We start from the raw sequence: 250,945 nt of genomic DNA, 5'->3' as shown, positions 1-250,945 counted from the left end.
TTTGCACGTAGTAAACACCTATCTCTCCACTTTCACACAACAAACAAGTCAGAAGAAAAATTGCAGCTTGTATTATCTGCAAAGCTTGCTCCGACCATACGAACAAAGACAACCAGACTAAGAAGTTAGAAAAGATGAACTAATAAGCAACTTTCGAAAAGTCAAGAGACTAAAAGGTCCTCCACATTGCAAAAAGAAAACCTCAGTAGGCTGATGAACTGTAACTAAACGAGGGTTACAAAAAAAAGTCAGCTAATGATGATCCAACACTTTTCTGTTCACAGTTCGCATGTGAAATCTCACAATCACCACTGGCAATTAAATGTGTTTGGTTGACTGGAGAGGAAATTTTTATGCTGTGAAAGATCACGTCATACAGAAAGTGATGAACAAACAAGTAAGGCAGGGACTCGTGTTATCAATCACTTTCGGCCAAATAACGTCACGTCGGTCAACGATACAGTAAAAAAAAACACTGTGCTGATTATCATTCAAAGCCCAAGATGGGATAAGGTGTTCTTTTTGACGGCGGAGCATTTTAGGCTATAACGAGCTCCTCGCCACATGTCTACCACCGACCAACAAAACCCCTGCATGTCTCGTAGGTGCGTCTCAATTTTTCATCCACATCATGAAGGGACAAAAAGCAGCTGGTTCAAGGCCTTTTATGGAGATTTTTTGCTTCGACAATTATTTCTATGGAACCTAACAAACTATTGAGTGCAAACACACCTTTTGCATCTATCTTGAACGGCCTCAACATACCTCCGCACTTCTTTCTAAGACCCACCACACACTGAGCGATGAAACACAGTTCAATGCTCGCAACCAATTACAGTCTGTGAGGTTTTGAGACTTCAACTTAAATGTTTTCTATTCTTTTCAGACAATGTGCAGTAAGTGACAAAAAAAAAGCAGATTGCCTTGGAAACCGACATGAATAAAGGACATGTTGATACTCGACTGGCTTTTGGCATTGGTTCATTGACTGTTGTTCAGTGACACAGAGTCCCCACACTTTGCTTTTTAGCCACAGGCCTCCATGTGGATCCAATTCAATCTCTAGTCTTACATGCGCATGAATAAATGCACGTGAAGAACCCTCTTGGCATCTCTGGCTGGTTAGTGGAGGGTTTTTCATGGCACACCTGTCTAACGAGCCACTGATGGCAGCACTAATTGAAGTGGCCTAATTCCATGTCATCACAGTGAACTCATCATACACTCAAAGCGGCAGAGCGTGGAAAAGTGCTCAGAGTCTCAAGTTCGCACGTGCGTTAAGTCAACTTTCAATCCCCTGATTGCCAAGCATACAGCATAGTGTTCATCTGTACATTAAGAAAACAGCAACGCTTCATAAGCAAATGCTAATATATGTAAATGTGTATCAAGTCCATTCATACACATGTAAACATCTGTCCATTCAAGCATGTGGATAATATACAGTTCTTGTGTATTTAATTTGTATTTTAAATTCACTTTTTTTCCTGTATTCATATTATTTGTTTACTCGTCTAAAATCTTTTGAATTCCAAAACATGGTTTATTGGGTAAAAAATGTCAATATTAGAATTGGATAAATTGCAATTGATTAATCATTCATTTAATAATAATAATAATAATAATAATAATAATAATAATAATAATAATAATAATAATAATAATAATAATAATAATAAAAATATAATAATGGGGTTAATTTCAGAAAATATTTTGTGTTCTATAAGGATAAAACGCATTATAATTACTCTTACTATCCCTGGTGTTTTTCGCAGCCCTGCCGTGAAATTTAAGGTTATGGCTGTTTTGGTTTGCGAAGATGAACTTTTCCATGCCATTTGTTAAAGGAAGGCCTGTTTTTAATGAGTGTTTTGGAGGCCTGGCTGTAGGCTTTGTGCTGGAGTGTCTGATGGATTGCAAGGCAGCGGACAGTGGAGAGTTGTAGCTATGGAGAAGACACAGGCCTCACACCCCTCCAGGCTTTTCTATTATCCCACACTTTCTGGATCATATACCACAAAGCCCTGGGTGTGGGTGTGTGTGCGCATGTGTGTGTGATTGCCCGCACCTGTATCTCACTTGTGTGTGTGCAATCATATCAATCTCAGCAACACCCCCCCCCCTCACGCCCCCCACGCTTCCTGACCATTCGTTCTGTCCTTGTCCCTTGTCTTTGCTGTTGTGTTAAAGCTAATACACATCCACCAACTGGGACGAACACAAGTCACTTTTCAGAAGCACCGCAGGTTAAGGAAACTTTGTGAGGGAGAAACTCAGAGCAGTGATTTTTTTTTTTTGAACTGAACCAAACACACATACACAAACGCACAAATGTCCATTCAAAGAGTTGAAAGTATATGTACAGTTTTTTTATTTATATAACGGCACTGTTACACTTACAAAGCAGATGCTGATTATTTTCAATCATCATTATTTATCATAGTTAACACATTTAATATTAACCACTCATTGCAATGCTTTAATACAGTATTCAATAAACCGCCAAAGGATGCACGGTGCAAGCAAACGTACAAATAAAGCCCGTATCCCGCCATGCCGACGTCATATTAGGTGAGCATATACAAGGTAACGAGTCCCGTGACAGTTGAATGAAAGCAGTCCTGAATGGACAACAGCATCAAGAATTGATATATATTTATATTTTTTATTTATTTATGGCGGGCATTAAATGTAGTTTGCCATTAAGCATGCCATACGTGGCTTATGATACAAGGTGCGAAGGGCAACCCGGACGGACAGTGGTCGGCGTGCTTTGTATTCAGAAACGGTCTCGGCCCGGACAGGCTGCTAACTGTCTGGCTGGGCCCGGAAAACCTTGGGAGCTGACTTTTCCTGCGTTCCCTTCACATGGCTGGTGTTGTTAATGCGCTCTTCTTTTTGCAAATCACTTCAAGGATGTCTGTCCACTCGCCTGTCTTTGTCTCTCTGACTATTTATGTATTTATACCAAGCCAGAGGCAACCTCATTGAGCCTGAGGCATAATTAAAACTCAAGAACCAAGCAGAGGGAGGGAAAAAAATAGAAAAGCTGCGGGAGGTAAATAGGAAGTGGTGAGAAAGTGATGGCCCAAGGTGTGCCTTCCAGCTGGCCTGTAATGATCCTCACTATAAGGGGCGGGAAATGTACCAAGACACACCTCTTCATCAGTTAATTCATCAACCAGGACGGAACTCATCCCTTCCATCCATTACCGGTTCCGGTTGTTCTCATTCAGACTTTTTTGTTCTCAATCTTCCAGGTCATAGTAATTTGGAAAGACTGAATTGCTTCAACTCTTCTGAGAAGGCTTTGAACACGGTTTAGGAGTGTCTTGAATATTTGAGCATTCCTCCAGGGGTGCCATTTTGAAGTCATGTACTGATACTAGACAAGAAGGTCTGGCTTTCCGCTGTGATTTAACCCAAAGTTGTAAATCTCGAGGTCAGGATCAGTCAAGTTCATGGACACCAAGCACAAATGTGCTTCTGGTAAAATGGTCAAACTCTCCTATTCACAAATCTCGCAGCTCAGTGGCCTAGTGGTAGAGTGTCCGCCCTGAGACTGGAAGGTTGTGGGTTCATACCAAAGACTATAAAAATGGGACCCATTGCCTCCCTGCTTGGCACTCAGCATTAAGGGTTGGGGGGTTAGATCACCAACTGATTCCCGAGCGCGGCATCGCTGCTGCTCACTGCTCCCCTCTCCCCCAGCGGATGGATTAAAATCACATGGGGATGGATTAAATGCAGAGGACAAATTTCACCTCACCCAGATGTGTGTGTGACGATCATTGGGACTTAAAAAAAAATAAAAATTAAGAATGGGATGACACTTAGGCAGCAGACGTGTTGCCTTCAGTCAGATGCTGTACCATGTTAGCGGTTTGGTTAAGTCGGCCTCTGCAATCTATAAAGTAATTTCCCCAGCTATTGATTGTGTGCGAGTGAGAGTGTACTGGATGATGAGGCCACGCCTTGAAGAAAATGTCACCTTGGTGGTACATGTGGACTCTTACTCCACTAAAACTACTGTCATCTTACAAAAAGCTTTACTGTGGTATAATGTCAAGTGCTCACTAAAAAATGTAAGACTACAATTAAAGGCATGGCAGGTGGGCCACTTAATTTGTATGTTAGTAAAAGCGATCTGCTGCCCATTGCAAGTATGAGTACGTACGTATTTACAAATAAGTGTACATTTTCTTGGATTTTTAATTGGATACCTTTTCCCTCTTTTCTCAGCATGCTGCCATCACACAAGCTGCTGCAAAAACATCAAACAGCTGTTCATCACTGTGCACAGCCCCAACTAAAGCATGTTCACACTTTGCTGTTTGTATCTGATATGACATACATCTTAGTACTTCATATATATTCATATATTTTATATAGTCATTTAAGACACGCTCAATAAATGTTCATTTTCTTACTGTGATTTTGCATTTTTGTTTTTCAGTCATAAGAAAAAGCTATGGGAACAAATTTTGGTAGCATAAAAGCTAACTCTTAGCAACATGATATATAACAAGGATTTAAGAAATTGGATTTTTATCCGCATTTGGATTAGGCCTGATTCCAATCTGAAGCTATCCAACTCCATGTGTTTGTTCCTCTTTACTGCACCATGACATATACCCCAATTATGCCCTTTGAGAGCAAAAAAAATAAATAAATTGATATTTCTCAGGTAAACCATGCAGTCTAAATCCAGGCTGAAGTCCTATTTAGCTTGCATCAGCATGAATAAGAACAGGGCCAGAAGAAATGAAAATGGTGAATGGAAGCATTAAGAAGAAGAAAAAATACAGTCATAAATCTTACGAGACTTTCACAATCAAGTGCTTGCCGAATGGTTGCACGGGGGGCTTTAACCCTTCCGTCCATCTGCTCAAAGCCTGCTGTCTGCGGCGGTGTGGCTAGATGAGAATAAAGGTGGAGGCTAGCTTGGGAGGGGCCATCCCTTTCCCCAATGTGCAGGGGCTCATCTTGTTGCCTCCAGTTATTGATCAAGGAGAGCAGGCAGGAAGCTAACTGAGCAAGGCCATTACGGCCGAGTAAGCAGCAGCAAACACTTGGTGCAGCGCCTTGCCTTTCGACTCGCCAAAGCTGCCCTCCCTCTTCTTACACACACACACACACACACACACACACACACACACACAAGCACGCACACAGAGACGAAGAATAAAGACATTTTTCACTGTCACGAATGCGCTCGAGGAACAACAGCCACGGTCAAGTGTGCTGATTTCAGCAGGATAGGGGATTTAAACGTCATACTTGCTCGCCATTGTTACAGTCAGATTGCCCGCTCAATAAAGTCATCCATATAAAGTCTTCTTTTTGTGGGTTAGGCTCTATGTGGGCTCTTTCAAAAGTCTATTAGAATCCCAAATGTCAGCAGAAGTTAGCTAAGTTCACCGACAATAAAGATGCTTTCAACGCATACACCAGACATATTACAGTTTTTTTTTTTTTTTCAATGATGCTGATGGAGGCGGCTCGGTGGCGCACTTGGGTAGCACGTCCGCCTCACAGTTAGGAGGGTGCGGGTTCGATTCCACCTCCGGGCCTCCCTGTGTGGAGTTTGCATGTTCTCCCCGGGCCTGCGTGGGTTTTCTCCGGGCACTCCGGTTTCCTCCCACATCCCAAAAACATGCTTGGTAGGCCGATTGAAGACTCTAAATTGTCCCTAGGTGTGAGTGCGAGTGCAAATGGTTGTTTGTCTCTGTGTGCCCTGCGATTGGCTGGCAACCGGTTCAGGGTGTCCCCCGCCTACTGCTCGATGATGGCTGGGATAGGCTCCAGCACGCCCGCGACCCCAGTGGGGACTAAGCGGTACGGAAAATGGATGGATGGATGGATGATGCTGATGGTAGGAGCACACAAGAATAGATAATTGAGTGCTATTTATGTTCGCAAAACCGAACTTTATCTTTCCATGTTTTTTTTATTGATGCTTATATGATTTGAACAACTCACCCGGTTATGATTCTGTGTTTTTCCTGTAATGTCCTATAATGCCACAAGAGAGTGCTGAAGTGGTGACTTACAAGAAGGTAATCATTGGTGCCAAGGAAGTACAATGGAGCCTCGGTTTTCGAACGTATCGGTTCTCGAACAAATCGGTATTCGAACAAAAAATTCGAGATTTCTTTGCTTTGGATGTCGGACGAAATTCGGTTGTCGAACCTCGCGAGATGAGCCGAGAGGACCCGCATGCCAACTGACTCCGTTCGTTATTACGTTCTAGTTACTCTGAGTTACATCAACTCTACTCATGCCTCCAAAAGGAAGCAAGTGGGAACAGTAAAGCCATCCTAAAGACGCTCCTAAAGCAATGCGACACTGAGCGCCCGGCGCGCTGCAGTTGCGCGATCGGACCAAATTAAGCTCCCTGCGCACTGAGGTCCATTTTAATTTTGGAAAGTACATTAGGATATATTTTCTAAATTTTAGCGATGGGTATGTCACAATAACGCGACCAGCACGGTGCAGTTGCGCAAATGAGAAAAATGCTTAAAAAAGGCGTTTTTTTGTTTTTTTTTGCTTGGAACAGATTTTTATTTTTCTATTATTTGTAATGGGAAAATATGATTTGGAATTCGAAGGATTGACTTCTCGAACAGCCTTCTGGAACGAATTGTGTTTGAAAACCGAAGCTCCACTGTATGTTGAAATGATAGATCCATATTTGTAAGAATTTCGTAGTGAAGCTTTAAGCTTAGCTGTAAGTGGAAGGTATGGCGGAAAAATCTCTTTCGTGTAAACTGACCTATGATGATTGATGAGAATTCAATTAAAAATTCAATTTCCAACCTTGAAAAACCCCATGTGAATATATTTGCTAATTCAAATCTAGTTTTATTTGTCAAATAAGATGAAGCGGCTATGAGAACAAACAAGTCTGATTGGTCGGCTGTCAAGTCATGAAGTGCCACTTAATTAGCGCCTGCCTCTCTGAATTGTCTCCCCTCTGGAGCGACCCCCTCGACAAGTTTCTTGCACCTTGCTGTCTGAGTGCTATGAGACATGCTTGTAACACCCCCACCGGACCCGAGTCATCCGGTCCTTTAATCAGCTCGTTTGTCTTAAGGACTGAGAGTCTGCCATCCTCTACGAGCTACAAACTTTGCGCACTGGTTTTTATCATCTTCAGTGTGCTACATGTGCCCTTTGCCGGAACCGCCGTCTGAGGAGGCTTCAGTTGCTTAACCTTTATTCCGTGATGTATGAGCCGAGGGGGGTAGTGGCTGCAGGCCTATGCATCCATTATGCTAGCGAGAACTCCAGCATGAAACGGTAGGAGGGGGAAAAAGCCTTAACACTCCACATTGATCTCTCTCATTGGATTTAAATGATTAAAAAAAAAGGTCCAGGTATAAGATAGGAGCAAGGTTCTGAGGTACTGGGTTCAAATCTCAGCTTGGAAGGCCCAAGATCAGCTGAACAATTAATCAAATTTAGATCGACACAGCAATGTAGTAGAATGCAATTTTTAAACTGCAAAGACTGCAATTTTGATAAAAATGGGGGCAGAGGAAAAAAAAACCTCTTGGCCTTACTTGTGTATACTTTACAGTCAGGTCCATAAATATTTGGACACCATTTTCAATATTCCAGCTCTATACAACACCACAATGGATTTGAAATGAAACAATTAGGACGTGCTCAAAGTGTGTGTGTGCATGTTTGTGAGCTTTGTTTTAGCCGACCGACGCTCAATGAGTCGCAAAGAGTGTCATTTCTCATGGCCCGTCCCGCAGGCTTGCCGTGAGGTGGGTGGGTCGGAATGGAAGTGGAACAAACAGGCTGTTCAATTAGGGGTGGAACGGTGTGAAATTGCTTCCGAATGATAAGACTGCATTACGGGTAGCCAAAGAGATAGTTTATGCGCAAAACAGACAAATATTTACAGTCCGTTAATCTCTTATTTCTGAAATTTTTTATTAAATATTAATTATTTTATACAAACAGGGCTGTCAATGAATGTGTGGCAACAAAATGTGCAATTTGTAGTGACATTAAGAAAAGAAAAGGTTTGTATAGGGGCATTAATTTGTTGTGTTGAAGGTGGAAGATGCTTGTTCAACAAATAACCCCCCCTCTGATCAAAGTCCAATTATTGGGAAGTCACTTAAAGATAACCCTTAATGATTATCCTGTAGTGCAGGTAGAGCGGAGACCATTTTTGTTAGAGATAGTGTAATAGTGTGTGTGGTTTTTAGGTCTTTTTTCTCCCCATCATAGTGATCTTTTAGAATAAGAATTATGCTGAAGATGTTTTACCTTCATTATGAGCAGTTGTGTGGGTGGTATTTTTTTTGTTTTAATCACAGTGTATATATATCCTGTTGTGTAGGTTGTGTTAAGTGTTTTATTTTCCATCATAATTAAACCGTTATTTTCAGTTATTTTTTTAAAATCATAACAATTGGCCCTTGATGTGGATTGAGTTAAGATTGAGCAAACCATTATTCGGCCATTCAATTGATACCGTCTGCTAATTTTCTTTTTACTTTTATATAATTGTTATTAGTGTATGTTTTCATAAATTAACATTTTTATAAAGTGCCATTTTCCCATATTGAAAAAACTAATTTCACATAGTTGTTGTTAGGAGGATGGAATGGATTTATGTCAATGATGAAAAGTGTGTGGAATATTTCACAGCCTAAAGCACCACCACCAATTTAATTGGGAGATTGTTTCATATTTGTCTGCAGAAAATCACAGCAAGCAATTAATTGGGCTACTGATTGGCCGGTGCTAATTGAAAGCAAGCTTATACAGAGAATGGAAAAACTGCGTGCATGTGTGTGTGAGGGGTTAGGGTAGTGCTGCAACTGACACCTCCTGCACAGCGTGAGATGTTACGCCAATTAAAAGGCGGAATGCGTCTTCCTATTTTGTTTCTGCTTGTTAATTACTGGTGGGAGCTCTGTACAGGTTGCTTCAAACTAGTCTGTCCGCAAGAAGGAAGGAAAAAAACAAGGAAATGCAATTCATGGGAGAAAGTATGTGGAGGAAAAAAAAAATGGGTTCACAAAAAATTTAAATGTGCCACCTGGTGGAAATGAAAGGTGACGCGCATTATTAGCAGGACAGCGCCACTGATGGGAGCAGGAATAATATCAGACGCTGGTCGGTCGCCTCGTGATTGCAATAGATGATTCATGGCGGAAAGTCAAAGTCATGTTCTTTGCTGTCAGGGTCCTTTCTGCAAAAGCGATTACATGAGGAGAGCAGAACGGCGGCGCTGGACCGTGATTATATTTCAACACAACTTGTGTACGTTTCACACTGAGCTTAAATCAAAGGCCTTCCTCGCAATGTCAGCCCAAATTTTGGAATGGCTGGAAAACAAACTCATTAGCTTTAAATGAAGCCTACGTTGTTGTTCTTGCTGGGAACAACAATTGATTTTTTATTTCTTCTACCCATTCCAGCTGCTCTGTCCAACTTTCCAACCAGCTAACGCCTCCCCCACATCTTCTCTTGCCTTGTTCCCATTTCTTGACGTATGATAAAGTACACATATTGAGACGCTGGTTGCCATTTTCATTTCCCTTTATTTGCGCCATTTGAAGTGTCACTGTTATTAATACCCCAGAGTGTGGCCACTGAGGGCTGAGCTACAACAAGTAGGCGTGGACAAAAGATAGAATGGAGGCCCGTAACAGGATTTCATTAGTGTGCCAAACAAAAAGGTCAGGTGGATTCATGACAGAAAATGCAAACGGTCTTAAATTAGACACAATTACATTTTTCCTCGGCAGCGACGATGTCATGGCTGTCAATCCTGACGCTCGAGGAAGAGTCTTTTTTTCTACATCTACCTGTTCTTTGCCATTTTACTTCACCCTACGCGTCACATCTTGCACAACATAAAAAGCCGCTTCGTCTGTACGGCCTTACAAATGCCAACCAGTAAAGACAAAAAAACCCTAAATTAATATACGTGGAAATCCATATTTTTCATCATAAACAAAAGGGGAAATTCCGATGCTCTCGAGCGAGTGGCTCCATTGTTCAGAGACGACACGTCGCCGTGAACCGTCTGCCGGGCTTTTTTTAAAATATCTTCATTTTGCAGTCGACATTCTACGGTCGCCATGGCAACCTTTAATTAGCTGCCTAATGAATGGTATGGTAATTACTAATTACCGAGCTGCATTCTCATATTGGCCAATTGATGCCGTAATTGTGGCGTGAAATGTGAAGCCAAAACATTTGCATGCTTCCCTATAAATCAGTACAAGCCTGAGATTCCCTGAGATACAATGAAAGCTAAAGTGACTGTTAAATGAAAAACTTCATTGTACTGTGTAATATATATGTACCGTAATTCTCAGGCGGGCGGGCGGTCAGGCAGGCAGGCAGGCAGGCAGGCAGGCAGGCAGGCAGGCAGGCAGGCAGGCAGGCAGGCAGGCAGGCAGGCAGGCAGGCAGGCAGGCAGGCAGGCAGGCAGGCAGGCAGGCAGGCAGGCAGGCACATCCAAGGCAGGCAGGCAGGCACATCTAAGGCACAGCCAAGGAGCATCCAAGGCAGTCCCGGTGTCGTCCGGGCGCCCAAGGCGGTCCAGGCATTGTCCAGGCGCATCCAAGGCGGCCCCGACGTCGTCCAGGCGTACCCAAGGCGGTCCCGGTGTCGTCCAGGTGCATCAAAGGCGGTCCCGGCGCATCCAAGGCGGCCCCGACGTCGTACAGGCGCACCCAAGGTGGTCCAGGCGTAATCCAGGCGCCTTGTACCGTATATATAATAATAATTAATCTTCTTCTGCTTATCCAGGGTCGGGTCGCAGGGCAGCTGCTTTACGAGGGACTCCCACACTTCCCTCTCCCTAGCCACTTAATCCTGCTCATCCCGGGGTATCCCAAGGTGTTCCCAGGCCAGCTGAGAGACATAGTCTTTCCTGCGCATTCTGGGTCGTCCATGGGGTCTCCTACCGGTGGGACAGGGAGGTGTCCAGGAGGCATCCTGAGATGCCTGAGCCACCTTCTGGCTCTTCTCAACGTGTAGGAGCAGCAGCTCTACTCAGAGTCTCTCTCGGATGACCGAGCTTCTAACCTTATCTCTAAGGGAGAGCCTGGACACCCACGACGGACCGGTACAGAGTCCACATTACTGTCGACGGTGCTCCGATCTGCCTGTCGATCGCGCGCTCCATCCTGCCCTCTCTCGTAAACAAGAACCCAAGATACTTCAACTCCTCCACTTGGGGCAGGGTTCATACCCGATCCGGAGAGGGCATTCCGCCTTTTTCCGACCGAGGACCATGGACTCGAATTTGGAGGTGCTGACCCTCATCCCGACTGCTTCACATTTGGCTGCGAACCACTCCAGTGAGAGCTGGAGCTCACGGCTTGAAGAAGCCAACAGCACCACACCTCCTGAGACGCCGGATGGTGGACCAGAATTTCCTTGCAGCCGTCCGGAAGTCATTCTCCATGGCCTCGCCAAACTCCTCCCACGCCCGGGTTTTTGCCTCACCAACCGCCGAAGCTGCGTTCCGCTTGGCCATCCGGTACCTGTCAGCTGCCTCCGTAGTCCCGCAGGCCAAAACGGCCCGATAGGACTCCTTCTTCAGCTTGACGGCATCCCTTACCGCCGGTGTCCACCAGCGGGTTTGGGAATTGCCGCCAAGACAGGCACCAATGACCTTACGGCCACAGCTCCGGTCGGCCGCCTCAACAGGAGGAGTCCCTCCTGAAGCTGCTGCCCCCGCGACCCGACCCCGGATAAGCGGAAGAAGATGGATGGATGGATGGATGGATGGATGGATGGGATGGATGGATGAACTCTATGAATAAAACGAACACGATGAAATTAAAGTCGTCAAATAAAATACTAGATGAAAATCTGCCAAATAACTTATTTTGTCACGAATAACAACACGATGCGGTCTGTTGAGGAAATGAGCCACTGCTTCCTTCATGCCTGTCGGGCTTCCGTAGCAGGCTTCGGGATATCTGGCTCGCGAGCCAGATATGGCTCCTTTGGTTATGTTATTAAAAAGGATACATTAGATCACTCAAAAAATTGTTGATTTGAATTGAAATACATGCATATAATTGTATCTAGCCTATCGTTTTTTTAAAAAACAGTATGGCTCTCACAGCAAATTATTTGTAAAAAAATGGGCATGTATGGCTCTGTCCGACAAATACTCATACTTATGAGTTAAACTAGGCACGTGCACTCATAGGAGGCAGGTGAGGCAGTGCCAGACCTTGCCACCAGTGGTGTGTTTAAATGTACAGTGGTGTGTTTAAAATGTTATTAAATTTAATCAAGAATGGGATAACAACCATGTATGCTTGTAAATCTGACTTGTGAGTCAGTGCCTTAGCGTCATACAGTACGTTTGTAAATCTGACTCTGAGTCAGTGCCTCACCAACCCCAACGCTCACCGCACGTCACTGAGTTAAACATACATAATTAGCGTATTAGTGATACTGTTGCATACAAAATACACAATGGCTGAAAATTTGGTCTGTGTGCACGCATGTACACGCTTGTGAGAGTGAGGGACAAAGTGATGTAGAGTAGCGTGAGGTGACCTTTCAGCTGGTGAGGAGGTGGCGTGTCAGTGACAGTGAGACAGAGCGAGCTTTAGCCATTTTTGTAATGGATGGCCGCTCCCAAGGTGAACACCTTCTCCTTCCTCACTTCATCCCACGCGACCTCCTTTTTTTTCTAACCAAAGGAACTTCTCACATTGGTTACTACCACGGCATTCAATGATTTTATGTTTTGTGTAAAACAAGTCAACTCCAAAATGCAATCTTGCCCAATTGACTCAAATTGCGATATGATTCAATCCAAATATGACAAGATTCATTTTATAATGACTCAGTTAGTAAAGTAACTGCTGTATGATCCTTGCATATTAATGCATGAAAAAAAGATGCCCATTGTCATCACTTACACTCAGCCTCGAGTGGTCCTGTCCTGGACTGATCCCATTAATTGAGTCCCTCCAGTAGTTTAGCTGACAGTGCCCTTTCAAAGAAGAGGCTATAAGGTATGATAATGATGTTGAAGAGGCACGCATTCATCCCCAAGAGAGTTCATGTATGTAGGAGGGGGGTTCTGTCGGGGTGTACAATTTGCTGGTGGTATTGATCAGCGCTTAGGGGACACGCATGGTGGGTCACGGCAGTATACGTGGAAGCTATTGACGTTGTGTCCTCCCACAACTTTGCAAGAAATGAATTCTCCTCTTTATCCTATATTGTGATACACTTTGAGAATGGAATGCAAAAATTAAGAGCATTTGAGAAAGCCATTGACTCAGGTGTTCCACGGATAGGACCCCTTTGTTTCCTGTCAAATTTAAAGGAGAGTATTACAAATATCTTCTCATATCTCAGAGGCATTTGAACAATGGTGTGTAGATATTTTTATACCTACTTTATAGTACATGGCAGCCTTTACAGTTCGGCATTGACGTTATGATAGGTGACGACAAAATTAAACGCAGCACAATTCAACTGCTGCTTTTGTACTGCAATGCTGTCCTTGCAGCATGTTAAACCGAAAAGGCTTCAGAGATGTCTACATGGTATTTAACAATATAACAACAAATCAAAATAATACACTGTCAAAAATGCTGGCCTTGGATTTGAAACTAATAGTGTATTTTCAAATTCAGACGTGTACACTACAGCCTTTTTTTTTTTTTTGGCATGACATGGCAGCAACCCAAAGAGTCGCACGCCTGGTTACATGCTCCATATCCAACACATCACACTTATTCAAATGTGTCCCACATTGCTGCTTTAATGACTCGACGTGTTTGCTTTAGCTAGTCTAAAGAGATTAATTGTTAATTGCGGGTCTCATTAACAATACGATTATGGCGCTGCCCTGGCAGGGCCAACGAGCTAACGTGGCGACCGGGAGAAGCGCGATGACAAGTGGCATTCGGCACTCATCCATCACACCCAGCTAACTTTGACGCTCATTTGAAAGTTTGCCGACGAATGCAACTTAAAGAACCACCTCCCCCGCCTCTCACAGCTTCCATCTCATCAGTTCCACGCTCAAAGATGCTGAGCCTCTAAGAGGCGAGGCAGTGCATTAATTAAAATACAGCAATTTGCTTTCCTCTCTTTTTTTTTTTTCCTGTTGCAGGGGCGGCGGTCGGTGAGATTGATGAAGCCCTGTCCCAAACACAAAAGGCGCGATCCATCTATATCGGGGGGCCTGATGGTGATGGAACATCCATTAGAGGCCCGATATGCATTAAAATGTCAACTTTTATATTATAAACCCCGCTCGCTCGTAACAATATTTGTTTACTGAGCAGAAGTCTTGTAATATGTCATAACACCTGGGTGGGTTTGCAAAAAAATTCAGCTTCAATATTTATAAGCCCGGGGGGGCGGATTTGAGACGCAAAGAGGACGAGGAGAAGGATAAATGCTCCTCAACTAGAGAAAGAGTCAAAGGAGCCCTCCGGGGTCTGTGTCCTTCTCATGGACCTTTGGTATGGATTTTTATGTCAGAGCGCTATCATGTCAATTTAATCAAGCCTTTTGCTGAGAAAACACACAACAATGAAAACAACATTTGCTTCAGATTTAAGCGAATGGCAAACAGACACTGCACTGGAAATGTCCTACACGCGTGTGTGCGTGTTTGCATACTTTTGTTTTTATGTCTTTGTGTGTCTACTTATTGCTTGTGTTTTTGTTGGCGGACATTTGCTTTTGTGCAAGTTATAGTTTGCCTGTTTGTGTTTCATTTTTGCGTGCATTTTGTTTTGTGTATTTGAATATATTTGTTTGTTTTAGTTTGTATGAATTAGTCTATTAGTTGATGTGCGTGGTACCATTTGTTTTGGTGTGTACACGTGTGTGCGCATTTGTGTGCGTGCCACCTTAGGTCCATCGGAGCAAGTCAAGAATTTCGGTTTTCAGCAGTCAAATGTCAATTAGACATGTCTTCAGACAAGCAAGACTGCGGAGAAAGCCTGAAAAAGAAGAACAGAGGGAGAAGTATGGGAGCACAACACTGCGCCATTGACAAGAGGTCTGCAACAAATTCATTTCTTTATTGTCATACTTAAGTTTCCAGATGTTCACAGACACCAACCTCCTTTTACTAGTGTTGTCATTTGCATTATTCATGGAGAAATTAAAGAAAATGTTGATAAATGTCCAATCTGGCAGTGTGAAAGAAAATGCCTGGATCTGCACCAATCCTTAATGGGCCCGCACAAACACTCCACAAAAAGCTTAGTGGGAATCAATAGTCATTTATGTGTAATCCCGCTTATTAACAAACAAACTCGGTCAAGATAAATGAGCGAGACTATCTTCAATCGAAAAGCCGGCTTACGTCACGTGACCTCTCCCGACAAAAATTTACATGACGCAAGATGCAGTCTGCACTTGGTGTGTGGCAGCTTATCAGTGATCTGGTTGCAAAGAGCCTTCTCCATCTCTGCAGTGCCCTCCCCATATCTCCCCCCTGCTCTGGTCTCTTCACTCTAATTGATTGCAGCAGACTTAGTTACGATGTCACCTGAACACATCCACAAGTCTCACAACGCAGCGACAGCCCGCTCACTTGTGTGCCGCGACTAAGTGAGGCACAAATTGGAGTTGTGAGGAGGCCCGAGGGGTCCATGCGGAACGCCCCCCCCCCCCCCCCCCCCTTGGGAGGGAAGGACCATTTGACCCTCACTGTCACACACGCAAACAGGCTGACCTCCATCCGTCCGCATCTCAATTACGACATGCAACCGAGGAGTGCAAGGTAATTCGGGCCCTCCACTCGGCACACAATTAAAAATGTCTCACTGGTTGTGACTGGTAATTGGTCGTGCTCATCTGACCCCAGCTGTCCTGATCAATTGGTGTGACCAGGTGATTAGACAAGAGAAATGCCCAGATCCTATTGATTACCCACACACAAACGCACACTGTTGAGTATAGATCTGCGAGGAGCCTCCATCGCGCACAATGAGTCAAGTCGCTGGAATATCTTGTGTAAAGGTTACAAAAGGCTAGAAAATCTTCTCAAGGATTTTCATTTCAAGGAGGACACGAGTGACCTTTTCGCAAAACCTTTTCGGAATGGTGAGGGATGGAAGTAATTGCATAGCTTGGTAACCCTAACCCTAACCCTAACCCTAACCCTAACCCTAACCCTAACCCACTATAGACCTGCTTCGTTTTACAAAAAAAGCTGAACGCTCTTGATTAGAAAATCTCTATAAATGTGGGAAGTAAGCCATCAAGCCATTTGCCATAGCGCTTGTTCTCATTATGGTTGAGTTGGAGTCTAGCAGTCGTTGAGGAGGACCCTGAGGCCATCACCAGACCATGACGGTGCCATGTCTGAGCTAGAGCAGACCTTTGTTTAGTGGAGGTGGGGAGAGCACTGGACTGGGTGCCAGCCAATGGCTGGGTCGCAAGTGAGCTGGAGCCTATCTCAAGTGAGTTTTGGCAAAAGAAACTACCCGAGACCTGGAGGTGGAGGTTGGACCTTCTTTCGCAATCCTGCAGAGAAGGCTCCACAGCTGTGATTCCATCTTTCATATAATAAATAGCGAGCATTAAAGATAAAGAACATTGCCATGCACATTTTCACCAATGGACAATAGAGAGTCTTCAATGAACCTAATCTGCATTTTGCTGCAAGGATTATTATTTCCTGCAATACTCTCCAGTGGCCTTCATTGACCCAACTGCCATGAGTACCCAGCATTTGTAGAGCCATTTATTTCAGCATCGGCATTAAGCTGTATATAAAAAAAAAAGTAGTGTACACGTGTCTGACTGGTGCTGGAAGTTGTGCAATTGGCATGACGTGGCAGCTGCCAAGTAAAAGTTTTGCAGAAGCTGTGATGGGTGCTGTCTAATGGGGGTGAGGGGGGGTGGACAAACACCGCCTGGAGACAGCAAATTGCCAGAAGGGGGAACATCTGTTCACCGTGTCACCATGTTATTTAAACGCTTTCAAGCACGGATATTTAGGTTCGTTGAGTTACCAAGACCTGTAGAAACGTTTTTCAGCCAATTTGGGTTCAATAATAAGACCGACCCAGGAAGTTGGGTTGTTTTTCCCATAACAACCCAACGATTGGGTTATTTTTATTTTTTTTGCAACCCAAAGTTGGGTTGGCTACCTGAACCGGTCCATTTATTAACCCAGCAGTTCTAAGAGGGAAAATTGCCGTACTGTCAAAAGCATGCCAACGTCAAGGCCAAGAGCTGCACTGTGTTTGTTTACCGTTCTCGGGAGTAGGCTATTCTGTCCTTGTAAATTGTGTACTAATTAGCCTTGACATGAACAATCCCACCAACTGTGTGTGGCCTAAGCGTGCATTAGACCTCACTCAAAAGAGTTCTTTAAATTTAGATGGGGTCTTCTCGAAAATACATCATGCAGCTGCTTGGTCAAGCTTGTCCTTTTTCCAATCTGTTCACTCAATTTCTTTCTTGTGTGACTGTGTCCACATGGGCTCAACTGTGGCATGTAGAATATGAAAGTTAAGATCTTCTCTCAGTAGTTTTCCCTCCCAGATTGCATTTTATCAATAACATGCTTCGATTGTTACAATATGATGAGGTGTAGCTGCTTGATATTGTACCAGATGGACATAAAGATTTCTTCTTGCCAACCTTTTCCAATTATAGAATAACAAGTATGTGAATTCTTTTCTCATTGTGAGAAGGCCATAAAAGAAAAGTTTTATTGCACTGTGCATTCAATTCATGCATTAAGAATCTCTTTAAAATAATTTTACATTTTATAACATTTCTCTTTGCTCTGGGATATGGATGACAATTTGGTGCTGGTCCAAATGTGGGTTTACCTCCCGAGCAGATTATCAGGACGACGGCGTGCCGCACAGTGTAGATCAGGGGTGTCAAACTCATTTTTTCTGGCGGGCTGCATTGTAGTCATAGCTTCTGTCGGAGGGCCATTATGACTGTCAACCCAAATGAATGTATGAGCATCTCACATTATAAACAGTAAAAGCAACAAAATAAACTGACAAATAACTCGTTTTCAAATCAGACAAGTAAAACCTGGACAAATATTTAAAAAAAAAGAGATATTATTAAAAGTGAAGACAATTTGCAATTCTAGTAATGACACGAATTTGATGCCTTCGCGGGCCACATAAAATGATGTGGCGGGCCGTATCTGGCCCCCGGGCCTTGAGTTTGACACCTGTGGTGTAGATCGTTCATCTAAATTCTTTCCATTACGTCTCCCCCGGGGTTCGCCTCTACTCGGCGACTGGCTGTCAGCGGCGTGCGCGCAACCTGTCGAAATGAACAAGGCCGCCTGGATCTCAGGGTCACCTTTTGCAGCACCCGGCATCCACTCGGACCAGCGCCGCCGTCTCCCCCTCCCTTCAACTCCACCCAACCTTCCACTTGGACATGAAATCATTGGCGACTGAAGAGCCTCACTTTTTTTTTATCTTCTTAGTAAATTCTTGTGAATTCAATTTGTTGACAATTACACGGTTGCATATTTAATACTACATCCTCAGCAAAATGGATACGAGAATCCAATTAAAGCGCTTAAATATCTCGGTAATTACACTCCTGCTCTCTTTGGATTTTTTTTTTTTTTAAATCAATCAGCGGATCGATTCAGCAATTAATCACCTCATTAATTATCATCAGGAACTGATTGCGAGCAAGTAGGGGGTTAAAAAAAAAAGATAAGATAGGGTCACTTGTGCAGTTCAGAAATTAAAAGTAGAACCTTATTCGTAGCCGTTGTCGCTAACTACGAGTGTAAATGTGACAATGTGTGCAACAGGAAGAAAACAAAGCGAGATAGCATCTGTTGCCGTCTCACCTCAAAGCTCACACTGATGATTGGATAACCGCCAGGCCATGCCACCACATTACTCATCCCGAGCTGCAAAGTGTTCTTAGCGATGCTGCGTCTTAAGTGCCCAGCGGGTTGCTGAAGTTTTGTTTACTCACGGAAAAAAAAAATGACCTCCCTTCTCCTCCATTTAAAGGCGCCCACTTGCGTGACACAGCATTCTTCCCATTAGTGTCAGCCATGAGGCGGCTGGTTCTGCAGGCTCCAACAGAGGTGAGATTTTAACATTGAACTCTAGTGGTTGAAGTCCAATTTTGACTTGCATTGTTACAAATTAAATATTTTGTAATATGTTTTTTTTTTTATTATTATAAAATTGTGTCAGTAAGCTAATTTTGTCTTACGGTATTTTTTATTTTATTTATGTCCCTTTTATTGTCTTTAAGGCAGCTGAACTGGCAACTTTGTGGCATCTACAGGCAAAAATAAACCTCAAATTGTATGCGGGTACAATCAGGTTGATCTCCCACTATCACGCCTCATATTGAACCAATAGCAGCCACACAATGTTCTGAAATGTGATTCAAAGAAAAGGAACACAATCTTTACTTTGGCTGCGGCCGGTTGGAGGCAATTCCGATGTGTCTTGAGGGCGTCGCTCGTTGGTCACGCAGAGTTAATGAGGCGCTGCCCTCAGCTCTAAGTCATCCTGCCACCGCTGCCGATCCAGGCCATGATTACTGTAATGAAACGGTCAGGATATTATTAAGCAAGCGCCACCATCTATCCATTCACGCGTGCTCCGATGGAATCGGAAGACACGTAAGTTGGAAAACAAGACGTACAATGAACCGAGTGACAAAAGAGACAATGCAGATAACACATAACAGATACGGAGAATCGGACGCTTATCAGAGTGGCTGTGTTGCATGTATCAGCACCCGAGCCTCTTTTGTGTTTGGATGACTGACACATCCATACAAAACAATTCAACAATATAAAAGAAGCCGGGAAAAAAAAAGAAAAAAAAATCACATTTTGTTATTGGATTCATGCAGCGAGGTGCGGTTCAACCCCCAAAGTACAATCGAACGAGATTCTTGCTCTGCTCTTGTCTGATTTGAAACCTTTTACAGAGTTGGGGACTCAATTTGGTAAACCTTACCTCACTGTAAGACCCTGTGACTTTTTTCAAATGTGCAAAATAAAACCTTGAAATGAAATCCAATCATCAACAATAATCAATCATAAATAATATCAAAACAACCTCAACATCATGAACAACCAGAAAAACAACTATACAAGAACAATCACCAACTATAAGTTTTAACAGTAACAGCAATAACAACTGCGTGTCATTCGATAGGAAGTTCCCGTGGCGCACGCTCGGTTGAGAGAAGAATTGATGTGATAAGAGCCTTGGTCCATCTGACACCGTTGCGCTCCCAGAGAGAGCGAGGGAGGTAGTATTTTTCATGGAATTATCTCTTCCTAATGACCAGCGGATTCTAATTAAAGGTGTGATTAGAGCTTGCTCTTAAGCACCTTATTGGAAATTAGGTACAATCCATTCTAGCTGATGGCCGACTTGCAAAGATACACTTGTGCTGATGGCCCAGGTGAACATGCTGCTCCTGCGCTTTTTGGTTGATTCCAAAAAGCCAAATTTGCATTCCTTGGCAGAAGTGGAGACCATTAACGTAGAAAGTAATAGTGTCTTCCAAGTTGGAAATAAAGTTGATACATTTATTTCATAGGTGAGGTAGGGATGGGGTAAGATAGTGTTTTTGTACCTTTGAGAAAATGAGATCATGTAGTCAAACTAGTCCAGTCAATTTAGTCAGGCTCCCATTGGGTTGTCGCTTCCATTGCTGATTCAATTACACAATCCATACAAGAGAAGAACAACAATTGTCCCACTTTTGCTATTGGAAAAACAATAAAGCTACATTACTGTGGTGTGTTTTCCTTTTTTGCCAAGCTGTGAAAACAGTCTTAAATGAGCCATTGTGATTCAAGTACGTACACACACGCACGCACAACAATTCTATTAAAGTCGATCGATTTTTCCACAAGCAGCTATGGAGTATTGATCCCATTCAATTCATTTGGAGAAATGAAATTCTACTGTTAATCTCGAAAACATTATACAGTTGTAGGCATCCCAATGAATATTAATTGTCATAATTCTAAACTAAAAGTGCAATTAAAAGGGGACTAAAATCAAGACTAAATTTAAAAAGGGCCGAAATTAACAGTATGCCATAGATGTGATTATCTGGTGACATCTGGTAGATTTCCATTACATATGCCAATTAAGAGCCACTGTAATCACATGACACTGAGGTTAATGTACTGGCTTCAGACTTTATTTTGAATCCACTTGAGTTATGAGTGAAGCAAGCTGGCTAGCAGGTGGTTGCCCCAGATGTCCCGAGACATTGAGACGTACGCTAGCGTAGTGGCCTAACGGCGATTAATGCAATTACAGAGCATGTGGCCTTGCTGTCCATCAAACTGTATCTCTAGTATCAGGATTCAATCAGGAGAATTCCATCATTCTTTCTGATTGCAATGCAGGAGTAATATGGAATATAATAAAGACAGAGTGAGGGTGTGAAAGTAGGACACTGGCTCTTTTAAATAACAATAAAGTATTGGCTTTAACTTTAGACATGGTGAAGCAGCATGAATATTAAAGAGTTGTGCCTGAAAAGTTCCAAGACCGGTGTCACAAAAGATGTTGTGTATTTCAAAGATAAACAAACGATGGGTACATTTTGCCGAGCGAAAGAGTTTTCTTGTTTTGGTATTTTCAGTTAGAAAGGGGTGTTTGCGCCGTCGTGGGAGTAAACACAGCTGGTTTCTTTCATGGCCAATGTAAGCAATTTTGAGGGTTAATGAGTTAAAAGAAATGGCAAATATCAGCCGATTTTTTGGGCAATGTTTATAGAATCAGTCACAGAGAAGACAACTTTTCATTTGCAAAAAACGGAATAATAAATGTGCTTAGAATCTTGAGTTGAAGAACGTCCATACCACAAGATGGCCTTGAAAACAGACAAACAAAAAAAGAGCATTCCAAGCTGCTCAGTCTCGCAGACAACTACAGGAGCCTGACTGAGCATCTCCCAAATTTGTGTCGGAGACACCCGCCATATCCTCTGGAGGCCATTTGTTGATCGCTGGCACCATTCTGTCATTCAACTGATTTACCTGAGGACAAAGACTTGAAACAATACCGTCAATACCCATCAGTGTCGCTCTCGCTCTCTCCCTCGTCCCGTGTCACTTGTACGCTCCTTCAAAATGACGTGTCAACTTCCATCTCACATGCACACAGAAACAACTGAAAGTCATCCAGACAAAAAAAAAAAGCAGAAGGCGGGAAGAGTTGCGGGGAAAGTCTAGAAAACACACAGAAAAAAATCGGAGAAAGCGTCAAATACTATCAAATTTGACAATTCATACTCAAATTCAAGTATCGCAAACCTAATTTCAACAAGAGATCACGTGACACCTTTTTCTGCAACAACTGTAAACTTGTTCTCTTCCCATTGGAAATGATGGCGCATAAAATCTTTATTAATTCCACAGGCAATGTTTTAAGTGGCATTTTAATGAGGGATTGGATTCACCAATAAAACCAATTCAGACACGCCATACTGTAGCTGAATTCCCTGGTGTTACAAGCTAAAATTAAAAGCAACTTAATTCAAAATTTTATCAGCAATATGTTCTATCCGTCCTCACTAGTCTAACCTAGAATATTGCATTTTGAATAATATTGCGTTCATAAAATTAGAATTAAGAAGATGAATCCAACTGTTTTCCTCTTTCAGAGGGCAGACCTTTTATCCTGCATTGCCCCCTATTGAAATCGACATCAAAATGCCCTCGGCTTGCATTACGAACATGGCGCATGGTCATGTGACATTTGCAATGAAATTCACTTGGTTTTACACTTAAACTGTAACTTCAATCTGGCAAGGTAGTGCAGATGAAAACTAGCTAAAATTTTGCATATTTACATGCAAATGTTTACTAACATGCACTGTCCCTTTACAAAAAAAAAAACTTAAATCAAATGTAATCAATTAAAAATAAAACGAGACAAATTCAATGCACAACCTAATGCTACTCCTAAAATATTTATTAATTAGCAGGTAAACTCATGAACCAGTACAAAAAGGATAACTTCAATTTAAACTGCAAATCACAGTGCTAAAATTCAATGGCCATCAGCCACAATTGTTTGGAAAAATCATTATCCATTCACAGATAAACAAAAGTGTTGCAGCACTAAAGCAACTGCTGTCCAAGTTTCATTTCTGACAACAATGGTTAGCAACTTACAGGCTTACAGCTTGCATGCTAATACAAACAATTCAACTGACTCACCAGTTCCATCTATTGCACAAATAGGCAGCAACAACATTTACTACAAAGTGCAAACGAGTTGTTAGGCACTGTGCTGTATATCAATGAGTGTCACACGGAAATTGCGTCCAAACAGCAGTTTTAAAACAACAAGAATTGCCAACCAGCAGGCGCATTAAGGTTCTCCTCACACCATGTCAAATTGCAAAACGCCCACTCAGGTAGACCCGCACCCTCTCATTTTCAACCCACCTAAGAATTTCCCATCATGATGTTAAAAATAAAATAAAAATGAGCACTTACAATTGTTGGCCCTTATGGTCTGATTATTGCAAATATCAAAAATACAAATATAAACCACAATTTGTGTAATTATTGCGAGCACCCTAATTTAGTTTCCTGCATGGAGTCAACAGTGGTGCACATATGTGAAGTATCCAAACCGAAGTGAGATATCAGTTGGCTGAAACCAGGAAAGGCAGAAATGAGAGCTGTGTGTGAGTTTATTTTAAGCCCCATTACCCTCATTACAGAAGAGTATGTGCTCTCATATAGGCTGAGGGTACAGGTGGGCCAGCCTATCAATCCCTACCCTTCGCTCTTCCCATTTATTCATCAGCTGTTCTCGGCGACAATCGGCCCATTCGGCTTTGTCCGCCCGTCTTCCATCTTTCAGATAATCAGTCCATCAACGCACCCATCCAGCAATTCATTCACCTGCCCATTTATGTGGTCATCATTCAGCTTTTTGTGCATCCACCTTCACACACACTTTCAGTGGCTCCATTAGGACGCCACATGGACTAGAAAACAGACAAATGACTAAAAAAAACGTGGTCAAGAGATGAATTGGGAGAAAAGAGGAAAAACAATTAAAAAGTGAAAGATAGAAAAAGCTTAAGTACAGATGCCGTCGGCAGTCTCTGTAAGCGAGAGTCTCTGGAATCAATTATGAGCTTGCAGATAAATCAGCTAATTGAAATGGATTTGCGCTAAAGGATCATTCTGCTGTACAAGCAGCCATGAACCGGCAGTGGAGAAGAAAGACCGCGTGTCATCCTGGCCTCCTGTTAATTTGATGCTTATTTTAGCTTCATCATTGTGTGCCACGATGGTCTCACCATGAAATAATGAGGCCTAAACTATCTTACGTGGCAGGCAATCTATCTTATAGTCTTTTTTAAACTTCATTATTTCTACAATCTGGTAAAAAAAAAACATTCATGATGGCTTACGCTGGCGTAAGGCAAAGCAAAGTATTGTCTATTAAAGACAAGACTAACTGAAATACATACCATGAAATAAAATGCACTAGTGAATTGCCCATGGCCCATCAAAAAAAAAAGTATAGTCCCGAGGCTGCAAATGTGACACAGATGTTGCATCACGGGGCGGAAGGTCAATACCGTGCTCGGGCCGTTATACGCTCAGGCCGCTAATTGTAATGCTCTTGTAAGCGTGTGATTGAACAACACCGTTATTCTTTAAAGACATGCCTTGTATCAATAAGCCAATACAATGAAAAACACTCATCCAGAAAGTTGCTGGACAGGGAAAGAGAAGAAGCCATTAGGTTGGGGATGCAAATCTGAATAAAGATGCAGATTTTGCTGTTTGAGCCTGGAATTTAAAAAATTGATCACTCCCTCTCAATTAAGAAAGACAATTACTATTACATTTTCTTTAAATCAAAGAAATTCAAAGAAGAAAGTTGCAATATAAGTACAACCATTTTTGAAGTAAAATAAGGTAACACTGTTCAAAGAGAAAGAGAAAGAGAAAGAGAAAGAGAGAGAGAGAGAGAGAATTAGGACGTTAATTGACATTTAATTAATTTGAAGTCAATTTGACCTTGAGACTGAGGCACCGGGAAGACTGATGTCATCTTATCACTCGCCTCATCTACCACTCCAACTCCAGATGAAACAGTTCTGTGTGTATTTACGTGCACGTGAGAGTGTGTGTGTTGGCGTGCGTGTGTTGTCACCTCGCAACCTTATCTGACTATTGCCAGTTTATTCCGCTGAGTTAGTCATTTAGGTGTTAATTAGTTGTCTGTGTATCGTACAGGCATCTTCATTGGCTCCTGTCTGCGTGTGTGTGCGTGTGTGTCCTTGAAAAGCTAGGACTACTGAGATTTTTTTTCTCATAAGTGTCAATGCAAAGAATTTGAAACCTGAGGCAGTGCAAAAAATATATACATATTATCAAAATGAAGGATTTTATTGTGAAAATTTGAAAACATTTTTTGATAGGGATTAGCTAAAGAGTGGGTTGGCTGCTGTGGATGCTTGTGGCTAGCGGCTAAGTGCCCCTTGGGTCTGTAAGAAGCAAATAAAAGCCACCCAAGAGCAACAAGGTATTTTTTGTCTACTCTGAAGGAAATAAGGAGCCGTTTATTAGAGGTGAGGTATTTGGTTTATTCAAGCCACTGATGAATCAAACTGACATTTTGTTCAAATACGTGGCAAAAAGTTAAATAATTGGCCTTAATGCGACAATCTGACCTTTGTCCCGCTGCGGCCATTCTTAGCGCGCCAAACACTTGAGATTAAAAATTCGACTTCCTGCCGAGCCAGCAGTCGGTCAACAGCCGACATTCATCAAAAACAATACGTTTGCCTTTTTTTTGGCTGCGGAATGCGCGGCGAGCGTGACGAATTTGTCTCCGCTTTGTGTCGTGCTGACAGGACGGAGGCGACGCGTCTCGGCCGACTGACTTTGTGTGATTAAAGAGACGGGTGCAAACCATCTGTCTGTCACGTCCATCTGTCATCGCCGGCGCTCGCCATCAGCTGCTCATCACTCAAAAAAAAACCCAAAAAACAACCACAATGGTGGAGAGGGGGATGAGGTTAGAAATGGAGAGAAATTTGTAAAGGAGCTGCATTGACAGGCTGCGGCAATAACAGTTTTTAATTCAAGACTAACCTAGCAGTCACCTGACAGCTTTTGAGAAACAAAGAAGATGAGCGCTGACCAAAAATACAAAACATGATTGGGGTTTTTTTTTGTAAAAAGAAGAAAATGTTTTGTTTCAATATTGTCACTATTCCTTTTTCTTCATGCTATTGCAACTTTATTCATTTTCTTTAGTTGAAGAAATATCATGACCTATTTTTTACTTGGTTATTTTTTCCTATAAGAGTGCAAATTGTAACTAAAATATATACATACATACTACAAATAGACTAATCTCGATTAATTTATGGTTACTTTGAAAAATAAAAATGTATGCAAATAATGTAAGAAAATACATACTTCTGCGTTAACAAATTCTTTCAGATTAGTACAACTACATTGTCGTACTATTGCGACTAATCGCTTTCTCGTGAGATTAAAAACATGACTATTAGTATATTTACCTGAAATTTCTCAGAACATTTCTAACTTTCTATCTCAGGTAAAATGTACAACTTCAGGTAAAACATGAACACAATTTTTTGGTAAAGTTGTCTTTTTCTTATCACTGTTTTCTAGCTTTTCCCCGGCCGGATAAAGACACAGTCAGCAAAGGGCCCCGTTGGGAGTTTGTGGGTAAAAGCATCCCTCATCTTTCCATTCTTGGCCGCGTTCCTCCTTTCCCCACCTCCACCCCGATCTCTGTCTCTCCCTCTGTCCCGCAGCCACATTCTCTCCATCCCCGCCTCCCATCGCTGACCGTCTCCCTGGGATTATCGATTTGGCGCAGGGCGTGATGGAGTCTCACTAGTTGTAATGCGGGGCCCCAATGGTGTCTTTGGAATGGAGAGCATCATGACTTATGGACTAAGTATAGTTACGCTTCCACAACACCTGAATCGCACACCCACGGCAACACACTCCCCCAATGCGAAGCGCCCTTGTGTGGAGACAAAGGATGTGCACATTGCTGACGTAACAAAATATCACAAAAAGAAAAACGTCAAGGTGTCCCTATGTCTGTTTGTTGTTGTTTTTTGTTGCATCCAAGTGACTTTTCAACTATTGTTATAAACAGTGAAAATTAAAAATTAAAAACAAAAATTAGGTCACGTTTTAGCATTCCAAAACAACGGTGCCCCATCAGGTCTCGCATTAGCATAATTACATTTTCTAAATCTCTAACTACATGTATCATGTTTTTTTCTGAACCAACAGAAAAATAAGTCTAACTGATCATTTTGAGTTAACTTTGACCATTGGGATGCTTTTGTATATTCCCAAATCGGGAAGTAAACTGCTATGACAACAACTATCTGTGCAGCCAGGGTACCAAATGTTGGGGCCAACTACGCTAAGCTATCTGTAACACTTATTTGGATTCTCGAGCACGCGTTTGAATTACAATTGATTTTTTTTTCCCCCCTCCGCTCTGAAGTTATTCATCCAATGTCGCTACCTGCCGCCACATATTATTGATGATAGTTTGCGGGCCTTACAATAGGGGCTGCATAATTGATTAAAAGGCATTTATTGTGATGCTGCTTCCAAAATCTATGCATGCTTTTATCATCCATGCATTAACAAACGTAATTTCACCTGGAGGACGCTACCCAAAGCCCAAAAGCAAAAGGTGCTCATTGTTAATGCGTGAATCCTATTAAGATTGGCCCCAGAGTTGGCTTAGCAAATAAATAATAGTAATGATGATGATCCTTCATCTTGTCACCGGGCCGCACCCCCAGGAGGAAGCCGTGTGTGTGTGTGTGCTTGCGTGTGTATGGTGGGGTTCGTAATTGGTTTCAAGCCTGCAGCAATTTCCCGGCATCACCTCCCTAGCCCTCAGGATCTGCTAGCGTTTGCTTCACCCTCTCTGCTTGTCTGTCTAGGTTCTCACTCCAGGGTGGACCCTGCTTCTCTCACCAGGGATAGAATCTGGTTCCCGGCTAACTTAATGAGGACAAGCATGATGGATAATGAATGGATGTGCCCCGCAATTGACTGGTGGCCATTGTAGAGTGCATCCAGCTGGGAGAGGGTCCAAACCTCAGCCACACCTTAAATGAGGAGTGGGATGTCCTGTTTATCTTACACTATTTATCTTGACAGATGCTGCAAGTCAGACAGGGGCATTATATTGTGATTAATTTACCTTCACATTTAGACGTATTCAACACATTGAATGCATATTATAATTGGCAAACAATGGTCTTTGCACATTAATGTATCGTGAACATTTAATCTCCTGGTCTTCAATTATTAGGACTGAGCATCAGTGCAATAATATGTTGATGTATTTTGGGCCAGGGTTGGTCAAAATGTGTTGCAGGAGAGACCTCTGATGGCCAAAAGAAACATTGCATGCATCCTGTTTGTTGGGATGATTATTTAGATAGAAATAATCATTTTGGCATTTTGGACATGATGCAAATTTCTGCATTTTATCCTTCCTCAGATGAGCCTAGTCTTTTCTGCTTGATGTTTAGCGAGAGAAGCAGAGTACAGTCACTAGTCAACGACAGTTATAACATTAGTGGTCATTGACCCTACTGCATTTCCACACGCCCCTTTTTTTTTTTTTTTTCCCCAAACAAAATGCACCACAAAAAGAAAGCAAACCACTCAGGTCCTGAGCTAAGCTCAAGTGAGGCATGCTCAGATGATTTCACGCCTGATGACGTTTTAGACATGTTCTTCCTGAAATGTGTCTGCTTAAGCGGGTTTGATAGACCCTGCTGCATGAGGTGGAGGAGGTTGTTTCCTGGTGCAGAAGTGACCCGTGGCCACCTACTCACTTCTCCCTCCCTCAGAAGAGAGAGGAAAACAGATTCGGGACACGGGGTGACACGGAGAGCAGAGAAGCGCGGTGTTGACGTGCATCTGTCTGTTTTGGTGATATCCTAGCCCGCGGCGCCGGTGGGATGCCATTCCCGTCATTCCAGTTTGCCTCTCGACGTGGCAAACTGGCCCTTTGGGTGTTCCCAATGATGGCACACAGAAAATAGCTAGCTACTCATCCCTCGCAAGGCCTTGAAATGCATCTCATGCATCCGGCCAATTTGTGCGGACAATTTTGAACAAGGGCGAGCCATAAATTCCTCTAAATAAATCAGAGTAGTAATATCCATGACTGTTTTAATCCAGACTAATTTTAACATTTCCATCGTCTTCATTTGCATGCTATTTATAGTTATATAAAGAAATATTATAGTCTCATCCATTAGAGAGCAAACCAAAGTACATTTGATAAAACCGCTGCTACGTTAGCATCAGTGCTAATCTTGTTGGTTGCCGTCAATGACTATGTTTGAAATCCAAATTATAAATGTGATATTATTAAAAGTGACGAGCCACTCTTGTACCATAAAAAAACCTTCAGATCTCCTGCAGTAAATTGGCAGGGAAAAAGCCCAGCTTGCGTCCCGTGCTGACTTTCAGGTAAGCGTTCACCTCATCACCTTTCTTCACAACAATCTGCACCCACATACACAAGACAATGAATTTTGTGCATCTCACACAGTTTTTTGGGCCTTACTTATCAATGTATGTATGTGTTCTCACCTGGTCTTTCTTCAGTGTAATCTGGCCCATCTCTCTGTTGCCAACAAAGGAGCGTGTCACCTTGTACACTTGCTCGCCGGCCCGCACTCGGATAATGTAGTTGGCTGGGAAGAAGCCCGCCCTGTCGGCGATCTTCCCCTGATGAGAGACAATTTTTACTGCGACAACATGGGATCATTATTGCTGAGTGGACCGTTTTATAATGGCGTCACGACGAGGCTACCGTATGTGGCATGATGTGAAATTTGTACTCTACATAGTGTCACTGTGACCTGCCATCATTTGCTGAGTAGGCACCCTTCTTAAAGGTGTCCTTGACTCGAACCCCACCCACAGCCTTTTTTGCGATAACTCACAAATGATGCAGCAACACATGTAGCCAGACAATACAACCCTTGCAAATATATATATATTCTTTATCCTCTGAGAAAACGACAAAGTTTACTGCCGTTTACTAGGGGTGTAAATCGCGGGTTTTGTCACGATACGATATCATATCGATACAAAGAACTACGATACGATATTTGCCGATATCTTAAAGCCTGCTGCGATTCATTCACGATATATCGCGATAGTGCTCTACGATCGATATATATATATTTTTTAATAGAAAATATAGAATATCCTGATTTATAACAATTCATACGCAAAATCAACAAGGTACTGCAAACTCTTTATTTAGGAAATTACAAGAGTATTGTAGTATACAAAGTGCTTATTTTAACACTGAACTTTGATGTCGTGTTTTTTCTTTAAATCTGCGGCGAGATTTGTCCTCCCTGAATATTTGATCACCGCATGGCAGGATTTACAAACTGCACGTGTCTTGTCCGTTGAGGCATCTTTTCTTTGGAATCCAAAGTGCTTCCAAACGAATGACTTGAAGCCTAAAGGGGAGCAAATTTCCTCGTCTTTTTGGACACTAGCCATAGCACCAGCCCAGGAGCCGCGTACTAGTTGTCGACTCCCCTTTCACGTGCCTGCTCTGCTCACAACACAACAACGCCGCGCGCACTGCTCCCGGAAAAAGGAAGCGAGCAACAATGAACTGGATTTCAAAATAAAGTCGCGTCTAATGTCCGAGCTCAAACACGGCGATATAAATCGATGTTGACGTTTAGCATCGATGCCAATAAATCGTAGAGCATTATATCGATTAATCGATGTGTATCGATGAATCATTACACCCCTACCGTTTACTGATTCACGATAGTAGTTGTGAAACTCTTCTTTGGTTGTACCTGCAGGATTATTGTATAAACTAGAAAGCGTTACAATCAATTTATCACGATGCACAAATAGTTGACTTCTTTACGATCGATCTATGTACTCACCCTCCACCACTCCTCATTGGAGTCATCGATCACTGTGATGCGGTCGCCGGCGCTATGCAACAACCGGAATGTCATTGTTGACACATTCAACAAAGTCATGATAAGTGTGAGGACATCACATTACTTACTGAACGTCCAGGTCATCTTTCTCAATTGCCTTGAAGCGGTACAGAGCCAAGTAGTAGTGAGACTGACTGAATACGCCGATCTTTCCTGGCTGAGGTTTTTTACTCTAACACACAAGACAAATTTGTCGCCATCACATTTGGCTTTTCGTCCCATCGTGGATTACCTAATTAATTAGAGTCTTAATCTTAATGTTGTGAATCTGACCTTGTCATCTACGGGAGCTTTGTCTCCTCGCTTGTCTCCCTCTGAGCTCGCTACAACACACAATTATATAACGATCATTTGCAAAACATTATCGCAATATTTTGCACTTTGAGGGTAAATTATAAACCATATTGATAGTATCACGATAATTTAACAATAGAGCTAAGAGGCTACAGTTCTAACTTTACTGACTATTTTACAAGTGAAACAATAATTAGTGACTCACTTCCTTCAGCTCCATTCTCCTGCTGCTTGGGCTGGGACTCGTCGTCCTCCAACATCATCATCATCATCTAAAACAAGTAGTACGCTATGACAGCAATTACTGTAATGACGTGGATTGTAAGAAAATTGCCCGTGTCCACACTGACGTTCTTTTTATCCTCTGATCCTTTCTTGCGCTCCTTGTTGGCCATAATGACGCCAATGCGCAGCGTTTCAAACACGGGGTCGGTGCGATTCGACTGCGCTGGCGATCCGAAATCATCCAACCAGCGAGAAGAAAAACACAAATAAGAGGAATGGAGAAAGGTAAATAGAGATTATACTGGTAACAACAAAAAGCTTCTTTTTTTTAAACAGTTTGTCTGGTTTCTTATGCTTAAGAGTGTCACTTTATTAGTTGGACTCACAGAAAGGCAAGAGTTGGGAGACAGTAGCATTCTGCTGGCTGCTGTACAGAGGAGAACTGTATGCTCTCCTGAAGCCTGGAGGCTGACAGAAACACACAATGACTGCACATCGTATCATGATACGCTGACACGGAAAAGTATCACAATACTTAGAAATCAGCAGCTGGGAGATACATGTTTAGATTTGATAAAGAAAAAAAGGCTTACAATTTTGCCAAAGCATCTCTGGAACTCCACGTAGGACTGACACTGGTGGTGGATGCTGGTTTTGCAGTTCTTGCAACGCAATGCAAACTTGTTGTTTACTTGAGACAGGGGGGAAATAAAAGGTAAACAAATTAAAATAAAACAAGTGAGAGTATTAAGTTAGGGTTAGCCCCGCACATACAAACAATCATGCGAGCGCACACGTCGCAGAATTTGGGCTTCTTGCAGTAATGATCCTTGAATTTATGTGGCCGGTCATTGATGGGTTTGATGGACTCTGGCGGAGGCGGTTCATCTCGCTCCTCTTCCTCCACCTCCTCGTCGTAGATGAAATAGACCTGCGCCACATCAATACGTGCGGGTGATGCTAAATTACAAGTACTTTTTTAGTAACAGATCACATTAAACACAGCCAGACAGCAAGTGTCATCTCAGTACTTTCTGCTTAATGTCATAAAATGAGTTCAAAAAGCAACAGACTCAACAAACCACAGGTGGGGAAACCTGAAATGGATTAGATCCCAAAATAGCTTCTGGGCTGCCATATGCCAGAATCCCCAAAATGAAATGCAACAAAGCTTTACTATGCTTCTCCTAAATATGCAGCGATCACACGCGCACACAATACAACGCACGTTTCGGCTTCACACGCGAGCGGCCTCGAGCTCTCTATCATTGTCAGGATTAGCGCTTGCGCTGCGCTCGTCAGGTTGAGGATTAGCACTGCAATCAGCGCTAATACGGCAGACCGTTTGCACATTACGCCGCTGTCACTTGGCAACTCTTTCCAACTGTCAGCGTTCCAAAAACCAGTGGCCACAATGGCTCGGAACATTGCGCCCACCGATGTTTGCTTTGCGAAAGTGTTGGCCCAGTGGGAATCATAAGGGATGCGTCTCTCCAAAAGTATGGGGGTGATCAGATATCGAAAATACCTCTGCATGTCACGACATGACTGCACAATTTCTGCCTCTGGCGGGTGTGCTCTGACTAAAATGAGACACACAACACTGAAAGACCCCAAAAATCAACCACAAAAATTGAACAATGTTATCAAGCAGAATGTAAAGAATTAAATAGTTTGCATATCATGGAGGGGAGGGGGGTGCAACACTTTATTTCAGGGGGTGGCCAGTGACCCCGCTGCCCCCCTTCTAACGCCACCAGACATACATACAAACGTCAATTTAAACAACTTACCGTGTTATCCTCCTCTTTCACATTATCCGGCAGAGGGGGGCTGTCATGAATATCAACAGAGGCCTTGTCATCCAACCTGTCATCATCACGTAGCAAAACATCACACCCAGTGGCAAAAAAAAATCCAACGCAGGAGATCCTCAGATTTGAAAATAAGAGTTGCCAGTGAGTACTCACGAGTCACAGTTGGCCATGGTAGGCAGTTGACGATTAGGTCCAAGAAGCACTGGGAAGCTGGTTTCGGGTCAGATCACAGAAGGCGGGGTCCTAGAAGTATTAGTAAGTGGCCTCTGAAGTACCAAAAAATGGGTTTTAGTTTTCAGATGTAAAAAAAAAATGTATCTTGATTGTACACAATTTGCTGTTTTCAACATGTTTGCATTAAAATTAAGTCACGCTGAATTTCCCGGGGACACCACGAACATCTAATTTGACAAAAAAGGTAGAAAAAAATGATACGCACAATGTAATTGACCACAAATGTCAAACTTCATTTCTTCTCCTCACGATTCTTTCTGGTCGTCTTTTCCCACGTCCGACGTTCCAAATGAGGCTCCAACAGGTGGGAGACTGGGAAGAGAAATGCCAGCATGGCCAGTCCAGCCCTTCCCTGGACTGGACGGGACAGGGTCTCTATGCGAGAGCATGTGTGACACTTTGGGACAGCTGAGCACTTGAAGTTTTCCCAGCTGAATGGTCAAGAATTGCACGGCTACCCCAATGGCACAAATATAACCACTACTTTAAGAAGATGAGCAAAGATGATCTCCATATTACATTGCATTAAAGAAAAAAAATATTCTCAAATTCAATTTGTGTCTAAATGGTATTGACTATTTTTAATTACCGTTTTTTCCATGTATAATACGCACCCTAAAAATGGCATGTTGATGCTGGAAAAAAGCCTATATCCATGTATAATACGCACCCAAATTTTGACTCCTACTTAAGTCCGGGAACGTAAAATTATTTCAGAAAAGAGATCATCTTTGGGAACAACCGGATGTTATTCTGACGGTCAGTAGCACTGCGCATGCGCTAGCAAACTCAATAGCGAAGAAATGTTCCGGATTTGTGTAGTGTACATTTTGACAGCAAACGAGCAGGTGATTGAGCAAGCGTCTGATACGAGAGCATTGTGTTCGTATGGAGCGTGTTTGAAGTAAACAGCAGAGAAGAAAGCGCATCTGTAATGGCGGCCTCCGTATGATATCCGGATTAAAAAAAAAAATGTTTAGGACAATAAATTAGTTACATTTTGCGCATTATACATGGAGAAAAACGGTAAGTTTTATATTAATTCATAGAATTAATCACTTTAAAACAAACGTGCAAATGTCTCAATATATGGTTTTCTTGTGTAAACAAACAGACCATTGATTTCTATTTTTTTACAATTATGCCCCACCTCCCCATTGGCGTGGAGGATTCTGGATTGCCTGACCGGGATGAATACTAAAGAGAACAACTTCCCCGGAGGCATCTACCTGTGGCGCTTCATTTCATGAAATGGACTCTCATGCCGCTTCAACAAACATTACTTGCAGATGACAGGCGGATGGATTTCAACAGATAATTAAGAGTAACAAAAGCACACCAAGTTTTTTTTTTTTCTATGATTTTTCACCTTTTATATTTTTAAAAACAAACAAAAAAATAACAGATTAAATAAAATTTACAGTAGACATATGCAAACATTGTGCACTTCAACTACATTTTCTGATACTTTCTGCACAGCTGTCAACAAAAAACGCAAACACAATGTGGGTGGGGACGTAGTTGGGCGTTGTGGGAGAGGACAGTAAAGAGGGGCTATGTGGGGAATTGGAGCAGGGAAAGGAGGGGGGGGGGGGGGAAAGGCAAAAAAAATGTTTTCACTCGGGTAGCAAGAAAAAAAAAAAAAGATCACTGAATATATAGATTTCTTTATTCCTTACATCACTTATATAAATATATTGAACCCTCTCCCTCCCCCGAAAAGAGCGCAATACAGAACCCCACAACAGCAGTAAGGCGAACGGAGAAGAAAGAAAGAAAGAAAGAAAGAAAGAAAGAAAGAAAGAAAGAAAGAAAGAAAGAAAGAAAGAAAGAAAGAAAGAAAGAAAGAAAGAAAGAAAGAAAGAAAGAAAGAAAGAAAGAAAGAAAGAAAGAAAGAAAGAAAGAAAGAAAGAAAGAAAGAAAGAAAGAAAGAAAGAAAGAAAGAAAGTGCAGAGCAGCATGAGACATGGCGAGATGGACTCAAGAGAGAGAATGTGTAAATTGAAGAGGTGGCAGATGATTGGTGACAAGAAAAGCACTGGAAGAAGAAAGGATGCAAAGGTGGAGGACGAAAAGATTTGCCTGAAGTCGACTGTCCAGTGTGTTTTCTTTTTGTGTGCTACGTGAGCCCGTTGTGAGCATGTATGTCTCCTGTAGCGTGTGAGATCGCATTTTGTGTATGATGGCAGCACAAATTTGAAGGGTGAAACGCATGCGTGCGTGTCCCGTGTGCTCTTCCGCTATCTAAATACAAAAGACGAGGAATAAAAACCAAGGACTAAATCATAGTGAAATCAAACACCGACCACCTCAAGAGAGTCACACCTTCCCTTTTTATACATCTGACACGTTTAAGTTTTTTTTATCTATTATAATTGTACACCAAGAGCACTTAACACCCCCCCCCCCCCTCCGACCCACCTCAGTCTTCCATCCTTTTTCCTCTGCTCCATGCCAAGAGTCCGCTTATTTGTCTTCGTCTCACTGAGAACTGGCTCTCTCCAGCACGCGCAGGTCATAGTTCTTTTTGGCGGCCCTCAGTTTGAAAAGGCCGGCCGCGCTGTTGTTCAGTTTGAAGGAAGCACTCTGGGCGGCCATGGTGCTGGGGAACACGGCCACCACCGTGTACAGGTGGGCCGGGTCGCCGCCGACACAGCTGCCCGCCATGCCGGCGGCCCCGGCGGGTCCGCAGCCTCCTCGGCCTCCCTGAGGCTCCTTCAGCCACTGGATCTTGGCACCACACAGCGACAGCTGGTTGAAGAGTTTTTCGGCATCTGGACGCGAAATCCCTTCGGGCAGGTCCGTTACTTCCAGCACACGACTCACCACTGAGAAACGGGCAGATGGATGAGGGTTAAAGAGACAAGTGAGGGGTCAGCAGCCCTCGCTGCTGGCGAACACCTCAGACTCTCTTCTCAAGTGACAATCAGGTAATGGCTGCCTTTTTGGTTCAAGGGAAAAATGGAAGGCTGAGGCAACAAAATGAACACAAAGTATGTTTTTGCCACTGTGACGTTCAAACTCACCAACATCAGTGGTGCCCAGATCAGTAGATGCCGATTTGAGCGTTTGCTTCTTGCCTCGTGCACCGTGTTTCATGACTCCTTGGCCCTGCGTGTGACAGAACGGATTGCGGGATTGTAGTTAGGACACAAGGTGTCGACAAACATGAAGGGACAGGCCTGACCTGATGGGAGGTGTATGACGACTGGCCATGCATGAGCTGAGGAGGGCACAGGCTGTACTGGAGGGGCTGCCCCAATAAGGAGTAGCGGCCGTCACCTGAACACAAGTTCACAACAACACTAAGACCTGCCTGACTTGACTTTTAGATATATATATTCTCACATTTGATTTGAGAGATGATTTTATAATTATGATGACGGTAGATCAAAGAGCTGATGCAATAATGTAAAGAATGCTACAGCCAGCATTGCGTGCGCAAATATAGGTCCAAGTGCACATGAGGTAACCAGTGTGCTGCGAACTGTATGTTTAAAGTGGCACAATGCCAGTCATCTGACCCAGATGGGTGACACGATAGCCTTATTGGTTTAGTCATTACTTTAAAAAGATTAGGGATGGAGGATACTGGTTGCTGAAAGACAACTGTTTTGACCAGATAGACATCATTCAAAAAGTTAAATATATATTGATTGTTGATTTTATGTTGGTGAATACAAGAGGATGGGCCAACAAAAATCATTGAATATGTTTCATGTGTGCCTAATTCATGTACAACATTTTTGTTCTGCATAAATGCAAAATTTGGTCGCTTCTTTGTTCACCTGGAGCCGTCCCTCCTGGCCGTGGAAACTGGGGAATGAGCGGTAGTGGTCCCAGGCCTGGACAGACGTTGTTGACGTTGCCAGAGGGAGACGGCGCGGGAGACTGAGTCGGAGAGGCCAGAGGACTCGTCAGCTGGGTGTTTGCCTGCACACAAGCGGGACAACATACGCAAAGTAAGCACGACTACGTGAGAGAGCTCGACTTGACTTGTCAAAGCACGTGTACCTGTGGAGTGTTGTCAGCTTTGTAAAGTTCTCCCGGCTTGCCGGGTCTTTGCTCTATGCTGTAGTACTTGCACGGGTTCCACTGGACCAGTGGGGGATTCTGGGAAGGCTGGGGTCCATTAGGGACGCTGAGCTGCATTACCATGACTCCGGGACCAGGAGGCGGGACTCCTGAAAACAAAGATACATGATCAATTGTCAGTTGTATTTATATTACAAATACATGCCGGCATTGTTCTGACTTGTTAAGGCACAACAAGGCATGAAGAATGATGCATTTGATACTATTAAGGGTGACCGATAAAGTTCACGTTAGTCTGATGTACCGTATTTTCTGGACTATAAGGCGCACCTAAAAACCTCAAATTTTCTCAAAAGCCGACAGTGCGCCTTATAGTCCGGTGCGCCTTATATAGGGACCAAATTCCTACATTTAAACTGCCCCAAAGCATTGTGTCATGAAATCCATCATAAGTGGCCCGCTGAAGACTATGAATTATGAATCAAAAAGACTATGGATCATTATTTGGTGATTATAAAGTACCGTTTTTTTCCATGTATAATGCGCAAAATTTAACTAATTTATTGTCCTAAAATCTGGGGTGCGCATTATACATGGGTACAAAAAAAGAACTGGTTTTTTTTTTTAAAATCCGGATAATTCGGAGGCCGCCAGTACAGATGCGCTTTCTTCTCTGCTGTTCAATTCAAACACACTCCATACAAATACAATGCTCTCGTATCAGACGCTTGCTCGATCACCTGCTTGTTTGCTGTCACAATGTACCATACACAAATCCGAAACATTTCTTCGCTATCGAGTTTGCTAGCGCATGCGCAGTGATACTGACCGGCAGAATAACATCCGGTTGTTCCCAAAGATGATCTTTTTTCTGAAAAAAATTTACGTGTACGGACTTAAGTTGGAGTCAAAATTTGGGTGCGTATTATGCATGGGTACAGGCTTTTTTCCAGCATCAACATGCCATTTTTAGGGTGCGTATTATACATGGGGGCGCATTATACATGGAAAAAAACGGTAATTTGTTGCGTCTGAAGTTAATATAAAAAAAGATAAAATGGAGAATGATTTGATTTGGATTAAAAATCTGACATGATGCATTAATGGTGCGCCTTATAGTCAGTCCGGTGCGCCTTATACAAGGACAACGTTTAAAAATGGACCATTCATTGAAGGTATAGTCCGGTGCGCCTTATAGTCCGGAAAATACGGTACACTGTATTGATGTTTTTCAGGTTTAACTAAGTCTGCAAATATTATCTAATGTCAAAGAACCTTTTTTTGGCCCTGTCTGAACTTTCACCGGATAAACCTTAACCTATATAGTATTATTTTCTGACAACACACAGACTGCTAAATGACACAAACAAATTAGTGGAGCCGTCAAAAAAGTGATTTTCTTAACACAAAAACTTTATAAAAAAAAAAAAAAATAAAAAAAAAGTGGCAACATGTCAGAATGTTGGGAGTCTGACCTGAATATTGCTGCTGTAACTGTTGTGGGTTGCAGGGAGATGGCGATGGGGTGATTTGATACTGTTCAGAGCTGGGGGGCTGCAGGTAGCCTACTGATGGGCTGTGAAAAAAGTAACAGAGAAATTAGGGAAACTTTATTATCAACACAGTGTAAAAACATCAAGGACTTTCATCCGTGTTGGAAATTGTTACATTTACAACAATGTCAAACTGTGGTAGAAGATGGTTGTAATTCTTGACAGGTCTATCAAGTCATCAAGTCTTAAAGCTGAAAATTGACACATCAATTGCTCCTTGGTTGTTTTGTCTATTGTGTACATATAGCAAAAAAAAAAATCCAAATCCCGCCAGACCAGATTTCTGATACAGTCTCAGTAAATTACAAGAAACAATAATGAGAGTCAGATTAAAACATTTTGCAAGGTCTCATTAAAGGCATTTTTTGCTACAAATTTGGTACTTGGATGAGCAGCATTTTCAGAATGGTGTAGTTTTCTTTTTTGCTCAGCAGAGGGCAATGTCTGCAACACTTTGACAATGTTCTGGCCATCAGATGCCCACACAAGCGAAGACGTACCTTGTGCTGTTCTGCTGTGTGGGTGTGATAACACTGTAGAAAACCGGCATGGGGCCCTGGACCGACTGACTGACCGGCACCATCACCTGCTGCTGGTACTGCTGCTGCACCACCTGCTGACTCTCGTTCCCCACAGGCACCTGCACGAGACATCCTTAGCTAATAAAGCAAGGCTCGGTGGATTTGCTGTTTGTTTTAGTGGACAAGACACAATTGCATCCAGATTGTGCATCAATTGTACCTGATAAGATGGCATCTGTGGATACTGCACCATGATACTTTGCATTTGTCCTCCAATGCCAGCTCTCTGAGAGTTGAGCAGAGCTGGGTTTTGCTGCTGCTGCACTCCCAACATGCCCTGGTAGCTGGCCTGCTGGCTGGGCATCATAGTCTGAAGACCTGGTAATAGCAAGCAAAAAAAAAAATCAGAGAGGAGGGGGGGGGGGGGAGTTATGGGCCTCTGGTTATTAATTTCAAAGAGGCATCTCATTAACTGAGCTCTGCAAAAAAGCAATCATATTGCAGCTGCTGCAGAACTCTCTCCCCCAAAAAATTCAGAAACACGGTAAACTATTAAACTGGTATCAAAATGGCCAAACTGGCCCATGTCATTTTGTTTGTGGTGTACCATCTTGAGTACACCACACACTATAAGAGGAGTAAGCAAAGACTTGCCGACAGATATTTCCACACCAGTGGCGCCTCTCAAATAAAAAAAATAATAATAAAGAAGAGTGAATGGAAGCCTATAAGCCTAGTTTCCCATTTTTCTCTTAGCCAAGAATCAAACTCGACAATCACCGTGGATCAAGGTCACACTGACCGAGGGCCTTCTGGATCTGGCAGTAAAAAACAGAGCCCAGTGTCTTTGTCATTAGTTTCTATCCAACATCAGCAAAACAAAAAGGAAAGAAACTGGGGATAGGATGACAGACCTGACTGTTGTGCAGGCTGAGGAATGGGCTGCGTGCGCTGAGCGGGGTAAGACACCTGGTGGGACATGGGCTGGGCCACACGGTACTGCTGGCCTGAACTGGAATACTGACCAGGGGGGTAGTATGTAACTTGAATCTGAAGACAAACAAAAAGATTCATTCATAAATAAACAAAACAGGCATTATGCAGTCATATGTTAAGTTTTGTGATTGAATGATGTGAATAATCATTGCAGAGCTAAATCACAGAAAAAAAAAAAAAAAAAAACTTGATATTGATAATTTTGAAACCTTGTATAACGGGTATGTGGTAAACCAAAGACTCCTTATACAAAGCAGCATTTAAAAGCCTCTTAGAAATAGACTGTGGTCAAAGCACCGCTCTACAAGATAGGTGAGTCATTCTGGCCACTTGGATGACTAACTTAAGGCCACTTCCCCTTTATTCGTCTGTTGAGTGAGGAAATAGAACATAGTCGAATGAAACTTTCCAAGAGAAAAAAAATAAAAATCAATAGGACTTCGCAAATGCTGCGGCTTGAACCACTTCTGTCTTATACAACGAGGCTAAAAGTGGCATATACAATTTCCAAATGAAACATTCGACAGGAAGGCAGAGGGGAAAGCGCATGTGAGAAAAGATCGATCTGTTCTTCCAGCACAAAAACATGCCAGCCTTTTGTGAGGGTGCACCTGCCAATATCTGCACTCCAGTTACACTGGGGGCCGCCCACACGTTGAACAACACAGGGCAACACTATCTGTCAGTGAGAAGAAGGCAAACTGGCGGCTGCGCAAGAGTCTGTATGTGTGTGTGTACGTGTGTGTGTGTGTGTGTGTGTGTGTGGCAAATTGTACTGCAATAAACTGTAGATTTTGCCATGCAGCTCTTTGTCAGAGAACATTTTGCGAGTTCTTTACCTGCTGGGGGGGAGGTGGCTGCATGTAGCCTTGCGGGGGTGCCGCCTGCATGACGGGCTGAGACGGAGGAGGAGGCGGCGGTGGAGGGTGGGGATGTCCCGTGGCAGGCTGGTAGCCAGACGGCGGAGGCATGGGCTGCCCGGTAGTCGCCATGATGTAGCTGGTTTGAGGGGGATGCTGAGAGAGGACAGTTGGCGGAGCCTGGTACAAGGAGGATGGCTCAGGGTTCTCGCTGGAGCCCTGGCGGCTCAGCGTCATTTGGCCAAATTGGGGCGCCAGTTCTTCTCCCTGGTCGGACAACAAGATGTGCTTATTTAGTTCATTTAAATTTTGAATCAAATGGAGGAATAACTCATGGGAGTAGGTCTCCAATACAAATATAAATGTATCAATTACCATAAAATAGAATAGTTTTATGTAGCGAAGATAATTAAGGTCAAAGCCAATATTAGTTCAATGAGAGTGGAGATGACATTGTTGTCTGTCTGAATGTGTCAGTCGAACAAAATAAAATAATAATAATGACGCCCCAAATCGAGCTAGTACCATTGTGTACTGCTGGGGAGGAGAAACTGGCAGGAGAACCTGGGGGCAGGAGGGGCTGGAGTAGGAGACAGGCTGAGAGGGCTGCAGAGATGCTACGGGCTAGACACACACACGTTTCCGTACGTGCATGCACACGCGCCCACACATCACCGGGAGAGAGGAAGAGGCGGAAGAACACAGAAAGAAGAAAGGTGTCAGAAGCAAGCAGAAGGAAACAAAGATACATGAAGACATCGGATACTGGGGGAAGCTGTTAATGATCGGATGGATTGTTACGGGAAAGCATTTGTTCTGATAAGGTTACGAAATCGACAGAAGTTTTTTTACATTACAAGTGTAAAATTACATTACAAGAACTTGGGTCACATCACAAATGCCCCCAATTTGTGCTGAGCCTCACCTGAGCGATGATGTGGTTGCCCATGGGGTGTTGCTGCGGCGTCGGCAGCAGGGCAGCCTGAGGAAGGGCCTGCGGCTGCGCCTGCTGAGGCGGCGGCTGCGTCGGGCAGGGGAGCAAGCTACGGCTGGACTGGGAGGCTACAGGTGGGACACACACATTAGGACTGACTGATGCGCATTTCTGTGCACGTATGTGAGCGTATAATGACAATACAATAATGACACTACAAATTAAACAAATGACAAGAGCTTGTGCCTAAATGTTTTCCCACTTCTGTATTTACCAGAGCGAGAGCCTTTGCAGCTTCCCTGTGAGCCTTTATTGCTGCCGAGGCTGTCCCCGCGAGTCAAGATGGAGATGCCAGAAAAGCTGCTGGCCTTGGTAACGGGAGGCCGCAGCGTGCGGTTGGAGCTGTCCGAGTCGGTGCTGCTCCAGGGCCGCGGCTCCAAGCATTTCATGTCGCTGTCCGTGCTGCTCTGACGACTGCTGGACGCCCGGCTGGAGCTATCGCGGTTTCCCCTGAGAGGAGAAGCAAAAAGGGGTGTTTCAAAACAAAAAAAGGATCAATACAGAGGCGGGAAATCAAGTGGAGAGGTTTGAAGTCAGTGTTGTGGAAAAACAAACAGGATGAAAGGCTTGTGTACGAGACCAAGGAGGTCCAGTCAAGTCGTAAACACGTACATCAAATATGTGACCATATAAGTTTTAGAGGTGAGGACTCTCAACACGGATGCAAAATACAAATCAGGCAACGAGCCACTTGACAAGAATTTCTATTTGTAAAGATGTTTGCCAACAGTCTCTCGGTGCCACGCACACGCGTGCAAAAAAAATACCCGAAACTGAGGAACACGTGCAGAGGGAGACGCTCCAGGCAAACACCAAACTACTTGACAGTGATACGTGATGAGATGGCACTCGCACAAACAATCCAAGACAGGAGGAAACGACCACACAATGAACTCAACAAGATGCAGACAAATAATGGCAAAGTTGTCAAAGAGGATACAATGGAACATCCAATTCCAACAGCTTATAAAAATATAAAGTCATAGCAAGTGCGCAATTGTCATTAGATGAATATCTGAGCAGAGGTGTTGGTTCAGTTAAGTCGTGTTTAGCGCATTTTCAAAGACTTCCACTTGCTGTTTTATCTTATTTTGGCTAAGCAAGGTACGCGTCGTAATGTTGCTGGTTTTTTTCTCTCCGAGGCCAATATGATACCAAGCAGTCAAGGAGACCGCTAACAGATATTTTAAACGATATTGTTTTCCAGGACAAATGAAAATCTGGAGGTCCCAACTTTTGACTTTATTTAATCTCTTTAAGAACATCTTATTTATCCAGCTTTTCTGGTCTACATGTTAACCTTTTTTTTTTCCCTAAAAAAAGAAAATCCCATTTAACTCATCACTCACCATGATTATTTTAGGTTTGAAAATGAAAAAAAAAAAAGCATCTTCAAGGCATTTAACTGATCACTTATCAAACTTTGAAAATTGCACAAATAATTAATCTCCAAGGGAAAACCAACGATGGCGCTGTAAGGGGGGAGCACCACTCTGGGAAAGCCCTCCATCACAGTGCAGCTGCGCTTATGATGTTAGTGATGGAGATAAGGATGAGGAACGGGTGCAGAAAATGGCCAAGCTTATAGGCGGGAAAAGCTGTTAAAGTCTTTCTTTAGAGGAGTGATGTATATTTGCATCGTGAGCGGCGGCGCGGCAGCTGAAAATGTATCTCATCTACTTTAATTAATGGCGGATCTATTTTGAGGGCTCTCTCGTTCTCCCTCCCTGTTTGTGCTATTTAAGATAGGATGCCATTTTCTATAAAGGCTGATCCACATGTATTTACAGATGGAGACGAAATGAAGGATGAGTCCAGGAAGAAGGTAATCACGTGATGTTTCTTCTCCAGCCTCGCTTTATCACAGTATCCCTGGGCCACAAAGACATTTCTGGCCTAATCTAAATATGTAATAAAAACGTATACGGTTATGCAACAGTTTCTGGTGGTGGTTTTTCACATGATCCACATCACACTATGCAGTCTGCGTGGTCAGACACGGGTGAAGAGTTTGAAGCAAAAATTTATCTTGTTCCGCTATTTCGCCTCTGCTACTTTTGATGATGTCATGTCGCTGACAGCCAATCAGGGTTGAGGATGTATGGTAGTGACAACAACACAAGCAGCAGCAAAAAAACAGACTCACACACCATAGCAGAAGACAAAAAGGGGGGGGGGGGGGGGGGGGCTAGCTTCCAATACCGGCCTAGGCCGTGCTAAAGAGTCTTTGAGAATGGGGAGCAAAGAATTTGGCATATCTGGTGAGTGCATTGACCTGTTTATAGCTGTTGAACTGTCATCCAAGATGGCATTCCGCAGCCAAAGCAATAACACAAGCACCACTTACCAGACTGTCGGCAGAGCACATCCCGTTCCCCGCTCCAAGCAATACCCACCTTCCCCTCCCCCTGGACTTCCCGCTCGAAAAAAAGCACATGCGCTCAACGCGATATTTCATGTTCGGTCTGAACCCACCATATAAAAGAGCTTCTGTACATACTACATTCTGCCGTTTTGATTAGCAACAGTAAGTGTGTGAACAAAAGTGCTGATAGCAAAGATAATTACAGCTACCACCGTGCTTTCATTTAATCCTGAGGAGGGGGGGGATACAAAAAATGAGCGCCCTGAAATTATTTAACACAAGGCGTCTATTAGAATGGACGCCACCCACGGTAAATTGATTTTCGACATCAGTTTGGAATCATCGAAATGATTTCAGCTCTACAGTGTCTGTACGTTGTCTCCATTTCATCCTATGGCTGTTGGCAACATGTGACATGCTAACAAAAACTACAAGAATAGGTCAACCACAAAACAAACATGTCGCTGAGGAGGCAATGTGAGTACTTTATACAATGGTGGCGGTGGATGGTAGGTCCAAAGGTAAAAGTACATCAAGTCCTCAGTGAAACCACAAAGCAGCCATGCATGGGCCGCAGGAAGCCCCACGGTGCAGTAGAGTGGAATAGCCATCAATCAGTGGACTATGCCAAGCAGAGATACCAAGGAAAAAACAAACAAACAAATAAACAAACAAACAAAAAAATAAACAAACAAACAAAAAATAAAACACAAATCACCACTATCATCACTAATCCACTTTCAAGTATGGGCATGGCAACACACAAGTACAATTGTAGCAGCACCCCAATACCTAAAGATCTGCCTCCTCTTTTGAGAGCTAGAGCAGTAGCCCTCGGTGGAAAGTCTGTCGGGGTTCATATTGAGAGAAAATGCTGGCATTACAAGACTGTAGTTGACAACAGGGAGAAAGCAGGGGGCGGGGGTGAGGAGAGGTCATCACAGTGTCGCTCGCGCTTTAGATGTTGAAAAGGACGAGGGGAGGGAAGGGAAAAATGCACACAAGGCAACATTTAGAACTGTTGAAAGCTCAGGCTTCCCCTTTCTCTGCATGTTCTATACGATATTCTTTCAACCTCCATGGGAAGGGTGTTTTCGGAATGGAGTTGAAGGCTCTGGGAGTCAACTTCTATCATTCACTGTTGCCCTTTCCTTCAATTCTTTCTCAAAGACTGCAGATCCCTCGAGATGCTCACTCACCAAGGGCTTAAGAGATACACACTTAAAAATAACTTGGGCTGGATTTACGCTGCGGGTTGAAGTGGCCGATTCCAATTTATTTAAAGAAAAAAAAGGCCTCTATGGTAAAGAAGAAAGAAAAAGACAAACAAACATCAGCCCTCTTCAAGCCCTATATTGTAACTTTTATTTGAGTTTTAAAAAAACAGCTGAGCCCATTTAGAAACGTGGAGGAATTATCAACATTTCTACTTGAGGATGAGTTGAAGTTTTTATCCGCATTTGGAAAAGGCTTTATTCAATCAGGTGTGGATTTTTTTTTCTTTTTCCTTTACGCTGTCATGACTTGTATCCAAATTGTCCCACTTGAGCGCAAAGGGGAAAAGAAAATCAAAGTGTGTCACTTGAACCATGCAGTATATAAATCCAGCCTTACAATTGTTGACAACTCAAATTTGGGATTTGGTGATTTAATTTTCCTCTTTTTACTACAACCACAAAAAAAGAAAAAGAATAAGTGGTGACATCATCTTACCGGTTGTCATTGATGTATCCATTTTGAGAGGACTGTAAGAAAAAGGACACCTGCACATTATGAAAGGCTTCAACTTCATATTTTACATCAATGTAACAGCTTTCATTAAAAAAAAAAAAAAGTTTCTTCCCCCAATCTCACATGTAGGAGGCTGTAGGAACGATGTGCGTGCTTTACAGAAAAAACAAGGTCCAAAACTTACTTCTCGGGCAAAGATCCGGTCTCGTACCCGCTGATATTCTTCCTCTCGCTCTTCGATGGATTTGCTACGCCGGCCGTCCTGCAGTGGCACTCGGATCTAATTTTGGCAAGGGGAGGAGCATTGCATTAGAATATGGAGGGGGAAAAATGTATGCGACAAAAGCAGTTAAGGTTGTTTCCTGCCTGATTATCATCCTTGTCCATGCTGGCATCATCTCTCTTGAGAATGAATTTCTTCTGGAAGTCCATGTTGCGCTCATCCTTGATGTGCTCCGAGAACCTTTGTTCAGGGCTGCAAGACCATAAAACAAGTTGAATTATTTAGCATTGTGGAAAGGAGAAAAAAAAAAAAAAAAGCCAAATAGTCTTGGATGAAGGCTCACATGCGCGTGTTGCCAGTCTTGTTGATGATGACCGCCTTGCCCGTCTGATCAACGTTGTGATCCATGCCAAAGTAGGCGGCCACGCGATGCAGCAGCATGCGGTGATATGATGTCATCTGAGGAAACTTCTTGTACTGGTTACTATGAGGAATAAATCACAAACAGTGAAGTTGATCACTTGGACTGAATAATGTGACGCTGTTGTTATTGACGAGTCAATCAAAAAGAAGTAAACCTACTTGTCGTCATTAATGAACTCCAGGATATCTTGTTCTAGTTTGAGCAGCATCATTCGATCCCTGGCAAGCCAAAATGGAAGATGAGCGAGAAAGATCAGTGGCCAGACTTGTTTACTGGCTTACTTTTGCATTTGAAATTAGCTAACAGATGCTGTTCATTTCCATTTTAAAAGGCTTGCTGACATAGGAATTAAAATCGATCGCTGGGGGGGAGGGATAAAAACATTTCTAACTTCTCAAAGTCTGCTATTTTGGTCATTTGAAGAAGTCCTGCATCAAAGTGAAAATAATATTCAACTGTAAGCCACTAGTGGGCTACAAAATGATTAAGCAGCATCCTTCTTTATTTGTAAATCTAAACAACAGACGGTTCTGTTTAATTTATGCAACAAGCTTTCTCACCTGGGATTGTTTTTCAGTGTGTTGACCAGAAACTCGTGCACGTCGATACCCGTGGAATCAGTGTATTCCTGACTGGAGTCTGACCAGGGAGTGACACAAAGAAAGCGTGAATGGGGATGAAGTCACAAAAGTTGCTAGGAAGCCAGTGGGGGATTGTTTTCCACTACACTAAACAGTCCGAACAGATGATCTCCTAATGACGCCTGAGGGCCGACGCCCCAAGTGTAAGGGAAGAAGATAATGAGAGCACGAAAGAGCAAGGGAACCCATATTCTCAAGAAAGAAATTACTTTTATCATCTTACGCATGTGGGTATTAAAACGGACAAATGGGCATAATCTAATAACTGCGAGTCTACACTAGAAAGGGAAAGTCTAGCAATGGATTCAAGTTATTCATTCCAAAATAGAGAAGAACACAAGTCACTTTACCGGCCTGACATCCACCTTCTGGACTATGTCAGCCATGTGGACAGCCCCCTCCCCCCAACTGAACTGGATGATGAACTTTACTCGGGCGGCGACGGAGGCAGCTGCACCACGAATTGTGCCATCCGGCAAGCATTGAGTTTCTCAAGCTCAACCTTGCGCTGCTCCAGCAGAGCCAAGCCAGCTGCGCTCCCGTCACAAAGCCACGGCGGAGCGGGACAATTTATCGATGCACTGCAGCACAAAGGATGGTGCCATGGTGTGGAAAAGTATTAGGTTGTCGCGCTAACTGTATTTTTTTGCTAGGGAACTTCCTTGCGCTACAGGCTGCATTTCAATAAAAAGTGTGGTTATAATAAAATGTCAGTAATTTAAGGTGTTACTCTAAAATGTGTGACTTACCACGTGACAACATCTTCCGTGGACCCTTGTCCTTCTTCTCCTTCTCTTCATTTTCATAGTCCTCCTTAGAGGACTTCTCCTCTTCCTTATCTGACGGACAGCTGATGTGAAGCTGGATGATATCCTAAAGGAAATTTTAAAAAAAAGAAAGAAAAAAAAAAAGAGATTATACACCAAAAATTATTGTTCGTGTTCAGTATTTGTAGTTAAATAGTGGGACGGTACCGATTCTGGAGGGCCATCGTTGGCAAAGGGACCAGAAGACTCCTCACAAACTGCCAGACTCCTCACCAGCTTCAGTTTTGCGTTTGACTGAAACAGAAAAAAAATATTTTGCTTTATACGTACGTATGTACTCGCTGTAAAGCCATCTCAACGGAGGCATGACCAAGTTCGGACACAAACGGCTGTGCTAAATGCAGCAGAGCTCATTAGGACACGCTTTCTTTTATTCCAGATTATGGACACTCACGAAAGCGATCCAAGCGGTAAAACAGTAAAAGCTACAAGTCAGTCATGCACTAAGGCACCATTTGAGCTAATCAATCCCGTTCGCAAGAAGCTAAGCACACATTTAGATATTTCTAAAGCAGAGCGTTACAAAAATAAATAAAGGTAAAGGTCATAGGAGCAAAAATAGCAAGTTGCTCATCTTGCATAACTAACTCAAAGGAGTGTCCAATAGCAGCATGGAATAACAAATTTACCTTGGCCCTCTTCCTGCCGTGACTGTGGTTAGGAGCCCGTTTCTGCGAGACATTTTCAAAGAAATGTTACAATAGACAATAACAAAAGTTTGCACCTACTTGAATACAGTATTATGATACACAAGAAAGTTACAAATCAAAGAGTAAGTGTACACTTGGTTGACTGAGGCCGACCTGTACGTCCTGTGGGGAGCCATCTTCAGGTTCCAGACCTTCTCCTGTGCCTTCCTTGGGGCCCTGTGGCTGAGGAGAGGTCTTTCCTCGACCGCAGGGCTCGATGAGTGGCCCACTCTCTCCCTCCTTCTGGATGTCTGGGGTCAGGCTGACTGACATCTTCTGGGAGAGGGAGAGGGAGAGGGTGGGAGACGGGGAGGGGGTTGGGTGCAGGACCCAGGAGCTTCTGAATGGAGAAACCCAAAAAATGAAAATTCAAAACAATTCCATTTGTATTTGGGGATGTATTAATAGCTACCTTTGGGTGCTATCAGATCGTCTGTCCGCGCGTGGCCGGGAAACTCTGGAGAGGAAGGTGCGGTGGGGTGAAGATGCAAGCCACTAAGGTTGTGTACTGGGATGGACTGCAGCAGGAGGCCAAGTGCAGGCCATAGTAAGCCTTAGCCTTCAGGAGAGGAAAACATCAAGCTCAAGGAGTGTGTGGATATATTTACAAAAAAAAAAAAAACGAGCGAGCGAGACCAGTACCACATTCATTCGTAAAATAGGCATATCTAATCTTAAAAATAATTATTAGGCAATTGTTAAACCCTCATGAAAACCTTTTCATGGTGCAAATGAACATCCAACTAGCATTTCTCTGAACCGTCAGTCAGCCTTCATTTTGCAAGTCTTTTCCTATTTCCACTTGCCCTGTCCAATTACAAATCAGAGACACATTCATGGTCGAACGCACAGTTGGATTTTATGAAACTCTTTCGACAATCCAGATAACAGCTCCGGGTTTGCTGTAAGAGGTGATTGCAGAAAATCCCCTCCTCCTGTAATTTGTTTTTCCGTGTGTGATTATTATTATTAAGTGTTTGAAACAGAATGAATGACTGCGATTAGACTAACGAGTTGAGTGAGGAGTGAAGTTGCACAAGGGAGAACGATGGGGAGAGCAAGCGAGTGAGCGAGCGAGCAAGCTTGTGCTTGGAGGTGCAACCAGCTAGACAACTGAAAAATAAATCTAATGACCTCTCTCTTAATCAATGTCGCCTCTACTAACATCACCTTGTATTTAATACACCCAAAAAAGTATTCAAGCCCTACCTCACATGAGCGCACTTGCCAAATAACTCAGTTTTAAGCTTCAATCCAATCAAAATATCATTAGCGCATTTAGGCCAAGTAAAAGGGGAGCAACTTGCCGACCAGTCAGGGGGGAGGAGGGGGAGGAGCACACCAGCAGGCCGGCCACCACTTCAGCTCTCCTCTGGGGCCTCTCGTGTGTCTCCCTACGACTCAGTGCAGCAACATGGTCGCTCTTCCACTCCGGAGCCCTGAATAGTCAAAATGAAAAAGAGGAAGACACGCATGACGTCATGTTTCTCAGCCCCACGCACACACACATAGACACACCGAGTGACTCATCTCTGCTGCTCGCCGCTGGTGCTGCTGCTGCTGCTGCATGTAGCGGAGAGGTTAGAGGAAGAAGCAGGATACACTCCCTCGGGTTTGCACTCCCTTCATTTCTCGAATAAATCACACTTTGCAACAACTTTTCAAGACACCCCGAGTATCTCTTCTTCCCCAAAATATGTTTGAACACACCCTAGCTAGCAACAGATTTGGCTATGGAGTCAAGCAGCGCAGCCGATGCATCTTACACCTGGAGGTTGTCTCGCATGCGTGCACAAACGCAGAATACCACCCGCGTGTGCCGTCGGAGATAAGCGAACAATGGAGGCAGGGTTTCCCAGCGCAGGGAGAACCCGGGCAATGCTACAGCAAGTGCGTCACAGCAGCGGCATTGAGTGTGACGTGCACAGCTCGGCTTATACAAGACTCCCACTATTTGCCTTATACAGACGGCGGCCGCGGGCCTTCTCCGTTGCGCTCCGTCCTCTTATGGGTATGTTTAGATTTATTGAATGGATAGCTACAGCGTCTTATATATTGCATTTTGTGGGACAGTAATAGGGACGGGACAGGAAATGGGTTGTAGGGGGTCAAATTCTACCCCAAAGTTTTTCTTTTTTTGGTTGCCCTTAGTGACACACCCCTACAACCCATTTCCTGTCCCGTCCCTATCACTAAGGGCAACCAAAAAAACAAAAACTTGGGGGTAGAATTTGATGGCTTGCACTGATTCAGTGCTAAGGGCCACACCACTGCAAAAATAGTGCGCTTATGAATAAACTGGCTTCACCTAGTCGCTCCTCCTCCACCCCAATCCTCTTTCATGTTTTCTCTTCACACTCCGCCCGCTAGCCGCAGAACACTCGCAGCTACTGGCACACTGGGTTGCCAGGGAGACAGCAACGTCATTCTCAACTGCTGCCATTTGTGTTGAGCGAGTACGAGCAAGAGGTGGGGGGGTGATGGCAAAAATAAATACACAGCTCGTAGCACACGCTGAGAGGACCATCGATAACAGTCGAAAGCAAAAAGGAAGAGCAGTCAGATTTGAACAAGATCTTTCCAACCACACAAAATTGATGGCCGATTGATTTGATGACATGCTTTCCTCCAAATGAAACGCCAAGTATGACTTTTGTTACCGAGGCAAGCGGGGCAAATAACCGCAGCCTCCTCATGAAAATACTGTAATGTGTGACGCCTTAAAGTGTGGCTTGGTCTTCCCAAACAATTCGAGGGATGGGGGTCAGTGTGGGGGCTGGATTATGTCAATCAGACCCAGTGTTTCGTCACAACAAATTTTCTGAATTAGGTAGCTCACGAACGATGTTATGTAATTTCACACTTGAAGCGTGGACAGGCATACATCAACTATCAAAAAGTAAAACTCCCATGACATCCCGTTTTAACGCTGCATGTGCCTAAACCATATTAAAGGAAAGTTTTGTAAACGTACTAAACATTGGCCACAACGGCATTATTCTGACCAATACGACACTGGCATTGAAAATCCAGAACATTCAGAGTAAAATCACAAAAAGCTTGCTAAGTAACGAAAACCTGAGAGCAATGCCATTCCTTTAGAAAAGGCAAGCTTTTCATTTCATGATGCGCTCTTTACAAGGAAGAAGGATGGAGGTGAATAAAGCCTAGGAAGCGTGTAAACAGGTATGTGCACGCCTGGACAAACCCACAAACAGAAAGGGGGGAGAGCCAAGCTCAGGCAGTTTGACCTAATTCATCTCGTCGGTATTCAGCCGTGCACCTCGCCCGTTTGACGTCAGAGAGAAGCCATTTCACAAAAGACAGCGAGGTTATTTTCTCCACACGGTTAAAGGAAGCCGTGTGTTTGTGTGTGTTGTCAGAGCCCAGTTTGTGCAAGCTCAGAGCCTCCGCATATCATATATCAGCAGCGTGTGCAGTGTGTGCGCCGCGCTCGCTCGTCTATGTCAGAGAGGATTCCCCTTTGCATCGCTTACACAATCTCACAGGGAGGGGGACGGGGGCTGCTGTGGGTCGGAGGGGACGTCCCATCAGTATGAGCGTCAACAGCAGCGATTTGGCACACACACGCACTATTTGGCAACATGACACACTTCCTTGTATAAAGTCGACAGGCGACAGAGGACGTACATGGTCAATGGCGGCGGAAGACGGGGTTTCTCTTGAACCATCTACGTCCTTGTCCTTCCTCTTCCCGTGCGATGAGGACACCCCCTCCCCCCCACCCTGCTTGCTGCATCCGCCCACGACAAGTGTTTGCTCTCTTTCGCTCCTTTTCTTCCTCTTTTAATGTGTCTTCTTAAATTGTCAGCCCTGTTGCTGACGCCATCCACCTCCACAGTCGGCCCACTCAGTCCTATGGGACGAGCTATGACTCATTCGCTCCCTCCTTGCCTCCCCGTCCTCGTTCCCTACCTACTTACCTACCTTTCTGCAGATCCCCTCAAGTCTCTTATCGCTACAGTAGCTGGGATCTATGTTTAGTTATGGGTTCAGTTGCCTGTCAGGGCGTGCAAAAGCTGGGAGGTGCGCCAAATGGAGCGCTCAAATAGACTTTGAAATAAGGTTAAGAAATGTACAGTGGAACCCTGACTTGACACATTCACGACCACTGACTTTTTATTTCCCAAATATCTGCTATATTATCACATTTTTGTAGTATTAAGTGTTGTGATGCCAAATGAAAATTTATACTGTCTGAAGGCTTAAAAAATAATACATAACAAATGGTGTTTTCTAGAGTACTGGATACACATAAAATGTTAGTGACGGTAAAAAAAAACATTACGTGTCTTATGTTCAATTATTCTAGTGTTATTAGTAAAGTAATATCATTAGTGTATTGTTTTATTAATACAACTCAGCTCAGCTATTATTTGACTGCTTTTTACTAATGATTTCAGTTTTTGCTGTCGTTTCAGTGTTGTATTTAAGTACGCATAGTAGTTAATTCAATATTTTGCAATCCTAACCACATGCAAAATGACATAACAATGACATAATTACAACCAAATTTTATTGTGCTTAAATCAGAAGCACTCCGATGAAAAACAGTAACTATAGGCGTTACTGAGAGAATGCCTTCTCGCGTCACGGTTTTTACACCGCAGAATGCAACACGGGAGGACTGCTAATCAGTGGCAATAAACTGTTGCACCACCTGCATACAGTTGACCCCCCTCATTTGCAAGCATCACAACTTCTATTTCAGTCTTTCTGGGCAGCCAGTAAGAGGTGAGAAAGACGGAGGAGCGGCGGCTCACGAGTGAGACACGAAGAGAGGGGAAAAAGTTCTCAATGATGAAACAATCCGTGCTGTTAAGTGATTGGACCAACCCTCCGCCAATGGGAGGACCAGATCCATGGCAACAGGCTCTGTCGCCAAGAGAAATCCAGCTATATCCCTCAACACCCCCATATTTTTCACTCCCTTCCTAAACCTCACGAGCCCCTCGTATACCCACCCCACCTTCTCCTTTCTCCGATTCTAAGGCCAATATCAAAGGGCATCGAGTTTAGCACAGATTTACACCATCGAGAGGAGGGGGCACGTTTAACGGCGCGGCCGAAAACAAAGCCACATGTGCTAACCAAACATGGATCCCCGGAACTTAATGAGGCTTGGCGGAGTGATCAGAATTTGATTCATTCACAAAGAGTCATTAAAATGTGCAGCTTCTTCACACTCGCAACAGTATAATTAAAGCTGCATTCACACAATAAGTCAGTTTGATCCCTCGCTGATATTAACGGCTGTGGTTACCAAGGTAATTCGCACATATGTACATACATACGTCCACGTTTTCTGACCTATAGACTCATGGTTAATGTGTATGGGTTAAAAAAATAAATAAAAAAAAAATTTAAAAAAAGCTGCGTGTGTGTATATACTGTTTAAAATAATGCACTCACTGCTTGAGCATTCATCCTTGCATATTTAAATTGCCACAATATTGTTTTTTTTTTTTTTTAACAAAATGATTATTCACACTTGGGACTGCTGTGAACCACCCGCTCCTCAACACAACACAGATCGATACCGACTCAGTCAATTCCCACCATTGGCACTCACACTGCAGTGTGGTCTCGAGTGTGATGGATGAACTCCTAGGGTCAACTAGGAAGAAAATAGAATAGCACGGCCATCTTTAAACATTAACGAATGCTTGGTTGTAGAAATGCAGCGTGTATACTGCTGGACAACTTCTGGATTTTACTATGTATGTACACCATAAGCTAGGTGTATTTATTTATCTGTAATCAGTCAAATTGGTTGATTATTTGTTGCAATCCTAAATGTCAATGTTAAGATACCATCTGCGGTATAAGAGACTATTGGTCAGTAAATATTATGCAGTCATCCTCTCAATAAGATAAATACTGTAGAGTTGGGGTATGTAGCGAAACGCAAACTGTGACCAGTGGCTTTCGGGAAAAGAACAAATGCATCCATTTGACAACAGCTAGCAGGCTGGCTTGCCATCCCAACAGTGGTGGAGGCTTGAGAGCGGGCGGCCAGCTCGCAGGCTTTATCCAGGAATCAGGCAACCGGCCAGTTACCAAGTCAGACGCTGCAAAGTGCTAAAGTCACTCTTACAATGCGACAAGTTGCGCCCCAAAAATAGCCAGTGGGGAGGCTGCAAAAATAACTAGGACATAACTCGATCCGCTATGCAGGATTGGGGCAAAGAAAACCAGACTGTGAGGTTGCCTGCAGGATTGCTTGTATAAACATCTGCCAGCCTCTCTAATGTGTTCTTTTTTTTTAATTTTTTACTTTAGATCCATTCTCATGACTTTTAGTAAGTCTTTTTGCTCTGATTTGGTAGCATGCCCAAATGTTTAAAAGCAATAATACATCAAATATTGAAGCCTCACAGTTTGGACAATTTAGGTGTAATTGTGTGATGATTGTAACAGTAAACTGAATTTCGACTCACAAACCATCAAGCTTTACCCTGCATCATTAATCAAAAGTAAGGAGGCCGATTTGAAACCCGGCTTAGCCCATTCTGTACAAATGACACGCGTGTCATGTGCGCTTCTTCCAGCCTTCAGGTGAGTCAATGTAAACCTTCTGACTTAAAGGCAATTACAGGAGTGAGTTACTCCAGGGGTTGCCATTGATTATTTTGCCCCCCCCCACCCTTCCCTCAGCCTCTTGAACATCCTCTCCTTTGTGCTCTGTCTTTTTCCCACGCACTGGCAATTAGTATGCAGGCTACGGAAGGGCCAACTACCTGGGAAGCAGTAGTGCAAAATTGCAAGGGTAATGAAATAAAATAAATGGAGTATCGTTGAAGTTTCCAGGGAAAATATGGCTTGTTAGACAAATTATTGGACATCATAAAGTGGGATGATGATGTACCTTCAGCCAGCATCAAATGTGCTCCTTTCCTTTAAGCAACGATTGTTCATCCTTTGCATGACAGTAACACACAGCCAACTCCGTTTGGGGTCGTTTGCCGTCACAAACTGTTGCTACCAACTTCAACAAGACAACAATGTCCTGGAACAACAATAAATTGCTAATTAAGGACGCTTAAAAAAAAGTTAATTACGCAGACACTGATTTGTGCCCCTAACAGGCGCTCCATTCCATATAGGCCAACGAAAGCCCGCTGATTACTTTTTAAAGGCGGTCGACATAAATAACTGCACACTTTGATGCTTGCAGCCTGATACAGTTGCCGGTCCAATTCATCATATTTTGACAAACCAGGCTAACTTCAAGTGAGTTGTTTTGGGCGGCAAGATTGTTCCCGTGGTTCTGACGTCACTGTCTCATAAACTAAAATTTACTGAGATATTTTGTCTATTTGAGGAGGAAAACAATGTGTTTATCTAAAAAATTAAATAAAAACAAAAAAGACTGGAGGTTCCACTGCATTACATTCTGATAAGTGTGGTTTACATGCTCCAGCTCCATATGGATTCACAGGACTAATTGCTTTTCTGATGCTGCAACATTCAATTTAATAATAAATAAATTAAAAAAAAGGCTTGTTAATAGTCGTGTCACCATCTGGCAAATCTGGCGATTTTGATTCATGTAGCAGCTCCAATCTAAGAGCTCCAATTATGATCTTATTATCAATGAACTAACTCTCTGACCAACAGAAGTACGCCACCAGGTTGCTCCTCAGACTTCACAGGAGCTCACTGTTGCCCTTAGACAGATCTGGGAGGACATCCCACAAGACACCACCCGTCGTCTCATTAGGAGCATGCCGCAACGTTGTCAAGCATGCATACAAGCACGTGGGAGCCACACGAGATATTGAAAATAATTTGGAGTTGCAGAAATTGAATTTAGGCAAAATGGACAAGCCTGCCACATCATTTTTTCACTTTGATTTTTGGGGTGTCTATATACTGAGCCCTCTGTGGGCTGAAAACCTTTATTTCCATCAAAAGATGTGGCATCTTTTTGTTCCTGAGACATTAAACTGTCCATATCAGTATAGATATCCAACATTTTTGTTGTCACCATTGAAATCTGATGTATATACTTTCAAAGTGTTCCTTTAATTTTTTTGAGCAATGTATAACAAAAGACAATAGGGTCAAAGTAACCATCAGCAGCAGAGGAGGTCTTGGTAGGCAGGTCTGCTCAACCTGAAACAGTCAATGAGGGCGCTTTGCTATTTATAGCCAGCGAATTTTTTATTCAAGAGGGCTTCTTCTGTTGTGCTCTTGCTCACCTTTAGTGTTTCCCCGCACATTCGGTCTCAACAGACGGGTAATGCGCGGAGGCTGCATATCGTCTTGGGAGTGAGATTTGAATGTGTGCGGCGCACGCCTAGACTGTTGTGATCGCCGGCCGCCGCTGTAGCTCCGAGCTAAGATAATCATTGGAGATAAGCATCAAGGTCTCTCAACGCAGGACTTCCCACATGCAGCCTCATGTAAGCAACTAGGTTGACCCTCTTGGCGACACCCCTCCCCCTCTCGCTCCACGGCGTGACACCGTTGCAGCGATGCCGACTTGCGCTGGCTGTGACCGCCACCGCCCTCCACCCACACAGGGACACGGTGAAAGGGAATCCCTCATTGCCTTTAAATGGCCACAAATTAATGGAAGTCATCAAGACGGCGGGGTCCTTATTTAATACAGTTTTTCAATTAGTGTTAATTCAAACTATCATACAGACTAAAACAAAAATTACAAGTTAATAAACGGACAGCAGAACTTTACCAAAGAACAAATCACAATGCACGCCAGCAAGCACAGAGACATGAACTGATGTCCCAACAAACGAGGATTACTTACAATAACAGACAACACATAGACAAAACATGCTTACTGTACGAAGAAGCAATCTGGGTGGATCTCCAGCCAAGTCCGATCAGGTCAGATTGTTATTTTTTTGTTTTGTTTTGAAATGACCGAAAAAAAGGAATCCCAGCAGCAGAGACAGCAGCTCTGGACTAGAATGAACTCTCGCTACTTAACTGCAAAGCGTAATAAATTCAGTTTGTTGGGGCCGTGGGGTGGAGGGGGGGGGGGTTCGAGTTTCAGGCAAATTCAGCTCATTCTACTTTCTCCTAACTTGTCTGGTTCTTCTGTCGAGGGGCGTCTCATCTTTTTTTTTTCCCCCTCAATGAAACTGAAACATGCACCGGGACATAAAAATGCTTGCTGGCTGGCTCTTTCCCGCTCTCATGGCATCATGTGCAGCGTTCGCAACGCTGCCGTCTCTGGCAAACCCTCCTCCCCTTCCGCACGGATTCTAACTCTCTCCCCTCCTCATTTCCTCCCTCCCTCGCACATCTTGTTTGCTCTCTGCTCTCTGTGCTACAATATAATTGCAGTGACAGCCGCACGAAAGGCTCGCGAGCACCCCAGCTGTTTTTAAAAGGCTACATGAATCAGTCACCGAGGTTGCTTGGATGGTGAAATACTTTTTTTTTTTTTAAATCATTAACGTCAAAAATACCAGAACAGGAATGTGAAGTTTAAAACCAGATCCTCACATTTACGTTGGCAGTCATTCCCAGAAGTCATCACGCATTCATCGTGCGCAATATCAAGTAATGACTAAAAGCAGTGCTGCTGTAACAGTTAACAAAATACAAAGGCTATAAAAAGAAAGATAGCAGGCAAAAATTAATGAAAAAAAAAAACCTCATTAGCTGGGAATGCCTTAATCCCTCAAGACGACTTATTTGCATGTTCTCCCTGCAGCTTCAGTGGCTACAAGAGGAGTCATAAGTTCAGCATCAAAGCAACGATCGGTAGAGCGCTCGGGAGAAGGTAGCCATCGAGGGATGTGTACTTTGTACCTCGCTTGGCTACCGCGGATCCAAGATTCGTTTGGTATCCAAGTCCGTCAAGCCAAGATGCAACCAAGATGATTATGAAAATATGTTAGCGGTTAACAAAACAGCCGTAAACTTTCAAGCATAAAATAGTCATTGAATACTACAGTCCATAAAAAAAAACACACTCCTATATTCGTCCCCTAATGTCTTCGTCGATTCAAACAATCATTTGGCTAATCGAGTGGAACTGACTGTTGCGGAATTATATCTCCAAAAACAACACGATGTCCTCAAAGACATCTGCTATGGCAACGCCTCCTGGCTGTATATAATATTCTGATAGATGCAACATCAGAACAGGAGTTCCGAACATTCACATTTTCCTATCCTGATAATTATTTTTCCCCCCCCACTCATTGTCGATCAAGGAGATTCCCTAAAATGCTCTAAAACTGAAGAACTGTCTGTCGCTTCTCTGTCCTTCAGGTGCTAGCATCGCATGACATGCTAGTTAAGTGGCAGCTAATGTATTTGCCAATGATAAATTTCACCGACAGAGTGGCTGGGTCACCAGCAGCACTGATTTGAAGATATCGTTTCCAACTCGAGCCATTCATCTTGTACAATGGAAGAATTCAGAAAAATAACTGAAAATCTCAGGTCACATGACCAGGAATCAGGTGCTGTTCAAATGAGCCACGTCTTTTGCATCCAAGTTCACCAAGTATTGGGACAGCGATTAAGAAAAAGGGAACGGATTAGAAAGAACGCCGAGCAAGGATCAATGGCCAAAGATATCGCAGATAAACCGTTGGGCGCCATGAACACCATCATTGGACAGGCAGAGGTGGTTTCCATCTAAAAAAAAATGTGTTAAACTGACGGTTAATGTTAAATGACATCGCCGGAAGAGTGCTGAAGGCATCTCCAGAACGGAATATACACCAGTCGTACAAGTGGAGAAAATCCTGAAGTATAGGATTTTCTACAGCTCTCCTTTAGCCTCCCTCTTGGTTATTCTCCCTCCAAACATATTGTCACAAACCCAGGGTGCAAGCATGCCCATATTTGGAAGTTCCGCGTTTGGTATGAAGCGGCATGAGGATGTATACATAAGATGGCGACACGGGAAAGATTAAAATCCAAAACAGAGGTGACACTGAATATAGCCGTGCATCACAATATCCGGTGATCTTCTCCTCATCTTTGAAAAGTCAAAGTTTAAGGCCATTTGCGCCTTGAAAATACTCGCACAAGTGAAGACACCTATTACACAACGACAGGTTATTTTTTTAGGCTTCCCGCTAGCTTGTAACGTACTGACAGCAGAAACGGTTATGACATCTGACCTTTTCATGGGAAATACTTAATGCTCTGCCTTGCATAGGGTCCATTCGATAAAAATACACACATGGACAAAATTGTCATTCCCCTTCAATATTGAATGAAAATGTACGAACACAGGCTCATCATAAAGCCAGGACCCCTTGCAAATTCAATTCACAAAAAATCAGCATTTGTCAACGCACTGCGTTTGACTTTCGAGGTTCCACTTAGTCGTGCATATGCATAGCAACCCTCCGAGCTTCGCGGCGACGCCTCTCAAGTCAAGCGGGCAAAGACTTAACGGCAGTCGCCTCCTCTCCAACCCGATCAATAATTGACTTCAAAGCAAACTACGGACGATACGAGTGGAAACATCGGTTTTGGGGGGGCGTGGGGGTGAAAACAAACAGAGTTGATAGATGAGAAGGAAGGAGACAAAAAAGATGGAGACAGTATGAGAGGAGAAAGGAGAGGAGCAGCAACACCACGCACGGTGCTCTGGCAGAGATCTATAAATAGCTCTTCAAATCTCACTACAAAAAGCCACTCGTCTTCTTCCATTGCTGCTGCAAACGAGACATTCAAAGACAAGGCGATATGGCTAGCGCCTCGACGAGTAAACCCGTGGACAGCATCCCGGTGGATCAGAGCTACCTATTTTGATGACATTACGGCTATAAAACGATAATTTTGAAATATCCTTTCATGTCGGCCGTCTTGGCTAGTATTAATAATTGATAGTGGGAGTGGAATACAGCAGAATAACATTGAATAACAACATAACATTGTGCAGTATGGCAACTATAACCAGAAAGATAAACAATTGTGACAATTCTGAGAGTAAAGAGCGAGTCAAAATTTCTTTAAGTGTAACTGCAGTGTGCTGATCGTTTCTGATGAAAGTAAATATTGATAGGCTGTTCATTAAGGTGCCAGCATTTAGCATGATTCACACCGGTTAGCTCACAATGAGAACTCGGGGCAATGATCGGCCGTGGAGGGCTTTAATCAAAATCGGTATGATCATGCATCTATTTTAAGAATGCAGACATATGATCGATCGGAGAACGCCTGCTGATAAGTTAGTGTTTAGGTAAAAAGTTAAGCTTGATTTTTTTTATTCTTACTGCGTTTGAATCGCTGAATCGGCGGGGGTTCAGTATCTTCAGGTTTTACAATTACTTTGGATGTCATCAGCTCCTGTTATTAACCAATTCTTTGTGGGTACAAATTTACAGTCCCTCGAAGCAGCAGGAGCAGCACCTCCTCGTTTCATCCTCATTCAATCAATTCCAAATGGCGATTTTTGTCAACATAATCTCGCGCCAGGTAGATTGGTAACTTTAAAGATAGCTCTTTACATTCAAAAGAAAAGTCATCAGAGGCGTTCGGCTTACCTTTTTTGCTGGATCGAATGCAGAAGGCTCCGCGTTGAAGACTCCCTCGCCCCCCAACTCTCTCCCTTTCAAGTTGAGTCTGTAGGAGAGCAAATTGTTGCTGTACTCAAACCCAGAACCGGTTGCGATATTAGCCACACAAGACCAGAATCTAACAATAGCTAGCACATACACACACGGTATAAGCTTCTCGCCTCCTCCTCCCCCGGCGCATATAATTAGCCAGACACACATGCGCGCACAAACACACACAGCACCTAGCTAACGTTAGCCTGCTAACTAGCCTTTTCATTACAGTAAGCTAACAAATCCCCTCGCTAATCATGCAAACTAGCTACCCATAGCCATAACACGCGTTTTTGACAAACCAGTTGTCACCTTCCGGAACGGGAAAGTGATATCTGAGTGTCATTAGCCTCGCTGCACGTATATGACTTACCAGGGGCTAGTGCTAGCCGCTCGGTAGGTGGTGGAGGTGGATCGCTGCGACCCCCGGACTGTCAAAATCGCGCCGCGTGAGCCTACACAACAGGCTCGCAGTGGTGACTCAAGATAGAATCATTTCGAGACGCCGACAGCAACAAGCTGAATTGGCAGAGTCTAAATGAATAGAAAGTAAAGAAGGAAAAAAAAAGAAAAGAAACCTGATTTCCCCCCCGGCCGATGTCTCAGCTACGGCTTGTGAGTGTGTGTGTGTGTGTACACTGTTTGTCGGCGTCACTTTTCCGCCCACCCCCTCCTCTCCTCACCTCACCGACAGACTCCGATTGCCCTTGCCTGCAATCCGCAGATCGGGGTTGGACTAAATATGGGTGGAGCTAAACGTTTGACTCCGGAAGTGCTCGAAGCGTCCATTCAGTGAACAGAAAGTCGTACAGCCACGGAAGTACACCGTGTTCAGGGGCTCTGAACATTGAAGTAATGACTTTGGTTCTGAGTCCAGAGTGTCTAGGTCAGGCTACTGATTTCAAAAGTTACGGTCAAAACAAGTGCTCCACATGGAAACAAGAGAGATGTGTGCAGTACCAGCTCGCAGAGAGCGCACTCCCGAAATGGTTGACGTTCATAACATTCTCATCCTGGCTGTTGCTTATCTTTATTGTTTTCTTATTGGTTGTCTTTAATGGTTTCTTAACTTCAGTTTGGCTGCACCGGCACCATACAGTGAGAGTAATGGTGTTATATTCTATTTCATGCACGTTTTTCTGTGCAGCACTTTATTACAGTTGCGGTTGATTTTGTTTATATAAACAAATTTGAGATTAGCATTAAAAAAAGGCCGTGCAAGTCTCTGCACACTTGGACCTGCAGGCAAAGTGAAACTGCAACTGGCTCGATTTAAATCAGATGCTTTGATCATACACTTCGTTAAGACTTGAATAAACGAGAGCTGTCAGAAAGGCAATTTATGGTATTTCATTTACGGTAACGTGAAGAGTTTGATGCTGTCATGTTTTATTGCGAGGCTTGAGACTGGCTACCTGAAGTTATCACACCTCCACCAGTGCTACGAAGAGTGCATTGATGGTGGCTGGTTATTGTGAAGTGTGCTGCTGCTATCTGGTGGTTGGGGTATAAAGCGTACTTGTGTTTCAAATTTTGCTTGTATCTCAAGCCTTGATACCTTATTGATGTTTGAAAGGAAATCACTGTAAAGACACTTAGACCTTCTATGTTACTGTATTTTTATATCACATTTGGCGAAGATCTCGAGGCAGTTTTTTTTTGTGTATAATAATAGGGTTGTCGTTGCACATATTTACCACACGGTGGCAGCCACGCACTTCACTCATATCTTACCCAACACTTGTACAGGGCACGAATATTTAAAACTATCGTACCGTCAAACTTTTTCACCACACTTTTATCAAAACCATCCGAGTTTTAGTGAGCATATTATGACTCTATAATTTACTAAAACATTATTCATGCTAGTAATGTACGTGAAAACACACAGAAAGCGTCCCAAGGTAATTAAGTTTTTTTTTTTTATTGTAGCAAATTACATTCAATTAACAGTTCAACAATTGAACGATTCGACATAACAGCTAAACGTAGACACATTTTAAACAAATGTAAGCCAGTATATTGTATTTAATGTTGCCATTTATGATTAGATATTGCCACTTGACTGGATGTTGATACTGGGTGAAAGGGCATCCCAGAATTCAACTTTGACCGACTTTGCACGTTTTCTGTGCATTTAAGTGCGGCCGCACGGTTCACCCCAAGTGTGAGGGGCCACTCGCTTTTGCTCTGTGTACCTTTCCTAAACAGGACCTGCACGCTCGTACTTGTATATTCTCGGTCATTGACAATCACTCCACCTTGCCTTGCCTGCATGCTTGCTTGTGAGTACGTGCTGCGTCTGCAGATGCGCTGCCAGCAAAGTTCGTCTCACGGTGCCCCGGTGCGCTCATTGGTGCGTCCCTCCAACGTGTCACCACTTTTGTTGGATTACCCCACAGCAGATATCCTCACCACCAGACCAGGACACCGTGGCATCACTGAACTCTCCAGCTGCAGAGCAGGACCTCAAACTTACAACAGAGGAAGACTTTTTTCCCGTTATTCGTTTTAACGCACAAGTTGATTTGACAGTCAAATGGCTCAGGTCTCCTCATTGCGCGCGTTTCTCTTTTTCACCCCGTTGCTCTGGGAGGGTCTCTGGGTAGGCGGTAGCCCCTCGGGTTGCGCGTCCTGCGGGCCCCGGCCCCTGCAGGGGAGGGACGCGGAGGAGAGGCTGATGGTGGAGATGGCAAAGCAGCAACTTTTGGACAAGCTGCACCTGAAAGAGAGACCGAGGATCTCTCAGACTGTACCCCGAGCGGCGCTGCTCACTGCGCTTCGCAAATTGCACTCGGGGCGCGTCAAGCAGGACGGCACCCTCGAACTAGACAACAATGCGCAATTCAAAGACCATGGCTATGAAATAGTCAGCTTTGCCGATAGAAGTAAGTGTTCGAAGTGGGCTTTACACAATTTATGAAAGAACTTTTACATGGCGTTCTGGTAAATGCCATTGCGCAAAAACGATGAATCATCAGGATTCTTTGTGCTCTGCTTGTCTGTTCAGGTTGGCAGGAAATTAGGTGAAAGGGCAGGATAAATTGCCTCATCACATTCAGCATTTATTAGCTAGTTTCTCGTCACTACTATTTATATATATTTACATATTACTCTTTAGCTGCTATCCCAGACAGCATGCCTACTCACACTAGTGAATGTATGGATGGATGGGTGGACAAGACAACAAAACAGCAACACTGATGGACGTACAGTCCGATATGAACAGATAGATGGATTGAAAGACAATCATGCATAGCCTAACATATGGAATGGTCGCTGTTTCTATTATGTATCCTTAGCTGGATCAGGCGTGATCAGATGTAAATAGGACGTATATGCGGTCGTTGTGTTTCATTGACATTTCCTTACTTTGTGTGTCTACTGTGTTTGACCAACAGTTGAAAGTGGAGATGGAGACGAGTCAAATGTCAGCCTTACCTTCCAGTTCATGCAAGAACATGGCCACAGCGTCCAGGTGCTGCAGGCCTCCCTTTGGATCTATGTCCGTTCCTCCAAGTCGCCCTTCCAAGTGCCAGCTCAAGTCTTCCTCACCCCAGATGGTGGCGAGTCAAATAGGACCTTAGTGATCGAAAAGATGCTGGAGGTCCAGGAGAGTAACTGGCACACCTTCCCCATAAGCCGCACCCTGCAGGCCTTCCTTGACGGCGGCCAGAAGCGACTCCATCTGCAGGTGAGCTGTGATGAAAATGGGAGAAATCTTTGCTCCCTGGAAAACTCTTCCAACACCTCGTATCAGCCCTTCCTGGTAGCCCAGGTGCGTCACCGTGATGATGCCGCCAGACACTTGCGCAGAAAGCGTTCACTGCGGTGCGGCAATGACATCACCGTTTGCTGCAAAAAAGAATTGTACATCAAGTTTAAGGACATCCAGTGGCACGACTGGATCATCGCGCCAGAAGGCTACCACATGAACTACTGCGTGGGGCAGTGCCCCCAGCATCTAGCCGGATCCCCCGGCATCGCCTCGTCCTTCCACGCCACCGTCTTGAGCCAGCTAAAGGTTAACGGCATCAACACGGCTGCGTCTTCGTGTTGCGTCCCCACCGAGCGGCAGCCTCTGTCCATGGTGTACTTCAACTCTCAGCACAGTATCATCAAAACCGACGTGCCTGACATGATCGTGGAGTCCTGTGGATGCACATAAGAGTTTGTAGCCTTGCGTAAGATTTTTTTTTTTTTTTTATGCTGCAGTCCTAGAGTATTGTATGTCAAGCACAGATGGCCAAAATGGCCAATTACATGCATTTGTAGGCAAAATATTGGCTCAAATAATATTATTTTCTAAGTTGAAAGATGACAAATTACAGGCACATATGCAACAAAATGCATCAAAAATTGCACCAAAGAGATTCTTTTGCCATGATATGGATTTTTTTTTGACAGTTGGTGATTGCGATATTATATTTTTTAATTAATCAGCAGATTAATTAAAAAATATATATAATAAATAATTTTGAGGGTCTCCAGCAACAATAGAAATATGAAAAATATGGATTACAGGCAAAATAACAGGCAATATATCGTAACGTGTTACTTCAGAAACAAATCCAACAAACGTTTTTTTCTTGTTGATTTTAAAATACCAATTAAATCGGTTGTCGGTTTATTAGTCAGTTAACCAAAGTCAAAGTAACCAAAGTCAAAAGCTATTTTTTCCGCTCAATTTGTAACAGACACAACTGAGTGACTTTGGGGGCATTATGAGTGAGCGCCCCACCAAAAGGTTTGACGCAGCACTTCAACTGTATTGTTGTCACAAGCAATATTTGCAGATTGACAAAACAGTCAGCATGTGAACTCAAGGTCAGGATCTGGCAAATATTGGGACACGATTGCCTCAGTGGTCAGGTAATGTGAAGGTCTGTGCGGCAGGTGGGTCAAATGGACATGTTGTATTTTATGTTGGCGCATTTTGTTGCCAAAGTCCAAAGTTTTCTGGTGTGATGTATAATTAGAAGCTTTCCAGCAAAAGGCTGTTTGTTAATCATTCCACCGGAGACTTGACATCATCCCGATTGCACCACAGGTGCTCCACTTGCTGTGCCTTGTGTTTGGGGTGCATTCAAAATGCCAGTATGCAAATGTATGGTTATAAAATTACTCAAAAAGGCCAGTGTAACATGTTGACACGATGCATCACATTGTAAACCGCAAACCTGAAATGGTATTAATATTTTTCTTTAGCTACAATTAATAGGACATACATCTATTGCCTACAAAGCTGCACTTGGGTTGTTATTTTACTCTTTAATGCAAAGATTTTTTGGGGGAGCTGGGGATTATTATTATTATTAATATTATTATAAGCATCTTGTTGCCATCATACCATAATAAGCACTTTATCACCCTGAGACAATTGTGCTCGAAAATGATGTTCAGCATAACCAAACTGAGAATTGTTTTTTATACATGGTGTTATATTTTCTTGAATGAATCCTTGTCAGATTTTTGTTCTTAATGATGGCATCGCAGTTTCCATGTACTGTATGAATCGTTTTGTAAATAAAAGAACAAATGCATCTATGCTGTTTTTCTTTTATATTGCATCCAGAATTCCATTATATTCAAAGGTTCATTTGCCTAATAATAGAATTGACCAAGTCATTCTTAACGCTCTTAAAAAATACATTAGCTAGAAAAACAGTCAAACAAATAAACAAACAAAATTACGCAAGAATGTATATATACTATATTTGAATCCACAAGCTTTAAGCAGACATGCAATCAAACATGGCGCTGCTAGCCAGCATGCTACTTGTCATGTTACCCGTCTGTAAGGCAAAGGGTGTGTTTGCTCATACAAACAGTCGAAGTGGCTTTATGCACTGTCTGTGTTTGGTGTGTCAACAGTTTCACATTCCCTTGGCATGCGCTTATTTTCATTTCGCTATGAAGGTACGTAAATGATTATCACTTCATGTGATGCAACTCAGGATACATTACAACATCCAGGCCATGTGCAGCGTCTCGTCTCTGCACACCAGTTCAAGAGCCAAATTATAATATACAATTTTTTTTTTACCCATGACGTTTGCCTGCATTGTACTGCTCAATATCTAAAGTGCGTTGCAAAGCAGAGGAGAAGAAGGAATTTATTCTAAGGGTTTAGCAATACCTCTCTAACCTTTTTTTTCTGTATGAAAAGGTCAACTTTTTACAATTTTTCTGGACTCTATTACCTACTCGTTTCGTAAAATATTTATATACCGTAATTTTCGGACTATAAGTCGCGGGCTTTTTTCATAGTTTGGGTGGGGGGGGGCGACTTATACTCAGGAGCGATTTATTGTCCGAAAATTACGGTATACGTCAATGTAGTAGTCTGTCTCCAGCATTGATGCCACCAATGGAAAGCAGATAACTGACCCACTCTGGGAAAAACTGAAAGCCTACTGACTCACTGATATACTGACACACTGACCTAGTGTTGCCCACTAAAACCCTAATCCTTCACTTCACGCAATCCCACAAAATCTTCTTTATGGAGGCTTAATAAGGTGTGACTGGCCTCATCCTCTTGTAGCGTCACAGCAGGGTAACTTGGGAGGATACTTTCCCATGCACCCTTCTCTTGACCAGTCAATGTTGAACCGCACTAACATAATGCAAGCTAATTGAATTAGGTCAAGGTTAAACTGTCAACAAAAGAAAAATCATTGAGTGCCTGAGAAATTCTGCAACAGAGGAAAACATTTCATACTCATAGACTTCACATATTTTGTAGACATTTTCATTCTGGTAAAAATTTTCTTGTGACGTTTCTACCCATAAACAAAATCGCACGTCTATTGTATGTATCAGGATGAATTGAATTGAACAGGAAGTCGGCCATTTTGGTTTCAATCGACAATATTGGGCAAGATACGATGTTATGAAGATTTCAAAATCAGAACAGTCAAATTGCACCAATTCAAGATATTTTTTTGACGTTAATTACTACCTTCCCTTTAGCCAGGATTTAAAAAGCACAAAATCTGTAGATATAACGCGAAAAGGTGAATTTGTGAAGAGAAACTGGTTGACTGTCCAATCAAATGAGCACTGTACCATACACCGATTTGCGATGACAACCAATGTAGTCAATGTTCACGATGGAGGAAGCCCTTCGAATAACTTTTAAATCCACAGGGTAATCCTATTAGGACAGACCCAGTTACCGTTATAGCTCTACGTTACATCATGCCTGCTTTAACAACAACAGTAGACTTCTCCATGAACTCCGATAGCTTTCTTTTTGCCTTCATGTCATAGGTCAGGAGTTCTCTGGGGTCAGAGAAAATCTTTCCCCTGTACGGAGTTTGTGAATCTCCCAAAAGTACACCAATCCCCGTGAGGATGTTTGATTTCACTATATTTAACTTTATTGAACTCTATTTATCTTGGATTAAAACAAACTTTTGTTTTTTGTTTTTGTTCCACAGCTGGCTGCTTTTATCTAAAAGTGAATGCTGATGTAATGGCTGCTGTGCTAATGTAATGTAGATAAAAGGGCAAGTAGTGTTGACAAATAGGCTACACATAATTTGGTAATCTGGGTCATAATTACTACAAAGTGTAAGACAATTAAAACAACGCCTGCTTGCTTAACTGTAATCATCCATGATTGATCCCAATTAGTCAACTGAACAAGGACAGCTCTGTTGTTCCATTAACTCTAAAGAAGAAAATAAATACAAATATCTGTTTAAAGAACAGCGTGACTAATAAAGGCCAAAAATGACTCTCGTATTGTACTAAAATAACAAAAACATATATGAACAATAAACATAAAAAAAATATAGTTATGGCAAAATTAGATTTTTATTTGAAGGTAAACTTCTGGCCCTCTGGAAAATATAGTTGTGACTCCTGGTGTAAATAAATAGTACACTATAATATCGCAGCTATATATGGCCCAAATAAGATCCCAGAGTAAAAAAAAAAGGATGTTACAATATCTTATGTAATCCAAAATCAGGTATAAACTGAGCATTGTCTACAAAATAAATATATCAATTGTGCATAGACCATTAAATGTCATGAACTAGTTAATGGAGAGCGTGAATGTAAAATAATCCAGCATCCCCAGAGAGCACAAGGTGATGGAATTAGTTCAGTTTGTGCTGTTCCACCCTCGCCTTCAGGCATTATGTCGGAAGTTCCTGTTCCTGCGGAGGACCTAATTCTGTCCAAGACTAAACACCAAACACTTAATTAGGTTATTCTACACCAGCCGACCTCACTTTCTAACACTCGCTTTATCACTCATTGACACTGTGCCAAGTGTTACATCAATTAGAAGATGGCACACAAATCCTCAGCAAGTGGCTAAATGGATGGACGGTAGCAGCTTGTTTAACCATAGATCATTTATTCTACCTGATCTTAATGCAAAATGGTTTCATAAAACAATGAACAGGTGGACTCTATTTCGTCTTATGTGGTGGATATGTACACACTGTCATTAAAGGCACTTTGAGTCCAGTCAAATAGCAAAAATAAAGGGAAATAATATGTGCAAATATAGATCATTTTCGTTTGTAACTTGTGTTTTATTGTTTATCTTCTCAAGTATAAACTCTATTATCATATGTCCTACCTACATGAAACTTTTGTATGTAAATTGTACAGTACTGGAAATGCATGACGTTTGCGTTGGTTGTATTTCTGTTATTGAGCATTGCTTCCCTCTAGTGGCAGTACCTCAAACACACACCTATTTCAAGTATTTCCAGTTGCTGCTGCACCGAAAGACTACATCATTCCTCCCATAACCCCAACCCCTCGTTCTTTCTGCACAAACGGACGGACGGACGGACAGACAGACAGACAGACAATAGCCTACATAATTGAAAAAAAATGAAAAAAGTAGAAAATCAATGAGTCTTACATGTATTTAATTCTTAGAAAAATGTTGATAAATTGAAGTGACGTGCCGCAAGCTTCTGCACTCGCCATAAACAGATGCTACAGAGTATGGAGTAAAAGACAGGATCCTTTTTCCTTTAACGATTAAAAATTATGTTGCATCTTATTTAAGTAAGAGTATTTGATGAATATACAATATGGCAAATCCAACACTAAAATAAGACTAATTAATTAATTTTTAATTAATTAATTTATTTATTAATTAATTTAGTAAATCAATATAAATCAAACTCTTGGAAATAAATTATTAGCATAATTATACTACAAGTATAATTACACATTATTATTATTATTAATATTATTATTAGACATGCCTTAGTATTCAATACAATAAAAGTCCAATTTAATCAGATTGTGCAGGTGTGCCTAATGTTGTGGCCAGTAACAGCAGATAAACTTGGAAATCAGCGCAATTTCTGACTGAAATGCTCCAGCGCAACCATTGGTAAAACAATGTCTGTCGGACAAACAAATGCATGCACCTCTAAAGCATTTTTGCATTGATTTCTATGTAATCGCTGTGTGTCCAACTCTTACCTGCAGTTGCAAGTCTTCTCGAGCTGCATGTGAGCAAAAGACAAAGAGTGAGAGTGCAACCTTATATATGAGCCACTGTCACTGCAGGACCTGAGCCAATGGGGATGAAGAAAACGTGAGCTAGTGACCATCTGCAATGGAAAAACAAATCTCCCTAAAAGATTCTGCTGGATTTTGCTGCATGTGGGAATAGTGTGCAGGTGTCGTGCGATTTAGCAACAGATGCTTCCTCCCACCTCTTAGAATGGATGAGATCAGCATCTTCACCCTTGAACATCTTGCATCCTGATGAAACAACCTTCCTTTTACTTTCTATATGATGAATGGAGCCACAAATGAAATAGCAAAACACAGCTACTATCTTTGGACGGGTCTAGTATCTGGATTTGCCCACTCACCTTTAATCCCCTCCATTGACAAATGGGTGCGGGATTTTACGCACCGGCATATGGCTCCGACATCTGCGGGCCAATTTAGGGGCCAAGAACTCTCGGCTTTGGAGGCTATAAGGGGGACTTAAAGCCCCGAGACTCTCATTGACAAAATGTTACTGCTGGACTTTTGTCTTCATCCAGGTCACCAACTGTTCAACCACTCTCTGCTTTGACTGGTCTTTTCTTTTTCTATAGCCACCTATTAGGCTAGTATCTTCTTTTCTTATGTGTTATAGGGGCTATAATATTGTCAATGTTATGAAATGATCTTAAAAGTTAAACCAAAAACATCTCCAGCTTTTGTTTTTATAAAAAAATCTATCAAAATAATCAGAAATGTGACAAAGATATATGCAATTTACAAGTGATTCCATTTTGAAAGGATAAATGAGTGGAAAGATAGACAATCATCATATGTGGCTTCCAACCACCACTGGGGAGCTACAAAACATTTCGGAGGCTGTGTGACAAGCTTCGGCCAGCAAATAATGAAAAACGCTTTTTATGAGCGAAGCATGGGATCCAGTTATTGAGGAATTGAAATTATATCCAATGGCCACGCAGCAGATAGAGAGAGTGAGAGAGAGGGAGGAAATCAAAGCCAAAAGAAACAAATACCGTAATTTTCCATGTATAATACGCCCCCATGCATAATACGCACCCTAAAAATGGCATGTCGATTCTGGAAAAAAGCCTGTACCCATGTATAATACGCACCCAAATTTTGACTCTTACTTACGTCCGTAAACGTAAAATTATTTCAGAAAAAAGATCATCTTTGGGAACAACCGGATGTTATTCTGACGGTCAGTATCACTGCGCATGCGCTAGCATACTCAATAGCGAAGAGATGTTTCGGATTTGTGTAGGGTACATTGTGACAGCAAACGAGCAGGTGATCGAGCAAGCGTCTGATACGAGAGCATTGTGTTCGTACGGAGCGTGTTTGAAGTGAACAGCAGAGAAGAAAGGAACAAGGCAAAGTGTTGTGAAATAAAATATTACCTGTAATACGCATTTAGGTAGAGAACTGAAGTCTCGCTCTTTATATAGCTGACGTGTCTTTTGGCATCCGTTCTGCGCATCTGTAATGGCGGCCTCCGTATGATATCCGGTTTGCGATGGAGATTAAAAAACAAACAATATTTGACAATAACACACCATCAAGGATTGCACCATCGCATCAAACGATCTGTTGTCAATTATGAATTTTACTGACTAAGTGTGTTGGGCAGGATGGCTGAATGTGATGCGCGATTGACAACAAACAAGAAGAAAGGTGATTTCAAGTTCTATTTAAGGAGATTTTCTTCAAAAATTGTTGTACCCATGCATAATGCGCACCCCAGATTTTAGGACAATAAATTAGTTCAATTTTGCGCATTATGCATGCAAAATCACGGTAGTTACATGAGTGGCCGGACGCCACAATAGGGCGATATGAGGGTAAATTTCCATGCTTTTCCAACAACAACAGTTCGCAGCGCAGTTTAAAGTTCCACATTTCGAAAAGAATGCCTTTACTATTCATTTTAATGGAGACAGTTGGCTTGATGTGGAATTAATTTGAGTTACAAATGTGGTCACGGAACGAATTAAACTCTTAAATCAAGGCACCGCTGTAAGCACAATGACCTAAAACAATCCAGTCGGACACTGTCAAAAATTAGAATTGCTGATTCAGATCCAATTGGTTCTAATTTGACTGTGAACATGTGCACTGTATCTAATATTGTGACACGCGCGCGCGCACGAACGCACGTAATCCAGTCCGGATTTTGCGGTTAATTCAAAGCAACGTGTGCAGCATCCATCCACATATGCAGTCAACCACACACGCTGAATTTACTTTAGAAAACACACAACACACTCACATATTCAAAATGACTTATGACAACAACTGACGACGTGCTGGAGTTGATTTATTGACATGCATTTCTCATTTTTTTCTCAGTCGTCAAATTTATTTGGAAGTTGTGTGTGTGTTTTGTTTCTAAATATTTTACAAGCGCACATTCGAACTCTTGGAAGAGAAACGCAGAGAAGCAGCATCGTCTTGTATGTCTTTTTCTTTTCTTTTTTTTCTTTTTGCGCCAAGAAAAACAAAAAGTGAACTTCCTGTTTCGGGGTGGTCCGCAGACTGAAGGCATGGAAGGAGAGTGGGAGGGGAGGGAGGGAAAGGGAGACAGAGAGAGAAGGGGGTGCATTACGCATTACTCGTTTGGAGGGGCCGAGCGAGGCAACTTGCGGGACTCCCTTGTTGCTGCCGAACATGGGCCGCCAACGTTGTTGCTTCCACTTGGGAAGCCGAACGACAACGCTGGCCTAAAAAAAAGAAAGAAAGAACGCACGAAAGAAGAAGAGCGAAAGTTTGAACAAAGACGATACAAGAGGATACATCGCGCGCGCCTGCGTGCGTGCGTGCGTGCGTGCGTGGGACAAACAATCCGGATTTCTCGCATCCGAGAACACGATAGGAAAAGTGGAACTTGGGAAGCTCTTCCAAGGATTTTGACAAGTTTGATGCCGGCTGAGGTAAGTAGTGCGAGTTTTTTTTTTTTTTTGCATCATTTCTTCATATGATGGAGTGCTGCCCTTTTTGGGGTGGGGGTACATCAGTGTGTGTTTGTCTGTCTGTGTGTGTCCAACAGCTGTTTCTTGTAACCTGAAATACTTGAGGTGCCAATATCATTCCCAAATGTGACCCCCCCCCCCCCCTTTAAAAAAAAAAAAAAAAACACCACTCCTGCCTGCCAGAAGATGTGCACAACTTCTCGGTTGAGGCCTGAGGGTTTTTAATCTAATCTGTGAACAGATTAGGACACTCTTCGCCTGTCCAAGAGCGTCAACAACGGACTCAATAGAACACTAATTTATTTACCACAAAAGTGCTAAACACACACGCCCAAACGTATGGGCTGGATAACTCAATTGGTTTGCGTTCAAATAAAAAGGAAACGCATTCGAGGTGCACATTTCCACAGCGTAGTCCGTTTTGGTCCCCCATAATAAATAATGGTTTAGGGTTTTGAGGTTTTGTGTTTTCGACAACTTTCGAGTACCTCAAAAGTGAAAGAACAAAACTTTTAACATCATGACAGCCATAAAAGTGTGAGAAGTTAATGGCTGTTTATGTCAAAACAGCAATGCACTCAGATTTCATTTAATTTATGAAGATGCTTTTTTCATATTCGTCACAGCCACGCAACATTAAAAAATATTGAACCGATGATTATTACAAAATGTCTAAACAATGACGCACTCTCTTAATTTGAGTCACTGATGTACTATGACTAATTGTGGCTTTATATGTTTTGTACAATGTTAGATTTCCCCCATAGCGAAATCATTTTTTTTTTTCTAAAAATGTGCAAAAGTAAGTTAAATTAGCATTGGAGTGACAGTTGTGTAATATGCCTGACCTTTTGGAAATACAAAGTGTCATTTGAATTTGGACTCCCCAAGAAGCCAAAGAAAAACTAGTTCATCGCTTTTGTGCAAAATCAATCCAACCACAATTTTTGCTAAAATGTCAAAACAATAAATTTCAATACTCAACCTTAACGTGTACAACAAAGACATACGGTAATATTCATGATGGAGGTTTGAAGTTTGACATTTGGTGCAATTTAAGAGCCATCCAAGGCCAACGTAAAATATTTGAAACAGTCATAAAACTATAAAAGCAAGTTAACCACCATCACAATAAAATGTCAAAACAATAAGCTCACCCATAACGTCAATGACACGGTGGGCGCACATTAAGAGCCAGTTGGGATGCGTTCCATTCTTTTGCTGTGTTTGTCATTCCAACCATATTGCACAAAGCAGCCACAACTGAGCCTATGCTTGTATAGTTATGTGAAAAATGAAATAGATGTTATCAATTACCACTGACAAACGAAGTAATATTCATGCTTGGTGCTTTACTGTGAGGTCAAATGAGTGCCTCGGCGCCACAGGTCGGAGAACACTGATCAAATGATTACTCTCCTGAATAAAAGGTGTAATTGTAGTCATATATGATGCACATAGATGTCTCATAATTCATATGCAATATGGATAGATGAGTGATTATTATGTGATTATTAGTATCCACCTGATTATAATTGTACATGCCCCCGCTGTAATACGATTGGCTGCTGCAGGGACACATTTCATTGGTTGCCTGAAACTCAAGTGTGAATCATGATGTGTCGGCGTAACCATGCGCGCTGCCATCTTGGCTTAGGGCTCATGAAGAAAAAACAAAGAAAGAGTTTTTGTAAACGGACCCAACGGAACACAGACAAACTGAACTGAAACTGTCAAACTGATTGGTTCGGATGATTTTCAAAAACAGTTCCACCCCTAATATATATGTATCAATAAATTCTATCTACAAAGTAAGTTGGAACTGAAATAGCAAGACTAGCAGTATCACTTATGACAAAGTGAATTTGTTAATAATAATCACCAGCATTGTTTTCATTGACGTCTAATGTAACAATATAAGTTGACTTTTTTGTCCTCCTCCTTCAAGGTTGACGGGGGGAAGTTTAAGGGACAGTATGAAGGGTGCACTTGTCCTTTGACCACATGTGAAAAGCTCAGCGGGAGGGGGGGGGGGGTGTCTTCCTCGTGCCCCCCCTCCCCCCCCCCTCCTTTATCAAGCGCTTTAAGGCCAACGGGCTCCTAAATGGGAACTTGTCCTAAACAAATAGAGCACACACGGGAAGGGGTCGTCTTCCCATTAGGAGAAAGATGCCTCCACTCGGCTTTTATCAGACACCAAGATAAGTTGCTTATCAGCATACAGAGGGTTCACGTGCGCGTGTAAGGTAGAGGAAGTTATCACCCAAGGTGTATGGATCACGTGACACGGGAGGCAGAGAGCAACTGTGTGTTTTTCCTCCAGATTCCATTCTGGTCCAAAACATGTATCACGTGACGCCAGCAATCGTGCACCCCCCCTCTAACATGCTTCTTCGTTCAACCTTCCAAAGAGGGAGTGAGAGACTAAGGAGGGGGAGGGAGAGAGAGTGAGACCACCCTCACTGGGATCACAGCCCCTCAATCAGGCCCTTTCACACCCTGTGAACCTGAAACAATCAGGCTTTAATAGCAGCTGTCTGTCTGTTCCAAGAAGTATGCCCGGACAGAAGCGAGGAGGCGATAACGACGATGCTCGGGATGCTCCACAAGCTTGCCTTTATTCCCATCAGCTCACCGTCATTGGAACGGAGAAGGTAGTTTTCAACAGAGGTGTACACATTGTTACATTCTTGCAGATCCTGTGGCGTAAATTCAAAGATTTTAAATACATTATCTCGTGGAACTCATGTTTTCGTGATCTCAAATGCATACTAAAATAAAGTCTACGTCAGGAAAAAATGTAAATTTCGTTAATCTGCTCTAGACGTCCCAAAATATTTACAAAAGATATTTTTTGGAGAAATAACTAGTTTCATATGCATAAAAACACACTTTTTGGAGAAATAACTTGTTTCATATGCAGAAAAACACACTTTTCAGATCTTATTAAAATTTGCTCTATTCTACTCTCCCCGTAGTAGCCCTCTTCATGTATGATGTTGGATTAGGAATTTGGATGTACGTAGAAAACTTGGGAAACTTGGAAATACAGACTGACATGAGGCAAAGCTAGATGTTGATTGTATCTTATTCCAGTACATGTGCTGCTATTATTTAAGCATTCGCCTCAAGCACAGTTTGAATGTGTGTGGGCGTGCATGTTAACTGCTGGTGTGTGTCTGAGGTTGATATTATACAGTGCATCAAGTCCATATATTTTAAAGCAGACTCCAGGTGGCACGTTCCTCAGAGTTGTTTGGATTTGGCAGCGAAACATGCGTTAGGAGCGTTTATTTCTTCCTTTCCACAGGATTGGATTTCAGTCTGCATTGAATCACAGCAATGTGCTTTACAAGAATTTATATTGTACACCCCAAAAATTAAGCCGTCTAAACAAAAAAAAGTGAAGGATATACTGTAGCAAATTTTTAGCCACACAGTCACCATATTTCAAATCATTTTGTATTTGTGGGTTGAAATAAGACCATTAAGAAATTTACAAAATGCTGGCGCAGGTAGACTAACGGAGGCTGCTCGCTCACATCGCGCGTGTCTCGCCACGGACATTGCCGGCCAACAAGCGTGTTATCTGAGAGGAGATAACTTTATTGACTTGGCAGCGTTCCTCGACATGCTGTGTTCCTCTTTTAATGTACACGTGGTATCACGTTAGCACTCCGTGACGCAGGCATTTGGGATGTGCATGAGGACGTCTGCTGCTGTCACTATTATATGACAATCTTTTCCTTTTGAAATGAATCAAAATACATGAATCCATTCCAGCCTTCTAGTAGTCGTTTTTTTTTTTTTTTGCAAAGGACAAAGAATATATGACAGAGTACGACTATATCGTTTGTGTGCATGTGTTGCTGCAGCGTTTGTGTTCCATCCATTATCTAACGGGTTATTTTTCCACATAGATGTTATTTAGTCTCAGCATTAAGCAGAAAGAAAGGCTAGGATATGGTTGTGATTCATTTGAATGTAATTTAATACAAAAATCTTGTATTTGTTTGGTTTGACATTAAACCTATAAACTGAAAGATTTACATATCTGCCCCTCCACATCTTTGCATCGAAATACTTTGCCTTTCCCAAAATTATTTTAATAAAAAAAGGTTATATTATCTGTGCGGATACATTTTTGTTCAATTGAAAAAGATGGAGTTTTAAAAATATTTATACAATTTTGTCAATGTTTTTCCTGATATTCATCACTTACTTTTTGCATGGAAATAGGCAACATTGCAATAATTCGATTTTTTAGAAAGTTCAATTTATTTCTTACTGTAAACATGTTTGAAAAATATATTTTTTTAACATTTTCTCCTTACCCTTTTCTACTTAAATCTGACTGCCTCATCATTTTGACTTAATGTCCTCTTTTTAATTCATCTAATAAGTGGTGTGCCTGCCTGACGCCACACCGAGTAGATCCGATGCCATAACAGGAAATCTTGGCACGCATGATTTATGACCGCCATCACTGATACACCCACACGTCACCGAGCCACAGGTCAAGCGTCCTCAGATTTATGAGAACAACGCGTTTGCACCGACGCCCGTTCTGCAGACTTTCGCCTGCCTCAAGGCTCCACGAGGAATGTCACGGATGCGCCGTGATGATTCCAGGGAAAACTCGACACCTTGATGATGTGCCAACAATTTAAGATGCTCGTTGAGGTTAAGGTTGATGGCCATGCCTCAGATTTCTTTTGACTTGAATTAATATAGGATTCCGGAAAGGACTTGAATTATTTACATCCAATTTGGGGAAATTTCAATGGAAGGGAAACCACTTGAATGAGATGTCAACGTCCTAAACTGAAAATGGGTGGAAGTCTATTATAACAAGACGTAGTATATAAGTCTTCAAGGGGAAGTCAAACCCCACATTTTGTCTGTAATAATAATAATAATAATATGTCCTGTGCAGCCCAACTAGTCGAAACACAATATTTCGATTTGTGTGTTTTTTGTGGAATTGAAATTAAACAGGCAAAATCCACCTGTTTTTATCCATCACAGATGGGTGGCCATTTTGTCACTTGCAGTGGACTGAAAATGACATCACAGTTGCCACTCTCACTTCACAACCAGTCACAGCTCAGCGGTTTTCTGAAGCGGAGCCTGATTGGTTGTGACCCAAGACCAGGCAACTGTGATGTCATTTTCAGTTGACAGCAACTAGCAAAATGGCCGCCCTCTGAGATGAATAAAAACTTGTACATTTTGCTGATTAACTCATCTTCCACAAATGCAATATCAATCAGAATGCCATGTTTAGACTAGTGGGGGCACATACAACATATTATTTTCAAGAAAGTTTCAAGGAACGTGTCAAATTGAACAGGAAGTTGCCCAGATGAATCCCAACCAGATGTCGGCACAAGAAAAAAAAATTTCAAGTGTAAAGAAATGCTATCATTGGCTCTGTATGAGACAAAACTTTCCATTTGTATTAAACGTGGTATGTTTTGGAAAGGGAAGAAGCATTTGACAGTGAGAGTGAGATACATGTTGTTTTAAATGTGCAGCCGCTCCAGTGTACGCCCATGGGCTGCTGTTGCTGCTGCTTCTTGGGTGGGCTGCAGGGAGGGAGCAAAGGAGGGAGGGAAGCTTGACGCCGGAGCCAAAAAGCAGGGGGAAAGTTGCCGACTGCTGGCCCGGCTGCTCGGGGAGCTCGGCTGCTTTTTTTCCCCCGCTGGAACACATTTCCAAGTCAAGCGTTCCTGGCCCGGGCCAGCTCCGCCTGACCGCCGCACATTTGGCTTGGCTTTCTGACGCTTGTTGACCAAACATGTTTTTCCGCTGTTGTTTTACACTATCGCTCCCTTTCCTCCCTCGTTATATCTTTCACAGTTAGCGTTTGGCTGCCTGATTTGTACTGGGAAAAAAATGAGAAAAGATCAGAACTTAGATCAGATAGTACATCTTTGTGGCTCCTCTCCATTTTGTTTATTTTGAACCCTCATCTAGACTTGATGACAAGAAGATGACAAATAGCGACAACAATGGGAGATAGAATCAACTTCATAACACAAGGAACATTGGAAAGCTAATGTATTGGTGAACATTTTTTGATCACAAGTAACAAATATGGCAGATTTCAATGTCAATCGCTCACAAGCGGAAAAAACAACAACAAAAAAACACTATTTCCTACTCCTCGCAGTCCGCCATCTTGTGCGTCTGGCTGCTAATTGACTCTGAAGGTATTACGGTTATTGAGAGGCTTGTAAAGCACGCGGCCTTTATTTACAAGAGAAGGAATAAAAAGGCCAAAGTGAGCCAAGCACTGGCGCTGACCCCACTGTAAGTGATCACGGCAAAACGAATGAGGGTGTCCCTTTGGAGTGGAAAGTGGGGGGAGGCACTGGAGGGGACATCTGGTCCTGTTTGCAGAAAACTGCAGACCACTCCCCGATTACATAATTGGGCCTATTAATTACACCGAGGAGGGCCCTCATTTCCTGTTTGCCAAATATGCCAGTAAAGAAGTCTTCTTCATTTCATGACATGTGCTTAAACATAAAACATGGCCTCCTGTGGCTTTAAAAAAAAAAAAAAAAAGAGCACACACATCAAATATATCTACACCCCACTCTGGTACATAGCTGTGGAGGATTGGGCTTATTAGTCCCCATCTTGGGGAGTTGTGGTTGCAAAAGTGTGCACACCCTCTTACAAATGGAAATTTAGATCAGAATTAACCAATCACATTCAAAATTGCCACCAATAACCCCAAATTTATTTGAGCTGTTTTGAACCGGTCTTTGTGGCGTTGTAGTTGGCCGCACACAAAGCTTTCCCGCGGGAAATTTCTGCAGGAATACGGCGTACATGTTGTGACTGGATGGACACAGGTGTGACGGCCGCGGTGGGTTTCACACTGCCGCCGCTGAGGAGAACTAGTGTGCTTGTGGAATGTAGGGGTTAGCGGTGGTGTTGGTGGTGGGGGTAGGGTGAACCAAACCTAGAAGACCTCAGAAGAGAGCGTACCTTTTCCACGTCCCTCAAGATAGGAATTTTCTTTCACAGGTGTCCCCCTCCCGCATGTAGTATGGGTCATCCAACCTACTAACATCATAAGACAAAACCTCTTTGTAATGTTAAAACAAAAACAAAAATCTGGATTTACAGTACACTGAAATATGTCTCACAAAATCCACCGTACGAGCATAATCGTAACACAACTCCCTCAGCTTGGATAATAACGTGGCAAGGATGTGCAGTAGCGATCCAGCGGTTGGTTCCATTCCGTGTCGCGACCTTCCCCTGCACTCGGCGTGAACCAAATGTTGGAATGACAATGCGGCTGTCACAGCTGTTGTTGTTTCAGCTCCTCCTCTTTGACTCACTTGTCTCACTATATTTCTTCCAAGAAGGGGGGTGCGCGTGTAGGGGCACAGGAGCTCACTCTGTGGCACACCTGCTTGAAGCACAGGTTTACACTCAAGTTTACCACACAAGCGGTACTGATGGCTGCTACTACTATAGTAGCGTCAAAAATGCTACTGCTAATAATAAAGAGAGGTAGTGGACTTTGCATCTACTAATACTTGTGTGTGTCTCACAACGACATGTGTCTGTGGACCACCATTGTCCTCCAAGCTGATGACAGTGCAGCAGGTTTGCACTTTATGAGACTTTTCCGGAGCACTGATGATTCCTCCAGCAGCTCCCACCCACCCCTCCCTCTCTTGTCCACCACCATTACATCTCTGTTCTTCCCATTCAGCAAGCGACATAGCAGTTGCTCTGCCGTGGCACATTTATTGGCCCTTATTAGGCAGCACCTGTAGTCTATTAAAAGGCCCAAAATAGAGGTTGTGTGTGTGCGTGGGTGGCTTTGTATTTTCGCCGTGGTGAGAGGAACGCTTCTTTTGGCATGTTGGCTTGGTGGGGAAACAATCCCTGAATGTTCAAAGTCTACTGAAGAAACTTTTGGAAAGCATTTTTTTGTTGAACGTTGCCCTCAGACATGGAAATTAGGTGAGTTTGTGTCACTATTGGACAGTTGTGTTGAGCAAAATATTAATGTTGAGATAGTCAGAGCTCTTGATCTGCAAATGTGAGTGCATGAATGCAGACTATGGACTGTTTGACAAATTGTTACTTATTGCAAGGTGAGTGCTTTGAATTGAATTTGCCACCACCAAATGACGCTCATATCTCAAAGTTTGCGCACGCAAGTCAAAGGGTAAGAAACTAGCCAAATGGCTCAAATGGCCTCGTAAATCCCTTAAATCAGCTCACAGGCTGTTCTTTTTAAGAGCAAGACTACAAGGTAACTGACAAGTTGACGAGATTCCTTTCCATGCAGTCAGTGGAGAGTCCGTCAGTCAGCCCTAAAGAGTCTCAAAGCCCTCGACGCCCCTCCCCCTATACCAGCCCAGCCCAGCGTCGCTCGCCTTGTGTGTCCTGGCTCACACTCGGGCTTCCTGTGGGATGGAGACAGAGCCCTCGGGGGCAACGGGACGCTCTGTTTGCAAGCGGCACGCTCGCATGCCGCAGCTTGTTGAAGACATTTGGTTTTGAAGAGTCCGCCTTTCTGACGGAAGATTTTTGGAAGAAAACTTAGCAGCATTTCGCCAAAATCGCCCATAGTGTACACAACTTTTCCACTCAGGGAAAGGGGCGCCTACTCAACTTTTAGTAGATGCTAAAACATTGACTTTCTCTTTTTGCAATGGAAAACAAACAATAGAAACTCAATCATTCCCAATCGTGTCTCCTCACTCACTGCGACTCACAAAAAAGTATTTCATTAGCGTGTCGTCAAACTCGCTTGCCATCGAAGTGGCTTTACTTCAGTGTCCTGCTGGTTGGCCATCGAGGCAGACTGTTGATGCGTCTGTGGTGTGTGGCTTACCACTAGTCATTGCCAGGAGGGCCCTTCTTGTCCCACACACACAAACGCACACACGCACACACACATTCATAAAACCTATTTGTTAATCCAAAGTAGCATACCGATTTCTAAAAATAATAAAGAAATAAACCAATTCCCCATATTGATGCTCATGTGTGTTCTTCAGGCAGTAACAGTGCTAGTGGTTAGCACAGCTTTGAGGTTGTGAGTTCGAGGTTCTGGCTTTTAGGTATTTGCATGTTCCACTATGCTTGCATGGGCTTTTTTTTTAGATGGCTAGAGAGCTGTTCTCTCTCACAAAGTCACCTAGGATAGGTCCCACCTCACTAGTGACCCAGTACAGACACGGTACAGAAAATGGATAGCTGGATGGAAATATGAATGCAGGAAATGCTGAAAGAAAAAGCCCAGTCTAAACAAGACACAGAAACAGAAAGAAAAACTCTAAGTACCGTATTTTTTGGACTAAAAGTCGCTCCGGAATATAGGTCGCATTAGGCATAAAATGCACAATAACGTGAAATAAAAACAGATATAAGTCTCTCCGGAGTATAAGTCGCATTTTGGGGGAAATTTATTCGACAAAACCCAACACCAATAACAGACATGAACGAGCAACAACAGGCTAAACGATAGGTATGCTAACGTGACCTAAACACAAACGACGAGCTGAGAACGGGCCCGACGTAATATTCAGAGTTATTCAAATAACTATTACATAAATAACACGTTTATAAAACCATCTGTGGCACTCCAATTCATCAAATCCACCGATCGTCCGGGTGCGCGCCGCTGACGGCGGTTGCACTTCAAAATATTCCACAGGCCCATATAACGATATATAAATTATGTATCAAATAACTATTATATAAGCAATAATATTATCAAACCATCTGTGTCACTCCAAATCATTAAATCCATCAATCGTCTTTGTCAACAACGCCGCGCGTGCGTCCTGACGTCAGCATCGTCGTTATTCCACAGACCTAGTATATAACTATATTGTAGCATTAACTAAGTACAAGGAAAGCTGTGGGTTTGGTAAACGGCTTTTTATTTAACAAAACAAAATTTCAACGAGCCAACAACTACTGAACTGTAACGATAAAAACATATACAAGTTGCTACACGAAATAAAATATATCAAATAACTAGGGGTGTAAATCGCGGGTTTTGTCACAATACGATATCATGTCGATACAAAGAATCACGATACGATATTTGCCGATATCTTAAAGCCTGCTGTGATTCATTCACGATACATCACGATATAGTGCTCCACGATCGATATTTTTATTTTACTTTTTTTTTTTAAGTAAAAAATATAGAACAATATCCTGATTGATAACAATTCAGACGCAAAATCAAGAAGGTACTGCAAACTCTTTATTTAGGAAATTATAGTATAGTATAAACTAAGTATTGTAGTATACAAAGTGCTTATTTTAACACTGAACTTTATCAAATTCCTATATTTTTTCTCATATAAGTAAGTAAAGAAAAATGAATATTCTTTCTTTTTTGTAATACCATTAACTTTAAAGTGCATTACTGAACTATTTATTTACAATAATTTTAATTGTCCGTTGAGCCATGTTTTCTTTGGAATCCAAAGTACTTCCAAACGAATGACTTGAAGCCAAAAGGGGAGCGAATTTCCTCGTCTTCTTGGACACTAGCCATAGCACCAGGCCAGGAGCCGCGTAGTTGTTGGCTCCCCTTTCACGTGCCTGCTCTGCTCACAACACAACACGCCGCTCACTGCTCCCGGAAAGAGGAAGCAAGCAACAATGAACTGGATTTCAAAATAAAGTCGCGTCTAATGTCCGAGGTCAAACACGGCGATATAAATCGATGTTTATGTTTAGCATCGATGCCAATAAATCGTACAGCCTTATATCGATTAATCGATGTGTATCGATGAATCGTTACACCCCTACAAATAACTATAACATAAATAGTTCACCCCCACACGGCCCCAAGCACCGGCGTGGACTTCCAGGCGTGTGGCGGCGTGGACTTCTATCCCCGGAGGTGGCACTTCCAGCCGTGGTCCAATAGGACCGGGCGTGCGTAAAAGTCATGTCCGAGCCCCATCCACTGTCCACGGACAGCCACCCGGCCGAGCGCCGGCCCCCGACTTCCATTCACGGAGGTGAAAGAGAGCTCCGTAGAGTAGGACCGGGCGTGTGTAAAAGCCATGTCCGAGCCCCATCCACCGTCCCCGGACAGCCACCCGGCCGAGCGCCGGCCCTCGACTTCCATCCACGGAGGTGAAAGAGAGCGCTGTAGAGTAGGACCGGGTGTGCGTAAAAGCCATAATAGTTTTTCAAACCTTCTGTGTCACTCCAAATCATTAAATCCTTCAAGCTCTTCATCCTCCGTGTCACTTACAAACAAAGCCGCTAATGATACCGGTAGTACGCGGGGCCCTTCGTCATCTTCGTCATCCCGTGATCGAATCTTTGTCCTTTATGTAAACAACCGCCGCGACGCTGACGTCACTTGAAATTCAAATTACAATAATCCCTTGCTACATCGCGGTTTCACATTTTTTTTAATTTTGAAAATTTGTGAAAAAATTCACATGTAAGTAGCTCCTCAGTATAAGTGGCCCCCCCCACCGATTTATAGTCCAAAAAATACGGTATAAGCAAACAAGCGTAGGCCTCACAAATCCAAGCCGCGATACGTCTCCGGGTCAACAAGCGTCTTATTTTAACCTCTCTCAAGTGGTGTTTTTTGGTTTGTCTTTTTTTTGTTTTTTTCACAAGCCGTTGGGTTAAGTGAAATTAACGACGGGCAGATAATTCACTGGCCTTTACGTGCCCACTCCTCTCAGCAAACACAGTGGAGAGGAAGCGTTCTCTACTTGGAGTGCTAGCGTCAGAGCTCTTCTGCTAACTGACCCGGGGCTCTGAAGAGCGCCACATAACAGGCACCCACACTGGCTTTTGTGTGCACGAGGGTCTTTACATAACCCACATAACCAAGCGTATTGTCTAGCAACCAGCCGACTGTTGAAGGGCCTTGTAAATGGGGGAAGGGGGAGCCCGCTAGAGCCTGTAGTGCCCAGAGGCTAGTTATGCTAATGCTAGGCCGTGAGCACTACCATATAGATTTCCTTCACTTTCCAGTCCTTTAAAATGTAAGGAGAAAAAGTCAAACCAACGTTGTAGGCAAGTACATAGCCATATATGAAAAATCTAGCAGTTGTAGTTCCCACTGATCTACGTTGTTGGAAAATGGCCGTTTTGTCAACGTATAACAAACTGCCAAGTTGCTTAAGGCCACAAAGCCCGGCCTTCTTCACCGTGCCTTCAGTGTTTTTGGGTTACAGCCAGAAATCCCTTGGAGCTGCCCGGGATGCTGAGGTAGAATTTTCCTCTCCGGCAAAGATTCTTTTTCAAAAGATGTTTTCTTTGAGGAGAAAAAGAAATGTTTGTGCGCCTCTCCCATTACACGTGCGCCATCAAAACCGCATTTTAAACGAATCCAGTTTGACATGTCATAATTGAAATACTTCACCAATCACAGTACTTTCGTGTGCTTAATACGTCATTTCATGGACGCTCAACAGATTTGGAACCCCCCGAGCTATATGCTGTGATTTTGATACAGAGGCTCATTAACAGTCCCACTCCTTACCTCAGATCACATGCTAATGACCCATTTATCACTAACACTTGATGCCGCTGTCATTCTTAACAGCTCCCTGCCAGGAGAGAGGAAGCTTTCACTGCCCCGTCCTGACTTGTCCCCATTGTTCACCAATAAACAAAGGCAAGGTGTCCTGATGGCCCCAGTGTGGGTTCCCCGTTGCAACATGCAGGATTTCTCGCTACTGTCACTGGAGCCAGAGCACCAGGGCTGAGGGGCTAGGGTGGGCTAGTGGATTGGGGTTGTAGGGGTGCTTTGAGAAGATGTGTGAAATAAGTGTATGGGTATTAAGGGTCTCGGCTCAGTTGGGGGTCTATTGTGTCAAAGGCTGAGCCCCCTACCGACATCCATGATCTACTCCATTGACACACAAGCGCTGGTTCGCTCCCTTTGCGTTTTGTCTTTTTACCCACCCTCTCTTTCTCACGTCTTCTTTTACCTTTCACTTTCTTTCTCGCCATGAACGGTTCAGTCAAGGGATTCCGGAGTGTCCTACTGTCTTCTAGTCAAGTTAACCAGACAAGACTGGCCTTAAATGGCTAAATGGTTGCATTTTGTCTGTAAAATACGAGAGTGCGGGTAAATTTCTCATCAATTTGCCAAGTGCGACAGGTTTTGAAATTACATTTATTATTTTTATTTGATATTGTTTAGTAATTGAAAATAATCAATAACAACTAATATTACACGAGAGGGATTCATGTTGCACTCACCAAACCTTTCGAAACGTATTCAGTGTCGTTATTGTTTCTCAAAATTTGCATTTTTTATTTATTTTTTAACACACAGGATAATCAATCTCTTTTCAGGACTACAAAAATTAATGAACAATTACTGTTGAGTGGCTAACCAGGTTGCTAGAGATTGTTTCCGTAGACTGTTTCTACACTGTTTTGACACGATGTAATCTTTCTAATGGAGCCATCTCCCGTTCGGGCTGTGACATAGTGAGAGTGGTTGAGAGCGCTGTGTGAATTGTGTGTACATACACCTATTTGCTCAGTGTTATCCAGTGTGTGCGCGAGGCCATCGGGAGTCGCGCGATTGTCAATAGCAGAAGTCTATAAAAAGCCGTCATTGACAAAGTGAGGACAAACAGACGCAGTTTGTTCAGGATTTCCTAACAAACACTCGACAAGAAGGACGAGAGAGGAGCCCAGCCGGGCGGTGAGCATGTGGATCAAGTCGTTGATGGCTTTCTTTCATTCGGACTTTAACAAGCAAAGTGGCTTTTGATTTTCAAATCGGTCACCCGTTTGCAATTTGTCCACCACACTCATAATTCAAGGTAAACAAAATAAAAAGCAATATTTTTCTGGGCTGTATCATTTTTTCCTTTCATGAGATTGTAGGACAGTACAATTCCAAATAAAAATAACTGACTTTGAAGCATTTGAACGTTGGATAACTTTCTCCAGTAAATCAGTTTTGCTCCTACAATGTTTTAGTAAAAAGACAAATGCAAGATGGCTGCCATTCTTTTCTGCTAAAGGTCCCGTTTTGCCGTCATAATCACAGTAGGCCAAATGTGCAGTGGGCAGGAAATGAGGCAAAGCTTGTAAAACTAAAAACCATCACGCTCGGGTCACACTTTAGCCGGTCGTTGTCAGGAAGTTTGTTCTTTTCACTCCACTGCATTCTTGCGGGAGTCATCATTTTCTCTTTGTCACTCATTCCTGCGGCTCTGTGTCACGCTATAGTCCCTAGCGCAATTGTCTTTAAGAGCACCTGTTACGTAGTCGCCGAATGACAACGAAACAACAGGAGTGGGGAAAAGGCGCCACAGTAGGGCCCTTGCGCAAACAAAGTGTTCTTAAATGAAGGAAGGAGGCATTTCAAAATGATGGCCCTTCCCATCCCCCACTCCACCGCTAACCTTAAAACTGTTCTCGCCAGTCAGTCCTGTTACAAACATTTGGCTTGTGCTAAATTATCCCCTGGTCTCGCCGTCAATAGCCTAGATTGGGTACTAAGGAACATTTGCCACAACAAAGAGGAAAAACGGAAAGAAGATGTAGACTGTACTTCTTATAGCGTTTATGTTCAAGCGCAAAAGCTAACCAGCACCAAAAAAAAGTGGCGGACTGTCTATTATGGCATCGTTTATAGTTTCATTTCTGAACCCAACAAAAACAACATAATTGGATGATTCCAGCTAGAGTTTGGAAAATGATTTTGGACTTAGATTCTGTTCCTTCTACCACATCATATTTAGACAAAGTCTTCACATTCCCAAAGTCTTCCGTCGGTGCAGCGGCCATACAGTTTGAGTCATAAACTGAGAAGGTGGTGCGTGATTAAAATTCATCCCACGGTCCAAACAAAAGCAGGAATGAAGAAGAAGGAGGAGAATGTAGAAGAGGGCGACAAATGGTTGGGGAGGGTGCTTGTAAAAAGATTTGGGGTGATCTCCCTCCCAAACGGGGCCGCCTTTGACTCAGCGTACAATTATCCTGGGTGACAACGGAAAAGACGTAAAGAGCGGGAGGGGAGGACAGGGGCAAGAGGAGAACGAGAGAGAGCGAGAGAGAGAGAGAGAGAGAGAGAGAGAAGGAGAGAGCATTAATTATTCAGCCGGCTTTTAAAGCAAGGTTTGCTGAGGCAGCTTGAACAGGGCAAGAAGGGGGAGAGCGTGGGGGGTGGAGGGGGTGTCAACAATTGACTCAATTACAAGACAAACTCTCCAAGGGTCCTAGAACGTGGACCCCGCGGCTTAATGTTTGGCCCTCTTCAGGTACCCCCCTTTGGCGAGCGCAGGAACATCTTCAGCTCTGCACGATTCTCGGCTTGAAGCTCGCCAAAGCACTCCAACGCTCCCGTCTTCTCTTCTCTCCTCTCCACGACATGCGAGCCTTCTCTTTGTCAACCTTTATGGCCGGTAATGAATACCAAACGTCTGCTGGCCCTTAAAGGAGACATGCCTTGGCCTTTTATTATTCTCCTTCGTAGCCGATGTGGAATTTTGTTTGTCCTTCCAGAGCAATTTAGTGGAACTTCCTGTACAGTGAATCCAGCATCCAAAATTCACTGATAGTTTTTTTTTTTTTTCTGGCTGCTGTTGAATCCAATATTGGAGGGGATGAAATTTTGATAACCGATCGATTAACCGATTAAATCCAGTTTTTTTTTTAATTGACGGCATGATTCATCTTGGTGTCATGTTTTCAAATCACAAAACTGGGGTGTGTAGACTTTTTATATACAGCATATGCTCTCATGTCACGAGGAATGACTTAACCTCTGAGGATGCAGCAAAATGAGCGGCTGTGAATATTTGTTGGCGCTGATCCTGCGATGATCAGGTGGCACAATACAGTCTGCAAAATGGGACGCCAACAGTGCTTCTCTTGTCAGTCAAAAGATCCGCTCAAGCATAGCCTCGCTCTTTCTCTCTGTTCGTCTGCGAGCATCAGCTCCTTTTTCTTCTTCTTTGTCACTCTCGCTTTCTTTCCCCTTTTGGATCCCCCTCCGATTCCCTCCATCCTGCTTTTGTGCAGCAGAAAGGAGGCCATGAATACCACACACAGACTTGGTGAGTCATTCGCTACAAAACAACATGACAGACGCCAGATTTGCTTTTCCTTTTTTTTTTTTTCTCCCTGCTCAAGTGATTCACACTTACTCGTTTCTCATTTTCTTTTCTTCTGTCTTTGTTTGATTGAGAGATCCTTGTTTTAGCTTTCACTTGTATGTTATATGCGTTACATGTAAATCACCATTAGGTCTATTGTGAGTGCATCATGGCATCGAAAACTTTTTCTGGACCCACGCAAAGTTTCTATTTTGTTAAGTAAAAAAAAAATAATAATAAAAATGTTAGTTATTGCCACTGCTAATATTTAAAGTGGAAAATATAGCATAATTTGAATAGAGATATTTTTTTCCATTATATATTTGAACAAAAGATTTTACAATTACCGTTTTTTTCCTTGTATAATGCGCAAAATTTAACTAATTTATTGTCCTAAAATCTGGGGTGCGCATTATACATGGGTACAATTTTTTTTACAATTTTTTTAATTTTTTATTTTTTTTTAAGAAAGTCATGGTACAACAAAACCAACAACAGGACTGACCGACAAAGACGTGGAACAAAAAGACAGGGTGACATTACCAAAGACAGGAACAGAAACCAAACAGACATCATGACATCATCCGACGGTGAGCGAGGGGCAGACAGGACTTAAATACGAAACACGTTACATTGATTGAGGTGACACAGGAAGAGAGGGGCGACGCGAACAGAAACTATGGCAACCTAGACACATAGCAAAACTGGGGACGAGACATGACAAATCTCCCTCGAAATAAAACTTGAAATCACCTTTCTTCTTGTTTGTTGTCAATCGCGCATCGCATTCAGCCATCCTGCCCAACACACTTAGTCAGTAAAATTCATAATTGACGACACATCGTTTGATGCGATGGTGCAATCCTTGATGGTGTGTTATTGTCAAATATTGTTTGGTTTTTAATCTCCATCGCGGACCGGACGTCATACGGAGGCAGTATGACTGCGCATGCGCACTATGGATCCGATGCGCAGAACGGATGCGCAAGACACGTCAGCTATATAAAGAGCGAGAGTTGTTTTCTTCCTATTAGTTTCAATTCACAGTTTAATTAGCAGTTTCAATCAGCAAATAACAAAATGCGTATTACAGGTAATATTCTATTTCACAACACTTTGCCTTGTTCCTTTCGTCTCTGCTGTTCACTTCAAACACGCTCCATACGACCGCAATGCTTTCGTATCAGACGCTTGCTCGATCACCTGCTCGTTTGCTGTCACAATGTAGCCTACACAAATCCGAAACATTTGTTGCGGCTCCGAGTCACGACGAGGGGCAAGTTTTGGTTTCCAAGGGTGTTTTTATTCCTCTTCAACGTCTCTCCCTTACAGAGCCGCCTTTTTCACGTCCGCACGCCTTTTTCACATGTGCGCACTGAGCGCGGTGGTGCCTTTACGGGCAGTCGGAGAAATCAACCCCAACAAAAAAATTACATCCAGCCTAGTTAAGACCATACCAAAGACTATAAAAATGGGACCCATTGCCTCCCTGCGTGTGTGACGATCATTGGGACTTAAAAAAATAAATAAAAATAAAAATAAAAAAATTGGGTGCGTATTATACATGGGTGCAGGCTTTTTTCCAGCATCAACATGCCATTTTTAGGGTGCGTATTATACACGGAAAAAAACGGTACTAAATTTGTTCAAAAATCTTTTCAAAAGAAGATAATCATTTTATAATTATTTTAATTTTATAAATATTTCTAATGGTCAGACATTACACTGTTAGAACTATTAGTTTTAAAGATTAAATTATGAATTCAATTTTTTTCAATTGACAGACATTTCACTTTTTAATATTCAGACAGTCACTATATATTTTTAGGCATTTTACAGACTTTTGTGGCAAGAAACACAATCATAAATCAGACTCCTACAGGAAAATGGGTGATTGTTTGTAGTAATAGCATTAGCGTCCTCCCCTCTACTAATGACTCATTTATTGTCTTTTAGTGATGTTAATTTTCTTAATTACACTCCTGGTAGGACATCACACACACACACACACACACACACGAGCAGACACTGACTAACAAACACAATCACAAACACACACACGCACGGACATCACTTTAGTGTGTGTATGCATACACGTGTGTGCCGTATGTGTGTTGTGTATCCGTGCCAGTGGGACAATAAGGCACTAAAACGTGCATGTGTGTGTGTGTGTGTTGCAGATAATTAGTGGTGATTAATGAGCAATGCTCTTTGATGGACCACACATGGGGAGAGCTCGTGTTGTGTACGGCAAGCACAAGGCAAGATTACTGCAACCTGATTGGAATATCTAACTTCAGTACCTTTTTAATTTATAAGTGCAAAATGTTTAAAATAAATACATGCATAGATAAATAAATGCATAAATAAATGCATGCATAAACAAATAAATAAATGCATAAATAAATGCATAAATAAATGCATAAATCAATCAATCAATCAATCAATCAATCAATCAATCAATCAATCAATCAATCAATCAATCAATCTTGCTGTTCAATGTACCCAGCAAGCTAGACGGAAACTAGGTTGGGCTTGCGCCGCATTCAAAACACATGCCAGGTGCAAACTTATCGAAAAGGTCTTGGGTAGAAAGACGTCATAATGACGTGAGGGATTCCTTGAGAGGCTTGAAAGGAAACCACATCACAAAGATCATCCATTTTGTGTCCATTCATCTCTGTGGACACATTTCATAACATAGCTAAACTGACTCAACCGTTAACGCACAATAAAATCCACATGAAGCATCCATGCCTGCTACTCCTCCGTGTTGTCGTCATGCATGCCCAGCGGTTTCCTCACACACACACGGACACACAAACACACAGTCATTCCTGTAGCGTATGGCGTTGTGGTCTTTTCCCGCTTTCTGCCGCACACATGCACCGGGAATCCGCCCACGTAGACGCACTCATTCCCATCCCCTGGTGCCCTTATGTCTCTCTTCCTCCAGCTGTTGCGCAGCTAAGGAATATATAAGTAGCAGCGGCAGCCCGCCTATAAATATGGCCTGCCCACCCAAGACTGTTAGGATTATTATTTTTCTTATAATCACTGCGGTGCCTGTATAAACCCGCGGGATAATGATCTGGTTTGAGGTTCCACTGAGCCGCTGGTGTCAGGGGAAAAAAAGGCTCGGTGGTGACGAAGATGAGCCCGGGCGAACCAATAGTAATTGTTTTTTTCCACTGCTCCCACAGTATTTTACTAGACTGTTTGATTGCGTACAAGTTGGTCAAACGTGACACTAGTAAAAGAAAAATAATATTCTGTCCTCACTTGTCAATTCTGCACACTTGTAGAATGACTGTGTCTTACTATTTACATGACTTACGACTTTTCTGCAGACTAGTAAACAACTTCTTCTTACAAGTGAGGCAAACCTCTAAGGTAGTTGACTCGTGGTACTACGAGTAGTGTGGTAGATGTTTACAAGAGACTTTGAAGCCATTTAAGACATTCTTCAATTTCCGTGATATTCATTTTAAGGTCATAATAGTATAGGGCAAATGTGGCACTAGTACATGACCCTTAAACCGAATCAAGAACACCGAAGAAATGCTCCACCAGCTTTTCCGCTGAAGAATGATAATTAATTATTCGAAGTGGAGGATTTATGATGTCTTTTTTTCCCCTACGTTCTTCCTTTGTTGTTAATAGATTTGCATTACCGCAAGCTGCCGTCCGCAGCTGCGAGCCAGCTGTGTGAATTCAGCTCTCCTCATCTGCTGTATGCATTTATCACTCTCGCCCACCTCCGCTGTTGTCGTTTTTTGTTTTCTTAGCCCCGTTTCCTCCGGCACCTCTCCTTATAAGGAGTTCAAAGAAATATTTGCACTTTTCAGCGGCGCTCTACCTAGATAGTCAGATTAGATTAGATAGCGAGAGCGATATATATATACACATATATATATACATATATATATAATATATATACACACACACATATATATATATATACACACACATATACACATATATATATATGTATATATACACATATATATATACTATATATATACACACATATATATCATATATATATATATATATATGCACATGTATATATATATATATATATATATATATGTGTAGAGAGAGAGTTTAATGCGCATACGTGGGTGAACAGAGTATTAAGGCTCAAAAGTTGCCTTTTTTGCTTTGAAAAGAATCTGAGGAAAAGAACAAGAACAAGAGAAATTTACAAGGGGAAGACAAGACAAGAGCCAACGTTGCTCATACATGTTGGACATGTCGACGGGGAAAAAGTGTGTGTGTGCGTGTGTGTCAGGGGGAGGCAGGAGGAGTGGCGGAGGAGCGGGGTGCAGGAAACCGCAGGTATGTGCAGCTAGACGGCTGGGTGGCCTGCAGAGAAGCATTGAAGTAGTGCAGAAGAAAAGTTACAATGAACACTCCCGCACACAAAACTTTTACGTTTGAAAGAAAAAGTTTTGTATAATGCCCTTTAAAGGTTTGCAAGTAATACTATTCTTGAAAGTCGTAATTTCGGGGTCGAGGATGGAACATAAAGCCCAATTGTTACACAAAGTACCGCCAGCGTTTGATCTCATCTCGCTACTGTGTCGTCATGAGCAAAGTCTTCCGGTGCCGTCGTCATGTCTGTCATCAGTAGCTCTGGCTGTGTAACAACAAGAGATCAACGCTTCATTTTGACAGTGTGAGAAGGTCAACAGAGACATATCAGCAGCCGCTGTTTACAATACTTGAATAGTCGAGGTGTGAATTAGCCTATTTGATGACTGGGCTAAGCCACAAAGCGAGTCTAGTAAACATCAGCTTTGACTATGTTGTCTTCTTTTCAGCACAGGATGATTTGCGGCTTTCTCTAACCTGAGGGAGCAAAGCTAAGAAAACCATTGAAGATTATGATGACACTTTCACGTTGGGTGTTAGTAGTTATGAAATCATTTCACAAATTGCGTTGTGTTTTAGAAAAAGAAATACAAGACATGCACTTCCACCATATCTGTGGCAATTGTCAAATTATTTCATTTTGAAATCCATTTTCATAATGATAATTAGCCTTGTTTAATATCTTGTGAGTGTCCCGCTAAAACAGAAAGGGGAATTAAAGTCATTTCCATGACGCTGAATGGAAGTCAAAGTGACACTAATCTGGTCCGCGGCAGGTCAGTGAGTCGAGGCTTACTGTACAAAGTACGTTACGGTGATGTCTCCAGTTCGGTGGCCTTTGCGGTGGTCACATCGTGCCCCCCACACCCCCCCCCCCCCCCCCCCCTTCGCCCTCCCCTCTGCCGTCCCATCACATTACAGCAACTGCGAGGAATTCACTGAGTAAAAGGGGTAAAAACAGAGGGGAGGGTGGATGGGGAAGGCGGGTGAGGAGGCGGGGGGGGGGGGGGGTTGCAAGCCCTTGAGCGTCCGTGTCGGGCGGGGTGGTGTTAGCAAAACAAAACCAGAATTTAAAAACAAAGTTTACCACTGAAGGAAAACAAGAGGGCCGCAAAAAGTCAGGGGGTTGGAGGGCGGAGAAGAGCAAGGGAATGAGAGGGCAGGGTCTTCTGGCCCCTGTGGTTGGATGAGGGTCCCCCCGCCCTCCAGCCTTAACACAACACCGTCCTCCCTCCGCAAGGGCGGCCACATCAGGAACGGCTGGCTACATTATAGCTGCCATTATCGTCTCTCTAAGTCATAACAGTCCGGAGAACACCCACCTCGTCTGCACCGCCGCCAGAAGGAGGGGGGGTGAGGAACGAAGCCCAGAGAGAGAGAACGAGATGAGGAAGAATGAGGGTGGAGGCAGCGAGAGATAGCAGACAGATATACACAGTCGAGAAAAGATGGCAGGCAGCGAACACAATCGTGGAGTTTAATCTGCAGAGAACTTGAACTTGTACCCTGCGCAATCACAACCATCGTTTTCCACTTGTTGACATGTCAACCCCAACCACAGTCGACTTTTGGTGAACTGCGCTATGGTACAAAGAACATTCCCATTGTCTACGGCACGTATTCTGCTTAGAAAAGCCTAAACAAGTTAACAAATGGGGAACTACATACACCCTGGACTGGTAACACCAGCTTAACACCAGCTCAGTGGCCTAGTGGTAGAGTGTCTGCCCTGAGACTGGAAGGTTGTGACCCATTGCCTCCCTGCTTGGCACTCAGCATTAAGGGTTGGAATTGGGGGGTTAGATCGCCAAAATGATTCCCGAGGGCGGCACCGCTGCTGCTCACTGCTCCCCTCTCCCCCAGGGAATGGATCAAAATCACATGGGGATGGGTTAAATGCAGAGGACAAATTTCACCACATCCAGATGTGTGTGTGACGATCATTGGGACTTTAACTTTAACTTTAATCAGCATCTACCAACTAAGTATTCCACCAGTGGTCTTGACGCAAAAACAATCCATCCTACATTTTCTCACGGCTATTTTTTTTTTGTACTTGTACGTTTAAAGGCTTTAAAAAATGTTGGAGCTTCACCTGCTAAATCAAGGGTGGACAAAAACGGTATTCTGTAAATTTGTCAAGCTATGACATCAACTCGAAACGATGGTTGTTGTGCTACAAAACATGAGCGCTGACTTGGAGCTCAAATGTTCTCACCTTTCTTGTATGTGCTTAATTTGGAACAAGGGTCAAGGCTTCCAGTCTTGGCTACTGCAAAATTGTGGAGGATTTAGTAAATCTGTGTATGTTTCTCCTACATTTTTCATTTTATTTTAATTTATGAATTTAGATTTACATCGAAAATAAACCTGTAGATAAATATCATGAATTTAAATTAATGATTAGATAATGAATAGGGCAAATAAATAGATACAATTAAAAATAAAATGAATTCCCCAACTTCATGAATTATGGCAACAAGTCATTGCACTCGTTCTCAGCGGCTTAATTCATGCGCAGGTCGTTTTAAATATTATTGAGGCTCATTTATCTTTCCAAAGACACACACGAACACACACACTTGTCTGGCACCTGGCTCCACACTTATACAGTAGTGTCGCGGCCTCTCCAGACTTGTTGGACACTTTATTATTGTGTTACCCCATTGGCGAGACTGACAGGTGTGTGTGTGTGTGTGTGTGTGTGTGTGTGTGTGTGTGTGTGTGTGTGTGTGTGTGTAAGCGCCCCTTCGTGGCATTTACGAGTTCTGGACAGCTGAAGGGCACGGCGAGATCTCTATTTAGCAGTCGCAGCTAATTATCATACATACATGTCAAGCCAGTGGCAAATACATGCAATTACCACCACAGGGCCGCCAATGTCATTTAGCCGTTTGCTAACTTTACACTCTAAATCCCCAAAGGTGACTCGAGGGGCTTAAACGGCTCCCCGCTGCCCTTTTAACATTCGTGCGGCCACATAACCGTAGTGGCAACAGCAGGCGGACGCTTTCATCTCGACTTTTTTCGATGATCGTCACATGAACGGTAGCAACATGATCGTCTGGCTCCACGAAAGGCCGGGTCAGAGGTGTTGAGGAAAGGAATTAGCATCAGTGGGTTTTGATTTCTTTTTCTGAAAGATCTCAAGATGCCTCCAAAGATCTAGGAGTCCAAAGGTCGGGGCGGACAATCATAAATGCTAAATTTGATCAATATTTACCACGGCAAATCCTCTGTTTTTTCTGAAAAGAAAAGTAATAAAAATAAATAAAAATAAAAATGTAGAAAGATATATTATAATTTTTTTCATCCATCCAGCCATACTGCTTAGTATTTATAACTACTACATATACATATATTTGTCAATTTATTAATTTATTATTGTAAATTAAATATATTAACCCAGCAGTTACCAAAGGGGAAGGACTTGAGACTTTTTTTTTTTCATTCTCCTCTAAATCTGTATGCTGATCAACAGCTATAATAAATATGATAGGAAAAACAAATGTAGTCCCATCAGAATGTTTCAAATGTATTGGTTTGCAAAGAATGGGGTCAAATTACAGCCCTTTCCCATGCATTATATATGGGAGTTCCTTTGGGTTCCAGTAAAAGTTTAATGGTGTGGCTTTGAATGTCAGTTATTCCTGCGTTAATTCATACTTGTACCTACTTCTAATATAATATAAAGCATTTCCTAGCCAGCGTCGCTTTTAAAATAAACTCCGTCTTTGGGAGCGGGCCTTGTCTTGTTTACTTTGCTCTGTTATTAACGTCCTACGCGTCCACAATTGTTTCTGTCCTTCTGGGGTATTTTAGTCCACTTTGGTTTGTTTTGGTTTGGCGGCGGGTCGGGTCTGGCCGGCCCGAACTAACTCGCATGGGTCTATGTGTTTGGACTGCCAGCAGGTCGGTGGCGTGAGGGGAGCAGTCGGTCTTCTTTGAGCTCCGATGCCAGTGGACATGCAACCGCACCAGGGGCTGTATCACTATGACACATCCCCCGGACAGCCCTCCAGAGGGTAAGAAGTCACATTTTAAAGACTGTTAGGCCAACAGGCCAACACGAGTTGTTCTTACATCACTGTAGTTTCGTATCGGTCACGGTGACATCTTAGAACCTGCTTCTATTTTCGGCCTGCACTTTTTTCTGAGGGTGCCACTGCAATTGTTGTGAGACGAGCTCAGCCTTCACACTCTTCGCTCTCTGCACCGATCCTCCTCCCCTCCCATCCCCTCCCTTGGTTCCCCATGCCACCCAGGTTGCGGGGCGGACTCTGCCTCTGTGACAGCTGCTAATTACAGGCTGACCGGCCCCTGCTGCGCTCCGCATGACTGCCCCGCAGACCCACGGCCCCGCTCAGGTTACCGCATTGAGTCAACGGGCCGGGCCGTTGAGCAAGGCCGAGGAGATAGAAGGAGATAGGCAAGGAGGGGGATCCGAGGGGCCAGAGGGAGAAACCGAGAAACTCAAAAGATTGAATGGCAGAAGAGAAAAGAGGCGCTGAGTTGCATTCTGTGGTGCATCGGGGGGGGGGGGAGCTGTCGTGGATTAGAGGGTGGAGATTAAGATCCAGTGGAGAATACAGGTTGTGCTCAAAAACTCAGAGCTGAAAGGGAGGATTAGGACAAGGTATATGGATGGATGGATGGATGGATGGATGGATGGATGGATGGATGGATGGATGGATGGATGGATGGATGGATGGATGGATGGATGGATGGATGGATGGATGGATGGATGGATGGATGGATGGATGGATGGATGGATGGATGGATGGATGGATGGATGGATGGATGGATGGATGGATGGATGGATGGATGGACGGATAAAGAGTTTATTTCTTGAATTATGCAGAAAATCAAGAGACTAAAATGAACGTATCCAAATTGGGATTTCTGAAGCGATGTACAAAATAATGACAGTCTGCCTTCTAGTGGGGAAGAGGAAACAATGCAATCTTAGTTATGTTGAGGGAAGTCAATAAGACCCTGGACTGGACTGGGCCAATCACAGCTCACCTGTTTGGTCTTGTGTCATTTGAAACCTGAACCATGATTGGTCATTACCTGAGTCCTGAGCTACTGATGTTGTTTTTAGTCGACAGCAAGTGACAAAATGGCTGCCCCCTAGGATGAATAGAACTTTATGTTCAACAGTATTAATCAGAATTTTGTATTTTTATAAGTGAGTGCCTCTTTAAGCCACCTGTCATTTACAATAACGGCATTCTACTTCATCAATTGAACTAATTCCTTGTTGTTTTGAATAGCTTACTGCCCTCAGACCAGTCTCCGTACAGCGACGTCCCCTCGTTGCGAGGCCCGCTCATCAACAGCTCTCCCCAGGACTGCAGAGCCATGTACAATCCTATGACTCCTGGTATGGGTCACGGGCCGGGCCCGGGATCTGCGCAGAGCATTGGCCATTGTTTGGATCAATACATGAGGCCCCCCCAAGCCCCGCCCCCTCTCAGTATGATGAGCCACAGGAGCATGGCATCCACGGAAGGTTTGTGTGAAGTTTCTGTGATGATCAACCTGGTGATGCTTGAGTTTTTGGCATATACTTGAGGAAATTGGACGATACTCATGCTTCTGTGCTAGTACCAAGGACACTAAATATTTTCACAGGCAACAGCGCCCCCTACTGTAACCAGAATAACATGATGTCCTCCCATCACAACTTCTGCCAATCGGCCTCAGATCAGATTGGCTCAGGTGACGGTAAGAAAGCAAAAGTAAAAAAATGTGGCTGGCTATTTTTGAAAACGCCCCTTTGAAGCAGGCTCCAGGTTCTCCACGCCACGCTCCATGCTTAAGATGAGTAAGAAGCGAGCGCTGTCCATCTCGCCATTGTCCGATCCAAGCGTGGACCTGCAGACAGTTATCCGAACTTCACCTAACTCCCTTGTGGCCTTCGTTAACGCTCGTTGCACACCCAACGGGTCCAGCTCGTATGGCCATCTCTCTGTCAGCGCCATGAGGTCAGATATTACGTAACATTCTAGATATTATCGTGGCATAATATAAAATATATACTGATGTTTTTGTTTTTTTTTGCTGCTTGTTGGTTTGGTAGCAGACTTACCCAAAAACTGCAAAAATAAATTGGTCATGTGCCATGGACTTTTTTAAATAATTCATAAAGAAATATGAAGGTGTAGTTCACATATTCTCCACCTTGTGGCGCTACAATACTGTGATACAGCTTTTCGCAAACTTTTTTAAGCCACACACCAATTCCAAAACACGTTTTGTTTTGGGGAATTTTAACAGTCAACAGTTTTTCTTCCCAATAAAAATAGAAAAGAATATTACAATGCATACTGTGCAGTATTATTTAGTATTCCAAAATTGCCATTATTATTTTTTTCACATTCTGTATTTCGCTGCAGTCCATCTCTGGGCTATTCCAGCAATATTAATTGCCAATCCAGGCCTCAGGGCTCCATGTACGGGGGAGTAGGCGGGGGCATACCTCACACACCGGGCCCATGCCAGGCTTCCCGACTGCCCGCCCACAATCCTCGTCTCCATCCTCCACCCAAACACGGACAAGTAAGACTAAGACTGAGCCCATCTTGATGTGTTATCTATTTGCTGTCTGACAACTGAGAGGAAACATGATGCCGCAGAAGCGACAAAGATTGTTTAAATGGGTGCATTTTATGTGAAGCTGAAGACAGAGCCAGGCTTGGGAATGGTGATGGATGGCATGAACGTGAAGACCCTGGAGGAGAGGTCTGAGGGAGATGTGGCCAGCCCTTCTTCCACCGGTACTCAGGTACTACGTAGAACCAGCTGATCAAATAATACAGCTGCTGGTCACAGTATTCATATTCTGCTTTTTTTTTATGGTCTACTGATGCTTACTACTTATTACAAAAAGAAGTACCAAAGAAAGAAAATTACTCCAGAAAGGGAAAATACATATTTTATAAATGGGCCAGTGTTGAAAGATGGCTTTAGTGTATGATTTAAATTCAATACAAATATGCTGTGAAGATACTTCTTTAAATATTACATGAATTACTTTTGTTTTTACTTACGTAAGACAAATCAAGTTTCCTAATAAGAGAAAAGGTTGTAAGATTTTTCTTGTCTGATTTCCATACGTTTCATCAATTAGGACCCCCTCTTGTGTCTCCTGGACGGACGAGACGACTTAGACAAGGAGGATGGCAAGCCCGAACCGGAGGTGGTCTATGAAACCAACTGCTGCTGGGAGAGCTGCAACAAGGAGTTTGACACGCAGGACCAACTTGTTCACGTAAGAACCAATGCAAAAAAAAGCAACATGGAATATGTCCAAAATGCCCCAATTGTTTTCCTTCTTCCTTCTATGCAGCACATCAACAACGAGCACATCCACGGCGAAAAGAAAGAGTTTGTGTGCCACTGGCAGGAGTGTTCTCGCGAGCAGCGGCCCTTCAAGGCCCAGTACATGTTGGTGGTCCACATGCGCAGGCACACGGGGGAGAAGCCACACAAGTGCACTGTGAGTACACGCAATTCTCCCCCAAAATATTTTGATTTATTTATTTTTATGATTTTTATTATTTTTGTTATTTTTATTTTCATTATTTTTATTATTTTTATTATATATTTTTTTCCATAATTATTTAAAATGATTTTTTTTTAAAAACACCCGTGAGTGTTGAAGTTAAAGAAGCCATTATAAAGTAATACCCCAAGGTTCCATGTTACAACTTATCCAAAAACATTTCTCTGCAATGTTGTTTCAGTTCGAAGGCTGCAACAAGGCCTACTCCCGTCTGGAGAACCTCAAAACGCACCTGCGCTCTCACACAGGGGAGAAACCCTACGTGTGCGAACACGAGGGCTGCAACAAGGCCTTCTCCAACGCCTCCGACCGGGCTAAGCACCAGAACCGAACGCACTCCAATGAGGTGATGTAGCACAAAATTATCCAGGACTCTGGCTTTAGGAGACTTTTCTGTACTGACTTGGATTTTCCCGTGGTCCAGAAACCCTACGTTTGTAAGATTCCCGGCTGCACCAAGCGGTACACGGACCCGAGCTCGCTACGTAAACACGTGAAGACGGTGCACGGCCCTGAGGCCCACATCACTAAGAAGCACCGAGGCGACACAGGTCCTCGGCCGCCCGGCTCAGCCATGACCCCTGGAGGTTCGGGTACCGAATTGGTGCTGGAAAAGGAGGAGAAACGGCGCGAGGACTGCAAATTGATGGCTCCAGATGCCGCTCTGGTGAGGGACCTTTTTTTCAATGCTCCCTAATGTTAGTGCGACATGAGTCAAACCTTAGTCGACATAGGAAAATGATCACCTAAGTCAAAATTTTTTATCTATTTCAGAAATCCCAACCAAGCCCTGGCGGCCAATCATCTTGTAGCAGCGAGCGTTCCCCGCTGGGCAGCACTAACAACAACGACAGTGGTGTGGAGATGAACGTGAACGCGGCGGGCAGCCTGGAAGACCTCACGGCCCTGGAAGACGGCGGAACGGCCGGGGGAGGAAGAGGCGAACCAGGGAGCATGGCAGCCACGATAGGAATGTCGGCACAGGCTCTCAAGAGGCTGGAGAACCTCAAGATCGACAAGCTGAAGCAAATCCGCCGACCGACACCCCCTAGCCGTTGTCTTCCTAACAAGCTACCTGCACTTCCTTGTATGTGCTGTGTGACACTAACAGACAATTTTGTTTACTGAAATATTTAGTCTTTAATCGTCACTCAAGTATTCCTAACCTGTTTTGTCTGCATTTTTAGGTTCTGGAGATTCTATGGGGATGTGCACCTCATCTCCCCTCCTTTCAAATCGGCGTGTCATGGAGCTATCTAATCATGAGCTCGGAGGCGGGGCTTCTATTGGCGCCAATGCCAACGATCGGAGAGGAAGCGGGACGAGCAGTCTGAGCTCCGCCTACACCGTCAGCCGTCGCTCTTCCATGGTGTCGCCCTATTTGTCCAGCCGTCGCTCCAGCGACGTCTCTCAGATGGGCACGGCAGCCGGGGGCGGATGCCACCTCCTTGGCCAAGATCAGAGCATCGGGGATCCCCTCTCTCCTGAGACTGGTCGTAGAGGCGCCCCCTGTCCAGGAGGTGGCGCTCTGCCGGGTCTTTCCAATCTGACACCGGCCCAGCAGTACAGTCTGAAGGCCAAGTATGCCGCAGCCACTGGTGGCCCACCACCGACTCCCTTACCCGGGATGGATCAGCCAGCCACTCCCGTCAGAAGAGCGGGTGTTTTGGCCGAGTACCAGGGGCAACATCTGCGTCCTTTCCTTCACCAAGGTCCTCCACGTCGACACAGCGCCAACACAGAGTACGGCACGGGTGTGATCTACCCTCACCAGGCTCCGGGTAACACCAACAGGAGGGCTAGTGATCCGGTAAGATCGGCCGCAGCGGACCCACTAGCCCTCCCAAAACGGTTCAACAGTCTCAACAATGTATCCATGATGGGCCGAAGGAATGCATTGCAACACCAGGACCACCGCGGCACCAGCATCGCCCGCCACATGTATTCCCCTCGGCCCCCGAGCATCTCGGAGAACGTCATGATGGAGTCCATGAGCATGGAGCCCCAGCTACTCCCTTTGGATGTCAGAGACCGTTCCATGATTGTTCCACCCGGTGAGGGGGGCTTTATGGGATACCAGCAGCAGCCGACACTTGGAGGAGGTGGAGGACTGCTTTCAAATCACTTGTCTCCAAGCCATGACTCCCTGGGCTGCCACGAGCAAACTTACATGAAGGGACATTACCAGAACCAAGGAGGGGAAGTCACTCCAAGGATGAGTGGGAATCCCATGGGTCAAGCAAGGCCCGTTCACCCGGATGGAATGTCCAATATACTTCTTCAACAGGCCGAGTACAGCATGAGCAACTGTCAACTAAGTCCGTCAGGCCACCAATATCCGACTTTGGAACAGGGGGGTGAGGGCGGAACCAATCAATGGCGCGACGGACGCAATCAAGTTCAAAGCTCTCTCCAGAACCAGCGCAGTTTGTCATATACAGAAGCAAATATGCAGCCTCAACAGACACAAATTCACTTCAACAATCAGACGGGCCTTTACAAAAATCCAGTGGGGGCGCATAAACTCAGCATCAAGCCTGAGCAGCAGTTCCACCCCGGCATGGGGAGCGCCGATGCCTGTCAAAGTGCTAAGCTTCAGCAGCAGCAGCAACAGCAGCAGCAGCAGCGACTCCTCCTCCAGCAGGCCCAAGCTCAAGGCTATGCTCCACAGACTGCTGGCCGAGCTATGGTGAGGAACACAAACAGCATGAGCTGTGACTTTCAAGGACAGAACCAGAACTTCTCCAGTGGTGGGGGGTTGACTTTGGGATGCGCTGGAACCGCTCTTTCGGAAGGCCAGAGGTCCGAAACCCCCATGATGCAAGTCAAGGAGATGATGGTGAGAAACTATGTGCAGTCCCAGCAAGCGCTCATGTGGGAGCAGCAGCAAGAACAGCAGCAGCACAGTCCAATAAAACCACCTCCACTTTCTGACAACATGGATCTGGCCAGCCAGGCGTCAATGATACAAAACAGTCCTCAGCACCAAAACCAGAACCTGTACTCCAACCAGTCATACGCTTCCTACTCCAACCAGAACCTTGTCATGAGCCCTGCGACGCACAGCCGTGATTCCAGTGAGCAACAGATGATGGCTCTCCAGGGCTCTTGCTACAATCAGGAGATGGTGGTCCCAAGGCCACCTCCTCAAGGACGGAAACCTCCGAGTCGCCAGAACAGCTTGACGCAAGTGGGAGGCGGCTACATGGGGAGTCCGCAACACAACAGCCCGGCGCACTCCACGTCCAGCCCGCGAAGAGCCGTTCGGCTGCCTCCGGTCCAGCACCCTCAGCAACCACGGCATGAAATGTTCGCCCCTTCCAATAATAATGTTTACTACTCAGGCCAAGTCCATATGGACATGGAGAAACACATGGATACCCAAAATGGACATTGTCTACCCCAACAACACGGCATGGGAGCCAACGTAGACCCGACAGCCGATACAAAATCCGCTCCCATGGCACCCTATTCTGAGTCCGGCCCAGTTCCTAATGCCTTGGAAAACCTGGACCTGGACAACGCTCGCATAGACTTCACCTCCATTATTGATGATGCAGAGCCATCTTCCTTCAGTCCAATCAACCATCCCATTCAAGGTCAGCCGGGGTCATCCTCGCAGACATCCTCACGCCTCACCACCCCGCAGACCTCCGTCACCTTGTCCAACATGGCGGTGGGTGACATGACATCCATGCTCACTTCATTGGCAGGGGAGAATAAGTACCTAAACACTTTATCATAACAGACCACGCCAAGTCTACAATCAAAGAACTTTATTTTTATGTTACCCAATAGCAACGGTTTTACCAGCACATACTCGTCCAGTTTGGGGAACTATACTTTTTTTCATGGATTATTTGTCATGGACAAGAAACATGTTTTTAATAAAGTAAGGATGTGGGACTGACAAAGATTGTTTACCATCTGGATATATTTGCTGCATGGATAATAATATGGACTTGAATGAAGATCCACTCTGCCAGAACTTTAGAACCAAAGGTGCCTACTTGCTCCGTTGCTGCCTTTCTTCCTAATTATACCTGTGCCAGGTGAATTTGAGTTTTTCCCTGTTTAAGGAGGAATTTAATGAGTTACAATTTCAATTTTGGATTCTGAATTTAAATAATTTTTTTGAACTCAGCATTTAAAAAAAGAAAATCTGCAGAATTTAAAAAGAAAAATTTAACAATCAAAACATAAAAAAAAAGTCATTGTCTAAATTCAAACTCAGATGTCACATATTTTTACTTTGTTCATTTCAGTGTTGGAAACGGAGCTGCTTCTATTATATCCCCCAAAACGGGGCATTCCAATGGCAACAATGGTGACTCGAAGGATACGATGTAAATAAACATGGTGTAATATGTTGTGTATACGGCACAAAGACGGCGGGCAAACCTTTTGCCTCGTGATGACGCTTCTTTCTTTTTTTTTTATCAATGTTCACATTTGTTAATACTGAATGATGAAGTTCTTTTAGTGGGCTAACAAATATGTGCTACTAACTCTTAATTTTAGTGGTCGGAATCAGTGACCCAGCAGTATTTTCACACGATGTATTGTCCACTACACGCCTAGCCTATCAAACAAGACACTCAGGTTGCAGTTTTAAAATGACACAAAATTGCCTTTGCACTCCACACCAGCAGCTGTATTGCCTCAAGCCTTTAGCGTGTATGCAACTCTTCCCTCTGCTGTTGATTTTGCAAAGGGAGACATGCATTTGACAACATTTCAACTGACTGTCATGTCCAAATGTTATTTTCATTGGATGGGAGAAACTTCATAGCATTCATGTAGAGTTGAGTCATTTGATTTTTTTTTAAAGACGAGTCAGTTGCAGAATAGTTGCTAACTCCGGCGCATACTTGCCCTCAATGGCTTCAATTCATCATCAATGAACAAACAAATCAGTTACTAAGTGGCAACCATTTACTGAGGAAGCAAAAAATAAAAGGTCACTTTAAATTGTCCATAGGTGTGAATAGAAAATGATTTGTTTGTCTTTTTGTGCCTTGTGATTGGCCAGAGACCATTCCAGGGTGGACCACGCTTCTCTCGCCAAACGTTAACTGGGATAGGCTCCAGTTCACTAGCGGTATAACGAAACGAATGGCTAAAATTGTGACGAAAACGTGGTGCATTGAGGTACGCCTTTGCCAGTAGGGAAACACATCACTCACATTGTGGCTTTGCACTGACCGGCCACAGACTGCTTGCATTAGCGTCACTGCAATAACATAATATGCCATCAATTTTTTTCTTTTTTTTTAATCGTGCAACACAGCAGCTGGACTTTAAAGGCCACGTATGAATGGATTGCAGAATATGAGCAAGCTACCAAAGACATTCTTACTGCCTGAGAGAATGCATCGCTTAAAACACTAACAATATTAAAATATGGACCCATAGTGCTGTTCATTACAATGTACAATTTTTTTTTTTTTTTTTTTTAATGAATGAACTTCACGGATGCTGCCTTTGACGTGTGTTTGTTTTCATCCTTTCTTTGGGACTTTTTTTGCTGGCAAAAGAATATCACCTTGAGCAAATGGAAAAGCGAAGACAGTACGTAGCAATAACTATAATAGACAAAAAGCCAAGTGTTATATTTTCTGTACAATTTTTCTACACTTTTTGTTTTTATACAAATGTTCTATATTTTACTGGTATGAATAAAAATGTTCAGTTTGCAATGAATGCAGCATGCAATTATGGCTTGTTTCAAGAGGACGTTGTGAAAATTTTATTTTTTAATGCCGTGTACACAAATGTTAGGTCACACTAAGTGTGAACATAAAAACAGTACATTAAATAAATAAAAGTAAAAATACATAAAAACTAAAAATAAAATAAAAATTATTTTGGGATAAAAAATAAACGTGGTAATAAATACAAACATATATATAAATATTAATAAATATCGAGTGAAAAGTTTTTAAGTAAATTTCACGTTAATAATTTCTCATATTATGTTTTATTTTCACTTGTATGTCTTTTTTATTTTGGCAATTCTGCCCTCCATAGATTTCAGCGAGTCAGGCAAGAAAACCTTATTAAAATCTGTGAATTACTTTACACAATAGTCATTGATCATAATGACAGTCATCCTCCACTAGAGGGAAGTATAACATGAGGCTACCCAATTTCTCTATTCCTAAACCAATTCTTCACGCTCAGTGTCAAGTTATTAATTTCCATCCTGTCCAGTTGTGCTTGCAATTTTTTCAAAGCTCAACTGGAAGTCACATGACTGAAACAACTAAATATGGCAGTGACGTAAGGCCTGAGACGGACTTTGTGTGGTCACAACTGGCTGAGTGCTTCAAGAAGCGAGAAGGGGGGAGAGAAAAAAAAAACAGTTTTTACAAATCGAGCTTGTACAATATTATATCGACGTCGCTGCTATAAAAAGCGTGGCTGGGGAGTCGCGAGTGGAAACGGGAGTAAATGTTCGCAGAGACTCCCGGAGGCCAGTCCAAGTGAAGTCATGTTTTCAGTATTTGAGACCACATCATCATATCCTATGATTAGTGCGAGAGCTATTTGAGCACTCAGTGTTTTCACTTCACTTTGACGTGATGACAAATCATACACAGGCCTTGCGCATTACAACAACAACAACACTGTAGTCCCTTACAAAGACTTTAATCCTGGTTCGTAGAGGTCAGTCGATATTGCGAGCTGAAATTCATTTCGAATGGCAGTTGATAGCTGGGACACTTAAAAGAGTCAAGGTTGGTTCAAAGGTAACCTGACATCACAAACCTCGTCTTTGATCATTATTGTAGTTATTTTCGTGCATCCAAAGAAGTACACATGCAGCTGACCTCTATCTTGTCACAATTATAGAAAAATCAATACGCTACTAAAATGCAATATAGCAGCACGTACCTGTGCCTCATATCTTGAGAAGTTCAAAAATCAATATTTATTTAATGACATGACAACATTCATAAAAACAATAAATTCCATCACCCTTAGTTTCACATCACGTCAACGAATTTAACCTTTAGAAATACAGTGCACGTTTTACAGATGACCTGATTAAAAACAATGAATTTTTGAAAAAGCACTGAAATTGAACATACGCCTTCACTTTCACATACAACCCAACAAAGCTCATCTCTTACTTGTGATGAATTTCGTCGACGTACTTTGAAGTTCTGTTTGTTGCTTTGCCGTATTTGAGATCTGCAAGATAGAAATATAGTTTTAAATACTACAGGGGCATGTTTGAAGTACTTCTTGCTTTTCTTTTCTTCTTTCCAATTTACACATTGAGAGACATGTGCCCCCATCTAGTGGCCAGGGGTGTAATCACACACAAAATAAAGGAAACACGGAAGGGTAGCATTTTTCAGGATGCTGGAATAGATGAATGACAATTCAATTAATTTCAATGGGAAGAAAATTTGACAGGTTCAGAAAGTATTTCTAAAAAAGCAAAACAATCGTCTGGGTTTTGATGTGCTATTCTTATACAGCGCACTACCCTTAGAATCTTTTTTGTGCAGCAGCATGCATTATTATTGGCATTGTGGCATTGTGGCATGGCACGCTTGCCTCCATGGAGCCACCGAGGCCTGGCAGGCCTCGAGCCAAGGTTGAGTCATTTGCTCCGAGGCAATTGGGGGGAACGAAGGGGGGTTCAGGTTTGAGATGTGCAACAATTGCAAATCAGTAGACTCGGGATGAAACGCTGATTAGCCACATTAAGTCAAATTATATACACAGCCTGTTTGATATATGACGACTTGAAGTTTTCCCTAGTGCGCCCAAACAGCGATGGGAAAAGACAACAGTTTACCCTGGCCCCAAATGAGATAATGAGCGCGTTTGTGTCAGTTTCGTGTTACTTGCCGCCGCATAAAAAGCCAAGGCGGCGTTAATGGAAAGTTGTCGACGCTCCATCTTTTCGGAGTTACAAATGGAAATGGCTCCAAATAAGAAGGGAAGTTTTTCAAATGCAAAGAAGTGGGCAGCATAATGACTTTTCTTTTTTCTTGTCCCGCCATTCAGAGGGAGGCTTTTCTTTCCCTTTGTCACTTAGCTTTGGCATATAATTAACTCCTGCTTAATATGCTGTTTAAAGGCTCTCCTCCCCGGGCTGGAAAGCTTTGAACCCATAGACCGCAGGACGGGACAAAACCCCAGTGGGACTGCTTCCTTCTATGCTCCTCCTCGTGCATGCATGCATTTGAGTGAGTGAGCGAGAGCAAGCGAGCAAAAAAGAGAAAGAGAAAAAGAACGTCAACATTTTTGCGTTGTTGTTTAACCACGCGCAACATTGAAACCAGAGTTGGGATTTAACCAATAACGTGTGTGCTCAAGTGGAGTATATGTCCTCCTTTACGACCTTATCTTTTACAAAGTACAACAATTCACTTCTTAAAAAACTTTTACAACAATGGTTTTTAAGAATGAATTTTGTTCTATTTTTGTGAGGGAACTGGAACGGATGACTGGCATTTCCTTCATTTCAGTGGGGTATAGATGGCTTGCAGATAGCCAATGTTTCATTTGAATTCAATTTTTGACTTAACAAAAATGTTTTCACAGGCAGACAAATAAGTGACGCTTTTCCCATACTGCTTCTCCTCATTCAGTGAACTAGGATTTGAGCCAAGCCAGAACTATTTTTATATTGTTTGTCAACATGTGTTGCTCCACCGTTGCCATTTTCAAATATCCATGACTCAAAGTGTTAGAGGCTATTGTTTTGCCCATCAATGGCATTTTGCATCATTTGTTAGCATTAAGCTAAACTCACTTTATTAAGGCAAAGCTACGTGACTGTTTTAAATATGCAATATGTAATTCTCATTGTTTCATATTTGCTTGAGACATTTAACAGCCCCACCAACCCTAATTCCTACCAAAATGCGGAACCCAATTACTCCCACCAGGGCATTTTAAGGGTGCGGAGAACCTATTCAGGAGTACTTGAGTCAACCCATAAAAGTCTCTCAATACACCTAGGATTTGGTTCAATCAAACAGGTGGCTCCAAGCACACGCACAGAAAAACAGCTTTGCAAATTCAGTCAAGTCAATCAATAAGTGTCATTAGCTCTATTTTGGTGAAAATCACACTCAGGGGGGCCATGTATGACAGACTCCCAGGACCTCTGAAGCACCTCTGCACCTTTGTGACCCTCATCTGTAGCAAAGTTTATTGCCTCACCTCCCTACCCCCAGTCTCTCCTCCTTCCTCCCCTGCGTCCGTCCCATCAACAAAAGGCCCACGATGACCCTTCTGTCCCTCTTTCTTTAAGCAAAGCCTTCTTTTTGGCCCCCCCTACCACCAGGATGCTTTCTCTTCCACAGGCTGTTAGGAAACAAACGGCTTCAATTAATAGATGGAGTACTGGTTTGTTGTTTCGCCTTCATTCAGGTAAAAAAACAAAGTATTGATATGAAAGCCAGGAAAACTGTGGGTTTTTCAGCCCCCAAAAAAACATTTTAAAACATATACAGATAAAACATTCTGTAGTGAAGAATCCGTTCCTCTTTTGGACTCTCAGTACGGCAGTAATAATCATTCTTTGCAGAAGATACACAATAGATGCCTATCTGTCTAAATGTGCTGCTGCACCATTTGAGTTCTGATATCTCTTACTTAAGAGTTAACAATATCACCACAAAGATGCTAACACATGTAAAGTTAGAGTTTCACAGTCGATGTTGGCATACAGGTAGTGGAGACCAAATGATTGCGTTTAATATACAATATGTAATTCTCTTGGTTCTTCTCATAAAACTAGTATATTGTCTCAACTGTGTCTCAAGCTGGACCAAATTCCTCGAACAGTATAATTCAGAAATCATTTTGCATTGCATATGTGCAGGTGTACCTAATATTGTGACTGCTTAGCCGCTGTTTGCCAGGGACAAGCTGCCTCCCCCCCACCCTTGCAAAGAGAATATACATTTGGGAGCTAATTGGGGGTTCTTAACCATGTTTTACCTTCTTCTACTTTTCGTTTTCTTTCTTTTTAAAATAATGTATTTATTTATTTAGGGACTTTTTTTCAGTTGCAAAACAGATTACGGTCCAGGTTGCAATACAATAGACGCTCAATGCACTACTTCCTTCAGTCATCCGCGCGTGAAAGGGGCGCGCGGCGGGGTCCACTCCAGGGTATTCGCGCAGGTGTCGCACAGCCATAAAACACAGCAACGGGAGGCGATTTGCGGGCTTGGGGGTCGTTGTTGGCTACCTGCTGTCATTAATACGCAAGTGATAATCTATTTTTACTTGGTGCAAAATGTTGCACTTCATTTAAGTATTTAGTGTAAACTAAGTTTTCTGTCCTGCACACGTTTGAAGTTATGTTTTACGTATTTGTACGTGTGCGCGCAAGTGTGTGTTCATGCGTCAATTGAAGAAGTGAAGATAACGAAGAAAAGATGAGCGTCAGCGTTGAGAAGCTTTGCAATAAATTCAAATTTGAACAAATATGCGGAAAGGATCACGTGGGGACATGGTGGCGCACACATGGAACTTAAGGGGCTACATTACTGATCATGCGCTCGCGCGAGAGTGGGAGGCGTTACAACTCTACGTGGGCCAAAATTATTTTTTGCAAGAGAAAGTGAATCCATTAAACACTATGGGGTGGGGTGTATAGTTACAAAGGGTATAGTTTTTGATTTTACACTATGACAATATAGTCATGCGTCTTTCATGCTCTGGAAAAAAATGACATCTGTTTCTGTAGTTTACTGAACATTTGCGACCTCCGTTTACGCTCTCATGTATAGTTTACAGTGCCCCCTGGTGGCCGAAGAGTGCATCAGAAGGAGCCACACAATTGTGTGCACAAACAATTAATTCTTCATTCTGTTTAATTATACTATTATTTTGTTTTGCCAAAATTACAATGCGTGGAGTACTATTTTTTTACATGTTGCACAAAAATGCTGGTCTTTTTCTGAAGGACTGGAACAAATTAAAAGCATTTCCATTCATATTAATGGAAGAAGCTGATTTGAGATACAAGACTGGCCAAGGAATGAATAACAAGAAGTCATCAAATTCTAACGTAATGAATAAATAATGAGTAGATCTCAGCCGCGATCGTGTTCAGGGCTGTGATTGGCTGATCTGCCAATAAAAAGTCAGTTTCGAGTGGAATGTACTCAATTGATAGTTTTTCTTCCCTTGTATTGAATATCACATGAGTACTGTATCGCATTCCTATTAAAACTTGAAAAAGTTATTGGCAGCACCGTGTTTCCCACCCTTCTGCCAACCTGTGCTGGTGACGTCACAACCGACTACCCCAACCACCACCCCACCCGCGTGGAGTCCCATCATGAGCTGTGGGTGTCCGGCTGGGCGTGAATGGGATGACTCTCTCCCAGTCTCCCCCCCCCCCCCCCTCTCTCTCTCTCTCTCTCTCTCTCTCTCTCTCTCTGTCTCTCTCTTTCTTTCTTGCTCTCCATCTACTCTTGTATCCCGAGGCTACCACGCCGGACGGAGCCCACCGCTGCCGCACTCGCGCCGCCGCTTTCCACGGGACTCCCCCGCCCCCCGAGTCTCCCACGACCATGACGGAGGAAAGTCGGGGCAAGAGGAGGAAACAAGCCAACCCGAGGAGAAGTCGAGGTAAGCGGCTGTGCTCCGGGCAAAGTTGATATAGGTGGAGATGAATGTGGATGCAGGAGAGCCCTCACGCGTAGCTATGCGCGCAAAGTCAACGGACCGGCTTTCGATCTTTCTCTTTTGGGTTCCTGCACGTTTATTGCTTCAAAAAAAAGTTTGCATGGTTGATGCTGGCTGCGTGCATACCTTGCTCGGCAGTGGCACAAGAGTGTTGGCCTAATAGTAAATATAAATGTTTGTCTAATAAATGACGTCAGGTGTCACACCATGGGCTTGGTTATAACCGTTTTACTAAACGCCTGCAGTCAAATATCGAGTTATACACCATTGCAAAGGACTATTTGGTCAAAATTGTACAAGTTTGAAAGTTTTTTCTATCGTTTATTGTTGGTTTTTACGAGTTTTTAAACACTCAAGCGCTCACAGTAGGCAGACCGCTGCGCATGGGTTTGAACACAACACTTGCATGTTCACTTTTAAATATTTTTAAAGTCTAAAAATTAGACGGAGATAAGCTTCTGATTAAGTATGACAAAAAAGGGGCCCCACACACACGAACGCGCAAGTATACACGCACGCACGCGCGCGCATGCACAGACACACACACGAACACACACAAACACACGCACACACGAGCGAACACACACTCGATTTATACAATGAGTCATGTGGATGCTGTTTGCACATCATTTTCTTGATGGTTAAATCCATTATGAAGGTCACGCGCAGTGGAAAAAAAATATGAATAGCGTTTCAAATTATAAGCGATAAAGAGGGTCCCGTTTTATAATGTGACTTGCTGTTAATGTGCTTCTATATTTACGCTATCAACCCGCTGATGGAGATTTAGTTCCAGTGTCTTTCATCAGGGACCATCAATGAACATAGTGTACGGCCCTGGAGGACTTTATACAACAACACACATAGGCCTCCGGTCTTAGTAACTTATGTTCTGGTTAGACATTGCATGACTTCCTTGAATGCCCCCAAAGCAACTAAAAGCATGAAGAATTTGAATGTAAATTTATGTCAAAGATACGCTTTAATTCTGACTGAATGAGAATTAAAAGAATTAAGTGCGTGCTTGTTTGTTCCCGATCTGACACGTAACCGCCGGCTGTCTACTTCTACACTATAGTTGATTTAAGCGTCTCCTCATTTTATTGCGAGTGTCGCCTGAGTGTGAGCATTGACACACATACACACAGGCACAGACACACTTAGACAGACAGACACCTTTGACCCTCGCGTAACAGTTTGTCGACTGGCTGCACTCAATTTCGCAGATCAACGGCACCACAGATTCGTCGAAGCTGTCATCGGGCAAAAAAAACACTGGACAGACACGCAACTGACAACTCTGGGCCGTTACACTTAATGGGACATCTTCAAAGTATCATCAGGTCTTGTTTTATATGTATTCCCCGCGGTCAGTAATCACCCGTGCTGTCAATTGTAGGCGATGGTGCTGTGACGCCAGCGTGCGAATGCGTGTAGCGTTTGGAATGCACTTGGCTGCGGGGCGAGCGTTAAGGATCCTTGATAAAACCAAGCGAATCTGGCAACTCGGCGATCCCCGGGAGCCTTTCCAAACCAGAAGACGAGAGAAAAACTGATGTGAGGCAAGGTTTTGACTTTTTCCGAGGCGCCTATCGATTGCGGGTCTGTGTCCGCCCTCCAGTAAAACTGTCAATGCTAAGCAATGTCAAGCAACCTGGGGAAATTAGCACTCCTTTTGTGTTTTGGCGCCGGCGCTGTGGTCTGAAATGATGACTTTTCAACTATTTTGTATCCAAACCATCACAAATTTTGTACATGAGTCACAATAATATCCATTCGCCACGGAGATACCGCAGCCAGATGTCAATATAACCATCAAACATGACATTGTCAATACAAATGCTAATATCTAAAATAAAAGTCTTCATCATGTTACTCTCAAAACTCCCAAAAAATTCTCATTCAATTTCCTCTCCCCCCCAAAATGACTTAATGAGATTTTCTTCAAAAAGACCTTTTTTTTTTTTTGAACCATTTTATTTTCACCACTTTGGTCTTGAAAATACAAAGCTATTTTCGAAAGACTTTTTTTCAATGAGCCAATTTCTTCTTATGCGGAAATGGGATGTTTTGTGCTCAGCTTTGCCACATGGTCTCCACTCTCCTCTCCTGTTGCGTCAAAGTTTTCTGTGCAATTTAGAAGCAACACACCTCATGCTCGCCATCGGCCGCCAAAGAGTGCGCGCATCTTTTCCGATGTCGACTTACTCATCAAAGAAACAGATGAGGCTTGCGTTACACATTTAGCTCCTTTATGTTGTCTGTCGAAAGAGCCTCGGCGTGTTGTCGAGCTGATTCGGCTCTTTTTTTTTTTTCAAAGAAGGGTTTTCTCTATCCTCTCCTCAGCCGCCTCGCTCCCTCTTTTTCTTCTTTTTTCAAGTGCCAATTTATTTAAACTCCTTTCCCCTTTTCTTCTTTCTCCTTCATTGATTTCCAAACCCCAGTCTTTGTGTGCAGCTGGGGCCCAGCTGTGTGTCTTGCGACGGTGTACATGTGTGTGTGTTTGTGTGGCTTTTTCTGGCACATTGCTGCCACAGTGAGCATAGCGCACTGTACACACAAAGGACCCTGGCCACAAAAAAATGAAGGGGAAAAAAAGAGGGGGGAAAGTTTGGAACAAGAGAGATGTACATGCTTGTACTGTAACAACGCAGTGGGCCGGGTCGTTTGCATCAGCGTTTGGGGATGAGCGAGACGGCAGTGAAGAGCTCTGGCACCACGGTTTATTAGCGGGAGACGTTTTTTGGAGGGGCGTCAGAAGCGGCGGGTGGGGGCACCGAGGGGGGAACGAAAGACGAGGATGATGACAGAGGTGGGGAGCTGATGTGGTTGACAGAGTCGGAGACGGCAAAAGCATTTACTGGGCGTGAGAAGATGCCACAAAGGAGCCCAGTTCCCACCAGGCAGTACGGTTTCTACAACTATTTGCGTTTCCATTGGAAAAGTGCTGCAAAGTGCAGTCGCAGGCTTCTCAATTAATTGGTTTTCATCTCGGGGTGGGCGAATACCGGTATCGGGCTGACACCAGCCGGATTTTAAGGTATCGGGTACTCATGGAGGCTGCTGATATGCTGAATGTTTAATACAGCCTACACCATCAGTTAGAATGTAAAGATGGCGACTCCACTTGGAATTAAATAGATCCTGCACCTCACGTGCACTTATTGTGTTGGTTGTAGGTATTGCTGTTTTATTAATGCAAAAATCAATGTTATCCGATTACTCGATCCTACGTCTGATTATAGCGTTGAGTTTGCTGACAGTGACATAGAGCCCTGAGAACAAGAATCGCCTTGGGAAGTCGTCTAAAGACAAAGCAATATCATCTGATCAAGACAAACTACTTTTTGATTACAATTTTTTCTGCCCATGTGGTCACATGAGGATCATTTGATTACATGTACACAAGACACAGCGCGCCGTCGATTTACGACGGCTTAGACATTTGCAGTTTTGATAATACAGACAGCACTCATTGAGCTCGGGAAGAATTACATGCATTGTTCATCAGCATTAGCAACATTTGTACCGCTGCCATATTGCATTTCTTCAATTGTCTTTTATGGATTTTTTAGGATACTTACATACTTTGCACGTGTGATACGAGAGGCACAATCATTGATGTACTTTATGTACTACGTGTACTTTAGCAGCATAAAATGTGAATTTTCACCGAGAGCTTTTTTAGACACGGTAGAAATTTGAACCATAGATTAGATGAAAGAGAGAAATTTTCTATACTTTTTTATGCTTATTTGTGCAATTTTTGCTAAAACAGCGGAATTAGCCGTTGCTGTAGCTAACAAAGTCGTCGGCAACGTGTCAATCGCGAGCCTGGGTTTGCCATTAGCCTTTTGGCAACTCAACAAAGCCCATATTATTCTTTTAGCGAACATGCCAAGTAAAAAAACAAAACACTGGAAATTCACCAGTGTGCGTCATGTTCTTCTTTGTCAAATTCATTGGCGGCCTCCACTGTATCGCTCTGCACTACCGTCACGCTAGCAACACAGCTGATGGCGCCGCTAGCACGTACCATCTAGCGAGTCTAGCTAGATCGGATTTGAGCGTTTCAAATCAGATTTCTGCGAACCTAACCCAGCGCTAATCTTTGTGCGTCCTCATTTGTCGTTCCGCGCCGTCCCAAGTGTCGCGCCATTCTGCCCCGCTATAGCGTTTGATCCCAGAACTGGGCCGCCGCACGGACAGGGAATCCCTTGATTGAGTCCCTCTGCTATTTTTCACATGTTTATTCAATTACGTCTCATCAGTCCCATGTCTTCCTGTGCATTCCTGCCGCACGGCTGCCACATTGTCCGTCCGATCCAAGGAGGAGTTATTCGGAAAGATTTACAGTGCCAGCGCAGGATTAGTGCATGTGAAAGCAGTTTTCCCCATAATTGCCCTCTCATGACATTTTTGGAAGTCATAGTCATACATTACATCCAAATATCAGTGTAGAATATTGAATCTGCGATAACTGGTCACTGAAATTCATCTGCATGTTCAAACTAAATGCACGCACTGGTGAACACATGAAGCTAACATAACTTTTTTGCGCCTAGGCCGAACCATGTCTTGTATTTCTATTTTCACATCAAAGCTGGCTTGAAGGGACAAACACATCGGTTTTAATTCTCATCATTGTCCTTTTCCAGAATTATTAGCACTTTCTTTGTCATTGTGCTGGCAAGCTCCTCGCCCTTAAGTTCTATTTTGAGAGCCCCCCCCCCCCCTCTGCCCTCTCTCCTCCCACCCTTGTTTTTGTGCAGACATCCTGGAGATTGCGTGTTTGATATGCTGCACATGTTTCACAGAAGAAAGAGCTCCCAAAGCCTCCACTTAGGTCGATTGCCACACAATTTATAGATATGTGCTGTTTTATCACGCCTCAAATTAAATTTCGAAAATGCTGTTTCAGACCACATTGTGTTACCCAGATTGGCGGGAGGGAGGCCGACCGAGCTCTGGATGAGTAAACGAGAAAAAAAGACTTCTGTTTTTTTGTTTTTTTTATAAATATCGCATTAAGTCGTTTGGGGCATGTGTCCATTTACTAGGAAATTGAATTATATTGTAGACTGCATTGAAGTTGGACTTTTTGCATGAATTACATGTCACCCCCTCATTCCAATACTCCATGCCAGTTCTTTTTCCCAAATAATTTGTCATAATTTCAAAGCAGAGAAGTTATTTATTTAGAAACAAACAAAGCCCCCAAATGTGTCCGCTTTGCTGTAACTTAACCACAACAATGTTTTAGAAACATTTTTTTTAAATATCCAATAAGAAACATTTCAGATGGTAAAAACAAACTCAAAACTATCAGTTACATAAAAATGTTGAATTTAACCTGTTCTGTCTTTATCTGTTTTTTTTTTATTTTCTCTTAGAACAATGACGTTATCTTATTCTGCCTTGTTTCTCAAATATTTAGTAAATTTTGTGCAACAATAAAGTGCTACAATAATACACATTTTTTCATTTTAGTTAATCGTTTTTTTTTATTGTCATTTTTAATGAATACTATAAAAATGACATAGCCCAGAACCACATCGGCTTTGAAACGATGGCAAAATACAGACGTGGTTGATGACCCTCAAATGATCATTCATAAAGTATCATGTATCAAAGTGGACGTTATGGTCGATTTCCCCCCCCCCCCCCACCAAAAAATAGTATATGTACTATAGTTCAAACGTTTGTGGGTCACTGCACAAGATGTACACTGACTTCATTGCAAAAAAGTATCATGTCATCACTGCTGTCCTATGGAAAGATACTGTGTAACAAAACAATCTCTTTTCAAAATGCGAGCCCTGTACCTGTCCAGTCCTCCACAATTGCTCAAAGCGGTAAACATCAAGATTATCTGCAAATCACACTGCATGGTGCATATTTCCAATAACTTGGACAAACTCCCTCATGGGTGAGAAATTAACGCCTCCCTCTTTTTGCCATTTCTCTTTCTCTGTACCTGTAATCACCTGGTACCACCTCTGCTTGACCTGCCATCCCACACACTCACTCACACACACATGCGCATACACCTGCAAGGGAGTGAACACATTCCAACCGGGATAAAAACATGCATGCAGGGTTTTCTTCCACCTGTAGCACATGACCAAGGGCACTCTATCGGAGTGTGATTCTTTTTGGAAAAAAATTGAAAAAATCTTCGTCAGTAGTGCAGGCATTTGTTATTTTAAAGCTTTTGGCATAACAATAAACATGTGAGGTGCATGTATTATTTTTGTCCCCTTGTATCTGCGACTGTGGCTGAATGCGTGTATGTTGGAGTCAGTGAATGAGATTGCAGACTTCTTGTGTTTATCCTGTTATTGTTGCTGTCTATCCTTGATCACCGGTGGAGGGATTACAATTTAACTAGCGGTGGTTGGCCTGATTGAATTAGCGAACCATGTTTACTTTACAAAGACGTGCGGTTGTGTAACTAGTGCCAGTTGTACGACGCATGCATATAATATTCCGTGTGGAATAATATCCATCCATCCGTTTTCTGAATCGCTTATTGTCGCAAGGGTCAGAGACGGAATCAAAGCCACAACCTCTGCACTGTGAGGCAGACATGCTAAAATAATCACTAAATTGATAAAAGCAAAATAAGTGCGATATAAAAGTGGATAAAATCTGCAAAGTGGGGTTTTCATTCATCCGTTTTCTACCTCACTGGAACACATTAAGCACACCGTCTTGATTTTAGCACTTTGAAGTTACAATTTTTTTATTCATCTGGGCCATGTTCAGCAGTAAATGAGACATCTATTAACTAAATTACTGTTATTACAGTTACAAAGGTTTTTTTTTCCAATGAGAAAAGGAGTGCAGCGATTAGAGGGAGGCGTTGATTTGTTAGTCGACATCTAGTGAACACTAATTTGGTCCATAATGTCTGGGAGTTGCATTCGTCCATTGGTTTTGCTACTATTCGTCTCGGGTTAGCCGATCATCCTATCCCAGCTAACTTTTGTGACCCACATTTTCCTATTGTTACAAAGTTGTGACCTACTTTTGTTGTGTCTTCCGTACACATAAAATGGTAGCTGATGTTCATTCTTATAACACTTTTTCTTTTTTTTTTTTTAACAAAATGAAAGGAGCACATGTACAATGTTCTGGTGACTTTTTGGGGAAATTGTTCCTACATCTGATCCCTTTTGACCTCATTAGGGTTACTGGCCTATTCCAGCTGACCTTTGGCAGAGGAGGCAGAGTCAATCGCATGTTTTTGGGAAGCTGATGCATATCTTTTATTTAATTTTTTGTAACTGACAAATATTGGCAGGTTTGCTTTGGAAATTGTATAGCTATAGCTTAGTAAAGGGAGGCATTTAATTTAAAAATGAAGCACTGATACATGAAAATGAAAGGGTGAGGAGGCCCAATAACAGTTCTGAGGTTTGTACCAAATCCATTTTTTCCATTTTGCGGCCGACTTTGGTACCTCGGCGGGGGAAAGTGCATAGTTGCGATTCTGTGGTGTGTGTGTGTGTCCAATGTTGCTGGAGGGATGGAGAATAGAGTGGCGGTGAAGGGAGGGGGGGGGGGGTCATAAGACCACCGGGCAACATATCAGACGGAGGAACGTCATCTTTAAATGCTATGCAGCAGTGAGTAGTTGAGGTGCAAATGTGTCCAGGCTCCATACTGAGACATGGACGCTTCGGTGCCACTTTCATTTCTTTGCCCCCCCCCCCCCCTCCCTCCATCCGTCCGTGCACTTTTCTTCTTTTACGGCATTTCTGCTTTTCATCTTTTTTTTTCCTCCCTCTCCTCGCCTTCTTTTGTCATCCATTTAAATTTGTCTAGATTCTTGCCATCTGTACTGGCTCCGATTGCTGTCATTATATTTCCATTTTAATTGGACTTTTCTCCTCATTATCGACACACTCACCCGTGCGTTCATAGAGCCGGCTCGAGTATCCTCGGTCCCTGTCCCGTCGCCATCACCTCGGCCCTCCTGACCTCCCTCCCTCCACCGTCGCACTGACATCGCACGCTGCCCCCCTTCTCTCCCCTCCCCTTCGGAAAACCACTTCAAACAGCGCCATCAAAGCCCACAGGCAGCCAGCCAGCCAGCAAGGCAGCAAGTCGGGCCAGCCTTCTGCTTCGACTTAAAATTACTGTCGTCCCAGTCGCGAGGCTGCTTTCTTCTTCTGATACACATCAAAGATCCTCTTAAACTTTCCAAGTTTAAAACCCCTTCCCTGGTTCTTCGACGGAGCTTTTGTCCGTTCTCGCGCTCCCTCCATCATTTTGTTCGAGCAGCCCAGTAATGACAAGCACGCGTCGTTTTGAGAAGTTCTGCTGCCTGTGCATTTTTCTCTGCAACTTTAATTTGGTTCTATTTAGAGACAATGGCGAGGCCTGGGCAAGCACAACACACACATTTTCAATTGCCTTCAGTCAAAAGTGATCATTGTGACTAAATGTTTAACTCAATATGAAATATGATTTTTAAATCTGGCTTGCATGACTGTAAAAACTAAAGTGTGTATGGATTCATACGTGTTATTCCCTCATACACAGGCCATCAAATAAATTGCTCAAATTAAAGGACTGCAGACTATAAAAGACTTAGAAGGAATTTGGGGGGAATAAATGACACTGAGAACAAAGCCAGAACTATAGAAATGCAAGGGGGGAAGTACATTTACGAGTAAAGTCAAATTTTCCAAATTTACAAGAAAAAAGTAGTAATTTTTTTAACTCTTAATATTAAGAGCGAGCAAAGAGTCAACCATTCAAGAATAAAGTCATGAAATTAAAGAGGAAATCACAGTTATGAGCATGGACGAAATATTACGAGAATAAAATGTCATGAGGAAAACCACACTTGAAAAAATAAACAGGAACATTTCTGATTTTACACAAATAAACCCATAAAAATAAATGAAAAACAATAATTCCAACAATAATTTATACTTTACAAAAGTCATAATTGTGAGGAAAATGTAAATAATATGCAATTAAAGTTGAAATATTAAAATAGTTGAAATGTACTAAGAAAAAGTCATTATATACTCATTCAGAATATTAAAAATAATCATGAAAATTAGATGCAATTAAATAAAAGCAATTTTCTAATTTTTAATAACTTTTTCTTCAAAGTTGAATTTTAAATAAACAATTTATAGAAGAAATTTCATAAAAATAGTCATTTCATGCCATTGAATCAGTAATATTACAATAAAATATTTTATGAGGGGAAAGTCATAATAAAAGGAACAACAGTATAATGCAAAACAAACTGTCTTTAGACTATGTTAAAATGAACAAACACTTGCCTTCAAGTGAAAACGCTTTTCCAGTATTATTCCAATTTAAAATTTTCATGTTAGCTTTTGCAATGCCCCAATCCTGTCTAATGCCTTTCTGGAGTGAGGTCACAGGGGTAACCAAACCAAGTTGGAACTGCAGTGTCCAACATGAGCCAGATGATGGCACTCAATCTGTATTTGAAGCCGCTCACAAGAGTTGCCCCCCCCCCCCCCCCCCTCTTCTGACCTTTAATGTTCCATAAAGCAAGCCACATGAGGACTGCACTAAAAGTCCCCTTGTTCGTTTGAATGATTATCTGTCGCTGTTTGTTTGTGTCCCTGCGCACACGTGTTGTAAATACCCACCCATGTTACACTTAATGAGCACTAAATTGTCCCTTTTTAAACTGCTGCTTTGCTCTACAGATCTTATTTAACCCATTTTATTTACAAATGTTGAAGGGGAACAAAAGCCAGTGGGATGCATACTTAGTGCTTGAACTAACCAAATCCCACAGTGCATAGTTGTTAATTTAAGCTCAGAGACTTTTTTTGATTTACCATGCATCCCCTATTAAAACAACTTCAGAACCTTTTGCGCTTGTCAGAGAATGTTTTAATATTCAAAGGGAACCACTATTGTGTGTGGTTTTTTTTCCCTTCGCCTTTGCGGGCGAACAAAATAAAGAGCCACATCAGAAAGCTGGAGCAGTCCCTGAGCATTTTCATGTGTAAAGAGAAAAAAAAAAAGCCGAGAGGGAAAACAAATTTGGACTCGGGGTATTTATAGAGTGCTGTGAGAGAGCTTTTGCAATGACAGGAGCCTAATGAAGTGGAGCTTTGCTTTTGATTCATAGTGTGGTGAGCGCGTGGGTCCCTCTGTGACTTGCTGGAGCATTCCTGCGCCGGTCCCTCGCTACACGGAAAACCATCTCGCGCCACAAGGGAGTCCAAACGCTACACGCCTTAGACCAAGCCAAGCCTTTTGCCGCCGATGTCAGTCCCGCTTTTAGATCGGCGCGCAGACAGCGTTAACCAGGTTCTATTCATACGGCCTACAACACTGCGGGGCGTCACGGTTTTCTGTAATGTTGATATTGTTTGTATTCCAGCGCACAGAATGCATTAGTTTGACCGAGCCAAGTTTTCCTGCCGACCTTAGCTGCAGCGGTGGTCAGGTTCCATCCACATGGCACACAACACTATGGAGGCGGTTCATTCATCAGTTGTGGTCCATTTTTTATTTGCTTATATTTTGGAATTCAACACGTTTTATTCTAACCTGGCCACTAATGACTTCAGTTGCATTTGACAGCCGGCGCCTGATTTGATTGATACGCACTGGACACAACACTGTGGGGCGGCTCATTCATCAGTTGTGGTCGTGCGCCATGTTGTTTCTATTGTTTGTATTCTGGTTTGCAATATTAAAAAATTCTGATGAGGTAAAATTGTATTTCTTGCTGTCAGAGGGTTGTGTCAAAAAAAACTAAGTTAATAAGGAAGACCCTGGTAACAGTTTAAATTCTGGGTAGTTGGGGTTGAGTTGTTAGCCTTGCTTAGGTTCAGGGTGGACCAGGTGTGTGAGTGAACAAGGTGGGCTGTCATTTCAAGTGTCGCAGGTAGGACTCGGGTTGCGCAACCCACACAGGAGGTGGCGCACAGGAAGCCTCGAAAGGAAGAAGAGCGGCGACCACAAAGGTCGTTTGCACACCTCTTCACTCACACCTTGACACTTGTGCTGCAAAGACAAAAACTGATTGTGTTTCTTTTTCTGTTTCCCACACTGACTTTAATGAACAAATTGTCACTTGCCTGAATTTTGTTTTTTAAGTCGCAAACTATCACAAAAATGTTCATCAGAAATGCGCTATTATATTTAACGGTCTCAATATCAAAATCTCTATGGACGTGGACGTACATTGTTTTTTACTGTCTGGTTCCGTCATGACTCGAATCCCTTAAAAGCAAATAAAAATAATAAATCAGACCTCTTGTATTTTTTTGTGAGCGGTTATCTGACGCAAGATTTTCGGAATAGACACAATTTAACCATTTATTTGCACTGTGGGAGCGCTCCGTCTCACGTCTCCAATTAACTGGTTCGCCATCACTCTTTGCTGATATTCTGACATACATCATAAGGAACTGGAAGGTTGCCCGGCAACCAATCACACGTGACCTGTCTATTATCTCATATCTGTTCACTGTTGGTTTTATAGCATCTATTCATTAGAGCCCCATAAAAGCTAGCTTCCATTGAACCTACAGTATGCGCTTCACGTTTGTTCTTCTTTTGAATGCCGAGTAGAAAGAGAATCCACATTGGGCTTTTTTTTTTTTTATTGTTATTTTTTTTTCGTATGCGTTGTCTTGAAAGTGCACTTGTTCTCCGCGGCGGTGCAGTATAGCCTAATGAGCGAGACATCTGAAGTACACAGTTGTGTTTGTTTTTAAGCTTTCTCTCGTTGAGGGAATGTTAGAGGCCATTTTCTTGCTATCCTCACTTCTGTTTTTTTTCTCTCACCTCTAACACGCAACTGATGTGTCACTCTCTTATCTCTGTCTTATTTTCTTTCTTCCTCCACATTAATTTCCATTTCCTCACCCCTTGTTATCAATGGAGGTGGTGTAAAGGGCAATGCGGTAACCCCAAAGTTTTTTTTTTGGGTGGCCATCGCTACCTTGCCAGTAGTCCCCGGTTGGCCTTACTTGGACCCTCACGTCGACGTGTTTGTGGCTATTATGACATATCATTAGACAAGAATGTTTCTGCTTCCTCTTCTCTCACCACAGAAATGCAATAAAAAAAAAGACAACCAGACAGGATCTTGAAAACATCACATTCCCACAGGTTAAAGTAACATTTTTGGGCCGGGTTGCTCTTCAATCCACTGTCATACGATAATATATAAAACATGGCCGCGTTGAATTCAAATTAAGTGTCGCATTCCATCGTGGGGTAACCGCTAAAGAGTAGCAAAGAGTACATCGCCACACAAATGATACCCTTTATGATCATAGTGTGTGTTTTTTTTATAGAAAAATGACAAAGGCGTGTGAATGAATCCAGAGGGCTATTTATCCTGCTATTTTGTCACTCTTATTGCTATTTCATAAAAAAAAATGAAAGCAAGCGTCACTGCCAAGATGGAGATCAGGTGGGAGGTGTTTGTTCTTGGTTGTGGTCCTCGCTTGAGTCATCGCACCAATGTCAGTCGGCATGTATGACTCAACGGGCGGCCACAGTGAGTATTTGTCAATGTCATGTTAGAATAGAATAGAATGCCCTTTATTGTCATTGAATGCCCTTTATTGTCATTTTACAACTTAGTTGTACAACGAAGTTCGGATAAATATACAGAAAATGATTCAAATCATTCATTTTCCACGAGTTCACTTGAGTCATTTAAGGTGTGCGAGGTGTTCTCCCGAGAAGCCATGCAAGGTGAGGACTTGCTTTTGTTGAGCGTGTGGGCGTCCGTGACCCTCATGTGGTGAATTATCAAGTCCAAAACAGCGAGAATTGACTTTCTTATGACAGCTACGAGGGCGTCGCGCTTTGCCTTGCATTAAAGCTACATTAACTACAAACAGGCTTTAGTGTGAATTATAGCATGTCATCGAGAAAAGCTGCACTCCACGCATCATGTTGTCTTGCTTTTTGCTGGAGATGATGGGAGAGGGCGGGTCGGCGGCATCATTTGAAAGGCAATATGTATTTTATTATTGAAAAAATATGCTCGCAAATATCTTTCTTGCTTTTCTTCATGTTAAAAATAGTTTCCACTTTGTTAATGTAAAAGAATGTTGTTGTTTTTGACTAAAAATTAAAAATTTGGACATACATGTTCTTGAGATTATGTAAAAATGTAGCCGTGTTTAAAGAATTTGCTTGATGGATGTAAAATGTGTTCTTAACATTTTAAAGGGAAATGCCCAATTTTAAAATTGAATTGAATGTGACATTTTCTGAAAAGACAGAGACATTTGGAAATGCACTGTTTCTACTTGATGGCAATACGTAAAAATGTAGATCAGTTCATAATTTAGCATAATTCTCAAAATATTTTTGGGACATACATGCTTTTTTTACTTCGACAATAAGGAAAAAATGTAGTCAGTGGAATTGTTATTATTATTTTTTAATTTAAGGGAAAACACTCAAGATTTGGAGATGTACAATGTTTTACCTACAAAAAAAATAGTAAGAAAATTTAACATTTATAAAGATACGTATTTTTTTGTAAAAATTCAAGTCCAGAATAAGCATGTGATAGGTACATGCTTTTTATTTTACAACAACAGCACTTTGTAGAAACATAAAAATTCAGATATTACATTTGCTTGGAGTACACTAATTGGCTGTTAAAGATTTTGCTTTTGTAATTCGTAACGAAACTGTTAAAATTATGTAAAGATACATGCTTTCTGTAGAACGTAGATCGTCGACATTGTTGAGAATTCCGGTAATTTTAAAGATTTTGTCTCTGAGTATGCTAAAAGGCTTTTGGTTTTGAAGAAGAAAGCTAAAAAAATTAATAAAATACACATCAAGTTATGTTTGCTTACATAACTTTTTTTTTTTTTGAAAAGTCAGTCTGAAGAATTTCCTCAAGGTGGGCTTTATGAAGAGTAAAACAAATGGACTTGGTTTCCCTTTACCCAGATGCGGGTCACCGGGGCCCCCTCTGGAACCAGGCCTGGAGGCGGGGCTTGTTGGTGAGTGCCCCCTGGCCGGCTGGGTCTGCACCCATGGGTCAGCCAAAGGACAATGTGCACCCCCCACCATGGGCTCACTGCTTATGGGAGGGGCCAAAGGGGTTGGTCGGGTGCTACGTGAGCTGGGCGGCAACCAAAGGCCAATGACCTTGGCGGTCCGATCCCGCGATGTATATAGCGATGGTGAGGAAGTAGCCCGAGCTGGCGTTCGAGGTAGAAAAGTTCAGACGAGACATAGTTTGGGCTCTGGTACCAGCCAATTAGCTTGTTGTTGCTGAATGTCTCGAGAATTTTTTTTTTTTTTTAAAACAAGAAGTCACAAGCATAATCAACTTCATGTCAAGATTTAGGAAAGTTTGCTCTTCACCCTGAAGCCTTTTTTTTTTTTTAACCACATACAGAGAGGCTGGCAACTTCCAGTAAGAAGTACATGTTTAAAGGTGTCTGCGACAAATTGGGCCCTATTTGTTGCTTCTCAATGCCCCAAAAAAGAACAAACAAGATAATTTCTGGGTCCTTATTGCACACCACATGATTGCAATGCAAGATCACATGAGTGGATTGTAAAATAAACTGCAGCATGCCCCGTAGTGCCGGCCACTCGATGCCTTCCGGCTCATATACAATTTCTGCGTGGCGAACCGGTTTATTTGACTCTGTCCATAGTCAGCGCAAAATCAAAATAATTTCCCTTGACCTCAAATTAAGCTGCTTTGCTGCGGTTTTAAATCTAAAAAGAAAAAAGCCATTCCTTCCATGGTGAATGCAAATTTACACACTTGATTTATTTTACTGGCCGGCTATGCAGTACCCAAAAAAACCTAGTCGGATCACATGCAATCCTGCAATTTTTTGGTTCTCCGAGAGGAAAGGTCTGCATTAAAGATAAAGAAGCAGTCTCTTTGTGGTGCTTCGACATCATATGATCAAGCATGAAACGGCAGCGTTCTTCAAGCGCGCTCTCGCTATGAGTCACGGTCTTCCCCTGCACACTTGGTTGCATGTTAAATAGCGTGTTGTTTTGTGTTTACCCTCTTTGCGCAGCCACTCTCACACTGCATGAATTGATCACCGCCAACTCCTTTGTACCTTCGCACACAAACTCAAACCTCCTGCGCTGTTCAAAGTACAAACAAAGAAGCAGCTATTTGAAGGATGCTCGCGCCATCCAAATAAATAAATCAACAAGGCAGATAATGAAAGCCATGCCGGCGCGGTGCTGCTTCAAATGGGCCGGTGTCATTCACTGTCATAGCGGGGGGAAATTAGAGCCAATTTTACACTAATCCGGAACAGACATGTTCTCTTCTGAGGGCCTAGTGGCTTGCCCTATTGTCCCAGGAAAAATCTTACAGGGGTGCACAGTTGCACCTCGGCTACATTATTCTTAATACGCATTCAGACTTATTTCCTGCCTTGTTAGAGTAAATTAATTCAAACCCACTAGACCAGGAACGGACGGGTTGCGCTCCCGATGTGTCAACGATAGACCAGAAGTGCGCAAGCCCTAGCAGAGGTTAAATGGGTTAAATGAGAACTAATTTGGACCTCTTTCAGATTTTCAAATGCAAATCTGGTATGGCGTCTGCTTGGTTGATGAACGAGAACTCAATTGCTTTAGAAAGAAGCGTGCAGTTGTGCACTACAGTTTTGCAATTATAGGAAATATGAAATAGATGTGATTTAAGTCAATCTGGTATCTGGCACCATATAATGTTCATGTGGTTAAAAAGAGTGTCAACACACCTTGAAATGAGCTTGTGTAACTTTTCCATAGTTAGTCATGTTACTGCGAAATACTACTTTGTATTACTAAATATAAACTGCATTGGAAAATATGTCTTATAAGTTGTTGAAAGTGAATACTGTATGAATGCTGTTTTCCTTCATAACAATAACAGTAACAACAAATGCAAGTTTGCTGTATAGACTGATCCACATGAATCACAATTGTGATTATTTTTTTACAATACATACTGGCACAATACTTATTTTTCTATGCATTCATGTTTAAGCATTAACTAGTGTGTGTCAAGGCCTAGGTGTTAGCGTAGCATACCTGCATGTGTCAGAGAAGAAGAACCACACTTGGCCCTATGATGGAAAGGCCGCAACACACAGCTATAAAAGGAAAAGTCAGTAAGTTCCTCCAAAAACATGCTCCGGATCCAAGAACATGCAGAATTATGAACTTTCTTGCAGTATCTGTCAACAGACTCAATCCATTTTTGCTGTACTTTGTTAGAATAGGTTGCTCTCACTTCTATCAACCTAGTTTGTGTCAGGTCTGCCACCTTTACCTCTTCCCTCACTTCCCTACTTGGCCCTTCACTTCCTGGTTCAGGTCGACCTCTATTTTTTGCCTTTTTAATAAAAAAAAATATTTCATATTTTTCTTCCGTGGACTCCATCGACAGCTAATCGCTGCCTAATGTAATTTGTGTCAAAGAACTATGTTGTAGTGGGATAGTTTGCCTGAGACAAAGATGTTTTTTTAAAGTCAAGTCAAGACAGTTATGCTCAGTCAATGCATTTTATGATTTTTCCTCTCCTGAGTGGCTATTAAAATATCTTAAACTAACAAAGACATTAACATAGCTAAACTAGTTAACAAAATATAATTATTCATCCTTGTCACTTGTTGCTAGGTAGACTTAGAAAATAAGTGACTTTCCAGTTCAACGAGGAACGTTTATTTTAAAGTAACACGAGAAATGTTGGTAACGACAGTTGACACCCCCCCGTCCCACTCTGACAGTAGCTTAGAGTTGTCTCGGATGTATTGCGCTTGGATTAAGCTGCGATTACTCGCTCGCGATTGCATATTGCCAATCAAATCAGAGACACGGAGGCCGCAGAAACCAGAGCCAACTGTTGAAATCCTGTGCATGTGTTTGTGATTGTCATTTATTGTCTTCACCATGGGAAAATGTACTGCGTTTCTTCCTGTTTGTAGCACTCTGGGCATACGAGTATGCGATTCAAGTTTAAATTATAGTTTTTCTTCACACAGCTATTGATCTGGCAATCTTATGGGGACATTTCATACCACTGCTTGGAAATGATTTATTCCGTTCATCAACTGAGGTGCATTTTTGGTGTCACGCATTGTCTTTCGATGGAGAGAGTTGGGCTCAGTTTTGTGCAGTTAAATTAATTGGCTCCACATAAATATCCACAAAATATTATTTTCACAGGGGTTGTGTTACACAGATGACTTTTAAGAGTGTGTAAGTTTGCATGTTTTTACAGTTCAGGCTCCTTTGTGTGTTTACACCGCGCCCCCCGAAACATATATGTATGGGTTCTGGTTTCATGGCGCACATTTGAAACCACAAAAAAAAGAGCACAACCCAACAACACAAAAATGCACAACTGAAAACACAGTTTAATGTTTTTTTTTAGGTTGAGAAATCTTGTATACTTCATAATTTGCTCATGCTTCGTGTGCGTGTGTTTTTCCCCTGCTTGGTTTCAGTTCTCTATCGTTTTGTTTGCTGCATCATGCTGTTGAGATCGATAGCTCAAGGTGTTAAGTGCTACCCACACAGTTTTTGTTGCACTTATTATTATTTTTTTATTTCATTAAAAAAATATGACACCTATAAACATATTTTTCCTGTTGAATAATGCATGAATTGTTCAATTAAACACTAAATGTATCATTCTTATGATCTGAATTTGGATGACAGACTATTGAGTGCCTTTTTGTATATGTCGAGCGTCTGTATGACTCCCCACTCATGTCTGTGTGATTTTTTTTCTCACAGTGGATGCAGAGCAAGTGGGTTCACTGGGGTCCGAGGGAGAGGATGAGGTGGGCCTCTGGAGTCGGGAGCCCCAGGACTACCAGGAGAGCCTGGACAAGACGAGTAGGACTCCCAGCGAGGGCACGGAAGATCCCAGCAGCCCCGCCCTCTCCGGGCAGCCCCACAGTCCCGGGAGCGGCGGCGGCAGCGGCGACATCGGCAGGAAATTCTGGGCCCAGGTGGAACCAGAATCCGAGGCCACAGACGACGGCGGCGTCGGCGGCGCCTCTGCCGGCGACAGGGAGGGGGAGCAGGGATCACTGAGGATGCACTGTAAGTTGACATTAAATCACAAGGTTTTATCCGGGCCGCCATCCAGATAAGTGGCTGGATTTGTGCTGTTTATGTAAATAACGTCACAGTCACTCACAAACCAAACTTAATGGTGGCAAACTACTTTTGTGCTTCTTTTTCTATTCTTAATTCTTGACCAACAATAATGTTATGTATCACAGAAAAACACCAATTTGAATTCAGCATAATTCACTGTCCTATTGGCATTTGCGTGTTAAATTAATCCAAAAACTGTCCACATGTTTATTCATAAATTCACTACTGAATACGACAAAAGAATATTGAGGCGACTCTAAAAAAAAGACAAAATACAAGTAAAAAAAAAGAAAAAGTCGGCATCAGCAAGAAACATCACAGCATTATGAGAATCAAGTTAAATATTAAAACAATCAATTGCTTCTTTTGTTCTGCCTGTAATTCATGTTTTTATCGTTGTAAGCATTAACGAACCAAAACAGAAGTTATTTTTCCCACTCATCTTTTTAATTAATCAGCCAATTAATCACAATTTTATCCTGCCAAATATCTGAACTCGAGTACTCTGTATTATTATTGATTACAGTCCGGCATCAAAGGCTCGTGAGAGCATGACAAAAGGCGCCGTCACACTATTTCCACGTATCAAAGAGGTGACGTTGCGGCTCGGCGCTGGCTGCTGCGACGTGAGGCCTTTCCCTTTTTAATCTCAGCGAGATGAAAGCCTCACGTAGCCCGCCGATTTAACGGGCACTTAGCCCGGCCGCTCGTGTGATTTTGGCCTTGTCCCCGCAAAAAGGCACAGCGGAGTTTTTACAGCGTGCGACCGCACGGGCTCGGTCCCCAAACCACATAAAAAAACATCTCCAAATTTGCCAACATCTGCAAACATTTGAAACATCCACCTCAAAGCGTAACTGACTGGCTGACGGTCGGCGATAGGAGGCGCCGTCGCTCCTCCGAGGACGTGTGTGGCTTTCTCCTTTCGGGAGGCATGTCACCGATTCCGAGGATGCAGCGGAGGAACTTTTTTTTTCCACGTCAGTCAGTCTTCAACTGTTTAAACTCATCTGCAGCCAACACTCACTGCATGCTTAACGAATATGTTCAACACATTAACAAAACAAAACATCTGGCACGGTGGATTAGTGGTGAGCACATCTACCCCGCAATCAAGAGGTTATGGGTCCAAATCCTGACTCTGGCCCTTGAGTGGAGTTTGCAAGTATAAATGTTTGTGTTCTACTTACCAATGTAGGTAGGAGCTCCGACTCCCACATAGACTTGGAAGACCTTGCTCATTACGACTTCCTGGCCAAGCTGAGGAAGGCCTCCACCTCAGTCGACCTTTTAGACCATTTCGGCCGCAACGGCACCGCCGCCGTGCACGACGGTGGTGGGGGCGGGACCAATGAGGAGTTACCGCCTGCTATGTGGTCCCCTGGAGTTCAACACCACTCCCCTGAGGGTGCAGGTAGGCTCACACGAACAACTCCGACATATTCACATTTTAGTCTGAAATGTCACCTTTTTGTCCATTTTATGGTACGGCAGATTCAAGAAGAAGGCTGCAGGCCTGTCCCTTCTGTCACAGGACATACCAGCATGGCGCCTCACTGAGGGACCACATCAAATACTGTCAGGAGAGGGACCGGGGCCACATGCTGTGTCCTTTCTGTGGATACAGCGCCCTCCATAGGGTGCAATTGGAGCAACACCTGACACTTCACCAACTGCAGGACAAGGTAAGTGTCTCCACAAACGTAGCTTAACGTACCTTGGAAATAAAGATGATACCATTTCTGAGGACTTTCTGACAACCCTGTAGAGCGGCATCAGTTTGGATCAAGGCGTTGAGACCAGGAAGTTCAAATGTCTGCAGTGTGGAAAGGCCTTCAAGTACAAACACCATCTCAAAGAGCACCTTCGCATCCACAGTGGTGAGACTAGGAAGAATTTAATACTTTTTACAACCATGCCGTCGTAAAACTTAGAAATAGGATTCTAAAATACGTATATGTTATATTATATTGTGAAATTATTGTTTTGATCAACTTAAAACCTACTAAAAGTAGCATTTGATTTGACTCATTACTCTGTGTCACCTTCAGGAGAAAAACCGTACGAGTGTGCCAACTGCAAGAAACGTTTCTCTCACTCGGGCTCATACAGCTCCCACTTGAGCAGCAAAAAGTGCCTCGGCAGCGGCGGGACGCTCGCAAATTCTGGAGGAACGAGCGCTCTGTTTAACGGACATCATCAAAACTCATACCAGCACTCCTTTTCGGCATCTCCGAGGAACAGCAAGAGCTCTCCTTGTGCGTTACAAGTCCAAGACATCAGCAGGCCCACGGGACAGGGACCTGACGAGCCTTCCCAGCTTTCAGGGCAGGATTTCAGCTTCCGGACTTCAAAGTTGGCTTCCCTTTGCAATCCCGCCGCGGAGCTTTCTTTGAGAGCCAGCATCTTGAAAGGGAGCACCCTACTGCCTTACCTCCAATCTGGCTCCAAGTTTGAGCAAATGCTGCAAGAGATGCTCCACAGGGAGACGAGGAAGTACGAGGACATAGACAGGAACGGAGGAGGTTCCGACAGGAAGGTGTCCCCGGAGCGAGGGGCTCCGGGAGAGGAGTCAGGAGAGTGGGACAGAGGGGTTCTCGGTGTTACGTGTCGCTGGTGCTCCCATGTTTTTCCCAATGCGGCGGTTCTCCTGCAGCATGAGCGCTACCACTGTAAGGGCGATCGAGAAGCCGTGGAAGTGCCTGAGGCTCTTCAAAACAAAGACCACCACTCTCCGCCTTTGTCCAGGTCGGAGAGCAGCAGAACAAACGACGTAACCAACGGAGGCTCAGGAAACGAATCCCCAGTGCAGAAGTGGCCCTCGGTACCTCACCAGCTTCTAGCCGCACTGCGTTCACCTCAAGACCACTTGGAATCTTCGGGTCAGGAGAAAGGAAGCCCCAGCCGCGCCTCGGAGTTGTTGTCCCCTCTCCCCGGAAGAAGACTGCTATCTTTGGGTTCTCCTGTTAGCCTGGACCTCAGCGGCCAGCCCTCAGAACTCTCCTCAGCTCAAAACGAACCTCTGGACCTCTCTGTGCGCAAGCAGATGGAAGAGCGAAGAAATGACGGCGCCGGTAAAAGGGAAAGGACAGCAGACGGGAGCAGGCAGATGAGGCGTCAGAGTCCCAATCAACTTTCCGACCAAGCCTTACATCCTCACCCACTCTACAGAGCTCCTTTGTTTCCACACTCCTTATACAACGGGTTCCCTTTCTTCAGCCAATCTGCTTTGGGCTTTGCGGGCCATGACGGCATGGCACCACTTCCGTTCAGCCCATCACCCGTCGGCCCCGGATTTCTTTCGCCTTTGGCTTACATGGTGGAGGCGGAGTCGGAGGCGACCTTGAAGAAGCTCCACCAGGAGAGACAAGCGCTCATGGTAGGTACTTTTCAAGAAATCGACCAACCGCGAGCGACCACTTGAGTGTCAACGTCGTAAAACCGCCTATTCTGATCTTTCTGTGGCCTCGCAGGGGGAGGTGTTAAACCGCGGTGCTCTCGACTACCTCTCGATGATGGATGAAAGCTTGGAGGGTGATGGTGCACCAGGACGTAAGAGGCTGAAGAAGACGGACGAGGGTCTGTACGCTTGCGACATCTGTGACAAAACCTTCCAGAAAAGCAGCTCTCTGCTCAGACACAAATACGAACACACAGGTGTGTAGACGGTTTTCTATTCCCCCTCTTTAAACACGGAAACCAATGTGTGTTGTTGTCTGTTGCAGGCAAGCGTCCTTACGAATGCAAAGTGTGCAACAAGGCTTTCAAGCACAAGCACCATCTGATCGAGCACAGCCGCCTCCACTCGGGGGAGAAACCCTACCAATGTGACAAGTGCGGCAAGCGCTTCTCGCACTCTGGTTCGTACTCGCAGCACATGAATCACCGCTACGCCTACTGCAGCAAGGACCAGGACACCGACCAAGACCACGACGAAGTGCCCGCCGTTCTGTCCGCCGAGGACACCCAGACGCCGCAGTCCTTCCTCAGTGACGCCAGTCTGGACGGAGCCTCAGAGGCCCCCAAAGAGGACCGAGAAGGAAGAGTTGAGGAAGAGCCAGTAACCCAAGAAACGAGGGAGGACGAGAGTTGCACTGGAGGAAACCACTTTGATGGAGCGGCGCTTTGGGGAGCCCACCCCCAGGTCCAGAACGGAGACTTGGATAAATGTGAACTGAGCCTAGATATAACAGATCTACCACGGATACAAACTTGAGAGTCTTAATAGCCAAAGCATTTATCAAGGTTTCATTAACATGCCAAAGAAACACACGACCGCTCAAGCCAAACACGAGACCAACAAAAGTATTTTATAAAGCATCCTAGATTTTTATGTATTGTCTGTTTTTATAGTATGCTAAAGCTAATTAAGCCAGTTGAGATTCCTACGCTAGCAGTGCTAGCCAAAATAGCTTGCCTACATTCTTCTGCCTTTGGAATCCATCTGTCCATTTTCGATAGCGCTTCCCCAACAAAGTCTCAGGTGAGCTGGAACATTTCTTCATCTACAGCGGACGCCCGCTGACGTGCGGCGGGGTAGGAACCGGGCTGGCCCGCCCATAGCCAAAACCTGCTGACAACACTGGTCAGCAAATTTAACCTGAGATCCGAGTAATCTTTTTATCTTATTAAGATTCAGAATCTGTCCTCATTTCGCTCTCTAACACATCAGGGTTTCATAATAATAAAATAACAATAATATGTAATTTAGTAATATATTTAGTAATAAAGTATTTCTGAATTTGGGTTATGTTCAGTAATAGGCATTTAAATTATAGATTGGCAAAATCCGTATTGCGCAAGCTTTTTATTGGTCAAACCTAAAATAAACACAAAAAAAATCTTAAAAAAACAATGTGCAAAGGGGAAAAATGAAATCAGTGCCACACAAAGCCATCTCTGATCAAAATTTGCTGTCATTGATATAAATAATTCAGCAAAAAAACACCTCCGATACGCAATTTCATCATGAAAATATACACAGTATATTTTAAAAATATATGATGCATTTTGCAACAAGAAAATTGGCCTTTTCTACATTAATTTGTTCTATGCAGCCCCATTAGTCGAAGCACGATATTCTGATCAATATTCCATTTGTGGAATATGAATCAAAAAGCAAAATCCGCCTGATTTTTATCCATCACAGTTTGTGGTCGTTTTATCACTCGCTGTCAACCGAAAATGACATCGCAGTTGCTCAGGGCTCACCTGTTATCCGAGTTTGGTCATGTGACGTTCACAAGCCGAGCTGGAATTTGCTTGTCATGCGTGGCACCATTTTTTGATGTGAATGGACACCGCAAGACCATCTTATCTTCAACAGCAGGTTCTGCTATGCAAATGACTGACAAGTCTTCGCTGCCTTTAAATGCCTTCAAACACACACACACGGTGCACACTTAACAGTAAAGTATATATGTAACAACCTATATTTTGTGTTTTTTTTTTTAATGTTTTTTATTATTATTATATATTTGTCTGCATGTTTGTGCATATTTGTAATAAATTGTGGAGATACTTTACTGCAACCATCCTGTTGTGTTCTCTGTGAGACAAACAATCCACCCGGGATTGGTTGATTGTCAATGGTAACCATTTTTCGTTGTGAGGCAGACATACTAAACAATAGTGTTGCCCTAAAATCCATCCATCCATTTTCTGTACCGCTTAGTCCCCACGGGGGTCGCGGGCGTGCTGAAGCCTATCCCAGCCGTCATCGGGCAGTAGGCGGGAGACACCCTGAACCGGTTGCCAGCCAATCGCAGGGCACACAGAGACAAACAACCATACGCACTCGCACTCACACCTAGGGACAATTTGGAGTGCTCAATCGGCCTACCAAGCATGTTTTTGGGTTGTGGGAGGAAACCGGAGTGCCCGGAGAAAACCCACGCGGGCCCGGGGAGAACATGCAAACTCCACACAGGGAGGGCCGGAGGTGGAATCGAACCTGCACCCTCCTAACTGTGAGGCAGACGTGCTACCCAGTGCCCCACCGAGCCGCCGTGTTGCCCTAAAATGTACATTAAAAAAACTATTATATCTCACTAGATTAGACAAAATTGCCTTTTATTATGTGGGTAACAAACAGGTCCATGTGATTCCACAACACTGGAAAATGTATCTAAGGAATCAAAGTGAACATTAAAGACCTTCTAGTGGAAAAAGGCTAAACATATGTACATGTGTTTCACCTCCTCCCGGGCATAAAAATAGAAAGGTCCATCTTAACAGTGTACTGGAAGGAGAAGCGCAGGTCCACACTCGCACACAAACACAATTCCTAGCCACAAAAGGGAACACGAAGGCGGCCCTGTTGGCACATAGAGTGAACGTCACATGGTCAGAACCACCCAGCCCCACCCCAAGCATCTAAATTAGGGGTGGGCAAACTTTTCTTGCTCACTTGCTTGGTCACATTTGATTTTGGGAATTCTGGGATGGGTTTTTCGAATAGTTTGATGTAATTAAAATAATTACCATTTGTCTCTTACTTCCAGTACATTTGATTAAAATTAATACATTTAGAACGTCTAAATTTAATCATGTAAAATTGTTTCTATTACAAGTATTGTATTTTGAGTCACAACAAATCAATTTAGGAAATACGTATATCAAGATGAATAACTTATTTCAAATAGTTTTGATTTAATGTAACAATTGATGCATTCGTGATTGGTTTCATAATGAAATATTAGCTTTATGCTGTAAGGAATTTCTCCATAAATTGGATTACATTGTTATTGAAAGGACGACTAGTTTCACTTTATTTTAGCATACAGTCATTTTCAACGTATGTTTAACCCTAGTGGTACGCATGCTCCCTCTTGTCGTAAGAAAGAGAATCACTGAAATAAATCAGTTTCAAACTGCAGCATACGCGTACAAATTTCAATAGCGTTATTTTCTTTACTTTTGTATAATACAGTTAATCTTTTAAACAGTTTTAAAGGTTTTAGAGTTTTTACATTTTTTTGTAGCCTAACAACGAATTTTAATTGGATTCAAATGCAATTTTATTGATTTCCTTATATTTAAGTGCAGTGTTGATGTTTAAATTGTACATAATAGTACAATGACTTACAATAAAAAAAAACTACTATCTGATACAGTTAAGTATTTGTGTCTGACTTGACTTATAAATATTAACATGTCACTTAAAAGGTTTTAAAAACCTTAAGATGAATATATTAGTTCCAGGGGAAATGTTCAATTCAAAATAATTTAGGCCAACTTGGAAGTAGAACATCTACTATAGAGTTTCTACTGTCTCTATGGGAGAACTACTCGGCCGCATGTGTTTCACAGTGTGACGGTTCTGTCCTGGTTGTTTTCGTGGCACGAGAGGAATAGGAAGGTGGTCCGTGGGTGTGAGGGTGGGGGGGGGGGGGGGTCTGGGGACGATTTATCACTGGCTTGGCTTCAGTCAAACAGAAAATCAAGGGACAAGTGACAGATGGGCTCCACATCTGCAGTCCAAAGGCAAAAAAGTTGTGCAGCTAAAGACAGGCTTGTTCGACTATATCACGCTTCTAACTTTTATATGGCGACCACATGTCTCGCTCTCGTTATGAACATGAGGGGGTGGGGTGGGGGTAAACTCCGTTGGTCCGCCGATCACTAAGAGGTGGCGGCGGCCCGCCCGCCAAAAATGTGCTCATATTCATTGAGGATGAGCTCCACGGCCTGGTTCTGGAACACCATGTTCACAGCCATATTGCCGTTGTCGCACTCGGGCCGCAGCAGCGTGGGCCCAAAAACGATGCCTAAGTTCTGCGTCGTCATACGGTTGGCGTCTGAGTGCTCCAGAACGCTGCGGGACACACACACACACACAATTTTGATTTCGTTAATTAAATGCATCTTATTTATTTGTATTATTGTTGTCTTAAAAATGCAAAAATATTAACAGTGACTTTTCATGCAATTCTTAAACCCTGGATTTTTCTTAACACAGTCAAATATGAACAAAATTTGAGACTAGATGCTTTTTTTATCGCTATGTTCACATTATGAACCTTTATGGTTGCATTAAATCAACAAAGAATTCTGGTGCAGTGTTTACTGCCTCTTAACAGTCCATGCATTCACATTATAGCAACCAAAAACATGAATATATTAACTCAATAGTGTTACACCATTTGGAAATTAATTTCCGTCTCATTTTACCAAATTGAAGTGACACATTCACCTTGCCTTTTACAAGCTAGTTGTCCAAATCATCACAAAAAGTGTCAAAGGTGAAAAAATGAGTGCAACACTGTTTGCAATATTCCTTACAAATTTAAATTCTGAGCGCCATGATGTTCTAAGCCCTTTTCAAGCCAGATGTTGCAATTGTCTAAAAAGAGTACGTGAAAAAAAAGTTTTGTTTGACTACTAAATGGATCAAACGATCCAAACATCCAAATTGTAAAACATGTGCATAACAGCGTTATCATTTCATACAACGATCTACTAAAAACTGTTGACGTGCTAAATTTTGCACGGCGTGTCCTTGACGTGCCTTTTACAACCCAGATGTCCCCACTTAAGTGTCTAAATTTGTCCGATTCCACCTATGTTAGTGTGCGTGCAGGGGTACTCAGGAATGAGTTGAAGCCACCGCATAAAGCATTCTTCTAAAAATGCCGTTGCCACCAAGCCACAGGAGCGGCCAGCAATTGCTCAAAACTTCCACATGAAACAGAGACAAGGAGGGATGAAGAGACGCGAGGGGGCGGGGGGAGCGAGGAAGCAGTGGTGGCGGCGGCGCGCCTTCCAGCAAACGCACCGCAAGGCTCTCTTGGGACCTTCCCTCTCGAGGAGTGGAGGGGGAATGCAAGGATCGGTCGGCAAGAGACTAATAAAAGGCAAAAGGACCCCGACGAATAGAAGTGCTAATATACACGCACGAACGTGTCGGGCATTGTTTAAAAAGAAAAAGTGTGATCTAAGTGGATGCTTGATAGCAATGACATCAGGGGAATTGTGCCCTCTTGTGGCCACATTCCAGTCAACGTCGTGAGGTTCATCCAGTTTTTATAGCGCTTGAGCTCATTCGTGTAAACTGTAAAGCATGTGATTTTTGGTGATATTTTACATTTTTTCCAATTGAATTTACAGTTCGTTTCCTTATAAAAATAATTATACAGTTAGTTTTATACGCTATGCTTACTGTCTGCTGTACGCACACTGGCTCAGTTTTGCTCCTCTTATTTATTGGGTTATTTGTTTATTATTTATTCATCACTCATTTTATTTATTTATTATTTATTGTTTGTGCCTTCTTGTTTTTATCTTGTGTCGTCTACTTGTATGTTTATCGTGTACTGTGTCTCGTCACCGTGGGATGGAGGAAACGGAATTTCGGTTTCTTTATGTGTCTTGACATATGAAGGGATTGACAATAAAGCTGACTTTGACTTTAATAAATTATTCTTAAAAAAGTTGTTTTACATTTTAGCCTATTTTTTTTTAAATCTTCCAAATGAAATGAGTTATGTTTGTATGTTATTATGCTTGACCATAGTTTAGTCCAGGCGTGGCCAACCCGCGGCTCGCGAGCTGCATGCGGCTCTTTGCCGGGTTTCATGCGGCTCCTTTTACGTTCGGCTCGCGAGCCGCATGGGGCTCTTTGTCGGGTTTCATGCGGCTCCTTTACGGTCGCTTCCGGGGGGTGGGGGAGGTGTGGTGTTAATGGGACGTCAAACGCTGCGTGTTCGCTTTGCTTCGGGGGGGGGGGGCTCTTAGTCTCTGACTGGTTGGCCACCCCTGGTTTAGTCGCTTAAAATGTCCAAAATCTTTGTCTCTTACCGTTTGAGGTGGCGGCAGATGAACTGTAGCGTGTCGTGGTTGGGCTGAGGCATGCTATGCACAACACTCTTCAGATGGTTCACTTTGTCCGCGTGGTCCGTCACCTCTGCAACAACACAACAAAACTGATTAAGACATTTCTGTTCTTTACCATTTTAACACCGTTTTTCTTTTGGGGTCATTCTTGAATCTCAATTGTGGTGACGATAAATTGAGGAATTGGATTTCCAATCTTAGTTCCTCTTTCTATTTCATTCTTATGTTGTGGCATCCCAAAAATAAATATCAGTTCAAACACACAATGGTCCAGTTCCTGCAGTGAAAACGCACCAATGGACCAATAAGACAATTGGATGATCTGCCGCGTCCCCGCCCACCGTATCCACTTACTGACGGTGTCCACCACATCGCTGAAGAAGTTGAAGGGCACCAGCGGCTCAGGAAGCTCACGGAAGAACAGTTTCAAAGCTCCCGTGATGACATGGACGTCCTCCCACTGGTTCTCGTCCAAGTTCAGCTTCTCCTCTGAGTCAGACAACAGAGACAGGAGAGAATTTGAGCTCCAGAGTTTAATGCCAAGTGGCGCCCACTGAGAAGACCCAACACTGAGGTTGGCAGCTGCTGCAGCGACGAAGAAAAAAGATGCTGAATGAAAGCAAGAGAAGGTACATACGGAGAGTATAAATATCACATACAATATTTAGTATGAAGCAGAGTAGCTGGAGCAATTTTTGTTTTCCCCAGTAGGTGGCAGACTTTGCCCACCGCTCGCATGTTCTCACCAAGTAAAGCGGAGGCCTGAGGGACAAACGCACAGTGCTTAACAAATGTATCAGCCAAGAAACAAAACATCCAGCATTATAAAATGTTAATTTTCTCTCCAATAATTAAGAAAATAATCAAGAAAAAATGAATGTGTCTCTAATTCATGCCGATACATTTGTTAAGCAAAAGGTGTCAAGCAGAACCAGAAAAATCACTGCAGCTTGTGGGTGTAAATGCACATAAGAAGGCTGGGACAAGGTTTAAAAAATAAATAAATAGTCCACATCCATTCGGGTCTACCTTGCACCAACTCAGCTGGGAACATGTAACGGCCATCAGTGGTCACAGCTCGCTCTAAAAGAACCACAAAGTTACTCTTAAGGCTTACCACCTTTAGCACTTAGATGACATTGGAAAATACAAATAAATAGAAAGTAAAATGTAGAATATATGCACGCTTTGTGTGCGAAACTGCCATAATTAAAAATAAACAACCTGAAATAGTGAGGTTGCACAAGTGTGCACACCCTCATAAATGGAGAAGTGGCTATGTTCAGAATGAACCAATGTCATTTCATCTCATGTTACATAGGAGTCATCAACCTACCTCCTTACATTCAAATGAAAGTGCCCGAGTCTGACATGACATAATAAATAATGACACCAAAACCCGAGCCATTAAATAAATCCTCACCATGGTTGACCAGGTAGCGTAATTTCTGAATGACCGCCAGGTTCCCAGAAACTCTGTAGATGCCGTCAGTGTCCAAGCCTGCCATATCAAACAATATCACACAAATAATTCGTTAAAACTAACTGAAATGGGAAACACAAAGAGTTTACATTGCATCGAAAACAGCAAACACACGGAAGCAAGCTCAAAATTCATCTCACTGTAGTTCAGAGGCAATCAATAAATTATAAAACAATTGGACGACTTGTTTTTTTCCTGTACTTGATTGTACTACTATATTGTGCGCATAAAGTTCGAGAAGAGGAACGAATGTCCTTGGCAGAGGTGGTAAGTCGAAGCACGCAAGGGAACAAAAAAAAATCTAAATGTCTTTTTCTCCAACACAAAGCGAAGTCCCAGGACAATGTGAAAATCTCTCTGTAGAAAGGCATGTCATCTATATTTCATCTCACAGCAGAAATAAAGCAGAAAGCCTCTTTACGGGACTCGTGAACTGCGGGACGAGTTGGCCGCTGCGTTTTACCTCTCTTCTCCACCGTCTCGGTGCAAAGCCTGACGAAGCGAGGCACTGTGCTCTTCTCCCGCTCGCACAGCATCTCCAGACGACAGCCGAACACCTGATCTGATGGCCAGTGACACACGCACGCACACACACAGACACACATTTTCCGGTGTTTATTGGGTAATAAAACAAATACATTTTGGAATTTCCATGTTATAGCCAAAAATAAATTGATAACACCAAATAATGGGTATGAATGAATACCGGTATCGTTACCTTATTTCAAGGTATCGGTACTTGCAAAAGTGGCCGATATCACTACAGGTTGCCTTTTTGAGGTACAATAAGGAACTAGAAATGACCAATTAGAATTTCTATATTATTAGAATATTAAATCGCCATTAAATTCATGCAATTTTAAGGCAAATTGCTACATTGAACATATTTATTATTATTATTATTATTTTTAAGGTATAAAATTACTAGTGGTAACACCTCAAGATCTGAGTACTCCAGGTACTCTTACTGAAAAAAAGTGGTAGTGAACATCCCGAGCAAACAGCAAAATGAGATAATGTACCTTTAATGAGGCCCTTCTCCTGCAGGGCCTGCAGAGGAGGTCGCTTGAGAATGAGCTTCTTCAGCCGGGTTTTCACCCTCTTCTTCTCTGTGTTCTCCAGGTTGGACGCCGAGCGAGGGACTGTGAGGGGGGGAAAGGGTAGGGAAGAAGAAGAGGAGCAGGAGGAGGAGGTCAGTGCGGGGTATCCCAGCAAATGCGACGGAATGGTGGTGAGGATGAAAAGCGGGAGAGCCGGGCGACGCCGCAGGTGCGACGAGGCCAACGGCGGGATGAGCTGCCACGGCGGCCATGCTAAGATATAAGCGGGCTGGATGGAGGAAAGGATGGAGGAGAGGATGGCGGGGTGTAAGAACCCTACGTGGAGGTTGAGAGAAAGTGACGATGACGATGTTTTAGGTGAAGGTGAAGATGCGGCAGATGAACACCCGAGAAACAAAAGGCAAACAACGGCACTTACGAGACCCTCTCCTGTCATCCTCGTCGCCGCTGTGGTCCAGCATCTCCACGCTACCCGCCCTTCTCAGGGAGTACAGCAGGACGTTATCTAACGGGTTTTCACGGTCCTGGGAGAACCAGAATAACAATAGCCCAAATCTCATTTAAATAAACAATCACAAGAGTTTTCACTTGTAAAATAGTAGCTGTCTTGCTGTCCCTCACCAGTCTGTCAATGACGTTCTGGATAGTGTGATACCATTCCTTGATCAGAGAGTCCGTCTCCGACTGTAGCAGGAATTCGTTGCCCGTCACGGTCCTTAGCTGGAACACACATTTGCAAACACAATGTAGTACTTTTTGTGCATGCATGTGTGTGTGTGTGTGTGTGTGTGCATGCTTGTGTGCGCGAAATAGGAATATTTATAGTCCTCCCTATTTGTTGCTGACCTTGAACACGTTCTTCTTGCTGGACAGCTCATTGGCCCAGTGTAGTTTGGCTCCTCTTAGGTCAACGCTACTTTCCGGGCGACTGTTTCCTGGTTTCTATAACAATCATCAAAGATCATTATTTAATATTCTGCAATATTTTTTTTTTGTATAGCAGAAAGAATATATGCGTATTGTCTGTCTACATGGGTTACTCCACCATTTGTGTTTAAGTATGCATACCGTTTTTTTTCCATGTATAATGCGCCCCCATGTATAATACGCACCCTAAAAATGGCATGTTGATGCTGGAAAAAAGCCTGTACCCATGTATAATACGCACCCAAATTTTGACTCCTACTTAAGTCCGTAAACGTAAAATTATTTCAGCAAAAAGATCATCTTTGGGAACAACCGGATGTTATTCTGCTGGTCAGTATCACTGCGCATGCGCTAGCAAACTCAATAGCGAAGAAATGTTTCGGATTTGTGTAGGGTACATTGTGACAGACAGCAAACGAGCAGGTGATCGAGCAAGCGTCTGATACGAGAGCATTGTGTTCGTATGGAGCGTGTTTGAAGTGAACAGCAGAGAAGAAAGCGCATCTGTAATGGCGGCCACCGTATCATATAGGGATTAAAAAAATATATATATATATTTTTTTTGTACCCATGTATAATGCGCACCCCAGATTTTCGGACAATAAATTAGTTAAATTTTGCGCATTATACATGGAAAAAAACGGTATCTTCAAAATTGCTAACCATTAGCATGTACGCTAAATGGCATTTTATGTTGTCTGTTAGCAATAATTAAAAGTCTTTTTGTCAGGTCTTACCCAGCTGGAAGGCGTCTGCGATTTGGGATCTTTGAAGAAAACCAAACTGTTGCCGACCAACACCACCCAGGATGGACTCCAGTTTTTTCTACATCACAAGATTATTTGTTTATTAAAATGGTGATGGCTAATACTAAAACAATGAGATAGATGATCGTTTGAAACTTGAGTTTCTACTGTACAACTACAAAATGTCACCTGAGTTTGCGACCTCCTTCTGCGATCTTGGTCTTATTCAAGAGGCCAGCTTTTTCCAACTCCTACAAGAGGACATATTATGTAAAACTCACTTTTTTATTGCTTGCATCCAAATCGTTGTGTCTCTGAACAACTATGGCGGTTAATTTACATAATACAATATAATAATTTTTAAAAATTTAGAAACAATTTTCTAGGCAAATAAAGATCATTTTTCTTAAGAGGAAAACAAAATACTGTCCCCCGGTAATATTTACATAATTTTAATTCTACTACTACTTCGCAGCATACTGAAACTTCTATTTTCAGTGAGTTCACAACAGGTGTATCATCCCAGAGTGGGCACAAACTACTTCAAAAATTCCCACTGCCCGTTTGATGTGGAGAAGAAAAGAAGGCCTTGAAAAATATACTTCAACACGAGACAAAATAAATGGGACATTTGATGTGAAAAGCAAAAAGGTGACGTCGTTTTCCCCTCACCGGAGTGTCGCCATCGCCGTCTGGAGAACTCTCTGGAGACGGCGGCTCCACCACGATGTTGGTCACGTTGCACGAGTAGTCTCGGCACTGCTGGACGATCTGAAAGAATCCAGGAAATGGCGTGCAAGTTTGTGTAAAAAAAAACATGAATGGGTCTACCGAGATGGAGGGGGGGGGGCTACCTTGCCGTTCTCGGGCAGGATCATGGACTGCGAGTGTGAGAGCTGTTGCTTAACATCATGCAGTGGGGCAGCGTCGTGATACGGCTGGCCGGCGTTGCCGAGCGCCATGGTGCAAATGGTGTCGGAGGACGCGGCGCGCTGCATGCTCTTCACAAACAAACGTGCAAAGAAAGCAAATACAAAAGTCTAGGGTTATTGAGTGGAACATTTAAAACTCCAAAACAGCCATTTTTTTTTCTGTACACTATTTTGAGTCTTCAAGTCTTTTTGTAAGTTTCCGTCTTCCCACAAAAGTTCATACAATCATGCACATACAGACACAAGAAGAATGCATCATGCCAAGGCAGCAATAATGAAATACTTTTGCCAATCCCTGTAACCTACTTCTCTTAACAATCACACCATACAACCGAAAAACTTGTAACTCTCCAAGCAAGGGAGATTAAGCAACTAACAGCACCCACACTTTACTGTGATGCAACATGTAGCACTAAAAGCTGCTTGGGTAACAGCTTTTTTTTCTCTTCTTCTTAACACCATGAGTTGCTATTTCACCACCTTAATATGCATAAATGCTGATCTCCCGGAAACTAAAGCGTGTAGCTGGCATTACTTGAATGCATTCTGCGGGAATACAGTGGAGAGACGCGGCTGGGGCAAAGCTAATAATAGGGGCTCATTGATTTTCATGTGGTGAATTATTGTCTCCTTAAAAGCCCCTGTTTCCGTCCCCTCATCACAGCCACGCTAAGGAAATACAGTGGAGAAGCTCAAGACTAGGGCCTTTGTAAAAAAATAAAATTAAAATAAATTGCGATAGATCGATAGATAGATGAATTCCCCCCCAAAATAATTTAACTTAATTAATAACAAGTAATCCAATTGCTCAGCCCTACGAAGGATGTGTAAGGATCCATGCTCTTTGTTGTGCTCCAGTTATAATAGGAAGCAGAGAATCTTCTCCCGCAGTGACAATTTCAAGTCTGAAGACCCTTGTGTTCTTCCCGCTGTGCTGAAGGAAGATGAGCGTCATCTTTTGTTTTGTGTGCAAGGTGAATTTCAAGGTGACACTCATAACATTCCCTTTTTGCCAATGAAAGGGTGGGAAAGGATGAGACTTTCACCTGTTTCATCCGCCAGCTGCCATCAATGTTCCTCTGGTGGCTTCCAAAGAGGAAATCTGGTGAGAGCTAGAAAAAAAAAAAAAAAAGACAGACAGGAAGTTTAATTTTTAGTGCAAGTAGCACAGAATAAACAATGTGCTAACTAAAACTGGGTAAACACTTGAGCAAAACTGATTAATCAATAATTAAATAAAATATTGTCCATTTTACTACTTTTTTAGTATATTTTTTAAACCTGAGTACTGTGGTGATTACACTGGGCCCACCGAAAGGCAGATGACAACACAGCCAAACAGTTGAAATCACTCACTGTACTCATTTCTAATGAAAACACCATGTGTAAAAAGACTTACTGCAAACGTGTTCATCACCACCGAGCTTTAGAGAGCCTAATTCTCATCTCGTTTGTATGGCTTTAGTCGTCTGGTGTCACGACGACACTCCTTGTCGTGCCGCATTTCAAAAAAAGTACAAACCGTCTCGTCTCTTCTTCCTTGCGGGCCGGGACTTACTTACTTCCCCATTGAAAGGGGGAAGCTGCTTTTATCAGCACGTACAGCAGCGCAAGCAGGAAGATACGCACTCAACCTTTACACTCTGACGCTAACGACACTGCTACGACAACCGCAGCACAATGTGGTGCCAAGGCTTTACCTGTATGGAACTTGTTATTTAAATGAGTATAGCAACAGAAACATGCCAAAAGAAGACCTTCATACAAGTCATTTTTTAAAGAAAAGTCCAAAAATGAATATTTGAACTTTTGCAAATATGTCACCAAACTATTTTACATCAATGTTGCTATGATTCTACCAGCTTCATGGTGGCAACCACTATTTCACCATTTTGATGACAAGATGATGCAATACTCCCCAGCGTGAGAAGGCCCTTTCTAATGCATTAATGACAGAAATAGAAACCTGCTGGTCGTAAGATAGGTGGAATTCAGCCCAGTTTTACTAAAAAAAAAAAAATCTTAATGTTCCAGTCATAGCAATGTGGCCAAATCATTTCTTTTATGAATTTGGCTGAGCTCCTGCTTGGTTGGTGCAATCACTCCACAATATAAAGCGACAAATATGGGTCAATGCACCTTGCACTACCTTCACAGGGGAATCACGCCTTTGATAGTGCTTTTTTTTATTTATACAATGTATTTTTGATGAGCGTTATTATCGTTGCTACTATACTGACGCAAGGATGATACAACCAAAAGACGTTAAACGCTTATTTAGGACAATGAGGATCAGGCCTTGGATGATTTGGCATCTAGATATCAACGCAGATATGGCATTTCCCATTAAAGTTTATTTAAATGCTGCTAAATCAACCCCAAAAGACAACATTGTGTGCAATTATTCGATGGAATAATCAATAGAATAATCAATTCTAAAATATATTCCAAAGAGACAGCCCTAATGTTCAAATCGTATGAGTGACTTAGATGATGCAATATTTTGGGTTTTGAAATACCCCTGGGGGTCTAATGGCTTCTCCTGCTGGTCCACATCTGATCAAAGAGGCATTACCTCATTATTCCCTGCAGGGGGATAAGCCTGCCGTAAATGCGTCACGGGGGCAGTTGGAGTCAGTCAGCAATGATGGGGCAACGACGGCGATGTAATCCTACTTTTTAATTTAGCCAAGCTCTTAATCTGGTGCGTTGTGCTCGTCCAGAGTCTCTGTGCACTCTGGATGAGCCTGACAATGTGACTTCGGAGGCTCGCTAAAGTGAATACTTTATCTCACTCTTGTTTTATTTTAGGCATGTAGCCGCCTGGCTATTTGTCTAAGCATACAATGGCGCATGAATTATGATAATGTGGTTAATAACTCATGATCATTGCGAGGGAGCCTAATTAAAATATTGTTGCAACATTCACTGCAGCCACTGAGCACACCATTAGACCAGTAAAAGCACTTGAGAGGAATTCTTGCATGAGAAAGTAAACACAGTAAAGTACAGAAATAATATACAATGGATATAAAAAAGTCTACACACTCTCCTGCTGAAACGCTGTGTTATTGCAAAACAAAACAACAACAAAAACATAGTCCAAGATAAATCCTTTAAAAAAAAAAATCCCCACCATTTCATGGCCTATCACTTATACTAAAGTGAAACAAAACAAATCTTTCAGGAGGCAAAGTAAAAATAAACAAGGTGTATAATAAATAAATAATGATTTGATCCTTGAATAAAATTCATCTCATCTCAAACTAACATATTCGCTGTTGTTAACATTTTTGGTACCTATTTGCTGTTGTGCTGTTTTTGAAGAAGCCCAAGATGTGAGCAGCCAATAATAGGTGTGGAGAGAGAGAGAGAAAAAAAAGCTATGACACCTGCCTAATGAAAACATATTTTACTTTTTAATTGTCTATCAGAAAAGTAGTCAAACGTTTCTATTAGACAGGACTTCGGCACCCTCTTGTGGTACCCCTGGTAAAACAAAATCTACGTTCAAATGAAAGAGTAATAATTTCAACTGAAAGGCAGGCTATGTCAGCAAAAAGTCACTGCCACATATTTACGCACATTTAAGATGCTTTATTTTTAAACCTGATGCAAATCACCACATTAACGTTTGTGTAATTGTCGACAATGCATTTATTGTGGCAGACGTGCAGGAGGCTTACCCTGTGCACTGTACCGTTGCCAGTTGCAGAAAGGGGCAGCGTCAGATGACTTGTTTCTCTTGGTAACCGGTGCGTTGGAATGACCTGGTAGAGAAGAAGACATTAGAAACACTCGAATGTGCCCTATTTTATCTTTAAATTTCAATGGAATAGTGACAAGGTCCAATAAATGCTACAATTTCTGTAAGTACAAACCTCACTAAATGTTCTTTGACAAAAAGAGATTTAGACAAATTACGCAAACATATCACTGAGACATCTTTGAACCCTGACCTTTCGCTAACCTCTCTTTAGGGAGGCGTCAATGAATAAAGCTCTTTATCGGGAAAAGGCTTTTCATTAAACATATTGAGACTAAAGCGCAAACCTGTTTGTTGGCGCCGGTGCCTCCGCGGGCTCTCCGAGGAGGCTTCCAAGATCTCTCCTTGGTGATGCTGTTGACGTAGTAGCTTCTCAGTGTAGACGGGTCCACGTATTGCTCCCACAAGTCCATGACCTGCTCAGGCTGCTGGCCGGGATTGGGACTCGGGGGCTCCATTTGCGAAGCACGCCTGTCTACCTGTGGTTGATGGTAGAGAGGTGACTCCTGCCAGGACAGTTGGGACAGATAGGACTCGGTCGGAACCTGAAGAAAGAAAACAGGTATAGCAATATATGGTTTTAAAATGTGCTGAGAGCTCATATGAATTAAGTGATTTACTCACGCAAATAGACGTGTAATACATAGTCAAATGTAAACTCGGCACGGTTTGATTTTTGACACTGAACTGACGATTTAAGAGCGTAGCAAAAAATCCAACAAGCTGCGGATTAAAATGAGGTTACTGGGAGGACAAGAAATGGAAGATGTTTTGATGGAATAAAGCCAAAGTATTTACTCTCCAAGTGACTGGCAAAACATTACACATTTACGTATCACAGCCGCCTCACAACACAATTGCTTTACAGTTATGCAATGCAAAGCAAAGGAAAGCACAGACCACTATGTGACAATATTGGCTTCAAACAGGCCGTACAGTTCGTAAAGGTTTTATAATGGTGACAGTTTCACATTGCTGGAAACTAGCCACCGTACAAAAACGCATAGACAAAGCAGTACTGACTTTAAAAACAAACTTCTCCTAGTGTGTGAGTTCTCTCTCTCTTATTCTGTATTTGGGAGAGAAATCTCAAGGGATAAAGAGCAAGCATGTCCTGCTTACTGGGATTAAGCGCACAATGTTGGTAGGGAGATGACTTGTGCGGACTCTGATGTAATTCTGGGATGCCCTGACGTCATTCCTGACATGATTGATTCTCTGAGGGGGGATTATTAAAGGCACAGACAGGGAAGGAAATGCAACTTCAGCTTCTATAGCTACTGCATATCACGCTTTGACACGGACTGAACATTTTTGATTATTAAAGACAAGCAGCTGCTTAAGAACAGTTCTGGTGCAATCGCTTTGTGATTTACGCATGCCCTCACCCCTGACATGCTCACTCACGCCCTACCTGCAAATGGTTGTTCTTGCCAGCAGATCCCACCATGTCCCATTGGCTGCAAGACTTCTTTGGAAGCCGGTAGTTGACGTGGCTGCTGAAGCTCCCGCCCACCTCATCGTAAGGGTTCTCCACCACATTGTCCGCCAGGTTGCTCTGGCTCTGACTGCGAGTGATCATGGGGACTACTCTGGAATTGCATTGTGAGCCGGGTGCGTCTCCGGGCACCACAAGGTGGCCTGACCGGAGGGAGGAGGTGTTGAGTGCAACGGTGGAGAGACGGACGCCACTCTGGTTGCCGATGGTGTTAAGACCTCTGAAGGCACTGTTGGAGCTGAGGTTCTCCATGGAGCGGTAGATGGGTTTACTCGCTGTATATGAAAACATACAAACAACAACAATTGTGTCATAAAATGTTTTTTTTTTTGTTCCTTTCTCACTTTACCTTGGCGCTGTTCGTGATAGGCAACCCCCGTGGGGCTCGGCGCGAGCGCCACTCGAGGCAAGATGCGGACGTTGGAGTTGAGCGACGCCGAAATGATGAGGTGTTGATGGGAGGGCATGGGCGCCACAGGAACCTCGGTCACGTATGTGGCCGGCACGTACAGCGGCTTGGTTTTACTTGCAGCCCCTATCCTCCGTACCTGTCACAGCACAAGCATCTTATTTTAGCATCTGCCGTGGACACATGTATTTTATTATACGGTATATATTAACTGTAATGTAATTTATAAGTAAAATTATTTTATGGGGTTTAACCATTTTCTCACCTGCCACCAGTCGGCGTTGGTCTTCTTAAGGAGTATAAAGCGTTCGCCTTCTCGGATGCAAACCTGCCTTCCATCAGCACCACGATAGTTGTAATCATATTGGGCCTCGAGAACCACCGTGCCGCTGGGCACGCCGCACAGCGTCACCCCCCTGGAGTTCACCGCGGGCGCCACAGCAGGCTGCTGATGCCCCATTGAGCGCCGCCATGTCCCAGACAGCATGGTTCTTCTCTGATCGTTCAGCGAAGAGAGCACCGATGGCGGATGACAGCAAACCAGGTTGGATTAGCGCTGGCCGGGGGTAGAGACCGGAGCTTTGCTAGTTCCATACTCTGGAAGAATCACAAGGGAAATTTTAAGATGACTAAAAATAAGAATCGGGTTCTGACCTCGTGGAGTTATGAGAATCGCAGTCTTATGGTGAGTCACCCAACCTCACTTCCATTCTCTGCCAATGACACAAGATCAGTAGCAATCGGACTAAATCTTTCAGACTGTTTCTGTTTTCTGTTTCTGAGGGAGTCTTAGAAATGGCAAAACACATGGGGAGATAAAAAGTATTGGACTTCATGCTTCATGTGTTTGTACAAGTTTTACATTCATCATTCAGAAAGACTGCGATGAATCGTTGTTGAGCACACCCTAATACATCCCAGCATGACTCAAGAAGTATTCTTCCTTAAGTGATGAAAGTGCTTCAGCGGACAGCAAGTTATTTTCTTCCTTATTGTAAGAGACTCGTGTATTATTTATCCATGTCCAGAAACATTTTAAAATGGCCCATCTCTAGGTATCGGACGGAGGGAAATCATCATATTAAAAGAAACTGGAACAAGCAAATTCAGAGATGGCGGTTCAAATTAACCGCAACACACAACACATGCCTGAAAACGATGAAAAGGCAAGTGCTAGGTTAAGACAAAATGAAAAAATAATGATAAAAACAAAAAAATGAAAATGCATGAATAATGCTGGGTGTTGTGTGTGACAGCAGTGTAAAGAGGGCAGGGTTCACTGGCTCAACCTTGATAATCCCACTGTTATTAAAGCAAAGCCATGCAGCAGTAAAGTCCTAGGCTGTGGAGAATTACACTAAAACACAAATGTACCACAGTAATTGGTGGTGGCTAGCATGGACTCCTGTAAAAAAAAAATATATATATATATATATATATATATATATATATGTATATATGTATATATGTATATATGTATATATATGTATATATATGTATATATGTATATATATGTATATATATGTATATATATATATATATATATGTATATATATGTATATATGTATATATATGTATATATATATATATATAACATCAGTAAAAGTGGCGACAATAGTAAATGGAATGTGGTGACATAAGCAGGCTGCGTTACATTAAAGATAAGTCAACTCCCAAAATTTTCTTTGTAATATGTTCTGTGCAGATAAATGTTTAGTTTGTGGACTTACCGTCGACTAAAAATGACATCATAGTTGACAGACTTCAGGTTACAACCAATCACAGCTCACCGGTTTTCTGAAATTGAGCCGTGATTGGTTGAGACTTGACACAACTGTGATGTCATTTTCCGCTGACAGCAATTGGCAAAATGGCCACTCCTGAGATTGATGGATAGGCCTTAAAGTTGTTTTAATACAGAGTGTAATTCTTTTATGTTGTCAATAAACATCAACAAACAGCTTGAAGTCTAGTTTTTGAGGAATTTTTCACTACAGTATTAGCCATAGTTCTACTTAGAGTGAACCTGAAGTGACGAGTTGATAATACAGTGTCCATATCGCAAGTTCAACAAATTTGTTGGAAGTCACATGTTTTATTCATGTTATGTTCAGTGACAAATTTTCCATTACGGAATAGTTTTGTTGAGTAAGATTCCATTTCCTATTACATTGTGGTGGTGTAATCTAGCATGACACGCTTTTAAAAATAAAATGGAATTAAAATAATGAAGGAAAAAAGAAGAAAATGTAGAGTAAGCAACTCACCGCACAAACAGGAAATTATTCAAATGTGACTTAAAGATGAAACAAGTTGAATGAAGTTGCAATTCTGTCCCACAATCAGAAGTAGAGTTTTTTCAGGTCATGTGTAAATGCCTGTAGCGACTGTGTGCAATTTGGCACCAAAACAAAAGCAGCTCAAGTTGTTGCCAAATAAAAAGCAGAATAAGACTCAGCTTGTGAGCAATTACGTAATCATCAATGAATTCACTCCTTTATTCCATGGTTGTTAAAATGTCACATGCTTGTTCACTTGTATATCTGTTAAGATTACAATATCCATTAAAATGAGCTTGATTGCATCCGTTTGACTCTGGACTAGGTCATTTATGTTGCTATAATAAGGAAAATAACAACAAAATCTGATCAACATTTTGTGATGAATTGGATTTGAAACGATTTTCTATGGTATTTGGAAAATAGCAAATAGAAAATGGGTGAATTGAACCCAAACAGACTCTTGGTCTTCTGAAGTAAACATGAAACGGGACATCGAACGGCTGTTAGCACCCATGCAAGTAAAGTGCATGTTCACTATGGGTAGTGGAAGGCAATTAAATAGAGAAATGCAGGCATCCATAGTGAAAGTAAACAAGCAGCAGGCCGGCTAATTGACTTATCGATCAGCTCGCAGAGCTGCTCACGTGTCCTCGTGTTAGAAAAAGGTCAAATCTAATTTATAATTCCTCATTCAAAATGGAATAACATTGAAAGCATTAAAGTCCACATTAAAGAACTTCATGATGCTGAACGATATCTATCCATAAGAAAGGTAATATAATATAATGAGTACCCTTTTAACTAGAAATTATTCCACAAGGAACTCAAAACGGCCATTTTGGAAAGAAGCAAGTTAAAAAAAAAAACATGTCGCTGCGTCATAGCCGTTGTGTTTCCATATGTTTGAAATGCAAAGAGGGTAGCGTGAATAATCAAGGTCTTCAAGGCCAGACACGGAGGGATAGATGGTGGGGTAGGGTGGGTAGCAGAGTGTTGAGTGAAAAAGGAACATCAAACGCATCCATACGCTCTCTCACTTTGACACGCAAACAGTGGCTACATGTAAAAAAAAAAAAATCATAGGGTTGGAATATTGGATTGATGCAATAACTGCAAACAAAAACAAATCAAGTGAAACTTTCATTTTACATTTTAGTTTCCTCTTTTCGCCAACTTTGATAGATGACTGAGGGCTCTCCAGCACCAAATTGGAGACTGTGGAGATTGCAAAACTATAAGCCACCTCTAAATCATTTGTGAGCCATCGAATAATGAAAATGTAGCTGGATTGTGATGTCATAGTGCAACCAATTTACAACTAATTTTTCTTTGACTACTATATTTCTTGTGTGGTGTGTCCGCTGCATGCCCCACATGCAGATCCTCACACTGATGGACAAGAGTAACTTGATAGAGAAAAAATATAATATCCCATCTGATCAATAACTGGATTTAGTGTAAACGTGCCAAAAGTAGTTATTTATGTAACCCGCGTGAGTTCTCTGAGAAGAGAGAAAGAAAGAGAGAGCACCCTGTCTACTTTGCGCATGGATGCTACAGTGATAAGGCGTGATGTCTCTCTCTCTCTCTCTCTCCACAAGAGAGACGCGCCCCAAGCCAAAACAGCCTTTCATCCCGCCAAAGCCATGCATTATTGATGATCAGAGCAAGAGCACAGAGACGTGCTCAAAAACACACTGCACTCTCCTCTGTGACGCTCCGTAATATGTATGGGGAATCTATGTGTGTGTGTGTGTGTGTCAGATTTAACAGGTGGGCCAGGTTATTGGATAGCAGTCGGCCAAGGAGCCAATGAGAGGCCAGATGACGACACACCAGGTCGTCATTGGCTCACAACAGTCAAAACAACAAGGGGCATCTCTCGTATGCGTTGCTCTTTCTGCCTGGTTGCGCGCAACAACACTTCACACATGTGCGATGCCATCATTTCCAGACGTTTCAAGCATCAAACTGACGCAACGCCTGTGTTTACGACCAAGGCCCGAGCCGGCGTGCCGTCGACACAGAACAGGAACAGGAACAGGAACCAGACAAGCTGACATTTGCTCGTCAGACCAAAGCGGCATCTGTATGCTCTGGGGGATGCAGCAAGTGCATTTAAGGCCTTGTTTGCCTTTTTCCGTTCATTGAACACTCCAAATCACAAGTGTCAAACTCCTTGAGAGCCACTATCCTGCATGTTTTACATGTCTAGCTCCTCCAACATTGGCATGCTCTGCAGAAGCCAGATCAGGATCCTTATCGTCCCGAATCAGGTGTATTGGAGGAGGGAAGCATTTAAAAAATGCATGCTAGCATCTCTCGATGACCAGACTCCAACACTCTCAATCGTCTATGAACGTGAAATTAAACCAAGTAGCCGTAAAAGAGCAAATGAGTAGACCGAGGGGCCTTTTCTAAAAATAGCTGAGACTGGGCTTTTCTAAGAATGTTGTCGTTCAACACATGCAGAGATTTTATATGCAGAGATTGCATATATTTATGTTTACATTTTTCGAATTTACATCTCAGATTTTTCTTGATTACAATTCCCATACCAAATTATAGCAAATGAAATGTCAAGAATGCTTGTATCATGCCACGCTAAGACAGACTTTGGCAGAGCAAGGGGAGGCCTCACTGAGCCTCGGGGGCATGTGCCCTGCATTGATGTTTCTAATGAAGAGCGCGAAGCTCCATTGATCCGCCGGGGAAGAGAGTGAGCTGTCAAAAGCAATCAGACAAGTCAAAGACCCACTTTTTTTTTTTTTTTTTTTAATCGCAGCGCTGAGCTGGCGAAGTGAGCACGATACTGTTGGGGAGGAGGAAGAGGAGCAGCTCAACCTCCCACAGCAGCACACGCAACTTTGATATCTTTGTAGGCCTACTGTGTTAGCGTACTTGTTCAATAAGAGAATGCCACCATCTAAGAAGGAGGGATTAGAAGGTGTCTGAAAGAAATGTAATCAAAGCAACTGATGAAAAACATATTCCAATTATTTTAATATCCTATAATATTAAGATCGCCCAGATTCTTTATGCACATTTTCCACTTGTTGCAGAACTAATCGGGTTCAATCACAACTGCCCGACAGACCGATGAAAAAGATAAAAAAAAAAGTAAAGATTCTTCACTATCTCCAAAACACCACTGTAACCGCACTGCTTTCAAAGCTTGCCCCTTTTCTCTGAAACGTTAAGGATTAATCATCCATTAATAAATGGCAGAGAGGCTATTAATACATTCGGGGAAAAAAATGCAGTTCGTAATTGAATAGAGACAGTTATTGGCATCGGTCAAAACTGAAAAAGACAAAGTGTGCATGGAAAATGAATTGTATGTAAGAGATCAAATGAAAATTAAGTCGATGTAAATAATCCCTACCGTGTGGACAATCGAACCAAAACTGTAATCAGCACATTATAATGTGCTCCTGTATTCTCGCCACACAGCTGATAGCATGCAAGCAAGAACACTCCTTCAGTTCCCTCTATTGCACAAATATCCCGGAGCTGCACTATAATCTGACTAGTGACACAGCACCATGCAAAGCACTTCAGCCTCTAAACCTCTGTGACACTGCGCCGTGGAGCCCACTGCAGTAATTACAGTATAAAGTTGCGGGCTCCCAGCTAATACGGCGCGTGGTACAACGGGGGCATTTTTAATCAGCAGGGTCATGACCGCAGAATAATCTTTCCTTCTCAATGGCTGGCTAAAAAGGGGGGTCGTCACATTTCCTACTTTGCATAAACATAGTGGTTACAAAGCAAACTCAAATTTGCAATGTGTCTCACGTGTGACGTGTTTTTTGTTTTTCCAGAGCCGGTTTGGTAACATTTTGGAGTCTATTTCGCATTAGAAAAAAAACTTTCATGTGGTGACATTTAAAGGAGACATACAATTATTATTATTTTGTTTTTACAATTTAAAAGCACTCCGAGATCTCTGCAGCATGTTTTCACCTACGTGCCCCATGAAATGTCGAACTTTTTATGACATATTTCTTGCCGTGATGGAACCCGCCCACTCATGCCAATGGCTAGCTCTGCTGTTGTGAGATTGACCGCCACTTTGATCATTTCCTTCTTCCACTTTACTGGCAGCAAGTGTTTGTAGTGGCCAACTGCTTGCTTCTACCAACAGAAGCAAAGTTTAGGAACACAGGTGAGCACCCAAGATAAAAAGCTTGGCAAATTACATGGTCAGACTCAAATAACCACCAACTCCAACTCAAGTCATTGGTGGAGAAACATGGGCATAGTTCGTTATTATCCAAATTAGCCCCACTAATTATCTAGTTAGTACTAGTTACCTGCAGTTTGGGGATTTTTGCATTAAAGTATAAAATTAAAAAAAAAAAAAAATTCATAATTGAGTGGTCGGCATTCAAGCAACAGAACTTCGTGAATAGAAACATATGTTTTCCATAGTGTGACCCATTTTAGGCAAGAGAAGTTAAGATGACTGCTTGGTGTGCCAGATCTAACACGCTTGTGGGTCACATTATGGCCAAGTTCTGCTTTAAACAGTATTGTTAGTGTGCAAAGTGTTTCCACAGGATGTGGTGGGACGCTCAAGTATTTGAGAAAATCGCTTTGATGATGTTGATTGTTTTGCACATAATTTAGCCACTTGTGCATGTCTGACCCGGTGGTGGATCAATAGTGGCAACAGTTGCCTAAAGCCTTTTTGAGCTGTGGTTACTCTGACTGATTATTGATATTTTATCAATGTTTTAAGAGCTCAAATAAACTTTAAAAACGTACATGGAATTTGAGCAGGTTGAAATTGCACAACAAAAGTCAAAACATTGAGCATGTCTCATTTATATGGAACTCAAATAGTGTTGCACCTGCAAATGAGACAACTATGTGGGTAAATGATGAATATAGCAGAACAGCTAAGAAATTGAACCTGGTCTAAAGATCTTCCTAAAAAATAATACTAACACATATTTACATAAACTCGCTTAATAGTGAAAAAAAAATTTGTTTACTGGACTAATAAATGCATAGAAATTTATTTTCTAATAAATGCACAACATTTCACAACACAAATGTCATGTTTGCATGTGTAAGAGGGCGTCTGCACTCACCTTGCAGCGTGGTAATGTATTTTTTTTATTGGAGAGTTGCTTCTCGGTTAGTTTGCTTGCAGCATTCAAATCCAAATATCATTTGGCAAATATAGACAACTCCGTCAGGTACTTTTTGTTTTTGCAGAGTAATGACAGTCGCCTGTGAGAGCACTTAAATTGTCTGGTTTAGTGAATGTTGCCTCCTGCGAGCACTTTAAGCGGATAAAAAAATATATAGCTTGCTCTGCATGCGTTTCTCGCTTGAGGATTGGCTAACTACACGCGATATGATTTTGCATGTATCCAATCAGAGTCGTCGGACAGGCGGTGATGTGAAGTGAGCTTCCGCCCCGCTATGCTTGCATAGTGAATAAATCAAGCCAACTTTGCGAATGTCGTGGCGTTACAATGATTTCTGGGAAATGTAGTTTGTATTTGTGTGAGATACTATGCCGTAGCCATTCTAAAAACTACAACTCACCATTAGTCGGTGACGCGCAATCTCCTTGCATCAGCGTGTGAGCGTGGACCGCACTTACCGGCAAAGTATTAGTCACTTTAGTGTGTTTTAGAGTAGACATTACTCCGAACCGAGTCCTCACTCAACGGCCAAATGAAGCTGTTTGTTAGCGAAGGTAACCCACACTGTCTAAAAGTGTTAGCTGCTTTAGAAGTAGCTGGACTGCAGTGTGACGTCCAGTTTGTCAACCACGAAGGTAAGTAAGGGGAAGCTTTAAAGCATAAATTCGGCTATATTCACAAGAAAAATGTCAGACTTAACTTAAATACTCGTTTAGAAAGTTCGTGTGTGTTTTGTTGTTGTTTGAGTTGTCTTTTCGTGAAAGTGGCGGGTTTTAGAACCAAGTTAGCTAGCTTGTCAGCTGCCTTCATTGGTTGCTTTTGTCAATCAATGTCAATCATGTGACAATTAGACAGAAGTCTATGACGTCTGTATTCTCGCTTGCATTTTACTGTGTGCTATTTACAAATATTTTGTTACTTGATTGGCTTTTTATTTTCTTATCTTTACTTTGCTTGCTATTTTTATTTATTTTTTTTATAATGTTTTACCTCCACGAAAGAAGTCACAGCCCCCCAAAATTAGATTGGACAGTATGAGAAGAAAGAAGCCCGATAGAAAGCACTCACCCGAGTCTTGTGCGAGTCTTTATGCGTTGTAAAAGCAATGATTTACCTAAATGTTGACAACCTTTCCCCCAAGGCATGTGATTCCAAAGAACAAATTATTTGCAAATCTTCAGGCATGAACACAACCTCAACTGTATATCTGACTTTTCATATCACATTGGAGAGGCACCCAATTGGCGAATAAACTGGTTTGACTTGTGTCAGTTAGTCATGTAAAAACGTGTTTAAACAACAAAATATCAAAATGTTACGTGTGGGGGGAAAAAACGAGTCAGACAAATATCAGCATTATTATTCATCGCCACACCCCTGATAGGACTGCTCGTCCCAGATGTTTGCTGTTCCTTCACAAAACCAAATCCCAGGAATCATTAAGCTGCCACCATCTTGCATACTGTCGTGCTATATGGAAAATTAAGCACGTGCAGTTTCTCTTAACAATTTAAAGAAGACAGCAGGAGTGTTTTTCTAATTTAAGACAGCTCTCAGGTGTTTACATAACGGATATCCTGTTGACAATATTCTCGAAGAATAAAGTATCGTATAAAATTTTACACACCCCGTTTTTTGTTGCGCTGTAATTACCCTGTTTAAAAGCGATGGCCCAGTTTTATGCAAATGAGCAACACTGCATCTTGCCCCATAAACGGCTGAGCCAATAACTTGTCCAGCTTTCATTACAATGATAACTTGAGGCTAAGCCTGAGTCGTGTTACTAGGGTGTCTTCTACTTCCAGGAACATACGTAGACAACTGTAAAGTTGTAAGCACTTTCCACTCGTGGAGGCATCAGTTCATAGAAGCGTCACCAAACAAATAATCCTTATCGTGTTGACAACTTAACCGAGCAATTTAATAGATGGCAGTTATCAGAAGCTAGCACCTCGCAGCAAAATAAGTCAGTGGAGATCTGATTATACTTTTAGTTTGATACGATTAAAAACAAGGGGATCGCATCTAAGCTTGGCTGAATTCAAGAAATTCCACTTTTTTTCTTTTGATTATTTTATTTATTTTTTTAGAGAAACCTGTGCCCTTCCTGAGTCGTCCATGTTTACCAGCCCTGCTCCTTCCAAATGGACAACACCTTTTCAGCCCCAATGCCATATGCCGGTCAGTCATGTGCAGTTCTCTCTGCAAAGTAGATTCATTCTTCATGCTTGTATCTGTCATTTTCTTAGATACATGTTTGAAGTGAGCGGACAAGAGTGCAGCGAGCTTTGTGATCAATGGCTCGAATGGGAAGCCACAGAGCTCCAGGTACGCTGTTTTACAAAGCACTAAATCCCCAGAAAGTGTGCTGTTGCTGGGAGTGGCATTTTAAATTGTTTAATAATAATCATTCAATTGTGCTCTAAGACCCAGCAAAGAGAGAGATTTTTCTCCGCTGTAATTATTGTCTGCTTTCTGCAGCCTGACTTGCTTCAGGCCCTTCATCTGGCGGTGCTTCAGGGCAAAGAATCAGAGGCCACCCAAGTCCTCGCAGGGCCCCTCAGCTACTTGGACCAAAGCTTAACCAGGGGGACCTCGCCTTTTTTAACTGGGGTACAACAAGCCAAACCTTCTTTCAGATCAAAGATTTGCCTCTATTTTGAAATATACTATTTAAAGAAAAAAAAAGGTATCAGTACAATACTAACTGTTAGATAATATATATATATATATATTTTGGTTTGTGTCAGGATGTCCTTTCCCTAGCTGATCTTGTTGTGTGTGCCGCGCTGCATCCGATTTTGTCCGCACCATCGCTCGCCTCAGGTGAGAATTCAGTGTGTGTATTTCAAATTAGGTCATGCTCATGATCGCCCTCAGAGTGATTGTAAAATGTTTGATTTAGATGTTACTTCACCATTGATGGCTCTTAAAAGTTTAATCATTGACTTTAGTTAGCCATGCTTTTCCCTTACTCAAATATACAAGTCTGTTCTTTTTCCAAGTCTGTTTCATCTTCCCACGTCCTGCTTTTCCCAGGTGAACCCAATTCTGTGAGGGTTTGGTTCGACCGTGTGGCCGCCTCACAGAGTTGCGTGTCGGCCTCTCACAAAGTGCTGCAGGGGAAAGGCCTGCAGGCAATGAGGAGCTTCATGCAGAGGCAGCCTGCGCCGCAGAGCGGCCAGTGCAGAGGCGGCACACAGCCATGCAACAACGGCCCTGCTGAGGTACGTATCAAACTTAAAAGAGTCGGAGTAGAGGCTCTGTCGGAATTGAAAAGGTGTATTTTCCAAATGTATTTGTTTAGGATGAGGAACGTGTGGTGTCACAGGAAGAGATGGAAGCTGCTGCTGTTACCTGGGGCAAGGGTTTAAATGCATCCACTGCAGCCACGAAAAGACTCCACCCGATGTATGTTATTATATTTCTTACACGATTCTCCTAGATTAATATAATTAACATTCTCTTTTTTTCTTCAGTCTGCCGCAGGATGGCAAACGAAACATCCTGTTGACCAGCGCCTTGCCCTATGTCAACAACGTACCCCACCTGGGCAACATCATCGGCTGCGTTCTCAGTGCTGACGTCTTCTCCAGGTGCCCGAGAGGGAGAAAGTGTCCTCGGTTTATGATTGTTTTGACAAATTACCTTCTTCTACAAGGTATGGCCGACTGCGAGGCTGGAACGTGTTGTTCGTTTGTGGCACAGACGAATATGGCACGGCCACGGAAAACAAAGCCCGTGAGGAAGGCTTGACGCCGCAGCAGATCTGCGACAAATACCACACCATACACGCCAGCATCTACCAGTGGTTCCAGATTGATTTCGACTTCTTCGGCAGGACCACCACCGAGAAGCAGACGGAGTAAGTTACAAGCAGGGTTTATAGAGTGGTCCTATAAAAATTAAAAGGCAAACATGTACACGATTATGTAAACTATTACAGCAATCTCGATCAGATTATAATGTTGAACGAACGTCTAGTCCTCCTAAAACATAAAATCTACTTAATAACTGAATCACTGAGAGCAATGATGCAGTCTGCCACTTCTACAAGCTACTGCACTTTTTTTTTCTTTCTTTCTCCATTGTCTTCAAATGTTGCCGCAATTCCTCTGGTGGCAGATAAACTTGCTCTGTACAGCAACATTGTGAACGAGCGAGACCCTTTTTTTTCCACCAAGAGCAGATGTATCCATTTGCAAGAGAACCACAAAAGACATCAGGCGCTATGTGAAGTAGAAAACCGCCCACAGACTTAAAGACCAAAGTGGATTCATGTAAAGAGCTTTCATATTTTGATCCAACCACAAGCTTAAGCCCCCACCCCCACCACCACCACCTCCCGCACCAATAACATTTTAATGATCGCCAGTGCAAAGCCTTCCATATTTCTTGAATGTTTTCTGTCTGTCACAATAGTGAGCCGCCGTCTTACTCGGGAGGGATTCACTGTCCGCGTTGTCATTAGTTGGAATTTCTTCTCAACTATCTTTCCAACTTTTTGTTACTTAGGATAGCCCAAAATATTTTTTGGAGACTTCACAAAAATGGCTTCCTGGTTGAAGACACAGTGGAGCAGCTACGCTGCGAGAAATGCCAGCGTTTCCTGGCCGACCGCTTTGTAGAAGGCACATGCCCTCACTGCAACTACCCGGATGCTCGGGGCGACCAGTGCGACAAGTGCGGGCGACTCATCAATGCTGTGGAACTCAAGGTGACCTCAATTGTGATAATAACTTTGAGATTACTTATGAAGTAAGATTGACCTCTTGCTGTATTCCGACTAAAGCTATTGTTACTTCCCCGAAACTGTATTTGCTTTATCTACAGATGACCCCAGCCTTATAGAAAAGTATTGATCCATGTATTGAATGAAGCTATATCTGTCTGTCCCCTTTAGGCACCTCACTGTAAAGTCTGCGGACAGACTCCGGTCATCCGCTCCTCCAAACATCTTTTCCTGGATCTGCCAAAGGTACACAGTCAGACTTCAATTTTGTGTCAAGTTTTTAATTGACACAGTATGAGCACTGTAAATCTGTAGGTGTTTTTGTCTGTGTTCCCAGTTAGAGCCTCAGTTAGAGCAGTGGCTGAACAAGACCACCAGCAGCGGAGACTGGACAGCGAATGCCAAACAGATCACTCGCTCCTGGCTCAGGGATGGACTCAAACCTCGTTGCATCACCAGAGACCTGCGATGGGGAACACCAGTACCTCACCCAGACTTTCAAGAAAAGGTCAGCGTTGTTTCTGACTAGGGCTGGACTTAAAACTGCAGCTCCAAGTGGCCAATTCCATTTTAGTGCAAATATGTATCCACAGTTGGCAGCGTCCTGACTGCAATCCAGTTCAATGTGTTTTGTTCCTTTTTCCACTTCCATCATGATGCACATCCTAATTGAGCCACTTGGGAGCAAAAAATCTGACTCAGTTTAACCATGCAGTGTAAATTTAGCCCGTGTGCAAACATGATGATATTGTTAGTCTGTCTTCATACACAGTTGTAATTGCGGCCACTCGTGGCTCTCTTACCACTTCTTCAGGTGTTCTACGTGTGGTTCGACGCCCCCATTGGTTATGTTTCTATCACTGCTAACTACACAGACAAATGGGAACAGTGGTGGAAGAATCCAAATCAGGTAACACAGTCTAACACACTTTAGAGTTTCTCTTGATTCAGCTAGTCTATGATAAACTTCTCATTATGTTGCGATGGGAGACAAGACTTTAGATCCTACAGATAAAATGCAGGAAATATCACGCTGAAATTGTAAGTTAACCAGCTTCTACTTGCTCATTAAAAAGACGCGAGTTCTAACGGATGAATATCAGACAACTCCGCCGTTTGCTGTCAGAGGCAACGTCTTCATTCACATCAACTCATATCATCTCTCGCCATCTAAAACGCCAGGATTGAGCTGTGAGAGTGTGTGTGTCAGCGTGTGTTTAGGGCGGGGGGCTGGGAAGAGCCGATAAGTCCTCTTTGAACAGGATGAGCTCACCATGATCTAATATGATGTCATCCTCATGTTGCAGTGATGTTTGTTTGCCGCCAGGTGGAGCTCTACAACTTCATGGCCAAGGACAACGTGCCGTTCCACAGTGTGGTGTTTCCCTGCTCCCTCCTAGGAGCTCAGGACAACTATACACTGGTCAATCACTTGATAGCGACTGGTACACATTTATAATTGCTACCATTCATTACTTGAATCATAAATATTTAAAAGTGTGATGAATTATTCATCCCTACAATCACATCGGGCATGTAATAATCTGCCTTGTGTGCAGAATATCTGAATTATGAAGACACTAAATTCTCCAAGAGCCGTGGCGTGGGAGTCTTTGGCGACATGGCTAAGGACACGGGCATCCCGTCCGACGTGTGGCGCTTCTACCTGCTCTACGTCCGTCCCGAGGGACAGGATTCGGCCTTCTCCTGGGCCGACATGGCTCTGAAGAACAACTCGGAGCTGCTCAACAACTTGGGCAATTTCATTAACAGGTTGGTCACTGAAGGGCCGAATTGAGACGTCATCATCGACGTGATGATGATGAGCAGGTTTAAAAAACAAAAACAAAAAACTGCAATTGTAAGCATTAGATGTCAGAGGTTTGGGAAAACACCACTGTAAGGAAGAAGGCTCAAACAGACTGTACGCTCAGTGTGGGAGCGGCAGTCTCCCTCCACCGATTAGGTTGAAGTTGAGTGATAAAGGGGACAGAGAAAAAGATAGGACATTGCAGGGCTGGGCAAACTTTTGCATACAAGGTCCAAATTTGATTTAAAATGGACTGATGGGATATGTCATTTATAAATGAGGAAAATATAAAAGTACACAAAATATGAAACCGGAGCATTTGAGTTATCCAGCGTCAGGGCGAGCTTATGTAACTTTTGGGGAAAATACTTTCCTGTTTCTTTCAGTCATCATGAAATCAAAAGGAGAGGAATTTACGTCACTCATCTAGTCCAATTAGGATCTCAGATTGTTGGAGATGTAACAATTTCAACAGATTTTCCCCGCGTTTTGTAAATATGTTAGGGATGGTGTAATATCGTGCCCAATTAGACCGCCTCTTAATGACTTAAAAAAAAAAAGAAGATTGGGGTTAAATCCCACATCAAAGATGTTTCCTTCTGAAAATTTTTTTCAAAGCACCTTGATCTTCAAAAATTGTTCTCGGGCAGCAACGGTTGATGCCTAATTGCTTTTAAAAGATCTTAAACTGCATCCAGCCGGAGGTGCTTGGAGGTAGACAGTGGCATGAAAACCAGACCTCAAATCTCTAATTAATTAGTGTCAGTATGGTCCACCTTGCCAGCAAAAGTACGGGTCAGGTAAAGTTCACATCAAACTAACATTGCGCATATGACAGTCTTGACTTGATTTTGTTTGAGCGAAATTTAGTCAAATACAAGATGGGTGTGTTGCGTCAGATGTGTCAGCCCCTTACCACAAGCATCTCGCTGACGCGCGCATTCAACTCAGCTCGATTATTTGCAGTGAAGAGGCTCAATGGGAGCGCTGTTATGTTCATTTACATCAGCAGAGTGCATTACACATAGCAACACAATCTATAATTTATCATCAATTAGCGTGGCGGCTAGCAGGCTTCCCCCCCTTATGTAGCACTTTCTCCCCACTGATTCTGAGCTGCGTTTCTCACTCTCTTGATGACACCTTTCTATTTTTTTTCTGCTTTTCTGTCTTTTTCACCCTCCTTCGACCCCCTCCCCTCAATCCTCTAGAGCCGGCATGTTTGTTTCAAAGTTCTTTGATGGCTGTGTGCCCGCGATGGAGCTGCTGCAGGAAGATAAGAAGCTCCTGGCTTTAGTGGGCTGGGAGCTGCAGCAGTATATACAACTCATGGACAAAGTCAAGTAAGACCACTTGAATTATATTCTGTACATTCAATATGGCACGAGTGTCTGCTTTTCCTAGTATGTTTAGTTTTACGATGTTTGAACGTGTGATGGAGAACCTTTTTTGCGTGTGGATATTTCACCAGAATCCGTGATGCCCTGAAGCACATCCTCAGCATCTCTCGCCATGGCAACCAGTACATCCAAGTTAATGAACCCTGGAAGAAGATCAAGGGGGGAGATGCAGAATGGTGAGATTTTGATGGCCAACTTGAGCCAAACTGTGTCTGTAATGTCATGCAGGGTTGGACAAATTTGCATATACAGTGCATTTGAGACTCCTTGCTTTGAATCAAGATACAGAAATTGACCATCACTCACCTTTTTTTGCATACACACTCATTCAGTCACATTCTAATATCATCCTGGGATTGTGAAATTCAATTTTGGGCGCCTGGTAATAAGAAACTATCGTTCCCCCTCAGGCAGCGTGCAGGCACCGTCACTGGCGTGTCCATCAACGTCGCCTGCTTGCTGTCCGTCATGCTGCTGCCCTACATGCCAGCGGTTAGCCAAACCATCAGGGATCAACTCAATGCACCGGACTCTTGCGTCAGTGCCATGTTGCGTGGCACAGGCGCCTTCACACGCGTCCTTGATGCCGGCCACCGCATTGGCACTGTGAGTACAAGTGCGCAGTACACTTTTATACTGACTATAATATACTGTATGTGCCCACACTAGTCTAAAGATATAAAATAAAATATCCAGGAATATCTAAATAAATAATTAGTTACAAGCTGCTCACACACTCTCAAAATGCTTCAACACCATGCCCCGCCCACTTTTGATGTTGTAGGCAAGACAGTTTGGCGATTCAATGTTGGCAATCTGTCAAGGATACCTGCTCCCGATTGGGGAACTTTCCTTGGAGGCGTTCATGAAAGTACAAGTCCTGGCGTTTGCTCGAAACGGCTACTTCAAACCAAAATGTCTGACTCCTGTTCACATTTGAGCATGTCTTTGAAATTTTTTTGTGCATCCTCTTCTTATGGACATGACAGCTTTAACTGGTTTTAGTTGAATTCAGAGTTGTACAACCTTTATTGATGATTTTTTTTTAATAGGGCTTCATTTTACATCTCAGGGTGATTCTCCGTTTTAAATTACTCTTTCTTTCTCCCTTTCAGGTGAGCCCGTTGTTCCAGAAACTGGAGGTGGAGCAGATTGAAGCTTTGAAGAAGAGATTTGGTGGGCAACAGGTATGTGATAACCAAGAAGCAGGTTGACTCTTCTATTGAGGTGGAAAATAGCAAGTGATGATGTTAAGCCGTGCAAATGGGCCGGGCAGACGGAATACTTGCTTGCAGCATCTCTTTTCAAAAGTGATACATGGCAAATAGACAATAGGTGCTTTGTATTTTATGAATTCATGGGATAGATAAAGAATAATCCTTGTCTAAACCGCCTTCATCTAGCCTGAAGATGAACCGGCAAAGAAAAAGGTACCGTTGGTGTTTGCTTGCGAAGCATCCACACGAGTGCTGTCACTGCCGATTACCGCATGCTTTGACTATTACTTGCAAATCATTTGAACGTTCCCTTATCACCGTGAGTCCAGTGCATCCCCACGTCTGTTCATTCATCAGCCGCTTGTGAAATCCCGTAGACACTTTGACTGAGAAGCGCTATTGTCTGAAATTAAGTCAGTCGTCTCTTTGAAACAACACGCCGTATGTTCCGATTGCACCCTCAGACACCGACTCAAAATGCTGCCAGCCCTCATTCGGCCGCTACCCTGCCCACCCCTCCGATGGACGTGAACGCTGGAGCCGACCCGGAGAAAGCCCGGCAGCTGACGCAGGCTGTGGCTGAGCAGGTAGCCCTGCTGATACATTTATTAATACCAAATCCTACACACCATGGTTGCCCACCTTTTCTAGGTCAGGATAAAATTAGAAATGGACTCAAATGTACTAAAATAGGGTGTTCCCCATAAATGTATTAACTCTCTGAGTACTCATACACTGTTATTTTGATTTGGGTGTTTACAGACATTGATACAAGATTAGTGAATTTAAGAAATTATTTTGAATAATGGAGAACTGTCTTCTCCTTCCTATCCCTCGGTCCCGTTCAGGGTGAATTCTTTGGGGTGTAACTTTGTATAATGTATATGCCAAAGCATCGGCTGAGCTCAACATAATTATGAATGAGTAGATTTACTGTAAGAATGGGTGGGCCCTTGTTAGTTTTAAAAAAAAAAAATGAGATTGATATATATATATATAACTATCAAATCCTACTCATAGCAAATCAAAGTGATATCCAGTTGTTTTTAATAGACTACATATATTTATTAATATCTTGTAAATGAATGCCTCTCGGTGCTTGTGTTTCATAATGATCTATTTAAATTGTATTTATAGTTCAAATAACAGATGGATAGTTGGATGGACAAATATTTGGTTTTGCTTCGTACACGGTAGGTAATGTTAATGGAGAGATGGAAATCGAAGTTTGCATGTGATATATGCAAACAACTAGGAAGTTAAATGTTTGGTCTTTGCAATTTTTTTATTTTTATTATTTATTTATTTTTAATTTAGCTGTGTTGTCTTTTTCTTTGTCAGGGAGAAAAGGTGCGAGCCCTGAAAGTTCAGAAGGCCGACAAAGCGGCGATTACATCTGAGGTGTCCAAACTGTTGGAGCTGAAGAAACAATTGACTCTGGCAGAGGGCAAGAGCCCTGAACCCACACCTGTCAAGGGCAAGAAAAAGTGAGACGTGCAAGTAAAAAAAAAAAATCACAACCAGTGGAGGTGGTTAGCAGTAAAAGGGGGGGGGGATGATCGGAAGTACGATAGCAGGAGATGGGGAACAAGATGTACATGGCGAGATGAGGATGTTAGCCAAAGGCATAGCCGTGACGGGATCTGAGACAATGCGTTGTTGGCACCGAGGGCTAATGAAATGCTAGCGAGGCCGGTGGGGAAATGAAAACACACAAAGGGAGCTAAATGAATTCTGTTACAGAATGGAGGGATTTGGGAAAAATCCCTACACTAAGGGAAACTTATTTGATACTCTCACTACGATACATTGAGAGTACCACGTTCGACTCGCAAGATGCGCGCTTTAGTGTTTTTATACATCGTTTAAAAAAAAAAAAATTATTAACAGCTGAAAATATGTGGACGCTACTTAACTTCCTGTCACTCATGTGCACATAATAAAACCATGTATTAAGAAAATGAATTTTCTTTTATTGCAAATTTGGGATTACAGTGATGCATTAGAAATACTAACGTACGGAAAAAAAAACATGCATTATCCATGTAGAATAAACAATTTAGGTGACATTCTGAATAAGAAAGTAGAAAGGAACTGTACACATTTGTACAGTAAACGTTTTTAGCGCAATATGAAAATAGCATGTGGAAATACCACAAATAAGTCACCTGTAGAAAGTTTAGCTGGGCGCAAGTTTGCAACTTTCTGTATTTTAAATACACATACAGACAAGCGACTGCTTATAGAAAAAGCAAAAAAATGAAAATAAATGGTTCGATTCTTAAAGCGAGGGGACATATTCAAAACATTCCTGAGCTCCTCTATCTCTACAAATGGGGGCAAATAATCTCTGCTAGCCATATTGCAGCCCTTTTAATGAGTTACAATTTATTGCAAAATGGCAGGAAGGGACAACAACGGAATACCCTCAACTGAATTCCTTTCTATCCAACATACAAATCAAACTCTTCCTAAAGGTTGTTACATACCTTGCGATCTCTGATATGCAATTAAGAGCTTGCTGTTCTTTTGCGTTTCACATTCTTTGTCTTTCCAGTTTGCCGCAGTCATGTCGCATCTTTTTCTTTCACTCTGCCTTGACTTTCATCATCTTTTCCAAACATCTTAAAAATCTCTTTGGTTTTCATACCTTCTGGCCTAAAGAGCATGCACACCCAGACCTTTTCTTCTTCACTTCTGTCTACAAGATCATTTCCTGGTGTTGACAAGTCTCTCGATGAGGGCTCGCCGTGTGCGCTGCACCTCCTCGCCCAGCCTTTCGATCTCCGTTTTCAAGCGCTCGTTCTGCTCCGTCAGCTCCTGCACTTTCCTTTCGTTCTCTTGCTCCCTCTCCTTGCGACTCTTTTTGGCAGACAAGTACGACGTTGACGGGCGTTGCTGAGACTGGGAAGAGGCGCTGGGGGACGAGGCGGCGCCGTCAGGCCCCTCGCCCCTCTGCCGCTTGCCCAGGCGCGAAGGCGAGTAGATGGATGGGGATGAGACGGGTGACGACGGGGAAGAGCAGTGCTGAGAAGGCGACTGCGAGGCGGAGGACGAGGAGTAGGATGGCGAATCAGGGACGCAGGGCAACTCTTCCTCGCTGGCTGATGGAGATGCTGGATGGACGCTGTTAACCTGCTGCTGCTGCTGCTGCTGCTGCTGCTGGTGGTGATGGGGATGGTGGTGGTGATGATGGTGGTAATAACCACCGCTCGAATCCAGCATTCCTCCTTCACTCAGGAACTCAAAGAACTCGGGGGGCAGCAGGTCACCGTCGCCGCTTCTCGCCTCTGTTTTCCGCTCTTCTGTCGGAGTCAAGCAGGACGAGGAGGAAGATGAAGTGTGATGCAGAGGCTGGGCGTTGTGGATCTGCTCAGTCGCCCTCTGGACACCCTCTCCCCAAGTCTGACCTCCGTCCGTCAGCCACGTCAGGGAGCAACTCTCCAGAACATCCAGGAACTCCGGCTCCTTCTGTAAGTACAAAGCATAAAATTTGACGTCATTCTACTCCATCTTTGTCCAAACAACGGCCCTGGAGGGCATTTGACATCCCACTGCGTGATTTTTATTGGCCTGCCACATATTCTAATTCCACATTCAAAGATAGCCCACAATTGTTTAACATTTACTCTATTTGTTAACAGATCAATGTTAATAAACATGACACTTTGGATATTAAGATGTTAAAAAATATATTTTTTTAAATATTTTACGCTTAAAATACAGCTTTTATTTAAATTTATATTTTACAAAATCTTTTTGTCTTTCATGGTATAACACATTTGTTTTATGTCACAAATAACGGCTTTGTCACCATTGTCACCAAATGGAGATTTGCGCTCCCCCTTTTTTGTAAGTGTTTAGCATTTTAACATAGGACACATTTAGTATTGTTAGGCTAGAGACTTAATTTTATTCTTAACTTTGTGTTGGAATAATAAAAAAAAAAAAACCTACATCTTGGCTTAAATTTGTGGGTTTTCTTTGTGTAGATTCTCAGCCATCCGCAAAGATTGAACTGAGTCTCGTTTGTTGAATGTATTTTCTTAAAAAACAGGCAATTATCATTATTACACAAATGTTTAAGTATGTTTCATAAATTCAATTTTAAAGCAGCTGCCCTCACAACCTAACCCTGCAGACGCAATAAAAAAAATAAAAAAATAGATGGATTATTTTCTCAGTGGCCACCCTCCGCCGCCGCCTATCCTTGTATTTGATGCCTATTTGTATTTTGAAAATCTTGGTCACCATTGTTCCACAAGTAACACGCAGATATTCAGTTCATTGTGTGTGACCATCCAGGTCCCTACGGTTTCAGCTACTGACCTCGCTGTACGAGGGGGCGCGCGCCAGCTTTGCCCCTCCCGCGTCCGAGCCCAGGATGTCTTGCAGGTCCTCATACCACGCCTCCAACTCTGCGCCACACAGCGGCCCCACACCGGGGGGGTACGGCGGGGGCAGATGCAGCCACTCGGCAGTCATCTTGCCAGTCAACTCGCAACGCACTCCACACTCGGTCACACGCTTCAAATGGGACCTGACGGCACGAGAGAAAGAAAGCACAATGGTGAAATGGCCAAGTTTGCTACTTTTGGAATTCAAGTGGGAATAATTTGAGTGTGTGAATTCAAAAGTGAATTTAATTGAAAATTGAGGCGATACGTAGTTGTGACAAGATGAAAATGCTTGTAAAGAAATACGAATTCAAAGTAAATTGAACTACATTTTTTTATTTTAAAGAGGCAGAAAGACTTCTAAGATAAATCTTGAGTTTAAAATTACAAAATATGAAAAAATACACCAGCGCAAAGTTAGGTCAATTACGGGTAATTTGAAACTTAAAAGCTACACTTATTAGAACCAGCAAAAACAAAAATCAACAAACATTTGTTAAAAATTCAAAATGTTAAAAACTTGACAAGCATTCATGTAAAATGATATTGAACATTAAAGCTACATTAATGAATAGTTAAAAGGCAAACGTATAAACTACATACACACATCACCGTCAAATTGAGAATTAAAGCGTATATGAACTTCAAAATGTACACTGTATGTCTAAATTAAATGGGAAAACAATTGTCAACTTCATTAGAGAAGCATAAATTTACCTTTAGAAGGACTCCCTTAATCAAGTCTGCAAATCGGTTTGAGATATTTTTCCCCTACAAATCTGGAAGAAAAAAGGGGTTAAAGTTTGCTTTAATAACTGGCAAGAAAAAAAAGACAACTTTACGTAATCAAAGGCGTCTTGCCTTTGAGGTCTTGTTCTTAACCTGAACGCTAAACAAAGACCGAGCGGCTCTCCACTGCGCCCCCTGCGCTCCAAAGCGCGAAACAACACGCTTCATAATCGATAAACAAGATGAGAACAACGGTGATGAGACTTTGATTTCAACCTCACAGCCGTGACAGTCGTTTCTCTCGCTCGCCTTTAACGTGAGTTAAAACCACAACCGAAGAAAAACCCACCAATAAAACCGATATAATTAGATTTTTTTGGTGATATGTTTCAAAGAAATGATTTTACTTTAGATGACGTTCCATTTTGACGCTGCCAAAAAATGATACCAAATTCACGTGTCCTCCCACAGGGCGGCATGTCATTTTAGTGACTTTCAATTGTTACATTCTTTAGTTGTGTTACAAATGTCATAAAGGTTTTTCATTTTTGTCAAGTTCTGTTAAATTGACCGCTTTACGAGCCAAGACAATTACGTCATGGAAAGAAAAGAAAAAAAACAGTGGTTCAATGGGCAAAACTAAAGAAAACGCCAAGTCGGAAAAAAAATCGGCAAAGTCGAAAAGTTTAATTTTAGTGAGTTAGGCGACAACATTGAAATATTTAATTTTGGTATATTGAAATACTTAATTTTACTAAGTTTCAAAGTTGTTTGTTAATTGCGTTTGCTTTGAAATCAATCAGATGAAATATACTTTGCAATTGTCACAACATTTCTCAAGTATGAATGACATGCATAAGTATAATTAATTGTCTCTTCAAGTGACTCATGCGATCGCACGTCAAAGTTCAAACTTGGCGAGTCTGCGACACCTCCTAAAAAAATGGCAGTCTTGTATAATGTATATAGTGACGATTGCAATAAATGTCATTCTAAAAATATATCATTTTTTTAACCGGCCAAAAAAGTTTTCCCCGTTAAATTTGGTACGTCGCCAAGACTTGGGAAAAAACCTTAAAAAAACAACTAAACGTCAAAAGTTGTCACTTACCCTTTTCCTTTTATTTGTTCGCCGTCTCGACTGTCGCTGGTTCGAATGTAGATGTTTTAGTGAGAATGGATGATGGCTCATGTTAACCATTGTTCAACACTTGACAGCCGAATGTGCTTAAACGGAAATTCCCGGCAGCGTTTATAAGGAGCGAGGCCAACCGAACTATGTCAGGCGACGCGGGCCTACCGTGTGACGTTAATGTGTGGCGTACAAACGGGCCAAGTAGAAGCACGCAAGTAATCCGTTTTCCTTGACGACATCCAATGAGGGTGGCAGAGATTCGAGCAGGAAGGTCGGCTCTGGTTTGGCAAGCAAGGTTGAGTGCGCTCCCCATTGTCTGTATAGTTTGTACGAGGCGCAGTTGTGATGCAGTCATAAGACGGCCAGGACGAATTTGGGGCGTAAGGGAGTCACATGAAAGGAATGATGCAATGCTTGGCAACCAGTTTCTAGCTGGGGATAACACCGGCGGAATCCGAACATGTTTTATTAAATAGCGTTGCCTCGAACAAAAAATACATCTAAAAATATACATATATGCACGGCGAGCCAATGTCGAAGAATTGTCGTTTGATATTTAAAGCCGTGACGTTCCACGCCCACTCATCTTTTGATTTTCTACGTCACATACGAAAAAAATGGTACTAGTAAACACGAGTGGCTTGGATCGAGTGGACCATTCGGCGTTTGTATTGTCTCAGATGATGGACGTGTAAACAACACACGTTTGGAGCTTTAAATCTTCGTCACGTCGCGGGAACGCGCGCTTCGGATAACTTCCGGAATGGTCTCAAAACAAGCGGCCACGCGCCTTTTTCAACTCAGAACGACGAAACTCGTACTCGCTGTGATGATATATTAGTTTCGTGGATATTCAACTGGCGTTTCAGTTATTGTATTCAGTTTATACTTTTTTTAATGATTTGCAATAAATTTCTTGAATAATAATAAAAAAAAAGCCAGACAGACTCCTAAATCACTGCCTACTCAAGAAAAAGCAGATAATCGGGCAATAAGAGGAAGACTGGCCAAGCAATCACCAATCTTAAACCCAAGATAGCATGCATTATGTCTGCTTAAAGGGAGACTGAATGATAATCTCATTTTATAATTATTCACACGCGCACACACATAAATTATGTGCAAACACAGACATTTAATCTAAAATGAAAGATGAAATCACTTATGAAGATAATTCAGTGTAACCCCATAGTACTCGTTTGACTAAATTTGTAAAAAAAAAAGAATCACCCTTTCTCATAATTCTTCCCTACCTTGTTGCTTTCTTTTCCTGCATTCTGTTGCTTTTATTTCTTCCCCTCTTTTAAGATGAAGGCAGCTGCTTGGGGGCTGTACCCTTCCTTTCTTTCATCCTTCATTATTTTTCTCCTTTCTCCCTCTCATCCTCTCTTTGCACCTTTTGTCCGTTATCCTACCTTTATTTCCTTCTTTTCATTAATTCCCTCCATCTTTCTTTTCACCCTTCTGGTCTTTCCTTCCCTGGTCTTTCCTTACTTTCTTCTTTACTTCATTCTCCATTGTCCCAGAGCTGTAAAGTATGTGTGTATATATATATATATATGTGTGCGTGTATGTATATGTGTGTGTATATATATATATAATCGTACAACAATCTGACAAATGTTTATTGTTCTGTAGCACTTGTGGGGTAAATGCTTTTATAACTATGTACTTAGTTTGGAATAGGAGTGAATTATGTGGTGGTCCTCAGGCCGTAGGTTGTCTTAACAATCGTAGTTATGTGATTATCTACACAACTCTTTGGTTGCGTAGGTATTTTAAATAGGGGGATAAATAACGTCCAAGGATAATAGTCACGTTGCATCATACACGCGTGTCAAGGAGTTTATCTACTAAGTTCTAGGACAGTTTTGGTAACAAAGCGTCACGTAAACAAGACGTTCACACCCTATAACCCAGTGCGCGCCAGGCAAATCTAAAGCCGTGCGCGTTCACGTGGCGGCGACGGCGGCGCGCGCGCACGGCCCCCTCATAGCAACAGCGGCGAGCAGCGAATCGCGAGCTCAAACACTTGTCTCCAGGACCGGCTTACAGCACCGGCAACGCGTCACGGCTCGGGTGGCTGTTGCTGAGTAGTTCGGCACACTTGGACCGCCACAACCCCTCCACGCCCACCCCCAATCCGACGCTCCCTCCACCTCCACCCAGCTGTCTGTTGACTTTGTCAGGATGGGCTCTTTTATTAGCGAGACCTTGTTTACAACTCGGGTTGCATCATTTTCATTTGTTTAACAGTCACACATGATGTTTACTTCATTATTCTACCACGTGGCATCCAAGTCAAAGGGACACTTGATTAAGTACGATCTGATAAGAAAACAATCTATTTTAAGGAGTCCATTTGATCCCACAAGCGTTGTCAGTGAATTTTAGGAAGACATTTTTGCAATATTTTGTTGACCCGCTTACAAAACCTCTAAAGTTTAACTAAAATAATTGGTCCAAGTCATTTTAAAACCCTGTTTTAAGGAATACTGCTTCATTCCAAAATACTACTTTGTGAGAAAACTAACAAAGTTAAACAGTTGTGCCAAAACTCAATTTTAAGGTCAAACGCTTGACAAAACCTTATGTGTAAAGTTGTGACATTCTAACATGCCATAAGTCTAAAAACTTTCAGGTGATTACAGTATAACAGAAAACCATCTTGTGGAAAATCAGACGTTGAATGATCCGTTCCAGGATTAAACGGTTATAAAACATTGTTCCAAGTATTGTTGTGATAGTCCATGCATAAAAGTATAATTCTTTCGTTTGTTTGTTTGTTTTATTTTAAGTTGAAACATTTTCAAAATAAGTGTAGTATTATATCATTAGAATAAAAATAAAATGAAAGACACTGCCATGGACCCTCCAAAGTTGAGCGGTCTTTGATGGGTATTGTTCTGATCAGTTCGAGGTTTTCCTGCATTGCAGCAAGTTTCCTGTTTCCATCCGAGCACCACCACTGCCTCGGTCAAGACTTGCGCCACACCCAGCCAGCTCACTCCACTATACACACACACACGCGCATACATAAACACACGCACACAAGGCAGCTGTCGGAAAGCATCCCGGCTCAAACGCGAGACGGAGAGATACAGCTGCTAATGTGATGAAAGAATAAAGCTTAAAATCTAACATGGTCTCACAAAGTAAGAGCTGTTCTTTTCATTTGTATTTATTTATCTTGCATGTTGGAAAGCAAGAACATGAAAAAACAGCAGTTTTAAAAAGAATGAGACCTTACCAATTTACTTTCAAAGCATTTTTAAAAAGTAAGTATGGTGACCATGATGTACAATTTAATTATTTTGGGGTTCCACAAGGTTAAATTTTGTGGCCCCCGTCAAGAATGCACGGCATATGTCTTTCAAAAACATTTGAATGTGGATTTATGATATAATGCCATTGTTAATTAATTACAGCCTGGTAAGTGCAAAGCTTTAATTTAGTCTTTTTTTGGATATTTCTGGGGGATTAAAGTATAAAATGCTTAATTTTGCTTGCTTTTCGACAACATGCATTGCATGCATTTGATTCGAAAATTGTGTAAAGGTAGCATTAATATTGGTTTTAAGGAGACAGTCTGAACAATGTCGCATTGTGAAGTGACCGATTACTGACGCCCACTCCTCAACGAGCTTCATTCAACGTCATTATCATCAGTCTTCCTTCTCCTCTTACACTTGACAGTAACAGTGCTGTGTTGTGATTTAATTGAGTGCAGATGGTCGCTGTTGTGCACTGAGGACACGCCCTTCTTTCGCTACACCGGCTGTGGAATATCCCGTAGGTTTGACTTTCCCTTATCAAAACAAGCTATTTAAACAAAAAAACGTTATGTATGGAAGTTTTTCCTTCTTACATGCTTTGTGTCCTTTCGACGGTGCTATGCTGCCATCTACTGGTTCCCGGCAAGTATAACAGTTGAAAGAAACGCAAACAATACATAGAGCCAAGTTCATGTTTTATTGATCATATTCTGTGACAATACAGTTGAAGTTTAGACAATGGTAAAGCAGATTAACGGTGTGTGCCTCCCAGTCGTAATATAAATACAAGTGAGTGACTGAACGCAAGCAAACAAACAAGGTAATGTAGTCATATTTACAATTTTCCTTCAGAGGCCGCAGTTTATAATACATGTCTAAGGTATCCTTCCAACTTTACTGTGAGCCATTTCATTGGACAATACGAATCCAGTCTCGTCTTAAATCTCCAATTCTACTAGCAATCACACAATACAGTCAATTAAATAACCTTGAAGAATTTTGGTCTTATTTTGTCAATCTTTCCCAACATTCCACTTAGTGAAGAAGGCATAGGTGGAGGAAGAGAGCAGTAGGAGGAAAGGAGGTTGAGGGGGGGGGGGGGGGGGGGCAAGCGTCAATGTGTAAGTCTCATTTGTCCATTTCCAAACGCTTTGTTTTCTTGTATTTCTTTCTCCAGGTTTCTTTATTTGGACAGCTTTTTCATCCTCTGGTCGAGCGTGGAGAAATTCTCCTCTATGGCCACCAGGTTTTCCTTCATTGTCTGCTGGACCTGACACAAGTAAATATGGGGAAGATGTATTTGAGGTGAATTGTTTTTTTGTACCATGAATACTCAGTCACATTTTCAAAGTTACACCGTCTTCCTAATTCTGATGGGTGCATGTAGCTGATGAACCTTACCTGTGTCAGCAGGGTGTTGTTATCTTTCAGAGAGTTGTTGATCATCTGTTGAGTGGTGTCCAGATGTGTGAGAAGTTGGCCAAACTGCATAGCTGTGAGACACACAGACACAGACACGGACGGTTCACCTTAAATTCTTCCTGAAAGGAGTCATATTATGGAACTTTTGAATGGCTTGCGTACAAATACAATGGTGTCATGTGATCCATCCCATTGAAATAAATCAGCTCAAGGCTTGCATGAAAAATCCATGATGACAAAATAGCAACGATCAAATCTACTCCCGCTCTGATGAATATTAAAGATGTGATATAATCATCCCGTTCTCAAGTGTTACACTCCGTTTACACACCATGACGAGATTCCTTCGCGTTTCCAACCATTCGTTCCTCCCCCGCTAACCTAAATACACCCCCGTCAGTGAGCTCCCACGGGTAACGTGGTTCCTGGCAACACTACGCCGGCTTGTAGGCAATATTGCACGTCTTGTTGAGTCTTGCGAGTTTGTCACCTTGCTCATGTAGCTCCTTGACTGTCACCAGCCTCTGGACCACCTGAGGTACGGAGGTGGACATGGCCTCCCACTTCTGCACCGCATCATACAACTGCGACAGCTGCACACATATTAAAGCTTAACAAAACAACAAGAAAACCTTGACATACATGCGAGTAAAGTGAAAGTGAAGCACGGTAAAACCTTGTTTTGTGTGTCGGCGTCCTCAATGGCTGTTTTGTGTTTGGCGATCTCGTTCATCTTCCCGAGCACACTCTAAAATGCAGAAATCCATCGTGTCACGTCCATATGAAACGTCCTTGTATTTTATATATGAAAAAATATTAAAAGGTGGCAAATGTGCATTGACTCCCATTTAACATGAATTACAGAACAGATAAAACAAATATTAAAATGACCTGCCCTCCTATTCACTAAAGTTAGCACGCCTACCTGCAGCCTGGCCTCCACTTGATCCAAAGTAGCAGAGTCCAGTGCACTGACCCTGGCCTGGAGGAGTTCCAAAGTATTCTGAAACAAAAAACACCCACTTAATAGGGCAATGGGACAGGAAATGATGTAATCTCTAAAGTGAGACCTTGTTCTTTGGCTATAGATTGATTTTTTTTAAATTAATTGAGTAGACGACTCACTGTCAGACTGACTCCTTGCATGCCGGCGTTCAGAGGACCCTGCGGTGGAAGCGCCAAGGACAACGGCGTAGGTTAAACACAGTCAAATAAATCAAGGTGGGAGGTTATGTTTCCATAGCAACAGGAGCATAAATACACACTGCATATCTGTGTCGTCAGAAGAGAAGGAAGCAGACGAATGTAATTTGTGCCAGTACCTGTTTGTCTGATGCTGAGCCAACAGCCATCTCCAAGTCTGCCAGTCGCTTCTCCAATTCTGCCATCTACCGAGAGAACAAGGTAGTGCAATTACACGGTCATCATTTTGATCCCAGCAGTTCTGTGTACGTGGGGTGGCCTGGCTTATTAAGCTACTGTGCTTTAATGATGGTGAATAACATCCTGAACAGTTCTATATATATATTTTTTTACCTTGGCAGACTCATTGAACTTCTCTTGCTCAGGTCTGCTGTGTAGTTCATAGAGGACCACTCCATCTGGGCCCTTGGTTGCCGCTGACGCCTTACTGTCGCCAGCAGAGCAGCCGCGACTGCCCTTGGCCACCTCGAGCTGTGTGAGCAGGCGCCTGAGGAACGAGATGTAGCCAAATGGTGTAAGGGGGGGGTTATTTTCATTTACTTCTAAGATGGCAATGTAAATCTAATTTGTATCTAAATTTGAAAAGTCTGTATTTGTGTGAAAAAATCTTGGCCATGAGCACAAAGGAGAAAAATGGTAGCGGCACTTTTTTTTTTTTTTTTGTAATGACTTCATTCTCCTTCCCCACCAGGCAGTGAGGCCAGCATGGTGTGGCTCACCTGGCCAGCGCTCCGTCCGGATCCGCTAGGTTGATGTGCGCCTGCGGTCCCAGCAGCGAGTCGAGGTGAGCGGAAACTAGATGCTGCTTGAGCTGGGCCGCCTGCTGGGCGAGGACCACCGGGGTCAGGCGCTCTTCCGCGTTGCTTTCCTTTGTGACGGCCTGGCGACACAGTCCAGTGTCACGTCAATGAGTGGTAAGAACGTTTGTGAGTGTGCGACAGGCTACCTGGATAGTGTCCACCTCCTGACAGAGCTCCTGGATCTCGTTGACCAGGCGCTGGTATTTCTGCTGGGGCGTTTCCTTGATGCCGCAGCCCTCTCCGAGCTGCAGCGCAACACAGCAAGAACAGAGAATATGGTTGCAAAGCGAGTTTGGCGTGGAAAGTCAAGCTGAGGAGGTAAAGCTATGATATTTAAAAAGAGACATGTTTTGTTACGAGCAGACATCTTCGCGATGTCGTTCTAATATTTGATTGAACAATCAAATGAATGCACTCACAATTTCAAATTCTCCAGACTCGTAGCCCACTCTTCTGCTTTTACTGATTCTATCTGAGAAGTCTGTGCAAACAAAAGCAAGGAGACCAAGCGAATGGTGAAAACAAAAATCGAAATCAATTTGTGGACTTTTTTGGCCCGATAATCAAGTTGAAGCTGACCCAGGCCTTTAGTGTTGACATGCTTGTCCTTGAACTTGTCGTAAGCAGCATTGGGGTTGACCACGATTCTCTCCACACTGTCACTGCACAATTCCTCCTGTTATCGGGGGTAGTAAAATAAGTTAAACCGAATATATATGTATACGTGTGTGTAGAGGGTCCTCAGTTTACCAGGGTCCAGACATGTTCTTCAATTTGGCGGCATACTTGAGATTTGTGGCATTTTTAAAAAGAACATTTATTGTAATTATGGCTTCTGCATCACTGACTGGCAGCCATGTAGATTTGGGTTACGTCTCCAAACTAAAAGTGGACCTTTCAAAACTTTGTAAACCAAGGACCCTCTTTATATAAGATAGCACAAAAAAATGGGAAGCGGTGGGAAAACTTTTACCACCGCAAGCAAAATCCCTTAAGACATTCCCCTTGAACTTAAAACGACAATCATAAATGAATGACAAAATTAAAATGATGCAGATTAGTGTGGCAGGATTTCCTTGGTGATTTCAGTATGATTAAAAAGCAGTGGCCCACTAAAATGTAACTCATTCTGAAATTATGGCAGACCAAGACGAGACTAGGTGAATGGAACAAGGAAGCGATAGTGTCGACTGGTTGCTAATTATGAGGATGAACTGCAGAGTCAGACAAGACGATATCAAACGAGGCACTCAGAAAGTTACACTGATGAAGGGGCGGGAGCAAGGGGGGAAGCGGGATGGAGACGAGGAGGGTTAGTCAGGCTCTTACCAGCTCCTTGGGTTTCCAAAGAGAGTTAGAAAGAGCATAAAACAGTTGCAGGGTGGGAGAGAGAGAGACAACACGTATTAATGTGGTTATCACACATGCACCCACACACACGACACACTAAGAGCAGGATCAGCTGACTGGGATCAGGGAGAGAAGATCAGAAAGAAAGCATTGAATGCTTCAGTAAGCACCCTGGAATCATCTAGGATGCCTCCAGTACTTTCTCTCTTCACCCGGTTGTAACATAAGAGATGGTAGATCCTCTTTGACTCTGCCTGGTCAGGTCACAACTACGACATAATCTCAAAGATTCACTCACGCATTTGCATATTTAACAATTTTGCGAACCTACACGATTTCCACACAATTTGAAACCATTTGTTACATTTCCCTGACAATAGGGTGTGGATAAAGCGCCATACAAGTGCAGTCCATGAGAGGTGTGTCAGAAAGGTTCCAGGAATCATGCCTCAAAAACTACGTTTCAAATTCAAACTATTCGGTTTTCCCTTAAATGTGGACCACATGATCAATCCGCATGATCCTGCGGCGTTTGCTTCATTCAGCCCACGAGGAAAAGATGAAAACTTCTTCCAGGAGTGTATGAAGATTACACTTGTTAGACTTCAACTTTGAAAACGTGCCATTTGAGTTTGAAATATCTTTCGTAACACCAGACCTGGAACTTTGTTGACACACCTCATATAGTTGGATATAGTCTGCGGTGAAAAGTACTTGTGTCAAATCGCAAAGAGGCTGATAGTAAGATAAGGCGCTATTGAGATGTGGCGCATGCGGACGGACGCCCATAAACAGCCAAGTTAGTCAGGGCGAGGTTAGCCATGAAGCAGCTGCTCGACAGCATGACAAGTTAGAAAGAGAAAAGGGCTGGAAAGCAATTTTAGTACAAACACTTCTTTCTTTGAACAATCACACACACAGGCAGGCAGTTCATCCTGTCTTTTGGAACAGTTTAAAAATAGCAACACATTCATATTTTAAGTCTCCTAATTCCCTTCAACACATCGGAAAAGTGTGATTATAAAAATCATGCAAGTCAAAGCACAGCATCGAAGCCCACTGGGAGTATAAAACAATGTCAATCTTACTTGTAAAAGCTAGGGTCCGGGGAGAGGTGGATTAAAGTCAAAACAACAGGGGGATTGGGAAGGGGAGCCCGACATAGGAGGGAAAATGCCCATTAGCTTCTACCGCTTCAAGTTAGGAATCCAAACATTTGCATTTTTTTCAAATACACTAACACAACGTTAATGTATTTGAATTATAATGCACAATGGGGTCACGATGAGCCCATCGCAGCTGACTTGGCTCCATCCTGGACTGGTAGCCAGTCAATAGCAGGCACATGTAGCTAATGAGGTGAGCGTATACTCCTTACAACAAATCTAAAAGTCCATTCACACTGGTCCTACCGTTAACATTTAAAATGCAAACCATGCAATCTTTCTAAAAATAAGCACGTGTCCAGTTTATGACGTAATTGGGTCTGACATTGACACACAACAGATTTTTTAAATTATTATACGAAAACAAACAGCTTACCGACTCGAATTGAGCCTGGTCATCTTCTGGTAGGTCACCCGTCTCGTACACATCCGGCTCATTAAAAGCCTATTTAAAGAACAAAAAACAACAACAATTGGAACCGAAATGCACGACTAGCAGCATCTTTTAGCCTGGCCAACGCCCCGGTTTATTCAAACACCATACAACTTAATCTACTTCATCTACGGTGGCTTTTACCGCACCGTACGTAATGCATATAACATGTAAAGGCGTACATTAATGTCAGTTATGTCTAAGTTATAACGCTAGTAAAACAGCTGATCGATGTTAAGAGCTAGTTTCTTAGCCGAAACTAGGCTAACCTGCTAAGCAATTGCTACTTACAATTCCTGGTAAATTTGCGTATTTGGGGTCAGCCATTGTGCGTGAGAGCAAAACGTGATACCGACGGAAAACCTAAGACGACACAAAATGCGTTGATAATCGATTAGCTGGGTTAAAATGACAGAAAGGTAATCAAGGGGCCAGCCAAACTGAGCGACTAGTGCTAGTAGACGTCTCGCAGGCTGATCTGGTCGTTGGATTCGTCTGACAGTTTGTGCGTTCGGTTTATGGAACACCTCCGCCCGTGGCGGTATTGTTGACGCTCCAGAAAGGGTAACGACTCATACAGCTCATCTAGTTACTAAATCAAACGCACAGAAAAGCCTCTATGCGCGTGCGCTGTATTTAACTTTAGCCAAGACAAAGGAATTGAATTAGCCTTAATATTACATAAATTTGATTAAATATTAAATAAATTAGTCATTATCAATAGTCAAATTCAGCGTATTTTTAACCATTGAAAATAACTGACGTGACATTTTCCCTTATGTTCTAGTTGCAAAAGTAGCCACGCGGTGGTGCCAAAGATCCAAGCAAAACACGAACCAATCAGTGGAGTCGGAAGTTTTAAAAATAATAATCTAAAAAAATAAATATTTTATTTACATACAAAACACATTTCGATGCTAGGAAAAAAATGGATAACAGATCTTTATTTGTATAAACAGTGGGAATAAACCCTGGCAGAAAAAAGCTGCATTGTTTGTATTGAGTTTGCCCAGTGACATGTGCTGCATGCACCAAAATATAAGAGACACATGCATCTCTCCCAACAACAGAAATAAACAGGAAAGCAGGTTCTTTTTGTTCCATTTCTTATGCAGGTGTTCTGTAGGACCTGACCTGGCAACCCGAAAACATTTATTTCTGTACTATTTTTAGTGGTGAACTTTTCTATCAAATAATACTGCAACAATGACAGTATGGACAATTTAGGGGGGAGCGTGGGGCAAACTGTGTCGGAGTGCTTCTTCATCTAGTGGTGCTGATGAGAGGATGTCGGATGCCCCGCCCACCCAGAGAGAGAGAGTCAGAGAGACAGAGAGCGCGCGCGAGAGAGAGCGAGAGAGCGAGAGAAAGAGAGAGCGAGAGAGCGAGAGAGAGAGAGCGAGAGAGCGAGAGAGCGAGAGAGCGAGAGAGAGAGATGCGAACATGCTCCTTTTGCAGACGCTGTCGACCATACCAGTTTGTACTGTTTTCCCCCACTGTAACACGCCGCCATCTGTTCATCACCAATTTGAGCCTCTGGGTTGTTTTCTTTCTTTCTCTCTTTTTTAACCCCCTCTTCTTTTTCTCCTCCATGCTTTTGAACGTTAAAAAAACCCAACTCGTAGTATCTAGTCCAATCTAGCAAATGCACTGCCTTGCGTGTGCATAAGCCAGCATCCACTTGGGAACAGGTTCCAAGAAGATTCTTTTATTGTGCTGTCACAAAATTTTGGGGACTGTACTTTTTTCTTTTTTTGTTCTCACAACAATGGATGACAGGAATGCAGAATGCAATATCAAGGTGCTGTGTCGTTTTCGTCCACTCAACCGGTCAGAAATCCTGCGTGGAGATAAGTTCATCCCAGTGTTCCAAGGCGAAGACACTGTTCTCCTTGGGGTGAGTTAATATAAATATGATTTTTTTTTTCTCCTATTAAATGTGCCTCCTCATTGTCATCATGTCAATTAACGCTAATCACCACTTCTGGCATCTGAAAAGCTTCTGAAGTAGGCATGAATGAATATTCCAATCTGCAAACAAGATGAATGGCAATGTCATGTTTTATATATATTTTTTGTTCTGATCATAAGTGAATGCACTTTAAAAGCCTCTCTTTGTGTCAGAATCGATCAAACTCAGGACACATTGCAACGCTCGGTTGTAAATTATGGGCTGCTGTCAATTTTACGGGAGTCCTGATTATACATGTGGCGGCGTGGGTCCTTTCTGTTCGAGAAGTGTTTTTTAAAAAAAAAACAGCCGTCGACTATACACCCTGATTTGGAGCAATAGATAGAAAAGCCACAAAAATCTACACACATGTTCAATCATATGTGGTAGATATGCCTGAGGTTGATGGGACTGAGGATTGCCCATGTGACAAGGCAGGCAGCAGGTGGAGGAATTTTGGCGGAGTCTAAATGCAAATGTGGTCATTGTTTGAATGGGTGATCTAAATCCACACCCATCTGGTGTGTGGATTGAAAGGAAGTGATTGTAGACACTGCAGAAAATTGCCGTCGGCATCCTCACTTACACCCGTCAGCCATACTATTTGGAATCAACAAACACCCATGCATTTTCTATACAACTCATTTGTGTAGCAGGATTCTATCCTGATGACAGCACGCTTCACCTCAGGTTGTTTGCCACTCACTCATTGTGCACATCCATCCATTTTTTTTCTCCACGTGTCCTCATTAGTCACATGAGAAAAGTCCCAGTTGACTTTTGGCGAGAGAAGTGGGGTCCACCATGGACCCAATCAAAGAGTACATCTATCCATTTGTTTTCCATTGCGCTTGTCCTCATTAGGGTCAGGGGTGGCTGACAGCTGTCCTAGTTAACTTTTGGCAAGAGAAGCACGATGCAGCCTGCAGGTCATCAGTCCTTCACATCACACATTCGTCCATCAATTCTTATGCCCCCAATTGGTTGTACTGGAGTCAATCCCAGCAGATTTGGCTGGAGTGACTGTTTTTCTTTTTCTTTGACTTCTTGATCTCGTTATAACACGAAGAAGATTTTTTCATTCCCAAGTGTTCCACTTATTATTATTATTTTTTACACTTGCATGCCAATAATGTTAATCTGCATTGTGAATCACTTTCACATTATGCCTTATGTTAATGAAGCATAAAATATTGACATCTTGTTAAATTAGCCAGCTGTGCATTTGCACATTTGCAGTCTGGATGGGAAATAAGACCACAAAAAGATTTGTTGGTAAATTGACAACACTGAATACTCACAGTTTGATATGTGGAAGTCACACATAAGAACTGTTTCTTTTTTTTTTTTTTAAATGGCATAACTCCATTCTAAGCGTTACTTAAAATAGTGTTTATAAAGTTAATAATAATGGTTTTATCATGGTGACAGTTTGACCCTGATACAGATGACTTTCATTTCCTTTTGTTATTTTATTGCTATGTAAAAATCAATCCAAGGCTCCGCTGGAATATTACTTTTGGGGGCGCAAGAGAGATGTGCTTAGTTGTGCAAAAATAAAAACACTACATGTTCCCTTCTGTAGCCTTCAGTATAATTGCAGAGAAAACTTCCAGAGTGCCTTTCATGCAGCTGCCATCAGATTAAATCGGGCACATGCTTATGCTCTGAATAAATTCACATTACAACATACTTTTGGTTCGCTTGGAGGTTTTAAGAAGGTCTTAAGAGAGTGATCTGAGCTCTTGACGGCAGGCTCGGAGGAGGTGTGAAGAGGCATCTTGTTGTTGTGCACGGAGTGGATGGGAGAACATCTTAGGGGAGGAGCGGTAGCCTCGGAAAACATGAGGAAGTGGTGATGCTTGACTGATAAGAGACGTACCATTGCAGTTAGTATTTACTGGCATGCTCACAGTATCGTCTTGACAAGTGTTTTTTTTTTTTTTTTTTTTTTGGGTGGTGTCTGATGTAGTGTAGCTAAATACGGTAACCCCACCATGATTAGAAATTCAACCCTGAAGCCAGTTTCACTTGGCTGTCTTAAAAGTCGGCCATTTTGGTTTGAAGAAGACATTTTAGGGTCATCCTGGACATTCCTGCAGCACTTCACAAAGAAACTTATCCAAGAAAATTTAAACAGTTGCTAATTAACTTTAAATCCATATAATAAAGAGATTTGTGTCGCATTCTGGTGGTCCGAGGTCATTTTTCATGACACGCCCCCAGCGCACCTGACAATTTGTTGACAGAAAATAAACCTCAATTTGGACCATACAGCTAAAGTCAAGTTGAGTTGAATGAGTTATCTACATGTGAATCGATAAGTACTGGATCTATAGGTTGGCTAGCCAATGTTCTGGTAGCTAACATATATGTTGAAGGGATCTATAGGTCTTAAATTTATCTTTTCAATAGCGGGGTTCCTAACGTGCCATGGCCTGTTCATGTGACATGATGGCCTCAATACCGATGTCACATTATGTCAGACTTCAATTCTAGCATTTCTTATTTCCCTCAATAAACCTGCCAGACAAGAGCAGTGACACTATTCCATATGCTACACAAACGTAAAGTCTCATTAGGTCAGCAACGAAAAGAAATGCCATCCGAGTTGTTTGCTTCCCATCTAACCTTTTGCTATGCTGTACTATTGAATATGATTTGACAGTCGCCAACCATGACATTTATTACATATTCTGTCCATGGCGGCAATAGTTCAGTGTGATGGGAGGTGTTCTTCATTTTCATATTAAATAAGTATAAGAAACACAACAAAAAGATAGTAGCCTAGATGAAACCACATTTGATTTGAGCAAAACTGACTTAAAATACACTTTATATTTTGTCACCAAACATTTGAACCCACAACTTAGCAGTTATTTGTGCCTTTTGTAGTTATGTCGCAAGTAATTCCGGCCATTTGTTAGGCCCTACCTGTGTGACAGGAAAGGGACTGAATGTGCTTCTCTTATTCGTTTAGGTCCCCATGCATGGATGGCATCCTTTCTAATAGCCACACTGCCCTCAGGCTCAGCCTTTGTTTTTTCTGCACTCCGCTTTGTAGCGACACAGCTGTCAGCATTATTTCACTGTCTGCAATGATGCGGCATCACATGGGGGACCTTCTTGTAATATGCTGGTAAAAGGGGGTGAGGAGAGATTGGCACCATGCTGAATAAATAATAATGGTTGCTTCTCGATAGTATCTTTTTTTTCTACCCGGTGTTGATTTATCGCCATCTCACGCTCGCCGCCATGTGAGTGGCTATACACACTATGAAAATGGATCGCATGCATCACACCTGGAGCAAAACACGACGGCAAGATTTAGGACCGAGATGAGTGTTATTTCCCACCAGTCTTTTAACTGTCGCTGCTTCTAAGCATTCTCTGGTATCTTTTTGCCGCAAAATTAAGTGATTTGATGGTTCGTTTGCCTGCGAATTGTTGAGGACCCTTATGAATTAATTTCAGAGATGTCCTTGACTTGAGTGTTTGTCAAGTGGCATCATTTTTTTTCTCTCTCTCAATTTATAAGATGAGGTAAGATAAGCGTTGGTCAACGCTTAACCTTCACTTGTGGTGTGACTCTGGTGGCGCTTTTAAAATATAGGTCACCGGCTTTGTGGAAGTTCATCGGTGGTGGCTGTGGACCATTACTTTCTCAATTTAGTGGCTTATTTTTAATGCCCCAGAGGTCCGCCCCGCCTCTTAAAATGAGTCATCCATAAAATCACATTCTCAGATACTGTATGTTTTGTTCTCACGGGTTTAAAAAAGTGAGAAAGTGTCAAAATCCTTTTAATAGCATTAACACACTAATGCACGCTAATGTATTAGCAACAGCTGTTCATCCATATTCTATCAGGTTAGTCAGAGTTTATTTTACTTGGCGAGAGAAGATGGGGCCCACCTTTGACCGGTCACCAGCCAATCACAGGGCACATTTCCATTTTATTCACCTTGTATTCTCTTTCAGATTTTAGTTTGAAAATTTCACAGAGAGTTTTTAAGGGCGAGATTGTGAAGCGATTGGGAGGTGCTGCTGAGTTGTTTGCTCCTTAAATTTGCATGCGGTCACCATGTTGAGCGCTCCACAATAATGTACAGAGCTATTGATCCACTATTTTCTGCACACTATTTACAATTCTATGGATTACCTACGTATATCCTTGGCTGCCGTTCCCCAGTGTGCTTATATAAATAAGTCTTAAAAGGTTGCGTTTTCACTAATGGTGTTAATTGACCGAGCTCTTCGTGGCTTGGAGTTTCCACTAAGTAGTACACATTTGTTTGCAATAGTGTGCTTTTAGAGTTGTGAAATAAAAGTTGTGAGTCTAACAACTGGAGATGGCTTTTTGTAGCCGGTGGTGCGTAGAGCAGAATAATGCTGCCTGGGGGAGTTGCATCACAGTGCGGATGAGCTGACACTGTTGTTGTTTTTTAATCACCAAACACATTTGTTTCTTATACCCTCAAAAATGTTGCACTCTTAAAATGTTGGATTAAAAACAGCCCAATTTAGATAAAAAATTAGATCAACCCAGGATTTCTTTTTTTCTTCCAAAACAGCCCAAAGTGGTGCCTATAGAAATATAAAACAATCAAAAGAAAGTTGACCCACCAATGTAGTAAGGCAAATATATGTACATGCTGATTTCATACGCCTCACATCCAGCCAATGTTCTTGCGGTATCTGCAAACCGAGAGCAGAATCCCAAATGGAATGTCCGAAGGTCTCCTCTGAGCACACTAAAGTGCTCTAATGCTCTCACTACGCAGCACACACTAGATCCAATTAGGACACTGTAATGGGATTGTGATGTCGGGTCAAGACGTGAGCTCATTTCTCTCGTTGGATGCCACCGCCGTTGCTTGGCATCGCGGCTAATCCGACTCCGGCCCATATCTCTCTACGACGCCTCGTACGCTCCCGCTTTATATTTTCGCTGTATTTCATAACGTAGTGATGCCAAGGCTTGTCTCGCCATAATTCAACAGCCATTTTTTTGTAAGTGAAGCTTCATTTGGCTTCAGCGCTTGCTTCTAAAGCAGATGTTCCTATCCATCAGGGGCGTGATTGTTACGATTATGAGCATGCGGTAAAGAGCAGACATCTGTCCTGGCATGGTTGCCAATCAATCACAGAGGGTATCCACTCATGCATTTTCTATTGCTTGGTTGGCCTCATTAAAGTTATAGGTGACTTTTTTTCCCCAGCTGAGGAAAGCAGGTCTAGTTGCCGATCAATCACAGCTCCATTTTCGGTACCATTTGTCCTTATTGGGGTTGATTGGAGCATATCTCGGGTGACTTTTGCTGAGAGCAGTGGGACTTGTTGCCAGGCATTGGTTTGAAGCTTCAAGCCGATCCACTACCTTAATTTAAATTCTAAATAGCTGCTATACTAGTAGTATAACTCATCAAACACCGGATTGAATCCAAATGGTGGAGCAACATTTTTGGGGATTATTTATTTCACCAGGAAAAGTCACCAACAACCATTTTTTGAACCCATCTTTCTGTGGGTGTATATTTCACAAGTGAGTAATAGTTCAATAGTTTTTGAGTAGCAAATAAGAAAGATTCCCACACAGTACAGTCTAAAAAAGCTGCCAGGAAATCCTCTCCTTAAATACTTTTATATTATCGCAATGCCTTCCAACAACTGCTTTTTTTCTTGTGCTCATCTTTGCTGTTGTTCTGCCTGCACATGTGCCAGGCTGAGATAAACTCGTGCCACTTTTGTAAACAAGTACACTGCTCTCTGCATGGTGGAAGAGGGCATGACTAGCGGAGTTAAGGGCTTGAGGGCCCATTAAAGCAGAACCTTTCACCGTTTGTGCACAGCGGTGCCCTTGAGGTGGTGCTGGAGCATTTTGGTGTGGCATGTCTGCTACATTAGCTCTGCAGATCAAGTGAGCATCGTTGTCGTCTTAATTAATCACAGGTCAATGTATTGAACTTAAACTTGAGAGTGCTGCTGAGCTCAAGCCTTTTTTTCAATCTAAAATCCAAATTCATTAACCCTGCTTTTCGTTAACATTTGTCTTGTCTTGTCTGTCCCTTTTCCAAAACCTTTTATCGCATACTTATTTTAATCCGTGGACCCAGCTGACACCCCTCCCGGCTGTGGGCTGCGTGATGCTGATGTGCTGCGGCACTCAGTTGGCATGCAGAATATTTAAGTAGTCAGTGTGTGACTTTTTTTTTTTTTTAAAGTACCTCCTCTGTTAATTCATTTTATGCTAATGAGTGACGCCGTGTTTGTTTTTGGCCTTTTATGATGCACATGACCTCACTTCACGGATCAATGATCATCAGTCTTCTAATCCGCTTGCCCTCATTAAGGTCGCGTGTCAACTGGATCCTATCTGAGCTGGTTTTTGCCAAGAGAACCGTCCATCCAATTTTTTCTGGTATCGCTTATCTTCATTTTGGTTGTAGTTTGAGCTTCAGCTGAGTGACTTTTGGCGACAGAAGTGTGATCGCAGTGATTTTAATTATTATTATTATTATTATTATTATGATTGATCTATCCATTTCTTTTTTAATAGTATTTACTTGTCATAATTTGGGTCATGGGTGAGCTGCAGCCTATCACAGCTGACCTTCAACTATTTATCCAGCCATAAGCTTTTCTATATCATTTATCCTCATTAGGGTGGTGGCTGAGATATGATTTGATTCTAGCTGAATTTTAATAATGGAAGTGGGGCCAGATAATCAAGGGGATTAATATTATCCATCCATATTAGTCTACATCTATCTGTTCATTGTAAATATTTCATTTAAATTCCCCCCTGGAGTGAAAGCAACCATTCCACTTCACCTGTAAGGATTTTTCTCAACTAATTTACATTTTATGCTAAATCCCATTGCATGGTGTTGTTTTTCTCCTCCCTCGAGGCCCTTTCATAATCCAAATTAACTCACGTCACGGCTCAATGACTACAACAAAAGAGCAGACACGTTCCCAATGCCAAATTTGACAATTCTAGCCTACAGGGCTATTTCTTCGAGTACTCCACCAGCAATATACCCCCGGCTAACCACCTAAACGGCATCCAGAAATGAGCGATTCGCTTATTATTTTCTGATAGCTTTTAATAGACTCTGCTTTATTCATTACTAGTCAGATGTGGTCATCGGCAGGGTTCCCCATGGATGGCAAGAGTCATGGATCTTCCTTTGACTCATGCATGGTTGAGGATGGATCATTCCAAGATCACAGGATCACAAGTTCACGCTGTTTAAATTTCACATAGAGCAGTTTGCACTTTTTGCATTATAAATCGCCCGCATTAGTCACCGCTGCCGTGCAGATTTAATTCATGGTGGAGTACAAATGATGCTTTTCTTAAAGAAGATACAACATGTATTTCTAAAGGTTTTTTATTAAATTTTTATATTATGCTACTTTTATCTAAATTAGGCTCTTTAACTCACATCAACATAGTTCCTTAACACCAAGAGACCACAAGATGGTGACAAAGAAATACTTTTTACCTTACACAAAAAACAACAAATAGATTTTTCTTGGCTGACTTTACACATCTATTTTACATTTATCATAGACTGAATTAATCTAGTGAATATACGGCGTGGAATGAAAGAGTAAAAAGTGGAGCCATTAGCCGTTCGATATTGTAGATGCTTTACAGTGTGCCGATATCCAATATGGAGTCCTTCCCTCTCATGGGCCGCCTTAGCTTGTAATCAAGTGGGAAGTATAGGGAGACATTCATTTTCTTCTTTGGTAAATAACTTTTTCTTGTCTTGTCAAGCTCAACCGAATGCCTTCTAATTATTCTCTCCACTATCCTCTTCTATCCATATGGTTGCTAATATTAAGCTCATTTTCCGGTGTGAAAAGTTAATGACAAATTTTTGTGTCCTTGTCCGCTCCCTAACTAATTTCCAGTCTTGATGAATTATGCGGCATTTTCTTTGCTCTGATGGACTCGTTTCTCTTGTCAGTGGGGAAAAAAAGATAATATGAGATAACAACAAATTATCTTTGCAAGCTGACTTCTAAGTAGTGAATCCTCGAAAAGATCATCAAAGTGACGCCACGCTCCACCGCATTAAATGCCAAAGGCAAAAAAGATTGGCAATTTTCTGTCTAGTAGGAGATGAACAACCAAAGATATTTTTGTCGCTGACTAAAACATGAGAAAAGTTGAGACAAAGTCAGTTAATTGTTGACATAATTGCTTTTGTTTGTCAGCACAGTACAATTTTTGTGACTTTTCCTTCATCAGATGACTAATAAAGAACACAAGGATCCCGAGAGTAATCAACACCAGTTTTTTTCTCCCTCTTAGCACCATGCATCATCACTACTACAAACCCGAAGGCTGTTTGGCAGTCAACTGTGCTTCGTTGGAGCTCTCAGATTAGTGAGAACAAAACAAAATTTGCTTCTAATACATTTGGACTCTCTGTTGTAATGAGGACAACTGAGTGCGACTTCTTCTACTGATTAATAGAAAGGGCTACCAGTTTGACTCACAGATTTCATACATAAATTACTTTTAATGGTATATTTTGATTATGTTATGATTAATAATAAATTATAGTCATTGATGTGAAGAGCATAATCATGTTGAGTCATTCACTGCCATTGACAGCTATGGACGTCAAAGTTCCGTTTGGGCTGGTGGTGAACGAGAGAATGTTTTTGTTTTTTTTACAATAATTAGGAAACACATAAATGCAACCCTTTCTTTTCGATGAACATCTGCTGGTTTACATTCCTAGAAAGTCACAATGTCCCAGGATTGCAGCCACTGTCAACTCATAAGGCCCTTTGGTAACTTTAAAGTAGAACTTGTGCAGCACAAAGTTTTCCAAGGAGAGCAGACACGCACACAAACGACGACTAACGGAGCAAAGCAGGAGTCAGTCAAGGAGACAAGCTGCTGAACTTAAATGGCGGCCTCCTCGTCTGCCTGTGTGGGTGGCTTAATCATTTTATCTGGCATAGCTCAGCCTTTCAAATATTTAGCAATATGTCTTGAGAGAAGTGGAAAGAGCTTTGTGTCGAAACATTCCTCCTACGGTAAGCTGGTCCATCTTGATAAAAAAATAAATTTCAATCCAACATTTTTGCATACTGTTATTAGTGAATTTTGTTGAGTCCCTATAGTTTTGTCACTCAATTAGCTCCAAGCTCATATATTTTCCATACCTGCAGTATATTGTTGTCCCTTGTGTTTGTGCATATGCTTACTCTAAGTGGCATTTTAGTCTCGGGTAATTTGTTACCCGTTTCAAATGACACGTTGGCCTTTCCTTAAAAGGTGACCTTATGTTGCTGGAGATGGAAAATACATGACTTGTAAACAGATTTCATTTGTTGAGTTACTTCCATACCATAATATGCATTTTAACTTAAGACAGTGAGTTATAAATTTAGAAATGCAACGACCAATTGATGACTCGACTTTTTGAATTTGAAATCCTCACAATTCCGATAGTCAACAATATTCTCTAATTTCTGCCGACCTCCAAAGCAGACTCTGTGTTGAATCCAAATAAAACATGGTCAGGCAGCAGGAGATTCTCAATGTACTGAACCCACGACAAAGATATGGTTAAGTACCTTGTAAGGTGCTTAACTGAAATCATGACCAATATTATGGGTTATTCGTTTGTCCCTAATTCCTTAAAGTACAGCAAAATGCAATTGAAATCAGACTTGCTCAAGTGCTGGACGTGTTGCACTTCTCTCTTTTTAAACACCTTTCTCCCGCTTGATAAATCCTTAGCCGCTCTTATTTTCTTTTTGGCAGCGACATGTTCTTTAATTGTATTGATTATTCCTCTCACATGGGATTCGAAAATGGCTTCAGTGCGATTATGCGAAAAGAATAAAACGATCAGGCTGTGGTTTTTGAAACCTCCAGTTGAGGGAAAATGTGATCTTATTAATTCCAGAGGCATATTAACACATTGAATTCATTTCTGAGAAAATGTTACATGGCTCTTTCTTGTGTCTGACAAACGTCTCATGTTTCATGTTAGGCGCTTTATATTTCATGGCTTATGTTTAAGCTCGTCAAAAAAATCCAAACATCAGAGACCAATAATCCGAGTAAACATAAAACACACTTTCTACATGGTTGAATTTATTTTTTTTGAAATCGTTTTTTATTTAATTGCAGTTTCAATAACCACAACCTAAGCCTGATTAACTCCAGATATGTTCAAGCCCAAACCGGTTCTAACCAGTCTGACAAAATGAAATTGGCAAAAGAACGCAACAAAATATGAACCAAAGGAAGAAAGCAGATGACAAAGTGATTGACATCTCAACCTGGAAAGGGTTATAGTCATTCCTAACGCTTCAGGACACCACAAATTGAAAAATCACAAAACCAGACTGAGACAGCCTACAGAAATTACCCCAAGACAGAGCACTGTGGGGATTCTTCCTGGAGGTCACCAGGGAACCAAGGACAATGTCGAAAGAATTCCTTCGTCTCAGTTAGCGTGCGTGTCCATGAGTCAAAAATGAGGACGAGACTGGGCAAAAATGATCTCCATGGCAAAGTTCCAAAGCTGATTCCCTATGTGTCCAGCGTGTACCTCACCAAAAATCATCTTAGAATAATTGGAAGATTCAGAATTGTATTCCAGAGTTAAATGTCAGTATTAAAGGTCGCCCTTTGATTGGATGGATTTATTTGAGGCAGATGAATCAAGGTTATTTTTCACAGTATTTGAAAACAGATCATTATCATCTTTATAAAGGGAGACTTTGGGATACTACAGATTTCATTAGATTGAACTTGTGGAGCAAATGTTGCTGTTGTAAGGAAAATTGTTTTCCTCCCTCAGTCTCCTCCTTGCCTCTGTCACAAGCATCAAATCCCTTTATGCAGCGCGGCAGCTGTAAAGTGGGAGGTCATTGTGTTATGCTGCTCCCACTCCATGTCTAACTCATTCAGCGGAGTAGAACAATTTTTTTTTTCCGCTCCACTAATGATTGGTGTCAGCGTTTCTTCAGGAAATTTTATAGATTAGTGCCAACTCGATACAGCGCAAAGAGATTTTGTCTTTATCAAGACAAACACTTTCCTTTTTGTTAATTTAACTGTTTAATAGTGCAGCTGGAGAGAAGGAATTTATTGTTATCGTGCGGAACCTCAACGGCAGGAAGTGTCATGGAACTGGAGCAGTTCAATTGCTCTTCAGGGAACGGCGGGCCATGTTGAAAGGATGGCAAACACAACCTTATAGTTTCAGGGACTGTGGGGAAAGAAATGATTGGTGACACTAAAGAACAAATAGAATTGAAAGAGGCCCTTGTTGAACGTTTGCCGGAGTTAATAGGAAAGTAGCACTGCAAAGTGTTAGCACAATTGTATTTTTTTGCTTAACATGTTTCATGCCATCACCTCAAGTCATTATTCATTAACATGTCTTAATTTTAGTAAATCCTGTTATGCTCACTCAACTGATGCAAAATTGAAAATTTGTGAGACATAGTACGCAGCGAAACAGGCAAAAATATGTTGTAAAAAAGCTCCTTCACACTAACTTATTAGATATATTGGTGTTGTAAATTTAGTATTTGCCAGCTTGACTCAAATTTGTCACTTCAACATAAATCAATACCAGGCCGCTGGCCATTGTTATCGTAAACAAGACAAATGTTTCTTGTGACAGATTTGATAAAGACTATTTATGATTGAAAAGTCTAAATATTACCGTAATCATTAATCACAATTGAAACCCGGCTGCCACAAGATGCTTTTTGTCAACTATATAGCAGAAAAAAAAAGACTAAAAAGCAGCAGTTCTCCTCTCCAGTAATACTGAGAGAGATTAACTTGTGTACGCTTTATCGCAAATGATGTAATCGTGGCCCACAGCGTCCCTGCGGATCATATGGCCTTTTTAGAAAGCACATAGAAAAGTGTCTCTATATGGTGGATTATGTAACACTGAAAAAGATGGAACAGCCGGGGAGGTACAGTACATGCCTTCACAAATCCACACTCGATGAGCGTCAGCAAAATATTTTTATTTAATTGTTGGGATTACATTGGGGATTTAAGAGCTTTGCATTAACAATGAGGGGAACATTCCTCATTAACACCCAGGATGAAAGTCATTTTTCTTCTACGGCCTTTCTCTCCCTACTCGTAATAATCAGTATGCCAGGAGAATGCCATATAAATATTTACCAGTCTATACTGTTCATCACGTGTTCACATCTGAGTTACCCATCCTCTGGTTGAAGGCCATGGCGTTTGCCTGTGTTACCTCCATGAGTCATAAAACGTGACTGGATACGTGCAGATAGAAATTTACAAACCCTCAGTTTGTAAATTTTTCAGTCAGTTAGAATATATATTTAGTCAGGTTAAAAATTACTGCATCAAGCAGCCAATCAGTGACTTTCTCATTTGACTTTCTCGTTTGTTGCTTAGTTAATTAATTTAGTTGACTAGTCACTAGCTAGCTAACTAACTAACTAACTAACTAACTAACTAACTAACTAACTAACTAACTAACTAACTAACTAACTAACTAACTAACTAACTAACTAACTAACTAACTAACTAACTAACTAACTAACTAACTAACTAAAACACATGTATTACTTCCTGTAGCTTTGACACGGCTTAGTTCTTATGCAGGGAAATTACATTTAGCGTTTTCTATCTCAGAATCCTTAGTACTTAAAATGGAAAGAAAAAAGCTGAAAAAAAAATTGATGAATAGATTTATATTTTCTGTTTACAATATGAGTGGCTTTTGACCTACCAAGAGACCCATTGTGGTTGCTTCCTTCACTTCATCTACGTCGTTATTTTATCTGCATGCGTTTTCCCTCCTTGCAATACCATTTGTCCTCCGCGCTTGACTTGGCTTGGCAAGTCCTTGAACGCCGCCTCTAATGGCTTCACCTCCATGCCTTCTCACTTTGTGTGGACTCACAATTCACAGCAATAATAAAAAAAAAGACACACAAGTGATGCATTTGTGCGTGGACGCCACAGGATCCATCCTCTGTAAATCGTGTCTACTGTGCACAGAGAAGATATTTACTCTTATGTGCTGGCAGCTTTTATAGAAGCATCTCGTATTGATGGCGGCTGATGATGAGGGGTGTTGGTTGACCTTTACTTTTTCAAACACAGCGGTTTTCTTTTACAGGGAAGGTGCTACGTGTTTGACCAGGTTTTCCCCACAAATTCCACCCAGGAGCAGGTCTACAACACTTGTGCCAAGCAAATTGTCAAAGGTGAGTGAGTCCCCAAACTGCCGCTTGGTTTCCTTTTCTTCTAAATATTCATTTTTTCTTAATTACAATGGCAGACATGATTGCTCACAGTGGATAGTATTGTAATTTTATTTCATTTTTCAATTTAACAAAGGAGATTGACAGCATCATGGTTGCTCCGCTGAGCGGTAGAAACCTTTCAAGGGCTGCGGATATTAACAGCTTCTTTCAGATGGATGTGAGAAAAACAATTTCAGTGATACACACGTTTGAAAAAGCACACAGCGTTGATCACGTTGAGCTATTATCCATGACAGTCTTTCATCTGTCACCTATCCCCAACAACCTGCATCTCTTATTCTCCACCTTCAGGCTCACACTTATTGTGGCACGTTTGCATCAAGTGGGGCAGTCCATTTAAGTAGACAGAGCATGGAAAGGGGTTCATTTGTCAACCTCTATAAATTTGACGGTCTTTCGGGGAGGATAGAATGACAAGGCAAACATAACTTGAGCATAAAAATGGAAAACGTGAGATAAAGGATTAACGCACTGTCGTGTTTGAGGAGTGGCAGGCCAGTGAGAGAGTGAGAGTCACTTAATCGGTTATTTTGTCCGCTATCTAAAATTTATATTTTTCTTCTTTTTCTTTCTTCTTGTTAGCTGTTTGAGGCATGCCACTGTGTGTTGCTAATTGCTATTATATACATTTTAGACAAGCAGATGGTTGGTTTTCACTGCTGTATACATGCAGGCAGGTCATGCTGGGAGTCCTTGTTTAACACCACATGTGCTGTTTTTATCAGGCACTATCAAAGAATTGCCTCGTGCATGAAGGGTCAGGTGCTTTGGAATGTCAAATCAGGCTTAATCCAGATTTGATCAAGTTTTGAACAGCGCTATATTAAAAAAAAAAAATCCAGATGGGGTTTATATTGGCTCTCATCACATTTTGGGTTAATCCTTTGATGCTTGCTGATCTGAACTTTTTTTCTCTCTCACCGCTGTTCCCCCACTTGTATAGTTTTTCCACTTTCACGCATCTCTGATTTCCCTTTCTTAGATGTACTGGGCGGGTACAATGGGACCATCTTTGCCTACGGCCAGACGGCCTCGGGAAAAACTCACACTATGGAGGTACAGTAGCCTCACATCAATAATTCAAAAGATACATTCTTAGGAGGAGCAAATAGAAGGAGCCGTTTTTTTAATGACTAAAGCTGACTGACTGTAAAGTTACTTTTCAACGCATTCTTTCCCGGGCACTCCGCAGGGAACCACTTTTTCCAGTCCCCATGGGGAGCAACTCAAAAGACCTCCGACCCCCTTCCACCGCCTCTTCATTTACACTTCATGTCTTGCAGGGCAACCTTCACGACCCCCAGGGGATGGGCATCATCCCCCGGATTGCGGAAGACATTTTCGAACACATATTTGCCATGGACGAGAACCTGGAATTCCACATCAAGGTTAGTTTCGACTTGATGGAACTTTCTCGCAAACTGTGATGTCATAATCTGGCTATGGGGTAGTCAGCCAAGCATCGCAATTATTTTTATTTTTTGTATTTGCAGGTGTCCTACTTTGAGATCTACATGGATAAAATTCGGGACCTGCTAGACGGTGCGTGCTCAGATTTTAAAAACATTTTTTTCAGTTTTTATTCTTGCCATTCTAAAACATTTATTAACTATACAGGCAGGATAAAAATAGGCATTTTCCGCCATCCATTTGTCTTTGCCATAACAAATTCTGAGTGAGCTGGAACCCATCTGTTGAATTTTGGCTCGGAAGCGGAATTCACGCTGAAGTGATAAGCAGTCCATCGTAGGGCGCAAACAACCATTGACACTCTCATTCACACATGAGGGCAATTTAGAAAAGTCAATACTAGCTGACATTTGGTGAAAGAAACGGGCTAAACCTTGGACTGATCACCAGTCAATCACATTCATGCTTTCTTCCCACGCCATCAAACTCCTCCATCTTCTAAAATGTGCACATTCCGTTTTTTTACTTTAATTGTGCATATCTAGAAATAAAATACCGTTTTTTTCCATGTATAATGCACAAAATGTAACTAATTTATTGTCCTAAAATCTGGGGTGCGCATTATACATGGGTACAAAAATAAATACGAACACAATGCTCTCGTATCAGACGCTTGCTCGATCACCTGCTCGTTTGCTGTCACAATGTACCCTACACAAATCCGAAACATTTCTTCGCTATCGAGTTTGCTAGCGCATGCGCAGTGATACTGACCAGCAGAATAACATCCGGTTGTTCCCAAAGATGATCTTTTTTCTGAAATAATTTTACGTTTACGGACTTAAGTAGGAGTCAAAATTTGGGTGCATATTATACATGGGTACAGGCTTTTTTCCAGCATCAACATGCCATTTTTAGGGTGCGTATTATACATGGGGGCGCATTATACATGGAAAAAAACTGTAACAGTTAACCTCTCGTGATTTGCACTCCGACAAAAAAAGGTACTAATAGGAAGAGGAGCCACACTCTTACCAACATGACCACACCTAGAATCCGACTCACTGATGCTACCACAATAGACAACAACCACAAGAAACGTTTTGTTCAGTTAACACAATAGGCACTAGAGGAATGCAACGCAATGACCTTGCATTCTCTCGCCTCGCTTCTCCGCAGTGACCAAAACCAATCTGTCAGTGCACGAAGACAAATACAGAGTCCCGTATGTGAAGGTGAGTCATCCTGCCCTCACTCAAATGTGCTTTGATTTGTCCCTCTTTTATCACGCAGATGTAGAATGCTCTCTTGTGCAAAAGTCAGATTCCCAAAACGTATTCCCTTGTCTTGCAGTAAGTTCCAAATATTATATTACATCCTTTCTTCCCCAAGGGTTGCACTGAACGCTTTGTCACCAGTCCAGATGAAGTGATGGATGTGATAGATGAAGGAAAAGTCAACCGTCACGTCGCCGTCACAAGTGAGTTGCTCCGTTACGTGCCGTAAATGTTCAATTAAAGCAGTGAAATGACGTGACGGCCAACTTGTGTCGTTCCTCAGATATGAATGAGCACAGTTCGCGCAGTCACAGCATCTTCCTGATCAACATCAAGCAGGAGAACGTGGAGACGGAGCAGAAGCTCAGCGGGAAGCTCTACCTGGTGGACCTGGCTGGGAGTGAGAAGGTAAGACATGCGGACATCTCTTAAGCATCCACGAAGAGGGGACAAATGTGAAATGAGGGATATTTATTTATTCATTTTTATTTTATTTTGTATATTTTTCAAAATTTATTTCTTGTTTTTTATTTTCTTATTTTTTTTATTGATACTATTTTATCCCATGATGAATGAGTCAGCTCCTAGAAATGAACAGTTTCCCAAAACACAATGATTCCACCTCCACGCTTGATGTGCTTTTTGCACATGAGCGGGGATTGAAAATGTAAAAGTATTTCTCTCAATAAAATGCACAGCGTTCAAACTGCATGTCTATTACCATAATCAATAAACAACCATAAAAATTCACAATTCAGAATTCAGCAAGGACTCAATGAATAATTCCGCAAGTGTAAATTGCTTAAATATGATATAAAATGCCTTGCTTGCTTAATATTTGATGTCGTTTATATGCAAGTGCAAATAAGAAAAACATGCTTTGGGATTTTTGCCGTATAAATCATTTGCAAGATGTTGCCTCAGTGGCACCGCAGGTCGTTCTGCATGTTCTGGCATCAACGCACCGACAAACATCGCTGAACTTCAACCTCGAAAAAGCAGAGAATCTGTCAAAAAGATTACAAATGACAACATTCGCTCACATTAATACGCTGAGGACAGACTGGCTCTTATTTGCAGTGGGGATCTGCTAATGCCTCCCTGTGATGCAATATCATGTTCAGTCTTTTAGCAATCCAATCGGTTTCTCTGTTGGAGACAAAACGACTTCTTTTTGGAGGGGAATTGGATTTTTTTTCCAAACCCCAAAAGAATCATTCTTACTGCTCGAAAAGTAGTCACAAGGAAAGGAATTTTAAATAAGCTCCTATGTAGCAAATAAGTGCTGACGCTGTGTTCCCTCTGGAAATGAATGAGCTTCAGATGTAAACATTAAATAATTGATCTGCATTTACAGAAAGCTGCTGGTCTACCTCGTTATCTGGCAAAATAAGTTTCTCATTAAGTGTATCCAATTGGCATAAAGAGAGGCTTCATTCCCAATTAAAAATAAACCCAGGAAAATATGTCGTGCACAAACACACTGAAAAACGGCTTGACACGTTATGAAAATGTGATTAAATGTGTTGTGGTGGCACCAGATTCTTTAGTAATTAATGGAAAATAAGATTTATGATTAGTTTTTTGTCTGAAATGTATCCGAAACTATGTAACCCGTTATATGAAAGATGTTCCCTACTCTGTATTTTCGTCAGGTCAGCAAGACGGGTGCTGAGGGAGCCGTGCTGGACGAAGCCAAGAACATCAACAAGTCTTTGTCGGCCCTCGGCAACGTCATCTCGGCTTTGGCTGAAGGAACAGTACGTCTGGAGAACTCATCTTTCTGTAACTGTATTTTACTTTTGACCATTATTTGCTGAATATTTTTTTGTGGTGATTTCTTCTGTTAGAAATTTGACAACCACTGCATTAGTCCAAACCGAAATGTTAATGTGTGAAATTTCTGTTTCCTCACCTCCAGTGAGGCCAGAATATAGAAAATTCAAAATAGAAATTCTCACCGTACAAAATAAATGTTGTAAAAAATACATGCATATGTAAAATAATGACGCTTTTGTCACAATTTAAAAACCCATATCCTCATGCATGGAATAAAACAGTAAAAAATAAAATAAAATAATGGATGTTAGCACAAAATGTCCCTTTGCCTTTCTTAAGCCGAATCCTCTCTATTCATTCCCTCCCGTCTGTGCAGAAGTCCCACGTGCCGTACCGTGACAGCAAAATGACGCGCATCTTACAGGACTCACTGGGGGGCAACTGTCGCACCACCATGTTTATCTGCTGCTCCCCCTCCAGCTACAACGACGTTGAGACCAGGTCCACGCTCATGTTTGGCCAAAGGTGATAAAAAAAAAAAAACAAGCGGCAGCTCTGTCACTTCTCGCTCGGCTTGACATAGCGCCCGCGTGATTGCCTCCGAAGCTTTTGAAAATGCTAATCATCAGAACGTGTCCTAGTTTCTTAAGACAGGTCCTCGGTCTTCACCCTGCCTGTTGTATGACTAATGTCCCTGTGAAGTTGAGAATGTCGTGCAGCCTTTGCTTTTGTGATCACATTATTTTAATAACTTGTGGGCTCACTCAACACCGGCACACTCATGCGGCACAGGCTCGACTTGTCAAGTCTAAGTCTGAGTCATGTTTGGCTAAGCGAGTCGCAAACCCTAAAATCAGCTTCACATCCAGACACTCACCTTCCAGACATGCTCTCTTATCTATCTTTGCAACTCCGTCATTCATTTAAAGAATCCGATGCACAATTTATGTGGTGAGGAATGTTTAAAAGAGTCAATCCCATCCATTTTGAATTCCTTAAAGGAGAAAGTTAACATAGTTCCCTGCCATCTTATTAAGACGTCTTTGACCTTCTTCAGTCAATATGAACAAGGTCAGAGGATTGTATAACAAGGTTAATAAATAACAGCTTCTCAAGCGACCTGAAATCTAAAGCTAAAAGCAAGTCCCCATAAACTCAAACTAAAATCTTATTTGTATTTTCACTCGTGGATGCAGCACTTCATCACCAAAATTGTATAGATTGCCTGCCAATCTAAGCATGAAGAAAAGATTTACATGGTCATTTAATTTCAGGCACACTGGAGCCTCAACTGTTTGCATACAAATATTAAAAAGTCAATATCGTGATAGTTGCCCTTTATCTGCAAGTGTCTCCTATTCTTGCCCCTACAAATTAGCTGTTTATTAATGACCAAATGTTGAACTGGCTGTTAAACATTCGTGCAGCCGGCTTTTTTTTTGTTCTCTTCTCGGCATGCACCGTCAAACACGGTGGGCAGAAACCCGGTTTGCATGCTAATTAATGCCACGCTAGCTCATTTTAATTGAACGGCTCAAGCTGAAATAGCCTTGCTCTTTTGGTTTCCTCTGATCTTCTCTCCTCTCTATTCACTTCTGCCCTGATTTTTCTTTTTTTAACTCTACCCATCCATCCAATTAGGGCAAAAACTATCCGAAACACAGTGACGGTGAACCTTGAGCTCACCGCCGAGCAGTGGAAGAGGAAGTACGAGAAGGAGAAGGAGAAGAACAGGTCACTGAAGGAGACCGTGCACAGACTGGAGGCGGAGTTAAACTGCTGGCGGAATGGTAATATTGGACTCATCATCTAAAAAGCACCACTCATTATTCATTAAATGCAAAAGACTGAAAATTGTGTGCCCGTACGATATACACACTGATGTAGCTCATGTCACATCATGTTCCGTAGGGATCGTCTTGGTTTTGAGAATGATCACTATGACAAAAAACTTTTGTTCAATATCATTGTGTTCCTTTTCAGTACAGCAGTATTGAATTAAATTCACCAAAACGCACGTTCCAAAACATTTTTGGGGGTCGGATGGAACAGATTAATGGGATTTCCTTTTATTTCAATGGGCAAAGAAGATTTGAGATGCACTTTTTTTTTTCTCAAGGCATCACTGTGATTCATAAAACTGCAAGAGTACACATTAAAGCACCGAATGAATCTGGTTGCTTTCTTTTACAAGCGCTCTAGTAAATTTGCAAAGCACATCAAAACGGTGGTAAAGAAAATTTATTAGAGTGTCTGTCACAAAAAAGAAAAAAAAAACAGAAACACCATCCGTCCAACATCATCAAGGACTTTACTGCGGACTCGTTCAATGATAGCAAACGTGCAATGTTTTACTACCTCAAACAGGAGTGAACTCTACCCTGCTTGAAATGTTGTATTCTTACAGTTACTTAATGAGATGTGTTTATACTTCACAGAGCTGTCGGGGTTAATCGCTACAGAAAAGCCAACGGTGTATCAACACGCACACACGCATGCATAAACAGTCCAACTCAGTCTGTGCAGTTATTCATTTACAGGCTCGCGTGCACACCTTTGACTTAAAATCAATGACAGTGTGGGAGTCTTCAGTGGTAGTTAGGTTGGCTCGACATGGCGGTTGTTCAATCAATCTGTTGCCTTCTTTCTCCACTTGAGCTGCTGTACACGTCGCATTTTTAATCATGGGAATGTTAATCGCTGCCAATGAAAGATAATCGGCGGGAAATTAATTGTACGCAGTCATCGATACTGGCGCGTGTGTCGATGTTGTCATGAGTGTTTACAAGGTAATCATGCGAGTTGTTTTGCAAATGGTGAGGAAGAGCCAAATCTCATTTTCTGTAAATTAAAGTTAAAGTCCCAATGGTCGTCACGCACACATCTGGGTGTGGTGAAATTTGTCCTCTGCATTTAACCCATCCCCGTGTGATTTTAATCCATCCCCTGGGAGAGAGGGCAGCAGTTACCAGCACCGCACTCGGTAATCATTTGGTGATCTAACGCCTCATTTCAACCCCTTACACTGAGTGCCAAGCAGAGAAGAAATGAGTCCCATTTTTATAGTCTTTGGTATAACCCCGGTTGGGGTTTGAACCCACAACCTTCCAGTCTCAGGACGGACACTCTAGCACGGGGGCACTGAGCTGGTAGCGTGGTGTCCCAGGTGGCTTTGGTTGAGAAAAATTGGGTCAACCCTGGACTGGTTGCCAGTCAAGTGGGATTTCATTTTCTGTAGTGCAGGTCAGTCATAGCAAAACAATTACACTTAAATAAGAGTACTCTTAAAAACAATCATACTGGAAAAAGTAGAAAACTACTTGAACAATTCAAATTTCTCCCCAGAATTACTTCAGTATATTTAACTCATTCAGTCAGTCATAGCCAAAAAATTACACTTAAATAAGAGTACTCTTAAAAACAATACTGCTGAAAAAAGTAGAAAACCACTTGAACAATTAAAATTTCTCCCCAAAATGACTTCAGCATATTTAACCCATTCACTGCCTGCCCAGTTAAAACAGATGAGTGGACGTCTATAGTCGTCATTGGCAGTGAATGATTTAAGAGAATAAATTGAGTACCGTTTTTTTCCCATGTATAATGAGCCCCCATGTATAATACGCACCCTAAAAATGGCATGTCGATGCTGGAAAAAAGCCTGTACCCATGTATAATACGCACCCAAATTTTGACTCCTACTTAAGTTCGTAAACGTAAAATTATTTCAGAAAAAAGATCATCTTTGGGAGCAACCGGATGTTATTCTGCCGGTCAGTATCACTGCGCATGCGCTAGCAAACTCGATAGCGAAGAAATGTTTCGGATTTGTGTAGGGTACATTGTGACAGCAAACGAGCAGGTGATCGAGCAAACGTCTGATACAAGAGCATTGTGTTCGTATGGAGCGTGTTTGAAGTGAACAGCAGAGAAGAAAGCGCATCTGTAATGGCGGCCTCTGTATCATATCTGGATTTAAAAAAAAAAAAATGTTTTATTTGTACCCATGTATAATGCGCACCCCAGATTTTAGGACAATAAATTAGTTAGAAAAAAACGGTAAATTTGGATTTTTGGTTAGAAAAGCGTTTTTTTTGTGTGACTTTTATCCAAAACCAAACAATTTAAAGAGCATACACTCAGTAAATGAAATTGTAAATGAATGAAATAAATGTCACCAGCTTTCCTTGGCAGAAGTCATAAATCAACAAACCTACAGCATCTTTCTGTACAGCCAATTCCTTCGCGTCCCTTCCAGAATAGGAACACTTTTAATCTCCTTAATGGATCATTTTGACAGCATATCTGGCTCCTCCCCACATAGACGTCATCTGTGTCTACATTTGACCTCCATCCTCAAGCGGGTCACCCAAAAAAGTCATCCGTCGACTTGTCGCCTCCTTATTGATGATCCCACCTTCTAGCGGACAGTGGGGGGGCCGACCGGTGACAGATGTCACCCGAGGTGTATTGTCATCGCTATCGATCGCTTTGAGCGCATCTCACGCGGTGACTTGCGCATCGATCGTCTAGGTGGGACATCAGTCAACGGGCGTGCCTTGAAAGAAAGTACCACTTAAAAGGTGGCCGCAATAGCAGAAATGAAACCTCTTAATGGCAATGAGGACTCTCATGGGTCGTCTATCGATTTGTTTTTATTGTATGATGTGATTACCGTTGTGTGCTGCTACTGGCCACTTGGCTTCTGTCAAACAAACATGTCTTGCATCATGCCTTCAGGTGAGGTTGAAAGAGCCTCAGAGGGCGAAGACGAGGACGAGATAGTGACAGCGCCCGACTCCGAGGAGGCGGTGCTGGATATATGCAGCCCGTGTTCCCTGACCTCCTCCATCGTGGTACACATTTCCGAGGAGGAGCGTCACAAGTATGAGGAGGAGATCCGGAAGCTCTACAAGCAGATGGATGACAAGGTGACAATTTTATTTCAGGGGGTACCATTAAGCGCCGTCGACTGCATTAATGACTCTCACGGTATGCACGTATGAAGAATGCGTGTGCATTATTCATGTCAATCGTTTCGCACGCGTGTCAACCTCTGCATCAGAAGAATTGAATGGAGTAAAGGGGATATAATGAGTATTAAGCTTGACATTTAGAACCTTAAAAGCTTTCACGTATCATGTGTGTGCATACATAATAAAACACATTTGACATTTATGTGAGATATAAAGGAGCATTTACTTCTACCGTAATTTTCGGACTATAAGTCGCACCGGAGTATAAGTTGCACCAGCCATAAAATGCCCAAAAAAGAGAAAAAAAAACATATATATGTATATAAGTCGCTCCTGAGTATAAGTCGCCCCCCCCACCCAAACTATGAAAAAACCCGCGACTTATAGTCCGAAAATTACGGTACTTTTTAAAAAATATGCGAAAAAAAGTGTGCATTGATTACACAATAATAATATAGATGCATTTTGTGTCTCACCACTGAAGGATGCGGAGATTGACTACCAAAGTCAGATTGTGGAGAAGCTGAAGGAGGAGATGCTAAAGCAAGATGAGGTAAAACAAAGACAAACACTCACTCATGTCAAAAATATGTAAATCCACAAAATTATAAATACATCATTTAATGTAGTTACTTGAAAGTGGCTCTGGATGTTCCTTCATCCTAGCTGATGGATCAAATTTAGAATTAGAGTCAATGGGAAAACATTTTTGCACCCCAAATAGGAGGTACGTTACAAAACGGGACAATAGATAAATGAAACAATTGTATGCAACATTATAAATATGTCTAATATTTTATTTATTATTTAAGCTTTTTTCCATTTTTAAATTTTTTTTTATTTTCCAGTGTTTTCTGTGGAAAATGCATATTGAATTTTTATTAGTATTTTTTTAAAAATATTTTTGGATTGACGATTTTCTGAGCGGATTGGGCAGTGGAGCGAACAAAGATTGAAAGAGTCACAAAAAGGCATAGAAGTGGACATACTTGGAAATCTATTGCACTTTATTTGCCATTCAGCTCTTTGTTAGAGAACAGCAAGTTGCTGAAATGGGCTTGAAATATTGGACAGTCAAAACTTTAGAGAAGGTCAAATTAAGTTTAAAAGAACACCAAGTGCTCTGCGTCCAACGTTTTTCAAAATGGCAGTGCTTCACATTTTGCAGCTTTGATGAACACAAGCACAACTCATCCCTGCTTTGGTTGACTTACTGCCCACATTAACTTCAATTTACATCCATTGGGCTGCCAAACAAGCAGTAAACTACTTGCCGGGAAGAGAAACACACGCGCATATGCATTCGTTCAAAGGACTCTCGGCAGGGCTGCGGGAAAACAACACCAAATGTCTGTTTGCAGACTGTTAAATATATCTGTTTGCATAAGCCTCACCGTCATTTGCCAGATACGCGATAAAACCTCTAATTACGTACGCGTCATGAATGCTAGCAGATACGTATTGTGAATATCAAAAAGCTTTAACTATATATGTTTCAATATAGCAAAGTGTGCACTTATGCTTGTCTCAATGTGGTGTGTGTGCATTGTCGCCCAGTTCCTGGCATCCTTCAGGGCTGATGGCGAGAAGGTGCAGTCAGAGCTGAGCCGGCTGCATTCGGAGAATGAGCGCTCCAAGACGGAGGTGAAAGAGGTTCTGCAGGCCCTGGAAGAGCTGGCGGTCAACTATGACCAGAAGAGCCTGGAGGTGGAGGAGAAGAGCGGGCAGAATAAACTGCTGGCAGAGGAGCTTGCCAAGAAAATGGTGGGTGGATACTTCCCACTCACTCTATAGTGGGAGGAAATAAATTGAATGTTACACCTACGCAAGCTTCGGGAGCCATTGTGAGAGTCTTCTGGGCATAAGGATCAATAACTGTGTGGAGTTGATTTTTAGCTACCGTTTTTTTTCCATGTATAATACGCACCCTAAAAATGGCATGTCGATGGTGGAAAAAAGCCTGTACCCATGTACCGTAATTTTTGGACTATAAGTCGCACCGGAGTATAAGTCGCACCAGCCATGAAATGCCCCAAAAAGTGGAAAAAAAACATATATATGTATATAAGTCGCTCCTGAGTATAAGTCGCCCCCCCACCCAAACTATGAAAAAAAACGCGACTTATAGTCCGAAAATTACGGTATAATACGCACCCAAATTTTGACTCCTACTTAAGTCCGTAAACGTAAAATTCCATCCATCCATTTTCTGTACCGCTTAGTCCCCACTGGGGTCGCGGGCGTGCTGGAGCCTATCCCAGCCGTCATCGGGCAGTAGGCGGGGGACACCCTGAACCGGTTGCCAGCCAATCGCAGGGCACACAGAGACAAACAACCATTTGCACTCGCACTCACAATTTGGAGTGTTCAATCGGCCTACCAAGCATGTTTTTGGGATGTGGGAGGAAACCGGAGTGCCCGGAGAAAACCCACGCGGGCCCAGGGAGAACATGCAAACTCCACACAGGGAGGGCCGGAGGCGGACGTGCTACCCAAGTGCGCCACCGAGCCGCTAAACGTACAATTATTTCAGAAAAAAGATAATCTTTGGGAACAACCGGATGTTATTCTGCCAGTATTATACATGGGGGCGCATTATACATGGAAAAAAACGGTATGTGAGACTCTCAACGGGATCACCAATATTTGAGTGATGTTCCAGTTATTTATCACAATTTATTATTATTATAATAATAATATATATAATATTTATTTATTTATTATTCACAATTGTCATGGTGATCTTTCTGGTGATTTCATAACTAGGCTGGATGTATTTTTTTTTGTTGGCGTTGATTTCTCCGACTGCCCAGAAAGGCACCACCGCGATCAGTTAGGTTAAAATGAAAAGAGAGGAAAGTGACGTGCGGACATGCGAAAAAGGCGGCTCTGTATGGGAGAGAAGTTGAAGAGGATTAAAAACTACCCTTGGAAACCAAAACTTGCCCCTCGTCGTGACTCGGAGCCGCAACAAATGTTTCGGATGTGTAGGGTACATTGTCGCAGACAGCAAACGAGCAGGTGATCGAGCAAGCGTCTGATACGAGAGCATTGTGTTCGTATGGAGCGTGTTTGAAGTGAACAGCTGAGAAGAAAGGAACAAGGCAAAATGTTGTGAAATAAAATATTACCTGTAATACGCATTTAGGTAGAGAACTGAACTCTCGCTCTTTATATAGCTGACGTGTCTTTTGGCATCCGTTCTGCGCATCTGTAATGGCGGCCTCCGTATGATATCCGGTTTGCGATGGAGATTAAAAAACAAACAATATTTGACAATAACACACCATCAAGGATTGCACCATCGCATCAAACAATGTGTTGTCAATTATGAATTTTACTGACTAAGTGTGTTGGGCAGGATGGCTGAATGCGATGCGCGATTGACGTGTCTTGCGCATCCGTTCAGCGCATACTGTCATGGCGGCCTCCGTATGATATCCGGTCTGCGATGGAGATTAAAAAACAAACAATATTTGACAATAACACACCATCAAGGATTGCATCATCGCATCAAACGACGTGTCAATTATGAATTTTACTTACTAAGTGTGTTGGGCAGGATGGCTGAATGCGATGCGCAATTGACAACAAACAAGAAGAAAGGTGATTTCAAGTTTTATTTCGAGGGAGATTTTCTTCAAAAATTGTTGTACGCATGTATAATACGCACCCAAGATTTTAGGACAATAAATTAGTTAAATTTGGCGCATTATACATGGGAAAAAACGGTATGTCTTTGCAACTAAATGGAGGTGCAGTACTCAGTTGTAACCTGCACAGGCGCTGTTGGTTCACCCTCTCCTGTTTTTTCTGTAAATATTCTAACACTTAAAATAGTGTATATTAAGATTATACTCATTCTCACGCACACGCACAAATAATGTTAGGAAATACAGTAATTAATCAATAGAATTTTCCCGCACTCCAAAATGTTTATTAAAATTAAATCCGCATCCAAAATACAACACTATTTTGCAGTGGTTCAGTAACACCATATTACGCAGAGCTGTTTTTAAAAGCGTCCGCTCTTAAATTGGCTGTCATTCTGTTGTGCAGCGAGACATTGATGAAAACGCTCTCCCACTGAAACTCATTCATCTTGTTGGAAAAGTTTTCTTGAAAAAGTGCAGCTCGAACTGTTCTTAATTTGACTTTTCTTTCGCCTATCTCTTCTCAGCTCACCAAATGCAATGATGAACAATATCCAGCCGTCAGTAGAAGAGCCTTTTCTGCCTTTATTTGCACGTAATGAGCAGTGATAGTCTCTCTCATCCCATTAGTGCTTAAATAGCACATCAATAAAGGGAAAAAGCTCACAATGTGACTTCTCCATTTGAAGCTGCTGACTGACTGATGGAAAAGAGTCACAGGCGGTCAGTTCTGACTATTATTCACATCATCCCTTTGAGTACCTATTTGAGCTCATTTTTATACATTTTGCAAAGGATGTCCTCGCCTCAGAATTGGGTGATAGAGTCGGCCTGCCGCATGGCTTTTCTAACCTACTATTAAAAGTGACATCCACACTGCATAGCATTGACAGCCACACGGCTCCAGTCTTAATGGACCCAATTTTACCAGCCTTTTTATTTTCTCACCCATTAGACTTACAGTTATTTCTTTTAAGGTGTTCTCCATATGCTGTGTGTGCTGTTTTTTTTATTTTACACCGTCAAACTAGAGTTGGGACTCATATTAAATGTGTTTATTGCAATTAGAGGCTTAGTTAGGGAGATTTGAATTGAGTCTATATTTGACACATTTTGTTGCAGTCAATATTAATGAGATTGGTATCTGCACCTGTCGTTTTCACCTCAGTTGAGACCATCTTGTTCTCACGGGGGCATCTTCTAATGCGGGCTGGCTCGCCATCACTCAGTGTCACTGCCGCTCTGGTGCGCTTCCAATCCGTATTGACACCACTATCGCTCACCTCATTCATCATCCTCGTAATCTTGCGTAACCTTCGCTTAATCTCCATTTTTCATAGAATAATCTCAATTTCAGTTAATTATCAATCCACTGAGTCATGTAGGAAAAGAATCCTGATGGAGATGAAGTGGAGGATGCTGTGTTTTAAGAGGTTGGTTAACATTACTGTAGATGGATGATGATGATGCTTTGGGATGTCGTACAAATTACAAAGTGGCAGAATAATCTCTTTAAACTCATTACTCCTGTCGTAAGTGATGCTCATCTCCAGATCAAATGACACGCCATCAATAAAAGGAAGTCGAATGGTCCCCGTGAAGCGATGAACATCCTTTTCCCAGCAAGCTCTTGTCGTTTGTTGGGTGAAATCATTTGTTTATTTCCATGTAATATAGCCCCGAGAGTATTGGCACTGCAGCCTTGATATTTCATCAAATACATGCAATTGGAGCAAGGCCAATGCACTGCATGCAGTCAGTTGCATATTTATAAATTCCACTGTGTAGAATCACTAACATAAGTGCCGTACTGATGAGCTCAGAGAGGAGTTGAGATGATGTTACGAATACCACTTGAGGTCCAGGCACGACACGGCCTGCTGCAGTATGGCAATGTAGCCTCCTTGTAGATGTAGATTTGTTCCCTCACTGCCAGAATACAATGCTCGTCTCTCAAGGTAGCAATGTTAGTTCTTTCAGAAATTTAAGGCCCCGGGCCTGTGCCGACCAAACTGCTTACATCACTCGCTATCTTGCACGCTCGCCGTATCGATTTTCCATTTAGCGGTCGTAAACTTTAGCAGTTTGCATTTCTAGGAAGTGATAGCTCTTCATTTTAATCTCATTTTATGTTTCTTCCCTGGCAGGAAAGAAAAGGCCATTTTGTCGCTGTGAGCTCCTAAATCCCTATTTATCGACACCAAAACTAGTTGAAAGCATTTGTAGAGTCACACATTGTCACATGGGCTAGGCTTTTGTTTGTGTTTTACAGCCACTGTACTTTGTATCTCTCTATCCCCCACAGACTCGCCTAGTGGCATTGGAGGCGGAGCTTTCTCACATCCAGGAGGTGAGCCGCCACCAGCGGAAGCGCATCGCCGACGCCCTCAACGGGCTAATGAGGGACTTGAGCGAGTTCGGCGCCATCGTGGGCGCTCGAGACATCAGGCTGGTGAGATTGGGCGCACATGTGCATTGGAGGATGAAAGGAAAACACATGACACACGCATTTAAAATTCTCTAAAAATGGTTCATATTTATAGGTGCACTTTTCAAATATTCATCAACCTCATGCAGCTGTATCAAAGTTGCACACATTGAATTATTTACCATACTGGTCTTCCTTTTTCTATCATGTTACTCTGTGTACAACAAACCTTTAAAGTCACAATATGTGCGAAGATGGAATTCATTCAATTTGATCGCTGTCTTGCGAAAATTGATTTTTATCTTTCCTCTGCGGAGTATTTCAGACTATCCATTAACTTCCTGACTTCAATCACCTTTGCTTGTGTGTACAGTCCACAGAGATCACCGGCATCATCGAGGAGGAGTTCACGCTCGCCCGCCTCTACATCAGCAAGATCAAGTCAGAGGTGAAGTCCATGGTGAAGCGCTGCCGCCACTTGGGAAGCCTTCAGGCCGAGTGCCAGCGCAAGATGGAGGAGACGGGCAGGGAAATGTCCTCCTGCCATCTCCTTGTCGCACAGGTGGGATGCGAGTAACGATCGCCACATAGCAGCACACTGTAACATATTCCTGCGTCTACTCTCAGATGCACTATTTTATAGTGAGAAAGCCACCGTTTATTAATTTAACTTACAATTACGGTAGTGTGAGATCATAGGTGTCAAACTCCAGGCCATATACGGCCCACCACATCATTTTATGTGGCCGGTGAAGACAAATTGTGCATCGACTTTGTGTCATTACTAAAATAACAAATTGTCTTCACTTTTAAAATAATAGAAATATTGCTTGCAAAAATGAGTTTGACACCCCTGTATGCGTAAATAACCCTCAAGGTGCTGGGTTATAGTTGAGGGTGGGGCATGCAAATGTTTGGCTAGCTCTGGGCGTTGGCAGCCCATGAACAAACATGCACGTGCATCAGTTTCCATATTTGATAGTCAATTCATCTCTCAGCACAACGGGAGAACATAACGGCCTTGTGTGTCCAGCATAAGTTAATGCTTCATCACACTGAGTGTAAGCAAGCAGTCTTCGCCTGACTCGGGGCCAAAATAATTCTCCAAAGTGGCTAATGTGCGGGAAACGCTCCCGATAATTAGCTGCGGAGGCGTAACAAATACTCAAGTTGTGACATGAGCAAAATATCTTCAAGTGGAAAAGATTTGTCCGAAATAGGAGTCCATTTGCAAGTCACGGTCGACGTTAATAATGGACCACACTCTAAAAGGCGCACTTCCATTTATCGCCGGGTACATTATCCCCTTAAAAATGATGCCGCCTTCAAATAGATGTTTTGTAATCTCTGCAGTTGAGTAAATAGGCTCGTCATTATGCTGCTGCACTGTGCACACCTCGTCGAGCTTGTTATTGGATTCTGAAAAGAGTACACTTTACTGGACAAATGTATTCCTCATTCCTGTTCAAAATGGTAAACCATTGAGTGCTCACAGACATGGAAAGAATCCATATTAAAGCACTTTACGGTGCTGGATGGTGTCCTTATGACGGACGGACGGGCACTGTATAATGCATTGATGTATAATTTATAACGGCTATCGGTGACGGGTCGACGAGCAAAAGAATCATTTGTGGCAGCCCTAGGTGAGAGTTGTTACTTGCATAACCTACACGGAGTGGGTTAGTGCTCAACATGGTATCCATAAAACGTGCACCTGAATTGGAAATCTCCCGTCCTTTCCACCGTACAGAACATATTTTCAATTGTCACACTGACAGAATTTGAGGGTTTAATCATTGTCTGGGGGGGCGTCTCAAACTGCTCATTCCTATTTCTTCCCAGCACGAGGCCAAGATCCGCTTGCTGACCGAGTACGCTCAGGACGTGGAACGCAAGAGGAGGCAGCTGGAGGAAAACTACGACTCCCTAGCGGAGGAGCTAGCCCGAGTCCAAACTCAAGGTACAGCAGTGTTTCGACAAAGATGGTTGACTTTGGGTGATGATGGGTCCACCCTGCACTGGCCACCAATAAATCGCAGGATGCAACACTATGCACTTTATTATAATTATTAAAGCCACATTTTTATTCAATCCAGCTGTAATTAGTGCTCAATAAATAGGTGCGCCTCATACAGGATGCCAGTGAGGATAGAAAAGTGACTTTTAAAGTAGAACACTGCAACTCATTAGTCCCTGAAAAGCAAATCTAATTAACCGCGAAAGCATTTCAACATTTACTTTTACACGTGCTGTGTTTACACATCTTGCTTTACTTGCTGGCTCAGGATGACAGATAAGAAATGAAAGAGCAGCAATCAAACACGTATTTGGCGAAGGAGGGTTCTATTGATATCTGTCGAGCAAAAAAGCAGATTTAAGATGTGATTAATCAGCACTGAGAGCAAATCTAGTCCAGGCAGACGTCAGCAGAGAATAGACAGCACAATGTGTGACTTCTTTACTAGTCAATTAGATGACATGCATAAAGTCAACTTTATTTAAGTGAATATAGATAGTCTTTATTCACAAATAAAAAGTCTCAAAGGGCTTCACATGCCTACAGTTGATGAACTTAATGATACCGTTGGGATAAAATGCAGTAAAAGGCAAGGAAATGAATAGAATGATGACGGGGAAAAAAAGATGGACAGGTTGATGTGGCTTCAAGCAATTGTTCCTGAGGGCCTCCTTTCACAGAAACTCAACTGGTGGATTAGTTTGATGAGCAGTCGAATCAAATCAATATGTTGGCTACTCCGCTACTAACAAATCAGTTTTCTTAATTGGCGATTTTGCTGGAATTAGTTGATACGACAGAAATCTGAAGTTTTATTGTGCATTGGAACGATTCAGAAAATGGATGGATGGATGGACGGACGGATTACTGCTGAGTATTAGTGAGTGTATATGTGTGAATGTGTGTATGCGTGTGTGTGTGTGTGTGTGTGTGTGTGTGTGGGTATGTGTGAGACATAAAAAGCCCAGAATCCCTCCCAGAACCATAAAGATAACACTGCATGGTGGGAAGGGGCGCCACTCAACAACCAGAAAATCCAATTATGTGCATGTGTGTCTTACAGAAACCGCGTCACACTTGACCAGCGAGGAGAATGGCTCCGCCCAGGGATCCCATGACATCCGGGTAACCATGACAACGACAAAAGAAATTAACCTTAAGCAGCGGCCATTTTTCACATCGCTATCAGTTAGCGACCGGCTGCCGGTGTTTATATTTGTGTGTGTGTGTGTGTGTGTGTATGTGTGTGTGTGTTTTGCTCTACTCCAACTGCATGGGCTTTGTTTGTATTCCATCTGTGTTCTACGTATCGCTTCTGTGCACATCCAAATCGATTCACTGTTTGTCCACTATTGTGTAAACAACACCACCTGTGTCATAAGTGCATACTGATTTATTTCCATCTTATCCAATTTTAAAAACGTTCGACTTCACACATGAAGAAAAAACGAGTACCTGTGTGTAAGATGGATATCTTAGTAGCAAGAATGGCACTATGAGAGGCTGCATGGTGCCTCAGGGTAAGAAAGAGCAGTAGCAGACCTAAAACCCGCTAAAATCCTTTCACACTCCCTGTCAAAGCAGATTTGTCCACCATCTTATTGCTCTTTTTAGTGTGAGACGTGATCACAGGGTGAAAAAGGCTCGTATGCATCCAAAATGGTCGTCAAAATAATGGTAGTCAATTATTTTGGTACACTTTTCAAATTTATATTTGTATATTAATTATTATATTATTTATATATTATATTATTATTATATTATTTGTATATATTATATTAATATTCTTAATATATTAATAATACTTTTTATGTACTTGTATATGTACACTGAAAAATCAAACCCAAGTGCTAAGTGGTCTTAATTGTTCTTCCTCTTTCAGAAGGTTCTGGAGCAGCAGCTGGAAACGCATCGCACGGCACGCAACGAGCAGCTCGGCCACCTCCGTGACAAGATCAATGAGCAGCAGAGGATCATCAACGACTTAACCCAGTCAGTGCCTCATTTATGAAATTCATCACCTTCTCGTGATATTAAGAGAAGTAGTAAAAGTGCTCATCTGCTAATAGAATATCATCAAAATATAAGATATAAAATGTCATTTTGTGTGTACATCCATTCAGCTGGAACCAGAAGCAGGAACTGGAGCTGGAGCAACTGCACGACGACTATGAGCGTCTCCGCGGTCGAGAGCATCAAAAGAGCAGACAGCTGGAGGAGCTGACGTGAGTCGCCTCTTTTTTTTTTCTTTTTTTTTTGGGCCGACGTTCAAACTCTTGCCCTTGTGGGAAAGCCTGCGGGCCATCTGCCTCTTTTGTTTCATATCCTCCATTTTAGTCCCATTCATGCTTCTATATTTCTGTCATTTTCTCAACAGTAGTCAGGAGCAACCTAATGACCTGAAAAAGCCTTTGGCAGGAAGAAAAAAAATCCAGGTCCTGTCCTATAAGGAACTTGTCCAAATGAGGTCCAATAAGAAGTGTGTGTGTGTGCAATGCTTGTCTACAATTTCAAATGTGGACGTATGTTGGAGTCAAAGTTTGATGAGTATGTCGTGAATCTGGAGCCCCTTAATGGCTGCTCACGGTTTTAATTATTGTAGTGACTGTGGTTGTATACAACGACGCCTTCATGTAGCTAAATAATAAGCTGTAACGACACCACTTTACAATAAGCGCCTTGGTAAGTGATAATAAAGACGTTTACAATGTTGTAAAATATTAATAACAGTTATAAATGGCTTTTTATGGTTTTCAGTCGCAGGTGGTGGCTCACTTTCAAGACATTTTAAACCACCGTTTCTCCGTCCGTCCTCACATATTGGGTTTATTTTAATATTGCATCTGTGTAAAGTCAGGGAAATTTTTCCCATCCATTTCTCAGCCGCCAAATAGGCTGACCATTGCAGCACATTGCATCACAGATTTGTTCATTCCTTAAAAAAAAAAAAAAGCTTCAGACAAGTGCAACTTGGAAGTTAATTGTGAATTCTTCATCTTCCCGGCACCCTTTAGTTTTCTCCACGAGAGACACGAGCAGTCCAAGCAGGACCTCAAAGGCCTGGAAGAGACAGTGGTAAGTCTTGGATCACCTCTGCGATCACCGACAGACCATATGCTAATAATTTTCCATTTGTAGGCCCGTGAGCTGCACACCCTCCACAACCTACGCAGGTTTTTTGTCCAAGACCTCACCACTCGCGTTAGAAAGGTAAACCATAATAATGAGAAGATTTGGGAAGTGAAGGAGCTCTCCACCACAACACACAAAGCTCCAGGTGGACTTGCCTTAAAGGGTTATGTCCATCCTTCTTTTGGCCCAGCTTGGACTGAATATAATGCTTGTTGTTTTTACCGGCAGAGTGCAGAGATGGAGCGTGACAGCAGTGGCGGCTACATCACCCAGAAGCAAAAGATTTCCTTTTTAGAAAATAACCTTGACCAGCTAACAAAGGTCCACAAGCAGGTAATTCCAACTGGGATATACCAACACAACAGAGTTACAAAGTCATTAGCTCTCCTCAGTTCAAAATGAGAACATAGCGTACGTATTGTTTCTATTGCACGCAAGCCCAAAACGACACCTTTGGAAGGCAAGAAAAAATAAATAAAAAATCCAAGGAAAATAAATTAAAAGTTAGCGTGCTGTGTAAGCGTGCGTTGTCGCCGTGCTCCTTTGGGTGAGAGCATCTCTCAGGATCATCAATCAGCCGTGCGCAACGAATTTACCCAAACGTCTCCTTGGGCAAATAAATATATAAATTCATTAAAATGAAAAAAAAAAGCAAAGCACAGCAGCAAGGTGCCTTCAGGGAAACCAAGCAGCACAGCAGAAAAGTGTTGCTTGGATTTTTGTGAAATGAATTCATACTCAAGCAGATTCACACAAGCATTGCGGTAGACACATTTTCCTAATGTGTGCAAAAGGTTCCAAACTCTGACTTTAACCTTCAATAAACTTTCACGAAGCACAATGTCACTGTCAGGGTACTTATTATGTTAACAGTTTAACAACAACAGGGAAAGACACGAAACCTTAACTTTGATGCAATCACGCTCAAATAATAAAAATAATCCTACCATGTACGACTTATGTCTCTGTAAAATTTTAAATGATACGACTTCCATTGTGGCCGGCATAAACAAATGTAGTGGACTTGAGGCCGGAGTTGTCCTTAATGACCGCCGCAGTGATCTAATAGTACTGCGACTTGCCTCCTGCTGATGCCGGAGGAATTGAGCACCGACTCAGGGGTCGTAAATCAACAAACTCCAGGACTAAGCACGCCGCTCTCTGCACTGCAGTTACACCAAAGCTGCAAACCGCTTTCGCATAGGGCACACATGGTGGCTCCATACTCTATGAAATGGGGGTTACCCGAGGTTAGAGACGAGAACTGTACAATCCCTGTCTCCTCTTTTAACGACACTGCGGTAAATCACACCAAGAGCAGTTACTTCACCTATATTCCTTATCAAATGTACCCCTTAAAAAGTCTTTTAAATCAACCTTACTTGCTTGTCGACAAATGTCATTGTCCTAAAACCAGTTGTAAAAATATTATCTGCTTTGACCAAGGCGTTTAATTTACTCCGTATTCCAAATCATGTTTCCCTCTTGAAATGGATGGTAATGCCATTAATTCGTCACAGGGCCTTCCAAAAAGGGAAAGGAAAATAGTAAATAAAATAAATATAGCAAGGTTAAGAGGGGCAGTAGAACCTGAGGTGTTACTTAAGAATATTGTTACTTTGGACAATAGGACTTAAATAAAAGCAAAAACAATAGTCCTTGAAATGATTACTTTAGTAAGAATAAACAAATATTTTGTGGAAAAGAAAACTACTCCATAGTAGTATATGACTGCATGAAAAATAATGAAGAACAAAAAGGAAATGTATTTTTGCATTTAGTGTCAGGGGGCGAATGTTTCTGTAACCCATGTTGATTTTACGAGATGGCTTTGTTGTTTGTGTCACAGCTAGTACATGACAACGCCGACCTCCGTTGTGAGCTCCCAAAGCTGGAGAAGCGTCTTCGCTCCACCGCTGAGCGAGTCAAGGCGTTGGAGGGCGCCCTGAAGGAGGCCAAAGAGGGAGCCATGAAGGACCGACAGCACTACCAGCAGGAGGTGGAGCGCATCAAGGACGTCATGATGAGAGCCAGGCATCCCTTCCGCCGACCTCACGCCGCACATATTGGTACCTTGCGTTCGCTAAATTCAAAGCTAAGTCTAAGTGCTCAAGTGCTGGTTGGGGATCTATCGTTGTGGAGGTTCCACTACATTCCAAAAATCACAAAACTTGCACAATGTAATCACGGAGCAGTGATTATTTCTAAAATATTCACTGGAAAGGAAAGAGCAGAATCAAAACATTTGGTTGCTGAAAATGTGTAGGCCTGTCTCAAATGAACTTAAGTGTACTTAGGATATAGTGAGAGTTATTGCAAAGCAGTGGTGCATAAATATATATACATTATTAAAAATGGATGCAGAGTTTCATCTAATTGCTATGTAGATTATAATAGAACATAAGAGATGACATATGTGATTATTAACTTTTCGTGTGATGCCTGCTGTCTGTGTGTTTCATCACTCTCGCAGCTGATAATTGCTCTTGAATTGCACCGTGAGAAAGCTCTCAGTGTGTGTATGTGTGTGTGTGCGTGTGTGGTGTGTGTGTATGCGTGTGTGTCCGAGAGCTTGTATAAGTTATGAATTTCAATAAGATTTGAAAAGGGAAAAGGGCCCAAAACTCAAAATTGCTTTTTTTGATACAGTTCAAGGATGGACTTGAGTGTTGTTGTTTATTTGAAGATGTTATCCATCATGCATTTTATTTCCTACAAAGCAGGAGCGGTCTGACAATGTGGCCACCCATGAACAAATGCATGAGCAAAAACAAGAATTGTGTTATTTTAACCATGCAGGCACAGAGGTTTGGGTAGCTTTGACTCTGTATTTATTAGAGGTCAGGCATTTATTTTATGTATGATATAAAATTATATTTCTATCTATCTATCTATCTATCTATCTATCTATCTATCTATCTATCTATCTATCTATCTATCTATCTATCTATCTATCTATCTATCTATCTATCTATCTATCTATCTATCTATCTATCTATCTATCTATCTATCTATCTATCTATCTATCTATCTATCTATCTATCTATCTATCTATCTATCTATCTATCTATCTATCTATCTATCTATCTATCTATCTATCTATCTATCTATCTATCTATCTATCTATCTATCTATCTATCTATCTATCTATCTATCTATCTATCTATCTATCTATCTATCTATCTATCTATCTATCTATCTATCTATCTATCTATCTATCTATCTATCTATCTATCTATCTATCTATCTATCTATCTATCTATCTATCTATCTATCTATCTATCTATCTATCTATCTATCTATCTATCTATCTATCTATCTATCTATCTATCTATCTATCTATCTATCTATCTATCTATCTATCTATCTATCTGTCTGTCTGTCTGTCTGTCTGTCTGTCTGTCTGTCTGTCTGTCTGTCTGTCTGTCTGTCTGTCTGTCTGTCTGTCTGTCTGTCTGTCTGTCTGTCTGTCTGTCTGTCTATCTATCTATCTATCTATCTATCTATCTATCTATCTATCTATCTATCTATCTATCTATCTATCTATCTATCTATCTATCTATCTATCTATCTATCTATCTATCTATCTATCTATCTATCTATCTATCTATCTATCTATCTATCTATCTATCTATCTATCTATCTATCTATCTATCTATCTATCTATCTATCTATCTATCTATCTATCTATCTATCTATCTATCTATCTATCTATCTATCTATCTATCTATCTATCTATCTATCTATCTATCTATCTATCATCAAGTGAACGACACGCCGGGCATATGTTTAAGCAGATGTGCCTGTACATTATCATCATATATTGATGGGGATTTTTCTTTTTACAAATGTCAATCTAAGCATGTTTTATCTTTAACAGCCAAGCCAGTGCGTCCCGGTCACCACTCGCCCACGCACGCCATCTTCACCCGCGGCCTCAGCGAGCACCCGGTTTCAATGGGTTCCAATGCTCCCCGCAGCAACCCGGCAGCTTCACAAGCTGCTGCCTTGGCACCAGAAAGTGATAGCTCCGCCTCAGAAACCAGTCAGAATCAACCCGCCGGAGGCTTGGACCACCAAAATAATGCCCCGGCCATGTGAGTAAGGGACAGGTGTGACGGCCTCACACTTGACACACATTAACTCCATAAACAGATCGTGTGCAGCTCAGTACACCGATGTAAATGTGAGTGTAATGGAAAAACAAAAACAACAGAAGCAACGAGTGCAGGGCTAAAGCAACATCCAACAACCTTTAAACAGCCTCTCGCAAGCTCTCCAAATGGAGCCAGAGCAATATTTTTGAGGATTTCTTATTGCACAATAACTCACACCCTTTTAACTGGTCCTGGTTAAACTCTTATGCATTCATTTATTTTTCAAAAAGAAAACAAACGATTGTCGTTCCACAAAGATTTTGTTACAGTGTTTACCGGGAAAATTGTTTACTGCGCTTCGCCGTTTCAGCCTTATTGCATCAAGAACTGACTTCACCCCATAATGACAATTGGAGAAAGTTTATTTATTTATTAGTTTATTTATTTATTTAAACCAAAAATAAAACAAGAAATCGCCTGGATTGGTACTATGTGTATATATGTACATACATTCATACATACTTCTATATTTATATTTAATATATGTATATACATATATATGATGTGATTTATTTAATTGTATTTTTTTAAAGGATAATATGCTCCTTGCATTTATCTGTTTCTTTTTGAATGTCATTAAAAGTGTTCCCGTTTACACAAAAGCGAAGCAGTTTTTTTTTTTCCCCCTGACTGTGCAAAATGTGTACTGTGTTTTTTTTTTTTGCCTACTGTTACATTCCCGTGGCTTTGTGTTCTGCTGATGCACAAATCAAAGCTGAAGACTTTGTGAATGCTTATGTGCTTCTCTTCTCGCTGTTTGTAGGCCTCCGCCTCGCCAAGCCAACACCGCCGAGATGCTCGATTCAGAAAACGGTGAGCTTCCAACCTCACGGAGCCGGTTAAGTCATATTTGTCTCGGGAGTCTCACCCAGAAAGTTCTTCACAGCAACATTGCCTCCTTTTTTTGTTTTGGTCGCGGTGACCAATGTGGTAGAGTCCATACTTTGCCGCAATAAATGCACGTCACCCAGAGACATTTCATGGATGACGTCCATGATACGAGGTTGGCAAAGGCTTCTGGAGGCGACAGATAAGAGTGGCTCTGTCGGTCCATGTCTGGCTCTGAGCAAATAATGGTGGTTGCTCAGTAACAGTCAAAAGTGAAGCAAAGCTGGCACGCTGGAACTGGATTTAGCTTTTTTTGTGTATTGTAGCTAGGCTATTAGAAATTGCAATAGTAAACAGAATTGAACGTCCCAAAGATGCCCAAAAAATATTTTTAATCTAGGGATTATATTGAGATGCCACAGTATTTTAATAAATTAATACCTCTGACATTATCAATTAAAAATGGACTATAAATAACATTGTTGATATGGCATTTTGGACACAGCTGTGCTGCAGTGTCCTGTTTCTTTCCATTCCCTTCGATGCATATATTTGGACTCGTGTGCGGTGAATTTCAATAAGAGCAGTAAAAACTGTGAGCACGGTGTATCTCCAAAGTGCTCCATTGGTACATTTCATGAAACGAAGCTCGCCGGTGGCTTTTAGAGCTTCATTATCTGCCATATTTTGCCCACAAATGCCTGGATTGTCGAGAGATCTGGACATCCATGAGATTCATTACATTAATGTAAAGTGCCAGGAAATTTTATGACGGCTCTGGATATGAATAACAACGAGTCAGTCTATTGTCGTTCCCACATTAGGTACAGTGTAATAAAATTACACTCAACGTTTTTTTAGCTATACGAGAGCATTTAAATACCCACAATCACCCATAAGAATGTTTTATCCATCTGAGCTGAGCATTATTAAAAGTTATTCGACTGGGATTTTCTACCTAATAAAGTGCACCTTTCTTTTCCAAGACCACGAGAAGCCAAAATGGCGATGATTCTCTTTCCAAGTAGTTCACGGACACAAGATGAGACAAAGTGCAGTGGGTACTTCTCCTGCAAGCGCCCGGTTAATTAGATTTACTCAATTGTTCTTCACGGACTGCAGCCATAATGCGTTAGCAGTGCTTTTTTGTTAGTGTTTAGTTAATAATAAATAACATGATGTAAACCAGATTCTGTAGTCAGTGGGAGTTCAAGAAGAAAATGTCATCGTAATCATTTCTGCTAATGTTGAAAATGACCATTGACCTTTAAAAGTTTGGATGATTATCTAAAAAAACACTCTGATGGAAAATAAACGAGGCTTGTTATTTCGCGGGAGTGTCAGGGAACATTATGAACAAATAAAAACATTAGCTGGGTACTAATTCTCCCTTCCATCTAAAATTAAAGTCACTTTGCATTCAGCCAGTTTGCAAAAGTGATAACTGCACTTGTATTCTAGATGTTGTTGATCCACACTTCTTCTATAGTCCCTCAGCTGGTCACTTCCACTTTTGAACCAATCATTGTAGCACCGAGAGCAAAACAAAGTTGACGTTTTCAAGATCTGGAGGACAAACTATACTCAGTGGTAAAAACACAGCACGGCACACTGGTCATATACCGCTGTGGGATGTCATTGCGCTTTTGAGTCAACAGTCAATGTGGTTGATGCGCATGCTGCGTAATCCACTTAAGTATATTGAAGGAAGTTGATTTTAAATGCATGTGACACTGTTGCTCACTGTGCACGAGCCTGCAGCCGCCCCTCACACACCTCTATTTGTCCACAGGGAACACCACAGACATCAACGACAACAGGTAAGATGAGAACTAGTTAATCAACTAGTTCATAGATAAATCACCTGATCACATTCCCGTCTACCCAGCATGCACCTCTTGTGTTGTACAATCACTGATCTGCTTCCCTCACTGGGTCACACTCAGCTTCATCACATGATGATAATGATGATGATTGTGTTTGTTCTCCATGGGTTAGCATGCGTATGAACAACAACAGCGTATCTACCGCCGACATCTGTGACAATCGGGACCTGAGCAAATTGGACAATTTGCACTCTGGAGGCCACCTAATAGAAAAACTAGCAGGTAAGGAATCTTTAGCTCTCCTGAGTAATGTCTTTACCGTTTATTTGGCTGTGACCAGTCGTCGTTGACAACTTTGCCCTCCAGAAGCCATTTACACATCTATTCTCTTGAGTGCTTGAATAGCACAGCATGTTTGTGTTGTAGCCTACGTTGTTCTTCATTCTGCACTGCACCAATCGTTTGCAGTGTATGTGTATAAAACACATTTATTTTCACAATAGAATTGATTGACTGTTAATGTTAATTCACACATTTTATGAATTTGCTCCAAAGTTTGCTTCTGAAGTTTTTTTTGCTGCATTTGACACTGTGTGGAAGCTGCACGTGGCCCCCCCAGAGGGCTCCGTGCACATGCCAAATACACCTCACCATTTTCCCGCCAACCGCAAATGACGGTTGACACGTTTCTCCTGGGGAAGTGAGCTCACTTGGTAGCGTCTCTTCATTTCTGCCATCTGCCTTTTGCTTTGCTCTTATGTCACTCACCGGTGCTCTTTTTCTTTTTCCCCTTCTCTCTCTCTCTTTCTTGATCTAAATCTGTATGCAGATCCGTCGTCTTTGTAGCTTTGTCCTCACCTGCTGAAACATGCCTCCATCTTCCTCTTCCTATTTTGTAATATCAAAGGAATGCATGTCACATAAAATGAAATATGCAGTGCTGGAGGTGACCGCTAGTTGGCACTGTTTGTCTTATTTACCAATTATTGTGTTTATTTTACTTTCTTTTTTTTTTAATCATGATTATATTTCTTCAAATAGCACCCCTTACTACAGTGATTAATGTTCCCATAGATTTGGATGGGTGGTCGCCCCACAATGTTGTGCGTGTTTATGTTCACTCAACATTTTATTGTTACTTAATCAGCCTCACTTATTACTGTTTTGTGATATGGACTTTAATGGCGATTAGCAAGGCAGAAGACACATGGTTGTTCCACAATGTTGTGTTCTGGGGAGCGACACAACGTAGTTCGGCCCAGTCTTCCTCGCTGGTTGCCATTTTTTGCATAATAACCATTTTTATCTTATTTTGAACTTTTAATTTCACTTTACACGGCCACTATATGAGGAAATATAGGACTGCAAATACTGACGTGTTGACTTTTTTTTTCCACCGTCTGATTTTCTACCAACTCTATCAGGTGGTATGTTAATGTGTACTACTCTATGTCCCCACCAAATCCCTGCAGGTAAATGTGCTAAAAAATAAAAATATTGAGTGAAAAAAACTACATATTTTTACATATATACAAAGATAGAAAATATATGAGAATATAGTAATTTGAAATTTCTTTGCTGGACCTTGTCATTGTGGTTACTCAGAGGATTGAATTATGCATCTGTTGGGTCTATTTTTAGCCTTGAATGAATGCATGTTTTAGAGCGTACACCCTGCAGTGTGCATATGTGTGTGCCAGTGTGGTTGGATTTGTGTTTATATTACCTTGTCAGAAGGTTCAAAGAATATATACATACATATATCAAATATTCCCAAATGCGAATTCTGAAATGCTGCCAGGTTCACAATGCTCACCTCAATCAAAAGTGTCAATCATAATATTCTCAAATGACCTTTTCCACAAACTGATGGCATTATTAAAATGAAAATGTAGGGTTTTTTTTTTCTGCCTGTATTCTATTATATTTATAGTTGTATTTACAAGTGAGTCTACGGGCGCATTGGCGAGGATTGATAAATGGCTTCCCATCACGTCACTTGTTAGACTGAATCAAGAGTTTGTAACATCAAAGAATGAATGGGAAGAACAGGCAGGAATGGAAAGTAAAAAGTTATTTTAAAAAAAACACTTAAAAAAATCCAATCAAATCAGCACTGTGTCTATACCACTTTTTTCACCAGAGCTCTATCTGCTGGATGGGATGGTGTACTGCCCCCATTTATTACCAGACGACTTGAGATAGCTTTAACCTCCTGAGTAAAAGAGACTTCAAATGTGCAGATTATCAATTGAGACCGTACTCGTGTATGCTGATTCAGAGTTGTTTTTTCTTTCATTTTTTAGTGCAGAAAAGGATGTGTTTTAGATGAATGCTTGTTTCAATCCAGGTTCACCTCCACTTTATACAAATAGACGGAAGTCCATTGTTACGATCAGCACTTTTTGATTCATCAGAGCAACATTAAAAAATGATACAAATGGAGTCAGCCCACTCAAGTTCTCAATGGATTCATTACAATGGTATAATAATAAGTGAGGCTTAACATATGCATGAAGCACTTTATTATTATTAATATTATTTTTTTTAATTATGTTTGTTGTGCCTTTACACTATGTACCCAACTTTCTAATCACTTTTGTGGATTTGTTGTTCAATTGATTCTCTTCATTCAAAGTTTTATTCATCATTTTGTTGTTTTTTTCAGTTTAGTCTTTTAACTTATGCATACGTATAAAAGTAGTTTACAATGGTTCCTCTGGAATTTCATTTTTTTTAATTAATTTCCGCTTTGTTTATCTTTCATTCTTTATTTTACTCGATACTGTGATTGCATGCTGTTTCGTTATGGCAGCATGGTGACATACAGTAGCATTTAGCATAGCCTCCTTGCAATTCCGAGGTTGGGAGTTTCAATCTCGGCTTGGCCTTACGGTTTTCCTCCCCCAAAACATTCTAGCTATATTTATTGAAGACTATAAATTGTCCTTAGTTCGAAATGTGAACTGTTTGTCTATGTGCGCCCTGAGATTGGCTGCCAACCAGTTCGGGCTGTCTCCTCCTGGTCAGCTGGGATAGACTCCAGCACATCCATAACTCTAGTGAGGATAAGCAATGTAGAAGATGGATGTGAATTTATTCAGCAACTTTGCCTTTTTTTTTTTTTTGGTTTAGTTTGCGATGCCCCAGTGTGAACTGAAGTAAACTTTGCTTAATCAATTGCAATGTGTTGACACAACCTATAGTAACCATGAGTTGAATGGGCTCAACTTCTCATCGATAACAACAAAATATAGCAAAACAGCTGCATCCTGACATGATCTGTGATTGTAAAGCGTACAATGTGCAAAACGACATTGATTTGTGTTCAGTCTTCTTTATAAAAATACTGGCCACATGTTCTACCGTAGCATTAAATACGCAGAATTAGAAGAATCAAATGAATGTTGAGGAAGTACGAAAAAAAAGAAATGGTGACAAATTGTATGTTTGTACCCTGCTGTATTGTTGCAATTTTTTTCTGCCGTGTGATGTTGTGCATGCGGAGCTTTACCCTTTGTAGCAGAACCTCACAAAAACACTTGTCCTCCGATTCAATCTCCTTTCAATAAAAACAAAGGACTGAGAGTGTATACAATGTGATTGTATTCTGTTTGCCAGCCACGAGCAACATGGTTGCAAGCAAGCAATCAATAAGCAGAGCAAGCAAATAAATTCTGCCTGCTGGTGTCTGTAATTAGCTGCTGATATACATACTTGCACCCAGTAGTGTTAATTAGATAAAGGTAAAATGTCAACACTTCTCCTTCTGGAAAACTTCCAAGCATTTTGCAGTCACACACAAACAATCCCCGAACTGTGACTCCTTCAGGCAATCTGCTCGCTGACCTCATACAACCAATACCTATTGGGGACTGTGGTTGGTGCGTCTGGATGAGAAGCCAGGGCCAGGAGCCAAAAGGGCAAAGTGCAAAGTAGTGGCTAAGAAATTCACTTTTAATACACTGCAGTCTGACACACTTCAGCAAAGCTCTCTGCAGGAGGCGCCGGGTGAAAAGGTTGTCTACCACTCCGAGGGACCTCCCAAGATCAGAGCACTGTGAGTAGCTAGAAAAGATGACATATTGATGTTGACAAAAAAAGTGGCATCAGTAATGTAATCGTCTGTTGCTTCTATCATCACTTTAAAGACATTTTCTGAAATAGGAGATTGACATCGATTTTGTATATAGCACAATAAAATGTCACTAGCCTTATTCCAAACATTTTTGGAGGCTATGTCTACCCAATATGAGAAGATAGATTTGTCCGAGGACAGCTGATTTTGTATACTGACAGCTATTCAATTCTAATCTGATGTTTGCGCTGCATGATTTAATCTTTCTGCACAAGAAATTGCTTGTCCCAGTATCTTGGCTGTAATGTCGCTGCCCCAAATTCAGATTTGTGTCCAAAATACAAAACTGCATGCAAGTTTTTTTGTAATTTAAAAATAAAAAAGTTAACCAACAATTTTTAGAGATAAATAAATGAAAAATAGCGAATAAATACATTTTCAATTTACCAGTTCATTTTATTTATTTATATATATATATTTTACCATATTTCCCATTCAAACTGCAAGAAAATAAATATTCGAGAAGCAAAACTCAATGTGAACTGTAATTTTCAGATGAGTTTGGAAACATCCGCTTTAATGCGTGTTTACTACTATTGACCTGAAACTGGATCCTGATAACAACAGCTTTTATCTATGCAAAAAGCACTGAGGTTTACCTCAGTTCAACAACCCTTGACTTTTTTTTTTTTGGTTGGACATTGTCTATGTTGAGTCACAGTCCCAACAATGACACATCATCTAAATGTATGCTGTAATTATTTTACCGTTACTACTCTTACGCAAACAGAATCCACGGGCAGACGTCGGTCGTCATGGCAACCCCACAGCCAACTAACGCTAATGGCGTGAGACGCAGGCGCGTCTTAGCCCATACACTGGATGAGATGTCCAATCCTGGTATGATACTACATGATGAGTTACTATAAGAGAAAAGTGATAACAATTCTCACTTTTGGTTGACACAATAAGAGTGGTTATATATCAATACAATAGTTGCAATAAATGATTGAAGTTTTAAAACATATATTGTTCAGAAATTGTTTTTTTCCATTATAGAAAATAGATGGATGAAGTTTTATTAGCATTTAGCATGTAAACTCATTGACATTGGAATTCTTTCGGTGTTTTAATCATCTGAATAAAATTACACTTTTATTTTTTCCTGGCTGAATATATGCAAAAATGCTCCCCCACAGCTTGTAATGGCGAGTGTACAAAGATGGAGGCTATAGCACAGTGGCACCAACATGCACAGGTAAACTCAAAATAAATGACCCTGAAATATTCCAAATCATTTTTAGGTTAACATTTAAATGTGTACCTTGCAGCAAGTGAAGGTGAAGATCCTGCAGCAGGTCCAGGATCAGCTGAGTGACATTCTCGACCAGGCCTTGACCGGCCCTGTCCACTCCTCAGTCAATGGAAAGACGAGGTCATCCTTTTTACATATTTACCACAAACAATGGAGATTAAAATGTATTTAAGATTATTTTTTCTGCCATGCGTGAGTAGGAACAGGAAACACTGAGATTGACTTCTTATATTTGAAACATGCGAGCGTGTCTTATATTTTAGTGCTCACCGAATGGACGATGGCAAAGTGTTTATGGACCGAGCGTCACTGCTGGAGTAAGCATGATTTTAATATAGAAACTAGTCTTCTGGTGGACATGTTTGGATGTGAAAATCAATAAAAGTAAGTTTCCTATTGTTGCCAGCGAGCTGTTTGAGATCAGCCACATCAGGACCATCTACCACATGTTTGTAGCTGTGCTGCTCATCTTCTGTGTGAGCACTCTGGCTGTGGACTACATCGACCGGGGCAGGTCAGTGAGAAGAAGTGTTTTTTTCCCCCCTTTTTTAAAAATAAAATACATTTATTAGAGTACAGTCCGCAATTGGGATTCTGCAAATAAAAGGTTTTGCCCACCTATGGGCTTGTTCGATACAGTCACCCTGATATTATTGAATGTCAAGTGGGAAAACTGTTGGGGGAAAAATGGGAGATGATCTGCAAGGATTAAAAACACATCCTCTGGCATGCTGCTGAGAGTCAATATGTTAGTCAGTACTTAGCGGACTTTAACTTGGCTACTTTTCTTTTTGAATCTATAGTCTAGCTTAGTTTCCCATATAGTTTCTCAGTTTAGTTGGTTTTGTCTTATCTTGCCTGTTTGTCTGGGTTGGAGATACCTACTTTTGTCCTTTGTGTTGTGTTTCACTTGGTTTACTTTGTTTTTTTTCCTTGTTTTGATTGGCCTAGCTCAATTTAGTTTGCCTTTTTTTAGCTAAGCGTATTTTAACTTGAGTTAAAAAAGTTATAGTCCCAATGATCGTCACACACACATCTGGGTGTGGTAAAATTTATCCTCTGCATTTAACCCAGCTCCGTGTGATTTTGATACATCACCTGGGTGAGAGGGCAGCTCGGGAATCATTTGGTGATTTAATGCCCCATTCCAACCCTTTACACTGAGTGCCAAGGAGAGAAGAAATGGGTCCCATTTTTATAGTCGTTGGTATGACCGGGCCGGGATTTGAACCCACATTCTTCCAGTCTCAGGTCGGACACTCTACCACTAGGCCACTGAGCTGGTAAGCACCAACTTGATTCCAGACTAGGTGTTTTAACTTATTAGTTGGTTTAGTTTGTCGTCTTTTTGTTTTTCTTGGTTTGGATTAGCTCTACCTAATTAAAAATAATTGTTCCCTGTAATAATATCAACTTTTTATTCCGGTTTGCCAGATTGGTTTTGGAGTTTGACCTGCTCTTCTACGCCTTTGGCAAGCTGGGAACGGTCACCTGGGTGTGGGCGCTCATGTTTTTCTACTCCTTCCTGGTTCCCTACAACACGCTCCGCTTTTGGGGTTCTTTGTATCACCGCTGCGCTTCCAAGCTGGGGTTGTCTCTGGGCACAGCTCTGGTCCTGGCGGCCCTCCAGACCGCTGTTCTGGGACTGCTGCCCATCTACGTGGTAGTGCGGTACCAGCTGCCACCGGCCTCCCGTTTCATCGTTGTACTCGAGCAGGTCAGCGGGTTTACTCCGATTGATTAAATGGCTTGATAAGTGTTGTAGGTCTCTTTATGACATTGTTTTATAACCAAACTGAATTGTTGGCAAGTCAGCCTGACACAAGATAAGTCAAAAAGGTCAGATAAAGTTGGCAATATGTATCTAATCGACTTATTTGTTTTGGTTGCACTTGTGATGACACGTTCCGACATTTTAGTTGCACTTTACTTAAACTGATATACAGATGTACATTAAGTGTCATCAAGGTCAGCGATAAAATGGACTCCATAAAATGTGGACATTCTGTAATAGGAAGATGACATATATATACGTATATATACTGCATTTGCATGTTCATTGTCCAAGAGAAAACTTTAAAAAATCAACAGGGAGTCAAATAACAATTTCTCCCACTATGTGTGTCAGTACATACTATATTCTTTTTTCTCCAGATTCGATTCCTGATGAAAAGCTACTCGTTCATAAGGGAATCGGTCCCCGTCATTCTGAAGAAGGCTCCAAAAGAAGGTAGTGTTGAAAACAATAGCACAATACACTGTCAAGGTTTCTTGGAAAGATAACCTTGGTTACAACAGAATTTGTCGAATACAATATGATATACGATATGCATTAAAATAATTAAAATAATTTCACCAATGCAAACATTTATTTTACACAATATTTGTTATCTTATTCCAACAATATTATAAAAAGCCACCAGGTGACAGTATTGGTCTCCAACTACCCTCACTATTATGTGTAAATTATTTCAAACTGGCGAGAACCTGCATGCCTATTTTATTTTATTTTATTTTATTTTATTTTATTTTATTTTATTTTATTTTATTTTATTTTATTTTATTTTATTTTATTTTATTTTATTTTATTTTATTTTATTTTATTTTATTTTATTTTATTTTATTTTATTTTATTTTGCGTTTCAGGGGAGAAAATCTGCTTCCCGACATGTTCTAGTTATCTCTACTTCCTTTTCTGTCCTACTCTCATCTACAGGGAATCATATCCCAGGTAAGATGGCTTCCATCTCTTTTTACATGCTTTTTGCATTTTTGGATGATGGCAGGACAATCGAGTACCAGAGAAAACCCACACAAACAAGGACAGAACATACAAGCTCTACACACGCACATTTGAACCCGTCTCGTAACTCATGACCTCAAGGCAGCCATTTTAACCACTAGTAAACACTGCAACCTGTATTATCAAAACGTCAATGTTGTCCTGCATATTTGGGATTCGGTCCTCACCTATTTGTTAGTTTTGTGCTCTTTCTGGAATCCCCCAAGATTTCAACCAAGCATGGCTAATATAAAAGTAGTGATTTAGCACCAACTTGGTTGAATTGAATTATGAATTATTCATAGGATGGAGTGCTTGGAATGGGGTTGATAATAGATGAAGCGGGCATGCTTGTGTTGTCTCGTGTACAATACTATTTTGTATTTTCTTGCAGGAGCACGCATATTCGATGGAAGTACGTCAGCGTCACGGTGACCATGGTGAGTTGTGTTCAGTATGCTGTTAAACTTTGAAGTCACAATTGGCTCCGTACTTGATTTTAGCGTGCTATCTGCAGATCTTGGGCTGCCTCTTTTATGGCTACTTCATCCTGGTGCGCCTGTGTGTGCCCCTTTTCAAATCGGAGAGCCAACAACCGTTTAGCAAGCGAGCAATGGTTCTCGCCGTGTTCCACTCCATACTGCCAGGTTTCTATCAGCACTGTAAACACTCACAAATGTCCACCAGAAGCCAAACAATCACAACTTCTCCATAATCTCTTATCAATGTGAGTCAGTGAATGTTTAACTGTGCCTTTATGCAAGTCGATCAAGTCAACAGAACTCTGAAAAGCGTATTATGGTTTCATGAGAATGAAGAGCATTACTTCACAGGAAAGAGTCAGTAGAGGTCAACACAGCTGACTCAACAGTCAAAAAGCCCTTTTGGGTTTGAAACTTTTGGGTTAGTGTTTGGGTTATTCAAAAGAAAGCAATTCTTTATTGTTTTTGTATGTTTTGGGGAAATTGAAACATATTGTTATTCTATGAGATTAGCATGACATTTGAATAGAAAAGATTAAAAATGTGACTAACCGTTTTGCAGGTATCATGCTCCTGCTGTTGTGCTTCTTCGCCTTCCTGCATTGCTGGCTCAACCTCTTCGGGGAGCTGCTCCGATTTGCTGACAGAATGTTCTACAAGGTCAGCAATACCGTCATTAGGAAAAAAACATCAAATAATTACTTGAAAAATGATCTAGTAAACAGCAGTGACCTTCTAATATCCACTTTCATCAAATTCCATTGCTCCAATGGGAATAACTGGTTTGAGGGATCAACTAATCCAACACGCCCCCCCCTCACCTTTTTTGGGATCAATACACCCCTTAGCTATATTTCAAATCACCAGCACATCAACGATAATGAAATAACCCTCTCGATTTCGAACGACGCTGGGTGAGAGGGACAAATCCACTCATTAAACTTTCTGTCAAAGAAATGTCAACCATTTGTTTTTGTTCGATTGATTTTGACCCTTTCACCATGCATGCTTGAATGTGAGAACGAGACCTTTATTATTGATTGTCTTTGCTATCCAAACGTTGAGTCAAGCATGAAAAAAGAAACACGCTACTTGTTAAATATTAGTTTGTGTTTTATAAGCGTTATTGATTCTGATCCCCTCGGGGATAGACTTGTATGTGGAAATTGGTTACACGGCAGCTATGAATATTTTCTTGTGCCGCAGGACTGGTGGAACTCGACGTCTTTTGCAAACTACTACCGCACGTGGAACGTGGTGGTGCACGATTGGCTCTATTACTATGGCTACAGGGACTTCCTCTGGGTAAGGCACTACATGAGATCATCTTAAAAGATTAATAATGGATTTTTGGGAGACATAAAAATGCATTTTGTCATGGTTAAAGTCATATTACTCCTAGAGTTACAAGAACTGAAGTTTAGATTTAATTTCTACTTTCTGCAAAGCCAGCTCCTATAGTTCATACATCATTCATTTAGGGCAGTGGTCCCCAACCTTTTTTGCGCCACGGACCGGTTACGTGTCAGTAATATTTTCGCGGACTGGCCTTTATAGGAATAAATAATACATTTATATAAATAAATAAAACATTTATAATAAATATATAAATAAATATATAAATACGATGAAATACAGTGATACAACTAACGCTAACCCTAACCCATCTTGACCTGAACCGACGGATGTAATCGGGAGAGAATCGCCAATTTTTTTACATTTTTCAAAATTAATTCTTACTAATTTTTGCTAGCTTTGCGGGCTCGACCGGGGAAACTTGTCACGTGACAGGGACGAGCGTATTGACCTGAATTAATTCATCTGCGGCTTGGCGGTCCGGTGGTTGGGTATCTCTGATTTAGGGATCTTTTTTTCTACATTAAAAATAGTCAATAAAATTTTGGGGTAATAAGTTAAATTCACAAGATTTAAGTTTGTGAAGGAAAATCTTTTAATTTCATGAAATTCAAGTTATGGTAATCGTAAATGGTAATGGAAATTCAAGTTATTCAAATTCTATGAAGTTAAATGCTGATGTCGTTTGAGGGCCAAGTGAGTCAGTTTCTTGTTTCCTATTTCCATCCTCGTTCCTGGCAGCTGTCAAAAGGGAAGTTCCGCACAGCTGCCATGTTGTCCGTCTTCATCGTGTCGGCCGTGGTGCACGAGTACGCCTTAGCCATGGGCTTTGGATTCTTCTATCCCATCATGTTTTTCCTCTTTGCATTCTTTGGAGGTAACCCACAAACTCAATTAATCAAGGGGCAAGCTAGTGTATGCACGCCAGGGGCACATCATATCTTCATGTAGAAAATGTGTCTTGTCCTTTCAGTTGTCTTTAACTTCACCATGAACGATAAGCGTCAGAGTCCCGTGTTCAATATCATCATGTGGACGTGTCTCTTCCTGGGTCAAGGCATCCAGGTGTGCCTCTACTGTCAGGAGTGGTATGCGCAAGTCCGCTGTCCTCGCACCGGGGTATGAAATACTCACACAAACACATGCACGCACTGCAATTCGTAAAATTAACGCATCATTTACTGGATTTCGGGAAGACAAAAAAGAAAGTTGTTGGGCAATTTTTTAATGAGAATATATATATATATTTTTTTTAAACAAAATATAATCTCATGATACTATGCAATAGAATCTCTATTTGTTTTTTCCCTTACTTGTTCCCATCTGTGGCAACAACACCAAAAAACAATAAGCACCACCTGTGGAGGTAATAATTATTTTACTGCTCAGTGATGTGAACTCCACTGTTTAGGAACCATTATTGATCATCGTTAGTCCAAAAATCAATATGGTTATATCTTTAAAGCCAGATGATGTGCGTATGAGGCACACAATGTCATGTCCGGTATTTAACCTTGGAAAGCCTTCAGCGTTTGATGAAGCGGAGGATTTACTGGCCAGATGGCGTGCTTAAACTCCTTTAAAGTACGGCCGACCCCCAATTCATGCTTGAGGCGTCCAGCGGCGCGCTACCACTACAATGAAATTCAAATATAAGATGCTAATATGAATCTAAAATAGGATTATTTGGGGATGATGTTACTAGAAAGGCTCTCTTTGTTTGTTTTTGTGTACAGACTAGCTTTTGGGAGCTGGTGACACCTCGCTCCTGGTCGTGCGGCTACCAAAGATGAACTGCGGAGGAGGGTCAAGAAGGAGGGAAACATCATTACGATTACTCAAATCACTCAAAAGAAGGGCTGGGGAGTCCTGTTTCCATCTGGACCATATTGTAAAGTCTGTTGAAAAAACATGGTGCGGACACATTGTATATATTTGATATGGATTCAGAGAAAATAGGTTATAATGTTTTTTTTTCAAGTTTGAATCTTACCAGAATACTGTATTGGTTTTATTTATTATTCAGTCACAATTTTACAAGATTAATATAATTCTTTTCTCAGTAGGAAGTTTCAATTTACTAAAGTCAAGTTAAAAATTTATACAAGATTACATTTTTGATTTCAGCAGACATGAATTGTAATCTTGCATGATATGTGAGTTGGATGGAAAGACTATTTTATAGTCATAGTTTTTATCTTGAGGACAAAAATTGCAATCTAAAAGATGTATGATTCTTTCGCAGAAAAGGAAAAAAATCCCATTGTAACAAATGATCAATCATTCATCTGCCTGAATCTTCCAAAGGCCATGATACATTTATGAAAAATTATGGTGACGACGGAACAAATGTCTAATGTTAGAAAAATATGCATTGATTCTAGATGGTGCTGCATGACTGTTTGCTTATCTGTCAAGTTTTCTTAAGCCAAATGTACTGTATATACTAGAAGCTCCCATATGTAATACACTAAAATTACAAAGAGTGTGCAGAACAGAAATGTACTGTTTAATATCAAAGCACATTGTGAGAATAAAGCATGACTTGTCATTGTGTTTCCTATTCGGTTTAGATTAACATCATATGATGACCATTTTTACATGCACGCACGCACACACACTCCCGCAAAATTAAAATCCCACTGTGGGTGAGGTTTTGCCGTATCAACCTTCTTATCGTCTGTCACAAAGCTTCTGTGTGTGTGGGTGCATGCAAGTGTGTTTGCATTAGTGATGTAATGCTATGTACACTAATACGCTCTTAATTCTCCATGCACTGTAACACACATAGCTTCTCTTATTACATTCTATATACAGTATAGTTTTACACACTGTAGTATGTGAGCATAACAGGATTTAAGGTTTAACTTGTTGCTATTTCACAAAAGGTAATTAGAATATATATACATGCATACATACATACATACACATACACAACGACTCATCTGCAAACTCGACAAGCTGGGCCTCAGTACCTACCTCTGCAACTGGCTACTGGACTTCTTCTGTCAGAGGTCTCAGGTGGTACGTGTTGGCGACAAAATCTCCGCCAGCATCACACTGAGCACGGGGGCCCGTGACAATAATATTGCACGCCCCACTTTTCAGTTTTTTATTTGTTAAAAAAGTTTAAATTATCCAATAAATTTCGTTCCACTTCACGATTGTGTCCCACTTGTTGATTCTTGACAAAAAAATTTAATTTTATATCTTTATGTTTGAAGCCTGAAATGTGCCGAAATGTTGAAAGGTTCAAGGGGGCCGAATACTTTCGCAAGGCACTGTATGTATGTTTTTTTTCACATTTTTGGGCATTTTATGGCTGGTGTGACTTATACTGCGGAGCGACTTATAGTCCGAAAATTACGGTATATAAATACGATGAAATACAATGATACAACTAACGCTAACCCTAACCCGTCTTGACCTGAACCGACGGATGTAATTGGGAGAGAATCGCCAATTTTTTTATATTTTTCAAAATTAATTTTTACAAATTTTTGCTAGCTTTGCAGGCTCGACCGGGGAAACTTGTCTCGTGACAGGGACGAGCGTCTTGACCTGAATTAATTGATCGTCGATAAAAAAATATGTTTTTTTCCTCTGCGGCTTGGCGGCCCGGTACCAAGTGACCCACGGACCGGTCCGCGGCCCGGTGATTGGGGACCTCTGTCCTAGGGGACAAAGCGGTACAGAAAATGGATGGCTGGATAGTTTGAAACCCTAGCTTGAAACCCTAACCCTAGTTTGAAACCCTAGTTTGGAATCTTAACCCTAGTTTAAACCCTAACCCTAGTTGTGTAGTTCTTCCAAGAGAGTCCCAAAAGACACACTAGGGAGACAGTGCAGCATGTGATGCATGCAGAGTGGTTTATTATTCATTTTGGTAAAAGCACCATGACACATTTTTAAAAATGCATTCAGGAACAGAGTAAAACCACCATGCATCATATCAGGTGCACTAACACTGTAAGCAAAATTAAGACTTTCTGAAAAAAAAGATGAAATCTCTTCAGTATACATTTTGGGAGGATAAAAAAAAAAAAAGAAGATACCCGAGGCACACTATTTGTGCTTTTTCAGGACATTTTCACACAGCAGATCAACATTGAACACCAATGAGTGAGACACAATAGCAAAATTGACAAACGCATTATGGTTGTTTTATTTCTCAAAAGCACCATTCAGGGACAGTTGTAGCATACCAGGCAAAGGGTTTGCTGCATTACGTGTTCAGCTGTGCCATCCCAAAGTGGGATTATCACCCACAGTCCAGCCAGGCAATGCGTGCTCACGCATCTGTGCCAGTGTGGGTGGGGGAGGGAGGGAGGGAGCGAGCTGCTGTGAAAAATCAGCTTTGAGTGTTTGATCTAGAGCAAAGTGGCTCAGGATGCTGCATTTTTTTTTTCTCAAATGTTCGTGAGCATCATTTATAATCAGGTTTTAAGAGAAGATGCCAAAATATACAGCACAAGCAGAGAAGACTTTTTTTTTTCTCCATTGCAGGCTCATTTTCATTTTCATCCTTCATGTTTTCAAGTGTCCATGCAGGACGACAACAAAAAAAAGACAATATCAAGTAAACACAAAGAAACAAGTAAATTTCCTCAAATAGTGGCCTTGTACACATCAGCTGTGTTGAGAAAATAATATGCGTTATGTAACTAAGAAAAAGAAACTCAATATTTTGACAACTTTCTTTTCGGGAAAAACTAGCATCATTTTATGAAATTAAGTTGAGAGAGAAAAAATAATACAAGACTTTTTTGTGGGGATAATATCAGAGATCGAAATTTGACACACTTTATCAAGAAAGATAAGACCAATTAGACAAATAACGATCTTGATGTACCTGAGAATGACGTCACTTTTTTTTTTTTTTATACATGTATGAGATTTAAGTCAGACTTTTGGGAGTTTAAAGTATTTTTAATAATACAAGAAAATGGTTTCTTTTTATACAAAAATATGTAAAAAATTTGGGGGGAGGAAAAATAGTTCAAGAGGGATTCTCTGGACAAAATGGGATAATATGGAAAAAGTCACATGACATGAAATTTGTTTTTGTTTTTTGAGAGAAAAAAATCCTTTATACTATGATAATGAAGTCGAAATTAGTCTTGTTTGGGGAAAAATTGCATACATATGGGAATGAAGTAGTGTCTTTAGAAAAAAATAATACAGGCTCAGTCATACTTTCAAGAAAATGATACAGAATATTTAGTGAACCACATCATATAGTCATGCGGGTGTTATTTCAACCTGGTACTACAACCCCGATTTTCTATTTTCCTTTTTCTCTGGAACAAATAAAACTCGGAATCAAACGCCAAATAATGAAATAAAGTCAAAAAGACGAACTCTTTCTGCCAAACGTATCCATGTGAATTGGGTTTAAAAAACAGAAAAACACCGAGCACTTTCATCAAATAAACAGCCACTACTTGAGCAAATACACCAAGTGGTTTTGGTCCCATTTCTTCTTTTTTTTTTTTTTTTTTTTTCATCTGAGTCATCAAGAAGTAATTTGAAGCGTTAGCTTCTTTGCAAACAAGATTTAGCTGAGTGTATTTAATGTAGTGCTATCACTATCTCATTAGTAACAAAGTGTCTTTGTTTCCCGTTGAGGCAAGTCTTCAGCTGCTCCTGTGGCTTGTTAGGGAAAGAACATGTAGATGGAGAGCAACTATTTTCAGTTCATGAGGAACATCAACATCTGGTCACCCAAGCACAAACAACAACTGATGGGACATGGAGATTGGCTTCAAATGGAGAGCGCGCCGGTGGTTTTGTAACACGTTTTTAAGAAAAGAAAAAAAAAATAACCATATAAAAACAACAAATAGAAAAGGTTTGGCATCCCAACGGCCATCCACTCGAAACGGCGTCCCGGCGGCTACCTCCGGGCTCGCTGTTTGGCCAGACGCTTCATGAAGCAGCAGGTCACCGCGGCAATGATGACAATGCCCACCAGCAAGGCGGACGACACGCCGACCACCAGGGGGATGAGGAGGAGGTCAGCAACTAAGGAGGACCCAAAGGGAATAGTTTTACTTTTGTTTGGACTTTTTGTAGCATGAGCGTCTTACCTCGGGCATACAAGTAAACGGTGACAGCATTGGACTCAGCCTTGACCCCCGAGTTGTACCAGCCTCCGTGCGGATCCTGCCCCCAGGCCTCAGCGTGGCACGCGTACATGCCTTGATCTTCAACAGTGGCGGCGTGAACCCGGAGCCGGTACTGGACGGGCGACAGCCGATCCATGCTGACCTCGCTGCCGTTGACGTAGATCTCCACCACGCCGTCGTACGTGAGAGCGGCGACCAGTTTGGGTTCGGTCGGCTCAGGCGTGGGGCTTTCGGGCGACTTGGTACGCAGCTCCAGGATGGGCCATCGGAACCACTGTACCTGGGCCTGGGCGGGGCCAGTGGTGGTGATAGTGGCAGTGCAGAGGAGCGTGATGGTGCTGCCCCGTTTCAACAGAGGGCCTCGGGCCAGCTGGGCCTCCGCTGATACGACAACATCTACGGGAAATAAAATATTCGAAGCTTCAAAGATGTTGCTGGTAATTTCATTACAATGAGATTATTTTGGATCATCACAAAATTGCTTTGGTACACAACAGAACATCAATTGTGGCATCTCACCTTTGGTCTTGAGATTGACCGTGACTCCCTCGGACTTCTGCGTGAGTGTCGCGGGCGTAGACGGAGCGGGGCTCCTGCGTCCGGCGTACACGCTCACCACGCAACGATAAACACCCGAGTCGGAGGGCCGGGCCGAGAACAACTTCAGGGAGTACCTTGCCTCCGCCACTTTCTCCATAGAGCCACCACTGGCTCGGCTGACGTCGTCGCCCCAGGTCACAACGCCATCCGGGCTCATCTTGGCCACCTCCACCTGATATGACCAAAATAAAAATAGTCGAAAACTCTTTCAAAGAGTAACTTTTGTCCCATTCCTAAGTGAGAAGTCATGGGACTGGCTAACAATCCAGCTCTAAGAAATGCAGGTTTTGTTAGCAACATGAAATATTTATTTCATCTGCTTTTGTTCTTTTAGAGAAGAGGAAGTAATCAATTATGACCCAATTTCATTCATGACTTCCCTGGTTCCAACAGCACGAGATGTGAGCCTTACCTCCACGCCTCCAGACCCGATGAACTCGCCACCAGCAGAGCCTCTCTTCATCCACTGGACCTGCAGGCCAGAGTTGACGTCGGAAGGCAGTCCGTTGACCTCACAGGTCAGGAGGAGAGGTGAACCCACTTGCAAGGTCACCTCCCCTCGGGGTGTGGACGTCACGCTCAGAGACTCGGCTGTTGGGCGAGAGGAGAGGAGATGGCATTAATCAACTCAATGCGAGAAAATAGGTTAGCGAGCCTGCTGACATAGTTAGCGCACAGACTAGCAGTTTTTCAGCCGCTTGCCAGTATCCACCACATAAATTTCTTTTTTCTAGTTCAAGAGCTGTACCCGAAATTCAGTTTTGACTGGACGTCATTTGTTTGTGCAGGTGTACCTATTTGTTTGACTTGTGAAAATACATCCTGGTGAGCAGATATTCAGTCCTCATTTAACCACCAGTCATTACAAATGACGCATTGTCTTTACAAACAAAAGAGGAAGGTGATGAGCGCGCACACCCAACAGAATGCAGTCATTGTTCCTGATTCAACTCCCATTCAGTACATTTTGTGAGGGAGGCTACGCTTGTATATACGACCTACATTTCCTGAATCCCAGACAACCTATAAAAGGGGCTTCCAAGAACACATACATTTACTTTGTGGCCTTTTAACTTTTTAGTAGTTAGACAGCAAAACTTGAAGGAAAGAACAAATCCCAAGTGTCGATAAGTGCAAAGTGGATGAAGCAAATATTTAATCCTGTGTGAAAGCTCTCAGGCGTAAAAAGTAAGCCAACGCAGCGAGGCAACGGGCCGGCATCCAGCTGGTATCGACCCAGCGCATTCAGCCGGCTCGTCAACGAGAGAGAAAGAGCTGAGGTTGGAGCGTGTCAGGGGGATTCTCAACGGCATTTGTTGAGCCCCCTAAACTGGCCTGGTGAGCTGAAGAAAGGAGCATCCGGGAAAGCGATCAGCTGTCAACTGACTTTCAGTTGCCAGCCAAACAAGCTGCAGGCAAAAACGAAACAAACAGCCACGGCTTGATTTGGTAGTCTGGAACGAGTCCAATGCAGCCACAAATGCTACAAGCCCAGGCTGACTTCATGCCACACGTACAAATCGTAGCATGCAAGTAAAACACATACCTCAACTACAATTCACTTTTTATGTCTTCCGAGCTGTTGTGAAAGCTTGGCGACACTATGAAATATCCAATTTGAGTTGGAATGTAGCACCCACACAGACATTTGAAATTTTGGACCTACCACCTAAACATCTCATCCAGAAATTGAGATGCGCCTCAGGAAATGCTTCTCTGAGTAAGCCTGTGTGAACCGCAGTCTCCATTTCCTGTACTTAGCTTGAACGAATGATTGCCTGCTCATTCCCATTAAAGTTTGAGGGATTTGTGGCTTCAGAAATGTTCTTCCTTTGTATCTGGTCCATCCACTGCAGCGTTTTAATCGGAACCGTTTGGAATAACAATTACTGTCCATACTAGGCGGTTCCGTTTCTGTCATGACAATGGGCTTTCAAGAAAAGGAGTGACTTGTACTCACAAAGCGGCGTAACAGTCAGGTTGCCGATGTCCAGCGCCCTGTGTGCAATCTTCTGCCACGATACGTCCGGGTCCCGAATCCACTGCGCCGCCTCACAGAAATAGGCCCCCGTGTCTTCCGTCTGCAGCACCTTTATCTTCATGATGTACAGGTCCTGTCCGCCCACTACGTTGCGCTTCTCCAGTGTAATGTCGCCGTCGTCGTAGCGCTTCTTGTAATTGCGTCCGGGCACAACGCCCAGCAGTTTGTCAATGGAGATGATCTCCCGTACGGAGCTGAGCTCCGGCCCCGCCGCGCCACCCGAACCCGCTTGGCCGTCACGCTTCCCAAAGGTGACGGACAGGTGGGTGAGCTGCTTGGAGTTGATGCTGGCCGAGCACGTCAGAGTTAATTCGGCGCCCTCCGGGAGGGGCTGCCCTGTCAGGGAGCGGCTGTGGCTGATTTGGAGTGTGTCGTCGATCACTACGTGTGGACAAAAGAGACAAAAGCAGTCATTTCAAACTTGTTTCTTTAGTTTGTAAATGCTTGTCCATTTTGTAATTTTAATGATGTGAAACAACGTTTGAGGTACCTTGTGTAAAGCAAATTACGTCATCATTGCCTTGAAGTCTTATGTCCTTATGTAAAATGGATGCAATGTATTACTTTTCATTTCGGTAATAGCATCAGTATGAAAATGAGTGCCAGTGTCATTCTGAGCTAGAATGTAACATTCATTGTTGTCAACAAGCCTTTGGAAAAATGTAACCAGTTTGGCCGCTGTTTTACGGGAACGATGATTACATCTTGATAGTGATGTGGACTTCCTGGTTTAAACTGCCCAAGAGATCTCACGCCATGCAGAATCAAATAAGCCACTTAACAACTGTAATAGTGTGCCTGGTAAGAAAATCAATATCTCTTGAACAGTGTCAATCAGAACTGAGGGTTTCTGCTGCTCGCGGTCTTACACAAGATGTGCACATTTGGCCCGTTTCAATATTTTACCTTTGACGACCACAGAGCCACTGTAAGACCCCAGGTAGACGCTGTCCGTGCTGGGCGTGTAGCACTCGTATTTGCCCTGGTCGTCGGTGCGTAGCCTCTGCATCACTAGTCGGACGTGGTCGCCCGAGTCCCGGTCAACCCTCACCTCCCCGTTCCTCACCCGCCCTAGGTAGGGGGCGTAAGGGAAGCCTTTGTCTTTGGTGGACACCACTCCCATTTGCTTGCCGTTGGAGTCGTCCTTGTACAGGAACCACTCAAAATCCTGCATGCGCGGGCCTTCGTAGCCGGAGACGGAGCAGGGCACGGACAGGGAAAAGCCGGCCACACGGTACAAAGGCCCCTCGGGAACCGTCACCTCTCGGGGTGCCGCGTACTGGAGCACTATGAATGGAAACCAGAAGAGACAGAAAACATGAAGCTGCCACTACGCTTTCTTTGCATTTTTGTATGACATTGTTTAAATGTTGATTCATTTCACATCGTTCAGAAGGACACATGTTTTGGCTCCCCGCCTTGGAGGGGATTTTAATCTTAATCTGCCAGCAGTGGCGGAAGCAGAGGAATAAACTCACCATCGCTGGATGCCTAGTGCTTTTTAGCGAGTACCTTTGACCTCACCTAAAATGGATTACTACCTGAACAAACCTGAAAGACTGGACGTGTGTGTACGTGGGTGTGTACGCATCTGGGCAAGGCTCTGCGTCACCACGGCACGCCCGTGGATATGACACGGGGGATGAGCGGGGAGGCTTAAGCGGATCGAGACCTAATTTCTAACCACATTTCTATGACATGGCCTTTAACTAACCTGTAGTGGCCGATTCGGCTGGAGTTTGTTTTCTCTCCCTCTCCACCCCCTCCCTCCCCCCTCCCCGGCCGGGGAGGTGGTTAGGTGGTACCCATGCTGACAGCGGCTATCTGGATTCTCGTGGCCAATTCAGGATAGGGGAACTGCAGCTCAACCTCCTCGAAGAGCACTGCCAGGACAATTGAGGGCTCCTTTCGGCAGCCCTCTGCTGTGACATGGACATCCACTTTTTATTTAATTGATTTTCATGTTGTATCATTTGTGCCCTCTCTGCATCCATTTCAACCTGGTGATCCTGAAAGGGGGATCCTTCCATCTGTGGTCCCTTCTCAAGGTTTCTCATTTTCCCCCTGCTAGGGGTTTTTAAGTTTTTCCTTGCCCTTTTGGGAGCTTAAGATCAGGGGATGCTTTGAGAATAATTGTCAATTTCTGTCTATGTGAAGCCCTTTGAGACTGCTTGTGATTTAGGGCTATACAAATAAACTTGACTTGACTTGACTTAATTAACATAGGACTCAAGAGCTGGGACTGATAGGGACGCCACATCTTGGGACAATACTGCACGCTGTCTGGATTACACAGGCCAGCCAAGATGGAGGGCAGGGGCAACTATTTAAAGATAAATCCCAATACCCAAAGAATAAATAAATAAAAACTTGACTAATAATGTGACTTTATAATCTAAAATATACATAAATGAAAATGTTAAAAAAACCCGAATGCATTTAAACGGCATTTTATAAATTAGCTGATTCTCACTTTTTTTTTTTTTTTTTAAATAATTCAAAGAGTGCAGGAATATCTTGGCCCTTGTAAAAAAAAAAAAAAAAAAATCTGTGAAATGTGACGCAGATTTTAACAAAGCATGATTGGGCCCATGCTACAGTCAGTCACCAAATTCTGTTTGCAGAATCCGTACCAAATAAAACCCGAGTCCAAGAAAAACAAGCTAAGCATCCTTGTCGTTAAAATGGCTGCATCATATGACAAGTGCATCGGTGCACCGCCATGCAAATGCGCGAGACCCGAGTGGGGAAATGTGCACGGAAATGCACACTCAATAATCCGTTACAAAGTAACATAGCTCACCATAGTGCAAACAAAGGAATAAAGTGCTTTTTATCCCAGGCATGCCGCTCTTCATGTTCCTCCACGGATCACTCCCGTCTCGCGTGTTCCTTCCCCAGTCGCTCGTCGCCTCTCATCCCGCCACGAACCTCCCGAACCGCCTGTTGACAAACTAAAATGAATGACTGGAATATATTGGGCACATTCATATTCGCAACATCGTTTTTTCTGGTATTAGAACAAAACCAATCACCTGAGTCAAACAGCGATAATAAACAATAAGCCTTTGTTCGAATAAAATAAAAAAAAGTTCTATTATATTCGGTTTTGATATGTGCAACTCCTTCTCAAGTGGTTTGCATCTTCACCGTCGTAGCTGGGTTGACTACGGGGAGGAGCCAAAACAAAGCTTCAAAGATCCACATTAAACATCCCAAACTGCAGGGGGAGCTCTAGGGATAAAATGTGATTCACCTGGCGCACCAGAAGTATTTTAATTCTATTTCCGCAACCATCTTTTGTTCACTTTCGATTTATATCTCCATCCATTCATTATCCATTTGTCCCCACGGGAGTCGTTTTATATATATATTTTTTTTAATTATTATGTGTGCTAGTACTGTACTGCATACACAATGGTTATGCAGTATTATTTCGAGACACTAATTGCAGTTGTGTGTCCGTGTGTTTGCCACAAGAGGGCAGCACAACACTTGACATTCAAACAACCTTTCGTTCCTACAGTAGTATCCAGGGTAACAATAGTATCGTCCTTGTTATATCTTTAAATCGTAGCATCAAACATGCATCAAGTTTTTCCTTGATAAGCATGTTTATAAATCCACATTCAATACAAAATAATAGTTCACAACTGTAGTTTGAGACGGTCAACAAGCCTTTATTAAACAAGACATATTTTAAAAAAAAAAAAAAAACAGTTCCCAGATATCTTAATTTTATTTATTTTTTTATTACTTTTTAATTTTTTTAAAATTTTATATATATAGTACGTATATTTCTTCACTTTATTAACGTGAAAAGCTACTGACAAAATATCCA

The 250,945-nt window shown here is 42.2% G+C and overlaps 12 protein-coding genes and 1 long non-coding RNA gene across 31 annotated transcripts; 7 read left to right on the top strand and 6 right to left on the bottom strand.

The window, feature by feature from the left end:
- Positions 1-17,720: 17,720 nt before the first annotated feature.
- On the bottom strand, positions 17,721-34,006 carry LOC133162633 (SH3 and cysteine-rich domain-containing protein 3-like). Of its 4 annotated transcripts, XR_009716254.1 has the most exons (14): positions 33,823-34,006; positions 33,537-33,649; positions 33,360-33,435; positions 32,341-32,497; positions 32,160-32,257; positions 31,953-32,034; positions 31,692-31,789; positions 31,547-31,613; positions 31,321-31,370; positions 31,116-31,219; positions 30,988-31,039; positions 29,654-29,791; positions 19,421-19,551; positions 17,721-17,951 (listed from the first exon to the last, which is right to left on the bottom strand). XR_009716254.1 is itself a non-coding variant. In XM_061291972.1 (13 exons), the coding sequence occupies exons 2-13, from the start codon at positions 33,551-33,553 to the stop codon at positions 22,168-22,170; spliced, it is 990 nt and encodes a 329-aa protein (XP_061147956.1). In that variant the 5' UTR covers positions 33,554-33,649; positions 33,823-34,006; the 3' UTR covers positions 21,770-22,167. The 4 variants fall into 4 exon arrangements, 3 of the variants coding, with proteins under 3 accessions (XP_061147956.1, XP_061147954.1, XP_061147955.1); XM_061291972.1 differs by lacking the exons at positions 17,721-17,951; positions 19,421-19,551 and adding an exon at positions 21,770-22,218; XM_061291970.1 differs by lacking the exons at positions 17,721-17,951; positions 19,421-19,551 and adding an exon at positions 29,211-29,566.
- A 1,191-nt stretch (positions 34,007-35,197) lies between these two features.
- Positions 35,198-62,760, bottom strand: LOC133162535 (R3H domain-containing protein 2). Of its 7 annotated transcripts, none has more exons than XM_061291782.1 (28): positions 62,425-62,760; positions 61,986-62,064; positions 50,788-50,915; positions 49,889-50,035; positions 49,591-49,816; positions 49,417-49,458; positions 48,935-49,021; positions 48,710-48,833; positions 47,880-47,958; positions 47,478-47,537; positions 47,239-47,379; positions 47,039-47,147; positions 46,857-46,952; positions 46,655-46,704; positions 45,734-45,787; positions 42,791-43,026; positions 42,508-42,644; positions 42,108-42,206; positions 41,562-41,849; positions 40,641-40,776; positions 39,947-40,104; positions 39,706-39,845; positions 39,128-39,228; positions 37,632-37,801; positions 37,406-37,550; positions 36,805-36,899; positions 36,644-36,728; positions 35,198-36,445 (listed from the first exon to the last, which is right to left on the bottom strand). In XM_061291782.1, the coding sequence occupies exons 5-28, from the start codon at positions 49,747-49,749 to the stop codon at positions 36,099-36,101; spliced, it is 3,138 nt and encodes a 1,045-aa protein (XP_061147766.1). In that variant the 5' UTR covers positions 49,750-49,816; positions 49,889-50,035; positions 50,788-50,915; positions 61,986-62,064; positions 62,425-62,760; the 3' UTR covers positions 35,198-36,098. The 7 variants fall into 7 exon arrangements, with proteins under 7 accessions (XP_061147766.1, XP_061147768.1, XP_061147771.1 ...); XM_061291784.1 differs by having other exon boundaries at positions 46,655-46,686; XM_061291787.1 differs by lacking the exon at positions 42,108-42,206 and having other exon boundaries at positions 62,425-62,759.
- A 1,545-nt stretch (positions 62,761-64,305) lies between these two features.
- Positions 64,306-67,594, top strand: LOC133162626 (inhibin beta B chain). Its single transcript, XM_061291948.1, has 2 exons — positions 64,306-64,939; positions 65,453-67,594. The coding sequence occupies exons 1-2, from the start codon at positions 64,591-64,593 to the stop codon at positions 66,217-66,219; spliced, it is 1,116 nt and encodes a 371-aa protein (XP_061147932.1). The 5' UTR covers positions 64,306-64,590; the 3' UTR covers positions 66,220-67,594.
- A 6,551-nt stretch (positions 67,595-74,145) lies between these two features.
- On the top strand, positions 74,146-108,283 carry gli1 (GLI family zinc finger 1). 4 transcript variants are annotated; one of them, XM_061291629.1, is made up of 13 exons: positions 74,146-74,488; positions 98,923-99,035; positions 100,287-100,525; positions 100,648-100,740; positions 100,799-101,000; positions 101,412-101,574; positions 101,693-101,800; positions 102,146-102,286; positions 102,365-102,514; positions 102,762-102,926; positions 103,005-103,247; positions 103,355-103,667; positions 103,768-108,283. In XM_061291629.1, exons 2-13 carry the CDS (start codon positions 98,965-98,967, stop codon positions 106,323-106,325), a joined length of 4,446 nt encoding a protein of 1,481 aa, XP_061147613.1. In that variant the 5' UTR covers positions 74,146-74,488; positions 98,923-98,964; the 3' UTR covers positions 106,326-108,283. The 4 variants fall into 4 exon arrangements, with proteins under 4 accessions (XP_061147613.1, XP_061147614.1, XP_061147615.1 ...); XM_061291630.1 differs by having other exon boundaries at positions 98,920-99,035; positions 100,802-101,000; XM_061291631.1 differs by having other exon boundaries at positions 98,920-99,035; positions 101,454-101,574.
- Positions 108,284-114,030: 5,747 nt separating this feature from the next.
- On the top strand, positions 114,031-137,926 carry LOC133161726 (zinc finger E-box-binding homeobox 2-like). 4 transcript variants are annotated; one of them, XM_061290289.1, is made up of 8 exons: positions 114,031-114,196; positions 132,027-132,338; positions 133,594-133,809; positions 133,890-134,080; positions 134,164-134,275; positions 134,447-135,774; positions 135,869-136,052; positions 136,121-137,926. In XM_061290289.1, the coding sequence occupies exons 1-8, from the start codon at positions 114,139-114,141 to the stop codon at positions 136,609-136,611; spliced, it is 2,892 nt and encodes a 963-aa protein (XP_061146273.1). In that variant the 5' UTR covers positions 114,031-114,138; the 3' UTR covers positions 136,612-137,926. The 4 variants fall into 4 exon arrangements, with proteins under 4 accessions (XP_061146273.1, XP_061146274.1, XP_061146270.1 ...); XM_061290290.1 differs by lacking the exon at positions 114,031-114,196 and adding an exon at positions 126,703-126,782; XM_061290286.1 differs by lacking the exon at positions 114,031-114,196 and adding an exon at positions 126,832-126,982.
- A 524-nt stretch (positions 137,927-138,450) lies between these two features.
- arhgap9 (Rho GTPase activating protein 9) lies at positions 138,451-153,538 on the bottom strand. Of its 2 annotated transcripts, XM_061290291.1 has the most exons (21): positions 153,317-153,538; positions 152,992-153,190; positions 152,559-152,917; positions 152,267-152,362; positions 151,432-151,689; positions 151,065-151,148; positions 148,425-148,490; positions 147,301-147,447; positions 147,119-147,217; positions 146,636-146,697; positions 146,438-146,525; positions 145,620-145,715; positions 145,395-145,493; positions 145,192-145,297; positions 144,735-144,854; positions 144,176-144,274; positions 143,653-143,730; positions 143,259-143,312; positions 142,584-142,718; positions 142,194-142,299; positions 138,451-140,211 (listed from the first exon to the last, which is right to left on the bottom strand). In XM_061290291.1, the coding sequence occupies exons 1-21, from the start codon at positions 153,536-153,538 to the stop codon at positions 140,019-140,021; spliced, it is 2,766 nt and encodes a 921-aa protein (XP_061146275.1). In that variant the 3' UTR covers positions 138,451-140,018. The 2 variants fall into 2 exon arrangements, with proteins under 2 accessions (XP_061146275.1, XP_061146276.1); XM_061290292.1 differs by lacking the exon at positions 152,267-152,362.
- A 7,346-nt stretch (positions 153,539-160,884) lies between these two features.
- On the top strand, positions 160,885-171,615 carry mars1 (methionyl-tRNA synthetase 1). Its single transcript, XM_061290293.1, has 21 exons — positions 160,885-161,130; positions 162,586-162,676; positions 162,745-162,823; positions 162,977-163,108; positions 163,246-163,321; positions 163,535-163,722; positions 163,803-163,906; positions 163,975-164,091; positions 164,157-164,360; positions 165,011-165,212; positions 165,399-165,473; positions 165,565-165,735; positions 166,042-166,137; positions 166,555-166,672; positions 166,787-167,000; positions 168,249-168,380; positions 168,509-168,613; positions 168,848-169,043; positions 169,553-169,624; positions 170,119-170,241; positions 170,996-171,615. Exons 1-21 carry the CDS (start codon positions 161,028-161,030, stop codon positions 171,143-171,145), a joined length of 2,748 nt encoding a protein of 915 aa, XP_061146277.1. The 5' UTR covers positions 160,885-161,027; the 3' UTR covers positions 171,146-171,615.
- ddit3 (DNA-damage-inducible transcript 3) lies at positions 171,607-176,050 on the bottom strand. The gene is made up of 4 exons (XM_061290294.1): positions 175,892-176,050; positions 174,769-174,830; positions 173,984-174,194; positions 171,607-173,125 (listed from the first exon to the last, which is right to left on the bottom strand). Exons 3-4 carry the CDS (start codon positions 174,137-174,139, stop codon positions 172,364-172,366), a joined length of 918 nt encoding a protein of 305 aa, XP_061146278.1. The 5' UTR covers positions 174,140-174,194; positions 174,769-174,830; positions 175,892-176,050; the 3' UTR covers positions 171,607-172,363.
- A 2,915-nt stretch (positions 176,051-178,965) lies between these two features.
- Positions 178,966-180,909, top strand: LOC133162625 (uncharacterized). 2 transcript variants are annotated; one of them, XR_009716251.1, is made up of 3 exons: positions 178,966-179,070; positions 179,646-179,707; positions 180,368-180,909. It is a non-coding gene; the product is annotated as an uncharacterized LOC133162625 (long non-coding RNA). The 2 variants fall into 2 exon arrangements; XR_009716252.1 differs by having other exon boundaries at positions 179,051-179,193.
- dctn2 (dynactin 2 (p50)) lies at positions 179,869-186,082 on the bottom strand. Its single transcript, XM_061291947.1, has 14 exons — positions 185,856-186,082; positions 185,508-185,576; positions 183,195-183,291; positions 183,035-183,096; positions 182,762-182,860; positions 182,535-182,695; positions 182,149-182,302; positions 181,935-182,000; positions 181,738-181,776; positions 181,538-181,615; positions 181,289-181,360; positions 181,103-181,205; positions 180,592-180,683; positions 179,869-180,460 (listed from the first exon to the last, which is right to left on the bottom strand). Exons 1-14 carry the CDS (start codon positions 185,889-185,891, stop codon positions 180,374-180,376), a joined length of 1,215 nt encoding a protein of 404 aa, XP_061147931.1. The 5' UTR covers positions 185,892-186,082; the 3' UTR covers positions 179,869-180,373.
- Positions 186,083-187,037: 955 nt separating this feature from the next.
- Positions 187,038-230,187, top strand: kif5ab (kinesin family member 5A, b). Its single transcript, XM_061291336.1, has 28 exons — positions 187,038-187,461; positions 200,689-200,776; positions 201,819-201,892; positions 202,120-202,224; positions 202,330-202,378; positions 203,426-203,481; positions 203,639-203,726; positions 203,807-203,931; positions 205,179-205,283; positions 205,679-205,827; positions 206,944-207,092; positions 210,043-210,233; positions 210,763-210,831; positions 211,836-212,042; positions 216,237-216,383; positions 216,733-216,921; positions 218,205-218,322; positions 219,443-219,504; positions 220,262-220,371; positions 220,503-220,604; positions 221,394-221,454; positions 221,518-221,589; positions 221,740-221,844; positions 223,361-223,580; positions 225,392-225,608; positions 226,432-226,481; positions 228,289-228,316; positions 228,495-230,187. Exons 1-28 carry the CDS (start codon positions 187,333-187,335, stop codon positions 228,670-228,672), a joined length of 3,243 nt encoding a protein of 1,080 aa, XP_061147320.1. The 5' UTR covers positions 187,038-187,332; the 3' UTR covers positions 228,673-230,187.
- Positions 230,188-232,061: 1,874 nt separating this feature from the next.
- Positions 232,062-240,898, top strand: soat2 (sterol O-acyltransferase 2). Its single transcript, XM_061292384.1, has 16 exons — positions 232,062-232,382; positions 233,191-233,300; positions 233,600-233,658; positions 233,732-233,835; positions 233,979-234,032; positions 234,122-234,229; positions 235,150-235,432; positions 235,870-235,945; positions 236,362-236,446; positions 236,892-236,937; positions 237,015-237,144; positions 237,542-237,639; positions 238,186-238,284; positions 239,077-239,212; positions 239,309-239,454; positions 240,072-240,898. The coding sequence occupies exons 2-16, from the start codon at positions 233,216-233,218 to the stop codon at positions 240,126-240,128; spliced, it is 1,566 nt and encodes a 521-aa protein (XP_061148368.1). The 5' UTR covers positions 232,062-232,382; positions 233,191-233,215; the 3' UTR covers positions 240,129-240,898.
- A 1,283-nt stretch (positions 240,899-242,181) lies between these two features.
- Positions 242,182-250,300, bottom strand: igsf8 (immunoglobulin superfamily, member 8). 2 transcript variants are annotated; one of them, XM_061291280.1, is made up of 8 exons: positions 250,140-250,300; positions 249,908-250,047; positions 248,011-248,391; positions 247,024-247,485; positions 245,476-245,654; positions 244,983-245,235; positions 244,425-244,859; positions 242,182-244,359 (listed from the first exon to the last, which is right to left on the bottom strand). In XM_061291280.1, the coding sequence occupies exons 2-8, from the start codon at positions 249,960-249,962 to the stop codon at positions 244,232-244,234; spliced, it is 1,893 nt and encodes a 630-aa protein (XP_061147264.1). In that variant the 5' UTR covers positions 249,963-250,047; positions 250,140-250,300; the 3' UTR covers positions 242,182-244,231. The 2 variants fall into 2 exon arrangements, with proteins under 2 accessions (XP_061147264.1, XP_061147265.1); XM_061291281.1 differs by having other exon boundaries at positions 249,908-250,058; positions 250,140-250,294.
- Between the last annotated feature and the right edge of the window lie 645 nt (positions 250,301-250,945).

This window comes from Syngnathus typhle, linkage group LG11 (genome assembly GCF_033458585.1).
Source record: "Syngnathus typhle isolate RoL2023-S1 ecotype Sweden linkage group LG11, RoL_Styp_1.0, whole genome shotgun sequence".
In the NCBI taxonomy this organism is placed as follows: domain Eukaryota; kingdom Metazoa; phylum Chordata; class Actinopteri; order Syngnathiformes; family Syngnathidae; genus Syngnathus; species Syngnathus typhle.
The sequence above is the reverse complement of the archived record's forward strand: the minus strand, read 5'-3'. Positions and strand labels throughout refer to the sequence as shown.

What these genes read in the sequence shown, in the direction of transcription:
- LOC133162633 (XM_061291970.1), bottom strand. An exon ending in AAAGATGACCTGGACGTTCA is followed by an intron (nt 31,040 to 31,115) that starts GTAAGTAATGTG and finishes GTTGTTGCATAG; the next exon opens with CGCCGGCGACCGCATCACAG. An exon ending in CCAATGAGGAGTGGTGGAGG is followed by an intron (nt 29,792 to 30,987) that starts GTGAGTACATAG and finishes GTCTCTCATCAG; the next exon opens with GGGAAGATCGCCGACAGGGC.
- LOC133162535 (XM_061291782.1), bottom strand. Translation starts at nt 49,749, where the DNA reads ATGTCAGTCAGCCTGACCCCAGACATCCAGAAGGAGGGAGAGAGTGGG. An exon ending in CGTCATACACCTCCCATCAG is followed by an intron (nt 36,729 to 36,804) that starts GTCAGGCCTGTC and finishes TGTCACACGCAG; the next exon opens with GGCCAAGGAGTCATGAAACA. An exon ending in TCTGGGCACCACTGATGTTG is followed by an intron (nt 36,446 to 36,643) that starts GTGAGTTTGAAC and finishes CCCGTTTCTCAG; the next exon opens with TGGTGAGTCGTGTGCTGGAA.
- LOC133162626 (XM_061291948.1), top strand. Translation starts at nt 64,591, where the DNA reads ATGGCTCAGGTCTCCTCATTGCGCGCGTTTCTCTTTTTCACCCCGTTG. An exon ending in AGTCAGCTTTGCCGATAGAA is followed by an intron (nt 64,940 to 65,452) that starts GTAAGTGTTCGA and finishes TTTGACCAACAG; the next exon opens with TTGAAAGTGGAGATGGAGAC.
- gli1 (XM_061291629.1), top strand. Translation starts at nt 98,965, where the DNA reads ATGCCAGTGGACATGCAACCGCACCAGGGGCTGTATCACTATGACACA. An exon ending in GAGCATGGCATCCACGGAAG is followed by an intron (nt 100,526 to 100,647) that starts GTTTGTGTGAAG and finishes ATATTTTCACAG; the next exon opens with GCAACAGCGCCCCCTACTGT. An exon ending in CTCCACCCAAACACGGACAA is followed by an intron (nt 101,575 to 101,692) that starts GTAAGACTAAGA and finishes TTTTATGTGAAG; the next exon opens with CTGAAGACAGAGCCAGGCTT.
- LOC133161726 (XM_061290287.1), top strand. Translation starts at nt 130,320, where the DNA reads ATGTGTCAGAGAAGAAGAACCACACTTGGCCCTATGATGGAAAGGCCG. An exon ending in GGGATCACTGAGGATGCACT is followed by an intron (nt 132,339 to 133,593) that starts GTAAGTTGACAT and finishes TTACCAATGTAG; the next exon opens with GTAGGAGCTCCGACTCCCAC. An exon ending in CCACTCCCCTGAGGGTGCAG is followed by an intron (nt 133,810 to 133,889) that starts GTAGGCTCACAC and finishes ATGGTACGGCAG; the next exon opens with ATTCAAGAAGAAGGCTGCAG.
- arhgap9 (XM_061290291.1), bottom strand. Translation starts at nt 153,538, where the DNA reads ATGCTGTCTGGGACATGGCGGCGCTCAATGGGGCATCAGCAGCCTGCT. An exon ending in GCAAGAACAACCATTTGCAG is followed by an intron (nt 152,363 to 152,558) that starts GTAGGGCGTGAG and finishes ATCCCCCCTCAG; the next exon opens with AGAATCAATCATGTCAGGAA. An exon ending in CGCAGACGCCTTCCAGCTGG is followed by an intron (nt 145,716 to 146,437) that starts GTAAGACCTGAC and finishes TGATTGTTATAG; the next exon opens with AAACCAGGAAACAGTCGCCC.
- mars1 (XM_061290293.1), top strand. Translation starts at nt 161,028, where the DNA reads ATGAAGCTGTTTGTTAGCGAAGGTAACCCACACTGTCTAAAAGTGTTA. An exon ending in CCTCGCCTTTTTTAACTGGG is followed by an intron (nt 163,109 to 163,245) that starts GTACAACAAGCC and finishes GGTTTGTGTCAG; the next exon opens with GATGTCCTTTCCCTAGCTGA. An exon ending in AGTGCTGACGTCTTCTCCAG is followed by an intron (nt 164,092 to 164,156) that starts GTGCCCGAGAGG and finishes TTCTTCTACAAG; the next exon opens with GTATGGCCGACTGCGAGGCT.
- ddit3 (XM_061290294.1), bottom strand. Translation starts at nt 174,139, where the DNA reads ATGACTGCCGAGTGGCTGCATCTGCCCCCGCCGTACCCCCCCGGTGTG. An exon ending in GCGCCCCCTCGTACAGCGAG is followed by an intron (nt 173,126 to 173,983) that starts GTCAGTAGCTGA and finishes TTGTACTTACAG; the next exon opens with AAGGAGCCGGAGTTCCTGGA.
- dctn2 (XM_061291947.1), bottom strand. Translation starts at nt 185,891, where the DNA reads ATGGCTGACCCCAAATACGCAAATTTACCAGGAATT. An exon ending in GCTCAGCATCAGACAAACAG is followed by an intron (nt 181,777 to 181,934) that starts GTACTGGCACAA and finishes CTTCCACCGCAG; the next exon opens with GGTCCTCTGAACGCCGGCAT. An exon ending in CAAGGAGCTACATGAGCAAG is followed by an intron (nt 180,684 to 181,102) that starts GTGACAAACTCG and finishes TGTGTCTCACAG; the next exon opens with CTATGCAGTTTGGCCAACTT.
- kif5ab (XM_061291336.1), top strand. Translation starts at nt 187,333, where the DNA reads ATGGATGACAGGAATGCAGAATGCAATATCAAGGTGCTGTGTCGTTTT. An exon ending in ACAGAGTCCCGTATGTGAAG is followed by an intron (nt 203,482 to 203,638) that starts GTGAGTCATCCT and finishes TTCTTCCCCAAG; the next exon opens with GGTTGCACTGAACGCTTTGT. An exon ending in GCCATCTCCTTGTCGCACAG is followed by an intron (nt 216,922 to 218,204) that starts GTGGGATGCGAG and finishes ATTTCTTCCCAG; the next exon opens with CACGAGGCCAAGATCCGCTT.
- soat2 (XM_061292384.1), top strand. Translation starts at nt 233,216, where the DNA reads ATGGCAACCCCACAGCCAACTAACGCTAATGGCGTGAGACGCAGGCGC. An exon ending in TCAGTCAATGGAAAGACGAG is followed by an intron (nt 233,836 to 233,978) that starts GTCATCCTTTTT and finishes CTTATATTTTAG; the next exon opens with TGCTCACCGAATGGACGATG. An exon ending in GAAGAAGGCTCCAAAAGAAG is followed by an intron (nt 235,946 to 236,361) that starts GTAGTGTTGAAA and finishes TTTGCGTTTCAG; the next exon opens with GGGAGAAAATCTGCTTCCCG.
- igsf8 (XM_061291280.1), bottom strand. Translation starts at nt 249,962, where the DNA reads ATGAAGAGCGGCATGCCTGGGATAAAAAGCACTTTATTCCTTTGTTTG. An exon ending in CCTGACTGTTACGCCGCTTT is followed by an intron (nt 245,655 to 247,023) that starts GTGAGTACAAGT and finishes CTCGCCCAACAG; the next exon opens with CCGAGTCTCTGAGCGTGACG. An exon ending in GGTCAATCTCAAGACCAAAG is followed by an intron (nt 244,860 to 244,982) that starts GTGAGATGCCAC and finishes TATTTCCCGTAG; the next exon opens with ATGTTGTCGTATCAGCGGAG.